The 280,637-nt window shown below is 33.6% G+C and overlaps 21 protein-coding genes, 4 long non-coding RNA genes and 4 pseudogenes across 61 annotated transcripts; 13 read left to right on the top strand and 16 right to left on the bottom strand.

Annotated features, from left to right (window-relative positions):
• The first annotated feature begins 1,874 nt into the window (after positions 1 to 1,874).
• On the top strand, positions 1,875 to 5,058 carry LOC146943427 (FBD-associated F-box protein At4g10400-like). Its single transcript, XM_085741697.1, has 4 exons — positions 1,875 to 3,078; positions 3,197 to 3,322; positions 3,418 to 3,723; positions 4,701 to 5,058. The coding sequence occupies exons 1-3, from the start codon at positions 2,293 to 2,295 to the stop codon at positions 3,718 to 3,720; spliced, it is 1,215 nt and encodes a 404-aa protein (XP_085597823.1). The 5' UTR covers positions 1,875 to 2,292; the 3' UTR covers positions 3,721 to 3,723; positions 4,701 to 5,058.
• A 7,281-nt stretch (positions 5,059 to 12,339) lies between these two features.
• LOC146943426 (uncharacterized) lies at positions 12,340 to 14,688 on the top strand (annotated as a pseudogene).
• Positions 14,689 to 20,229: 5,541 nt separating this feature from the next.
• Positions 20,230 to 21,911, bottom strand: LOC146943425 (E3 ubiquitin-protein ligase RING1-like). Its single transcript, XM_085741698.1, has 2 exons — positions 20,808 to 21,911; positions 20,230 to 20,611 (listed from the first exon to the last, which is right to left on the bottom strand). The coding sequence occupies exons 1-2, from the start codon at positions 21,748 to 21,750 to the stop codon at positions 20,577 to 20,579; spliced, it is 978 nt and encodes a 325-aa protein (XP_085597824.1). The 5' UTR covers positions 21,751 to 21,911; the 3' UTR covers positions 20,230 to 20,576.
• A 1,542-nt stretch (positions 21,912 to 23,453) lies between these two features.
• On the bottom strand, positions 23,454 to 30,173 carry LOC146943424 (chromosome-partitioning protein, putative (DUF639)). Of its 2 annotated transcripts, none has more exons than XM_085741694.1 (11): positions 29,747 to 30,173; positions 27,853 to 28,081; positions 27,208 to 27,363; positions 26,870 to 26,968; positions 26,506 to 26,663; positions 26,102 to 26,267; positions 25,771 to 25,907; positions 24,849 to 25,518; positions 24,577 to 24,689; positions 24,038 to 24,293; positions 23,454 to 23,916 (listed from the first exon to the last, which is right to left on the bottom strand). In XM_085741694.1, exons 3-11 carry the CDS (start codon positions 27,352 to 27,354, stop codon positions 23,620 to 23,622), a joined length of 2,043 nt encoding a protein of 680 aa, XP_085597820.1. In that variant the 5' UTR covers positions 27,355 to 27,363; positions 27,853 to 28,081; positions 29,747 to 30,173; the 3' UTR covers positions 23,454 to 23,619. The 2 variants fall into 2 exon arrangements, with proteins under 2 accessions (XP_085597820.1, XP_085597819.1); XM_085741693.1 differs by having other exon boundaries at positions 27,208 to 27,355.
• A 3,769-nt stretch (positions 30,174 to 33,942) lies between these two features.
• LOC146943423 (putative plastid-lipid-associated protein 4, chloroplastic) lies at positions 33,943 to 37,384 on the top strand. Its single transcript, XM_085741685.1, has 6 exons — positions 33,943 to 34,274; positions 34,363 to 34,476; positions 35,771 to 35,866; positions 35,958 to 36,032; positions 36,740 to 36,807; positions 36,958 to 37,384. The coding sequence occupies exons 1-6, from the start codon at positions 33,963 to 33,965 to the stop codon at positions 37,028 to 37,030; spliced, it is 738 nt and encodes a 245-aa protein (XP_085597811.1). The 5' UTR covers positions 33,943 to 33,962; the 3' UTR covers positions 37,031 to 37,384.
• A 1,019-nt stretch (positions 37,385 to 38,403) lies between these two features.
• Positions 38,404 to 40,512, bottom strand: LOC146943422 (increased DNA methylation 3-like). The gene is made up of 3 exons (XM_085741684.1): positions 40,374 to 40,512; positions 39,142 to 40,248; positions 38,404 to 38,915 (listed from the first exon to the last, which is right to left on the bottom strand). The coding sequence occupies exons 1-3, from the start codon at positions 40,435 to 40,437 to the stop codon at positions 38,683 to 38,685; spliced, it is 1,404 nt and encodes a 467-aa protein (XP_085597810.1). The 5' UTR covers positions 40,438 to 40,512; the 3' UTR covers positions 38,404 to 38,682.
• A 24,202-nt stretch (positions 40,513 to 64,714) lies between these two features.
• Positions 64,715 to 66,392, top strand: LOC146943421 (uncharacterized; annotated as a pseudogene).
• A 5,699-nt stretch (positions 66,393 to 72,091) lies between these two features.
• LOC146943420 (uncharacterized) lies at positions 72,092 to 74,071 on the bottom strand. The gene is made up of 2 exons (XR_015028096.1): positions 73,727 to 74,071; positions 72,092 to 72,370 (listed from the first exon to the last, which is right to left on the bottom strand). It is a non-coding gene; the product is annotated as an uncharacterized LOC146943420 (long non-coding RNA).
• A 738-nt stretch (positions 74,072 to 74,809) lies between these two features.
• LOC146943419 (uncharacterized) lies at positions 74,810 to 75,768 on the bottom strand. Its single transcript, XR_015028095.1, has 2 exons — positions 75,379 to 75,768; positions 74,810 to 75,245 (listed from the first exon to the last, which is right to left on the bottom strand). It is a non-coding gene; the product is annotated as an uncharacterized LOC146943419 (long non-coding RNA).
• Positions 75,769 to 78,416: 2,648 nt separating this feature from the next.
• LOC146943418 (WAT1-related protein At1g68170-like) lies at positions 78,417 to 84,914 on the top strand. Of its 2 annotated transcripts, none has more exons than XM_085741682.1 (7): positions 78,417 to 78,649; positions 78,811 to 78,873; positions 79,513 to 79,629; positions 80,336 to 80,594; positions 80,692 to 80,850; positions 83,521 to 83,672; positions 83,939 to 84,914. In XM_085741682.1, exons 1-7 carry the CDS (start codon positions 78,474 to 78,476, stop codon positions 84,183 to 84,185), a joined length of 1,173 nt encoding a protein of 390 aa, XP_085597808.1. In that variant the 5' UTR covers positions 78,417 to 78,473; the 3' UTR covers positions 84,186 to 84,914. The 2 variants fall into 2 exon arrangements, with proteins under 2 accessions (XP_085597808.1, XP_085597809.1); XM_085741683.1 differs by having other exon boundaries at positions 78,512 to 78,649; positions 79,475 to 79,629; positions 83,939 to 84,382.
• Positions 84,915 to 88,208: 3,294 nt separating this feature from the next.
• Positions 88,209 to 134,393, bottom strand: LOC146943417 (vacuolar protein sorting-associated protein, putative (DUF1162)). 3 transcript variants are annotated; one of them, XM_085741690.1, is made up of 47 exons: positions 134,171 to 134,393; positions 132,734 to 132,881; positions 132,431 to 132,618; positions 132,260 to 132,353; positions 131,250 to 131,293; positions 125,766 to 125,834; positions 122,865 to 122,923; positions 122,153 to 122,348; positions 121,260 to 121,328; positions 121,064 to 121,143; positions 118,612 to 118,761; positions 117,117 to 117,180; positions 116,171 to 116,272; positions 115,823 to 116,014; positions 112,769 to 112,896; positions 111,744 to 111,894; positions 110,919 to 111,014; positions 110,658 to 110,759; positions 109,629 to 109,687; positions 109,430 to 109,532; positions 107,263 to 107,448; positions 107,056 to 107,172; positions 104,939 to 105,219; positions 102,145 to 103,697; positions 100,829 to 102,045; positions 99,460 to 99,588; positions 99,185 to 99,340; positions 98,104 to 98,673; positions 97,942 to 98,013; positions 97,442 to 97,846; positions 97,140 to 97,323; positions 96,317 to 97,061; positions 95,065 to 95,181; positions 94,627 to 94,900; positions 93,482 to 93,595; positions 93,328 to 93,411; positions 92,542 to 92,592; positions 92,281 to 92,460; positions 91,670 to 91,998; positions 91,205 to 91,558; positions 91,047 to 91,110; positions 90,443 to 90,589; positions 89,987 to 90,091; positions 89,784 to 89,894; positions 89,597 to 89,701; positions 89,391 to 89,460; positions 88,209 to 89,242 (listed from the first exon to the last, which is right to left on the bottom strand). In XM_085741690.1, the coding sequence occupies exons 2-47, from the start codon at positions 132,822 to 132,824 to the stop codon at positions 88,533 to 88,535; spliced, it is 10,467 nt and encodes a 3,488-aa protein (XP_085597816.1). In that variant the 5' UTR covers positions 132,825 to 132,881; positions 134,171 to 134,393; the 3' UTR covers positions 88,209 to 88,532. The 3 variants fall into 3 exon arrangements, with proteins under 3 accessions (XP_085597816.1, XP_085597817.1, XP_085597818.1); XM_085741691.1 differs by having other exon boundaries at positions 110,848 to 111,014; positions 134,171 to 134,374; XM_085741692.1 differs by lacking the exons at positions 132,734 to 132,881; positions 134,171 to 134,393 and having other exon boundaries at positions 110,844 to 111,014; positions 132,431 to 132,531.
• Positions 134,394 to 135,207: 814 nt separating this feature from the next.
• LOC146943416 (gibberellin 20 oxidase 2-like) lies at positions 135,208 to 139,131 on the bottom strand (annotated as a pseudogene).
• Positions 139,132 to 139,810: 679 nt separating this feature from the next.
• LOC146943415 (F-box/RNI-like superfamily protein) lies at positions 139,811 to 142,900 on the top strand. Of its 2 annotated transcripts, XM_085741681.1 has the most exons (5): positions 139,811 to 139,891; positions 140,724 to 141,488; positions 141,630 to 141,910; positions 142,118 to 142,399; positions 142,507 to 142,900. In XM_085741681.1, the coding sequence occupies exons 1-4, from the start codon at positions 139,885 to 139,887 to the stop codon at positions 142,352 to 142,354; spliced, it is 1,290 nt and encodes a 429-aa protein (XP_085597807.1). In that variant the 5' UTR covers positions 139,811 to 139,884; the 3' UTR covers positions 142,355 to 142,399; positions 142,507 to 142,900. The 2 variants fall into 2 exon arrangements, with proteins under 2 accessions (XP_085597807.1, XP_085597806.1); XM_085741680.1 differs by having other exon boundaries at positions 142,118 to 142,900.
• A 1,019-nt stretch (positions 142,901 to 143,919) lies between these two features.
• LOC146943414 (transmembrane emp24 domain-containing protein p24delta3-like) lies at positions 143,920 to 146,068 on the bottom strand. The gene is made up of 4 exons (XM_085741679.1): positions 145,775 to 146,068; positions 144,713 to 144,922; positions 144,441 to 144,517; positions 143,920 to 144,333 (listed from the first exon to the last, which is right to left on the bottom strand). The coding sequence occupies exons 1-4, from the start codon at positions 145,961 to 145,963 to the stop codon at positions 144,189 to 144,191; spliced, it is 621 nt and encodes a 206-aa protein (XP_085597805.1). The 5' UTR covers positions 145,964 to 146,068; the 3' UTR covers positions 143,920 to 144,188.
• Positions 146,069 to 148,146: 2,078 nt separating this feature from the next.
• On the top strand, positions 148,147 to 148,889 carry MEE9 (maternal effect embryo arrest 9). Its single transcript, XM_085741678.1, has one exon. The coding sequence runs from the start codon at positions 148,288 to 148,290 to the stop codon at positions 148,729 to 148,731; it is 444 nt and encodes a 147-aa protein (XP_085597804.1). The 5' UTR covers positions 148,147 to 148,287; the 3' UTR covers positions 148,732 to 148,889.
• A 14,004-nt stretch (positions 148,890 to 162,893) lies between these two features.
• Positions 162,894 to 169,258, top strand: LOC146943412 (arginine/glutamate-rich 1 protein). 2 transcript variants are annotated; one of them, XM_085741689.1, is made up of 6 exons: positions 162,894 to 163,075; positions 163,296 to 163,492; positions 164,799 to 164,826; positions 164,946 to 165,161; positions 168,090 to 168,309; positions 168,831 to 169,258. In XM_085741689.1, the coding sequence occupies exons 3-6, from the start codon at positions 164,822 to 164,824 to the stop codon at positions 169,095 to 169,097; spliced, it is 708 nt and encodes a 235-aa protein (XP_085597815.1). In that variant the 5' UTR covers positions 162,894 to 163,075; positions 163,296 to 163,492; positions 164,799 to 164,821; the 3' UTR covers positions 169,098 to 169,258. The 2 variants fall into 2 exon arrangements, with proteins under 2 accessions (XP_085597815.1, XP_085597814.1); XM_085741688.1 differs by lacking the exon at positions 164,799 to 164,826.
• A 3,219-nt stretch (positions 169,259 to 172,477) lies between these two features.
• Positions 172,478 to 174,614, top strand: LOC146943411 (uncharacterized). The gene is made up of 2 exons (XR_015025559.1): positions 172,478 to 172,695; positions 172,823 to 174,614. It is a non-coding gene; the product is annotated as an uncharacterized LOC146943411 (long non-coding RNA).
• A 707-nt stretch (positions 174,615 to 175,321) lies between these two features.
• On the bottom strand, positions 175,322 to 178,264 carry LOC146943410 (RNA demethylase ALKBH9B-like). Its single transcript, XM_085741687.1, has 6 exons — positions 178,138 to 178,264; positions 177,137 to 177,811; positions 176,475 to 176,560; positions 176,081 to 176,391; positions 175,885 to 175,956; positions 175,322 to 175,795 (listed from the first exon to the last, which is right to left on the bottom strand). The coding sequence occupies exons 1-6, from the start codon at positions 178,250 to 178,252 to the stop codon at positions 175,540 to 175,542; spliced, it is 1,515 nt and encodes a 504-aa protein (XP_085597813.1). The 5' UTR covers positions 178,253 to 178,264; the 3' UTR covers positions 175,322 to 175,539.
• A 2,845-nt stretch (positions 178,265 to 181,109) lies between these two features.
• LOC146943409 (FBD-associated F-box protein At5g56370-like) lies at positions 181,110 to 184,412 on the bottom strand (annotated as a pseudogene).
• A 17,031-nt stretch (positions 184,413 to 201,443) lies between these two features.
• LOC146943408 (RNA demethylase ALKBH9B-like) lies at positions 201,444 to 204,352 on the bottom strand. The gene is made up of 6 exons (XM_085741677.1): positions 204,185 to 204,352; positions 203,219 to 203,707; positions 202,574 to 202,659; positions 202,181 to 202,491; positions 201,985 to 202,056; positions 201,444 to 201,892 (listed from the first exon to the last, which is right to left on the bottom strand). The coding sequence occupies exons 1-6, from the start codon at positions 204,297 to 204,299 to the stop codon at positions 201,793 to 201,795; spliced, it is 1,173 nt and encodes a 390-aa protein (XP_085597803.1). The 5' UTR covers positions 204,300 to 204,352; the 3' UTR covers positions 201,444 to 201,792.
• Positions 204,353 to 208,025: 3,673 nt separating this feature from the next.
• EMB3103 (Pentatricopeptide repeat (PPR) superfamily protein) lies at positions 208,026 to 213,410 on the top strand. The gene is made up of 9 exons (XM_085741674.1): positions 208,026 to 208,334; positions 209,039 to 209,302; positions 209,503 to 209,805; positions 209,899 to 210,003; positions 210,202 to 210,301; positions 211,431 to 211,750; positions 212,222 to 212,398; positions 212,503 to 212,631; positions 212,928 to 213,410. The coding sequence occupies exons 1-9, from the start codon at positions 208,059 to 208,061 to the stop codon at positions 213,144 to 213,146; spliced, it is 1,893 nt and encodes a 630-aa protein (XP_085597800.1). The 5' UTR covers positions 208,026 to 208,058; the 3' UTR covers positions 213,147 to 213,410.
• Positions 213,411 to 213,819: 409 nt separating this feature from the next.
• Positions 213,820 to 215,578, bottom strand: KCS7 (3-ketoacyl-CoA synthase 7). The gene has a single exon (XM_085741676.1). The coding sequence runs from the start codon at positions 215,445 to 215,447 to the stop codon at positions 214,077 to 214,079; it is 1,371 nt and encodes a 456-aa protein (XP_085597802.1). The 5' UTR covers positions 215,448 to 215,578; the 3' UTR covers positions 213,820 to 214,076.
• Positions 215,579 to 216,406: 828 nt separating this feature from the next.
• Positions 216,407 to 221,878, bottom strand: CDC48C (cell division cycle 48C). Its single transcript, XM_085741673.1, has 10 exons — positions 220,891 to 221,878; positions 219,141 to 219,715; positions 218,679 to 218,831; positions 218,207 to 218,323; positions 217,979 to 218,083; positions 217,504 to 217,569; positions 217,354 to 217,418; positions 217,076 to 217,277; positions 216,830 to 216,973; positions 216,407 to 216,718 (listed from the first exon to the last, which is right to left on the bottom strand). Exons 1-10 carry the CDS (start codon positions 221,837 to 221,839, stop codon positions 216,671 to 216,673), a joined length of 2,424 nt encoding a protein of 807 aa, XP_085597799.1. The 5' UTR covers positions 221,840 to 221,878; the 3' UTR covers positions 216,407 to 216,670.
• A 1,770-nt stretch (positions 221,879 to 223,648) lies between these two features.
• On the top strand, positions 223,649 to 225,026 carry LOC146943404 (uncharacterized). Its single transcript, XR_015025558.1, has 2 exons — positions 223,649 to 223,781; positions 223,888 to 225,026. It is a non-coding gene; the product is annotated as an uncharacterized LOC146943404 (long non-coding RNA).
• Positions 223,671 to 229,365, bottom strand: LOC146943403 (P-loop containing nucleoside triphosphate hydrolases superfamily protein). 26 transcript variants are annotated; one of them, XR_015025542.1, is made up of 7 exons: positions 229,208 to 229,365; positions 225,631 to 228,996; positions 225,138 to 225,307; positions 224,913 to 224,988; positions 224,672 to 224,748; positions 224,150 to 224,268; positions 223,671 to 224,035 (listed from the first exon to the last, which is right to left on the bottom strand). XR_015025542.1 is itself a non-coding variant. In XM_085741672.1 (3 exons), exon 2 carries the CDS (start codon positions 228,985 to 228,987, stop codon positions 225,634 to 225,636), a length of 3,354 nt encoding a protein of 1,117 aa, XP_085597798.1. In that variant the 5' UTR covers positions 228,988 to 228,996; positions 229,208 to 229,365; the 3' UTR covers positions 224,375 to 224,748; positions 225,631 to 225,633. The 26 variants fall into 26 exon arrangements, 1 of the variants encoding a protein (XP_085597798.1); XR_015025552.1 differs by having other exon boundaries at positions 224,882 to 224,988; positions 225,190 to 225,307; XR_015025545.1 differs by having other exon boundaries at positions 224,882 to 224,988; positions 225,212 to 225,307.
• A 9,049-nt stretch (positions 229,366 to 238,414) lies between these two features.
• On the bottom strand, positions 238,415 to 255,857 carry EBS1 (EMS-MUTAGENIZED BRI1 SUPPRESSOR 1). Of its 4 annotated transcripts, none has more exons than XR_015025532.1 (37): positions 255,623 to 255,857; positions 255,108 to 255,539; positions 254,007 to 254,160; positions 253,751 to 253,922; positions 253,223 to 253,296; positions 252,139 to 252,235; positions 251,911 to 252,023; positions 251,710 to 251,825; positions 251,083 to 251,140; positions 250,512 to 250,664; positions 250,318 to 250,416; positions 250,069 to 250,215; positions 249,902 to 249,970; positions 248,951 to 249,042; positions 248,372 to 248,534; positions 247,579 to 247,713; positions 247,399 to 247,498; positions 247,209 to 247,303; positions 246,967 to 247,079; positions 246,615 to 246,825; positions 246,436 to 246,504; positions 246,159 to 246,304; positions 244,592 to 244,693; positions 244,263 to 244,410; positions 243,470 to 243,526; positions 243,258 to 243,388; positions 242,378 to 242,466; positions 241,891 to 242,240; positions 241,720 to 241,809; positions 241,250 to 241,314; positions 240,862 to 240,964; positions 240,603 to 240,761; positions 240,319 to 240,459; positions 240,142 to 240,185; positions 239,629 to 240,054; positions 239,128 to 239,280; positions 238,415 to 239,001 (listed from the first exon to the last, which is right to left on the bottom strand). XR_015025532.1 is itself a non-coding variant. In XM_085741668.1 (37 exons), exons 1-37 carry the CDS (start codon positions 255,769 to 255,771, stop codon positions 238,804 to 238,806), a joined length of 4,902 nt encoding a protein of 1,633 aa, XP_085597794.1. In that variant the 5' UTR covers positions 255,772 to 255,857; the 3' UTR covers positions 238,415 to 238,803. The 4 variants fall into 4 exon arrangements, 3 of the variants coding, with proteins under 3 accessions (XP_085597794.1, XP_085597795.1, XP_085597796.1); XM_085741668.1 differs by having other exon boundaries at positions 239,940 to 240,054; XM_085741669.1 differs by lacking the exons at positions 248,372 to 248,534; positions 248,951 to 249,042 and having other exon boundaries at positions 239,940 to 240,054.
• A 1,827-nt stretch (positions 255,858 to 257,684) lies between these two features.
• LOC146943401 (uncharacterized) lies at positions 257,685 to 260,456 on the bottom strand. Of its 3 annotated transcripts, none has more exons than XM_085741658.1 (6): positions 259,967 to 260,456; positions 259,735 to 259,796; positions 259,271 to 259,535; positions 259,093 to 259,189; positions 258,866 to 258,993; positions 257,685 to 258,674 (listed from the first exon to the last, which is right to left on the bottom strand). In XM_085741658.1, exons 3-6 carry the CDS (start codon positions 259,440 to 259,442, stop codon positions 258,604 to 258,606), a joined length of 468 nt encoding a protein of 155 aa, XP_085597784.1. In that variant the 5' UTR covers positions 259,443 to 259,535; positions 259,735 to 259,796; positions 259,967 to 260,456; the 3' UTR covers positions 257,685 to 258,603. The 3 variants fall into 3 exon arrangements, with proteins under 3 accessions (XP_085597784.1, XP_085597785.1, XP_085597786.1); XM_085741659.1 differs by having other exon boundaries at positions 260,095 to 260,456; XM_085741660.1 differs by having other exon boundaries at positions 257,685 to 258,661; positions 259,735 to 260,456.
• Positions 260,457 to 264,028: 3,572 nt separating this feature from the next.
• Positions 264,029 to 266,443, top strand: LOC146943400 (chaperone protein ClpB1-like). The gene is made up of 5 exons (XM_085741667.1): positions 264,029 to 264,119; positions 264,440 to 264,590; positions 264,729 to 265,228; positions 265,509 to 265,971; positions 266,068 to 266,443. The coding sequence occupies exons 2-5, from the start codon at positions 264,447 to 264,449 to the stop codon at positions 266,311 to 266,313; spliced, it is 1,353 nt and encodes a 450-aa protein (XP_085597793.1). The 5' UTR covers positions 264,029 to 264,119; positions 264,440 to 264,446; the 3' UTR covers positions 266,314 to 266,443.
• Positions 266,444 to 268,287: 1,844 nt separating this feature from the next.
• On the top strand, positions 268,288 to 270,084 carry LOC146943399 (chaperone protein ClpB1-like). The gene is made up of 2 exons (XM_085741666.1): positions 268,288 to 269,407; positions 269,604 to 270,084. Exons 1-2 carry the CDS (start codon positions 268,422 to 268,424, stop codon positions 269,977 to 269,979), a joined length of 1,362 nt encoding a protein of 453 aa, XP_085597792.1. The 5' UTR covers positions 268,288 to 268,421; the 3' UTR covers positions 269,980 to 270,084.
• The last annotated feature ends 10,553 nt before the right edge of the window (positions 270,085 to 280,637 follow it).

Raw genomic sequence — 280,637 nt, 5'->3', positions numbered from 1 at the left:
TTGTTTTGCATAAATAAGTTGTTTTGAATAAGTTATTTTTTAAAATGAAATCGGAATAAGTTGTTTTGTATAAATAAGCTGTTTTGAATAAGCTGTTTTGCACAAATAAGTTGTTTTGAATAAGCTGTTTTGCACAAATAAGCTATTTTGTATAAATAAGTTGTTTCAAATAAGCTGTTTTGAATAAGTTGTTTTGCATAAATATGTTGTTTTGCATATATAAGTTGTTTTGAATAAGTTGTTTTTTAAAATGAAATCGGAATAAGCTGTTTTGTATAAATAAGTTGTTTCGAATAAGTTGTTTTGCATAAATAAGCTGTTTTGAATAAGTTGTTTTGCATAAATATGTTGTTTTGCATAAATAAGTTGTTTTGAATAAGTTGTTTTTTAAAATGAAATCGGAATAAGCTGTTTTGTATAAATAAGCTGTTTTGCACAAATAAGCTGTTTTGTATAAATAAGTTGTTTCGAATAAGCTGTTTTGCATAAATAAGCTGTTTTGAATAAGTTGTTTTGCATAAATATGTTGTTTTGCATAAATAAGTTGTTTTGTATAAGTTGTTTTTTAAAATGAAATCGGAATAAGCTGTTTTGTATAAACAAGCTGTTTTGCACAAATAAGTTGTTTTGCATAAATAAGTTGTTTTGAATAAGCGGTTTTAAAAAAAGTGATCCTAATAAGTTGTTTCGAATAAGCTGTTTTGCATAAATAAGCTGTTTTGAATAAGTTGCTTTTTAAAATGAGATCAGAATAAACTGTTTTGCATAAATAAGTTGTTTTGAATAAGCGGTTTTTAAAAAATCATTCTAATAAGTTGTTTTGCATAAATAAACTATTTCGAATAAACTATTTTGCATAAATAAATTGTTAAGAAAAAAAATTATAATATGGGGCTTTAATTTAGTGGGCTTGGTGGGAGCTTTTTTAAGTGGGCTTTGAAATTTGGGCCTCTATTGACACCTCTACTTATTAGAATTAAGCTTTCACTTGAGGTGTAGAAAGCAATTTTGTTGGGTGTAGAAAGCAATTATGCACGGTGCATAAAGATCTCCTTATGCACCATAACCACACCCTTTTTAATCGCTTCACATAGGATCTGATGTATAGGTTATTAGGAAGGATTTGACCATCCAAACCGAATAGAACTGTGACTATTTAATTTTATTTTTTTTGGTGCAGGAGAGGGCCAAAGGCCCAAAAGAAGAAAAAAAAATACTAAGAAGCTAATCGCATATTCCTAGGCATGCATGCTCCATAAATATCATCAACCATGAGGTTTTAAAGCTCATTAGGAGCAGACTCCAAGACTACCAGATTCCAAGAATTAAAAAATAAGCTAAAATTTGCTAGCCAATCATCACATATGATGCCTTCACACCAAGTGTGAATAACTTGAGTATGCCATTCTTGCCGAAGGATCTCTTGAATAAGTTGAACCAAAGAATGAATGGTTCCATTGATGTTACAATTGTTAGTAACCATGTCAATAAACACCATTGAGTCACTCTCAACAATCAAGTGAGATAAACTCTCTCTCCAAGCCATATCCAATCCCGGATAAAGACCCCACATCTCAAAACATTAAGATGGCATATTTTATTTAGAAACCATCCAAACTGAATGGAACTGCGACTATTTAAATATTGGGTTAAATAAGTAAATAGTCTCTCCATATATACCAACATTTGATTCTAACCCCCCTAAAATATTCTTTAGGCTTTTGGTCCCTCTAAAATTTTTCATTTATGAAATTAGTCTATGCTCTAGTGTAATACTCAATGTAGAGCAGGGACTAATTTCTTAGATAATTTTTTTTAGGTGACCAAAAGCCTAATAAATGTTTTAGGGGACTAAAATCAAATGTTGATATATTTAAAGGGGCCGTTTACTTATTTAACCCTTAATTATTTTAATGGTATGATTATCCATCAGAAAATCGATTTCCCGTGAGTTTAGCTCAGTTGGTAGGACAATCCATAAAATATACAAGGTCGGGGTTTGAACCCCGACCACCAAAAAAAAAAAAATATGTCACTCGAAACACCAAACAAGTATAATCGACTGATTTTCTTTCAAAAAATAAAAAATAATTGATCGATTTTTTGTCAAAGAAAAATATAATTGATTGATTTAGATATTGAATTTGTCAAATTGCACTGAACCCTACCCGCTAACACCGGTAAACCTGGCTAGTTAAACAAAGGCTTGTTGCTTCTAAACCCTAATCACTTCCAGCCCCTATCTGTTGCCGTCACTCACTGCTATTGTGAAGAACACATCGCTGGAAAATAATGTCTAAGCAGAAAATTTCGACGTCGGCGATAGATAGGATCAGCAGTTTTCCGGACGACATCCTGATTCGCATTCTCTCTTCTCTTCCCATCGAACAAGCCTGTGTCACTTCCATTCTTTCAAAGCGATGGACTCATCTTTGGTGTTTTGTTCCCGATCTTGACTTCACCAAAACCAATTGGAAAGACCAAGAATCCTATTCCTGCTTCGAGAAATTCGTCTTCTCCGTCTTGCGCTCGCGAGAAGCTGCTGGTAATCAGTCCATTAACACTTTCATCCTCGACATTGAATACGATTCCTCTGAACTTCTCTTAGGTGGCATTAAAAATATCCACGAATGGGTTGATATAGTGGTCAAACGCAAAGTTCAAAATATCCATCTCTATCCTCATACCCCTCTTGACGGTGAAGAGACCATACTCCCTAAGTTTCCTATGAGTATCCTTAATTGTAAAACCCTTGTTGTTCTCAAGCTCCGTTGGTTCAATTTGACTGTGGTTAACGGTTTTCCTCTTATATTACCCTCACTCAAAACCCTACATTTGAAAGAGATTTACTTTTATCAACAACGTGATTTTATGATGCTTCTATATGGATGTCCAGTTCTTGATGATCTTCAACTATCTTATATATACATGACACGTCACACTCATCATTCTTTTGATGACTTTGAAAGCAGCTCAACGTTAAAAAAGTTGAACAGAGCAGATATTACAGACTGCTATTGCTATTTTCCGGTGAAATCACTTTCAAATTTGGAGTTTCTACGCATAAAACTATCTGAAGTATGTTTTATTATAGAATGGAATGAGAATGAACAATGTGATTCATTTGTATTTTTAATTTTTAATTTTGTGGAATTGAATTTTACCCTAATTTATCTGTCTTTTTTGTATAATTTAGGTTTATCACCCTTATGACTTTCCTACGTTCAAGAATTTGACTTGGTTAGTGCTCAACTATGATTGGGATATAGTTGTTCAAGTGCTCCATCATTGCCCTAAGCTTCAAAATCTTGACCTATATCAGGTTTGTTTGTTAAATTTAATTAACAATCATATTGGATATGATTTATCTTTGCTTAACATACCTTTCTTTTGTTTTATCTTTATTATTAAAATAAGGTACGAGGCGACAACGACTGGGAGTATGAATATTTTCAAGAAAAAGAAAATTGGGGCAATCCGGAATTTGTTCCAAGTTGCCTTACATCAAACCTTAAATCTTGCACTATGTGGGACTTTGCATCTGCAGGCCAACAACATAATCACATTACGTTAGCAAGATTTGTTCTGGAGAATGCAAGAGTTTTAGAAACTATGACAATCTGGAGCAAGAATAAACAATCTGAAATTGAAAGTCAATTATCTCCATGCCCAAGGGTTTCTGCAACATGTCAGCTTTCAATTTATTGTCAACATATATAATATGTAAGTACAAGTTCATCTATTCTGTATTTTGTTCTTTAGCTTCTACCATTTAACTGTTGGATTTGGTGGTTTAGTGAACTATATGTTGTTATGAAGGTCGTTATAAAAGTTCACTCAAGCTTTGTTGATTTTCATTTGTTTTGAATAATTGTGTTTGATTTATTTTAATTTATTTTGCTTGAATGTATAGTGCTTTATTTTAGTTTTAATTAATTTGCTTTAGAATGCATGTCACTAAACCAAAATGTTTTAATCACAAACAGAAAGTTTGTAATACTAGCACCTGTATGAGTTTTGAAAACATGTCTTATTGGAGAACTTTTCATTATCTTTTAATTAGTTAGCACCAATATGAGCATTTTGTGTTGTTATCACTGAGGTAACAATTTCTTCATATCTTTTAATTAGTTTTGAAAACATGGAATTTGCGATGAATGGTTTCAGTTTGAAGTTTATGATTTTGAGTAATTTGAAATGACATAATGCTTAGAATATCTATTGAAATGTGTATGAATGTAGCAGTTCTTTTGTCTGGCCTGATTGTGATATAAGAGGTTCTGTGAATGTCTTTTGAGCCACAATGTTGTTGTATTGGACAATTTTCATGAAAGGTAGTGCTGTAATTTGTAAACTTGATGAATACAAAAGTGAAATGTGAACTTTTTTAATAAGTTGTTGAAATATGTGGCTATTTTAAATAAGTTGGAATGTATACTTTTAAATGTCAATGTTTAGTAATAATTTGCTTATCATGTGATGTTTTGATCATGTTTTTCAATTTTATATGCAAATGTATTATAACTTTTTTGAAGTGCCATTTTTAATATCTTTAGGCAACACACCCTAGCTGATTTCCACTAGCATTTGGTACGACTAGTCTATTACTTGTCTAAAAAATATTAGACTTTCCTTATTGTTGAACATAAATTAATGTTACTATATTTGCTGCTTAAGTGAATTTTTTAAACCATTTTCAGGTATAAAAAGGTGGGTATGGAGCATATGCAGTTGTTTTTTGGGGAGATCTTTCGATTGGAAGTATTAGAATCAAGAACTAAAATCTTGAATTGGTATGACTAGGATGGGAGGCACTCTATATGTGATTCTGGTCGATTTGGTGGAATAATGTCATATTAATTGAGCTAAACTCATGAGGACGTGGTTGTGAGATTTCTAGTTGGCTGTCCAATGTTATTATGGACCATTGCTATAGCTGGTTTATTCGTTTTCATTGCAACTTTTTTTTGTCTAATATTTTCATTGATGCTTTAATTATGCTCTTGAATGAATTACTTTAAGGGAATCGGTCAAAGAATATTTATGTTGTCTTCACAATTGATTTTATATATGTATTTTTTATATCCATATTTGGTATTGTGTCGATTTTTGTGTGCTATTGTTCTTTTAGAAGTTTTTCAAACTAGGAGTGGTTGGTTGATCTATCCAATATGTCATCAATTACCAAATTGACATCTTGCAGAATAGCTTTCTTGGTCCACAAGCTTTACCCTTCGTTGAAGATGGCACATCGTCATATTTTGCAGTTTTTGCTTTGAGCTCTAGCAAGCATATCCAAGACAATGTCAATGCCAAAAGCCCAAAACAATCATTGTCTTTGAACAACATCAGCATTACATTACATTTTACCTCTCCCTCCATTCTCTCCTAAAATATCCATTAAACCTTTCGCCATTAAAAAAATTGAGCAGCATTATTTAAATAGTGGTGGATCAGATTTCGAGTGCTTCGACGAAGGTATATGTTTGATCTTTGTGCACCATGACTCTCAATGGGTGTACTTGGCTCTATCTTCTCTGAATTCTCGCTAAACCTTTCGATTATTGTCATCTTGGATTCGGAAACAGAATCCTCATTGAGATGGAAGGAATGAGATCCACCTTGATCTTGCAGTTTTGCAAAGCCTGTTATCATATATTTAAGAAATTTTTCAAAGGCTTGATTCGAGACATTTTCCAACGTATGCAATTCCAACACATCGACACATTTAGACATCTTCCGATCTTTATTAGCTCTTCTCGATGATTTAGTTCCCTTATCCTCTCCCCATTCACATTAAAATTAGTGTCACCGTATTATCTAACTTTTACTCTTCGTCCCTGAAACAACCACTTCGACCTTTCAAGTTCCTATCAAGTTTGACCTCTCAAAATGCTGTAAAAAATGTCAAGATTGATGAGTAATGCTTTTACTGTTTAGGAAGTTAGATAGATATTTAATGTGTTTAATATTCTACACTGTACAGTCTAGCATCACGTTATTTTTGCTAAGACACACTTGTGTTTCTTATGGCTCTTATGAATTAAATTAATTTTATCCACAAATAATGTTGTGTAATTTATTTACAGTATTTTCAAGTGATGATAAATAAGAAAAACAATTGCGTTTAAGAATAACATATACTCAAACTTTGTTGTTGCTGAAACAGAAGTAGAGTACAATTTGATTGTGCAAGTGAGATTAAAATTTACAAAAGGACTTCTTCTAAATACAACTCCCAACAAAAAGTACAGCCATTACCCAGATGGTCACTGTCCTATTTCTTGGTGTAAAGGTCAGTTTAACTTTAAGCATCTTATCAAAATAAGGGATGATAAACACTTACGAGAATTGTTCACAATTTCCAGAAGTAAAAAGGTGTGATGCATCTTCGATTGGTTAGAATTTTAAGAAAGTTATACTATCAAGGCAGCAGTGGTATGGAAATTTCACATCTATTTTTATGATCTAGTGTTTCAATGTATGTTTGATAAACCAGTTCAACAAAGTTAAAATTTTAATATAAGTTTATTTTTTTCATCAAAGCTTACCAATTTCTTCATGTAATTGGTAAATAAATGGGGAATTTGGAGTTTCAACTCCAATCCCTGCATGTTGTAACGTCTTCACCAATTGAGTTATGCTCAACATACAATTTTAATATAATTTTTACCTAACTAAGTCTTACTTAGATATAACTCCAAATAAATATTTTTTGGGCGCTCACACACAAATAGAAAAAATTAAAAGAAAAATAATTTACGAGCCGCATCATTTAATCATTTTCTCTTTTAATCTTTTTTGTTTGTGAGTGAGTGTTCAAATAAATATTAAAGAGTGTTATAAAGAGAGAGTTTGGGCATTTCTCTTTGATACTTAGGGGGTTTGATAGATTAATATTATAAAGGATTTTAAAAGATTATGGTGTTGAATCAAGACTTTTCTACAATCTAAACAAATCTTGTGGTGTTCAAATTAAGACAATCATGATTATTTTTCTAATGCAACGAAAACCGTTGATATTCAATTGAGATTTCTCACACAAGAATCCATCAAAATTTGTAGACTTTTGTTGCTCCCAGAAATCCCATGTTCTTTCTTGGTGTTACCAATTGCCCATGCGCATTAACCCCTGTTCTGTAAAGTATTAACCTTGAAAACCTTGGTAGGATTGGTTTTACTTTCATGGAATATAACAATGTCATATCCTTCCTTTGTTCAGAAAGTAGCAACACTTAAATCAATAGGATTTTGTTGCTTGTTTCATCTTTAGTAAAGGTAAATTCTACTACATCTTTATATCTCAATTTTTTTAGTAATTATTGGATTTGGTTCAATCATTTATACCTCAAATTTACTTTTACTTTGTTTTTGTTCTCATATTCCTTCTAAATACTTGCAGCTAGAAGACTTTTGTTGCTTCGAGTGAAGCTATGAAAGATGGTGTTGCAAGCCAAGAAGATTTTTATTGCATTAGCTTGCTTAGATCCCCACATGGCTAGGTTTTTTTTTTTCTTTCTGAAAATTGTGGTGGTAAAAGTGATTACTAGGCTTAGTTCGTATATCTTATTTCCTTGTAATGTTATCCAAAATGGTGGATCTACATGTTGATCCAAATGTAGAATTGTGATTTGCTTGGATTATGTAAAAACACTTGGGAAATTTTACCCCACACCCCTACATATATACCTCCACCCCAACATTCAACCCAAACTACCCATTTTACCCTTTTATATAAATTAAAATTCTTCAATTATTTTACTCTGTCCCACAACCTTTCCGGAAACAACAGAGTAACGCCGCGTTGATACCGGAAACGTTGGTACACAATGCTTCGGTTTCGTTTTTTTTCCGGGGATCCTTGTTTGTATGTGGCCGGAATTGTCGATTGAAGATTTTCGACTGTGTAATTGTTGATTGGTGGTTTTTCGGGATCGTTGATTGATAGTTTCAAATTGCAATTGACGTTTCGATTGAGGGCTTCTGGAAACCGCAATCGACGTCGACTTAACGCTTCGAATATGATTTTTTCTGTTTTGTACTGTTCTCGATAAACTGCATCACTGATTTCGGGTGTAGTTTTGTTTCACGTTCTGGAAAACTTCACCAATAGTTTTCCTGTTTGTTTTTTGTTTTTTTTATCTTCTTCAAGATTTTTTTCCTCGAAGCGTATTAACGATTTTCTTGAACTTCACCAATAATTAATGATATTTTTTAAGCTCAACAATTAATGATTTTTTTAATCTTGTTTTGTTTTTAGCTTTTTGTTGTTGTTGTTAATTCTTTGCATTCCAGTTAACTAATTTCTGAATTGACATATTTAGTTTTCCGATATTCACATGCCATTGAAAAGGATTTGAAGAGCTTTGGCATAGCTTCTAGAAACATAAGCATTGATTGTTCTGAAAACTTGATTGAATTCGGAAACGTTTGATACTGATTGTTAGACAAATAATAAAAATCAAAAATGTTAAAGTTGTAGGGTGAACTCATACTCAATTGAAAAGGTTCAATGCAAAGAGGGCAAAATTGGACTTTTTAAAAATTTGTAGGGGTGAAAGTACATATGTAAGGGTATAGGGTAAAATTTCCAAACACTTGTTATGTGATTTCTAGATTTAATGTGGTGGATTGAGTGCAAAAACTCATAGACAATCCACTTTTTCTAATTTATTTCAACTAGTAACATTTTTTGGTAGATTCACAATTTTTTAGCCTATAAAATTTTGCGACACTATTTACAACTTCTAAAAACTGATAAATGTAAAAAAAAAAAATTGGTAAGCTTTTTACAACTTCTAAAAAAAATAATAGTTAGTGTTACTATATCTCAATTATGTTGTAGTGTGTATAGATCACCTTTAATAAAATCTTTCCTTACAAAAAAAAGGCCCCAAAATTACCAGGGTACATTTTTTTATGGACGCCAAAATTATTATATTTATTTGGTAGTTGGCATTACATACATACTTTTTTTAACTCGCTTTAATTAATTATATTGAAAATATAGTTTTAAAGAATCATGATTATGAATAAATCTTTTGCAACAAAAAATATAAGTAAAAAGATATTAGAATAATTAAGACATCACAACTTTATTGATTCACAGTGACTTAAATAAGTTTTTGGTTCCAAAAATCAACAATGTGAAGAAATTGAGTTTTATCAATATGATAGCCACTATGTCAATAACAATTGTTAAGCCATTATTAAAATGATTCGAATAAAAAAAATATGATTCGAATAAAAATTCGTAATAAATTAAATTCTAGTCTTTTAGAAGAGCCCAGTGCAGGTGATGTCGCAAGTGATACCTTAGTCGAGCAGTACTCTCATGTCGTCAAAATTGACCATAAAGACTCAAATTAAAAGTGGGATATGATGATTTAGTACTCCACGAGGTAGTTCAATTCCTCGTTGTAGAAAGTCAATGGGGGTCTCTCTGTCTTCCCCTTGATCGGAAAATTGGACAGGAGTCGGTTTTGGATATGATCAAGTTTGGAGCTTTCTTTGGATGGACCCGATGACGGCCTATATCCCAATAGTGTTGATCAAAATCGACCCAACCCAACCCACGATCACCCTGATCGTTCCTTGTTGCTTCAAACCCTATTTAGACTACAATATTTGTTGCCGTTACTCACTTCTATTGTGAAGAACACTATGATATAACAGAATGTCTGAGCAAGAAATTTCGACAAAGGCGATAGATAAGATCAGCGATTTACAGGACGATATACTTATTCTCATTCTCTTTTCCCTTCCAATCAAACAAGCCTTTGTCACTTCCATTCTTTTAAAGTGATGGACTCATATTAGGTATTTTGTTCCCAATCTCGACTTCACCGAAACCAAATGGAAAGACCGATAATACTTTTCCCGCTTCGAGAAATTGGTCTACTCTCTTGCGCTTGCGACAAGATGCCGGTAATCTTTCCATCAACACTTACACCCTCCGCATTGATGACCATTATTCCTCTCGACATCATGATCTCGTTGCTGGTAATTGGGAAAGAATAAATCATTATTTGCTTCCTAGTATCCTTCCTTAGTTGTAGAACCCTTGTTCTCAAGCTCGTTCCTTCTATATGGATAAGGATTTTTATCTTAATTTGATAAGATCTTGTATATATATTTTATCGCAGCTAGTTATAAAATCTTGTCATATACCACAATCAAACAGTTTTGGTAAATAAGAAAAAAGATAAGCTTTCTTTAGATGTTTTTGGTTGCGAGAAGAACGTGTCAAGAGAGAAATAGATTAGAGAGTATGAGAAGAGAGAAATAGATGAGAAATAAGATGGATTTGATGTATTGTTTAGTATAAGAGAGAGATGAGAGAAATCGATGAGAAAGAAGTGTTGATTGTTTATAAAAGTAGTAAAATACCCTTTATCGTATTTAGGTCCCCAATGGTATTTTTCTGAAAAATAATAAAAAAAGTACAAATCTGTCGATGTGCTGATTGCACTCCCACCGCCAGTGTTTGACATCCACGCACACCAATTAAATCCCTATATTCATTCCCTTCTCCACTGAGACAATTTTGGTAAATAAGAAAAAAATAAACTCATTTAAATTCAATGGTGATTTTCTTGAATAGCAAGTTTGATATTTTGAATCTGCGAATTCGCAAGTCCAACTAAAATTGATGAGTCATATTATTTTTATTTTTATTTTATAAATTGTGAAAAAGCAACCCTTAATATCTTCTTTTTTTTAGGAACATCCCTTAATATCTATATCTATACTATCTATACTATGTATCAAAAAAAAATTATCTTTTTCGGCTCTTTTGTGCTGGTTTTTTCACCCTCCAAAATTACCTTCAACTTTTAATATATGTCCGATTTTTTTCCTTATCATTTAAAAAAGATAATGTGTTATTTTTTAGAGATTTTATAGAAAATTAGAATCTATATTATGTTTGTTTACAGTAATAAAAATTACTTTTAAAAAAATAGTTTGTTTGGATATAACTATATAAAAGATATTTTTTTTGTTACAAATTAGTTCAATCTTTTGACTCTTATTTTCTCTCTCAACTAAAAAAAAATCTAATTTTTAAGAAGCTACTCTTAACTGCTTCTATTTTGAAGTTGTTTTTAGATTGTTTTTTAGATTTTGATTTTTTAAATAGTTATTTTAAAAACTCTTAAAAATGATTATTTAAAAAAAAAAATCTTCTTAAAAAAATAATAACAATTCTTCTTAAAAAAATAATAACAAACTAGCTCTAAGTACTAAAATTCTATGTTTTTTTTAATGTTTAAATATCATACTTCCTTCGTTCCTTTAAGTATAGTTTTGGAATATTAACACCAAATTAGCGGAGTATATTTTTGCACCTTTACTTCTTAGTATACCCTTATTTTAGGGCCCGTTTGTTACGGATTAAAATAAAAGTGATTTTGATATAAAATAATTTAGAGATTATATTTTAGAGATTATATGAAAAATCAGAATCTATTTTGCGTTTGTTTACTGTAATAAAAATCACTTTTTTTAAACAAATAATCTAATTTGTTTGGATACAACTATATAAAAGGGATTTTTTTGTTACAACTCCTCTAAAAAAATCTATTTTATTTTAAGCTGCTCCTAACAGCTTCTCATTTGAAGCTGTTTTTAGATTATTTTTAGATTCTGATTTTTTTAAAAATCTGTAACAAACGGATGCAAAACTCTTAAAAGTGATTATTTGTTTAAAAAAAGTGATTTTTTTCTTAAAAAAGCTATAACAAACGGGCTCTTAATCCACCAGTATATTTCTATTTTTTTTGCACACACTTTCTCTTTTCAATAAATTTAATATGTTTTATTTCTCTCGTAACAAACAAATGTTAGTTACTATCTTTTTCTCCAACAAATTCCTATTTTTTGCACACTCTATCTCCTCTCATAACAAACAATTGTCAATCTTAAGATAACAAGAAATAAATTTTGTTTAAAAAAACCAACTTTAGTTTTCGAAATATATATTAAACTACTTTTGTATTTAGAATTAAAAAAATTATGGACAATTGATTAATTTGAATATTGGGTTTGATCAAATTCAACCCAAACCCAACCCACAAAAACCTTGGCTATTTAAACATAATCCTTTTTTTTTTGAAGAATTTAAACATAATCCTTGTTTTTTTTTTGAGGGAAAAACATAATCCTTGTTGTTACCCAAAAAATAAAAATAAAATAATCCTTGTCTTAATATATATAAATGTTAAACAGTCTGACCTAACCCTAATCCCGCCCTTTTTGGTGGGTCTGAATAATTTTAATGAAAAAAAGGTTTGTCAACCTAAAGATAAAGGAGGTTTAGGTGTCAAAGATATTAGGAAGATGAATATAAGTCTCTTAGCTAAGTGGAGGTGGAGGTTGTTATGTGAAGAGGGGTCACTTTGGAAGTTGGTATTGGCGAGTAAATATGGACCAAGAGTGGGGAGGCGGGTGGAGTTGGAAGGGGAGGGATGGTCATCTTACTCATCTTGTTGGTGGCGTGACTTGATGGTGTTGGGTGTGGAGGGAGGAGATAGGTGGTTTGATAGGGAGTTAGTTAGGAAGGTGAACAACGGTAGGGGAACTCTCTTTTGGAGGGAAAATTGGGTGAATAATGAGCCCCTTGGTGTGACATTTCCGAGACTTTATTCCCTTGCAATTAACCAAGATTGTTGTGTGGGAGATGTGTGGAGAGGGGGTGGGGCCGATGGTTGGGAGTTTATTTGGCGTAGAGAGTTGTTTGAGTGGGAAAGAGACTTGTTACATAATCTTAAGGTGGTTTTGGAGGGGGTGGTGGTGGGAGTGGAACCGGATAGGTGGGTGTGGAAGCCGGGTGAGGGAGGTGTTTTTTCCGTTAAATCTTGCTATGATTGTCTCCAAAAATTGGATTTAACGGAGGAAGAGGTGTCAAGGGAGGAGGGGGTGCTTTTCCGAGAGTTGTGGAAGTGTAGGGCACCGTCTAAGGCCTTGGCTTTCTCTTGGAAGTTGATTCTTGATCGCATTCCAACAAAGGTCAATCTTGCAAAGAGAAGGCTTTTATCTAGTCAAGATTGTAAGAGGTGTGTTTTTTGTGGTTTGGTTGACGAAACAAGTGTCCATTTGTTCCTCCATTGTAATGTTATTTCTCAAGTTTGGAGGGGGGTTATGAATTGGATGCAAATCAATTTTATAACTCCTCCTAATTTGTTGACTCATTTTCTTGGTTGGTCAAGTGCTTTGTACCCTAAGAAATCTAGAAAAGGGCTGTTAGTGATTTGGAATGCGGTGATTTGGATTGTTTGGAAGATGCGGAATGGTCGAATTTTTAATAATGTAATTTCAGGGATTGACGAAATGGTGGAACAAGTCAAGGTCATATCTTGGCATTGGTGTATGAATAGGGTGAAAATTCCGACTTGTTTATTTTATGAGTGGTGTTGGAACCCAAGAGAGTGTCTTTCTAGATAAGATAGTTGGTGTGTAAAGGTGTTGGTTTGCTCTTTGTATTTGTTTTGTGGGGGTTCGGTGCTGCTGTTGTAGTGTTGTTTCTGTATAGGTTGGCAGGTTTTTCTTTTTGGGGTGCTGGGGCAGCTGTAGCGCTCCCCTTGTAATTGTTCTGTGAGTTCGTTCCATGTTTTGTGGATAGTTCTCTTATATAAATATTATTGCTGTTTCAAAAAAAAAAAAAACCTCACAACCCTTGTTGTTCTCAAACTCCGTTGGGTGTCGTCTAAGACTTTTGATTCTATTTTCAAACTGTCCCTCACTCAAAACCCTACACTTGAAAGACATTTACTTTGATCAACAATCTAACGTAGACTTCTTCAGATGGATGCTTCTAGATGGATGTCCAGTTCTTGAAGACCTTCAACTATATAATATACACTTCTTGGAGTGTTACACTCATCATTATTTTGGTGACATTGAAAACAGCTCAATGTTAAGAGAGTTGAATAGAGCAGATATTACCGACTATGAATGCTATTTTCCGGTGAAATCACTTTCAAATTTGGAGTATCTATATATACAACTATACGAGGTATGTTTTATTATAGAATTGATGAGAAAGAACACAATGTGATTCGTTTGTATTTTTAATTTTTAATTTTGTGGAAGTGAATTTTACCCTAATTTCTAATACCTCGGTCTTTTTTGTATAATTTAGGTTTATCACCCTTATGACTTTCCTGCGTTCAACAATTTAACTCGGTTAGTGCTCAACTATGATTGGGATATAGTTGTTCAAGTGCTCCATCATTGCCCTAAGCTTCAAAATCTTGAACTTTATCAGGTTTGTTTGTTAAATTTAACAATCATATTCGATTTGATTTATCTTTTTGTAACATACCTTTATTTTGTTTTCTTTTGTTTTATCTATATTATTAACATAAGGTACGAGATGACGACGATTGGGTGTATGAATCTGAGTTAATTAAGAAATATTATCAAGAAAAAGAAAATTGGGCTAATCCAGAATTTGTTCCAACTTGCCTTTCATCAAACCTTACAACTTGCACTATGTGGGACTTCGCATATGCAGGCCAACAACGTAATCACATTATGTTAGCAAGATTTATTCTGGAGAATGCAAGAGTTTTAGAAACTATGTCAATGTGGTGCTACACGAAAGGGTCTAAAGTAGAATTAGAAAGAGTATTATCATCATGTCATATGGCTTCTTCAGCATGTCAACTCTCAATGTATTGCTGGTAGTTTCTCTGTTCTGTCTTTTGTTTCATTAGCTTCTATGAGTTTTTACCATCAAAATAATGAACTATGACTTTTGAGTTTGTTTCATTACACAACTTATCTTTTAACCAATTTAGTTTGTACTTGCATAATCTTAATGAAGTTTTAGTGTATTCACAAAGTCTATTTGTTGTCCAAGGAATGATCAGTTATTGTATATTTATTTTATCGTATCTGATTATACTTTCTTTTTCTTATGTTACAATCAAATAATTTTGACAAATAAGTTTAAAATAAGATTTGTTTTCCATTGCAAAACTAAAAGTTTTATTAAAGGCACTCCATTTTTCTTTTAATTTTAAAAAGAACCATAAAGTTATAATAAAGGAAAGATTATCCAAATACAATTCTTAAACTTAACAAACCTGATAAATTAGCTCGAGATTTTGAAGGTAGGAAGATCTCATGTAGGATTTGTTCCTATTATGAGTGGTTTGTAGAACATGTTCTCTATTGTAGCCAGTAGTCATTTGTGTGGTTGGAAATGTCAAGTTGTTTTTGTATTTGAGTTTTGGACGTAGCTTGCCTCCTGTTCTGGTTCACAATTGTTGAGTGTCACTAGGTCATACAGTTTTTGGTTGGTTTCGATTTCATCCCGATTTTTAGTTGTTGCTTGTTCAAGAGTGATCTCTTGTGGTGAGTTATAGTTCATGTTGTTTCTCTTATTTTATATTCGGTTTGGTTGTACTGTACACTTATTAAGTACCTCTGGTACTCCTTACGTTCTTGTGTTCTTTACTCGGTTCCTTTGCTCCCATGACTTTTTTTTACCCCAGAGCACCTCTTATTTTCTTTGCTTCTTATATTCTATTACTAATATTTGGAGGGCATTCCCATTAAACTCCTACAAAGTTAACTAACATTAAATCAACAAATATATTCGAACAGCCGTTCTAAGCACGTGTAAGAAACCAAAAGGATTCAAAAATTAATATTACGTAAAACCGCACCTCATGTGTCTGGTTTGACGCACACCGTCCTACATAGCTTCTTGTCACTGGTCCACAACTCACATAACCATCACGCACGCACAAAAAAGTGTCAAAAATAGAGTAGTAGGTGCAAAGCATGTATCCTTAATAGTTGGAAAGCAACAAAGACCTTCGCATAGCAATTTGTTAGACCCATATTAAGGATCCTTAATTTGTAAATTGAAATTGTATTTTAGTTGTTATAGTATTAACACATTTACTTGTAATTTAAATTTGTTAGAATGAAAATAGACTAGATTAGAGTTTATAAGGTATAAGTATGACCAACTTTAAAAATGTTAGACATAATTTGTCATATTTCCTATCATTATCTTGTAGTCCCGTTTTTAAGGCATAGCCCTAACCTTTAGAAAACTTTAAAGTCTATTAAAAGTTTAATTCACTACTAAGCCTAGATACTTAAATGCTGAGTATAGGGTTTTATAAATACACTGTTATCAATGAAAAAAGGTTCTATATTAGTCAAAAAAAGTTCTTTTCTTGTTTTTGTCCGACAGATTGATTATACACGAGCTTAAACTCACAAATACAACTAGGATATCTCAGTTTTTAACATGTGTGAAGGTGACTACTTTAATAATATTCACATTGTCAGTTGAATTAGACCTTAAGAACATTCTATTTTGATAACTAAGGCAACCTTTAAGAGAATCTACCTTTATATGACATCCTATTTAAATTTTTTCACATTAACCAGTTTGTTGCCCATTTATATGTTTTTCTCAAATCAAAACCATAGTCAGCCTCCATTATGAAAAATATTAAATTTGAAGTTTAGAAAGAAATTCTATCATCTAAAATTTTTATTTTATTTTTTAATTTGGAATTGAATTAGGCCTACTTTAGATTAATCTCAGCATTAGATTGATTCTAAATTAAATTAGGATTAGGATTCCTTCAAAAAAAATTAGGATTAGTAGAAATTTTATTTTATTCAAATTTAAAATATGGATCAGAGTAGAATATTTAATTAGGTAAAAAGGTTAAAGTTGTAAATAAAAGAGTTTAAGTGAGATGTACTCTTATACAATTGTTTTTATTTATTATTCCTTTTTTTTTTTGGTGGCCGGGGTTTGAATTTTAAACCTTACATATATTATGCATTGTCCCTACCAACTGAGTTAAGTTCACGAGGACTGTTTTTATTATTCCTAATACAACTAGCAAAATACGAACAATAGGAATAGGTTTAGGTTCGTTAATTAATTTGGGCCTGAGTTTCGTTAGTTAGTTCTAAGGTTCTTCTCAATTCCATGTGTGGTATAACTTCATTATTATATATACTGGCGTTCAAACGGTCATTCCATATCTATATGTCCAATCTTTTTTTATTGTGCTAATGCATATAAATTATAATAAATTATAATAAAAACAATATTATCTATAACAATGTATAAAGAAAATATGAGATTTTGAGTTAGATTATTTACTATTCCAATTAATAAATTATACACTTAGACAAATTTTTCTAAAATAATATTTTATATTCTTTTAGCCCACATATCAAAGGCCTTCCAACACCTTAATGCCCCTAGCAAGGTTACAAGCTTGTGTTGTAAAACTCGGATATAATAATGTTATATTATTGATGTCACCGAAAAAGATAAAATTTTATATTAGAATTCGTTATATTGTTGGTGTAAATTTTAAATACAAGCATATCGTGACAGTTTGAAATTACAAACATTATATACGTATAATTTTAATAAAATCTAACTAATTTCATAAAAATAATGTTCATATTTTAATTGCATTAGCGAGATAAAAAAAAAAAAAAACAAGCAGACGGCCACGGAGTGTCCATCTGAATGCTAGTAGATATAAATGGGATAAGGGGGATTTTGGACTAACTTTTTTTACTATTCCAATTATACGTTAAATAAATTTTCCTATAATAATATTTATTGTTGGTAACATTAAAAAAGATAAGAATTTATACAATATTTGTTATATTCTTTGTGTCATTGAAATAGATAAACATGGTTGGTTGAATTTGTTATAATTTTAAAATCACAAAATCTATATTTATTTTTTTTGACACAACAAAATATATATTTATACTTTATATCAAAATGAAAATTTTATACAATACACCGTTCATAAATCAAAGATGTTAGCGCAATAAAAAAATCAGAAAGACAAACACGCGAGTATATTATAACAAACTTATAAAAACTTCATCGATATTTTCTATATTATAAAAGGGTTATTATATGTTTAACCCCTGTACTATTAGCGGATTCTTGTTTATCCCCTTGTAAAAAAATTGTTTAGATTCCCACTTTGTAATTTGAAGATTCTTTGACTTTGAACCTCCATGGCATCAAATTTTAAAATTTAAGGTACTTTCGCTCCTTGTAATTTGAGCGAATTTCAGTTTACCCTCACGTCATATCAATGATTTTATACGGTCAAAGTTCATGGAGGTCCAAACCCAATAAATCTTCAAATTATAAGAGTTGAAATCAAAACAAATTTTTGTACGGTGGATACAAAAATATATTAACAAAAAAAAAAAATCAATAGACGTGTGTTTGGATATTGCATTCATATATCTTTAAATTTGTCTGCTCCGTCTTGCGTTTGAGAGAAGCGGCTGGCAATCATTCCATCAACACTTTCATCCTCCACATTGAATACTTCTTTGCTGACGCGCCAATCCCTAAATTGCCAATAAGTAACCTTACTTGTAAAGTAAAACCCTTGTTGTTCTCAAGCTCCGTCGGGTGTCGTGTCAGACTTTTGATTCTTTTTCAAAAGTCAGAACACAATGTGATTCATTTGTATTTTTTATTTTTTATTTTGTGGAATTGAATTTTCTAATACCTCTGTCTTTTTTGTATAATTTAGTTTTATCACCCTTATGACTTTCCTACGTTCAACAATTTAACTCGGTTAATGCTCAACTATGATTGGGATATAGTTGTTCAAGTGCTCCATCATTGCCCTAAGCTTCAAAATCTTGAACTTTATCAGGTTTGTTTGTTTGTTAAATTTAACAATCATATTTGATTTGATTTATCTTTTCTTAACAAACCTTTATTCTTTTGTTTGAATATGTATAATATTATTAACAGAAGTTACAAGGCGACATTACAAGATATTATATGGACAATTGGGTCTATCCTAAATCTGTTCCAAGTTGCCTTTTATTAAACCTTACAACTTGCACTATGCGGGACTTTGCATATGCAGACCAACAACGCAATCACATTATGTTAGCAAGATTTATTTTAAAGAATGCAAGAGTTTTAGAAACTATGTCAATCTGGTGCTACACGAAATGGTTTAAAGTAGAATTAGAAAAAATATTATCCTCATGTCCAAGGGCTTCTTCAGCATGTCAACTTTTAATGTATAGGTGTTAGTTAATTAGTTTCTCTATTTTGTCTTTTGTTTCATTAGCTTCTACCATGAAATTGTTGGATTTAGTGGTTTGATGAACTATGAGATTTTACTGTCAAAAAAATGAACTATGACTTTTGACAGTACACAAGTTATCTTTAACTAGTTTAGTTTATAGTTGCATGATCTTAATGAAGTTTTTGACATAGGTTATTTGTTGTCCAAGGAATGATCAGTTAATTACAAAGAGTAGTGTGGTAGGCATAGGCAAATAAGCTTTCAAAAAATCTACTGCTGCACAAAATTTAGTAATAGCATGACTTGTCATTGGGGAGAAACTTGGTCGTTAAAATTGTAGCTGCATGTTAATTTTCAGCCATAAAAAGAGAACTATGAATATAAGATCTGTGGGCATAAAAATATGTATTACTGATACACTTGTTGACCTGCAAATTATCTCTTGATTGAAGAAATAAATGAAAAGTGTGAGGTACAAGGCAATGTTATACTTATGAGTGATACCCAAGTAGTAGTAGTTTTTCAATTATGCGTTTTGTTTCATTAGCGACATGTTAGCAGAATCAGAAGCGATATACAATCTGAACTACTTTAGTAAACAAAAATGTTTAGGACACAATATCAATAACAGACCCTGATTGACAAGTTATAAAGATAAATCAACCTTGGAAGCAGCCACTAGAATGTTTATCATTGTCAGAACTAGTCCATTTTCATGAAGATATATACTAGATAACTGATCATCAAACGTTTTGTAAGTTGTGGTGAAATTAAGCTCATGAATAAACGAAAAAATACCTTCGAACAGGACTGAAGAGCCTCAAGTTGGAGATGGTGGCTGATGTAGTGGAGGTAAGCGGCCATGAATTGATGATGGAGGCTGGAGCATATCCAAATCTACTATAGTATTCCAATTCCACAGACAAACTTTTTCACCAACAATTCCTGACACTACTATTGTTACACAGATAGCTCTGCTACATGTTTCATTGCTCTCTTCTCTCTTTTTTTCATCTTTTGTATTTAAGGTAATAAGAGTTATGGAAATTTCAAGTTTTCTTACAAAAAGAAAGTAAAGTTTACAAGCACGTACCATAAAAAAACTGACAGAAGAAACCAGATTGAGTAGAAAATAGAAACACAACAAAAATTTAGAGGGTATATGTTGATAACAATATAGAAAACAATCTTTGAATATATTTATGCGCATTATCATATATACAGTGTAATTAATTTCATGTGACATGCACATTACCTATATGTACACCTCTTGTATCAACTAAATTTAATGGAACCATAATTTGCACCTTACAATGGCCAGAAGCCAGACTGATGAAATTTTAAGTTAGTGCAGCATGTTACTGAGCATCACACAATTAGATAGGAGAACACTCAACAGTATAACCCTCAATAGTGTGAAGCATATGAATTACCATAAGCAATGGAATAGTTTCAACATGAGAAACCAGGCTTCAGTGTGAGATCTCATAGACGAACCTACGAAATGAGCAATGCTCTCCACCAAGCGCTACCTGCAGACAGTTATCTAACGACTTTGTTACTCTTTAAAAATCAAATTATAGTCTCCCTCCTTCCTAATGATTGGAGTTATTGGCTTATAATTAAATTAAACATATATCACCATAAGGTGAAAAAATGCAACTATTTGAGGTTACATGTGAAACAACAGAAGTAGTAAGTAGCAACAGCCTTAGAGTTTGATCTTACTTCTACTACGAGCACGAGCGTGGAGCTCAAAATAGGACCGCGTCCAATCTAGGACTGCTCGAATAGGCCTAATCGAAGCAAGTTGGCTCCAAATCCAATTAATGCTGCTTGTAAATTCCTCAAACCCCAAGAAACCCTGCTGATCATTCTCATTTTGGAAAAAGTAGTGGTTAGCATTATGATTATCAACGCCCTGTAGCTCGTGACGGCATACGGGGCAAGTGTTATGCATTTGAAGCCAAGGGAGAATGCAGTCAGAATGGTAGAAATGTTTGCATGGTAACTCTCTCACTTCCACATCAACCTCAAACTCATCTTTGCATATAGGACAATTTGGATCACTTGCTAAATGTGCTTCTGTTACCTTAACCATTGGCAAGGCTTCAATGGCCGAAGGAGATGCTGGAGGTGGCCCCGGTCTAATATTGTTGTGAATCACCCCATCAAAGAACTCATCTAATGAAGGGGTTTCAATGTCATTGAGCTGAGGAGCCAAGTTTTGTGATGGTGGTGGTGGTGGTGGTGGTGCAATAGGCCTTGGTGGATGAGTTGGTCTTACAAATCTTAGTGTAATCCATGCTTGTGGATTTTGATTTTGATCATCTTCATGTTCTGTTCCCCATTGTGGTGTTGTGTTGTTTTGGTCTTGTCTTCTAAGAGATGGATCAAGGATGAAAGCTAAGCTACCCATTAACTGGTTAGTAGAAGGAGGAGGGTCCATGTTTCTGTTGTTAGGGTCATTCATAAGAAGTCTTGGCCTTGATATATCAAGTTCATAACGCAGTTGATGGAAGCAATATGGACAGAAAGAGCCATAATTTTGAATGGTATTTGTTGATGGTATTCTGACAGTACGTTGGCAATTGAGACACCAGAAATAGTGGAAGGTTCTCATTCTTCGAACACCGTCGACAATGACACGAGGACGGCCTGTCAGAGACATATTATTGGAAGAAATGAATTGTTGAGGAAGATGGAAGGAAGAATATGGAGAAAGTATTTTATTTTATATGTGGGTTTTGAGGAAGGAAAAAAGGGTGAAAGGGATGGCTTTGGATTGAAGTCACAAAAAGAAAGGGATTCCTTTTCATTTGTATGTTACTATTGGTGATCTTTGTTTTGGTTCACCCCAATGTTTATGTTATCATGTTTTGCTTTTCTTCACAAACTGAGTCTTCCTCTTTATAAGGCAAACAAAAGATGCTTGAATGGTCATGGCAAGCAAGTTAAATAAAAATGCTTTTTGGTTTCCTTGAGGAAAGTTGTATGTTATAATACCATATTAATTATGGATCGATGTCAATGCTCTTAAAATATATGTGTTTGGAAAAAAAAATGTTGACAATTGTTAAAAGAATCGATTCAACTATTGTTTGTGCATGCTTTTTAGACACATAGTGGGGGAGCTTATGAACAATTTACTCTGGCATGCAAGCCTCTATTTCAATCCAATATCAAATCTTTCCAGTACTTTGGAATGAAGGTCTATGGTTTCTTGGTCATTATTGCAATGTCAGTGAGAGACCCTTAAATTATTAATTAAAAGACAAAGAATAAAATAGTTGAACAAGGTGGACACTAAAAGCATCTCCGATGGTCTTTTCTTAAAAAACTTTAAGTTTCATAAACTACTAATAAACGGTCCATACAACACTACGTCATACAACTCATACACAAATAAAATAAACTGGATTTCAGAATATATTCCAAATAAAATAAACGTTCAAACACAAATTATTTGAGTAAGTTGTTTTTATCTCGAAATTGATCATAAGCAAATGTTGCACCAATCAGCATAATTTATCTATTAAATAATATAAAACGAAGACCAAAAAGAAAAAAAATCTCCATCATTTTGTCTAATATATCGTCTGTTAGACTCTTAGACCATCCTTAATGAGAATGTTTAACTCATTAAGCATTAGTATCCAATAGGTACCTTACTGAGGAGAAATTCTAATTGGTGCTTGTGGAACAAGAGTGTTCATTAAGCTCTCTCTTTATAGGACCCATAATATTTTAATATTAAAATATTGAAATGTAAATGATATAAGTTATTGGTGTGATTCATTTGCAACTTTTTTAAGGATATTGGGGTGGAATGATTGAGTGTTTATTAATAATTGAGCCTTTTGTTCAAAATTATTCTCTCCGTCTCATAATAATTATATATTACTATTATCTTGGTTACAAAGTAGATGTTGGTTCAAAATTATTCTACACTGATGGTGCATCTAAACTTAACTCAAGATAGTATATAATTGATTTTGTTACGATTACAAGAGAGAATTTGTAACCATCAAATCATGAATCTTAATTAAGTAGACGTAGTGTTTATTATCTTGGTTACAAAGTAGACGGCAACGTCTACTTTGTAACCACAATTTAAGAACGATAAAATACTGAATTCTTATTAGATGTCAGTGTAAACATAAGTCCCCTATATGTTTTCTATTTTCTTTTTGTCCTGAGCTAGGACTATGAATTCAGTATTATACAGTGTAAAATACTGAGGAATGTAAGATACAGTGTCTCTTTCATCCCTAAATAATCAATAATACCCCTCTCTCCTTATAAAAAAAAATGAGAAGACACAGTTTTATAATGAGAACCAACATTGAAGATGGTTGAAGTTAATGAGAGGAGTTGAAGCTGAAAACTATCTAACTCAAGCATTGCAAAACATAAATATGAAGGATCCAAAGAGCTGGTTAAAAGCTAGTACACGAACTTCCTATTTTTATTTACAGCAAAAATTAAAATAAAATTTACATCTTTACAGTTTCTGTAAGCAACCCTGAAAATGGTATCACTATCCGGACTTACCCTTGCTTTGGTTTCCTGGTGGTTTTGATTTGTTCTCAAGTTCCTTCAAGGAAACTTCTGATCTAGATTCTTCGTTTTCAAAAGGTAAAACTGCTACTGGAGCAGCAGGAACTGCATGCCACCGCTCTCTTAAAAGTTTCGTGAGTCTCTCAACCATTTCCCTCCGGAACTCGAGCTCGCGTGTGAACATGTCGAAGAGAAGAAAGGAAAGAATGTACTTGAATGGAACAATGAAGAGAATGGTAGCCCAAGTTAACATCAGCACAGCAACCTCAGTTGTTATCTGACAAAGGATTGGATCAGATTATACTTCTACAGAAGAATATAATAATACGAAGAACATGTCCGAATGTAAGTTATAACTAAATCTCTCATTAACCATGCATGATATTATATTATAATACCTGTGGATTTCCAGAAAGTAAAATTGAACGTATTTTGAGAAGCGAGACATTCACTTTCTGTGTCATATTCTCAACGTCACGCATGGCATCTTTTACAGCAATGATCTTTTGTATTGTATTTGACGGTGGCTGATCGCGTATCATCACTCCGCCAAAAAATCGCCCAAGGCGGCCTTGCTCCTTAAGGCTCCTGATTGTCAGCATTCCAACAGCCGTGATCATCAGCATCACTGGAAAGATATATGAGAGCAAGTTTCTGGAAAGACACAACAAGGAAGTGGTCAGAAACAACTATGTTCTTCATCATCAAATACACCCAAATTAACATTTTCAACAAGTATGTTCTATGGGAAATGTTGATAAGAAAAATAAATGTTGATAAGAAAAATAAACCTTGAATATGAGAAAACTAATTACCCAATAAGTTTACAGAAAAAAAAAGAAAAAGAAAAAAAAAACTATGAAACAAATCATGTTATCAGACAAAATAATCATCTTCAGACAACGGCAGAACAAAGAAAAATGAGGTGTGAGTTTACCTAAAAATTAATGTATAGGAAAGTCCAAGAAACCCAACAGTCAGGTGTGGCTCCTCCCAGTGCCTTAGCTTTTCAAAGTTTTTGACAGTTAAGGTGATAGGAAATATTAGCTCCTGCACAGGAACATGATTATTGTTTAAGACCATATTACTTTTGAAACCCAATCAAAAGAAAAAAGATATTAGAAATATAATTGATCAAGGTTTTCTCAATAGTTAAAGGAAATTGTGAGAATCATTAAAGGAACACAAAATCAAGGTAAGCATTCCAACCTTAAAAAGATCAATGTTGCTTGGTATGCCTTTCAGTGTTGCAGCATCAATGGTTGCTTGAGTCTTCTCCACAACCTGATACTTTTGTTTGCTTGTTTTTGCTGCTCTTTCAGTGAGCGTTAGGTCAGCCACAACATGATTCTTACTCAACACTAAACCTTTTGTTGAAGTGTTCTTCCAAAAACTAGTAGAAGTACTAGACCCCCAAGATGGAGATTTCATCCACTTCCGCAAGTAGACACTTCCGTCGATGTCAAAAACATGGTTACAGCTATCAGCTATTTCGTTAGAAGTTCGATTTTCTGGCTGATAGCGGGTACTTGTAAGTCCTGTAACCAGTTGACTTCCCCAATAGTTAACAGCTAAAGTTTGGAGGACAATATCACCATTCGGTGCATTCTGTAAATATGAGAACTGAACGAGCTTGGTAGGATCGTCGAGCAACTTCCGCAAATGTTGAAGGGCCTGGAGTCTAGCAATACCATTAATGGCACTGCTCGTTGCTCTTTGCTTTCCTTTGCGAGCCTCGAAAACATTAGGTCCATACTCATCAGGTCCATACTCATGCGTGAACTTGTGTAAAGCAATGACTTCGCTAATCAATGCATGCCAAACATCCCTCCTCATCTCACCTCCCAAGTCAATAAATTCCAGCACCCACCAATTCGACCTAAGTATGAATGTAAGTAAAAATATAAACACAGACTATTTAAGATGATGATGATGATAAAATGCAGCAAAAAGCAACAGAGAAAAGTGGAGGACACATGCTGTGGGTTCTAAATACCGATGAATGTTAACTCAAATAACCAGAACATCAGAGGACGTGGTTAGATTACATCATCAAATTTTCGTTGAATGTGTAAACCACAATTCTAAGACAGAAAAAACTGGTAAATAGTGTTTGAAGCAGCTTACTCACTCTGAGCCAGAAGAAATAGAAACAGCAGAGTCAAAAAGCGAAGACCCTAAAGGCCCAACTTTTGCCTTCTCTACTCGCAATCCATCATATGTAAGATCCAATCTCATGGCTCTCTTATTCCCCAATAAGCCAGCTCCCTAGAACATCAGAAAACATAAATAAAATAATATGGTGATTAACTTTATTCTATCAACAACCTACCAATCCTACTTACGAATCGTGTTACGACCCTCGTGTTTACGATCTTTTACCAGCCTACCAATCCTACTTAAAATCTTGAACCTGACTACATTGTATGAGACAGCATATATAAACATTTCAGAAATTATACCTCAAAATAGATTGCTTTATCAGTAAGAGTGAGTTTGCCAGGCCATGCCATATTATTCTCCCACTTCAGAACAGGCTGCTTACTGTTGGAACCAATGCATAAGATTTTCTCCTCGTCAATTTGGGGAAACTCTGGAATCTGATATGACCTATTTTCTCGACGTACTCTACACCAATATCAGTACAAGTTCAGCAGAAGAATTCTATAACTCTTGAAACTTCATTTTATCAAACACTAACTATCCAGATAAAATGGGAACACCTAATGAACTAGAAGCATTTGAAATCGGCAAATCATTATTAGACCATTTATCTTTAACTCAGGGATCAAAAACACATGTTGCTTGAATGTCTTCTCCTAAGGTCATTATATAATCAACAAAAAGATGGTATTTAGAAACTCACTTGACAAACTCATTAATGTAAGCTAGCCACGTGCTCATGGAAATGCCATCTTGATCACCGGCAAGAGCCTTAAAAAGATTGTGCACTGTGGGGCGGTCAACCACACCAGAGACTGCAGGAGCAATACGAACAAAAGCCTCCTCGGTGACAAGTTTACTCTGCAAAGTTACCCAAATGATCTCTCAAAATCATAAAGATAAAAGAACTAAATTAAATAATACAGATATGTTGAAAAATAGACCAAGAAATCCCTAACAAAAGAAAATCACTCACTACACATCTTCTGCATCAAATCAGCTGTGTATTCACATTTCACATGCTCATAGAGTGGCTGAACTAAATTAAATAAAGAAAAGAAGTGAACCTGTAAAGAAGCCTTCTCTGCATTGCTGGAAAGGACATAAGTGTAAGGGTTTTCCCAGGCAAGCATTGTTATGAATATCAGCCTCTGGAAAGCGGGATCCTATAAACGTGTTCAAGAGCAACAAACAACATTACATTTCTTTATGTGATAATAGAATGCATTTTATTCAGTATTACTATATTTGAATAACTAATTGAAAATGAATAAAATGGATGAATAAAATGGAATACCAAAAGAGGTCAAATGCAAATTTGATGAGACCGTGGTTAACTTATACAAAACAAAACAGAAAATGAACATAGTTTTCAATATTTTATCCATAGAGCAGTACACAATACCTGGAGAGAAGGATGAACATCGGAGTTGTCCCTTGACAAAAATCTAAAGCAGCAGTACTCAACCAAATTACGAGCATCACTATATACAGCTTCTGGAACAAGTGTTTCAAAAATATTTTTCATTTTCTTCCCAGTCAATCCACTCATCCTGCATATCTTATTTCCAAAAAGTCAAATAATAGTATCTGTATCAGTTTGATAGGCATAAACGCAGCAAGAAATGCAAAAAGACAAGACCATCGTTAAGGAAGGATTCAGATTTCCATTGATATTAAATTAACAAATCCCATAGCTAGCACAAGAATCACAGATATCATATTTTTTTAATTGAAGCCATCAACTTGTGAAGAGAACGCTATAAATTATACGAATATACCTATAAACATTTCAAGGCCAAAGAAGAAACAAGAGAGTGGAAAATATACATCATTATTTAGTGTCTTTTTCTGTTATTACGTTGTTCTTACGGTAGCTTTGGGAGTAAATAATTGTTTTGTGCATTCCAAGGACACAAGTTCAAACCATATGTAACTTAGTCTTGAATTCGTTAATATATTATCGTTTGGTGTATTCATTGGCCCAAGTAGCAGTATAGAAAAGTTACACTCTGAAACATAAAAATAAAATGATGTCCATGTAATTCACCTGCTGAATTGCTCAATACATATAACAGCAGCAAAAGAAAGATTCCCATATGGCATTTTGCGGTCGATCGTTTTCTCTACCATCAATATATCTTCCATAACTTGAAATCCGACATCATTTTCAGGATCAGGCTTCCGGCTTTGACCAGTTTTTGCGAGCGGAGAAGTTACTTCATTCAAAAAGTTTTGTGTCCTCGACATCAATACATTCAATCTTTCTTGGATAGAATCTTCAAAAAATTGGTGAAAATTTAAAAATTAGAAGAAATAGCCAAGAAGAGACACTACATAATTTAGGAAATACTATATTCACGATCTCCTTTTAATAGTTAAGCTCACAAACAGAAAGTATTAAGGTCACATTTATGTATAAGCTATTTCTATAATAAAAGATAAAATCAAGTCAAATTGTTTTTACATAAGCTCAAAGTTGTTACAATAATCTATCCTAAAAAGTTTATGGATAATTATAAGTTGTTTCCGTAAGCTCTCCTAAACAGTCTCCGAAAGTGCAGTTTAGGTGAGTAGGGCTTTGGAGCTCAACAGGGTCTGAACTAGCCTCAAGGCTCAAAGAGTGGTAACAAAGGTACTTACAACCCACCAAAGAGGTCCCCGTGCTGATAGCAGGAGCTGAACGCACGACCTTCTGGGTGAGTCAACTTCTTACCAACCAACTAAGCCAACCTTCATTGGCTCCTACTTTCTTCTTTGTATAAAAAGGTGATAAATCCGACATTAAATCGAATCATTAGGAGAATTTAGAACTTAACTATAATTTGCATTAACAATCAGTGAAATCCAAAAAACAAACAGTCTGGAAATGGTAGCTTCTCAAATATGGTTGTGTTTAATTTAAGTAATACTAATAGTAGGTTCCATGTCAGACCGGCAAGTTCTATCGGACAGCAGTCAGACCGGCAATGTTGTATGGTACGGAGTGTTGGGCGGTTAAGAGCCAACACGAGAGTAAAGTAAGCGTAGCGGAGATGAGGATGTTGCGTTGGATGAGTGGTAAGACTAGACATGATAGGATTAGGAATGACATCATTAGAGAGAGAGTGGGGGTAGCACCTATAGTAGAAAAGTTGGTAGAAAATAGGCTTAGATGGTTTGGACATGTAGAGAGAAGACCCGTAGACGCCGTGGTAAGAAGAGTAGATCAAATGGAGGAGAGTCAGGTTAAAAGAGGTAGAGGAAGACCTAAGAAAACTATTAGAGAAACCATTAGAAAAGATTTAAAGGTCAATGAGTTGGATCCAAATATGGTCTTTGATAGAACATTATGGCGGCATTTGATCCATGTAGCCGACCCCACTTAGTGGGATAAGGCGGTGTTGTTGTAATAGTAGGTTCCAAAATTTGATCATAAATAAACAATAATAGTAATTTCATTGTTTTTACTACTAATGATAAATAATAATTCCATTAGAAACATACATGGAATAATATAGGCTTATAGCATATCATATTTGTACTTGGCCCTGTTTGGAAAAACAACTTATTTGCAGCATATAGCACAAGTGCTTGTCATGATAAGCATTTAAGTATAAGCTATTTCTATAGGAAAAAATAACATAAATTTAAATTATATTTGTATTAAGTTATGAGCTGTTTTCATAAGCAATCTTGGAGGAACTTATGAAAATAAGTTGAAAACAGCTTATGAACAATGACATAAGCTGTTTCCATAACTATAATTTGCATTAACAATCATTGAAATCCAAAAAACAAACAGTCTGGACAAATGGTAGGTTGTCACAAATAGGTGGTTAACTAATGGTAGGTTCTAAAATATGATAATGGAAAATTTGCTATAAACAATAATAACATATTTTTATAATAAGCAATTATTATTATAATAAAAAAAAAAGAGTGAGTAATGAATGGAATCATACTAGCACTTAGGTCATGGAGCTTGAATCTGTCACCCAAAGACTTGAATGAAAACTTTTGCTCTGAAAGTATTATTCTTCTTCTAGAAGTAGAAGTAGAAGTAGAATGGTTATTATTGTAACAAGAAATGAGATAATAAGTTGGAGATGTTCTCAACTGAATCATGGGAAACTTTGTCCCCATTCTTCTTCTTCTTCTTCTTCTTCTTCTTCAATTACCTTTTCTTTGATTCAGTTCAAGCAAAACCATAAATCGAAAAGTAGAATGAAAAAGAAACACTCACTCAACTGTTCATATCATTAATTAATCATGTAAGTATATAATGAGAGAGAGAGAGAGAGAGAGAGAGAGAGAGAGAGAGTATTTGTTTGCGCTTATCCCTCTCTGTGTGTATAGAGATAGAGATTTAGGTGAAAGAGAGAGAGAGACAACGAAGAAGCAAGTAAAGTAAGCATCAATGCACGTGCCATGAGACCACTAATACACTAATAAGATTAGATTAGTTCAATTCAACTTTGGTTGTTTCTGTAGATTTTTGTGTGTTTGTTTGTTGTTGCCAAATGGAATTTATGTCACGCGTTTTTATTTTATTTTATTTTATTGTACTACTACTACTTTATGTACACCTTTTAAGTCTTTTGTTTATACATAAAAATGGTCGGCAATGGATTTAAGTCTTTCTGTTCTGTACACACATACAAAAATAAGTCTTACATTATTATATTATAATATAATTAGATACAAAATTATATCTTAAGCATGTAGAGTAGAGCAGGACATCAATTTTCTCCATTTTGTATCTTCTAATATAATATGGACCCTTTGCATCAAAATTTCATTTCCCTCAATCATCTTTGGAATTACCTACCTTAGCTACAAATATCTTTTTGTGGTGGTTTCGTCCAAGCAACAAATTCTAGCTCAATTGTTAACATCTGTTGACCAATTTTCCATCTTGAAATCAAATTAAGAGAGTTGAACAACTCATTAAGAGAGTGAAGTGGTAATATCAAATCATCTATCTATTTTTAGGGGTGGTAAAATCAATCATTGATGAATGAATGAAACAATTATTAACTGAAAAAGACACAAGATAATTTAGTCTTTAAAAAAAATAAAAGTCGTTTTTTAGTCCCTCAGAAGAATAAGTAGGGACAATTTAATCCCTGCTTTTTTAAAACTTTGTTAGGTTGATAAAATTAGTAGTTTGGCACGAGAAAATATATATATATATATATATATATATATATATATATATATATATATATATATGATAGGAAAGACAAATGTACTTATAAAATGACATAAATACTCTTAAACAGAAATTATATTAAAAAAAAGTATTATTATTTCACTACGATAAAAAGAATAGTAAAAATACAAAACAAATTCCACAACATTTTTTATAAAAATAAATAAATTATAAATATTGTTTTATTGATAAAAGACAAAAAAAAAGTAGAATTTTTGTATTTACACTACATACTATGAATAATAAAATGTAAAAAAAATAAATTAATTGATAAAAATATCAATCACATATTATATAATAAAACAAATATTATTCAGATTCGATGCTCTCCGGTTTCAATTTGGGTGAGATAGTTTACCTTCTTCAAAAAAAAATTAAATAAATATTATTAAATCAGTTTTATTATTGTCTTTTTGAACTTTTAACTTCTATTTCTTTGTTTTATTTCCAATTTTAGAGGATTAGTCTTTAGACCAAAAACTAATTTTTATCTTAGAGACAAACTGTGAGACTTAATATATTTTATAAAAAAATAAAATAACTTTTATTCTTCAAATATAACATTTAAATCCGTAAAAATAATGCTTTCATTCATCAACCAAACAAAATGTAAAGAATTCGGGGGACTAAGTTATCTTTGTTTATTTTTCTCAAGGTTTAAAAAGTGACTATTACATTTTTTATAGACGAATTTGTACATGTTCTCCGCTTAAAAAAAAGTATTACTCCCTCCGATCCTATATATAAGAAAATTTAAAAAAAAAATTGGTCCTATTTATAAGAATGTCACAGCTATTAAAGTGTAGTTATTATTTAAAAGACTTTTATACCCCTTATTTAATGTTGTTTTTTTAATAATAGTGAGTGTATTTAATGCTTCACAATTTTTTATGAGGGTATATTTGTAAAAAAATTAAAAAGTTACACTAGTTAATGATTGCATTGGTTTTGAGGTTTTTTGGTTTTTCTTCTTATAATAAGGACCAGAGGAAGTATTTATTAACACTTATTTTAATTATTAATAACATTTAATTTTCTCACTTTACTAACCAAATCATTGGTTTTTATCCCTAAGTCATTTTCTACTCATCTTCCATGTTGTCCCTTATTTTGTTGGATGGAGAGTGGTACATACCAGAAATGATATTTGTACAATCATTTTCTAACAACTTTTTGACAATTTTCTCTCTCATACTCACATCATGTTTTTATTCTCTCTTTTCCTCTCTCTCTCTCTCTCTCTCTCTCTCTCTCTCTCTCTCTCTCTCTCTCTCTCTCTCTCTCTCTCTCTCTCTTGTTTTTGATCAATCAAATGAAAGAAAAACAAAGTTGTCAATAAAGTTGTTCCAAAGAGTTGTACAAATATCACTACTTGGTACATACATACATGTCAGACGAGTTGAGAAGAAGCACCTTAATTCCAATCTTTAAGAACTAGGGGGATATACAACATTGCGTGAATTATAGGGGAATTAAGCTAATGAGTCATACCATGAAGTTATGGGAAAGGGTAATTGAGCGAAGACTAAGAAAAGAGACTCACGTTACGGATAACCAATTTGGTTTTATGCCTGGGAGGTCGACTATGGAAGCGATCTACTTACTTCGACGCGTGATGGAGCGATATCGGACGGATAAAAAAGACTTACACTTAGTTTTCATTGATTTGGAGAAGGCGTATGATAGAGTACCTAGAGAGATTTTGTGGAAATCCTTGGAGAAGAAAGGGGTGAGGATTGCCTATATAAGAGCTATCTAGGATATGTATGAGGGGGCTTCGACTAGTGTGAGGACGCAGGATGGGGATACCGTAGATTTTCCCATAACAATAGGACTGCACCAAGGGTCAACCCTAAGTCCTTATCATTTTACTTTAGTTTTGGATGTACTGACGGAACACATCCAAGAGTTAGCACCGAGATGTATGCTTTTTGCAGATGATGTAGTCTTGCTTGGTGAGTCGAGGGAGGAGTTAAGCGGGAGGCTAGAGACTTAGAGACAAGCCTTAGAAGCGTATGGCTTCCGCCTGAGTAGAAGCAAGACGGAGTATATGGAATGTAACTTCAGCAAAAGGAGAAGTGGGTCTACCTTGGAGGTGAAAGTTGGAGATCATATCATACCCCAAGTTACGCGGTTTAGATATCTTGGGTCCATAGTACAAAATGACGAAGAAATAGAAGTTGATGTACATCATCGTATTCAAGCTGGGTGGTTGAAATGGAGAAGAGCCTCAGGTGTTTTGTGCGATAAGAAAGTACCACTTAAGCTGAAAGGAAAGTTCTATCGGACAGCAGTCAGACCGGCAATGTTGTATGGTACGGAGTGTTGGGCGGTTAAGAGCCAACAGGAGAGTAAAGTAAGCGTAGCGGAGATGAGGATGTTGCGTTGGATGAGTGGTAAGACTAGACAGGATAGGATTAGGAATGACACCATTAGAGAGAGAGTGGGGGTAGCACCTATAGTAGAAAAGTTGGTAGAAAATAGGCTTAGATGGTTTGGACATGTAGAGAGAAGACCCGTAGATGCCGTTGTAAGAAGAGTAGATCAAATGGAGGAGAGCTAGGTTAAAAGAGGTAGAGGAAGACCTAAGAAAACCATTAGAGAAACCATTAGAAAAGATTTAGAGGTCAATAAGCTGGATCCAAATATGGTTTTTGATAGAACACTATGACGTCATTTGATCCATGTAGCCGACCCCACTTAGTGGGATAAGACTTGGTTGTTGTTGTTGGTGGTACATACATACATGCCCTAGTGGATAGATCCTCAGTTTAAGTCTATTGAGTAAAACCTTAACCACTGGATCTAAAAGTACAATATGAATCTAACCGTCAAAATTTGAGTGGAACGCACTGTCTGGACTCTAGACACCCACATGTGCAAATGAAAGCATAATGATGAGCAGACCAAACCAATATATATGACTGAAACCAAACCAAACCAAACAAACGATTTAAACTCACCTAATGGCCTTATCTTCTACTTCACTCTTTTCACCTCTCAACACCACAAATCATTCACATCATAAACTACTCCTCCATTCACCACTATCTTCTTATTCTTATTCTTCTTCTCACTTTCTAATCACACCCCTCATCTACCACAATCACAACCTTGCTACTATCTCACAAAAATGGAGAACAAATGTTTCATTTTTCCCTGCAATCTTTAAGAAAGGCAAAGATGCAAACACCATTAAAGAAGAACTTCTTGATGCCATTGCATCACTTGATCGAGGAGCTGATGCCACTCCTGAAGACCAACAAAGGGTTGATCAGGTTGCCTTTATATGCCTTGTTTTCTGCAACATTTCATAAGTTCTCATGCATGCATGCATGTTTTATTGATTAATTTCTAAATATATAGATTGCACGCCAACTTGAAGCAGTTAATCCAACAAAGCAGCCTCTCAAGTCTAGTTTACTTGATGGAAAATGGGAGCTTATATACACTACCTCTCAGTCAATCTTGCAAACTAAGGTATTCCATTTCTTTTTCCTTACCATATGCAGGCCCTATTTGGATAAACTACTTAATTAAGGCCTGTTTGGACTTTGGATTGCCTTATTAGGATTGCCATATCATAAGCCCTTGTGCTATAAGTTGCAAATAAGCTGTTTGTCCAAACAGGCCCTGAGTGCTCATAGCATAAGTGCTTATGTATAATTTGTTTCTATAACAAGATAAAAATAGAAAAGGTGTTTTCATATAAGCTATAAGCGGTATTCATAAGCCATCTTAGAGAGCTTCTGAAAATAAGATAAAAATGGCTTATGGATTTGTCATAAGTTTCTTCCATAAGCTCTCTCAAACGGTCTTCCACGTGATTATGTCCGTAGATGAGATGAAATAAGTCAACCCAGACAGACTCATAGTTCATAGTTATACCCTATGAAGCATTGACATAGACATAAACACGTGATTAGATGTGTCAGTGCGGTGTCAGTATTAGACATTGACACATGTCAAACACCGGACACGCCTTCAATTAAAAGTGTCAGTGCTACAACAAGTAATGTCTATATTGAACTCATAAATCATTCAATACTATATGTTAGCCATTATGACGCATCAAATGTGTGAGAACATTGCATGTTGTATACTTCTATCTACCAGTGCCCCTTTGTTTTTTGTTAGATTTGATATGATAAATTGGAGCAGCTACTGAACATTTCTGTGCTACTTTAGCCACTCATTTCACTAACCATCTAGATTGATCATTGTTGCTACTAGCTTAAATAGGTTTGTTTATTTATACTCATATAATGAAGGAAATGCTCAATTTCTATTTCTTTTACATTAGTACATAATTTATAGTTTAACAAACCTCTAATTTTCAGCTTCTATATTATACTTTTGTTATTCCCTTTCATTTTCGCAAGACTAAATGATTCTTTAATTACAATAGCCTATACTCTATATACTTGTTTTCCACAAAATACATACTGTAAATCACAATTAGAATAAAAAAAAAACAAAGTAAGTTCATAATTTCATAAAATCTAATTAGTCAACTTTTTTCACTCTGTTTCGGTTTTGTGAGTTAACTTGCTGCCCGCCGGCGCCGGGCTGGCCTGTTTTGGATTTCATTCAAACTTAAATAGGTCTCCTAAACTACCATCTGGCCTGGTACATTTTGACAGTGTTACTTTTATATCTTCATCTCTTATATAAACTGATAATGAATGACCTTAAAGGTTTACTTGGGTGCTTTTTTGTTTTTCATCTCTTAGATAATGACTGTGTTCTAACATTTACAATATAATAATGACAGAGACCAAAGTTTTTGAGATCAGTAACAAATTATCAAGCAATCAATGCTGACACTCTCAGGGCCCAAAATATGGAATCTGGACCGTTCTTCAACCAGGTGACACAAGTGAAATTGAGATAAGTTCTCACTATTTATGCTGCATTCCAATTCTAACATTTGCATATGTAAACGAATCAATATTCTGTAGGTGACAGCAGATTTAACACCTCTAAATGCAAAGAAAGTGGCTGTGAAATTTGATACCTTCAAAATTGGAGGCTTAGTAAGTATTCAAACTCTCAAGAATCATCATTGAAATTATAAGTATTTTGTAATATTCTAGATGTGATGGCTTGAGAACCTATACGAATACACCAACCACCAAATCTTATCCCGTAAAGTGAGGTCAGATATATGGATCAATTGATGTCATAATGTTCTATCATATATCATATCGCTATCCAAATCATTAATTTGTAGAAATTTTATAATAGTTTCTCTTAAAGTTTTTCTAGGTCTTTCTATGTCTCTAGTGATTCGACTACCCTTCATCATATCTACTCTTCTTACTACAAAATGTATAACTTCTCTCTACATGTCCAAACCACCTAAGCCAAGTTTTCACCTTCTTTTCTACGATAGATCCTACCCCAACTCTCTCTCTCTCTCTCTAATGTTTTCGTTTCTAATCCTATATTGTCTAGTCTTACCACACCGCCAACACAACATTCTCATCTCTTCTTAGGAATTAAAAATGAAATTCTATTGAGGCTCTCTGCAAATGTTAATTATCCAACAAGTTCCAACAAAACTTATACATGTTACATTATTTACAATTACTATCCTTTATCTGCAATTCCCTATGTATTTAATTCCACAGTTAGTACCATAATACTCCTGATGTGTGTATATGCTTCTGCAGTTCTATTGAGTACTGTGTATAAATACTAGTACCATAATTACTTTGATCATCATAATATACATTTGCAGATACCTGTCAAGGCTCCTGACACAGCTCGTGGTGAACTTGAAATAACATATTTGGATGAAGAACTGAGGTGAGTCAAATCTTATTCTTGTTTGTTTATATTACTGCAATGGACCCAGTGTACCTAATCTCAACTTCAAATTGCTTAACTATCAACCATGTGGTATATATAGACATTATCAAGTACTTTTTGTCATACTTTCTCATTATAATTTGACAGGGTATCAAGAGGTGACAAAGGAAACTTGTTCATCTTGAAAATGGTGGATCCATCTTACCGGGTTCCTGCATGATATACTGTCATTATACATAGATAGCACCTTATCACTGTTGTGTTTTCTTCCTTTCAAGGGGTTAAAACTACCCGTCAGCGCTTTCTGAAGTCGAAACTTATACTAGCAAGTCAATGTCTGAGTGTAACCACTATTCAAGCTAACTTGAAGCATTTTGGGACTATGCTTTTTGTACAAGTACAAAGTTTCTAGATAAACTGAAATAGTGTGAATGAATATAATAATGTAATGGGGTTTATTTCTCTTGAATGTGGAAAAGTCTGATACAAAAATTGTTGTAAAATCTTTACTCTGATATTATCACCTAAAGCTTTGCTCTGGAGGCATGAAAGATTGAGAAACATTTATCTACAACTGTCAATAAGTTTTGTTGCAAATTGCTTTTTGTTGGATAAGTGTGGCTAACATCCTCAATTAACAGTTCACTCGAGTTCAAGTTTAATATAAGCTGTCTCGTGAGATTATGGTTAGAAGGAAAGCTGGTTAAGTTGTTAGAAGCTTCCCTTGTATAAATACATAATTGTTTTGTAATTTATTAAACTAAGATGGTATCGGAGTAAGTGAATTCTACTCTGCTATCGCAACGATCTTCACCGTCGTTCTTCCTCACAACTTTTATCTTCATGAAATTTCATCTTCCTTGTAAATACTGTTAGATCAAAAGCCTCTTTTCATCATCAGTGTCACACAATGCGAACAACATCAATGGTTCTAAAAACAACAATTACAGTGAAAATGGAATTGCGGAACCAACTCAAAACACTTATTCGGTGAGTTACGTTCATCTGAGTGGCGGACCAAACTTTCTCATAGTCAGCGCAATTCGAAGGATTGAACTATCTAGCCTGGACTCGTGTGATACCGAAAATACCAGCTTTGACAGAACAATAGGAGTACCAGCTTTGACAGATCCAAGTTGTCAAGCTTGGGAAAGATGTAATAATTTGATTCATTCTTGGATCGCAAATTTGGTTAACACATTTGCTGAATCGATTGTATTCATTAGGAATGTCATGGATGTATGATGATGAGAGTTAAAAGAACGATTCTTCAAAGCAGATAGAATCTAAGTCCCATAGTTCAGATTTTATAATAGCAGTTGGAAACAATGATCAATTGACAGTCTTACGGGAGGAATTAGATAGTTATCACCTTATCCCCTACCTACAGTTAACCCTATCAATGTGTATGTTTGTCAATACACAATGGGAGAGAGTTCATGTTGAAAGATCAGGTTATGCAATTTCTTACTAGTTTTGAATGATCAATTAAAAATCAGGTTATGCAATGCAAATGCCGTTTTCAAACTAGTAGTGAAAGGTAAATATGAGCTTGTTCGACATACTCAACTTGAACTCGGGTGCAATACAGTATAGACCAAACGGGCAGAGAAAGATGTTATTCACCAACACCGGTCCCGGCACCTTGAATTAAGAAAAGTGATGCTTTACAGCACAGACATGCAAACTCTTTGCAGTAGCAGACTAACCTAGATTGTTGTATTTCCTCAATTGTTAGATAAACAAAATTAGTTCAATGTCAACTTAAATGACAGAAGAGCATCTGGTGCAATACAGCAACATAGAAACCAAAATTTGCTCATCGCACTTTCGGAACATTTAGATTTACTTACAAAAGCTAGACGCCTAAAACTAGATCTTGATAACAACTCCTTCAAAAATTCCATCATCCCTAAAGTTAGGTGCAAAGAGTCTTGGATCAACAGGTCCTGGAAGACTGAATGAAATTGTGAATGGTCCAGGAGAGCATAATTGCTGGGTTTTCATCTGGAAAACACGCGACTGTGTTGCTATAGTTCTGATACCAGATAACAACCCTCTGATCTCAACCTTCCCATCAGATTCAATATCACAACTGAATTGATCTGCAAAATGTACAATCAACATTCACTTAAAGAAACAAATAAGAAAAAATCATTCTGAAAAGCATATATACATGTCAAGACAGTTATATTATGAATGTATCTTTTGATAAAGATAACTGTATATTCCAAGACAAGGACAGGAAAGGGACATTTCAACAGCAGTAATCAAAGATAATGATTAAACTGGAATAAGAAACTTGAGTAAATAGAAAGACGAGAAACATACTGAACTCTTTCTTGACACCTGGTAAGGAAACTCGAAATAGATATGCCACTTTACTAATACCAATATCCACAACACCTACAGAAGGACCGAGTGGCGCTCTATTGGCTGTTCCTGTCAAAACAATAGAATGATCTCGAACACAACTGTTAATGTCGGGTATTGGTATAAGCGGCATCAATGAAGGCCCGTCCGATTCACACATCCTGCTGGAAGAAGGATTTCCATTAGCAGCCTGAGGAAGTTCTGGCATCGAAGGAGTATCATTATCAACATACTTTCTCTTACACTCTTGTCGAAAATTCCCTGACTGCGACCCCTCATTGTTAAGACAATCTCCATTAGCAGTATTTGGAAATTCCAGCATTGAAGAAGAATCATGATCAACATACTTTCTCTTACACTCTTGTCGAAACTTCCCTGATTGACACCCCTCATTATGACTACTTTCCAACAATTTCTTAACACGATCACCATCACTTTCTTTGCTCAATTTGTTAACACAAACACCATCACTTTCTTTGCTAAACCGAGGTTGAATCTGAACACGCAAACATTCACTTAAATCCAACTTGAAACTATCAACACCACTTAACAACCTAAACCTATTCAAATCCTCCTCTTTAACACACGACGATACAATCGGATCATCGATCAAAACAACCCCTTTAACAATTCTAAAGCTATCAGGATACCAAATCTGTTGATGAAGATTCAAAGGGAAAAAACTTGTGAATTGCTGACAACCCTCTGAAAATTCAGAGTTGGGTAGGTCCAAATTTCCCTTTAGATACATATGAAACATATTAAGGTCTAATATAAGTTCAGGAAGTGCATTTTTAAGGAGATAGTAGTATAATTTCTCTAAGAGAGAAATTGAAACATATGAAGATCCTAAATCATTCAAATTATATGATGGTAATCCTGAGATTAGTCTTTGAAGTGATGAACATCTTGGATTATCATACTTAACATCAGGTCCTAGGTATGTTGTGATTATGAAATCAATGAGGAATTTTCTGTCACTAACAACATTGTTTAATGGTTTCATTGTGACAGATTTTCTCTTGTAACATAGATTTTTTCCTTTCAAATCCATAATGCAAAAACCTAAATTGAGGAAGAAATTAATCACGTTAATGTATGGTAAGGAACATTAAATCATAAAACCCTAGCTACTATATATGTATCATTGAGAATTAAGATACAGAAAAATAAATAAATAAATAACTTACGGAATTTGTTTTTTGAAGGAAAATTTCTTACAAAATGTGAGTGATTACAATATTGGTTTTTCATTCATTTTCTGTTCTCAATTTGAAGATTAGTTTATTGTGAAATACTATATGAGATGCATGTGTAATTTTCTTTTTTTTAGGAGAGATTTGTCATGTGTGTTGTCAATGTAACATAGCTACACCGCACATGCAAACAGTGTCGAGGTTTGGAGGGTTTTGACTTTTCACTTGTCACTCTAAAAAATAGGGTTATGATCCTCTCCAATATCGTGATGGTCCGACAAGGATCTTGACCATTCAAACACTCTTAATCGCGTAAGGTAGCACAAACGGTGGTTGAGATCAATGTAGATTAGAGAATATGATAAAAAAAAAAAAACATGATGAAAAAAAGGGCCTCATAAAAAAAATCATTATTAATCCCATAAAATTTAACATTTTTTATCAATGATAGTGATTATTCTTTACTTTGAAAAATTTAGAACCATTTTGAATTAAAAGGTCTGCTTGCTATGGATTAAAATAAAAGTGACTTTCATAGTGAATAATTTAGAGATTTTATAAATAAATAAAAAATTAGAATCTATTTTATGTTTGTTTCTGGTATTAAAAATCATTTTTTTAAAATAATAATTTAGTTTGTTTTAATACAACTATATAAAAAGTGTTTTTTGTTACAAAACTAGTTCAATCTTTTGACATTCAAGGCTCGTTTGTTTGAAATTTTTTTGAAAAATAAATCTATTTTCTTGACTAAAAAATCAATTTTTTTTATTTTTGTAGTGTTTGTTTCATATTTTTAAAAAATCCATTTTGTTAAAAAAATTATTTTTAGCCTCAAAATAAAAAGTTATTCCAAATAGCTTTTCCAAAATCTATTGTTTTCTAAATACACAGAACTCAAGTGTAAGAGCTTCAAATCTTTAAAAAAATGTTTTTTTATGTTAGTATACAAACAGAAATAGCTTTAGATTTTTTTTAAAAATCTCTACAAAAAAATCTTTAAATTCTTTTAACCCAAAATCTACTTTTTTTTTAAAGATGAAACAAACGTACCCTTAGTTTCTTTCTCCTCTAAATAAAATCTATTTTTTGAGAAGCTACTCTTAAGAACTTTTCATTTGAAGTTGTTTCTAAAAAAAAAAAAAAATTTGATTTTTTTTTGAGAAAAAAAAAGTTGTAACAGACAGATGTAATATTCTTAAAAGTGATTTTTTTTAATTATTTTCTTAAAAAAAATTATAACAAACAAGCTCTTAATTTAGCTTTGGAATGTTTGGTTAGCTTTTTAAACATCTAACCTCTTAGTTAAAAATTGACTAAACTATTTGGTCATTCATAATTTTACCATGACTTAATTCAATCTCTCACAAAAATAAAGGTGAAATATCTCATGCGGTCCTTTAAGTTAGATGTTTATAATAAATTAGTTCTTTAAAAAATTGTTCTTATAAATTGCTCCTTTAAATCATAGAATGTTTACATTGTTGGCTATTTTTTCAACTAATTTCGTTAAAAAGTGTTTATGGATCATTTAACATTGAGATGGTAGATCCAAAAATGCTTATAACATCAAACATAATTGCTTAATGAAGCACATTTTCTTTTTCTTACTTTTTAATTCAAGCCCGGCCTTACAGATAAATATTTCATCAACAGCATTATAAATCAAGTAATTGATTAGTTTTGTTTCAAAACTAGACTGCACAATACACATATGAACCTTAGTATTTAGAGTGGAGAATTTGAACCTACCAACTTAACATTAAACGTCTACATAAACACCTTTTAATTAAGTTTGATGAAAATAGGATAATGGTACATATATTTTATGACTTAACCTGTTTGTAACAAAAAAAAAATTAAAGTATTAATTTATTATAAACATCTTACTGGAAAGACCGTGGATGGTACTTGACTTAAAAAATAATATCAAAATTAATCCTTGACATTTTTATATAGATAAAGCTTAGTTCCTCTATTAATTTTGACACATATTTGACATATAAGTTGCTAATATATCAAGAAAATGAGGAAGAAGTTAAATGCATTCAGTCTAGAGAATTTGATTTAAGAGGAAGTGTTGAAAGGTAATTCAATTAAGAGTTTTAGGAGTGATACATATAGTGCAATGTCTTTGTTAGTTGAATTAGGTATATATGTTACTCGATGTGCAAGTCAGTAAAAGCATTATTCATGGTTATTTTGTAGGTCCTATTATGACACATCATCTTAAAAATGAAAATTGTTGTTTTCACATCAAAGTGGGTTAGATTTCATCGGCAGCTAACTACAGCCTATTAATTTTCAGTGGCAGTTAACTGTCGTTGCAATTTAAAAAAAAATCACCCCATCATCACTTAACTGCTATGGAGAATGAATTTGCTTTTTTGCGGTCTATGATTCCACCCATTTCAATGTTGGGTGTTGTTGGGTCTCTTATGCCATGGGAAAGGATATAATGGGCATTATGCTATGTGTGTAGTGTGTGGACTTGTGAATGGACCCACTAAAGTTTTAAACTTTCATATAAATGCTAATGAAATTAACCTATGAACTTCTAACATTTTGTATTGATGTGAAAGACAAAGGCAGAGATTTGCTTATTATGGCAAAACAGTCTAAAATGAAGCTATGCTTAAATGTTTAGTGTGAAATGATATATATGAGATGATCATATTTTAATAGAGAATTTTTAAAATCTTTACGGATAAGATAAGATGGTAGCGTCTTTTTACTGAGAATTTGATATAACGAGAATATTGATTGAAAAAGTAAATTCATGCTCCACGGCAGTTAAGTGTCATGGAGTTTTTTTCTAATTACATCAACATTAACTGCCGTTAAAAGTTAACCGGCTGTAGTTAGCTGCCGGTAAAACCTAACCCGCAGCAGTTAACTGCAGAAGAGGTTATATTTGTAGTTTCATAGCAAACTTTGATGTGGGAACATCAATTTCCTTAAAAATATTCTTTCATTTTTTTTAGTCAAGTAGCCTGGCTAGAAATCACCTTATTCAAAGTGAATAAATAGGATGTTCGGGATTCGAACCCCGACCCTTGCATATAATAATGCACGTCCCTATCAACTGAGCTATGTTCACGGGGTTCTTTCATTTTTTACTCCAATGATAAACTTTAAAATACTCATATTGGATTCCATAATTTTATCACACATATTAATATTTTATTTTATTTTATTTTAGTTGCATTCTTTCAACTTTTCACCTTTTGAGAAACGTGAAGTGTTGGTTGCTTCAGAAAAGCACACGGTTAATCCAAGCTGGCCAACTAACTCCAATGAAATTTTTTGGCAAAATACTCTCCATTTACAAACTACACGCTGATGGACCCAAGAAAATTCATGCCGTTGGAGTTGCTCTAACTAACCAAGTGGAATATGATATCTTGTGCTCATTAGTGCTTTTGTAAGCCGAATTCTGACATTGTGATAATGAATGCAAAATGCATAAAATGCATAGGCCTGTTTGGATGAGTTTTGTTTTTTTAGTTTTTAAATTCTATTTTTGAAATCAATTTTAAACAACAGTTTTTAAAAACAAAACAAAAAAAAACTTGTTTGGCATTTTCAATTAGGAAACAGCTTCGAAAAATAAAAAATAAAAAAACTTGTCTGATGATGGTTCTACCACTTCAAAGCAACATACACGCAAGACAACACAATTTACAAAGAAAAATAATTGTTGAAAGCTTATGTGTCTAGCTAGCATTCTCGTGTTTTTTATTAACAACAAAGTTCTATGTTATTCTCTCCAAAAAAAGTACTCCCTCCGTTTTAAAATGAGTGTCGTTTTAGTCAATTGCACACAAATTAAAGAATGACATGAAATAATCATTAGACGTAACACTTTTACTAAACTGCCCAAGAAAAAGACAAACTTAAAGTTGCATTGAAAATTGTGCGAGAGAAAAGTTAGAGTATTTATTGAGGGTAAAGTTGGGAGAAAAAAATTAAAGTTGTATTGAAAATGTAAAGTGTAACGCCCTCCCTTTTATTTAATTATTTTTATTAAGTTATAATTTATTTATGTGGTTTAATTATTTATAAGAGGTGTTAGTATTTTATTACGTGGCATATTTCTATTATTTATTAGAATATGAGAATTATTAGGGTAAGTAGATTTAGTATGATTTAGTCGATTTATTTTGATGGGTGATATTTTGTTATGTTATATGTTGGTATTTACTAGAATAATATATTTGTTATTTGTTAGAGATATATTTGTTATTTGATGTAGAAATATATTTGTTATTTGTTAGAGATATATTTGTTATTTGATGTAGAAATATATTTGTTATTTGTTAGAGATATATTTGTTATTTGGTGTAGAAATATATTTGTTATTTGTGAGAGATATATTTAATTTAGAAATAAATAAGATTATGAGGATTATTAGTGTGAGTGGAATTGGGGGTTAGAATAGAAAGAAGAATAAGTTGTTGGGTCTAAATAGATTTGGGAAGAATATTTTAGTATTATAAATAGAGAAGCTTAGGTTAGAAAGAGTTTACCTTAAACCGCTTTTTGGAAAAGAGGAGAACAAGAAAGAAGAGAAGTGAAGAGAGAAGTCAAGAGAAGAGGAGAAGACCTTAGGAAAGAAGAACGCTGCTGCTGATTCAGGAATTAATCTAAGGTGAGGGTGAGACTATCTTGCATTAATATTAAGTTGTTAAATCATTAGATTACATCTAACAAGTTGGGGAGAGTTTGTGAGAATTTGAGAATTAGGGTTTTGAGAGAGTTTTGATGATTAGATGATGAAAACTTGTTGAATTGATGTAGAAATTGTGTACAGACCTTAGATAATCCATATGATGATTATTGGAAGTAGTTTTGAGGTTAGAACCATGAGATTAGGTGAAACTTGGAGAAAATCTGCATTCTGCTCGAATTTTGATATTAAAACCTGTATTGATCGGTGCAGAATTGGTCTTAGGTGTAAACACGAAAGTTGTAGGTATGGATGTTAGCTTTCTAATGCCGTTGGTCTCACGTCAAAACAATATATAGAACTTGAGTTATGGTCAAATTACTGCACGTAGGTCACAGTGAATTTTTATGGACTTTCAGCACAACTTTTCCGAATTTAAAATGAAAACTGGTATTGATCGGTACAGAACTGGTCTTAGGCGTAAACATGAAAGTTTTAGATAATTTTGTTAGCTTTCTAGTGGCTTTGGTTTGACGTGAAAATGATGTTTGGTCTTTGAGTTATGATGAAAATACTACAGGGAGGTCTTAGCAAAATTGTACGGTGACAGCATTCTTTGTTTCATGTTTTTGCGTTTTGTTCATATGTTTCTGTTTTGAATTGATCTTTGTTGTAAACATGAAAGTTGTTGATATTTGTGATATCTTTCCAGTAGCTTTTGTTTGACATGAAAATATGTTGTGCATAATTTATTATGTTTTTACAAAGATACATAGTGAATTATTGTTGATGTTTAAATACGATGTTATATGAAGTTGTTTATGATTGATGAATATGATGTTTTAAGATGTTGTTTATTATCATTTGATATTGTTATATTATGATATGACATGAATTATTTATGTGATCCATATGTTGTCAAGATGCTAAGATGTTAAGACGTTAAGATGATAAGAGTTGTTAAGTCGTCGAGTCGTTATGAAGTCATCAAGTTGTTAAGATGTTATATTGTCAAGATGTCAAGATGTTAGGATGTCATAGATGTTCATGAAGTTGTCTAAGTTGTACGAAAGTTATGTCGTTGCATTAAAGTTGTGTCGTTGCATAGTCAGAGATGGGGGCTTAATGCCCGACAGGTTCTTTATGGCCTTAGCGATGGGGGCTTAATGCCCGACAGGTCCAAATATGACCTTAGCGATGGGGGCTTAATGCCCTGGTGGTACCACATGCATGTTGAAGTTGTCTAAGTTGTTTTTGAAGTTGTCTAAGTTGTTGTTGAAGTTGTCTAAGTTGTTGTTGAAGTTGTTGTTGCATTGTAGAGTCGTCATAACTTATATTAAATTATGATTTAATGATGATGATGTTTGACGATGATGTTGTTCATGTTTGATGATGATGTTTGATTTTGATGATGATGTTTGACGATGATGTTGTTCATGTTTGACGATGATGTTGTTTAGGATTGATGATGATGTTGATTATGATTTGTTTATGATGGTTGAATATGAAGTTGTTATGATAAGATGCTATGTGATTTATGATAATCTAATATGTGAATATGATAAGATGTTATACGTTTACTAATGATGATGTATGATGATTCCTCGTGATTATATTTAAGATGGATTGTTTGTGATTATGTTTATGGTTGATATATAATGTTATGAGATGGTTATGATTAGTACTTGATGTTATATGATGTTGTTTATGTCTATGATTAAGATGCTATGATTAAAAGGATATATGATAATGCTTATGACTAATATTTGTAGATATGTGATGATATTTATATGATGATATAATATGAAGTATATGACTATTGTAGGAAGAATAATGATACTAGTTAAGGAAGTTTAAGTTGCTAGATATGATTAATGAATTATAGGATGTTTAAGTTGTTGAATGTACTTTACATGATTTATATGCTTTATATTATTGTTTGAGAAATCTCACCCCTCTGCTTGGAAATGTTGCTCTTCGTATGGGTAACTTGCAGGTAATCAAGATTAGAGGCGTCGTGAGTGGCCTCCTCACATGTGTGTCTAGGTGCTCTGATACGTAACGGGATGAGACTTGACTTTACTTCTATTCCTTACGTATTGTTTATGAACTTTTATGAATAAATATTGAACTAAGACTTATGAGATTTTCTGATGAGGCCTGCGTGGCAAAGACTTTTTATGTTGAATGAACTAATTCCGCTGCGAAGTTTTGAATTACTTATGTTAAATGATTTTGAAGAATAAATTGTTATTTATTCAGTTTATGAATTTTTAAGAAGTGTAGCATTCCGTTTAAAGTAGAATTACTCTGATTTTTAATTATGAAATTTTTACGTTGGGAAAACGGGGTGTTACATAAAGTGACATTCATTTTGAAACAATTTTTTTTTGCTAAAGTGACACTAATTATGAAACGGATGGAGTATATTATTACATTTATGCCACTAATGAAAATTGACAATTCTCCATGTTTTTGTGATTCAAAAAATCAAATGCAAAAAAGAGAAAACGGAAAGGGTCATGCTAACTTGTGCCTTAAGGGCACATGTTAAACAACTCAAAAGTAGAATTATTCTCTTAAACTTTGTGTATTCAATTCATCAAAAGTAAAAAATTAAATTCAAATGCATTGATTACAACAAAATATTTTTACTTTTGACTCATTAACTTGTGCCTTAAGGGCAAGTTAGCATTTTTCTTTTACAAAATATCATAATCAAGCAATTTTTCAACTTTTTCAATTTTCAAAAATTGAAAATTGTTTTTAAAAACTAAATCAAACAAGCTCATAACCATTCCAACTATTTTAACTTTTTCTCATTCAGATGTGTGAGCAATCGAACAAGTGTGTTTGATTCATTGAATTCTAAATATGGTGGTGGTAGTTGTGGCAGGGTCGGCGATGGCTCAACTTGTTGAATATTAAGGTAAAAGTTAAGAAGTTGGAGGTCCAGATTTCAAATTCTGATAAAGAGAAAAACTAACATACCAATTAATATGTTAACATTTACCATTAAAAAAAGAGTAAATTACACTCCCCTCCCCTCAAAGATGCTTGAATTACACTATTCTCCCCTCTTATGTTAAAATATACACTGCTCTCCCTTGAAAAGAAAAATTTATACTCCCCTCTCCTATAAGATGCTCAAATTACAACCCTCTCCCTTAATAATTAAAATGCAATACACTTTAATCTATTTTAACTTAAATAAATATTTTTATAATATATAGTAATTTTGAACCACCATTTAAGAAAAATAAATAAATTTTTTATATTGTAAATATCAATGATAATTAAATTTAATTATTTTTCTATTAATTTTATATTTTAGAGTATAAATATAATTTTTAAATAACCATACTTTATTGTATTTAGTGATTTTTCACATATTTTATTTTATTTTGGGTTGTTTCATATTTTATATTAGGGTTTAAAACTATATGTTAATGAATAAAAAATAGCGAAAAATATGTATTCAAATTTTGATTATATTAAAATAGACCCGCAATACTATTTTTCTCCAAAGTGTGTTAGATTATTATTTTTTTGCTAGATTATTAGAAATAAAAAATATATTGAGGGACGAAAGTATAGATTTTAACATAAGAGAGGATGAGAATGTAATTCAAGCTTCTCTTATGGGATGGAAGTGAAATATTTTCTAATATATTTTGAATAAGAGGGGAGGGGAGTGTATATTTTAACATAAGAAGGGAGAGGAGTGTAATTCAAGCATCATTGAGGGGAGGGGAGTGTTATTTACTCTTAAAAAAAACCACAATATTCAACCACCTCTTAACTTTAAAAATTATAACAAATGATTTCAATCAATTCACACTCGAAGAATCTCAGATACACATGCACATCGGAAGAAGAACAAAAATCCAACTGTCCACAATTCTTTCCTAACATTAAATTATAATAAGGGATTGTCGGATAAGCAAATGATATCGATGTGGAGAGGATCCATAAGAAAGGGAGAATAGAGGGACCGTGGCTCGAGACCAAATTGAAATAGCAGACAAAGTCATCAATTGATTATAGTTATATTTAATGGCTCGAGACTTCCTTGAGAAGTGGGAAGCTTGTTTATTGGTGTTTAGTGGTTCAAGATCAATAGAATGAAGGTGAGAAAAACACAAGAAGGGGGGTTGAATTGTGTTTTAGAAAAATTCTTCGTTTCTCCTAAAAACTGAACACACTGATCAGAAGCTAAGCGAGACAGCTTCTGAAGTGATAATCAGAATCTGAATGCAGCGGAATAAAACAGAGAGAGAGAGAAGAAGAACGACACAAAGCAATTATACTGGTTCCTTCCACAATCCGGAAGTAGTCCAGTCCCCCTTGCACTTCCAAGGAGATTTCACTATGAGTAATATCTGATTACAAATGCTCAAGCACACAAGCAAGAGACTTCCAATGCTCAAGCACACAAGCAAGAGACTTCCTTTGCTCAAGAACACAATCAAGAGACTTCCTGCTCAAGCACAACTGCAAGAGACTTCCTAACTAAACAAAATTACACAGAAAATTGTTTAAGGTTGAACACTTGATATACAATCAGAGGTGCTCACAATACAAATCAGATACAGACTCAATGGACTTAAGAATTTCTAAGATATGACTTTGAGACACAGAAATTCTAAGTGAATGCAGAACAATTTCAGCAGAGGTTTGGTACTTGTGAAAATCTTGTGAGTCTTTCGTTCAGCGTTCTTGCATTACCAATTCTCTAGGTCTTCACTCCTTTATATAGAGGTGTGAGAGAGACGTTGTGAAATTGCCAGCACACCAAAGAGTCGTTGTTGAAGCTTGATCTTTCACCAATAATCTTTTGCCTGATTTGGCTGTTGTCCTATGAAGAACAAATTTGAAATCCATTCCTTATCCAAAGGAACATCTATGCAGGCGAAACCGTATTCTGGAGCTGTTTTCTTGTCCTGTAGCGCGGACACAAAACAGAGTAGTGGAGAACGTGGTTGTACAATTCGTACAAAGTACAATGTCAACGCTTTCGTCCAAATTGCAAACACACGCCTTCAAACACCTTTGAAATGACCGTTGCAAACTCCACTAATCCTTTGTTTGTGTTTTCGAATCCAATAGACAGCTTTTGCATTGATAATTCTTCAATTCTTGATTCTTTGCAAATCCAGTTGATATTCAGCTTCTGGTGAAATGGCTTCTGATGAGGCAGCTTCTGATGATGCAGCTTCTGATGATATGACTTCTGCAGCTTCTGATGACGCAGCTTCTGATGATGTGGCTTCTGGACCTCTTGTCTTCAGAAGCACTATTCTTCAGGAGCAGCTTACTTCAGGAGCGCTATTTCTTCAGGAGCAGCTTGACTTCAGGAGCGCTTTTTCTCTTCAGTAGCAAGTTGCCTTCAGGAGCGTCCAAGCTTCAAATTTTTGTTGTTTCCATAGCTCTTTATTTGCTCATTCAGAACCAATGATGATGTAACTTTATAATTATGGTCCTGTACACTTGAACAAATATTAGCTAGTCCAATTTACAATTTTTAATACCTTGTTATCATCAAAACCCTTTAAGGTTCATTGTTAAACACATTTTGTTCTAACAATCTCCCCCTTTTTGATGATGACAAACAAAAGTATTTAAAATTGATCAATTGTTGTTAATCTAATTAACAAGTTGACTTTGGGGTTCTGAGGTTTGTAAGCTCAGAATCTGAGGTTTGTAAGCTCAAACTCCCCCTGAGTCTGATAGTCTTTAAGGTGAGGTTTGTAAGCTCCCCCTAAGTTCTATCCAGGTTAATTAAATTCATTTTTCGCGCAATAATATTATCAGAGCTTAAAAACAAAATTGAATCATTGAAAGAATTAACTTATAGATAAGAAGAATGGTTCAATTAATTTTACTTGAATTTTGATACTCCTTCGTTCGTTCATAGCTTATACCAATAAGGTAAAAAAAATGATAGAAGGTTTTCAAAAATTTCAAATGCCATTAATGGGGCTCAGAGCCTTTAAATACTTGTCACATATACTCCCCCTTTTGTCATTATCAAAAAAAATTAAAATAAATTTAAGCATAAAAGACAAAAAGATATGAGAAAAATTCAAACAGGAGAGAGTATAAAAGAAAGTGAACTAAATAAGTCAGAGCAAAATATATGAACATGTATATCAATTGTCAGAAGCAGCTAAACAGTCAGAATCAGTAAGCATTCAGAAGCAAGAGAAATAAGACAAGATGGTTTCAGAAGCAAGGACTAAGAAATTTTAAAACAGACAACAAACAAAGAAAAACACAAGGGTGTGCAACTAAGGGTTGGTTTGTTGTTGTTTCTTCATCTCTTCCATTTCTTCAATCTTCTTCTTCAACAGTTCTTCAAGTTGTTGTTGCCTCTGAAGAAGAGCTTGTTCCCTTTCTCTAGCTTCTTGCTGCTGCTGTGCCATCTGTTTCTTCAGAAGCTTACACAGCCTTGCTTCTCTGGTCAAGTAATCCGTTTCAAAGAAGAAAGGCTGGTTTGCCAGGAGCAGTGTAGAACTTCTTACTCTAAGACTCTGATTCACTTGCTCCATTAGCCTTCTGACTGAAGCTTGCTTGACTCTGATGCATTTGGCCTTGATTTCTTCAATAACCCCAGCTGCCCGGTTTTGAAGAGATGCCCAGGAGTCTTCATATGCACCTGTGAGATCAATTGTCCTTCTTTGATCCACCAGATTATGCATCTGACTCAAGATTGTGAGAAGCTCAGAATTGATATATCCAGATTCCAGGATGTTTGTGGGTGGATGATCAAGGGTTTCAAGATCAGAATCACTGATTTCTAAATCTTGAATGGGGTTAGGAATTGGAAAGGTAAGGTGTGTTTGTGTGTTTGAAGACGAAGGCTGGTCAGAATCAATGTGTGTGGTGGAGGTTGAGTCTTGAACATTGACTTGAGAGATGTCAACATCCATGGGAGTTGGTTCTGGAGAGTGTTCAGGTAAAGGTTGAAATTCAGTTTCAGTTGGTGGTTGTTGTAGTGAAGTTGTTGTTTGATTGTTGAGTTGGTGGTCAATGATGGCTATTGGTGATTGTGGGGGTGTTGTGGGTTTTTGTGGTTCAGGTGTTTGTTGATGGGGGTTTTCTGAAACAACATTTTCAGAAGCAGCTGCTTCTGGAGTTGCTTCAGAGGCCTTTTCTGTTGTAGACTCAACATTTTCTGGAGGAATCATGTTGAGAGGTTGAATGTTAAGAGGTTGAGGGTGAAGGCGAAAAATAGTATCAATGACTCTTTCTCTCTGCTCAGCCAGTTCAGCCAACTTCTCATTAATTATGTGACCAACTGGTTCATAAGTAGTTGACTGAGAGGGCTTATCGTTGGTTTTGGTTGATGTTGATTGGCTTTTTACTGGTTTTCGAAACAGTTGAGCTAAGGGTATATCATCATCAGAATCATCAGAGTCTGATAATGATTTGGATGCGGAATCTGATGATATATTAATTACCTTCTCTGGTTCAGGATCAGAATCCTCTTGAGCAAACTCACTGGTCATCTGCAACATTTTCTTGGCTTCTGAGACTACAAACTCTTGTAGCTCAGCAGCAATTTCCAAGACTTTTTCAGCTGCTGCCTTCTTCTCTTGTAACTCCTTTAACTCCAAATCAGAAGCATCTTGAGCTGTAGAGGTGATATGAGGAAAATCCTTGGTCCTCCTCAAGGCTGGCTTCCTCTTCCTCTTTGGTATAGCAGGTTGATCAAGAGAAATGCCAACATCCATGATCAACCTGGAATCCATGTCTTCAATGGCTTCTTCAATAGAAGGTACTGATGAACTACCAATTTTGAGCTTGTCAGTAGCAACTTTTGCCTTTTTAGCAGGTTGTTCAACCTCTAGATATTGCTCTGCAGTTATCTTCCTTTTTGACTTTCTGCCTCTGGCTCGTGGCAGAGCACCACCATACATTTCCTCTGGAATATCTTCCAATCTGATTCTCTCATTGGTTGCCTCAAAATGTTCCTTGATATAGTACATCTGCACTTCAATGGGATCCTTCTTGCAGATGGGTGGAAAGTCCTTCATAAGATCAGACTTAACAAATGATTCACTTAAATCAGTTTGAAGTTTGGTGACTTCACTGATTAGCTTCATATTCAAGAGAGTATGAGCATTAATGAATTTTCCAGTTTTTGTGTCAAGTAGCTGATCTGTGAAGCCTTGAGATTGACTGAGACTGTCCAAGATACCTCCTTGATAGAATATCTCTGAGAGGAGTCTTCCATAAGGAACCAAGGGTTTATCCAGTAGCTGACTCTGTTTCAAACACTCTACCAAGTACTTGAACATGTATTTGGGCACATTCACCTTTTCCTTCTTGATGAAGTGCTGGAGAAGGACCTTCTGAGCTAGATTTGGTTTCACACAGTCACCACTTGGAAACATGTTCTCATTCTGAATCTTCAGAAGCATCTTAGTTTCCATGCTCAATTCAGCATATTTCTTCTCCTTCTCAGAATTGTATATCACCAAGTTGGCTTGCTTTTTCCAAATGCGTTTTTCAGCAGCATCTGAAAGATCAATTCCAGAGTAGTATCCAGAGGCTGCAGCCTTGAGAACATACTCTATGTGCCATTGTGCAAGTCTTACTGGAATACCACAGATGCTGGACCTGATTTCATCTTCAACAAATGGCGCAAGACCCATTTCTTCTCTTGTTTTCCCTTCTAATTCAGGATACATTAGCACCATCTGACTTTCCTCAGCTAAGGATGCCGCTTTGTTGTAGAATTTTGCTCTTACCCAGAAGTGTCTAACCAGAGCTTCATATGTTGGTCCATTCAACATTTTGAAATAATCCATGAGTCCTTGCTCTTCATAGTAGCTTCTGATTGAACACCTATGAAAATTCAGAGAATCAAAGTCCACTGGATTCTCTATCTGAACCTGCAAATCCCATTCTTCCAATTTCATGCTTCTTCCTCTGTAGTCATATTCAGGGACCATTCGTGAAGTAGATACTGAATCTTCTCGTTGCGAGCTTGATGATGCCATTTGATGATTGACGAAGACTTGAAGAAGATGAAGATTTTAGGGTTCTAAGGTTGAGAGAATGCGCTTACTTCGCAAGAGGTTTGAGAGCAAATGTGTTTGTTGTGAGTGAGTAGTGTGTGAATTGACAAAGTGTTAAAAGTAAAACGATTGCAATTCAAAAGAGACAAACAAACATAACATTAATGACAAAATTGGGGGCGCGTGAAAAGTACTTTCAAAGCTTTTAAATCATCATTGCCCTTTTAGTTATACACCAACACATACAGGCCACGTAAGAAGTTCACAGAGTAACTACCAAGTTAGTGGGCCAAAAGTTACTTTTAAAAGGTAACTTCCAACGTTTCCACTAATTCAACTATTCAGAAGCAATAAATCCAGCTTCTGGACTTCAGATGCTGACGTCATCATCAGAAGCGAGTTTTCCTCAGAACCTCAATAAAGAGCTTCTGATGGACTACTGCTTCTGAACTAACTTCAGAACCTAAAATCCTATTCAGGAGCAAGCAAGCATTTAATCAGTACAAAGTGCATGTTCAAATTTTTCTTTATAAAATCAAATCTTTCAACAGTTAAAGGCTTAGTAAATATATCAGCCCATTGATTTTCAGTATCAATGAATTGTATATCTAAAATTCCTTTTTGAACATAATCTCTGATAAAATGGTGTTTGATTTCAATGTGCTTCGCTCTTGAATGCAAAATTGGATTTTTAGACAAACAAATAGCAGCAGTATTATCACAATAAATGGGAATACTGTTAGCAGTTATCTGATAATCTTCCAACTGATGTTTCATCCAAAGTAGTTGTGTACAACAACTTGCAGCTGAAATGTATTCTGCTTCTGCTGTAGACATAGCAATAGTTGTTTGTCTTTTGCTAGCCCAGGATATAAGATTATCACCCAGAAATTGACAATTGCCACTGGTTGACTTTCTTTCAATCCTATCACCAGCATAATCAGCATCACAGAATCCAATTAGCTTATAATCTAAGGATTTCCTATAAAGGAGTCCAAGATTGGTTGTTCCTTTCAAATACCTGAAGATTCTCTTGACAGCAGTCATATGAGATTCTCTAGGATCTGATTGGAATCTTGCACACAAGCATACACTGAATAAAATATCTGGCCTAGATGCAGTGAGGTATAACAAAGAACCAATCATACCTCTATACAGCTTCTGATCTACTTTAGTTCCTTCATCTTCTTTGCTCAGGTTGCACGTAGGATGCATTGGAGTGTTCATCACTTTACAATCTTCAAGTTTGAACTTCTTCAGAAGCTCCTTTGTGTACTTTGATTGATGAACATAGACTCCATCTTTGCATTGATTGATTTGAATGCCAAGGAAGAACTTCAGCTCTCCCATCATGCTCATTTCAAATTCATCCTGCATTAACTCAGAAAATTCCTTGCAAAGAGATGCATTAGTAGAACCAAATATTATATCATCAACATATATTTGCACAACAAGAGTATCTTTCCCAAGGGTCCTTCTGAAGAGTGTAGTGTCAACCTGTCCTCTCTTAAAATCATTTTTGATTAAGAAATTACTTAGTCTATCATACCAAGCTCTGGGAGCTTGTTTCAAGCCATATAGTGATTTCTTCAATTTAAAAACATGGTCAGGATATTTAATATCCTCAAATCCAGGAGGTTGCTTAACATACACTTCTTCTTCTATGACACCATTGAGAAATGCACTCTTGACATCCATCTGATATAATATTATGCCATGATTAACTGCATAGGAAAGAAGTAACCTGATTGCTTCCAATCTTGCAACTGGAGCAAACGTTTCAGTGTAATCAATGCCTTCTTGTTGACTATACCCTTGTGCAACAAGTCTGGCTTTGTTTCTTGTTACTTCACCTTGCTCATTCAGCTTGTTTCTGAATACCCATTTTGTTCCAATAATGTTCTTGTGCTGAGGTTTGGGTACCAGATCCCACACATCATTTCTTTGAAATTGATTCAACTCTTCTTGCATAGCTAGGATCCATCCATCATCTGAAAGTGCTTCATCAACTGTTGTAGGTTCAATCATTGAGATTAGTCCAATCATTGACTCTTCTTGTCTGAAATGTGATCTTGTTCTTCTTGGACTATCTTTGTTTCCAATGATTAGCTCTTCAGGATGTGAAGACTTGTGTTTGAATGTGTTTCTGGGAGGATCTTCTTGATGTGAGTCATCTTGTGCTTCATCAGAAGCAGCTTCATCTTGTGCTTCTGATGTGGGTTCAGCTTCTGGACTATCTTCAGACTCAGCTATCTGATCAGGTTCTGGAGTAGCTTCAGGAACCTGTATCTCTGCAAAACTTTCACCTTGCTTTGAAGTTTTATCTTCAAGCTCTTTGTCATCAAATTTAACGTGCATAGATTCTTCAACACAGAGTGTTTCTGAATTATACACCCTGTATGCCTTTGACCTTTCAGAGTAACCTAAAAAGATTCCTCTTTGGGCCTTGGCATCAAATTTCTTTAGGTAGAGCTTGTTGTTCAGAATGTAACATGTACATCCAAATTGATGAAAGTAAGAGATATTGGGTTTTCTTCCTTTAAAGAGTTCATATGCTATTTTCTCCAAAATAGGTCTAATATAGATCATGTTTTGAACATAGCATGCTGTATTCACAGCTTCTGCCCAAAAATGTTTTGGTAAATTGTTTTCATGAATCATGGTTCTGGCCATTTCTTGTAAAGTTCTATTCTTTCTCTCTACAACCCCATTTTGTTGTGGTGTTCTAGGAGAAGAGAATTCATGGAAAATTCCATGTTTTTCACAAAAAGCTTCAAATGGCTCATTTTCAAATTCTCCACCATGATCACTTCTGACTTTCAAAATTTTTGATTCTTTTTCAGATTGAATTTGAGTGCAGAAGCTACTGAATACATCACACGCAACATCTTTACTCTTTATGAATTTCACCCAAGTCCATCTGCTGTAATCATCAACAATGACTAATCCATATCTACTTCCATATAAGGATGCAGTACTTACTGGTCCAAATAAATCAATATGGAGTAATTCTAAAGGTCTTGAGGTTGAAACAATATCTTTTGTTTTAAAAGATGATTTCACAATTTTCCCTCTCTGACATGCACCACAGAGTGCATCTGAATAATAGTCAATGTCTGGTAGCCCTTTCACAAGTTGTAACTTACTAAGCTTAGAGTTTAACCTCCAGTTAGCATGTCCCAACCTTCTGTGCCACATCCATTTCTTATCATTCACTGATAGTAGGCACATCACCTTCTGATCAGCCAGTTCAGAAAAATTGATTTTATAGACATTGTCAACTCTCTTTCCTTTGAACACAATGGATTTGTCTTCCTTGTTGATTACTGTACAGTTGGGTTTTTCAAAAAGCACATCATAACCATTATCACAAAATTGACTAATGCTCAAAAGGTTATGTTCAAGACCATCTACCAACCATACCTTATTAATTGAGGTAGAGGAGTTACCAATAGTTCCTGTACCTATGATCTTGCCTGACTGGTTGCCTCCAAATTTCACATTTCCTCCCTCTTTCATTGTTAGGCTGAGGAACATGGACTTGTCTCCTGTCATGTGTCTTGAGCAACCACTGTCTAGGTACCATGATCTTTGCTTTGGCACTGCTCTTAGACATACCTGCATCATTGACATTTTTAGATTTAGGTACCCATTGTTCTATGGGTCCTGGAAGGTTAGTACTTAAGGCTTTACTCTTCACTTCTTGTACCTTGTGCTGTGAGTTGGGTTGCTTCTGATTAACCATCACCTTAGGTTTTGGTACTTCAGAAGCAGTAACTGTCTTCTTCTGAAACTTAGACTTCAGAACCCCAGATTTTGGTTTCACCAGACTCTGAGGAATAGGTTCTGATCTTTTCAGGATCCTAACCTTTGAAGTTTTGGAATCAGATTTGATCATAGCCTTTGACTTAGAGTTCTTTGGCTTTGAAGTAATCTTAGCCTTAGAACTAGAAGCTTCAGGTTCTGATTGAACAACAGTTTCCAACTCAGCCCCTTCTGGTACAAAGAATGTTTTCAGACCTTCCTTGATGCATTCACAACAAGACTTTAGATTGGTTTTCTCCAGTTTCACTTCTGGAAAACCAATTCCTCTGCCATTGTTCTTGTAAATGCTATAAATCATAGAAGCCACTCTGCTTCTGTCAATGCCAGATATAATAAAATCTTCAAGAGCAATTTCATGGTTACTTAAAGGTTTTTCATTACACTTTTTTTGTAGCTTCTGACATAAGAACCTGAGCTGATCTTCATATGTTTTACACATGAAGTCAAAGCCCCTAAGTCCTTGTTCAGAAGCTTTCAGATCCAATAAAGTTGATTTTTGCTGTTGTACCAAATCAGCATATTTTTCTTTTAAATCCTTCAACTCATTGGTTCTTACTTCAAAATGTGTAAGAAGTTCTTTAAGTGACTCAACAAGTTCATCTCTGGGAATTTTGGAATATACCTCGTTTTCATCTTCTGAGTCTGAATCTGACCCAGCTTCTGAAGTTGCTGTTGCTACCAACCCAACAACTACCTTTGCATCTTCATCAGCTTCCTCTTTATCAGATCCAGATTCACTACCCAAATCATCCCAGGTTGCCATTAAACTCTGCTTAATCTGCTTCTTGAATTTGCTTGGTTTGAATGTAGACCTCTTTGACTTGTCCTTTGACTTTTCTCTTTGAAGATCAGGGCATTCAGCAATGAAGTGACCTGGCTTCTTACAGTTGAAGCATCCCTTCTGATCTTCTTTCCTTGAGCTTCTGGAGTTACCCCTTCTGGAGAGAAACTTTCTGTTCTTCTTGGCCAGATATTGAAGTCTGTTTGAGAGCATGGCCATTTCTGCAGCATCTGGTTCAGAGTCTGAACTTGACTGTTCTTCCTCTTCAGATTCAACCACTTTGAGAGCTTTTGATGACTTGCCTTTGGATGGAAGAGCTATTGATTTACTCTTCTTAGTAGACTCATGTTCATTAAGACTTAACTCATGAACTTTGAGAGAACTAACAAGATCTTCGACACTTAAAGTGTTTAAATCTTTAGCTTCCTCAATGGCAGTCACTTTTGGTCTCCATCTGGCAGGTAAGCTTCTGAGTATCTTGCTTACATGATCAGAAGCAACATAGCTCTTCTTTAGAATCTGTAGACCAGAAACTAAGGTTTGAAACCTTGAGTACATCTCCTCAATAGTTTCATCATCCTTCATTTTGAATAACTCATACTGATGTACAAGCAGGAGAGCCTTTGCTTCTTTGACCTTCTTGCTCCCTTCATAATTTGAACAGAGAGAAGCAAACATAGCTTTAGCAGTGGATTTGTCACTCATCTTCATGTATTCTGCTTTGGGTATGGCAGTGACAAGAGCTCCTCTGATAATATGATGCTTCTTGTAAAGTTTCCTCAGTTCTGGAGTATGTTTCTTTCTATCCACAGCAGCTCCTTCTTCATCAAGGACTAAATCACCAACACCATCTTCCAGAATATCCCATAATTCTTCATCTAGGCTCATGATGTAACTGTAAAAGTTGGTCTTCCACCAAGAGAACTCTTCAGCATCTCCATTGAACTTTGGAACTTTTCCAATACTGGTTTTCTTACTATCACTATAATCATGTGAGACATGTTTATAGCTAGTATCACCAGGACCAGTAGGAGTAGGAGTAGACATGTTTTTCTCAGATCTTTGACTGTTGCACGGTTAAGTGTTACACAACAGACCAAGGCTCTAGATACCAATTGAAGGTGAGAAAAACACAAGAAGGGGGGTTGAATTGTGTTTTAGAAAAATTCTTCGTTTCTCCTAAAAACTGAACACACTGATCAGAAGCTAAGCGAGACAGCTTCTGAAGTGATAATCAGAATCTGAATGCAGCGGAATAAAACAGAGAGAGAGAGAGAGAAGAAGAACGACACAAAGCAATTATACTGGTTCCTTCCACAATCCGGAAGTAGTCCAGTCCCCCTTGCACTTCCAAGGAGATTTCACTATGAGTAATATCTGATTACAAATGCTCAAGCACACAAGCAAGAGACTTCCAATGCTCAAGCACACAAGCAAGAGACTTCCTTTGCTCAAGAACACAATCAAGAGACTTCCTGCTCAAGCACAACTGCAAGAGACTTCCTAACTAAACAAAATTACACAGAAAATTGTTTAAGGTTGAACACTTGATATACAATCAGAGGTGCTCACAATACAAATCAGATACAGACTCAATGGACTTAAGAATTTCTAAGATATGACTTTGAGACACAGAAATTCTAAGTGAATGCAGAACAATTTCAGCAGAGGTTTGGTACTTGTGAAAATCTTGTGAGTCTTTCGTTCAGCGTTCTTGCATTACCAATTCTCTAGGTCTTCACTCCTTTATATAGAGGTGTGAGAGAGACGTTGTGAAATTGCCAGCACACCAAAGAGTCGTTGTTGAAGCTTGATCTTTCACCAATAATCTTTTGCCTGATTTGGCTGTTGTCCTATGAAGAACAAATTTGAAATCCATTCCTTATCCAAAGGAACATCTATGCAGGCGAAACCGTATTCTGGAGCTGTTTTCTTGTCCTGTAGCGCGGACACAAAACAGAGTAGTGGAGAACGTGGTTGTACAATTCGTACAAAGTACAATGTCAACGCTTTCGTCCAAATTGCAAACACACGCCTTCAAACACCTTTGAAATGACCGTTGCAAACTCCACTAATCCTTTGTTTGTGTTTTCGAATCCAATAGACAGCTTTTGCATTGATAATTCTTCAATTCTTGATTCTTTGCAAATCCAGTTGATATTCAGCTTCTGGTGAAATGGCTTCTGATGAGGCAGCTTCTGATGATGCAGCTTCTGATGATATGACTTCTGCAGCTTCTGATGACGCAGCTTCTGATGATGTGGCTTCTGGACCTCTTGTCTTCAGAAGCACTATTCTTCAGGAGCAGCTTACTTCAGGAGCGCTATTTCTTCAGGAGCAGCTTGACTTCAGGAGCGCTTTTTCTCTTCAGTAGCAAGTTGCCTTCAGGAGCGTCCAAGCTTCAAATTTTTGTTGTTTCCATAGCTCTTTATTTGCTCATTCAGAACCAATGATGATGTAACTTTATAATTATGGTCCTGTACACTTGAACAAATATTAGCTAGTCCAATTTACAATTTTTAATACCTTGTTATCATCAAAACCCTTTAAGGTTCATTGTTAAACACATTTTGTTCCAACATAGAAGACTTTTGTGCTAATTTTGGACATAACAATAGTCATGATGCATGGGAAATACACAAACATTTATTGTCTATATGGGAAGAATATGGAAAGGCTTACATTAAATATGAAAGTGGTCAAATTTTGGGGGGAAATTTGAAATTCAAATTAGGCTTGTAATGTGTGCAAGTTAATTGTGTAATAAAGGCATGATTTGAAGGATTAAGTCTAGCATTTAATGGCAAAATGGTGCCCAAAAAGTAGGGTTAGGGTTTGGGAGGTTAAGTTGCAATGTTAACAAAGATTAGAAATAACTAGAACATATATCCGTGCTATCGGGTCATAAACAATGAAAAAACTAATATATTGTAATACTCCCTCCGTTTCAAAATACATGTCCAAGTCAACCACTTCACATATGCCAATGCACAATTTTGACCATTAATATCTTTAATTATCTAAAGTAAAATATTATAAAAATTGAAAATATTTGTCGAGGCAAATCAAACAACATCCTACATGTTAATATTTTTTGACCATTAATATCTTTAATTATCTAAAGTAAAATATTATAAAAATTGAAAATATTTGTCGAGGCAAATCAAACAACATCCTACATGTTAATATTTGTATTTATACATTAGTAAAAAAATATGGTCAAAGTAAGTCAAGTGAATAGTGCACATTGTAAAAATTGGACATGTATTTTGAAACGGAGGTAGTATGATGCTATCCCCATTGTCATCTATTCTATCACACGGGTCTATTAGAGTTGTTTCTTAACGATTAATCTTTCTCGTTCTACTTTTTTGGTTCTATTTTTTGGTAAACAATTACTTTTTTGTCAATTTATGAATCTTGTTATTAATATATTTAATTTAATACAAAATTAACCTTTTCCCAAATTTCACAAAGGGCCAAGTCAAATTTTTACAATAAATTTATTTCCTCATGCCAATTACTCTCATTCAATTCTTCAATATGTAATGACAATGGAACCTCTATTGTAACCATATCATTCTTCAATTTATAGCAACAATAGATAGCTTGCAATAGTGTCATTTGAGAAGGCAAAATCAATTAGTCAGGCACACATAAGAGAGGATATTGAAAACAAAAATCCTTAAGTTGAGTTTCTTCCTTATGTTGTTTTAGATATTCTTGGTTATTCCTTTTGCGGCTATAGTAGAGAGGCTGAACTATGGCTACAATACCTGCATTAAACAAAAACTGTAACGCCCGTCTTAATTATTCGATTATTTAAAAATATATTTATATATATGATTTACGTGATTTTCATGATTGATATGTGTGAATTTTATGATTCATGAAGTTGAGTGGGTTATATGATTTATAACTGCATAATGTGGAGTATTTTGTTGTGGTGAAGTTGCTAGGTTGTTATGACTTATTTTATTATTAAATAAAATAAGATTTGACAAATAAAATAAAAATATTAAAAATTGGGCTGTGTGGTGAGATGAGCAATTAGTAGTGATAAGAGTAATTAGGAGAGATAAATAGACAGACATAAGTTAAGAAAAGTAGTACGTACGTTTTTGGGAGAAAAAGTCAGAAAGAGAGAAGAACCAAGGAGAGCTGCGATTCTGCTATTATCAGGTAAGGGTGAGACTAATTTTCAATATTATTAAGGGTATAATTCTATAGGATGAATTTAGCATTATTAGGTTAAGTTTTGGTGAGAATTGAGAATTAGGTTTAGGATCAATTTTGATGAATGAATCAAGAACAGATGTTAGATTGATGCAAAATTAGTGTACAGACCTTAGATATGACTTAAGATGATAATTAGATGCTATTTGGATGAAGGAATCATGAATATAGGTGAAAAGTTGTGATTTTTAGGTTTCTGGCCGTACTGACATTCATCGCTCGCACCTGCGAGCAAGAACACTCGCATCTGCGAGCTAGAACCCAGAACTCGCAACTGCGAGCAACACAACTCGCAACTGCGAGTGACCTGTGAGCTCGCAACTGCGAGCAGAATAACTCGCCACTGCGAGTAAATACGTAGGAACCTAGAATGCACACTTTGCTCGCCATTGCGAGTGAAGTTACTCGCAACTGCGAGTTAGGCTGTTAGTTGCCCAAAATTGTCCCGATGCGATCCTTTCGCACGTATAGTCTTGAGCTGACCTTAGAAGTAAGAATGAGGGTGATTTAGAATGTTTCCAGATGTTACAGAAGTCTGTTTATATGACTGAAATGATTAGTAATGTTGCATGAATAATGTTATGATGTTTTTATGATATTATGTTGATGTAATCCATTCCTTAAATGATGTTGAGATATTCCAACACTGTTATATGTTGTAAATCTGTTGCTGTTCATTGCTGCTGACCTTTAATGTCTTGAGATTGCATGAGTCGGTCTATGTTGCAAGAAATTAAGAAGTTGTCCATGATTATGAGTCGTATGAGTCGTTCATGATGTCGTCTAAGTTGCTGGAAGTTTGAGTCCATTGCATACTCATTAAAGTTGGGGGCTTTAGGCCCGGCAGCCTTTGTGCTCATTAAAGTTGGGGGCTTTAGGCCCGGCAGCCTTTGTGCTCATTAAAGTTGGGGGCTTTAGGCCCGGCAGCCTTTGTGCTCATTAAAGTTGGGGGCTTTAGGCCCGGCAGCCTTTGTGCTCACACGTTGAAGAGCCTATTATGCTCATTTGTTGTTGATTGGTACCACATGCATTTGCATATCAAGAAGTTCATGATGTTAAGTTGTCAAGTTGTTGTTGAGTTGATAGAGTTGCATGGTCTAAGATGAGTTGTGTTGTCGAGTTGTTGTTGAGTTGATAGAGTTGCATGGTCAAAGATGAGTTGTGTCGTCAAGCTGAGTGTTAAGTTGATTATGATTTGTGATGAAAATTAGTAATGATATTTGATGATTGTAATTGTTATGAAATGAAAAATATACTGATTGTTAATTGTTGACATGTTATTAATGTTTAAGTTGTTAAATGCATTTTATTGGATTATATGCTTAATGTATTGACTATGAAATCTCACCCCTTCTGCGTATATGTTGCCTCGACCGTGGGTAATGTGCAGGTAATAAAGATTAGAGGCGTTCATGAGTGGACTCTCAGTTGGTGTCTAGGTGCTCTGATACGTAACGGGATGGGGGCTTGCTTTTACTTCTATTCCTTACGTGTCTCTTTTATGAACTAATTTTATGAGATTTTTCAATAAGGCCTGCGTGCCAAGACTTTTAAATGTTGAACTATTTTCCGCTGCAATAGTTTAAGATTTTTCATGATGTTGAATTTGAAGGATAATTATTATTATCCATTTTATGATTTAAATGAAGTATGTGACATTCCGTTGTGATTAAAATACTCTGATTTTAAATGAAATTTTTATGTTGGGAAAACGGGGTGTTACAATTGGTATCAGAGCAGGTCGGTCCGTCCGGCCAAGTAGTGAGTCAAGTTGTGTCCTTAGCAGTTGGAATACCACTATTATGATATTCTAAACGTTGTGTGTTGTGCAGAGAAGAGACCTGGAGGCTGCGAATCTTATTTGCTATAAGAGGACTAGAATGGCTGGAAGAAATGATGCTGCGATTGCTGCTGCTTTGGAAGCTGTAGCCCAAGCTGTGGGACAACATCCAAATGCTGGTGCTGGTGCGAATGCTGATGTGAGAATGTTGGAGACCTTTCTGAGAAATCATCCTCCTACCTTCAAAGGAAGGTACGACCCTGATGGAGCACAGACGTGGCTCAAGGAGGTTGAGAGAATTTTCAGAGTTATGCAATGTACTGATGATCAGAAGGTGCGTTTTGGAACGCATATGCTGGCTGAGGAAGCTGATGACTGGTGGGTGAGCCTCCAACCTACCCTAGAGCAGGATGATGCAGTTATTACTTGGGTTGTGTTCAAGAGAGAATTCCTAAACAGATACTTTCCTGAAGATGTTCGCGGGAGAAAAGAGATCGAGTTCCTTGAGCTAAAGCAAGGAAACATGTCGGTGACAGAGTATGCAGCAAAGTTTGTGGAGCTGGCTCAGTTCTATCCACACTACACGGGGGACAATGCTGAGTTCTCCAAGTGTATCAAGTTTGAGAATGGTTTGCGTGCTGATATTAAGCGAGCCATTGGTTACCAACAGATCCGTGACTTTTCTGCTTTGGTGAGCAGATGCAGAATCTATGAAGATGACAGCAAAGCTCATTATAAGATTATGAGTGAGAAGAGGGGTAAGGGCCAACAAAGTCGCCCAAAGCCTTATAGTGCTCCTGCTGACAAAGGAAAAGGAAGAGCTAATGATGAGAGGAGGTCTAATAAGAAGGATGCTGGTGCTGAGGTTGTTTGTTACACTTGTGGCGAGAAAGGCCATACGAGTACTGCTTGTACTAAGGATATTAAACGGTGCTTTCGTTGTGGCAGTAAAGGACATACACTTGCAGAGTGTAAGCATGCGGACATTGTGTGTTTTAACTGCAAAGAAGAGGGTCATATTGGGTCTCAGTGTACGAATCCGAAGAAGACTCAGACTAGAGGGAAAGTGTTTGCTTTGACTGGTACTCAGACTGAAAATGAGGATCGTTTGATCAGAGGTACTTGTTATATTAACAATACTCCTTTAGTTGCTATTATTGATACTGGTGCTACACATTGTTTTGTTGCTTTTGATTGTGCTTCTAAGTTGGGTCTTGCTGTGTCTGATATGAGTGGAGAAATGGTCGTCGAAACTCCAGCTAAGGGTTCGGTGACTACTTCTCTTGTTTGCTTACGATGTCCTTTGTCTATGTTTGATCGTGATTTTGAGATTGATTTAGTTTGTCTGCCTCTGAGTGGAATGGATGTAATTCTTGGTATGAACTGGTTAGAGTACAACCATGTTCTCATTAACTGTTTTAGTAAAACGGTGCGTTTCTCTTCTGCCGAAGAGGAAAGTGGAGCAGAATTTTTGTCTACTAAGCAGCTGAAGCAATTAGAACGTGATGGGATCTTGATGTTTTCCTTGATGGCATCCTTATCATTGGAGAATCAAGCAGTGATTGATAAGTTGCAAGTGGTGTGTGATTTTCCTGAAGTTTTCCCTGATGAAATCCCTGATGTACCACCGGAAAGAGAAGTTGAATTTTCTATTGACCTTGTTCCGGGAACGAAGCCTGTGTCTATGACACCTTACCGTATGTCAGCTTCTGAGTTGGCTGAGTTGAAGAAACAGTTGGAGGATTTGCTAGAGAAGAAGTTCATTAGACCGAGTGTTTCACCTTGGGGAGCGCCGGTATTGTTGGTTAAGAAGAAAGATGGAAGTATGAGGTTGTGCATTGATTATCGACAACTGAATAAAGTAACTATAAAGAATAGATATCCACTTCCTAGAATTGATGATTTGATGGACCAGCTGGTGGGTGCACGTGTGTTCAGCAAGATTGATTTAAGGTCGGGTTATCATCAGATTAAAGTAAAAGATGAAGATATGCAGAAGACGGCCTTTAGGACGCGATATGGTCATTATGAATATAAGGTGATGCCTTTTGGTGTGAGTAATGCGCCTGGCGTGTTTATGGAGTATATGAATCGCATTTTCCATGCATTTTTGGATCGCTTTGTGGTTGTGTTCATCGATGATATTTTGATTTACTCTAAGACAGAAGAAGAACATGCAGAACATTTGAAAATCGTTCTGCAAGTGCTGAAGGAGAAGAAGTTGTATGCTAAATTGTCTAAGTGTGACTTCTGGTTGAACGAGGTAAGTTTTCTGGGCCATGTTATTTCTAGTAGTGGTATTGCGGTTGACCCATCTAAAGTTGAAGCAGTATCACAATGGGAGACTCCTAGGTCAGTTACAGAGATTAGAAGCTTTTTGGGTTTGGCAGGATACTATCGGAGATTTATAGAAGGATTTTCTAAGTTGGCACTTCCGTTAACACAGTTGACGTGTAAAGGTAAAACCTTTGTGTGGGATGTTCATTGTGAGAACAGTTTTAATGAATTGAAGAAGCGTTTGACGACGGCTCCAGTTTTGATTTTGCCAAAACCTGATGAACCTTTTGCAGTGTATTGTGATGCGTCCAAATTGGGCTTAGGCGGTGTACTTATGCAAGATGGTAAAGTTGTTGCTTATGCATCAAGACAGTTGAGAACTCATGAACGAAACTATCCTACTCATGACCTTGAGTTAGCTGCAGTCGTATTTGTCCTTAAGATTTGGAGACATTACTTGTATGGTTCGAGATTTGAGGTGTTTAGTGATCACAAGAGCTTGAAGTATTTGTTTGATCAGAAAGAATTGAATATGCGACAGCGGCGGTGGCTCGAATTGTTGAAAGATTATGACTTTAGCTTGAATTACCATCCGGGTAAAGCTAACGTTGTTGCGGATGCCTTAAGTAGGAAGAGTTTACATATGTCTGCTATGATGGTGAAGGAATTTGAATTACTTGAACAATTTAGAGATATGAGCTTAGTTTGTGAAATGTCGTCTCGGAGCGTTAAGTTAGGAATGCTGAAAATTGATAACGATTTCTTGAAAAGTATTAGAGATGCACAGAAGGTTGATGTTAAGTTTGTGGATTTGTTGGTTGCTAGTAATCAAACTGAAGATGGTGACTTTAAAGTCGATGATCAAGGTGTGTTGAGGTTCCGAGGTAGGATTTGTATTCCAGACAATGATGAGATAAAAAGGATGATTCTGGAAGAGAGTCATAGGAGTAGCTTGAGCATTCATCCAGGAGCTACAAAGATGTATCATGATTTAAAGAAGTTGTTTTGGTGGTCAGGATTGAAACGTGATGTGGCACAATTTGTGTACTCTTGTTTGATTTGTCAGAAGTCGAAGGTAGAGCATCAGAAACCTGCTGGGTTGATGACACCGTTAGATGTACCAGAATGGAAATGGGATAGTATATCCATGGATTTTGTGACGAGTTTGCCGAATACTCCTAAGGGAAATGACGCTATTTGGGTGATTGTTGACAGATTGACGAAGTCGGCACATTTCCTTCCGATTAATATTAGTTTTCCTGTGGCTCAGTTGGCAGAGATTTATATTCGAGACATAGTGAAATTGCATGGTGTTCCTTCAAGCATCGTGTCAGATAGAGATCCAAGATTTACTTCTAGATTTTGGAAGAGTTTGCAAGAGGCTTTAGGCTCTAAGTTGAGATTGAGTTCGGCTTATCATCCTCAAACAGATGGTCAGTCGGAAAGAACGATTCAGTCACTCGAAGACTTGTTGAGAGTTTGTGTACTTGAGCAAGGTGGGATTTGGGATAGTCATCTCCCGTTAATAGAGTTCACATATAATAACAGCTATCATTCAAGTATTGGGATGGCACCTTTCGAGGCTTTGTATGGTCGGAGGTGTAGGACTCCGTTGTGTTGGTTTGAGACCGGTGAAAGTGTGGTTCTAGGACCAGAAATTGTTCAACAGACTACTGAGAAGGTGAAGATGATTCAAGAGAAGATGAAAGCGTCGCAGAGTCGACAGAAGAGCTACCATGATAAGCGTAATAAAGACCTTGAGTTTCAAGAGGGAGACCATGTGTTCTTGAGAGTTACTCCAACGACCGGTGTCGGTCGAGCATTGAAGTCAAAGAAGTTGACTCCAAAGTTTATTGGTCCTTATCAGATATCCGAGAGAATTGGCACGGTGGCTTATAGAGTTGGCTTACCACCGCATTTATCGAATTTGCACGATGTGTTTCATGTGTCGCAGCTGAGGAAATATGTTCCAGACCCATCCCATGTGATTCAGAGTGATGATGTGCAAGTTAGAGACAACCTTACGGTGGAGACCTTACCCTTGAGGATTGATGATCGCAAGATGAAGACGTTGAGAGGCAAGGAGATACCTCTAGTGAGAGTTGTTTGGAGTGGAACGACTGGTGAAAGCCTGACATGGGAGCTAGAGAGTAAGATGATGGAGTCTTATCCAGAGTTGTTTGCTTGAGGTAAATTTTCGAGGACGAAAATTCTATAAGTTGGGGAGAGTTGTAACGCCCGTCTTAATTATTCGATTATTTAAAAATATATTTATATATATGATTTACGTGATTTTCATGATTGATATGTGTGAATTTTATGATTCATGAAGTTGAGTGGGTTATATGATTTATAACTGCATAATGTGGAGTATTTTGTTGTGGTGAAGTTGCTAGGTTGTTATGACTTATTTTATTATTAAATAAAATAAGATTTGACAAATAAAATAAAAATATTAAAAATTGGGCTGTGTGGTGAGATGAGCAATTAGTAGTGATAAGAGTAATTAGGAGAGATAAATAGACAGACATAAGTTAAGAAAAGTAGTACGTACGTTTTTGGGAGAAAAAGTCAGAAAGAGAGAAGAACCAAGGAGAGCTGCGATTCTGCTATTATCAGGTAAGGGTGAGACTAATTTTTAATATTATTAAGGGTATAATTCTATAGGATGAATTTAGCATGATTAGGTTAAGTTTTGGTGAGAATTGAGAATTAGGTTTAGGATCAATTTTGATGAATGAATCAAGAACAGATGTTAGATTGATGCAAAATTAGTGTACAGACCTTAGATATGACTTAAGATGATAATTAGATGCTATTTGGATGAAGGAATCATGAATATAGGTGAAAAGTTGTGATTTTTAGGTTTCTGGCCGTACTGACATTCATCGCTCGCACCTGCGAGCAAGAACACTCGCATCTGCGAGCTAGAACCCAGAACTCGCAACTGCGAGCAACACAACTCGCAACTGCGAGTGACCTGTGAGCTCGCAACTGCGAACAGAATAACTCGCCACTGCGAGTAAATACGTAGGAACCTAGAATGCACACTTTGCTCGCCATTGCGAGTGAAGTTACTCGCAACTGCGAGTTAGGCTGTTAGTTGCCCAAAATTGTCCCGATGCGATCCTTTCGCACGTATAGTCTTGAGCTGACCTTAGAAGTAAGAATGAGGGTGATTTAGAATGTTTCCAGATGTTACAGAAGTCTGTTTATATGACTGAAATGATTAGTAATGTTGCATGAATAATGTTATGATGTTTTTATGATATTATGTTGATGTAATCCATTCCTTAAATGATGTTGAGATATTCCAACACTGTTATATGTTGTAAATCTGTTGCTGTTCATTGCTGCTGACCTTTAATGTCTTGAGATTGCATGAGTCGGTCTATGTTGCAAGAAATTAAGAAGTTGTCCATGATTATGAGTCGTATGAGTCGTTCATGATGTCGTCTAAGTTGCTGGAAGTTTGAGTCCATTGCATACTCATTAAAGTTGGGGGCTTTAGGCCCGGCAGCCTTTGTGCTCATTAAAGTTGGGGGCTTTAGGCCCGGCAGCCTTTGTGCTCATTAAAGTTGGGGGCTTTAGGCCCGGCAGCCTTTGTGCTCATTAAAGTTGGGGGCTTTAGGCCCGGCAGCCTTTGTGCTCACACGTTGAAGAGCCTATTATGCTCATTTGTTGTTGATTGGTACCACATGCATTTGCATATCAAGAAGTTCATGATGTTAAGTTGTCAAGTTGTTGTTGAGTTGATAGAGTTGCATGGTCTAAGATGAGTTGTGTTGTCGAGTTGTTGTTGAGTTGATAGAGTTGCATGGTCAAAGATGAGTTGTGTCGTCAAGCTGAGTGTTAAGTTGATTATGATTTGTGATGAAAATTAGTAATGATATTTGATGATTGTAATTGTTATGAAATGAAAAATATACTGATTGTTAATTGTTGACATGTTATTAATGTTTAAGTTGTTAAATGCATTTTATTGGATTATATGCTTAATGTATTGACTATGAAATCTCACCCCTTCTGCGTATATGTTGCCTCGACCGTGGGTAATGTGCAGGTAATAAAGATTAGAGGCGTTCATGAGTGGACTCTCAGTTGGTGTCTAGGTGCTCTGATACGTAACGGGATGGGGGCTTGCTTTTACTTCTATTCCTTACGTGTCTCTTTTATGAACTAATTTTATGAGATTTTTCAATAAGGCCTGCGTGCCAAGACTTTTAAATGTTGAACTATTTTCCGCTGCAATAGTTTAAGATTTTTCATGATGTTGAATTTGAAGGATAATTATTATTATCCATTTTATGATTTAAATGAAGTATGTGACATTCCGTTGTGATTAAAATACTCTGATTTTAAATGAAATTTTTATGTTGGGAAAACGGGGTGTTACAAAAACCACTTGAGTTTCTTCCTTGTGTTGTAATAGAATTCACTACAATATAAATGAGTACACTATTAGTGTAGAAATGCATAGAGAGACTATTGGCTTATTCTTTTATAACAAAAGATCAACGGTCTAATGGAACTTGTGAAAAGCCAATATCTAAAGCAAATACACTACAGGAAATGAAATATAAGATTATGGATTAATTCAATAAAATCTAATTAGAATAAAATAGCTAATTGAAGGTTATTGGCAAAGAAAACATTTTCCTCTCATTATGCAGGGAAAGGGTGTTAAGATTAGTATTCAGTACAAATGAGAGAATGAATGGTATGAGTAAAACATTAGTGAAAGGAAAGCAAACTAAATATGTTTGTGATCCATTCAATATACGTGGAACAACTTCACAAACTTGACAAAAAAAGTATACTCCATTTCTCATGGAGTATAAGAATAAAAATCATAGGCAAAGAATCAATCAAAAGAGTAAATATAGTCATTTTATCAACATAACAAAGCAAAAGTTATTAACAATATGAAATAAATCTGATGTGAGAGAATTTAATAATGAATATAAAATCTCTAGTGTACAGTCCTATATGCTAAAAATTCAAATAACTTATTCAGATGATGACTCATAAGTGTAACACCCCGTTCTCCCAACAAATTAATATTAATAAATAAAATCAGAGTAATCACACAACGGAGTGTCACACTACTTTTCAAAATTTCATAATAGAAAATTGTCTATTTATTTAAAAACCGACATTTAAATTATCTTACAAACTGCAGCGGAATAATTCTTTAAAATATAAATTCAACCAAATTCAACATCAATAAAAGTCTTGGCATAAGGCCACAACATAATTCAACTTTATTCTAATAGCAAGTCTTTTCCAAAATATGTGATACATAAAAGAAATGAGAAGACACTCGCGACGATCCCCATCCTAATATGTATCAGAGCCCTAGACACTTGAGCCAATCAACCTACAAGCCATCATTACCTGCACATTACCCACGGTCGAGGCAACATATACGCAGAAGGGGTGAGAAACTTATCCAATAATGATAATATATAATTCATCAAATTATTGAAAATAACAATATATCACAACATGCATCATTAATAATGTATATAAAGAATACATATAACAACAACATAATCATTTTTCGGCAACAGGGTAAAACAACAACAACAACAACAACATTATCCACAACGACACCGATAACTCGACAATTCGACAACGACAACAACTCGACAATGCTACAACGACAACAACAACTAATGCATCATGCAGGTGGTACCAATCTACGCGCGTTGAATGCTAAGCATTCCAGGGCATAAGCCCCCAACAATTTGGATGGTTAAAGCATCCCAGGGCATAAGCCCCCAACAGGTGAATGATAAACATTCCAGGGCATAAGCCCCCAACGGGTTGAATGATGAACATTCCAGGGCATAAGCCCCCAACAATTGTGAGTATGCAAATGGACTCAACTTGTGTATATCAACATACAACTTCAACAGCGACTGCAACAACAACATATGTGCCTAAAACAATTATGACACACTCCCCGACTTCGACATCAGATGATACAACGACATCAACAACGGAAATCAACAACATAACATATATATAAATCAATTACATTCATCTCAAAGTCTAAAACATCCCCCAAAAGCAATTAAGTTTTGATCAATAGAACATAAGTCAAATATCCATAAACACCTCAACTAAATCCCTAACACTTAAGTTTGAAGTTGGGAAACCAACCATAAGTTTTTGGACTAACTAGAGATTAATTATGCTAAGTTTTCTTAAAATTTTCTGAAGACCCACTTGGACTATTTTCATCATAACTCTAAATCTACAAATAATTTTCTAGTCACTCCAAAGCCATTAGAAAGCTAACTCAATTATCTACAACTTTTATGTTTACACCTAAAGCTAATTCAAAATAGAAACGGGTGAAAAAGACACAAGAACGCGAAACAGAAAATGCTGTCACTGGACAATTTCGCTAATAGCGAAAATTGAGCTAATAGCGTAACTGTTCCAGAGGGTTACGCTAATAGCGAATTTTTGGCGAGTTTTTCATCTACTGTTACGATTTTAACACCATTTTCACCCCAAAAACCCATTTTCTGATCCCCTAATCACCCAAAATGAATTAGAACAATGTTTACAGGTTCTATATACAACATAGTAACTAAAACAACATAGAAACATGCCTCAAACAACACCATTCATCATATTTTCTTCAATTAACATAAAACTTCTAACCCTAAAACCAAGAACAACAATTCATCAAATTTCAGAATTATATACCATGATTATTGAAAGGAATCCCACCCTTACCTTAATTCAGCAACACCAAACGTCAAGCTACCGCAATCGATTCCTTCCTAGCTCTCTCTTGGCCTCTTCTAGGTTTTCTCTCCAAAACCAGTTTTCTTCTAATGTTTTTACGTGAAAATGTTTCTCTCCCTTTTTCTTTCTTTTACTTCAAAAATATCTCCCTTTTCTTTTCTCACCCAACTCCCTTAATTTCTATTAATTTCCACTTAATTCCCCTTAACCAAAAATAAATACTATTTCTATAATATTTCTATTTCTCATATTATTTCTATCCAATAATAACAACATTCATTTAAATAATACACAACCCCAATATTCATATAATAAATAGCATCATAACATATTTCATATAAAAATCATATAAAACATATATTTCACATAAAATCATATATATATAGCAATTAAAGTCATATAAAAATATTCACACCTCTACTAAAATATTAGAATAAAAATGGGGCGTTACAATAAGAGAATAATTGTGCTAAAAATTTCAATACAGATCATGTAATGCAACTGATCTAAGATTCAAACTATCTCGTTAAAATGAAATAAAGCTATAAAAAGTTCGTGTCAATGTTTATACCAGAGGCATTAATCCTGAGAGTGGCATTTCTCAGTTCTGATTCCCTCATCCCATTCGAAAAAAAGTAGCAAAAGGTGAATAATCACTGCTAAGAAAACAAATTTTTGGCAGAACTATACAATGTACAATATAAAGATATAGAGATGTTGGTCTACCTTATAGAAGAACGGGCTTTTAGAAGCCAATATCGGAGAACTGATATGTAGGGTGTTAACTCTAACAACTGCAGCTTCAGACTAATCCATGCCCAAGTTGGGTTCATCATTGTCATTTACAACCTCATCACTTATGTTAACATTTTCAAAATCAGACGTGTTCACATTTTCAAAATCATACGTGACATTAACAGCCTCATCTAAACGCAGAAAAATCAATTATAAAGGTTATTATTAGAACATCTGTCCATGTGGTTGAAACTTAGATCTGTTGCATTCATTTCTGAACTCTAAAAAGACACTATTTTTCTATCTAAACTCTTAAAGAACTCTAAAAAGACACCATTTTTCAATCGAAACTCTTAAAGAAGAAAAACACATGATTAGAGACACACTTTAAAATAGTGATTGAAACATAGTAATTGAGCATGGAGAAATTAACTCATAAAACAAATTAAATTCAATTCAAGTTTAATATACATTTACAGATAGGAAATATCAGCCTCACCTGCAAAATATGAAAATTGTGATTTAAGTTAGACAAAGGGTATAATAGAAAAATTTACCGTGATTGGAAATGTGGCCATGGCGAGCATCAAGTTCGATCACAACTCTAACGATCCTCAATGGAATCATCTAATTCAACTGATACAAAGATTAGTGTTTTGTCGAAACATGTAGTTTTATTCGTAATTTCGAAATTCTTTAACAAAAACCAGTTGTAAACAGAACATCACCATTCTTTTTTCCACTTTTCATTCACAACAACATCATTGTTTACCTGATAAAACAAAACAAAAAACAAAACATAAGTAAGTAAGTTAACATTAACTCAAACGAAACCGAAAGAAACACAAGTTTTTTATTTTGAAATTAACAAAATAGCATACAACAGATAGAGATAGATTGAGTACCTGGAGAAATGGAATTAGGTCAACAAATTCAATTTGTTTTCTTGGATTGAAACCAACATATGGAGATGCATATGATTTCGAGTTCGAGATCTAGATATGATGTAAAATTCTCTTCTCTTCCGGATGTGTTCACTCTTAATCGCATGGTTCTCGCAATGGTTTGTGGATGTGGCCGGAAGTGGAAACATTAAGATGAACATATTGCAGTTCTATGAGACTGATTAAGAAGAGGAGTGTTTGAGAGAGATTAGATGAAGAATTGTGAGTTGCTGTGGCTAATGAAAGCCACCTTGAACATCGCAAAATAGATATTGAAGCCTCCCAAATGCTTGGGAAACAATAACACCATTTAACGTACTTGGGAAAAGTGGAAAGTTATCACAAAGAGCATTAAGTGTCATAATTGTATGGGGAAATGAGAGTTTGAATTCATATTAGATCAAGGGTTGTGATAACACCATTTAATGTACTTAGCAAAGGTGGAAAGTCATCACAAAGAGCATTAAGTGTCATAATTGCATGGGGTAATGAGAGTTTGAATTCATATTAGATCAAGGGCTGAGATAACACCATTTAATGTACTTGGGAAAGGTGGAAAGTCATCACAAAGAGCATTAAGTGTCGTAATTGCATGGGGAAATGAGAGTTTGAATTCAGATTAGATCAAGGGCTGAGATAACACCATTTAATGTACTTGGGAAAGGTGGAAAGTCATCACAAAGAGCATTAAGTGTCATAATTGCATGGGAAAATGAGAGTTTGAATTCAGATTAGATCAAGGGCTGAGATGATAGCCGCGCCTAAGGCATGAGATCCAACGGCCTTGCTTGTTTGGCGCCTAAAAATTTAGGTTTATGGTTTAGAGTGGTCATTGCAATGTTAATTAGGATTAGATATAAGTATGATATGATGATAATTTTCAATAAGTGTCGGGGTGTAAGAATTGCTTACGAAGAAGTATAAACAAATTTGACTTTTTAGGTTCATTCAATTAATGATCTATCTAGTCCATAATATAGATCACATACATCATTAATTGAATGAATCTAAAAAGTTAAATTTACTTATACTCCCTCCGTCTCACAATTATTGTATCTTTAGCATTTTTTTTCTCAAAATAATTGTCACTTTATGATACCAATGCAACATTTATTATTATTTTCCACTATTATACACTTATTTATTGAATTTCATCCAACTTAACTGCTCCACTAACTACAATTAATAAGGGTGTTTTAGTAAATACCACTAATTTTACCATTGAAATCTACACAATTAATTATTTACTTAATAATCGTGCACAAATCTTAAACGACTAATATTATGAGATAAAAGGAGTAATTGATAACAGATAGAGTAATTAGAGCATAAACATCGGTGCTCTTTTTAGCGTGTCTTGCAAAATTTGTCAAACAGTGTGCCAGAATATTACGTTTTCCAACAAGTTGGGTGGTAATGTATTACCACGGTTCCTTTTCTTGTTTTTTGATGCAAAATTTAATACTCCCTCCGTTTCAAAATGAGTGTCGTTTTAGGTGTTTACACACATATTAAGAAATGCAATGATTAAAAGAAAGAGAATGGTTATTTTACCAAATTATCCTTATTAACTATTGGTTAGTTTTAAAAGTAATACTTTGGAAGTAGTGTACAGAGTATTAATTGGAGGGTACAATTGAAAAGAAAAAGTTATTATTGCATTGGAAACTGAAAGCGACACTCATTTTGAAACAATTTTTTTTGGCTAAAGCGACACTCATTTTGAAACGGAGGGAGTATAAAATTAGAAAGTGATTTTATACTATAAATTTGAGGTGTATTGTGTGATTAAGTGGGACCCAATTTTGAGTTTTAGATGAGTGGTATGGATATTTAAAAAATGTAATTGAGTGGTTTAAATAATTGAGAAGTGTAAAATAATATAAAGTATTACGTGGGACTCATTTATACCACCATGTAGAGTGGCATGGATGTGGGTGCTCTTAGCAGTACAGTTGACTACTCTGTGTGCTCATTGATTTTTTCGAACATGTTGGAGGGAGTACCGGTTGATTGATTGGTATGGAAAAAGAAAACACAGCAGATATCATTAATTTGGTGGAGTTATTATCGAAGAGGGGGCAATTGACAAATTAAGTTCATCACTAATTTTCATGCATATAGTTTCAAGCATGCATTATTAAAATAAATAAAAACATCAAGCATGCATAGAAGCAATTTTTGGTAGTATTCCTTCGGTTCTTGTTGTATGTAAGCATTTTTTACCTCCGTCCCAAAATATAAGCAAAAATTGATCAACAAAAGTTAATGTATTTGGTTAAAAATTTGTACCAAATACATTAACTTTCATTGACCAATTTTTGCTTATATTTTGGGACGGAGGGAGTATTTCTTAAGAAAAGTAGTTAGTGCAATCAATGTATCTATTTTTTCTGTTAATATTATTAAACTGTCATTTGTTTATAGTACTCCCTCCGTCTCGCAATATTAGTCGTTTAAGGTTTGTGCGCGGTTATTAAGGAAATAATTAATTGTGTTGATTCCAATGGTAAAATTAGTAGCATTTACTAAAACACCCTTATTAATTGTAGTTAGTTGAGTAATTAGTTGGATGTAATTCAATAAATAAGGGTATATTAGTGAAAAAAAATAATAAATGCTGCATTGATATTATAAAGTGACAATTATTTTGAGATAAAGATAAAATGCTAAAGAGACAATAATTGTGAGACGGAGGGAGTATTAAATTTGATTTTTCATATTCCAAGACAAAGTTAGTAGTATTAATTTATGTTAAGGAAAAAATAATAAATGTATCTTGTAATTTGAAAAAGAGTTTACATTTAAAGACAATTTTTAGTGGAAAAAAGTGTTTAGAGGGAGGGAGTAATACTATTGACGAATTTTGCATGTGTCAAATAGAGAAAGCTACTACGTGGAAAACCAACAAACACAACCGCTTTAATTACTTCAGCTTTGGAAAAATGTTCATTCACAACACCATATATAAATACCCATCCCTCCTTCATAGCTATAATGAACAGTGTCTTAATTAATTAGGTCAAATTTCAACACATTGTTTCTTTCAAGTTAATATGATGAAGGGTTTGAAGCCAACGTTGTTAATGATATTGGTGAAAATAGCATTTGCTGTTGCTAATGTTCTCTACAAGCTTGCTGTAAATGATGGCATGAACTTAAGGGTTGTTGTTGCCTACCGTTTTATATTTGCAACTCTTTTCATAGCTCCACTTGCTTTCATTCTTGAAAGGTTATTTCATTTATCATTCATTACACCAAATATACAGATTATGAATGTGGAGAAATATATATAATGTGAACACATTAATACTATAGTTACACTACACCGCTAATTGAAACACAAGAGAATGATAAATACTATTCTTTATGTTAATTGGATGATACATGCAGGAAGAAGAGGACAAAGTTGACATGGACCGTACTGTTTCAGTCTTTTCTTTGCGGTTTGTTTGGGTATGTAATTATGTTGTTTACTATGTTATGTTAGCTTGCTCCTTAATTATCCTTTGAACCAAGCTTGCTCTTTGAATGTCGAGTATGAATCTAGAAGTGGTGAAAATACATAATTGTGTTGTCCTCCTACTTGTCTTGGTTCCTAAAAAAACACCAAGCAGAAACATCACAATGGCCAGAGGTGGTCTTGAGGTGTGTCGGAGAAATCAAGATCATATCCTCTCCATTTCTCAAAGAAACTTAGGGCTCCATTTATGAGAGAAAAAAACTCAAAAATTTAAAAGGTCCGTTAAATATGGATCCCACTAAATGTGAGACTCACCAAACTCCTTAATGAGTCTATCTCTCGCATTAATTGAACCATTTGTTTTTTTACGATAAATTGAGAGGATCTCAACTCGTGTTGGAGTTTCGATATATGTGTGTGCGTGTTTGTGAGCGCGTATGTGTGCGTGAGTGTGTGCATGTGTGTAATATATTACTTATACAAAAAAAATAGGGCAGTGACTTACTTTCAATTACTATTTTTACTGTGTGTCAATTTATATTTCTTAGTTTACATATTCATGTTCTTTCTAATTAATTGTTACTTTATTTAAAGGGGCTAAGGCTTTGGTTGGCTTTGGTTTTGATATGTAGAGGATCATTTGTCCAAAACTTCTACTTAGAATCGCTGGCTTTAACTTCAGCAACATTTGCATCCGCAATGGCCAACCTTGTACCAGCTGTAACCTTTATCATGGCTGTTTCCTTAGGGTAAGTATTAAGTCTCATTTATGTCAACCAATTGCAAGTTACTATCATACATCATATGTGTAGTTTTTAATGTAGAGTTAACATTAAAGAATAAACTATAAAATTAAAAGTTTTACATTAAAATATATAAAATTTCTTACTTCAGTCACGCTATATATTAAGATATGTTAAGAGCTAAGTCGATGGATATTTACATGTACTTTAAAGATATTTTATATAATTTAGAGATTACTTTTTTTAGGTAGTTTAGAGATTAATAATGTAGTAATTTATGATTGGTTGACAATGTAAAATATCTTTAAGATAATGTTGTATAAGAAAGTAAATTTTTGTTAAATTTTATTAATTTCTTCTTTTTTTATATCTTCCATTTTTGTATCAACTTGAAAAATTAAATGTATAGTTAGTGCAAGGACATAACTTAGTATACAAACACACTTATGTTGTTCTCAACTAATTAAAGAAGAGGCTTTCAAAAAACAAATTAAAGAAGAGTAGTAAACCATGGTTTTGGATCTTGAAATCGTAAGTGCATGATAATTTGAGACCGCAAATATGTAACTCCATGACTTATCCACGTTGATGTCACGTCACACAGAATCCTAAACACAATTTTTACATTGATTAACATACAATTAATTTCAACAAAAGATTGAATCACAATGTTAATATATCTTGGTTTATCTAATGGAAAATATATTTTCAGTATGGAAAAATTAAATCTAAGGACAAAAGCTGGGAAGGCAAAGATAGTGGGTACAATAATTGGAATTGGTGGAGCAATGATATTAACTTTCATTAAAGGTGTTGAAATCAAGATGGGTTCATTCCATTTAAACCTTTTGCATCACCAAAACGATGTAGAATCACATTCACATGCTACTATCTCTACTGGTAATACCATTCTGGGTTCTCTATATGCCTTGGTTAGTGCCATCTCTTATGCATTGTGGCTTATTATTCAGGTAATTATTTTTTTACCAATGCCAATTAATGAATAACATTTTAAATTTTTAATGTCAATTTATACATTTTGGTTAATTTATTTAACTTTATGAACAGGCAAAGATGAATGAAAGATACCCTACTCATTACTCAAGTACAACGTTGATGTCTTTTTGGGCGTCACTTCTTTCTACTATGTTTGCTCTATGCTTTGAAAGAGATTTGAGTCAGTGGAGATTGGGTTGGAATATTAGGCTACTAATTGTTGCTTATGCGGTATGTTTAAATTGTCATTGCTATAGTTAATAGCTGTGGAGCCCCGATACTTCAAAATGGATGACGTACTGTATCCCCTGCGTATCCTGCACCGATACCTGCCCGATACTTCCCGATACGTATCCGGAGAGTATCCAAATATTAAATTTTATTTTTTAAAAATTAATTATCCGATACTTTCCGATACGTCCCGATACACACGGATACTTGTGTTTTTTTATATTATTTTGATTTCTGTTTTTTTTTTATAAAAAAAAGTAAGAATAAAAACATTATATTACTATAATATATATATATATATATATATATATATATATATTCCTTTTATCTTTCTTTGGTGCCAGTACGACCCACACCACACCACACAAACAATTGCATCTTTCCCTTTCTAAGAAATTAGGGTTTCAACTTTTTCTTTCAAAGTGGTCGCCGTCCACTTTGGCCACCGTCGAAGTCTTGGTATCGGACGACTTTGGTATATATTGCGTATGTAATTGACTAATGACCACTCTCTTAATCATCAATATTATTTATATTTATGTTAATGTGCTACGAGTCTGGTTTCTTGTGTTTGTTAATATATTTGCATATTAAAAAAATGGTTATAATTATATTGTACATTTAATTATATAATTTTTTTATTAACGTATCCCAGCCGTATCGTATCTTGATTTTTGAAATTTTTCCGTATCGGCGTATCGGTGCAGTATCGTATCCGTATCGTATCTCGTATCCGGGCTTCACAGGTTAATAGCAATGAACTAAAATTACACTTAAAACATTACTTTTTTTTAATATTTCTTTGAAGAAAAACTAATAATAAACTAAAATAACACTAGCCTCCTTTTTTTTTTTTTTTTTGAGGGAACACTAACCTCTTTTTGTGGCTCTTAAAATCACATTTAAATATTTGTTTTGGATTTTATGAATTATTTCATAAAAAATGATTTTTTTTTTCCTTGATCATTTTCCATATGCTAAAAAAGGTATTTAATGTGTTAAATAATTTTTTTTTTATCAATTTCTTCCTAATTTTTATGTATATGGTTAAAACATTCGTAATAAATTAAAAAATAATAATTAGAAGAGTTTTCAAGAACTACAAAGTAAGTAGCTAGCTAGTTCTATTTTAGTTTATCATTAGTTTTCCTTCAAAATAATATAAACAAAAAAGAAATTTTCTACTATTTTATTGAAAAAAATGAATGCTTCAGTGTTTTGCACAACTAAACCGTAGAAATTCTCTAAATATAATACACTTATCATGCGTCAACTTTGAACATAATTATATTATTATAATTAGCGAAACGTGTCTGTCTTTCAATTTTTTTATTGTGCTAGTGCGTGTAAATTATGAACAATATTTTATATGAAATTTTAATTTTGATTAAAATATAAGTACAAATATTTGTGACTTTCAAATTATAACAAACTCAAAAAATCATGTTTATCTTTTTCAATAACAACAATAATTTAACAAATATAATATAAATTTTTATATTTTTTAGTACCACCAACAATAAAACATTAATATAAGAAAATTTGTTTACGGTATAATTAGAATTATAGAAAATTCAGTCCAAAATCTCTATCCCCTTCATACATACATACATATATATATATATATATATATATATATATATATATATATATATATATATATATATATATATATAATATTGATAATATTGTTTCTATTGTGTCCCGTGAGCATAGCTCAGTTGGTAGGACAATGCATTATTATATGCAAGGGCCGGGGTTCGAACCCCGGACACCCCACTTATTCACCTTATAAGGTGAATTCTAGCCACTAGGCTACCTGACCAAAAAAAAATAAAATAATAATAATATTGTTTCTATTGTAGTGAGATACTTTCTATTTTAATGAGATTTAATTTATATAATATTGATAATATTGTTTCTATTGTAGTGAGATATTTTCTATTTTAAGGAGATTTAATTTTTCATTAAAATTTAAAATAATATTATTAAAGAATAAAATAGTTTAAATGAAGGGTAAAATAGGTAATGAAAAAGTCACTCCAAACTCATGTATTTTAAGCATGTTTTCTTTATATATAGTATAGATTAAAATTCCCAATATATTATTCTAGGACCTTTTTAATTTTAGGTTTAAATGCATTTTGGTGCCCCTATTATTTTTAAAATGAAGTTTTGGTTCTCCATTTTAAAAACTTGTTTTTTGGTCCGCTGATTTAAATTTTTTTCTTTTGAAATTTGGTCATTTATCTCATATTTTTTTAGTTATTTTTTATGATGGGGCATATTAATGATGTTACAACGCTTATTAAAAAACATTGAATATTTATGTCATAAAAAATGTCTATTAAACATTCTCTCGTCATAAATGAATAAGTGACGTCATGAAAAAATGACCTAAAAGTGATACAAGAGACCAAAATTTTGGGAGAAAAAAGTTAAATTGGGAGGATTTTTTTTTAAAAGAAAAAGGAGCATCATAAGTGTATTTAAGCCTTTATTTTAACATAATATTCTCTCACCTTTATTTTATAATTCAATAATTAACATAAAATATGCTCTCTTTTTTAATAATTATATAAAGAGAATAATGAAAACAATGTTTAAATCTTTATTGATTTCCTCAAAAAAAATCTTTATTGATTGGTACTCCATGTGAATTGGGTGCAGGGTATAGTGGCTTCAGGAGCAATGGTTGTTGTAATTTCATGGTGTGTTCACATGAGAGGTCCATTGTTTGCCTCTGCTTTTAACCCTTTAGTGCTTGTCATTGTGGCCTTAGCTAGTTGTACCATGTTGAATGAGAATCTATACCTTGGAAGGTATGCTTTCTTTTTGTTGCTTTCAATTCATTTTGAGATAATCTATATAGTTGTTACAAAAAAATATTACACATGCATTCAATTATGCAGTGTCACATTAGTTAATGAGTATGATACGTCATATATTTTTAAATTATTAAATGATATAATAATACGTTAAGGGATGAATGTGTAAAACTATTTTATAAAAAATTATAAGTTTTATTTTTGTCACAATGTACTGATTTATTGGCTCACTTGAAATTTGTTACTTTTGTTAATTTCAGCATTATTGGATCAGTGTTGATTGTATGTGGCTTATATGCGGTTGTGTGGGGTAAAAGTAAAGAGATAAAGAAAAATAATCAATTAGTGCCATCACAAAGCTCCAATGAATTTGACACTGTTGAAATAGTTGTGAGGCATGTGGTAGATGATAAAAGAAACCATAATAGTAACAATGGTCACGGTAATACTTCACAAGAGGTTAAGGACAATCAAGATTCACTAGAAGGCAGAAGCAGATCAACATGAAAAACAAAGTGAATGTGTACAAAATCAAGAAAAAGGAGGTGTAACATGTAATGCCTATATATAGTATTCAAGTATGTGAATGACGTCAAATGAAGAGTTAGAAATACCTTAACATCATTATAATTTGATGTTTACATAAAAATAATATGACAAATGTTAGTAATTAGTTGTTATTTAGTTAATTCTGAAGTGGAAACTTAAAATAACAAGCAGCTAGTGTGTAACACTATTTAATGGTGGCTGGTGTTAGTTTTTGGTGAGGATTAATGGTGGTTTTTGTGGTGGTTAATGGTAGTTTTGGTGGTGGTGGTGGTGGCGCTTGTGGCTAGTGGTGGTTATGTTTGTTGTGAGTTTTCTTCTATGAATTTATTGTTGATGGGGTTTTCAAATATATGGTTGTTAGATTGTGTGGCTTGTCTAAGGTGCGGTTACATGGATTTTTGGTAGGTTTGATGATTATTTTGGAAAGGTTTTTCAACGGTTTGGTACAAAAGATTTGTTTATGTTATTGCGTAAGCGTTTAGACTTTGGTTTTTTGGAGAGGACTTCTTGGTTTGGTGTTTAGTTTTTTTGTTCGAGATCCCTCAGTGGGAGGGTGTTTTTGGTTTGTTTGTAGAAGTTTGTATTTGTTACATGAGTGTTTGTTTGGGTGTTCCGTATATATACGAGACATTTTTCCTTTGTATGTTGCTTTTAAGTCTCATAACCTAACATTTCTTATGCTTGCTAGGATTCTTTGTGTTTTAAATAAATTTCATTTTATTTTCTTAAAAAAAACACTATTTAAGCTAATTTGGAGCATTTTGGGACTATACTTTTTGAGCAAAGTTTTTAATAAATTGAAATAGTCCGAGTGAATATAATAATGTAATGGGTTTATTTTCCGCTTGAATAGGAAAAATTGTTATTCAAAAGGAGTAGTTGCGAACCATTTTCATAATTATATAAATATTATTTTTAAATAAGCAAAGAATTGTATTTCACATGAGTATATGAGGTATTCGAACCCATAAACAAACTAAAGGGGTGTATTGAATTAAGATTTCTAAGAATTTTAAAAGAATTTTTAATAATAAAAAAATCTTGTGGTATTCAATCAAGACTTTTATAGAATATAAATAAATCTCATGGTATTCAATCAAGACAATCAATATTTTTTTAATCAGGGCAACCAAATCTCATGATATTCAATCAAGATTTATACCAACTTATAAGATGTCTATAGGTAGGGGTGTTCGCGGTGCGGTTTGGTTCGGTTTTGATTTTTAAAAAGTCATCCAAACCGCGAGATAAAAAAGCATGCGGTTTGGTTTGGTTCGGTTGATTTTTAAAAAGTCATCCAAACCAAACCAAACCAAACCAATGCGGTTTGGATTGGTTCGGTTTGTGCGGTTTATCGCGAGATAAAAAAAATATTACATTAACTCCAATATTGCCAACTTGTTACAAAATAAACATAGGACATTTTATTTTGATGTTTATATGATAAAATATTAAGTAAAAATTATATCAAAATAGGTAAAATTAAGAAGAAACATAAGCATGAAACAAATTATTGGGAAGTAAAGAAAACAAATTCATTACTAGAAATGAATTGAAAGAGATGGAAAGGAATTATAATCGAACATGATGGTGCAACGATGGGAAAATCGAATCAAAATAGATTATTCTTGAGCTATGTAATTGAGCTAGTACATATTTAAGTAATATTCATTATTCTTGCGGTTTGGTTTGGTTTGGTTCGGTTGCTGAGATGCAAACCGCAAACCGAACCGAACCGCGCGGTTCAGTGCAAAAGTCATCCGAATTCATCCGAACCAAATGCGGTTTTTTGTGGTTTCGGTTTGGATTGGTTTGGTTTGCGGTTTTTCTATTGGGTTGGTTCGGTTTTGAACACCCCTATCTATAGGTATTCAAAAATCTGCAGATTTTAATGGATTCTTTTGTAGAGTGGATTTTGTGGGACTTTTTAGTTGAAAATACACATGAAATGCTCATTCAACAATATCACAAAAAAACCTTGAGACTTTTTGAGACATCCATAACTTTTGTTTTGTCGTTATCTCATACCCCACAATCATAGCCTCTACTTGTTATTCCTTCATCGTTTATATTATTGCTTCTCATTGTTGTTGTTCACGTTCCTGTAAAGAAAAATATTGTTTCTTTTTTGAAAGAAGAAAAATATTGTTGTTCACGTTACATACTGATTTTATTTTGAAATACTAATTTTATTTTCTTTGAAATATGTTCTTTCACAAGAACATGATCAGAGCTTTGAGGCATGTGGCTATCATTTTCTCTGTGTGTGACGTGTTTGCTTTGTTGTTATCTTACAACAACCCAATGATGGAAATAGGTTTCATGGAGAGGTATAGGATTACCAGTTTCATCAGCTACCTCGTCGTTGAAACTCTTAGTGCTATGTGACCTCTTGGAAAATCAATATCATAATAATATCTTTTGATAACTGATCCAGGGGACAAAAAAAACATTTGATTTTATTTTATCTTCAGTATTCACAAAAGAACTTGAGCATTTTATTTTATCTTCTCATTGTTGTTGATGTAAAAAAATCCATTCACTCTTGTAATATTGAATTATTCTTAAAAATCATACAATATTTTCAAATCTTAAAATCTCATAGAATCCTTTAAAATCTTAAAAGTTTATGTTATAAATTCATTCAAATCCTCATTGTGAAAAGTCTTTTAAAATTCTACAAAATCAAAACAATCACACAAAGTCTTTTAAAAAATTTAAGATTTTTTTCCTTCAAAACAATCTTTCAAAATCTCAATCCAATACACCCCTCTAATATCAACGTTACGTACTATGAAAACAATCAATCACCTAAAGCTTTTATCGGGATTGGGAAGTAGGAAAAAAGTCGAGAACATTTCTCAATCTTAAACATTTATTAATATACTAGTCTTTTTTAAATTTCATATACTAGAAATCAGCATAGTTAATGCATAGATGCAACTTTTAATGACGTCTTGTAAAAAAAAAAATTAAAACTAATGAAGACAGTTTATTAAACGTTTATAAGTTGGGATCTTGTTAACCAGTGTCTCTGGAGCATTGGTTAAAGAATTCATAAATAAAAATTGTCTTAAAAACATAAATGTTATACTTTTGACCAAATATGATTACATTACTTTTTTGCAAATACTTTCTTGTCTTGGATGCTTAAAAAATGTCTCTAGGAGCACTGTTTAACATTCCCCTATAAGTAGTTTTTAGTTTTTTTTTTCATAGATATTTCAAAATAGCTTATGAAAACACTTCATAGTTTGTAAAAAAAAAATTAGAACTAATGAATACAGTTTATTAAACTTTTATAAGTTGGGGTCTTGTTAACCAGTATCTCTGGAGCATTGGTTAAAGAATTCATAAATAAAAATTTTGTCTTGAAAACATAAATGTTACTTTTGACCAAATATGATTACATTACTTTTTTGCAAATACTTTCTTGTCTTGGATGCTTAAACAATGCCTCTAGGAGCACTGTTTAACATTCCCCTATAAGTAGTTTTTAGTTTTTTTTTTTCATAGATATTTCAAAATAGCTTATGAAAACACTTCATAGTTTATACAAACAGTTAAATTTTATTTTATCTTTTGTTACATAAATAGTTCATACATAAGCACTTATGGGAGGAAACTTATGGGGAAGGAATGTGATTTTTTTTAATAGAGTACCAATATCGCAACTAGTTCAAAGTTAAGAGACCAAAAGTGTCTTTAAGCCTATCAACATCATGTATATAATATATTTTTTGGGTACAAAGATAACGTGTTTTTCATTTTAAAATAATTGGAAAATGGTCCTTGTGTATTTTGCAATGTATCAATGGAGTTGGTAACAACTTTATACTATAGTGTAGTATTTAATAGTATGTTTAAAATAGTATTTTCATGAATATAGTATTAGCAAATTTATTTCAATATTAATACATAATAAGATTTATTTTTTAATACAATGTACCATTATATATAATTATTAATGCATTACCGCCATCAAATCAATTTTTTTTTTACTAAATCATCAACTCAAATCTTATGAATTACAATGACATATACGACTTTTCTTTACTCTAAACCCTATACCATATGTTTATTGTTACTTCGAACAAATTACGCTTGAAAAAAGAACAGTGAAGAAACTAATTTAATATCGTGATATTTACATCCAAAAAATGTTGAATATACATAATGTACAAGATACAAGCATAAATACAAGGAAAAGAACACACTAACTTCTTTCCCCAAAAATGTTCCCTTCTTTTTGATGAGCTTTAGTAATGTAGAAACTATGCAAGTTTTTTATGAAGGGAGGGGTGATTAAACTGCATCCTGTTTCATATTTGCTCGATGCAAGATCCGCCCACAGTCCCAAGCTCTCACTTTCCCTTTTTCTATACCAGACAGCAAAAGCTGTAATAAGTTGGCTGCATCTTCTTCACGTGCTAGTTCTATGTCTGTTTGAGGAAGTGGAAGATGAGTTGGATAATGGATATAACGCACATGTTTCGTTTTGCTGCTTCTTTTGGGAGAATGTTGATCATGCATAAAAGATGAGTCTGGTCTACTACCAACAATGTGAATAACCCCTTGAGCACAATCAGCATGTATTATACTCTCCAATCCAATCTCCCATTCAATTATCCACTCCAAATCAGAAGGGATGCCGCAAAATTCAGGCTTCCCCAAGTCTCTCAAACTTGGACTGAAAACGGTCATTATATATCTCTCTGTTAAGACAACAAACTTACCGGCTTCTTTAAGGGCTTTGCAAGCCATTAACTTCTCATCTTTGAACTTTAAGCCATCATCAGCCTCCACAAGGACTGATGCTCCAACAGCTTCATCCCATGAATAAGATCTCAAAGGAAATTCATGGCTAAGTGACCTTGGAAGGCGTACCCTAAAGCGGTGTGATCTTAATTGATTAGGTTTACTACGATTTCTAATGCTTTGTGCAGTTTTGCCAGTAACCTCTAGTATACTAGCTGCAGGTTTTGCCACAAGTCCTGTAATCCCTAAAGCAACTCCTACATTAAAGAAATATGAAAAAGAAAGCACAATCAGTAAACAAGCAAAAAATAAGTCCATCTTCGACAATAATTGCTGCTGGTAATTCTTAAAGTTGCCTCCAACTTATAAAGAAGATATCAAAACAATCCATTCACGTCAATTCACCTGACAGGACACCTGGAAGACCATGCTTCTCGGCTCCTCTTATTGGAGACTGAAGAAGACCAGTGAGTCCCTGTAAACAATATGGGCGAGTGAAATAACTTAATATACAAAGAAACCATTCACGTTATGCAGAAGGAAAAAAATGCAGGTGGTGAGGTGCACCGTAGAAGGGGGTTACATGAATCAAGGGAAACATGTTTTAGTACCTCCAAGACTTCGTTAATAACGCCTTTACTATCAGAAGCTACAGTTGCCTGTTGTTTTTCAATCCTTGAAGCTATTTGGTCGTCATATGTAAAAGCAACAATACCCTGGAAATAGAAAAGGCTAGCAAGGATTAAAAACGAAGTAAACATATAAATCAACCTACAATTTAACCAAAGCAAGAATCACCTTGCGTGCAACTTTACTGAATTGAGAAGCTGCATCACTGACAGCATAGAGTGTGTTACTTAAAAGACTAGTGGTGCCTTCGGCCATGCCCATAATAAGTCCAGTAGGGCTCTGCAAAATAAATCAATAATGCTTATCTGAATTGTTCCACAGGGAGAACAAAAATAATTGAAGAAAGGGCAACCCTGACAAGGCTTTTTTACCCGCATAATGTTGTTTGCTGGCACAGATAAGAAATCTCTAATCCCGTGCCCCATGCTCCTTGCAAATCCCAAGGGATTACCAATTACACCAGCCGAACCAAACAACTACAGATTTATATTAAAAAAGGTACAATTGCTGTTATACAGATGTTACACTAAGTTCTTTAAGGCAATGCACCATGTACAAAAGTAATTAAAAATTTAATGAAGATTAGTTCATTATGTTCTTGTTATACAGGATGTTGTATATAAAAAATGTTAATATAACCGACCAACTAGCTACATTTAAAAATATTTGAAATTTGAAATTTTAAACAGAAAGAACGAAAATTTCCAAGAATCAAGATAGCAATTGAAATAAGTTTGACAACTTCATGCATTGATGTACACTTAACATTTCTTGGATGATGAACGACAAAACATAGAATGAGTCTGCGATGAAAACTAACTCATTACCTTGTAAGTCTCATGAAGTAGTTGGCGGTTGTAATGCCTAATTAGAATCTCTTGAATGGATTCCCAACTAGCCGTGTGATGCGCAATGGTTATATCCTTCAGATAAATATGTGCTCCCTCAACATCAGCAAGAGCCATAAGACCTCGCTGTAATTATATATAATCAGTTGTTAAGAAACAAACCACTGTATAAATGAGTTGGCTGTGCAATCATATATCTAAGAAACTTTTAAAGCTTCCAATAATGGCAATTAAATGAGCGTATAGAAATGAAAACCCTTTAGCTGCACTGACTGAATCAGAAAGAGAACTCAGACCCTACGCAGAGTGCTCAGAATGGCGCTTGCTCTGCGATTTCGCCAAAATTTCTGCTGTGTTCATCAGTTTTTAGTCCAATAATGTGTCTTTTCATGGGTTTGAAATGAAAATAATTAGGATGTAATTTTTCATGTTTAGATGTGTTTTTTTGTTCAATAGTACAGCTCTTTGATTTGAAATCTGTCTATGGAAATGAATGTGACTCTATGTGAAGGGTACCGGGGTTTGAACCCTAACAACTAATTACTAACTACTAACATTTGCCTACAAAAAAAAAAAAACGTACATGGATAAGGAACTCCTTCGACGTGAGTATTCTATTGCGAAGCATCCAAGGTGCACTGGAAAAACTGGAATTGTATAAATTATGTTAGTAAGTCTTTAAATACAATCCAGAAGTAGCCCAAACTGAAGTTAGAATAAATTTAAGAATCAGAAAGTGACCTTAAGGTCAATTTGATTGGTGCCAGTTCAAACATTTCAATATAAACTTTCTTCTGGGTTCTGGCTAACAGGTAAATTTCCTGCCATGGGGCTCCAATTGGAACGATAGAAGGCAAAGATGCAATTTTCTTAGATTTTGCATTAAATATCGGAGCAAATCCAAGAGGACTTTGGTCACCATTCAATCTGAAATTTTCACTAGTTTGAACAGAAGATGAATCCTTTAATGATGTCCCGTAATATTGATTTGAAGATGGTTTGGTTCCATAGTGCATCCCTGAAGAGATATTTGTAAAGAACTCAAATAAGCTTAATATGACTTCTTGTTCAATCTCAAGACGGAAATCTGCCATCCTGCAAGCATCAAGGTTATTATGTATGATAAGAAATCACTTTAAAGTACATAAACACCAGGAAACATTAGTCACAGTAAACTGTAAAGATGCAACAAACTTAGATAAATACCTCAATTTTATGTGCTCAAATGAAAGAAAGGATGTGTCTTTCTTCTTCCACTTAGATATTTCTAGGCAGAAAACGGGACTAGAAGAGCTGCTGGAGAAATTCATTTGATTTGATTTTTCAATTCTCGATCTTGTGGCATCATCCCTAAATTTTGTATAATCAACTTGACGGGATCTGTATCCACCATTGAAGGACAACATAACTGGATATGGAGTAGAGCGCAACTGGTTATCAATTTGTATGAATGATATTCGCATGGAAAGCCTTTGGCGATCCAAACTTTGCAGTAGGTTGATTTGTATATCATTAATACACGCAAAGAGCAACTCCTACAGAAATGCAAGAATTATTAATATCAGATTCATAAATTCAACAATAGAGATTCTTTGATCTCTGAAATTCTGTTATTGTGATTTCTCAATTTAGTTACAGCTCAACTGACAAGTGTCAGTTGAGTTGGTTACAATCTATTGAGTTAATCACAATAACTGTTAAGCAACATTTCTTAGCTACTCTGGGTACATGATAGTTATACTAAGTTGTAGCTAAGCTATCCTTTGATATTACGGAGATAGAAGAGTACCAAATCTAAAAGTTCATAGTTCAACTACCTGTGGGTACGAGTTAATCAAGGAAATTCCAATACATGGAATAGAAATTGATATCTTGTCTTTATATTCTGCAGGTCTAACTTGATTATGATCATATAACCTTTTCTCTGTAGCATTTGGAACACTTGGTTTCTTCACTTCATTAAAAATGTGGTAATTTGAATCGAGAACACTAAGGACCTGAAAGGAAAAAAAGTTATTGAAGGTAAGAGTTGTGATTTTCCATGTCAGATATATGAAATAAAATTACTATGGAGTCACCTTTGTTGCTCCCTCTGCATGAACGGAAACAAAGAAAATTCTCTCTGGCTTCTGGAATCAAATTTACATAAGCGAACATTAGATTACCGTGGAATCCAACCTTGTAATCAAAGATAAACTGCTATTTATCACGTGCTAAAAGAATCAGCTCCACAAATGTCATCAACAAGTGCTCTATAATATTTCTTATTTCTTGAATTTATTTAATTAATTTTACAGTTTCGAATTACTGTAATTTAGATGTGTTGTGTCAATGGATTTATTGAGGTTCTCTGTTGAAAATATATTAGGATCTTTATATTTATTGTGTAGGATTATTGTAGAAGCATATTATATCGTAACATATCATACAATGTAAATGGGTATAAGATTTCATATATTTATTTTGTATTTATTGCATTGAGCCTCTGTTGGGAGTCTCATTGAAATGTGATATGACTTGAAAAAGTTTTTATAAGTGGAAGGTATCCCTCACCTTAAAAGCCAGTTTTGAAGTAAGCGAATCTTACCGTGTATATCAACACTATATTCTGAGTGTGTTCTACTCAAGTATTTTCATTTTAATCTTTATCTTATAACATTTCAGCTATTTTCAGATCCACCACACAACACATGTCCATATTATAGTCAATTGGTTGCACTTTGTTCTCTCCTTTTCCTCCCACTATATATACCTAATATACTCAATAGTTTTCAACAATAAAAAAAACATGTAGTATGTTATGAATGGAATATGTAACATGTAAAAACAACTTTTTTAATCTTGGAAAATGAAAAATGTTTTACCTCAGAGGTTGATGGCAAGTGGACAGGCATATATTCTTTAACATCATCAAGAGCATACATCCCCAAAACTCGCTCGCCGGGTACCTTTGATTTTGGAAACAAACATTGTTAGGTTAAGTCATAGGCGGTTTTCATTGTACCAAAGTAATTTTACCTCCACAACAAGACGATGAGGATAGGAGGGCTCATCCCAGGTGTAAGGGTTAGAAGCATAGGAGTGAATGACTGTGTCAAAAACTTCACACCTCTGCTGATATATTCGCAATATCTAGAAAGTAGCAATAAAATCCAGTTACATAATGATTAAAAATAGCAAGTGATGCCCATGCACTGTTGGTGTATGGCTTTTGTAACAGTATAACGTAAGTAAAGAAAGAACACTCACAATTCATCACTAATGCAAAATAAAAGGACATTTTGTATAGCAACAATAAATGTTTAGTCAAGGAAATATAGATGGGAAGTTTTTTCAATTGATTCTATAAATTAAAATTAATTTTATAATTATTGTGCATTAAAAGTTCAGCTTTGACTAGGGTATTCATCCAATACGGACTTCTGTGTTTAGCAGCGCATTAATTTTATAATGGGTTGGCTGCTGGTTCTCTTTAGTCTCCATCTACCATTAAGTATTGGACTATTCTCCATCCAGTTTACTCTAATTACTAGTGCTTCTACAAGTCTTCTCTGTACAGCCTAAATCACTTAAGTCAAGAGTCTACCAGCATCTCTAATCTCTACTGTTGGAATTCAGCATCGACTAGAAATATGGTCAAAGTAGTCCTTATAGCTCCTGACCTAGCTTTCGAAGATGAATCACACCTTAAAATGAAATTCTAAAATAATATCAAAGTCTATTCTAGATATCTTTGTAAGCAATAATCTATGTTATTCAACATGTATTTGTCTACACTCCGTATGTCCAATCATGGGCCTGAGAGGGGTGCTCAAAACCCACAACCCGTTGAGATATGGTCATAATAGTCGTGTTATAAGACTTGAGCATGTTTCAGTCCAACTATTCTCTAAATTTTTCTAATAGTTTCTCTTATAATATTTCTATGCCTTCCTCTGCCTTAAGTGATCTAATTATCCTCCATCCGAGCTACTCTCCATGCTAAAGAATCTACAACTCTTCTCTCTACATGCCCAAACCATCTAAGGCTATTTTCCACAAGTGCCACCTCAACTCATTAATCATTAAATAAAACCAGCAGCCCTTAAAGGAGCATAGGTCAGCACCACAATTTCGGAATCTAAATAAATATTGTAATGCAACTGAAAAAACTATGGACATACCTCTTTGGAGAAATTATCAATTCTGTATGGCATGTACCCTGTATCATCATCAGACAAGAGAATCAAGTTGGTCCCTGAGTTTCCCTTGATGTTTCCAACTATCTTTTCATCTCCCATTGATATGTCAGCATTTTGCACTTCAACCCGTATCATGCTTGAAGTGCCAAGAACAAAGTTTCTCATTTTCAGTTGTGTATCACCCAGATGATCTGGTAAAAAGCTGCCAGACCACTGCCATCCAGTTTCATTATAACAAATTGAAACAAGAAGCTCCCTGCATCACATGTTTCAAAAAAAATATAGTATGAACAAAAGGAAGAATGATATGTAGAAAAATTATATAAAAACAGAACCAGAATGCAACCTTTTTGGTTAGTGGTGGAAACAACGACCGTACTTGTCTGAGATAAAGAAATACAAACTACCAAAAGTACATACCTGCTTGTATCTGTCCAGTGAAGATGAGCATGTTCTCCTACTCCTAGATAAAACGTGACATCAGTGCCCTTCTGTTTATAAATTATTTCCTTGCTGCAGGCATTGCTGATCACATATCTGCATATTTAGACATCATTCGGTAACTAGAAGGAATGGCAAAAGTAAAACACTAGCGTTTCTCTCAACAAACTGGTATGCCAAAAGCTAGTAGGATAAGGCTAAATATGGTTTTTAACTACAGCCAAATTCCTTATATTAACTCATTTTTTTGTAAAGTGAGCTTACACACTATTTGCAAAGGTTTAATTAAATATTAAATAGAGAATAGGGAGGCAAGCAAAAATCAAACTCTAGACAAGTTCATCAAACAGGCATTATTTCAATCTCAAGGAACCAACAATTCAAAAAGATTAAACTACGGAATTACAAAAAAGATTTCATCAAAAACATTCTTTTCTTTTTTGAACAGCAAACCAAAGCATATTTTTTTATAATATCTATCTATATTAATATACTAGTTACCTGCGATGGAAGAACCTTTAATTCTTTTAGCATAATTACAGATAATATTTTACTTTGTAACTGATTTGTAATTGTAATTATTGTAATTAGTATTTGATGGTGTATATGGTTTTTATTTCAGATTTTTTCCCATGTGACTCCTTAATTAGGATAATTCGTTAGAGCCTATAATTTGTATCAATGTTCATAATTTAAAACACGAGAAATATTTTCAGATTTTTCCTCTTCATAATTTCGTTTGAAGTTGGTATCAGAGCTCTGATTTGTGAGATTCTGGTTCTGCATAAGAAACCCTAGCTGCCATAAACTAGATCCTTAGTCAAATGTGCATTTTATTTAGCTCAGCGTTATGGGATTTACCACCAATTCATCAAGGAAAAGCTAGGCAATGGTCTTGTAACAACACACATCTCAGCGTTGAGTTACTTCAAGATCTTACTTGAAAATGGGATATAATGTATATCCAACCACCCCCTTAAGGGGGGGTATTGTGCAATTAACAGATTTGATTTTTCCTTTGAAGTTGGTTTGTTATAGTAATTACTATGATTAGGATAGATATATAAAAGCCTATATATTTGTATCATTCTCTAATCTTAAATAGAGAAATACTTTTCAGATTTTTCTTCAAGTCATCCCATGTCAAGGAAACATCCAAAAATCTTAACCTTTTAAAGAGAGGTCCGTACACATTCATCAATAACATAACCTATGAACATCAATATATTACCTAGGCTGGAAAGCGATTGCATTTGTCCTCCCACCATATGGTTCAGCAACTGAGATAGACGTCACAGCCAGAATAAATGCAGAATTTGACGTCAGATGAGGGACAAATATTGTGCTTGAACCACTTTGCGGTAGCAGAGAAAATGAGTTTGACCATAAAGAATATGGCATCTGCTCCCGCGCATCTTTAGGGAAACACCCACTCATTTTAACAAAAACATCATTCACAGAGGAAGTAGGGCTTGGAGAATACATGCATGGAACAACCCTTTCATGCTCATTATTACAAGAACCCGAATAATTCCAAGTTGACTGGACCCCCGAGCTCAGTGTATTTTTTAATCTTCCAAAAGAACTACTTTGAAATGAAGAATTGCTTTTTCTTTTTTGCCTTCCCAAATTGCCACGGTAATTGCCAAAGAATACAGAGTTTGGATTATCATCCTTTCTACATGAAATTGTATGACTATCCAGGTAACTCCTTGGCTCACGCGAAACGCCGGCATGTAAACCATTGTTGGAGGCAAGTAGAGAAAGTCCATCCTTTTTATCAGAAAATGTTTCATTTACACCAACATCGTAATATGAGGGAATCACAAACCCCCTTTCATCAGTTTCACTAGAGGCCTCCTTCACACACAACGGAAAACCCATGCAGTTATACAAAATAAAGGGAACAAAAATAATAAGTTCCCTGCTACCGGAATATGCATCCATCACCTTTTCAGCCGTAACATAATTATGTCCTACGAATAAAAGCAAGAAAATACTTAAAAAGGATGCACTCATAAGAAGAAAAACAACCCAAAAATAAAATCACTTACCACTTGAATTATTGGATTCGAATATCAGCGTTTCAGATAATGAAAACTTGGTTTCACTGAACTTGGCCACTGTGCAAAAAGTTTCTAAACGAGGAAATTTAAAATCACAACATTTAAATCCATCAATGCAGATCTCTAGTCCTAGGTCATGTGAGGGATCAATATGATAAATAGAAGTTTTCACCTACAAAAGAAAATAAGTAGCCTTTATAACATTGCACCACCAGAATGAAGAGGAGCTAAACTACCTACTCTGTGTTAAATGATCAATTATATATAATTTGTAAACAACCATCACAAACCTCTGAAATTCTTGCAGTATGATCTACCCCACCACTCTTACTAATCAACAAAATTTCCTTAGGAAGAAAGTTGTTAATTACTAATGGAGCACTAAGGATCAAGTGATGGATATAGTGCTTCTTTGCGTCATCAACCAAAAGATTATTTTTCACCCGGCCAGATGAAGTCAAGCTGATACTCTTAACTGATATACAACACCGAAATGGATGACTACTTGGATGAGATGGATAGCAGATGAAAGATTTAAAGTTTCCTACTTTTGTATCTAATGAGAGAAGATTTGAGAGTTTATGAGCTTCACTCCACAAATAAGAGTTCCCCACTGGCCTCCACCTTACACAACCAGCTTCAGCCAAATGCAGTGGAAGTGGAAATTGTTGCCCAGGGTGTATCGGATCAAATATCTGAAATAATAAAAGTATACATCATACAAGTATTACCACAAAAATAGCAATGCACTATAGACTGGAATTATGAAGTATTAAAGGAGACCAAGTACCCTTGGTGCCACACCAAATGGAATATCAAACCGCAGCTCAAGCGATGTAGAAGTAGCATTTAGAAGAACAACCTACATTTAAAAAAATTGGCTTATAAGAAAACAATGCATGGGGTAAATGGAAACACCGTCCATAAAGGATAAAAGTCATTTTAAACTTACAGTGGAATATACTCGTATCAACTTGCTATAGCGTAACGCAGAAACATCTAAAACAACAGGAACAACGAAAGTCGGGGCAGTGTTCATTCTACCATCATTGCCATTTTCATTATATGACTTGGAGAAATTTGCATCAAAGCATGTTAATCCAACTAAATCCATTGAAATTGGATTGGACGGCACAGATGTTCCTTCAAGCTGTACCATAATATAACGATGTGCTAAACCACTTGACCTTTGCTCGTTTAGACTATCAGAAGAATGATAAGGTCTGTAATGGGAGAGCTGTTCAGCATTTTCATCCATGTATATCGTACTTGCAGAACCTGGTTGCACACATTTTGCATGATTTATATCTAAGTCATAGATATCATTAGGATTGATATGCCCATGATATACATGATATAGAAGTGGAGCGGAAGTTAAGTTTTGTATAACATAAGGAGCAACACATTTTCTTGCAAAAATGTATTCAGAACATGGCGGATGTAAAAGTTTATTTCCTTCATGATCTTTCAATCCCATCAGACCCAAGGCATCATCCAACATCTCAGCAGTGCGTGAAACACACTGAAAGAAACAAGGCACATAAGTACAATATAAGTAGTGGGTAACATCTCATAATGAGAGTCTTGATATGTATACAGAAAAACCAAGGTTAAGAACGATAAATACTGGTATATAAAAACAACAAAAGAAATCTGGTTTATCCCACAAGACTGAGAAAATTTTCAGATCTATTTATGGAAAAGATGATACTTAGAATGTGTCCACTAGACATAAGGAAGGAGAGGTGGTCGGGGTGTTGTTTTTAAGGGGTTGGGAGGTATAAGGATTCAAACTATATCCATTCTAACACAGTTAACAATATTGAGTTCGGTCCATTCAAAAAAAAGGTAACCTCAAAAGCTGGTTCAAAATGGGTTCTCAATACCCCCACAAAAAGCGACAACCTGATCCAGTTACTTCCACAGTTGTCCGTAGACCGGAAAGAGATGATTTGGAAGCGCCATATCAATAACATGTTGCTATAAACGACAAAGGGAAAATAACTTTGATCTGAAAACAAAAAATTACATACCTCTACTAAAGACTCTGTAATATTAATGTTCAGCTGAGTTGTTGATTCGAGAATGATATCAGTTGAAAGGGACCTGTTCGGAAGAATACTGATTTCTTGATCCCTGACCATAGTGAACAGAAAATGCCAAGGCTCAACGAATGGCTCCCATGCCACCTTCAATTTTGCATCATAAACACACATAAGCAACAGTTAACTGTTAAAACAAAAAGAATAAAACAACAATGGTTTGTACAACAGATAAAAAGATAAAAACTATGGTAATCTCAATACACCTTTCCGATGTTTTTGTAGTTTACTTGAAGATCGCCCGCGAAAGAACATTCCAGGTGTTTTCCACATGCAGATGCATGGAAGAGGATGCTTCTCACAAGAATTTCCAGTTGAGGCCCATTATAGCTCCACTACAAGACATGAAACAAGGCTTACAATGCGAAAAAAGAAAATGTGAGGAATCAAACAAAATACTTCTCTTCTTTATCAATGTTTAGTCAACAGCTAAACTATTTTCCTATATTCTTTGACAAATTTCATTCAGACAACAGTCTAGGAATCCATTCACATATGCCATTGCAATGCACTGGCCATTCCATATTCCTCCAAATAACCCATCCTAGGATTAGTTGCAAACTTGTGTTTAAAATCCTTTTGTTTCTTTTTTTTCTCTGTTTCAAACATTTTCCTTACTTTAGGGCTTCAAGCACAAACGTTGACCCAGTTCTTTAGCAGTGCTGTCCACTGCCCTCCTGGTCATCAATTTACTGTTTGTGAGGGACAGTGTACGAGTTCTCTGTTTACGGTATTTATACCAATGCTCGATTTTCCGACACCTTTAATTGCTGCCTTCCATGCTCCTTTGGGGCTAAAGTTGTTTGGATACAGCACAATTATTTTAAAACCTCAATCTTTTTTTTTTACAGATCAAGACCTCAATCTATCATTCCGATTTGGTTCATAATTATGACACCATCACTTTATGTTTTTCTTAGGGTTTTAGTTGTGAAGGCAGCGGTAATCCAGTGTTACATCTACAATAGCGGCTTCAGCTATAGTTAGCACCAGTCCAGAGATCGCATTCTTATTTGAAGATTTTACACCTTTGGTTAGGATTTCATCCCAACATCATATATTGCTAGCTTTAAATTTGTAACATCTGGTATAGGGTTCAGCTACTGTAGTGCAGGCCATTTTGGTTTGGCTTATTCTTTGTTCATGAAAACCAACTGTTATTTCTCCGGTGGTAGTTCTCAGTCACAAACTTTATTGGCTGTTTTTTGAGTTCCTCGGTTTATCCAAATTATCTTTTTGGGTTTTGTTTTTTTAAAGATCTTTTTGGGTTTTATTATGTCAAGTGTTATATCATCTTATTTTATCTAAAACTCGTAACTTCAATACTAACCAACTTTTCCAACTCACTCATACAAACTAAATCTGTCTTAGACCAATGAGAGTAAACATCTAAGGCCCAACCTGAACTGTGTCAGGACCCACTGTTCTAAAGGTATATTTGATTATATATAAGAATACATTTGAGAATGATAAACCCGAAGAAAAAAAATAGAAGCAAATTTCTAACTAGTGAGAAAAGAGACAGAACAAGAAAAACAGGCATATAAGTTGAATATCGAATATTTAACAACGTACCTTTCCATCTGTTAGTAGAACAGAAACCTTCCTCGCTTGGAATTTGAAAGAAATGCTTCCAGTTGAATTTTGAGAAGATTCTGATTTGGGACCATCGAATTTTAAAGCACCCCATAAATAGAATGCAGGATGTGAAAGCCATACATCCGAATGATCACATATAAGCTCCATGTTGACTGTTGTGTTGCCTGTATCACTTTTACTGAGGACAGCATCCATATGAACCTCGACTATATCAAGAAGTGGTAAAGATGTATGACTTCCATTCACAACAAATGTCATTACACTGCTCAATCTTTCCATATTAGACTTCAGTTGGATATCCCTGCTTCTTAAAACTAATTCAAAACCATTCACTTCGATAGAAACAGTAAGAAACTCTGCATCCTTTTCTTCAAGAATATCAGAGGGCGCGCTTAGAGTTGTTAGGTTTTGACGTTTAGCATGCTGAAGTTCCACATGCGGTTCTTCACTGGTCCAGATGGGGATGTGAAATGTGATACGAACATTTTCCGACCTAATAATCAATAAGACAGCATTTTCATTCTCCTGAATAGTAAAAGGTATGGACGTACTTTTAGAATCATGGAAACTAGAATCATCTTTTACTTCTGCTTCTTTTATAGAAATACCAGTATCTACAGACAAATGCTCAGATGCTGCATCGATAGGAGTTTTTTCCGAAGGTAAATAAAGATGGTTGAGAAAATTAACAATCTCAGTCCACTCAGACAAATGAAGCCATATATCAAGAGACGAAAGACAAAGACTGAGCTCATTCATGCTGTCAATAGACTTAGAAAAACAAATGCCGAGTACAAACATGGAACAGGAAGTTGAGGCACATTTTGCCAAGACAGAATCGTGTGAAGAGAAAATCACCAATCTAGAGAACCTCAAATCCAACCATACCAATGAATCATCAACTAGGGATGCCGAACAAGTAAACTGCAAATCACCCTTGCTTAATGGTTCCACAAAACCTTCGTGACTATGACAGAAGCTTATCATCAATGATTGAGTGCAACATTTCACTTCTGTTAGTATACTGTTCGACGGCATCAAGGTTGATGAAGTTGCTCCAGTTGCCTTTAAGCTTCTCTTGGACTGAAGAAATTGTAGAACATCAGTTTTGAAACAGTTGGATTGGTCATCAACTGATGAGAATCCCTCAATAACATCCCATAAAGCCATGCATCCATCAAAAAAATAGATATCTGTATATGAACGAAAATTTCATGAGTACAATTACACAATCCAACAATATAAAAGTAAACAAGCAAGAAAAAGATGATCAAAGTATGCAGAAGTCAAACCTTCAGCAATAATATGACAACTGCTGATGCATGTCATTAAACATATAGAAGAAGAGCTTTTGTAGTTAGATTCACCACCACGGGGTATTCTGACCCAAACATCAGCATTTAAGGGTGTAATTAAAGAAATTGTTACAAATTCGGTATTCCACTCATTTGTAGCTAAGCCAAGTATATTATTCGTGTATAAAAGGAATGATATGTTCAGATCTCGACCAAATATATTTAGACAATTATTTCTTTGGGCGAGCTTATGAGTAGGAACCAAACACTCCGTTGGGATGTTCTTCAATACATCATCAAAACCAGAATTCACAATGAAAGAACAATAAATCTGTGGCAGTTCGAGCTTCAGAAATTGATGTTCATTATTTTCCACTGGTAAAACAAGATCGCTATCCAAGATTTCAAACTTGTATGTAATGTTCATTTCATTTTTTAGAACTATATCACCTTGCTCATCAGAAGGAAACTGGTCACCGGAATAACCACCCCAATCAGAGAGTGAAAAATAACCAATGATGATGGAAAGGTATTCAGAGGGTAGCATGCAGTACACATGCTGAATGCCAAAGCATACTTCTAAATCGACAGCTGAAGATTTGTTCTGTGTTTTCCTGACCCTTACATTTAAAATAGGGGATAAATTTGCAGTGGCAGGACCCCATAGGTAATCCTGAAAATTATGAGGCCCCCAAGATGACGTAAGAACCAATCCTTCAGAAGAAGATAATATGTCCATATTGTCATCGCAAAATGATAGGGAAGATTTGCATGTAGGAATCGTGATTGATCCAATTATGCATGATGAGTCATGAAAATGTGCTCTTATTCCAAAAAGCTGCAACTCAATCGAAAAATTATTCGAGATTCTCGCAATCCCAGATTCAAGTAAATTTCCAAAATCTGACTTGCATTTTGATGAAGAGACGCGGAAACTTTTGGGGCTAATTATTTTTCTATCCCTCAGAGTAAAATATTTTCTCCAATCGGGAATAGCATATATGAGTGAGCTCTCCAGATTATCAAGAGGACCAGAATTGTAAATTGTAACAAACGGAAAGCAGTCAAATGGAATGCATGCAGAATCCGCGTAACCAACTTCAAAATAATTTGAGAATCCGAACTTTTGCAACCCAAAACATGAAAAAGATTTTGAGATATCCACAGTATTACTTGCAGTGGATTTCTCAGAACTGGTACTATATGCAGACAACCTATGAAAGAACCCGACAACCAGTCCAACAATATGCGGGTAGCAGTGGATATCAGCATTATTTAGATAGATAAAACACTTGTGACATACTAAATCAGTTCTGGGAGATTCATAATGCATTGCAAAACATGCATCAGCCAACATAGCATCATCAGGATATTGATCAAATTCAATACTTGGTCCAGGAACAGAATGTGCTGGGACTGAAGCACTAGGAGATGATAAATTCACCGATAATAGCACAAAACAGTCATCTTTTTCTTCTTTAACTTCATAAGCACGGATCATCAAAGACTTCGTGCTGATAAATAACTCCTGAAATTCAGCTGAAGCATACCTACAAAAAGTAAAACAAAATGCAAAGATTTTATTTAGTAAACATTGTTGGCATATAAAATAATATCTAATAATATCGTGGGTAGGTCAGCTCTGCAAAACCAATTTGAAAGGTGAAGGATGCCTCACACGTATAATTACATTTCAAGGTGACATCTCATCCTATGTGGGACTCTCAACACACTCCCTTGCATCTAGAATTGGAAGCGTGCTGAGTAGTTTGATAGTGTGTGGCCAACGGATCTTGGACACGCTCTAATAGCATATTAAGTTATTTAATATACATAATGGGCCTAACTCATCCTTACAAAATTGGTTCGTCAGGTAAGGAGCACCAAATTTTATAAACTCTTGTCATGCCTTAATCTCTTTCCCATATGGGACTTAGGTTTTCTAATTTACACCAGCATTGTTGGGCTTGGTGCGTAGATAAATTCGCTGGCGGCCTAGATTGATAGACTTTCTTCACGCCTTATTTCTTTTCATTGAGAGACTTGAGCTTTCCTTAATGGAGATCAATAAATGCCATTGTCCAATGAAAAATTAAAAATGAGGGGAGGGGCCAAGGGGAAAACAATATCTTATATGCATCCGAATTACATGGACATACTTAAACCAGTCCAAAGTCTTATAGTGTTGTGTTGTCGGTTATGTTGTCAATATAAGCGCATTGTGGCACAAAAGTAATGTGGCAGTGTGGAACAATAGCTATCCGCCTTCACAAGCAGTGATGCAGAGAAGAATAGAGTTCCGGCAGCTTCTGTGCTTGCATTTCGCACCAAAATCTAACTTGAAGCATTTATTTTTATTTTATTCTAATGTGTTTCCACTAGAGGAAAACCTTTTCAAACTGATTCTCCAACCATATAATGGAGGCGCAGATAAAACCTAGTCTCCAAACTCGATAAATGATGCCAAATTGCCAATAACCGCTATACCCAGACTGTGCAGTTAAGACTTGAAAAGACAGAAATATAAGTCCTATCAATCACCACAGTACGAAGGAAAAGTCTATAACTTAATAGAGCTTTCAGCAGCCAGGTATTTAATACCAAAAACAAACACTTAATGACATTTACTAGGACAGTCCAATCAAACATAATATACAGAGCAAACAAACTACAAGTTTATATAATTACAAGGTAAGGAGGGTTATGAAGAGTGATTCGTCAAAATGCATATTTTCCGTCAAAATGGAGAAAAAGTTCAACACGGGAAGAAGAGGGACAGTTGTGAACATACCGTACATAAATTTCTTGCAAAGAAACCATGAGCACTGAGCTTTTATCTCCTCTATTTTCAAGGTCAACTTCTAGATCGACGGAACCTAGTCTTGAAATAATGGATATACCAAAAGTAGAATGCGCCGACACATCCGAAACAATATTAGAAGGAGAAACACAGTTCACGATTTCAGATTCACCCCTTACAAGCAATGAGTCCATATGAGTTCTCAATTCAATGAATGCGCCATATATTGAAGGGGAGAAGTGTACTTTCAATGATTCTATGAGCATATAAACCTGGAATCAAGAAGTATTGGGAATCAAAAGAGAGAAGACAAAAAAGGAAAATACTCTGTATAGGAGATGCAGGTTGGTGTGCGTATACAAATAAAATAGAATATATGTGGGCTCTAAATAGACTACACTTTCCATCTATGAAGCACGGACATGCGTTGGTGTCCGACACCGACACATATGATTACATTGAAATATGTGATTTTCTCAAACTATTAGCGGTGTCGGCGTGTCAGTGTGTGTCGTGTCCGGTGTCCATGCTTCATAGGAAATACCTTCCAACATACTATAACACCCTGGGTGCCTAATCATGGTTCCCTAATATATTAATTGGTCTTCGTGAATTCAAAACTTTTTAAAACAAGATTGGAATCCATGTTAAGTAGGGATAGGGATATCATATCGTACTTTTTTGGGGGTGCGTATACAAATAAAATAGAATATATGTGGGCTCTAAATAGACTACACTTTCCATCTATGAAGCACGGACATGCGTTGGTGTACGACACCGACACATATGATTACACTGAAATGTGTGATTTTCTCAAACTATTAGCGGTGTCGGCGTGTCAGTGTGTGTCGTGTCCGGTGTCCATGCTTCATAGGAGATACCTTCCAACATACTATAACACCCTGGGTGCCTAATCATGGTTCCCTAATATATTAATTGGTCTTCGTGAATTCAAAACTTTTTAAAACAAGATTGGAATCCATGTTAAGTAGGGATAGGGATATCATATCGTACTTTTTTAGGGAAGTCTTTGAGGGTAGAGGATATAGTAGATGATATCATTGTAACCTCTTGGAAGCGGATTCTTGCTTTGTACTAATGGTTTTCCAATCCTCTTGTTTGTCTTAATTCTTGTTTGACTGAACCCAGTCCCATCTCATCCCCTACAGTTGGTGGCAACATGATTTGTGTGAAACTAATCACCAAGCTAGAAGTATTTCTCTTGAGAAATCTAGGTGATCTTGAGTACTTTCAGGGCAACAATGTTCCAACTTCTACCTATTGGAAAAGATCAACATGACTGAAGATGAAGTGCCAAACCCATTTCATCTGCTGTGATTAGTGACGACAACGAGATCAGTGGGCACACAAACACACTAAATCCCTATCTCCTACAAGGTTTCATGATTTTTGTGATATCCCAAGTGTGTCCACTCTGATCTCACACCCCCCTTTAGCTTGGAGGGGGTCTACAGCACCAATTGTCAGCTTTGCTGTTATAGTTTTTTCCGTAGGAAATTCTTAAAGATATATCGCTATTCAGTTAGTTCTTTTACTAGTTAATTGTACCAATCATACATGTGTTTCTATAAATACATTGATATTAACAAACAAAATATGATGATAAAAACCTCATTCATTTTCATAATCCTCCTAGCTTCAACAAACTAACAGAAAGGACACCCCAAGTGGTTTTCCTAGTTCATAATACTCACACTCTAGGGACTAAAATATAGAAAGCTAAGTTACTATAAATTAGCATGTTTAAACTTTTATGACAAAGATAGCAGTGGAAAAACGGGATGATTTGAAAAAGGTTTAAGTAGGAGAGTGATGGAATTTAAATCAAATTTCAATATAACAAATAAATCAAGGGTAAAAACTATAGAACAATTGAATGAACCAGTAAGTTGAACAAGTTTAAAGGAACGTCTCAAAATACTGGCAGCTTGTGCCTTTGATAATTAATTTGTTAAGTTCTGAATCGAACTTGAAACTGAAAGATCACAAAATTTTAGTGATTGAAAGATCAAAGCTACGAATAACAAATCGCATCAAAGCAATAGAGAAAGAATAATTCAATCAACAACATCTAATCTGCTAATTACCTCTAACTGCTTCAAAATGGACTCATCAGGGATGACACAGAAAGCGATGAAAAATGAAGCGGCAAATTTCTCAAGAATAGAAATCTTTTGTGACTGGTCAGAATTAACAATGGTGATCTGCAATAACAAACAATCCCAATGATACAAATATCAGGATAGATTACAAACATATAAATCGGACGAAATTACATGCAATAAGAATCAGACCTTGAAATCATTGAGTTTAACATCAATGTAATTATATAGATCTTGAAAACGGACGCCTGAACAATCGTTAGATGTGGATATTGTATTTGAAAAGTTCTTCAGGAAGTAAGGCTGATCTCCGATTTCGGAAAGGAAAGACTCGGGACCAATTTTAGACTTAAAGCACAAAGACCTTGACGTAATCACCTGCGAAGAAAAATACATTGGTTAGAAGAATTAAAAGGAAAACAAAAGCCAACTAACGGGTAAAAAAAACTGTGGTATAAATCTTCAAACTTAAGACTAAGATTGGCTGAATTGCTTGAGAGATTAACTATCGGCCTTGTGTATTTATAGCAATTAGAATATGATCAAGATCCTTTGATTATAGGGATGGGAACAAGAACCTTTATCTAATTAATTTGAATTACAATCATAAAGATATATCCAAGATATTTACATAAAAAAAAATGAAGTAAATTGGGGTAACCATTAGCGTCATGTATTTATAACAATAATATTACAATCAAAACCCTTTATTTATGGGGAAAACATCAAGAACCGATATCCTCTGTAGCACCGACACTTTTGATGGAAGGTGTGTCCAGTGTCAGACACCAACACGGCACCGGCACCCGCACATGTGATTATGTTCAATTAATTAATTTTTTTCAAATTTGTACCAGTGTTGACGTGTCTTGTGTCTGTGTTTGTGTCAATGCTTTATAGACTATATCTACATTTGTGTCTAACTTAGACACTTCAATTCCAAGGAATTATGTTAACCAAATCAAGCAAATTTTGTGGTCTTGAAGTGTTGTCTCCAAAATCCACATGGCCAATCAGATTTTGGTTTTCATTCAAAATTTTCTAATAACAACTCCACCAGCCTGTTTAATTCTAACTTCGCTTCTTGTTTTTCAGTGTTCCAACAATGTCTCTCTCCCGCAAAAACCAGCTGACTTTGTCTCCAATTGAGAACAGAACTTGTCATATTACAAAACACCCTCCTCCATCCACATGTTTTTTGCCACATGCTTACTTGTGATGCTAGCTTATTATTGAAATTGAATCCTAATTTAGCATTTGCACTACTATTTCAAGACTGTCAGGATTCTTTATGACCTACGAGTAGATGGGCTGAATATTATTTCTGAATGATTTGAACTCGTGGTGTGGACACAAGACCAAGAAATCTTATTCTTAAATTTAATTAAGAGGAATGGAGGGTGAGTATAATAAAGCATAGTTATCAGGGCTCTTCGTAACCGCTGGCAGAGTTTTTTCGTACATAGGTTCTGCATTTCATGTCTCTCATATAACGGAAAGGAAATAGTTTTGCTAATAAATTGACTTCTTTTGGTATTGTAAACCCTAGGATTTCATGGTGGGATCCCATTCCAAGCCCTATTATCGATTACTTCTATTGTGATATGTGTCTTTTCCATGCTTTACATTTTGTGGTGTATGGGCTTCAGTCATGTCTCCAATGCACTTGTGCTTTAGCTTACTTTAAATAAAGCTTTGGTGTGTTGCAAAAGATTGGTAGGCTCGGCCTTTGCGATTTCAGATTCATTGTGATGTATTTGCACATCAATCTGATTGTATCAACAAAACAAAAAAGGTATAATACAGCCTCCAAAATCAAAAAAGCTAGATACCACAACAACAAAAAATTAAAAATCATCAACAAACAATACAAAAAATTACCAAACCTGTGTGCTAGAAAAAAGTATGACACAAACATCATCCTTACACATAACAGGTTTAAGAAACTCTAATAAAATGCACCATATGATGTCATGAGCAGTTTAACTCTTATTAGAAAACACACAAAATATTAACCACACAAAAAAGTGCCCCTAGACTAAATAAAACACTAGATACTGCACAAAGGTTGTGTTAAAATTAAGAATCTTTTGATATTCCTTTAATTGTACAACTTCCTAGATTGATTGTTATTACTCCTAGAGTATTCATCTTCCTAGGCTAGTGCTTACTAAATAAGCATTCAATGTATTTATTGTAAAGCCATTATAAATACAAGGTGTGTGATCTCATTATAGACACGCAGAGATTACACAGGTTGCACCATAGACAAGTAGCTGTTAAAAATGTAAAGGAAGAGGCGTCACATTTTATATCACAAAATTGAGATACATTGAGGTTGAATACATAGGGTAGTTACCATGTTGCTGCACTCTGATGTTGTATTTCTCCAGGGAAAATTAACAGAAATATCGAAAATAGAAACATCCCACATCACTCTTCCATGGTTCACACCAACATATCTGCCAATCAGATGAAATCCACAAGTTACCACTACTATTCCAGAAATGTTATGGCGTCATAGTGATGTTTTTAGTTTATCTGAAAGAATAGCTTACTCTGCTTTGGATAAGAGTCGAGTCGTGTCGTTTTCAATTCCGTTCAATGACAACAGCACCTGCAGTTTGACAGATATAACAGCCTGACCAATTAGATAATATTTAAAATATCTCCATTTGTCTCTTTGAATTAGATCCTATATTTCTTAGTTCTATCCAGATTTATTTCCCTGTTTTATTCAAATTCTGACTCTAGTTCCTGTATAAGTTAGGGTTAGTGCTTATTATTCAAATTCTTTATCTATCTCTTCCCTCTTTATCTAAATATCCTATATCTTCAACAAAATTCACATTGCAATGTACCAAATATTTCATGAAAGAACCACACACAAAGAAGTCGATCATCATTTTACATGGGGAAGGTTCGGCGAAGACATATAATCAGCTATGTACCGGACACAACCAAAGAGCAAACAACTAACAGCCTTGCAAATGCACTTAAGCAAGATGTGATAATCTATATTACAAGTCAAGCATCATTAACATCTACATCCAAGTTGAGGGATGGTGAAACCCCATAGAGAGCTAGGTGTGATATGAAAGTGAACATGCGAATGATAATGTGCGGGGCATCTTTACGTCCTCTTATTAGAAGAAACATATGGCTTTTTGTGTCCGATTATATAATCTGTCTCCCTGTTAACTTAACCGTTTAATTAGTTTGTTCAGTTTCAGATTAGTTATTATAGTTGTAATTGCATCAAGAAGTATATATAATATACTCTTGTCTCTATAATCACATCATCAGACAAGACAAAGAACATTTTCAAAAAATCAAATTGCTCTTTTTTCTACCATTTCCTTACTTCATGATATGTAGCACCTCTGCACTATATTGTGCCCCATTCTATTGGTTTACAAATTTAATAAATAAAAATAAAGAGAATATCAGCCACAATGGATACGGTTTTCTCAGACATTTCTATTTTACAAAGGTAAATAATACACAACAATCACATATTAAATTAAATTACATCTCATTATAAAAATTCTAAAAGCAGGGGAGCCGGAAAAAACACTAGTGCATACCCTCTCGTTATAAGATTTGACAGATGTAACGAAACCATAAAACTCCAACACATTCAATAAAATGTTCGCATCAAATGTCACTTGAAGTTGTTGAAGCATTCCCTGTAGCATAAAATTTTGAAAGAAAGAAAAAAATGTAACATACCACAAAAGCCAACAAAATATTTCAGCTTTAAGCTTGCATACCTACACAAACATATCAATGCTAGCCACTCACTATGCACATCAACTTGGTATCACATTGAAACACAGTGACGATACCTTAACGGAATTGCCCATATCTCTGTTAGAGGAAAAATTTACTTGAAAGCAGCATGAATGATCCACAAAATCCAGTACATTAGTTTCAATGTTGGGCTGCAGATCAAGTAATATCATCATTAGTATCGCATAGATAGACATTAGATATTGGAACGAAAAAAACAGCCGGTCATAAATTACCATTTAACATGCATTTATCAAAACAAATATCTCAATTATCATGGTGATGAGTTAGAACAATAAGAATTTGATTTTTGCATTTTACAGAACTAAAACAAGTACAAAATAGCACAGAAATAGATCAATATCGCACTACGTCTAAAGGAGGAACAAACAAACAAACAAGGGGATAGCAGCTATCATTTCAAGTCAAAACTCTGCTTTAATTGCACCAACAATCCTATACTTGAGCTTCATTGGCTGAAAGTGCCTCATCCAGTTAGGCATTGAGCAGTCAATTGCAACTAACTTAACTGTATTTGGGTTTAAGGTAATCCACATGGCACCGTTAAGTATAAGAACAACTACTCATTCAGACAATTAACATGTTAGAAACAGATTCAAAGCAGAATCGATCGCTCATTTTCCCTCGCCAAAAGTTTTAAGACTAACACACTATGGTAATAAATGTTGTGCAACACATTATAAGAAAAGCAAATAGTAAGTGGACAAAAAGGTGAGAAGGAGAGCAGATAACATAATATAAGACAAAATCAAGAACAGCATTCAGGAGAAAGTTGGACAAAACTATATTATGAAAAGAATGACAAAAATGCAAGTTGATTTGTCTAATTAATTCAATTCTAATTTGTACAAGATACGAACCTGTCTAATTTGTACAAAGGTTTCCTTGCTGTTTGGCTCAACCATTTTCCCAGAATTGAATTTGGAGATAATAATTCCATGTTCTTTGTAGAGCTTAGACTCAACAACTCCACCTTCAAAAATTATTTCTGCAATTCCTTTACAATGCTTCCTAGAAGGTGAAGATTAAAAATATCACATTTATTTGACTAGTAGAGAATGCTAGTCATTACAATCATTTTAATGTGTTTTATACATACAATTGATGGAATCATAAGTAATAAGAATATAAACTCCTTTTCTTAATAAAAATATAATTAATTAACAAATTGATGGAGCCTATTAGAGCAAATATCATTGAAGTGTTGCTCGTCTATGAGTTAGTTCTTTTATTGCATCTAGACTATCAGTTCAGTGTATAACAGTATGTAGCATTAGCGTGTGCTCGTGATGAATCAGCACTTCTAATACAACTGATATTCAGTAAGACATAGTTAGAGTTAGTTGTTCACAGCTGTTAGAGACTGCATTTAATTAGGTTTAGAGTCAATAAATAGATCAGATCTGTGGTGTATCATTCAAATCAATGATTAATAAGGAATATCATATTTTAGTTTTATTCAACTGTATGTTCCTCTTGAACCAAGTCTCCCACTTAGATTCTGTACCCAATCACTCTCTAATTGACTGCTCATCGGACCTATATTTATAGCAGATACTACCGACATAAATGAGAGTACTCTAGCATATATCTGAAGCAAAAAACATATAAACAAAATCTGAAAAATAGGAATAAGAAATTTTCTGAATGTGCTCGAGTAAGTAAAGCAGTCAGCCACCATGATATTTATATACAGTTCATAATTAATTACATGTTATGTTTACAAGGATAAATAAATATAGGTCCAACTCCCTAAATGCATGCATGAACCTGAAGACTTAAATACTTCAATTTACAACGAATTTTACTATTTCCAACACTATACACTAATTATTATCAATAAAAATATTCCATAAAATGCCTGTAAACAGAGAACAGAACATACTTGCTAAATAGAGTCACGGAAATCTGATGAATCTCAATATTTGATTCAAATATGCACAACTCATGCTTCGTAGCAACATCAACACTGGATGAAACCAGAGGATGAAATTCAGTTGCTTCAGAAATATCCTGTGAGAAAATGTCAATTGTAAATCAAAAAGTGTCATTTAAATTAAGCATAATGCAGCTTTCAAATTGTCAAACAGAAGTTTGGAAAATGCAATAATATGACTGTTTATACTTCTTTCATCGTTGGTTATCTCCTGAGCTAACAAAACAACATAGAAAATTAATTATCACACAAACAAACATTAGCACTTGGAATTTAAAAAAGATTGTATTCATCATTAGAACTACTCATTTTGCACTGATAGATAGTACCCTCAATAATTTATTCCTTAAAACATGATGTTGCCATCAAGCCTTAAACTTTGCAAGTGAACAAAAAAGGGAAGGGAAATAAAGAAAATATATAAACTTATGAAGAGAGGATTACAGATTATTTAATTAACCTTATTTTTATATTAAGAGCGAGCTCCATATATTATTCCCATATATGTACAGTGAGTGAGAAGCGGAATATTAGAATAATTGTGTGAATTTACAACGTTATGGTAAGAGTACTTCCATAAAATTCACTATGTTGGGAGAAAAGCATTTCTGTTTTTATTTCCTGTTTTTCACTTTTAATTACAAAATCGCTGCATTGCTTTCATTTGGTTTCCTGTTTTCAAACATCAGAACAGAAAATGGTGAAAACATATAAACTAAGAAACCAAGTAGGAAGAAAAATGAAAATTTTGTAATTAAAGACGAAATGGCGAGAATACATTTCTTCATTCCAATCAAAATTATTTTCTTATAAATCTAGAAGATTATAGTATAAATATAATAAACAATGATTATGACGAATGCACAAAATGTTAAAAAAATGTAACATGAAACAAAAATATCATGTTATTTTTATGAAAATGTACATGTATAGAAATATTTTTATATAGAACCTACAATCCGTGTTACGATCTGCGAGTTACATTGACCCAAGTCTTTTTATTGCTAGTGAAAGCAGTTAAAAAAAACAAAAAACAGAGCAAAACTGTAACCCTATTTGTTACTAACAATAATGAAGTTTCGGTAACATGTTAATTAGTTGCCAAGCAAGGAGCACTGTCTAGTTTCAATTGTGGGAGTCCCTCTGGTCCAAATTTGACTTGAGCTATGTCTTGAAATGTTTTTATCAAATGTTTTCAACCATCCAGGATTGAAAACCCGGTATTGCTGAGTATGATGAAATTAGGAGGAATGAATTTTTCCATGTTTTCAATTCAAACTCAATCCACATACCCAATGTTGTGAAACTCAGGATTCTACCTTAGGACTAGGAGAGGGACGAAAGAACATAACACGGATCGTAAGATCCTGCCTGAATAACAAATTTTACGTATGCATGTACATATGCATGAAAAGTCATATAGCTAAGGAAAATAGCCACTAATCACAACATCAAAATAAACTTAATTTAAAAATATAATCAAAAGAAAAAATTAAAATGCAATTTGTATTTAAATATATTCTTAGAATTTGGGTTGGGCTTACTCAACCCTTGCGAAACCGGCATGTAAGGTGAGGGCTGCTCAAGCATTATAGGCACAATGAAGGTGTTGGAGGCTGCAATGAAGGGAGCCCAAATGCCGCAGTTTGGCGGATGGGAATGAACTGCAATGAAGGCAGAACTTCCAACACACAGCTTCACCTCCCTGGGCAATGAGCCTGAAGCATGAACGATGCAGAGTCCAACAACGGAACTATGATGGGCCATGTATGGGCCCGTTTGGATTGGCTAATTTTTTAGCTTTTGAAAAACAGCTTATGCAAATAGATAAGCTTTTATGTTAATTCATAAGTTCTTGCTAATGAAAATTGTATCTTCATAAGCAGGTTTTACATAAACTACCTTGACAAGCTTATGAATAATACAAAAAAGCTTATTTATTTGCATAAGCTCAGAAATAATCCAATCCAAACAGTCATCTTGGAATTTAGGTTTGGACTAGCTCAACCCTTAGGGTGTGTCTGGATGAAGGTTTAGGAAGGGAAGGGAGGGGAGCGCTTACTTTTCTTTTTTAAATTACGGATGCTATAAAATGTTTTTTAAAAATTAAAAAACATGATAAACGATCATATAATACTTTAATCACACATGATTTATACTTTTCTTTTTTAAATTACGGACGCTATAAAATGTTTTTTAAAAAATTGAAGAACATGATAAATGATCATTGATAGAACATTATGGCGTAATTTGATCCATGTAGCCGACCCCACTTAGTGGGATAAGGCTTGGTTGTTGTTGCTGTTGTTGTTGTATGATAAATGATCATATAATACTTCAATCACACATAATTTATTTTAAAAAAGCATTTTATATTGTGTAATTTAAAAAAGAAAAGTAAGCCCTCCCCTACCTTCCCCTCCTATACCCTCAACCCAACACACCCTTGCAAAACCAGCTTGAAAGGTGGGGGATGCCCAAGCTTTATAAGTACTACATAGGTCAGATCTCTACCCAATGTGGGCCTAAATCCACCTTTTTACGTCCATCGCAATTAGGCAACCCAAATGCCACAATTAGGCGGTTCAGGTCGGACCACAATGAAGGCAAATTTTTCAACATATATAGTTAGGCCCATTATTAATGTAGAGGAGGGGAAATAACAGAATCCCTTATAAAAAAGTGAAGGAACGCAAATCGGAGGGGCATGATGAGTGTAAAGTGGAAATATTTTGGGACTGAGCCATGAGATATACTCTCATTTCAGTAAGGGGTATTTCCTAAGGACTTAGGAGAGTATCATTTCAATTATTTGTTAGGAGAGTATCGTATGCGATTTCCGCAAGGAGCCCGTTCCTCCAACCATTCACTATCGTACAGAGCAAAATATTATTTTTCCCACCAAAGGCAACTGCAGAGTAGAGAAAAACCCGAAAAAAGCACAAAGAATAGGCCAACCCTCATGATAATGTAGTAACTTAACAAATAATTGAAAATGCTTACCTTGACATCATATGACACAACCCCCGAAAATTGACTGGAATCATCAGTACCACCAGCACCAAGCATACCACGAGATAGCCAATTCAACCAACCTCGTGATTTGACATTGTGCTCGTCATTTCCTGACTTTTCGGTAGAAATATCAGCGACAATCCTTCCATTGCTAGGAGTGGAATATCTAGAAAGATACTCCTGTAAGAACATAGAAGCAAGAGCTTTACGAACCAAATTATACACCTCAAAATGAATTGTTTTCGCATTAAGTTACCCAAAATTGGTCCATTCAAATACATGTAAGATCAAATATTCAAATACTGAGTATTCATCTGTGACCTGCAGCAATCTTACCTGCATCTCAAACTCTGCAGCAGATCTATAATTCAGAATATCATCTAGATCCGTTTCCTTCTCAATTTGCTCTAAATCTTGAAGAACATCATCATCAACTGGCTAGAAAACACAAATATAAACATCAACGGGACAGCGTGATAGTAAGACCATTAAAAAATATGGTAGAGAAAGTGAATCCGAACTCTGATTATTGATTAATTATACAAATAGAGTAAGACCTCGTATATTAACAGATATGCAATCTTGTAACAGAACATACAAATCAGTCAGTGTAAGTAAACACTAACATATAAACTATTATGATTATAGTAGAAAAGAGAAAGAGAAAGAAAAGTGAAACTGCAGTTATTATTGAATTTTCTGAAAAACTAAGAGTGTTTGCTTGGGAGGAATGAAAGGGAGAGGTAAAAATTACCTCCTTATTCAATGTTGGCTCCCCTCCAATATATTAGAAGGATTTAGAGGAGAGAAGATGGGCTTGTAAAATTTAAATCCATGGCTAAGATATCCTTATATGAAATGGAACAGTAAAAATGATAAAGGTATAAAATATGATTTTGCATGCATGTATCTATCTCTAGTCTATGTCCGTGGAAGTGAGTGCATTACGTAAACACAATACAAGGGTGCCTCTTGTCAGACAAAAATACAATATACAATATCAAGGGAAGAAAAAAGAGACATGAGATTAAATCCAAGTATCCAAACTACAAAGTGGCACCATGATATATACACAAATAAATAAAATTAAATTCACATTTCAGTTATCCTAATCCCCTTAACGACAAGATTTGATTAGACAAAACATAGAATTGAAACATTATTTACATGCTTTTCAACACCATGGAATCAATAACTACTTTAATTTGCAAATAAATGAAAATGCTACAAAATATAGATACAAGCATGTAGGACTTCAAGGAACAAGAAAAAGATAAACCACCTGCTCTTGTTGCAGAAAATCCAATTTAATCTTGTACAAGTTCATATATTTCCGACGATAGCTCCTACAACCAGGAAACATAAAGAATTACCAACAAGGTGGATGAATGTCAACAAAAGACTGCACAAGGACACAAACCACAACAAAAATATTAATGAGATACATTGTCCGAAATAAAATTTTAAACGAACAGTAGCACATATCACACATAGGTTTTAGTCAGCTGTCGTCTTAAGCTATACACTGTTATATCATAGTTTGTTCGCATAACTAATTCAAAATTCAGTTTGCATGACATAATATTGATTTTGGAATATCATAAGCACAGGTTCCAATTTGTCCTTCATATACTTCCAATTTTAGGTTCATACAAGTTTAAAGATTGATTTGGTTAAGACTAATTGACCATGTTACTACCCCTCTCTATTGATTAGTTGGACGAAAAGCAACTGTGACACCTTGGCCTCTAACATCAAAACTGTGACGTATTGGACAAGAATATGCAACAGCCACACCACCATAGATGATTTAGCAGCAGCCCCGCATTCTCATCCAAACATCCTCAACGTTGAGCCGCTGGCACCAATCACAGAAAACATGTGACATGTCCCACACTTAACTTGGTTGTTTCAGACTAAGGACTAATATCATCGCGATTTGATTTGTTGGCGAATTATGTGAGAGTTGGTTGTTAAATTTTCTCTTTCAAATGATATTTTTGAAACAACAGCTTTAAGCTTTGTAAGCTTTAGTTTGACGGGAAGTGTCAGAATACAATTGAATATCTTATAATATCTTCTTTTTTTTAAAAATATCTTAAAATATCTTTGATATTATGCTAGCGTATCGTAGATTATCCCGTGGGATTGGTTTCTAGTCTTAAAATGTCTTACATTATCTCTTAAGATTAGTTTCCATACTATTAATTATTATAATGATTTGTTACCTGATTTCCTAATTTATTTAGTATAAAATCTTGTATACCTGCAAATTAGGGTTTGTGTATGGTCTTTTGTATCAAGTCGGTATCAAATTAATTAGTAGGTTGCTATCAATAATATTACACCATTTTCATATTCAAAGTAGTTACTTCCTCCGTCCCAAAATAACGAGTCATTTGTAATAAAAAAATTGTCCCAAAATGAAAGACTCATTTCACTTTTCAGTGTAATATTAATTAACTTCTGCAATTATAGAATCTATTAATAATAATTTCATTCCCCTGAATTCAATATCTTCCACTTCACATTTATGATAATGGTGAACGCACCAATACTACAAGGACACTTAAACCATTTTTCTCTCTCTTTCACTTATACACTTTTCTTAAAATGTGTGAAATGATCAAATGGCTCAATTATTTTGGGATGGGGAGTATTATTTATCTTATCCTTTCTTTTTCTAAACCCCATATTACTTCAACAACCTCTTTAAAAGAAGTCAAGCATACAACGAATGTCATAGAAAGAGCAAAATCACCACGACATAAACTTACAATCGATCTCCGAAATATTTCCAAGAAGTTTTTTTCAGTTTCTTACGAACATCTGAAAGGACTGCTTCTTGTGCATAGTGCCACCACAATATTTGCCATCCTTCTTGTTTCGTTGGTAAAGGACAATGCCAAGGGCGAAAACGCCCATACCTATACAATACAATGGTTAAAAAATTGAAGTACATTTTAACATCAAAGCGTCAATTTCATTTAAAAAAATACAATGCAAAGGACAAAAGTAACCATACCTACATGATATAATGAAAATAACATATTCCAAACAATACTGCTTTTTAATATTAAATTTAAAGCAACAATTTTTCACTCAGATGTAAGATTTGGGCATAAGTCATATGATTACCACACTAATCCAAGAAAGACAGTTTTCCTTTAACAATTAAGGAAGGAAACGTATTATGTCTTGTATAATCAAGGAAATGCAAAAGAACACAAAATTCAAATAATATTATATTTACATAATCCTTCGGTTATCCTTCTAATATAATTGAATTGCATCACACTCAACAACATGATTACTTAATTTATATACATGGCATCTACAGTGATAGTAAATGAATTGTGCAATTTACAAGGGAGCATTTAAGCTAGCACTACTTCCTAAGATACATTGAACTTGTTCTACTTGTTATACAATGAATTTGAACTATTCGGGAATGGGAGTATTAAAGAGGTCTAGAAAAGTAAAAATTAGTTTTTTGTTTCCAACAAATGGTACAAGTCATCCCACATAGGTAACATAGTATTCTCAGCTTGGGTTGTTGTGTTCTACCTAATTACTGTCTCAGCCTGCTCTTAACTATCTAGAACCTTCTTTTGGTAGTTCAATCTTCAGTTTTCAGTTGTAACTACACTGCTATACATAGGCATTATTGTGAAAGAAAATTATCAGATTATAACAATATATTAGAAACTTCTCTCCAAGTTTTTTCTCGTCTCTAAATTCTATCAAAATTGAAGATGGTATCAAGAACCAAGATCGAGTGATAGCCTCAAAAATTCGCCAACCTGCAACCTGTGGCAAATTGTCCATCCTACAATATACCACCCTTACCAGACTTGAGCTGAGTTATTCAGAGAACAAAGTGTGTAATTCATCACCTGCCCAGTGGAATCTAGTTGGATGGCAATCAAGCACATTCATATATATTAAATGGACTCCTCAATGTAGCATTCATTTCTAAACCGCGATTTTGCATCAGCTTTACCCCAGTAGGGCGTTTTGTGATGCAAATTGAGCTGTTGATACCAATAACTGTAGGTCCACTTGAGGTACGACTACTTTAACATGGTTTTATGGCAGTTCTGAAGCATACAGTAGTAGTCTGCACTCTGATCCATCCAGCAGAGAAGCTTAATACAGCTTTTCCTAAGCACCTGCGGATCTGTTGCGGCTTGAAACACTCCTCTCTGAAATTCCATTGTGCTTCACTGCTACTACAATTTATTGTTACAACTTACAACCAGAGTGTTGTCTCCCTAGCACACACCCCAATACTTAGTGCCCACACAAAGCGCAAGGAGTTGACTTTGATCTTTTCTTTGATTGAGAAAAGGTGCTTGGCAATGTTTAATTCCAACACCTGCTTGTCCAAGACCAGTGGGCTTATCTGCACATTAATCCTCCCTTCCCTAGCAGGTTCTTCTACTTCGAGACCAGCTCAACGTTTAAGTTACCATTAGTCTCTCATCCGCCTTTAGCTTGTAGATTTGAGCTTGTGGAGGGTGTAACAGAGTGCTCTCTACTCGGGTTATTATGTTCCACACTTATTACTGTCATAGATAGTGTAGTCTGCTATTAACTATCTGGAACCTTCTTATGGTAACTACACTATGTTTGGCCTAGCTTATTTTGGCATTAAAAGCTACTTTAATAATAAGTTAAAAATAAGAGCTTTGAAAATAAAGCTAAAAAAAATATCAAATGTCTCCGACTTGATTTGAAAATCTCCTCTCGGCAATTTCTTCATAAATTTTGTATATCTAGTTTTTATACATAAATGATAAGCTCATTTTCTAATTAAGATCTTTTTAAAAATATTGTCCAGCCAAATTTCTTTTAAAGAAAATATAAGTCAAGCCAAAGAGAATCTATATATGAAACTAGACCACACCTCAAAATTAAAGGAATGCAATGTGACAGACTAACCAGGTTCTTAGCGCTGGATAGAACTTCTCCATCGAAGAGTTTTCTTCATTATTATAAAAGATTTCTTATAAAAACTAAATTGATGCAAATAAATAAGTTAAGGGAAGAATCTAGTAATTGTCAGTGCAAACGTAGTTTCTGGTTCTTTTGTCTTTCATTTTGTGTTTCAATATTATTTTACTTCTGCAATGACTGCAAATTTTTGCATCAAGCAAAACTACATACCAAAGACACATTTTTTATGGTATTGCTATAATAGGAACAGGCTTCTCGAAATAAACTTACTTTTCTCTTAATCTGCAAGTGCAAACATAATCCCACACAAGAAACATTTGTTGTAACTGAACTTCGTCTAAAGATATAACCTGATAAGTAGAAACAATATTAGAATGATACATGAACAACTTCGGTAGGACAGCATAAGAATAAAAAAGGCATTAATAACTGCTTAAACTAGCAAAAAAGAAAAAGGAATACCAACCAAACCACTCAGTTCAGCCGTAACAGAATATTGTGCAGCATTGTCATCAAGCTTTTGCGATCGGTTAGCCTGGGAGAGAAATTGAAGATGAAGCTTAAGTAAAAAAAAAAAAAAAAACTTTTTGCTGATTTTAACAGTGACTGAAACGAATACACCAGAAGGTTATGTGTAAAATCAATAACTCAACCTAAAATATTTGAAAAGTGGGAAAGAGATATGGGAAATACAATGGACCTCTATTAAGCAATAAAATATTTGAAAAGTGGGAAAAAGATACATGAAATACAATGGACCTCTATTGAGCAATGAATGTAAACATACAATAAATTCAAAAAAGAGATTGGGATATCTGGTATCTGCATTTTATCATGATAAAAGAAAAAACTGACTGAAAAAATTACAGCTATCTTCTTTTATAGAGAAAAAAATAGTGGAATGTAAAAAGGAAGAGGATATGGCATCCTCACAAGTAATAAATACTATAAAAAAAAACACCTAGAACCTATCATATTGAGTCATGTAACCTGGCCAATATTTCTTCACGTGTGACAACAAAAATACCTTTAAAGAGACCATGAGCAGAGCATTACAACAGATATAAAAAAGGTAAATGCTAACAAGTGCCCTTGGGGTATTGTTTAAGCAATCAATAATAGTAACTTTTGCATAGAAATATGTGTGATTATTACTTTTTCATATGTTTGACTTATGTTTTCAAAAGAATATTTCTATTTATGGTTTGCTTAAACAATGCCCTTAGGGCACTTGTTAGCAAGACCCATAAAAAATCATTTACTTCGGAAAATGGAGTGAGTTGCGATTAAAACTTAAAAGATCATGACCAGATGAAAATATTCATACGAAAACAAGGAACACAATCAAAATATCCATACCGAAAGAATTAAGGTTACATCAAATGGTGCCAGTATGGAATTGTACTGTTTTCCTTCGGATCCTATCGTGCTTGCTGAGTAGGAGTTACCCATAGTGTTCATAATTACCAAGTCCATTGTTGAACTGTGAAACAAGCTTGAATACATTTCCAGTCCTTTCACCTCCACAATTTTCTTTACTTGGGTTACACTCGCCCTTCCATTTGAAGAAGTGAAATACAAGGAAAATAATAGTCAAATCTCAGTTGACATGTAAACTAACATCTCAAAAGTCAACATAATATTTGCCCCTTGAAGCAATTTCCAATCAATCACTTACCCTGATATTAAATTTTACTAAAAATTGCTTGCAGAATAGAGATAACACTTGAAACAGAATAAGGACATTCTAACATAATGCTATTAAGCATAAAAAATTAAATAAATATTACGAATGGAACTTCGAAATTAGGTGGAGGAGAAATGGTAAGGCAAAAGACATATAGTGAGAAACTATGCTCAGAAATATCACAAGTGGTGCATGTAAATTTGTATTATAAAGAAACACTAGTTCAGTAAACGATGAAAGGGTGAAAATTAACCACAAGTCAAAAACACGTTTTTCCATAATGTAGCACTAGAGATGAGTCAAAAAACTTAGAAGATAATGATGCAAACTTTAAATGGAAATTCTCAAAGTATTACTAGTGAAATGAAAGTAAGAGAGTATTACCCAACAAGATTCTGCTTCATGGTCAAGTTAGAAAACTTCAAACCAAACATAATATTCCCCTAGAAAATTGAAGTAAAAAAAAAAAAAATAAATGAGTGTTGAACAAAGTTACTCCTTCACTAGAAAATCTTAAAGACTTCTAAATTTGATTGCAAGAAACATAACCATGTTTGGTATGAAAAATAAAATATATAAACTAAGACAAACTCAAGGTAGTTTAAATCAAAATCGTACATGGGATCAATAAGTGGAGTCAAGATTGTAAATCATTGAATTACCGTGAGATGATGCCAATTCAGAAAATCGAGCATACACACGAAATTGAGTTTTATGCAAAATAAAAAGAGGAAATAAAATCGTAAAACGGGATATCATAACATGAATCATGAGATTCTACAAAATTCATATTAGGTTTTTATATTGGGTCTAACTCGTCCTTACAAAACCAGCTTGTAAGATAAGGGGTGCCACGCTTTATAAACTCTAATCATGATCTTTCTTTAATCAATGTGGGACTTGATTTTTCCAATGCACCCCCTCTCGCCCAGCACTATTGGGCTTGATGCGTGGATATAAATGGTGGGTGACCCGAATTGATAGCTCTAATACCATATTAGATTTTTATATTGGGTCTAACTCATCCTTACAAAACAAGCTTGTAAGGTGAGGGCTGTCACTCTTTATAAACTCTAATCAGATTCTATCTTTAATCAATGTGGGACTTGGTTTTTACAATATTGCCAACTAACAAGAAAATATAAATCCATACCCACCATAAATATAAAATTACAATAAATTCAAAAAAAAATGTAATAACTTAAACTAGCCAGGTAGAAAATACATTTATTTATTTATTGGAAAAGGACATTCATAAAATGCAGAACTTCAAAGCCTAAGATCAATGGGATGATCGGAGGTTACAAAATCATTTTGAATATTTGCAAGTCAGGGATCATGAACATTATAGTATTTTTTTTAAACTTGTGAAGAAGAAAATTGTCTGTGCACATTTTGCAAATAAAAGTTATCGAGTCCGACAACTTTTCTTGCTTGATCAAATCAAGAAGCATCTTCTCTTGGCGGTGCTCTTTGCAATGAGCATTTTGGTGCCCACCTAAAACTTTTCCAGGAGCAAATTGCCTGCCGCAATAGTTGCATGAGTAAATTCTCGAGTCTGATGACTCCATTACAATACAACCTTCAGATCCACCAACACCAATCTTGCTTTCCAACAAAAAACTATGATTACATTCCTGAACTTTTGGGAACTCGACAGCTGAATAGTGATGAGTCAGTTCTATGAGGATTGAAACACGCTCTAGATTCCATATTAAATTTTTATATTGGGCCTAACTCATCCTTACAAAACCAGCTAGTAAGATGAGAGGTGTCACTCTTTATAAACTCTAATTGGGCTCTATCTTTAATTAATGTGGGACTTGGTTTTTCTAATATGACAATGAACAAAATTAAATATAAATCTACCCATAAATATAAAATTATAAAATGCAAAACTTAAAAGCCCAAGCGTAGATCAATAGCATGATCGGAGGTTCCAAAATCATTCTGAATCTTTGCAAATGCAGGCTAATGAGCACTATGGTATTGTTTTAAAATTTGTGAAGAAGAAAAATTGTTCTTGCATATTTTGCATGTAAAAGTTATAGTGCCCGGCAACTTTCTTGCTTGATCAAATCAAGAAGCATCTTCTCTTGGCAGCACTCTTCGCAGTGAGCATTTTGCTGCACGCCTAAAGCTTTTCTAGAAGCAAATTATTTGCCGCAATACTTGCATGAGTGAATTCTCGAGTCCGACAACATAAATTACAGAAATCGTAGATCACATGTAAGACTGAAGAAGCAAATGAACAAGGATGCGCAAAGATTGTGGACCCCGACCCAGAATTAGAGAAATCTTAGATCGCATGCATCTTGCAATCTTCAATGGTTGAGAGGAAAAAAAATCTTCTATCGCACTACAAGCATTTAATCAAATTAATTCAAATCATAAAACACCGTATGTAAAAATTTATTGTGATTAACTTTACTAGTTCCTATCATTAGTTTATTACTTCAACTCACCTAGTCTATTTTTGCTGGTCCAGAAGGATTCAAACAGGCAGAAGCTTCACAACAATCCAAATTGAAAACAACTTAAACGGGAATCCCAATTCTAATTAAAAAGAAAAAACTACTACAAACGGAAAACCAGAAGCAACAGACCAAAGTGGTGACTATGTGTAGGTCCTGCATGGATGCGATCTGGCCTTGAATGGGAAAGTCCACAAGTGAGAAAATTGTATGATCGACCTTACAAACATGAAGCTCGGATGCTCCAAAAAAGGAAAATTATCGGTAACGTCAAAGACTACTGGATACATGTCCGAAAAGTATCCTTTTTATTTTAAACTTCTCAATGGATACTTCTGAATATTATCTAGATATTTTTCGACACAACCCAGTATTCCTCGAACGCCAACCTTTTATGTGTGAAACTTTTCTTGAATTCCACTGAAGATGCTTCTCTTTTTTTTTTTTTTACGTTGAAGATGCTTCTCTTGATATCCCAATATAAGGGTTAAAATATATTATGATATAGGCAGAAACATTATTAATTTTCTTTCAATCACAGGCAGTTTTTGTAAACTGTGATCATCATAGCTATATATTAATATGGAATGATTAATGTCTCTTTCTTTATAAGTTTAATGCATCTGGATAAGATTTTTTTGTATAATTTTGCTCATATATTTTTTATAAATTGCTAACATATTTAGGTCATATCATATCCTAAATTTCTAATATCCCCAGATCCTTGTGGTATCGTCCATGTCGTACTACATATGTGCATTTCATAGCTTACGAGTATAACTGTGATTATGACTACCATGGATAAACTTACCAGGTCATTTTGTGCATCACTGTACAAAACGTGAAAATTCCGTATGTCTACTTGAATGCTGTCAAGAATCTGAAAGAAAATGGACAAATATTAGTGTTTATTATTAGAACTGAAAATATGTTTATTATATCATATTATGTGGTGAGAATGTACATTTATATAGGTAGGAGTCTCCTAGTTAACCCCTAATTAATAAGGAAGATTAATCAATACAATCAATACAATGACTAGTGGAGTTAAAACTAAATAGTCACAACTTTCCAATATCTCCACTAAGTACTTGATTAATTATTCTAACAGCCCCCCTTCAAACCGAGGGTGTCACAAACCCTCAGTTTGTCTCTAAGATAAAGGAATCTGGCAGTGGACAGAGGCTTAGTCAAGACATCTGCCCACTGGTCTTGAGCAGGCACATGTGAGACATTCAGTTCCTTCCCTATAACCTTTTCTCTCACAAAGAAAATATCCAATTCCATGTGCTTGGTTCTTGAGTGCAGGACTGGGTTGTGAGCAAGTGAAACTGCACTGAGATTATCACAATAGACATGAGGAATTTTACTCTTAATTTGCAATTCATTGAGAAGAGACTGGATCCAAATAATCTCAGCAGAAGCTTGTGCAAGGCTTCTATATTCAGCCTCTGCACTAGATCTAGCTACAAGGGTCTGTTTCCTTGCCCACCAGGAAACTAGATTGGGACCCAGAAATATGCAGGCTCCCGATGTGCTTCTTCTGTCATCAGGATCTGAAGCCCAGTCAGCATCACAAAAGCCAGTGATTGCAATAGGTTCAGTGGAGCTGGCAGGTGTAAGCATTAACCCATGGTTTAAAGTACCCTGCAGATATCTAAGTATCCTCTTGACTGCCTTCCAGTGATCTTCAAGAGGATTTGATAAGAACTGGCAAACTTTGTTCACAGAGTAGGATATTTCAGGTCTTGTTATGGTTGCATACTGCAATGCACCAACAATTGACCTGAAAAATGTAGGATCTGAGACCGTACTTGAACCAAATTTAGACAATTTTGTACTAGATGCCATTGGTGAGGGCATGCTATTAGCATTAATCATGTTAGCTTTCTGAAGAAGGTCCTTGATATATTTGGTTTGAGAGAGAAGTAAAGAGCCAGATGGTGAGTGATGCACCTCTATGCCAAGAAAATAATCTAGTATACCCAAATCTTTAAGGGAGAACTCAGAATTGAGCTGATGAACTAGATTCTGAATAGCCAGTTTTGAGTTTCCAGTGATGATAATATCATCAACATAAACCAATATAAAAATGCAGTGAGCTTGAGTGTGCAAAGTAAACAAAGAAGGATCACATCTGCTTGACTTGAAACCAAAGCTAAGTAAAGATGATTTCAATCTCTCAAACCATGCTCTGGGAGCCTGTTTTAACCCATAGAGAGCCTTGTGTAGTTTGCATACAAGGCTCTTGTCAGAAGATTCAAAGCCAGGAGGCTGCACCATGTAGACTTCTTCAGTTAGCACTCCATTTAGGAAGGCATTGTTCACATCCAACTGCTGAAGAGTCCAATTATAAGTAACTGCAAGTGTCAGAACTGTCCTCACTGTAACGGGTTTGACTACAAGGGAAAAAGTCTCATTGTAGTCAAAACCTGCTTGTTGATGAAAACCCTTAGCCACTAAACGTGCCTTGTACTTGTTTACAGTGCCATCTGGATTTTCTTTTACCCTGAATACCCATTTACATCCAATGGCATGTCTGTTTGCAGGAAGAGGAACTAAAGACCATGTCTGATTATGAAGCAAAGCATTATATTCTTCTTGCATTGCTAAATGCCACTTAGGATCCTGAAGAGCTGTTTTGTAAGTAGTGGGCTCAACATGAGTCAAAAGGAGTGTAGGATTAATTCTAGGCTGCACAATTCCATGTTTACCTCTCGTTCTCATTGAGTGACGGTTTTGAGGATGAATTCTGTGAGGAACAGGAGGAGGAGACTCAGAACTTGTAGACTGAGAGCTAGTAACACTAGCAGATGACTCAGGTGAGGAATTTTGAGATGGAGAGGGAGATAGAATGGTGATGGGTGTGGGATTTAGGACAACATTATTTCTGTGTGAGGACTCAGAGTGATGAGAACTAATAGATGGAGTCTGAGGGGTGTTTGATATGGGAGTAGTAGGAACAGACTCAGAATGAGAATTTTGGGGAGTAGGTGAGTTTACAGTAAAGGTTGTTGAGACAGGAGTGGGAAGAAAAGTGGATAAAGTGGGACCATCTGGTAAAACAGAACACACTTTCTGAGATTTAAACAAGTCAAGATAAGGGAATTTTACCTCATTAAACACAACATCTTTGGATATAAAAATTCTACCTGAAGCATCTAAACATTTATATCCTTTGTGATTGTTGGAATATCCCAAGAAAACACACTCCTTTGAATGAAAATCAAACTTATGAGAGTTATAGGGTCTCAAAAAGGGAAAACATGCACAACCAAAGCTTTTAAGGAATTTATAGTCTGGAAATTGAAGGTTAAGTAAGAAAAAGGGTGATTTATTTGCTAAAACGGGTGTAGGTAACCTGTTGATAAGGTAAGTTGCAGTTAAAAAGGCATGGTCCCAAAACTTTAATGGCATTTGTGCATGAGATAAAAGAGTGAGACCAGTTTCAACAATATGTCTATGTTTCCTTTCAACTGAGCCATTTTGATGGTGAGTGTGTGGACAAGTGAATCTGTGAGTGATGCCAAGGCTATTGAGATATTTTGTGAAAGGTAAAAACTCACCACCTCCATCAGTTTGGACAGAAATAATTTTGTGATTTAACTGCAATTCAATCATGGTTTTAAAATTCTGAAATGTAGAAAGTGTGTGAGATTTGAGTTTCAGAGGATATATCCATGTGTATCTAGAATAAGCATCCACACAAGTAAGGAAATAGGTATATCCACAGGAGGATTCAACTGGTGCAGGTCCCCAAAGATCACAGAAAATTAGTTCAAGAGGTTTAGTATATGTCATTTGAGATGCAAAAGATGGCAGTCTATGAACCTTACCAAGACAACAAGCAGTACAAAAATCTGACAAGCTTTTATTTGGTAATTGTATATTACAAAGTTTGATAATACTTTGGAGCACCTCATGATGAGGATGTCCAAGTCTGCTATGCCAGATACCATACATGGAAGGAAAAGACTGAGTAGAACTAGATGTTGAACTACTAGGTAAATGTTCAACATTATTACATTGAAAATTATTGAAATTGAAACCAGTTGAGGGACCTAAATGAAAAGAGGCAGAGTTGTCAGTTTGTGCTGGAACTTTATTGCAAACAGTGTTGACACTAGAATTTTGAGAGACAGGAGCAGTGGTCTTGAATGAGTTGGTGTGCTCAAACTGATAGAGACCATCATGTCCTAGAATACCTCTTAAAAGCACCTTAGAAGAATCCTGAGATTTGACAAAACAGTGATTAGGATGAAACTCAAAGTAAACATTGTTATCTTTAGCAAACTGACTCACACTAACAAGATTTTTGGTTATAGAGGGAACAAGAAGGAGATTATTCAATTTAAAAGTAGTTTGAGGATGTAAAGGAGAAGTAAATTGTAAGGAACCAATAGAGGTAATAGCCAAACCTTGTCCATTTCCAATATGGACCTGATCAGAACCTGAAAGAGACGTGGAATCCATGAGGTTGGATGCATCAGGGGTGACATGATGAGTAGCACCTGAGTCAGGGTACCAGGCATTGTTGAATGAATTGTGTGGATCTGAGCCAGTTAAGAAGGCCTGGGGAGCTTGACCTCTCTGATTCCCAGCCTGTGTAGGAGGCCTAAGAAACTGCCCAGAATGCTGAGGACGTGACATGTTCTGCATCCATACATTTGAAGGTGCACCGTAGCCTCCTGGTGAGCCATAGGGACTGTAGTAATCATACTGTGGGGCAGAGAAACGGTAGTGACAATAGCTTGCATCATGACCTGTTTTTGAACAGATTTGGCATTGAACATTGGATCTTCCACCAAAACGGCCACCACGTCCTCTGAATCTTCCACCAAAACGGCCACCACGTCCTCTGAACTGGCCATTTCTTCCTCCAAAATTAGGGTTAGAGTTAGGAAATTGATTGTTTCCAGTACCATCAGTATAATTGTGGTTTTGAGAATTAGGACCATGAGATTGGGATTCTGAATTTGCAGTTTCAGTGAGATTAACTGAAACAGGTTCAGTGATAGCAACTTTCTTGAACTTCTCATTTCTAGATTCTTGTGTGAGAAGCTGAGATTCAAGTTCATCTAAAGAAACAACCTCAGATTTCGCATTCACACTAGCAACAATAGGGTCAAACTCTTCAGGAAGTGCTTCAAGAACAACTTCAATCAGGTCCCTGTGAGAGACTGGATCTCCAATTGAAGCAAGAGACTCTGAAATTGCGCGAATTCGAGCAATGAATTCAGCAACAGTGCGTGAACCTTTCGTAATGGATCTAAGTTCAGATCGAAGTTGACGCGAACGCGTCTTCATTTGCGTGAAGCAATAACTATGAATCTCATCCCAAACCTGCCACGAGTGGCGAAGGAGAACGAATCGCGAAAGTAGCGAAGGCGAAATCGTTGAAAGAATCCAGGTGCAGAGCAATGAATCTTGTTCTTCCCATTCAGTGTAAGCAGGATTCTCTGTTCCTGCTTCGCGCGCTGCATCTGTGAGATAAACCGGTGGAATCTCAGGTGAAATCACAAATTTCACCATCTTCGTTCCGCGAAGAACACCTTCGACTTGTTGCTTCCATTGAAGGTAGTTCGTATCATCAAGCTTAACAGAAACTACTTGTTTGAAGGTTTTGGATGCTGCAGCAGTTATGCGTTGCGCATCAGAGGGAGTAGGAGAAGACGTAGCAGTAGACATGGCTCTGGATCAAGAAGCTCTAGATACCATATTAGAACTGAAAATATGTTTATTATATCATATTATGTGGTGAGAATGTACATTTATATAGGTAGGAGTCTCCTAGTTAACCCCTAATTAAAAAGGAAGATTAATCAATACAATCAATACAATGACTAGTGGAGTTAAAACTAAATAGTCACAACTTTCCAATATCTCCACTAAGTACTTGATTAATTATTCTAACATTTATTGGAATCATAAACCCCATCGAAAGCAACGAAAAAGCTAATAATGAGTTTTTTATATAAAAATAAATTCAGTAAAGAAGCAAGGGAAGTATAGAGAAAGGAGAATAGAATATCTTATACTCCACATGAAGACAGCTAAAAGAGAAGGCAATATAAAAAAACACGGGAAAACAAAAAATACATTCTTATCTATTCGCCATCATCGAGTCATAAAAGGTTAAAACTATACTATTTACAGCACTTCTGCCAATCAACTTGCTAGTAGGAGTTTAGTCCTTGACACTAATGAAGAACTACATTGGATTGAAATGAAGAAAAGAAACCAGCCTCAACAGAAACAACAGTAGCATCCGTCTAAATTAATCATGCCATATTACCTTTGCAGTGACATGAGAAATAAAAGATTGCCCAGCAAGACCACCTGCAGAAAATAAAGTTATTAAAAAAGCCAAATATAAACAAATGTTTCAATGAAACAGCACCTCAATGAAATCCTAATAATAGGTTGACCAGTATGAATATTAGTACATGATGACAGCAGATTGAAATCTCCAATTTAATATTTTCAAAGATTACTTTATTGTTATAAAACTTATTAGGAAGCAGAGATAAAAAAAAGTATAAAAAGGGTAAAACCCCGGTGCCAATTTCGGTGGGCTAGTTTGCCTTATTAAAAAAAAAAAAAAAAAAAAAACAAGGTTAAAAAAAAAATTAAGCGGTACTTTCGCATCGCATTAAACGCCTGAGGCACTCCTCCATTTCTACCACCTATCTTGGACTATAGATCCAAGATATTTAAACTGTGTAACTTGTGGTAGGATATGATCTCCAACTTTCTCCTCTATGCTAGAAACGCTTCTCCTCTTGCTAAAATTACATTCCATAAACTCGGTCTTGCTTCTAACTAAGCAAAAGCCATGCGTTTCTAAGGCTTGTCTCCAACCTCCCATTTAATTCTTCCTTCGACTCCAGTAGGACTCTATCATCAGCAAAAAGCATACATCTTGGTGCTCGCTCTTGGATGTGTTCCAAAAGTACATCCAAAACGAAGGTGAAAAGATAAGGGCTTAGTGTTGAACCTTGGTGCAATCATGCTGTTATGGGAAAATCTTCAGTGTCTCCATTGTGTCCTCACACTCATACATATCCTTGATAGCTCGAATATAGGCCACCCTAACATCTTTATTCTCTAGGGTTTTCCAAAAAAAAAACAAGCATTTTAAAAAGTAAATAAAAAATTTCCAGCCCCCATAAGTATAACTTTTATTTGGAGTTAGACAAGGAAAATGTCCAAAGGCCCAATGTTTCAAGGGGCTTTCTTACGAAGGAATGACTAAAACACACAAAGCAAAATAATGGCATTTCTAATTGAAGTTAACAAACTTACCACTCACACGTCTGGATAATTTTCCCAACTCTGCTGCTGCTAGCTTGGCCTTTTTGCCAGCAAACTCTCTTCTTTCGACAGCATCAGCATTCCACTATCACAACAACATTGAATTAAATAATATATACAATATGTGCAGACAACAAAACAGACTGAGTGCAACTGAAATACCTCATGATCGTCTCGCTTGGATGCAGAAATAAAGACATCCTCTAAAATAATTATAATAGGGTCCCAAGGCTTTTTCCATGGAATTTTGATGCTTAACTTTCCAACTCGACCTTGGTTTAGTGCAAATGGAAGCTGAAGATAATCAAATGCTTCGAGTATGAGCTCCACATTCTCCAATAGTACTTCCTCTAAAAATACAATACGCATTCAATTACCAAGTCAGTTCACAACCAAGCTTCGTTCTAAGTATTATAACACTTGGAAAGATAACTACTATAGTATCAGTACTTGCATGTCACATACCAAGTCTAATCTTGAGCTGCTGTTTCTGGATGTCTTTAAAATATCGACCCAGATAACCCAGAAGCAACTGATGGACCAGTCCTTCAAACATTGCAGCTGGACAATTAATTATCTTCAAAGTCGCAACGTGGATATTATCATAGTTCCACTGAAATCAATCACAAGCAAGTTAGTGAAAGAAAATAAAAACAAAGAAAACTTGGACACGCCAAAATTCCTTACTAAAAAGAGTGAAAATAACAGAAGGTTGAAAATGTATAGGTAAAAATATGCATATAGTTTTCAAATAATTAAACCCTTAATCGGTTCTGCATGATAAGAGCATCCTCAGTGGAGAAACCCATTTTTAGGTACTTAAATGAGTCTCACATTTACATGTCGCATCGGTTCTGCATGTTAAGAGCATCCTCGATGGAGAAACCCACTTTTAGGTACTTAAATGGGTGTCACGTTTACACGTCACTCATGTATAATTTTTTAATGGTAGCACAATCCCTTCAACCCAACACCTCAAAAGAAATTACTAAATGGTTCCCAATAATAATTCTATCATCATAGTAAAGCCACTCTCCCAAACAGGTACTTTCTTACTTTGCTCCACAATGGGAGTACCTATTAGGTACCAAGTCTTATAGGGTAAGACTCTCCCACTGAGGATGGCCACATAGAGTCGTTCTGCTCATGACTGTAACTCATTCATCGACTAAATAAACCACTTGATCAGTTAATTTTCCTCAAAATAGAAAAGCTGTACCAATGATTCACTTGATAGTTTTCCTTAAAATTTCCATTCCATTAATAAAAAGTAAGTCAGATACTTTTCAATCAACACTCAATCCAATTACAGGTTATGATCCCCATCTTAAGCAACCAATAATGTAATCATAAAATAAAACCCCACCTAAGTCAGCAATTTCGCTGTTTTAATCAAAATTCACTATACCCTCAATCTAGGAAGCGTCGACACGGACACGACACCAACACATGGACACAAGTACTTATTGGAAAAATTTAATTAATTAAATGTAATCATATGTGTGGGTGTCGTGTTGGACGACTTTAATGAGAGGTTTCAGTGCTACATGAGTCTTCTCAGTTACGACGTTTCTTTCACATTACCTCACAAAGCTGATCCAACAAGTTACAGACTAAAAAAGAACATACATTTTACAATCAGAATCAATAATCACAAGTTTGGAAGAAATAAAAAGGAACAAAATCAGCTTAATTCTAAACGCAGAGTCTATTCGAATTTTAACCTACTAAAAAAACAGCGTTAATCACACAAGCTCGTACAAAGTTATTCATCATAATTACGAAATCAGTTACAGAAGTTGATATGAAGTAAAAAAATGAAGAACAAAATCAGCTTAAATGAAAAGTAAAACTGAAGTCGAATTTCAACGAAAATTGGTAAAAGAGAATCGATCGAATTACCAGGAGAGAGAGAAGTGAATACGGTTGAGGTTTCAGTAGGTTCGCAAAATCGAAATCGCAGTATCAAATTCGAAGGTTTTGTTTGTTGCCGCGTTTGAGGTTGAAATTCGATGTTCCCTCACTCAGGTGATTGCGGGTGGGCAACAGCAAGAACACGCATACCATCAGAAGTAAGGCGGAGAAGAAGAGAAGAGAGAAGAAACTGAGGTTTTAGTTTTGCATTAAGGCTATTTTAGTTTTATATTAAAAAATATTTTTTTATTTTCAAAAAATCTGATGTGGTGTGTCACTCTCCGTTAACCTCCTTTAACCCGATTGACTAAAAACCACACGATCAATTTTATAAGAACTAAAAAATTTATCTTATTTTTATAAAGACTTTTTTTTTTTTTGTGGTGGTGTCTTATTTTTATAAAGACTTTTTTTTTGTGGTGGTTGGGATTTGAACTTCGTACCTTTGCATATATTAAGCATTGTCACTACCAACTGAGTTAAGTTTAAGTTTACGGTGACCTATTTTTACAGGGACTGAAAACAAGACGGAAGATATTTATAAAGACTAAAAATTTAATTAACCCAGATTAATTTCTTAGGAAGGAACCAATTTTATTTTATTTTGGAGTTTCTTTAATTATTTTAAGACAAAACTTCCCTAAAAAAAATCAAGACAAAACTATCCTTCATACATATGACATAAATAATAAAAGGTAATAAAAATAGCTCATATGTAAGCACTTAAGTGATAAGCTGCAAATTAAGTCATTTATTTAAATATGGTTTAAGTTTTTATGTAAATTGTTTATTTCAAATATTAGCAACATGCTTAATGTGGTCATCATTAGAAAGGGAAAAAAAAAACTAACCAAAAGATTTGAGTATTGTATCATTCCCCTTTCACAGTTAACGCTTACGAGAAAATGTAATTTACTCATTAAAATAATATTTTTCATACAAAAATTTAAACATGTGTCATTCATATCATCTGAATTGGCCACAGTTGGCAATAAAATTACGACAAACAAAGAAAAGGGTATGTGTTATTCTGGTAAATATCTGCTTGATTGAAAATGTAAATCGTAGCATACTCCAAAATTCCTATATGTCACTGGGTTGGAAGAGCAAAGCCAATAGGCAAACTTAAGAAGAGTGTTAGGATCAATGATATGATGTTTTTGAGTAAACTCAAAAAATTGTGAGCATGTGAAATTAACATGATTCTTTGACTTTTCTCTTTCTAATACAAACACAGATCTACTTGTAACTAATTAGGGGCAATTGCCCCTGCCACTTATCAGGGCCGTTCCTAGCATTTTAGGGGCCTTAGGCATAGAATGAAAAAGGGCCCCTTACATAATTTTTTTAGTTCTTTGTTGTGATTTTATTAGTTCTTCATTTTCATTTTTTTTCTTCTTTCTTTTCACTACCAGATAAATATTTTATAAGCTACATCTTAAAATAAATGAAATACTCAATAGAAAGTAAATCATAACAAAAAATAGTAAAAGTAAAGAACTGTAACACGTGCAAAGTAGACTGAAATTTTAGCATTTGAGAAATATAGACTAAAATTGTAGCACTTGAGAATAATAACACAAAAAAAAGTAAACAAAAATAGTATGGTGAACCACATGATCATAAGTGTGTCTTATATGATCTTGCATTATCAAATTCAATTCTGCAATCTTTTCAATCAATCTAAGAAAGTTTACACTATTATATTAATATAATTTATTTTTTTATCTTCTAAATAAAAGATTAAAATTGATTTCTCAAGTAGGCCCCTTTTTAACTAAAATATCGTCTGTTTTTTTTATAAAGATTCTCGCAATTTCTTGGGTAATAAATATTACCAATATTTTTATAATTAGTGAAACACATTATTAGGAACAAAGGGCCAAAAAAATATCATCAATTTCTTGAATAATAAATTTCTTGACACATAATTAGAAACAAAAATAACATTTTTTTTTATAGGGAGGTGTATATAGAAATCTATTTTTAATACGGGAGTATATATAGTAAATCACACTAAAAGGGCCGAAACATTAAACAGATCAGCCCATCATCTTAAATTTGACAACTAAGTAGTCGGGCCTCTTAATAAAATTTGCTAAACATACCCCCAAATATACAAGTTTCGCTATATGCACCCCTCCCTTAAAAAAAAATTTTTTGGGCCCCCTACGGCCATGGGCCCTAGGCCGTCGCACCCCCGGCCTATGCCTAGAGCCGGCCCTGCCACTTATTTGTTTTGTTAGAAGATTTTCAGCAGTTTTATCTTTGTTTCCGCTAGAAAATAAGTAATGTCCCCACACAAAAACATGAAACACTCTTGTTTATGAATAATTAAGACATAGTGATATAAAAGATGAACTGTTAATGGATTATTTTATCATGTATATATGGAACTATATTTGATATTGGAGAAATTTAATATATAGAATTTTAAATATATAAAATATAATATTGTACCCGCTAATGACTTTTTTGGATTCCTCATTATCCCAACATGTTTTACGAGGCACTCACAATTGCGCCTCTTTTAGGACATAAATAAAAAGCAAGTGTCTTTCTCTTCACCTCCTTATTAGTCATTATTACATGCACGCAACTCTTATATATCTCATTGATCAACACCTAAGATAACAAGAAAATCAATATTGTAGTATGGTTCCACAAAAATACCACAATCACAATTTTTTATAATATACAACATGTTTCATTAATAGACAAAACACTCAAAATAATGTCAATATCTTGTACGGAGTTTATTGATAGTTTTGAAATAGTTTATCTTATATGTCATGAAGTTTATTTATTGTTAGATTTTTTTCTTAGATAGTTGAAATGGTAAGAGCCGCTAAAAACATACACACATAAGTGGATGAGTTTATTTTGAACCCCAATCACGACGGAATGTCTCACGTTGCGTGATTATTTTAAAAGTACGTTGATAAATTAAATATAAAAAAGTTATGTTGTAATTTGTACATTCAATTACTTAATAAATTAAAAACTATTAGTATGGTGTAATACTCTAAATATAATATTAACATCACATACATATTTTTGAACAACTATCAATAATGTGTATGGTCCATGCCCAGGCTAATGCTCAATAGTTCCAAAATGACCTCAAATAATTTCTTCATTGCATCACAGTACTTATGACACACCAACCTGTTCCAATTAGGGAGGAAGTATGTCAAGGAAAATGTTGATCATTGTAGTTATTGTCTATGTCTATAAGCTACAATAAAATATAGAAAAAAAGTGAAAAATCATTAATGTGGCCTCCTAACTTAATATCAAACAGTCTAGTGAGTGACGTTGGCTTGAGATCTTTAAGCGTGGTGGTCTCTCTCAAGGTCTCAAGTTTGTTATTCCGATGTCAATTTGGATGGATTAATTTAACTTCTTCAAAAACAAACTTAATATTAAATAACTCTTTAGTCTTTTAACATTTTTTTCCTGATTTTTCTTTTACGTTTTAGGTTGTTCCTGACGGAGGTGTAGTAGATTTTGCTAAAAAATATCAACACTATTGTCATTCTTCGCAAAATCTATTACACCTCTGTCGAGATAACCCAAAAACTATAAAAATGTCCATCTTCAAATAAACTCACAAAGTTCATCAAATCAAATTCATAACTATGGGAGAAAAAAAAAAACACAAATCTTCACAACAACAACAATGTCAAATCCCTAAATTCCATAAACATGTGCTTATTTCTTACTCTCTTATCTTGTCAACGGCTCAGCGCTACAGTACATGAAAAATCCTTCAAGAAAAAATTTCAGCACTGACCAATGCAGTTTAATCACAATATAAACTATATGAATAGTATTTAAACAATAATTAAAAAAAAAACTTGAATGTGGTTTGGGGAGAAAATGAAAAGGATTATAGTTGGGGTTTTGAATATTGAATATTTAAGATTCTTTCCGACAATGTCCATCAAAGCTTTGCAATTGAATTCGAAAATTTTCATTGCTATTTCACGGTAAATCCTCAAGTTGGTCTTTGAGAATAGTCGCGTATGGCGTTTCTTATTCCATGAACGACCAATCCAATTTGAGTTTTGAGTGGGTTCTCATGGAAGAACCATCCGAAATTAGGAAAACAATATTGTCATTGTTGTTGTGTTTTTATGAAGAAAAAAAATGAATTTTATGGGTTCTTTGAAGACAAGATGCATTTATCTAGTTTTCGAGCTTTTTCAATGAATGTATAACAATTCACGTACGAATGATAATGATGTTAACATTTTAAAACATGACATACTAAATTAGAAGAGAGAGAAAGGGTCGAATGATTCACTTGTACCTTCAAATTAAGGATCACGTAAATAATTATGTCTAGAAAATATGATTAAAAATGCTTAGATTAATTACATTTTCTTAATTTATAGTAAAAATAAAAAACATCATTTAAAAGATGGATCGATGGTTGGTTTTACCCAAATAGACACACTTTTAGGATTAAGTCGCTTATGCCGCCTGAAGGTGGGTTGACCACTTCGTCACCCTTGGGTTGAAACGTTACACGATGGTTAGGAATCAAATATTTACAATGTAAATACGATGAAAATATTATAATGAAAAAATGATAGACAAACATTATATTTTAAAAATTGAAACTATTACTAACTTCGTGGTATATTTATGATAAAATATTGTAATTCTTATCCAACACGTTGATGGCTGTATCCCAAGACTAATTTGAAGAATTCAACAATTTACCAGTTGGATTCATCGTAGTGTTTGCATAGGAAAATAAACGTTTATTTCCATTGAAATGTGGAAGAAAAGCGCTATGTACGAACACATGGATAGCCCCGTGGAGGCCTTACAAAACCAACCTTATTGGTCAAAGAAAGCTTGAAGATATTTTCAAACTCTTGACAGGTAGTGTTGATCAAATTTTGGTCAACACCATGAAGAAGCATTTCGTCATGCATGTCTTCCTCGCAATTTTTGCATCAGTCGCCAAAGTAATACTATCATCGTTCTTCATATCTTCTAAGTCAACCACTGGTATATTAAACTCTTTCACTTTATCATACAATAATTTGAAGTCGAACATTCAAAACTTATTTTCACTCTCCAAGGGCAAAATGAGTTCAACCTAGTTGAATCTCGATTGCACACGATATTCAGTAAAAGCTCAAAACAATATCTAGAGACTATCCACCAACACCTTATAACATCAACATTAGGATTCAAACCCAAATCTTACGCAATTCAAACTAAATAAATTGTTACCAACTAGACCGAGTGATAAATACCACTGTTCAAAACTTACACACTCAATTACAATGTCTCGAATTTGAACAAAAAGAAAGTATACGATAATCAAACTTGTACTCTACAGTAATTTCATTTTTTCTTAAATAAAGTGCATGCGTATCTTTTCCATAAAAAATGACCGGTGGAAGTGTAGTGAAGTGCGCGTGTAAAATGGAATCTAATCTAACTAATTGAATTTCAAACAAATTTGAAATCTCTAAAACGTTAACGCGGGCTTTTTTTCAATTCACCCTCCTCCTTCACCGTAAAATATTTTCATTTTAGATCTCAAATTAAACCATAAATAAACTTCACATATTTATATATCTCTCTATCACACTCACATTTCTCAACAACACACACCAAGAGCTTGTAACCTAACCCTAATTTCAGATCTTCATTTTCTGAACATCAATCAATTCATCATGCGTAGTAAGCATTTTCTCTCTCTCTCCCCCTCTCTCTTACCCTTTTTGCTTTAACTTAGCTGGATTCATTCATAATTCAATAAATTCTACATTTTCATATTAATTTGCATCCAATGTTCAAGTTTTGGGTTCATTTCTGTTTGTAATTGTGTTATAGTGCTTAGATCTTAATTGGGTTTATCTAATTATTTTTATTGCTTAAAAAAACTCACCTTTTCCAATCTAGGTTTTATTCTTTGCTATGTTTAAATGCAAATTTAACATTTTTAGACTGATTCTTTTGATTTTGTTTTATAGAGATTTAAAGTATGTTTTTTGAATTCAGATTTGGCGTTTGGGGGTGTTAATTTGGAGGGTAATTTGAAGTAAATGGGAGCTAAACTCAAAGGGATTGTGATAATTAAGATAGTTAGAGGAAAAAGATTATTCAATTAATCTGTTAGAGTAATTTTATTCGAGGTTTTTAGATTCTAGTTGTTAATTCTTTTGCTTGATGACACTGATTTTGATTTAAATTGTACTCTTTACTCATATATTGCTAATTTGGAAACATGTTATTTGATCCGTCCATATACCGGTTAGTATTGTTTAAGTACAAAAGAATTGGGAGCTAAACTGAGAAGGGATTATATAGATAAGACAATTTGAGAAATGAAATGTTTCAATTAGTTTGCGAGAGTTAGATGATTTGAGGTTTTCAGAAAATTCTGATGCTTGTGCATGACGGCACCGATTTCGACTTCAAATCATACTCTATTTGTATATTGCAAATTTGGAAAGACGTTATTTGATTTGTCTGTATACTGACAGCTATTTATTTCAATTATTGTCCACAGCAATCGAATCTCCGCCTACAGAAATCGAATCTCTGCCTGATGTCATACTTCAGTACATATTGTCACATGTCAGTAATGGCCGTGATGTTGCATATTGCAATTGTGTTTCTAAGCGATGGAAGAACTCAATGACTTGTATAAGAAGTCTCTATTTTACTCGCAATGCGTTTGATAACGCTCCTCACCGTGAAAATTCTGACATCATTGTGAAAAGAATGGTATCAGCCGTTGAGAGATTAGAGGAGCTAGTTGTTTACTGCCCTTTCTCTGTGTATGGCCTTGCTTCATGGCTATCACTTGCAGGTCCGTCTCTCTCTCATCTGGAGCTTCGAATGGACAACCTTGGCGATAATGAGATTATACATGAAAGCCCATCAAAGTTGGATTGCATTGGTGCAGCAGTCAATGTGGAAACTCTAAAATTGTGGGGTGTCTTGATCAAACTTATCCCTAAATGGGAAACGTTCCATAATCTTAGGATCCTTGAAGTTGTTGGGGCAAGAGTCGAGGATGCTGCAGTAAATGCAATGATTCAGGCCTGTCCAAATCTGACAAGGTTGCTACTGCTTGGATGTGAAGGTGTCCGATCAATTTCGATCAACCTGCCATTTTTGGAGCAGTGCAAGCTGGATTTTTATGGTCTTGGGAACTGTTCGCTTTCACTGACCTCCCCTAAAATTGAATCTCTCGAGGTACAAGGCTGTAGTTGGATTAGGGTCCCTGAAACCAAGCATTTGAAGAATCTTTCAATTTCCAACAGTGCAGGTAGTCGAATGTTTGAAGTGATTCTTGTACTTTCATATTTCTTATTGACCTTTGTTTTTTTATTGCTCTCCTGGAATTTACTAAAAAGTGGTTTGCCTTTGTAAGCTCAATTTTCTTTCTTTACTTGTTAATTGCTTGCAGGGAGAGTATACATGATTGATTTTGGAAACCTTGCATCCCTGGAGTTTCTGTCAATGAGGGGGATACAGTGGTGTTGGGATGCAATCTGTAAAATGCTGAAATTGTCAAGTGATGTGAAACATCTTTATATGAAGGTTGAATTCACCGGGGACTATGATGCTCTTCAACCCTTTCCAGAAATTGATTTTGTTGATTTCTTCAACAGCCATCCCAAGCTGCGCAAGTTTGATATCCATGGAGCCATGTTTGCAGCACTATGCCAGAAGAACAGTCTAAAACATGTAAGCTTATGTTTTGAATCTTAAATTGTTGCATTTCGATATATTATAACCATGATTTCAAGGAAGCTACACACTATAGCTTTTGGAAGGACCTGTGTCGAAGAAAACAAACTGGCTTCAAATTCATATTAACTTTGATCGTATAAATCTGCTTGAGCATGTTCTTTAAGTAACATTATCTAAACAAGATATCCATTTATTTTACAGGTTGATTCTGAATTTGTGATTCCATGTTTGGAGGAGGTCTTCATCACTGTGAGATCACCATTAAATGCTGAACAGAAAATGAGCACTCTTGAATCATTGGTAAAGTATGGGAAAAATCTAAGGACCATGGTTATCAAGATTCTTCAGATGAAGGGTTCACATAACAGTGCTGATGATTTTTTTGATGAGATTTGCCGGTTCAGATACATGCACCGTGGGATAATTCGAATAGAATAAAGCTTGATGCAATTTTTAACACAGGGCATTTCGTACTGATTTCCAGTTACGGCTAGACTTCTGAATTGATAATTAGTTCACTTTTGTGGAGCTAATATATTGTTTTGTACGTCATTTAAAATTTAATAATCTTCTTTTTTTATCTAATTCAGAGAATGAAGGGTTTACTTCCTTTCCCATGATTGTCAAAAGTACAGTAAAACAATGTCTTGGAAATTTATGCTACATGGATTCCATGCCTACAATCAAGCTTATTCAAGAGGGAGACCAAAAGAATCAAAGGTTTGGTTATGAAATTTCGCTGATCAAGATTATGTTACACTTTCGGAAAAGGGAACCAATGCGATGACTTCCTTGCAAAGATGGGTGCCCAAAGCAATGATCATTTGTTGTTTCTTGATTCACCTTTATTGCTTGTCGATGCCTTGGGCATAAGTTTTTAAGGCATTAAACCCTAGTTTCTCTTTGTCTTGTTTTCTCATTTGTAACAATAAAAAATATTGTGTTTTAATTTGAATTTGATTCAATTTACTTTTGATCCCTTAACTTTTCTTTGAATTTCAAGTTGGTCTCTTAATTTTAAGAAGTTTCATTTTGGTTTTTTAACTTTACTCAGTTAATCCATGTTGGTCCTTTCCATCAAATACATATAAACGATGTTGGTGAAAGATAACGTGATATCTCATAGGATCTTTACTATAAACTAGCATTTGAAATGCATCACAAAAAACATCTTCAAATCCTAAAGATCCTAAAAACCATAATGAGGTCGTGCTTCTTTGTCCTCCTGTCCTGGAATTTCAAGGTGTTAAGGTTCAACTTGGATTAGTTTTGTTGTCCGAGTAAGTGCTCCAAAGATTAATATTTTCATTTGCTTTAGTAGTTAAATGAAGCAAACCAGAGGAAGATCAACTTAATGGAGGCCCTAGACGAGCCTCTCTGTTTGTTGATCTTTATTGATGCTACATGCTATGAGCATGAATGGATGTTACGTAGTAATACCGCTACCACATACTATAAATTTTGCAACGTTTCCTTTGTTGAAGGCTTGAAGGTGCTTACTTCATTGAGGCTCCACATCCAAATCATGTACAAAATGTTAAAAGGACCAAAGTACTTTAAAATTAAGGGATCAAATTAAACATAAATAACAAACAAGTTACAGGAATAAAAAGATATTTAAATCTAAAGCCTGTTTGTTTCATTTTTTTTAAAAACTAAAATAATCACTTTTATATGTTTTTGTTTTTTTAAGAAGTCAAATTAAGCCAATTTAAATTGACACAAGAAAAAACCGAATCTTAAAATTTAAGAGGAGTATGCTCCAAAATCTCAAGCCAACACCACCAAACACAATCACTTTTATCTTAAAAAAAATAATAATCTAATAGTTTCTTTAAATGAGAAACGGTTTTTAGTAGTTTAACTAGAAAATCATTTTTTATAACTGTCCTTTAAAAAAAAAAATGTGATTTTCATTCTAGTAAACAAACACATCTAAAATCACATTTAAAATACAAGCCTTAGATCTAATAATTAAGAGGGAAAGAGACAGGGCTTGATAGTTGATACACAAATACAATGTCTTTCTTGATGATTAAAGAGATAGTTTACCTTGACAATTTACATAATTATATTTTACTTATAGTAATGACGTTTGTCTGTTTTATTATTCAAAATTTTGATGATAAGAAAAGTTGGAAACTTGCAAATGCAAGTGTATAATTTTTTTTTGGCTACTAGTGAATAAGTAAAGGTTTATAAAATGTTAAATCATAAAATTCCATCTTTAAAATTTAACAAACACTAGTACTAGTACTAGTACTAGCAGCATCTAAATAAGCTTCTTCTTCTGGAAGTATCTTTTCAAATGCCACAACTGCAAAACTGAAACTGCAATGCAAATACCCAAAGACATAAAACTAAACCATGCCACTCTTGCATTTGTTGATTCACTCACTGTCCTCATCCCTGCTTCCCTGATTAATAATATACCAAAAAATAATTAATATATAACATAAAAGTTTGCACAAAATTTTATTGAGTAAAAGAGGTACTAGTTTGCTATTGACATTATTAAAATTACCTGTCCTTAAGACGTATCAAATTCTCATGGATAGCCTCCACTGATCCTTCTAGCTTTCTCAACTCAAGCTCTACTCCCTAAACATCAATCACGTTTAACAAATGTGTTATTTGAACATCAAAATATTGATATAGCATGTAATAATGTATATTTTTATCTGTGTCTTTCACTTACCTTTTATCTTGGACAACTTACACACATTTCAAAAATACACATAAAAACCAAATGACTTTATATTTGACATCAAAATTATGTGTCATTTAAATGTTTACCTCAATCTTTTCTTTTCTAGCAACTGAATCCCAATCCTTGGCTGCAACTCCAATTTTCCAATCAAGATTCATACTGACATCTCCACCTCCATGATTCTGAGCAACCCAGAAGCATGCAATGTAGTTCCCACTCTCTGAAGTTGTAAAGGCGAAATTACCAACTGTAACATTCTCATTATGATGAATATTGTTTCCATATGGTGATGTCACCTAAAAAAAAAAAATAAACCCATTTAACGATCGAATGTCTCAAGGTTTTCAAACACACTACACTTAAAATAAGGACAAGACTTAGATACAATTCTTCTATATTGTTTTTACCATTCTCCAATTACAATTCAATAGATTGTGTGTTGATATAAATTATAACCGACAATTTATTTCCCGCGACATGTTATAATTGAAGAACAGCCCACACAATGTCGACACAGCACCTCATTTTTAGTCTTAAAGTAATAATGTAAGTGCATGTTTGGATTTTCGATGGAATTGCCAAAATCACTATGATTTTGTTAAATCTACCACTCATCCAAACATACACTAACAATACAAATATGATTCATGTGTAAGACTAATCCGCAATGTAAAATCATGAATCCCACAATTGTGATAACCGTGATTTTACAAAAGCGATTTTGCAAAAGTTACAAAGTCTAGCTTTTGCAAAACCGTTGTGGCTCGTCGAAATGCACGGGTAGCACTTTGGTGCCATTAATGGCACCGTGCCATTAAATCTGGGTCATTAATGACACCAAGATAGATGCGTTGTGTGGTCCAGATGCAATGACAATGTGTTTGTGTGACCCAAATTTAATGGCACGGTGCCATTAATGACACCAAAGTGCTACCCGAAATGCACTAACATAATCAATTCCACCTAAACCCTATTCTACCATCAAAACATCATAGGTCACAAATTCCCAAAACACATAATGAAATTAAAACCAGCCCTTGTCTAGAATTATCAATCGGTCACTCCTTTATTGTATCATAAGGAGAAACCCATGAAAGAAAATGGAAAAGGGTGATAGAATATAATAGAATGAAAGAGAAAAAATGCACCTTGACAGACAAGGTGGGTTGGTTTGATCGATCAATCGGTAAGACAATATAATCAGCCAAAACAACAACGTTATTCTGAATTTCTTCAGAAACACATTTGGTTCCTGAAGCAGGTAATGAGATCCATATAGCATGACATGCTGAGAACAAGTACAAAAACAATACTGCCAAAACTATGTTCTTCTCCATGACACCTTCACCTTTCTTTCTCTCTTTATTTTTTGATAAAATTCTCTCTCTAAATTATTATGTACACAAAATGCACAATGTGTAATCTTATAATTAATGTTTCTTTGGTACAAATAATAAATGTTTTACTCTTGCTTTTAAGTTTAGATTTTATTTTGATTTGAATTCTTTCGATAAGACCAAGAGACCAACAACTACATCTCTATTTGCCTTCTCTAATTTTTGTTAAGATTACCATTATTTTTTCTTTTCTATTTTTAAAATCTTTTTTTCTATACAAATATTGTATCTTTTTTGTATATTTTTTATTTAATGAATTTCTTTGGTCAAACAAATTTAATGCTATGCGAAGAACGTGTAACTTTTTCTAAATTTGCATTCAATTAAATCATATCATATCATAATATTGCTATTTTTTAGTTTTATTTTTAAAATATTTTCAAATATATCAACATGGTGATATTTAATTGGATGTATGTCCATAAGAAAATTTAAACTATGCACGTAGATTTTTTTTAATCGGACATCACTTGTGCGTAAATACCTAGACTAATCTTTTGAGCTAAATCATAACACTATACTTAAACTATGCACATAGATTTTTTTTAATTGGACATCACTTGTGCGTAAATAGATAGACTAATCTTTTCTTTCTTACCAAACATACTAATGATAATTTTGTTATTTATCTATTGGTATGTTTGGTAATAGAAATAACAAAATTATCATTAGTATGTTTGGTAAGCAAGAAAAGATCTCTAACCACCCGTAGAAATTAAATTCTTTTGTATAGCGATATAATATTATTTATTAAACCATAATAATGTGAATTATTTGGCCTTTTTTTCATATTTTTCTTCTAAAAAGTGTCTTTACAATATTGTTTAGTGAAATAAGAGTCAAATTTTAATAGTTTATAAATGTTCGACTTGTACCCTTCAAACAAAAATGTTCGACTTGTATTTCTTAAAAATGCTTTCATGATGGTTGTTTGCATGATTTGTTAATTTTTAACGTATTTAAAATGAAACACCATGATTAAATATTAAATTTCATCAATTTAACATGGGATTCACCAAATAACAAATTGTTCAGATGAATCTGACTTCAATTACTAAAATATTTTTTACATTATCTTATTTACCTCTTGAACGAATTTTTAATTATCAAATCCTCTTAATACTCCTACAAGGTTAAAGCAGAAAAAATAAATAAATTGCATCATACTTATCACTCTAGCAAAAGCATTATTTGTCCATTATTTGACTAAGTTCACACTCACACTTCACAGTGCAGATCCTGACACATAAACGGGCAGTGTCGTAGTTTCCAAAACCATTTGTCTGTGTTTAGATGCGTGAAAGGCACTAATTTTACCGTAAGGTGCAAAAAGTCCACAATTCCATCCATGTTTTCATAAATTAGACAACATCACATTTTCAAACCAACGGGGTCCACTCTCCCTCCCACTATCATTAAGATTCCCCAACTATGAGTTACTCCTAGATAAGAAAATTCATTTTCCAAACCTTATCTTCATCATCATATCATATCTTAGATAAAAATAAAAGGTGATTGATTCCCCTACCTTTCTGTGTAAATAAATAACAACAAAATGAACTTCAACGGTTCCATTCCAAGTCCTTTTCACAACAATATGGGGAGTATTCTTCATGCAACGGTTAGTTGATCAAAGTAAAAGTGGTTTTTTATTTTTTTTAACCACAAGCATAATAAATCTATAAATCCAAATAACTAACTAACAAAAAAAAAAAATTGTGCAGCATTTGCAAAAGAAATCCTTTTAAGCAACCCTTTAAGCACTAACTAGAAAAAGGAACAAAAAAAAAACTATTACTATGTCCGAACGAGAATGTCTAAGTACATGTATACATCTTCAATACTCATCTTCATGTATAGAACTCCGATACAACCTTAATATTTACACTCATAATATATTACAATTATTAACCCGACTCTAATATCATGTCCAACTGAATTATCAAATGTAAAATTTCAAAGCAATCAAATAGTATGAGTATTATAAAACGACAAATTATTTGAGAAAAATATATATTAGAGTATATTCTAATAGTATATGTTACCAGTTTAGTTTACTGCCCAAAAGAATTTAATTTTAATACTATAAAGAGAATCCAATATGGGTGTGATAATTCTAACCTTTAAATTAAAGGCCTAATACAGTATCCATATCCTTTATATCATACAACACCCACCCACCCACTCCACTTCCTTTTCTTTCTTCCACTCATATTGAACCATTCTTGCTAGATCTCAATTGAGTAACCAAAAACAAAAAACAAATGGAAGCTCTCCTTTCTCAGTTCACCTTCCTTTCAGATCAATCTTTACACGACAAGAGCTTCGATCCATCGACGATCGAAGATCTTATGAAACTATTTGAGATAGAATCCTACAAAGCATGGGCAGCTGCTGAACTTGAACAAGAAAGAGAGGTGGAAGAAGCAGAAGATGCAATGCAAGAAGCCGAGGAACATCTCGACTCGGCTATGGAAAGTGCCATGGATGAATTTAGAAGGTTTGAAGAAGAACTTGAGAGGATTTCAAGAGATGAAGTGGAGAGTTTAGTTCAAACTGCTGAGAAAGCAAGAAATATGGGAAACTTGATGGAAAAAACAGCTTCTATTGCTTCTAAGAAATATATTGAAGCTGCACTTAATTCAGCTACTGCTTCTATGAAATCTGCTTGGAAAGGAATTTCTTCTGGCAAGGTTCATCCATCTTGATACATATATACTTTGCTTGATGTATATTTATGCATCGACGATCCATTTATGTATTATGTATTTATTATTTATTTTAAGAAAAATCTTCTACTAATGTTACCTAGCGAAAATTGCAAGGATCTAATTTACTAATGAAAAATAAAAATATTTCTTCTTTAGTTGGTATTTATGAATTTATTTACTTCAATTGTTGTTTTGGATACTAAATGAACATGAGTATGTTCAATATTCAGAAGTGAAAAGAAAAACAGATTCGTTGGTCTTGGTACATGAGGTAAATCCATAACATTTTGGGGTGGAACTATATAAATTTTAAATCATTTAATGTATCATTAGGATTTTTTAAGCAATTTAATCGAGCACTCCACATATCTACGGTCATTGGATCAAGATCACACGGTATGAATTTCAAAAACAATTAAAATTGGCATATTTTGTGAACTATCTTACGGAAATGCAAATATATCCAACCAAGGGGAATCCATTCTCAATTCTATTATTACTTATTAGATCTGAATGCATGTGATGTGTCCCTTATACTAGTTTTATTATCTTGATTATTATTTAACAAACAATTTGCATTTGTGTGTGAAGATATGTTTTTACACATCTTGTTTTGTCCTTTCAAAAATAAAAACAAGTACAGTTTTGAATTCTTCATTAATTCCAAAATTGTATGTTATTTTTCTGAATCCAATTGTTATTGGCACCACAAAACTATCTCCATAAGATGTAGAATCTTAAATGACACAAATCTAATGTGTTGAGAATTAAGCTCAAGAAAGATGAGAGTCTAACCTAAAAGATTAGTATATTTGACTCGTAAGATAGTGAAATTTTTGGTAGATGTCAACAACATTTACCTTCATTAATCTTTTGCTGTTATTCAAGTATGGATGATAGTCCACTATTATAAATAAACTAAATGTTGAATATACAAGAGAGATAATTTTTATGAGATATCTTGAAGTTTTGGGTGGAAGGATGGTCCTACACCAAGTACAAAACTTTCCTTCCCGAAATCATTAGAGAAACCAAATGTTGAAGTGCACGACTCCATGTATGTTTCTAATTTTTATTTTGAGGAATTTCATTTGCTAAAGTTTGTATTAGTTTTAATTCTTAACAAGACAAAAAAATAATCTTAAAGTGACTTTGTTTGTTAACCATATCCAGTTTTCTAGTTTTTTTTCCCGCAATTCGGAGGCAATTAAAATGTCAAAAAAAATATTTTCATTAATTTAAGAAAATGCATCCTTCATATCTAACATTTTAATCTTCTATATATCACACCCTTAAAAAAAACTTCTCTATATCACAATGAATCACTTTAAGAGTCTGTACTCTTCTAATTTAAAAGTTAAAATTAAATGTATTCTAGAAAATAATTTTTTTTGTTAACAAAGTAAGTAAATTCTAATTTTTAATTCAAAATTATAAAAGAGTCGAACTAGTTTTTTTACACATTTTTTTTTCTTGAACAATTAAATTATGTGAATAAAAAATAAGTTATTTTGCATTTTGGAACTAAAACAACTTTTTTTTATAGATAGAAAAAATAATAAATAATCATTGAAACTCACACACACAAGTGAATGAGTCAGAATTCAAACTCCGTTCATAGTATCCGGTATATCAATTTTGGATTTTGTTTATCAACAGAGCTAGGACTTAGGGACAACTAAAACAACTTTTACTCATAAAAATCTCTCTAAATGTTCGCTCGTGCAATTTGTTCGGATGGCCTATCTTGTCATCTAGCACCGCTCATCAGAAAAATTCTAAAATCTCGAAAATACTTAATTCTTTTTACGGTTCAATGTTGAAATAATAATACACATGAACTCTATAGCCGTCGAAAAAATAAGATTATACCCTTCATATTTTGGCCCTCCAACAACCGAGTCACATAGGTGTAACAGCTCGATTTTTCGCTAGTTATATTTTATTATTTATTTATGTATGTTATATGTGTTTATATGTGATTATTTGCTTATGTGTGTATTTTGGTTGGGATTCGTAGAATTCGGTGTTAGAAGGGTATTTTAGTCATTTTGGACTTAGGGGCATTTTGGTCATTTTGAGAGTAGGGGTAATCTTGTAATTTAGTTGAGGATTATTTTTAGTACTTAGTGAGAGTTATTATTTCACCAAGTTACTAGAGAGGGTGTAGTAATTATTTTATTTACCGGTAAGTGACCGTTAGTGATATATTTTACCGTTAGTGTTGTATTTTACCGTTAAGAGAGCAATAACATTTTTGAGGTTAGAATAGAAATGAGTTAGGCCCATTAAGGTGTGGTGAGTTAAGCTCAATTAAGGGAGCCTATATAAACTAATGTTAGTAGAGAGATAGGGTTTTTCACAACATTTTTCATTTGAGAAGAGAAGAGATAGAGGCTAGATGGAAGAACAAGAACAAGGGTTAGAGGCAAGAGAGGATTCATCATCTAGGAGCTAAATTGAAGCTTGGGTTAGAGAATCTTGGTGCTAGAGGGAAGAGGGTTAGAATTCAACCATAATTCATAACTTTTCATTTCTACCCATTTTATGAAATTGATGAATTGAATCTAATTGTTGTAAATTCGTGCATGATTATTGTTGTTATGTTTGAGAACATGATTTGTATGATAATTGCATGTTAGTATGTGAATTAACATGTCCAAATGCATAGCTGTTGGTGCTTTGTGTTCTTGAGAAAATTTGATGAAAAATGAAGTTGTAGCGATGATTTGTGCATGAATTTGTGTTCATTAGTTGTTGTTGATGATTGTTGAACTGTTGGAACCAAATTATTATGACTGGAATTGTTGTTTATGGATTTGGGAAGAGATTTGTGGTTGTGTTGGTGTTTTGAGAAAATTTCATGATTATGATGAAATGAGTCAAATTGTTGTTTCTAATGCCCTGATTCATGTTTGTTTAAGTGTATTGAACCTATTTTGACCCATAAACATTTTCTGGAACGTGTTTTGGGAGTTGGGGATTTGAAAAATGGGATTTTGGGTGAAAAAGGTGTGAAAACCCGTAACTGCTGAAGAAATTCGCCAGAATTTCGCTAATAGGGAAATTGAGCTAATAGCTAAAATGCCCAGAAACAGTTTTTCTGTTTTGTTGTTTTGAGCTTTTGGGGACCAATCCAATACTTCTAAAATATTTCTTTGGACTTAATTAACCTCTGTTTACACCTTTAATCCTACTGGAACATGATTTGAATTGGTTTGGACTTGAATTTGTGAAAATTGTCTAACTTTGGTAAAAACGGTCCAAACGTCAATCTTTCCGTAAACTCGTTTTCTCTCGGAGATTGAAGTAGGATTAGAGTTGTATAATGTGTATATGATTTCTAAAAATGGTTACGATTGGTTCCATCAAGTTTGAACTTGTTTTGCTTTGAAAATGAGAATTTTTGTGAAAAGTGATAAAGGGAGACGAACTTTGAGTTTTTCATGAATTCATCATATTTGGCCGATGAAATGCTTATGTAACCTCTACTGCACATATAATTGACTTGTGAGAATACATGACATAGGCAATTGAGCTTGTAGAATTGGTTTTAGTTCATAACCTCTAGTATGTTTAAGTTGTGACTTTTGGAGACGAACTTGGTAGAAAATGACTTTAAGAGTTGATTGTGTTTGTGAATCCTTTATGGATAGTTGAAATAACATATATGAAGATGATTGATGATGTATTTATGTGACAACTACATATTGACTGAATTATGGATGTTGTTGATGATTGTATATATGTTAAGTGGTGGTGAATTGTTGTTGATTGCATATATACAAGTATTGATGATGTTGAGGTGAATTGTTTGTGTGAACATATGCATTGTAGTTGAGTCATATGTTCATGCATACATGACTGATGGTGGTGGATTTTATATCCGATTGAGGTGAGTACGATGTTTTTGTTGCATCGGAGGTGACGACCTTGAGGTGATTTGGTACCACATGCATCTAGATGAGTCTAGAGCCATTTGCATAGATTGTTGGTGAATTGAATTGCATTGAAATGTGCTTGATGGTTGAATTGCTAATTGTAATTGTGATTTGAATTGTTACTTGTTAATTGACAAGGTGAAGTGGTGATACGTGTATGTTGCACTTGTTGATATGAACTTAGTATGATGGTAATGAATGATATGCATGTGTTGTGGATACTTTTGAGTATGAGCATGATTTAGTATTCTTCATATTTGAATGTATCTTCCATTTCCAATATTCATATTAAACCTTTTTTTTGGATTATGATGATGTAATGCTAACCCTCAGTGGTTTACCACCTGCCTTTCCGTATGGACGGGTAAATGGAGTGCAGGATGCTTAGATTGTATGCTTGATGTTGCCGAGGAGTGGAGTTCCTCTTTTATATGCAAGTGTCTAGATTAGGGCTCTGATCTAGGATAGTGCTTGCGTGTTGATTTTTGTTTTGACTATGTAGTTTTGAGATGAGATATTATTGTATTTTGAGATATGGAGGATATATTTTTATGATGTTGAGATTGGGAGTTGATTATGGATTATAAGTATATGTTCTGCTGCTATGTTATGTAACATGATATTTATGCATGTATGTTTTGATTTGAAGACGTAACATCTATTTCTATAATATGTATGTATATATATATATATATATATTCGCGCGTTTTACCGCTTAATAGAAGTAGGGTGTTACAACAGGCGCCGACGTGGCAGATAATCTTCTCATGTGGTTGGTGTCACATGGTTTTTAGTGACATGACAGATTTTTTTCATGACGTAGCAATTTCGTAGATGCCACAATTTATTTTAATTCTTCAATCAAAACGTGTAAAATTACAATTTTATTCGAATAAGGATATACTCATATGTTAAATACACTCTTTCACATAATCTCACTAATGCATCATAATCGTTTCATTACATACACTCTGTCACACGCATTGCCTTTTCCATTTTTAGTGTAGAGGGTGTGCAACAAGGATAATGTTATTTTAGTGGAGAGACCCAACCGTTTTGTGATATCAATAACCAAGCAAGCATCAAGTTATGTATGGATATATTTCAATTTCTTTGTCACATCAAACTTGCCATTTCCATTTTCAATCTTCTCTTCTACAATGACAAAACACTAAGTCCTTTTATATATACCCTCATCATATTGATCACATGATATTTTCAACAAAGAAAATGAAATGTATTGTTCTCCTTCTAAATCTTAAAAATATTCATATAACATCTCTAACTCTCTCTTATTCTTATCATTCTGTACTACATCTCATTTTTTTTTTTTATAATTCTCTCTTATTCATATGCATATCAAACACATAATAAAATAAATCAAACATTTTTTCTACATATAAATTTATTCCTTTTTACCTCTAACATACATCAAGGTTCTCTTCCTCTTTCCATATAACAGTTAATATCAAACATTTTTTCATAACTCATCTCTAACTAAAACATTCAATATCTCAAAATATTCATGTAACCTCTCTAACTCATTTATTCCCCTTCTTATTCCATAAATGCATCTCAATCATTTTTACACAACCCTCTCTTATTCATAGGCATCTCAAACATGTAACAAAATAAATCAAACATTTTTTTACATATAAATTTCTTCCCTATTACCTCTAACATATCAAGGGCTCCTTTCCTTTTCTTTATAACATTTTTTCATAACTCATCTCTAACTCTCTTAAATATTCAGAATCTCAAAATATCAAGTAATCGCTCCAACTCTCTCTTATTCTTCTTCTTCTTCCATAATACATATCAAACATTTTTTTCATAACTTCCTTATTCATATGCATCTCAAATGTCTAACTAAATAAATAAAACATTTTTTCTACATATAAGTTTCTTTCTTGTTATCTCCAATATTCCTTCAAGGTCACCTTCCCTTTTCTTTATAACATTTAATTTCACCTATATTTCTATTAGTTGTTTCTCACATCTGTTTTAATTAATAAATACTCTATCCTTTTTACAACACAATGAACCAATTCATATTGTTTATGGTGATTTCTTTAGTGACAATTAACATGATTATTCTACTGAAGACTTGTGCTAACATGAACATGTTAACATTGGCACAACCTGCAACAACATTTAACCACTACACCTTAGCCCAACAGTGGTCAGTTGATACTTGCAAGAACCCTAGTTACATAACAACAACTTCTTCAAGCTTCACCTTCCATGGCATTTGGCCATCAAACAATGTGAGTTAATTAGTGCTAAAGTGAGTTCATTTAAATCATAGATTTCCTCTTTTTTGGCGCTATATATCATGTTGCTTGCTAATTGTTGAAAGTTTCTTTTTCTTTTCATTTCATCAGGGTGCAAGTTTGGTTCCACGCCTATCAATTGTTTGGCCTGATTTAAAGGGATTTGATCTGACCTTCTAGAGGCAAGTGTGGGATAAACATGAAAGTTGTACAACATTCACACAATATAACTATTTTAACCTAACAATAAATTTGCAGTCTAATTGCAATGTCACATTGATGCTTGAAGCTGAAAACATCACCCAAAGAGCCACTTATATAACACAAGAAATCATTCAAGCTATAAAAAAATTAAAATTTATCAGTTTGATCTTTTGATTGTGTGTGTTCATAGTACTTCTTACTTAGTTGAGATACATATATGCTTTGTTGCCACAACATTCACTCTTATGGATTGTCATATTTCTTTTGTTCAAACGTGACAACAAGAGTTGATTACTCGACAATAAAATAGTATTGATAATGTTGGTGTATGTGATTTGATTACTAGACTGTACTATATTTGGTGTTTATGATGTTATTGTATTTAATATGAATATTCAATATTCTAATTTTGGTTGACATCTTCTTTCAATTGCTTGAAAACAAAACATGTGCTAGTAGAAAAAGAGACTCCAATTGTTTTTTAGTTTAATATTACATCCACATGTTAAATTGTTTCAATATAAATTGTTGTTATGTATTGTATTTCTACCACTTATCTTGTTTTCAATATAGAAGAGATTGGTTACATTGTTTATTTAAGTTTTGGATTAGTATTGAGAACTTCAAAAATATACGGAACAATTTGTGAAATCCTAAAAATAAATAGGAGCTAATGTATAAATTTTCCAAAACATGGAAGGATCAAATTAATATTCACATTTCATTGAGGAAATAATTTTCTAAAAGAAAAAATTATAAATTGAAAATCAAATGTAACAACATCATATGCCACTAACTAATATAATATTCGCTACTTAAAATGATCATGTGTTGAACAATTAGTATTCAAAACTGGTTATAACAAAACTTATGATAATGACACTTATGCCACTCATCATTATTTACACACTATTCTTTTCCATTTTTAGTGAAGAGTTAATTGCAACTTTGGAATGTAATTTTGGTGGGGAGACATACAATACAACATTGTGATATTTTTCGTAAAGTAGAATTGAGTTTAGCTAATTAATGTCGAATTAAGTATAAGAAGTGATGTTAATTTAATATAGGACGTTACTCGTTTTTTCAATACAACCAATTAATGTATATGATTCAAAATTTGGGAACATAACAAAATACAATTTGGAAGCTTGAAGTAGAATTGAATTTAGCTACCAAACAAATTTTTCATTGTCAAGAGTCTCCAAATAAAAACTTAAACATTTCAGGGAAACAATCATTTTTCCAAAAAAGAAAAATGGTAAAGTTAAAATCAACAACTATCACATATTTTCCCGAGCCACTTCAAAATCCTAATTTAGTTGAGCAATTACCATTCAAAGTTTGTTTGTTATAACAAAACATCTCATAATCTCACTAATGCATCAAAACTTTTTCATAACACACACACACACTCTTTCACACGCATTGCCTTTTCCATTTTTAGTGTAGAGGGTGTGCAACAAGGATAATGTTATTTTAGTGGAGAGACTCAACCGTTTTGTGATAACAATAACCAAGCAAGCATCAAGTTATGTATGGTTATATTTCAATTTCTGTGTCACATCAAACTTGCCTTTTCCATTTTCAATCTTCTCTTCTACAATGACAAAACACTAAGTCCTTTTATATATACCCTCATCATATTAATCACTTGATATTTTCAACAAAGAAAATCAACGGTATTGTTCTCATTCCAAATCTAAAAAATATTCATATAACAAACATTTTTTCATAACTCATCTCTATTCTTCTCCTTCTGTAATGCAACTCAATTTTTGTATAACTCTCTCTTATTCATATGCATATCAAACACATAATATAATAAATCAAATATTTTTTCTACATATAAATTTATTCCTTTTTACCCGTAACATACATCAAGGTTTCCTTTCCCTTTTCTTATAACATTTAATGTCAAACATTTTTTCATAACTCATCTCTAACTAAAACATTCAGAATCTCAAAATATTCATGAAACCTCTGTAACTCATTTATTCTCCTTCTTCTTATTTAATGATGCATCTCAATCATATTTTCATAACCATCACTTATTTCTAGGGCTCATTCCCTTTTCGTCATAACATTTTTTTCATAACTCATCTCAAACTCTCTTAATTATTCAGAATCTCAAAATATCATGTAATCTCTCTAATTCTCTCTTATTCTTCTTTTTACATAATACATATCAAACATTTTTTCTTAACTTTCTTATTCATATGCACCTCAAATAAATCAAACATTTTGTCTACATATAAATTTCTTCCTTATTACCTCTAACGTATCTGGGGTCTCTTCCCCTTTTCTTTATAACATTTAATCTCAAACATTTTTTCATAACTCATATCTAACGCTATCAAACATTTAGAATCTCAATATGTCGTGTAACCTCTCCAACTCTCTCTTATTCTTCCTCTTTCATAACGCATCTCAAACATTTTTTTCATAACTCTCTTATTCAAATGCATCTCAAATGTCTAGCAAAATAAATCAAACATTTTTTTATACTTGTAAGTTTCTTTCTTTTTATCTTCAATATTCCTTCAAGTTCCCCTTCCCTTTTCTTTATAACATTTAATCTCACCTATGTTTCTCTATTTAAATTATAAATATCATATCTTTTTACAACACAATGAACCAATTCATATTATTTATGGTAATTTATTTTGTCATAATCATCATGATAATTTTGGTGAAGACTTATGTTAACATAAATATGATACGTAACATTAAAAAATAATGCAACATCATTTAACCACTACACCTTGGCCAAACAATGGCCAACTGATACTTGCAATAACCCTAGTTTACAATGCATGACAACAATTTCTTGAAGCTTCACCTTACATGGTCTTTGCCCATCAAACAAGGTGTCTCCTCATCCCATAAACCAGTACAGAACATCATCACAATTAAAGTCTGACCCCGTAAAAGTGAGTTTATTTGAATTAAAAATTTCTTTTTTCCCCCACTATATATCATGTTGCTTGCTAATTGTTACAAGTTTCCTTTTATTTTCAGTTATGGGCTGATTTAAATAGATTTGATGTGATCTTCTGGGAGCAATAGTGGGATAAACATTGAAATTGTACAACATTACACAATATAATTACTTTATCTTGTCAATGAATCTGCAGTTTAATTACAATGTCACATTGATTCTTAAAGCTGAAAACATCACCCTACGATCCACTTATATAGCACTGGAAATCATTGAAGCTATAAAAATAAAATAAGATTTATCAGTTTGATCATTTACTATGGTCTGTTCGTGGTACTTCTTACTTAGTTGAGATACAAATGTGTTTCGATGCCACACCAATCACTCTTATGGATTATCCTATTCCTTTTGTTCAAAACATGGCAACAAGTGTTGATTACCAGACAATAAGAAAGTAGCGATGATGTAAAGTGTAAATAACAAATAATACAATAAACACGCTATTGAATATACAAAATAACCAATTCAACTTTTACTTTGTCGTGTTTATTCCCTCTATTCTCTATAGTATATATTAATTTGTAAAATTATGTCTACACATGCACACATACATACACGTAGGCGTGTGTGCGTGCGTGCGTACGCTCTATGTCCTTATGTTTTTTATAAATAATTTAATAATATATTTTAGCCTTTTTGTCTGCATGTGAAGCTTTTTTGTCTATAAAATATAATAAAAAAAATATTTTGTAGGTTTTGCTAAAGTTAAAGTTTAAGTAGTCTTACCCTTAGGTTGGTCCTAATAAATATTAGTGACTAAAAAAGTCAAATATATGTCAAGGGTACACTATGAATATTTCAGAAGCCAATGAAAAATTAATAAATCAAGTAAGAATGAAAGAAGAACGAGTAAAAGGGAGAAGAAACATATGAATGACTTGAGATCAATATGGAATTGACACAAAGATTAAAAGAAAAAATAAATCTACTATCACAATAAAAATTGGAACTACTATCAAAATTAGTAAAAGACTCGTGCTTTTGCACGGTTCATATAACATTGCGGTAGTTATGTTATGTAAAACGATTTGCCTCGTTGATATTGTCAAATGTTTAAAGATATTAAATTAAAAATTATCAGAATGTTGCTATTAAATATTTTTTCTTATATATTGAAAAATCTGTTAAATATTTGAATCTCGCATGTTGTGATATTATTTGCTTATATATACGAAAACAATTTTTATGTAAACATATGAGAAAGTTGATATGATTAAATATTGGAAAACGTGCGACTATAGTCAAAATATAATCATTAATGTAATTTTTATATTGAATCACTTTTTATTTCATATGAAAACACCGTTCAATGTTTGCACCACACTTCTTGTATATTTTATATGTTTATATCTACAAGAACAAATTTCTATGTTTATATATGTTAGAAAATCTATACGATAGGAAATTAGTTAGGCTTGGAAGATACAAAAAAATATGAATAAATTAGTTTATATTTAGCAAAATGACGATTGACCAGATAAAATTAAGAAGAATATGAGTTTAACCGAGAATAATTATGAAATTTTGCTTGAGTACAATTTTCTTATAGTAGTAGTAGTAGTTAGAGCTGCCAAATGGGCCGGCCCGGCTCGGCCCGGTCCAGGCCCGCTGGGCCAATGCATATAACTGGGCTGGGCCAGCCCGGCCCGGTTGATGCACGGGCTGTAAAATTTGAGCCGGCTCGGCCCTTACATGGGCCAACGGCCCGATGGGCCAGCCCGGCCCGTATTTCTTTTTTTATAATTAGTCACTCACCACTATTTTTTTCCTAAAATATGATTGGATGAACATAAAAGTGTAAGGAATTCTTACATTAACATTGAATATTAATGAAACTCTAATTTCAAAAAAAAAACATTGAATATTAATGAAACTCTATATTATTCATTCAATTAAATCAAATTAATAGTTTATAAACTTTAAAATCTTAAAACTTTAAGCTAAATTCATTCATTTTTATTAATTTTATTAATTCAAATATTTTTTATTGATAAATTTTAAAATAGTTGATAATTTTTTTCAAAAATATACTATTTTTTAACAAGAAATCAAATTAAATAGTAATAATGGGCCGGCCCAAAGCCCGATGGGCCAGCCCGGCCCGGTCCAATTTTTGTATGGGCCAAATGGGCTTGGGCCAAAAAAGCCCGAGTGTGTTTTTGGGCTAGTTTTTTAGGCCCGGCCCGGCCCAAAAATATAGGTTTTTGGGCCGGCCCGTTAGCCCGGCCCATTTTTGACAGCTCTAGTAGTAGTAGACACCGAAAATATCCTTACTTCCAAATTTAACACTTTGGAGTCAAATATCTCATGCCACTTTCATTTTTACTCATATTTTAAAACATTTCTATCATCTCTCTCACTTCACATTTCACTTTACATATATCACTGTAAAAATTGGAATTACAAACAAAACAGCGTAAAAAACCTTACTTTAAATTTTGATCATAAAAAACCTATACATATTTCAAAACTTTATATCATCTTCTTTCTCTGTTCGTCATTCTTATTCTTTAATCATCATCATTATTATACTTTTAATTATCAAAATAAAATAAATCTTTGATAATCATTTTATGAAAATTTCATAAAAATATTTCATACATTTTGTTTATCAAATAAATTCGTTTTATGAAAAGTCAATATAGATTTCTCGTACATGAATTTTTTAATAGATATCCGCCAAATACGAGCACCGGTATCTACACTATTTTTTTTATCAAATGTTACTATCAAGTATATTTGGAAACTATAAATCATATAAAATAATTTATAATCAACTAATTAAATTGTTGTCTGTTTGACCGATAATTCCAATCTTTTGTTTTTTTTTACTGTTTCAATAAGATAAGAGAAAAAACAATATTTCGTGATTAGTATGAATTATATTACTTTTTTTCAATAAGTTGTTGTTGCACTATCTAAAATTTATTTATTTTATATTACTAAACTTTCTATTTGAAATGATGTGATAACGAGATATTAAATATTTCAGTTTTTTTTTAATATTATAGAATTTATTAAAACTATGTTGATAATACATCAATAGATTTTACAGGTAAGTTTAATCATATTTTACTATATTATTATATTTAAATTACATTTTGAAATATATTTTTCATGTGACAATATAGTAAAATATAACTAAATTAGGATTAAGTGTCAGCATATAGTTATTAAACTCATAAAAATATGAATAGGTCCCAAAGTCTTAGCTTATCATGTAAAAATGTTAAAATTGTCAGGTCAGACGACATAATTAGGGTTCGAATCTCAGCTCATCCACTTGTGTGTGTGAGTTTTCCATGGCAATCACCGTTTTGTCTATCTATAAAAAAAAATTGGTATTTAATGTAGTTAGATGTAAAATATTGTGAGAAAATTGAAGAAATACAGTGAATATAGTTGAGTTATTTATTTATTCATACATTTTTTATACATTTGAGTATTTATTTTAATGATAGTTATTTTTTTTATTTTTTATGTGTATTTTATTTTCATCATTTCTCGTTATAAATAGCCTTGTTCATTGTCAAAAATTATATCATTCCTATCGAGGCTAAGAAAGAGATTGTCTTGCAATCTACTCTATTGTACGTTTTTCTTTTTATCTTAATCTTTTTATGCGATTAAATTTTATGTATTTTAATAGTGTGATGTGTTCATCATCCTTGTCCTCGTGAGCGTAGCTTAGTTGGTATGGACAATACATAGTAAAGTATGCGAAAAATAGAAACCCACATGTTTTTTTTTTATCATGTACTTCATTGAACAAACAAACAAAGGTAACCAATTTTGAATATTTATCTAAACAAGCAAAGGTAACTATTTTATCATGTTTTTTATCACGTACCTGGGTTTTTCACGCGAGCTTTCCAGAAACGAGTTCGATTTAGTGCTTCGCGTTCCAATAGAGATTCCAAACACCAATTTTCAGAGGCAATCGAGTTCCAAACGAGTTCTTCTCAATAATTTCCCCCCCAAATCGTGTTTCAACCCTCACCCTATAACATTTTTCTCCCAGATCGTGTTTCTTATAGTTAAAGAGGAGGGAAGATGAAAAGATGGAGACATGGGTGATTTGGTCTTTTTGCGCATCTCCTGATCCATTAAGGGCAAAAATGTCATTGCACCTACCTTCTGCTTACGTGAGCCACATTGCTAATTACCATCCACCTCATCAAAAATACGTAATTAAGATCAAATTTAAAATAATTAATATTTTGTAGTGGCAAAATGGAAAGATTAATAACTTCAGGGGTGAAATTTCAAATGACCTATATTTGCAGGGACAAAATGCCTATTTAAGCCAAACTCAAATAATATTTACATAGATACTTACGAAACATTAAGTACAACAACCTTAAAAGTAAGATATCTTCTTATCAATTGAGTAGACCTTTATTGACATTTTAGTATTGTTTTAACTTTTATTAAAGAAACATTTTAAATTCAATTTATTAATTTATTGGATAGTATATAGCTTATCCTCTGACTACTATAACTTATGGATGGATTAAAAATTGATTAAGCACTAAGCAATTACCTCGACATCAAGTAAGTACTTTTTTTGGTGTATCAAACAAGCTTAAGTCCGTCCACAAAGTACTTATAACAATTTTCTACGGACAATCCTATACTCCATACAATACGTAGCTTCACATTTTTATTGGTCTAATGGTTTTTGTGTAAAACGATTCGTTTTGAGTTTATTAGTAAAACGCAAATATAAAAAGTAGTTTCGTCCTTCTTCGTTCGTTTTTCTTCTCTTCCCCAATTTTCATTTTCTAGGGTTTGCAGATTTTCAATTTCCCAATTCCTCCATACTTTCATCTCGATAACCATAAATTCAACTCTATATCACAACACAACATCTCTCTTCCTTTTTCCTCTATTTCAAGTTTCCCTTCATTTTCATTTTTCAGGTGAATTTTTCTTCTTCTTAATTTTCACGCTGCTTCATACAATTAAATTGATATACGAAACTCTCGTAACGGATTCTCACTTTGATTTGCATCTCCAATTATTCACTAATTCATATTTTTCGTTCCAATAATCATTCAATAACTTGATAATTGGTTAATTGATTTGATTGTTTTGTGAAATAATTGATTTTTACTGAATTTGTTTGTTTTGCTTTAACAGGGAAACTTTATCTTTGTCTGATTGTGAAAAGTATATTTTTGAGCTCATTGGGGATCGGGTGTTGGGAGGATGCCTAGAGACTTGTCGCGATCCCGATCGCCTCCCTACAGGCGTAGGCATTCACCGTCACCGGTTGGACATAGATATAGCAGGAGGAGCAGACGTGATAGAAGCCGGTCTCCATATTCGTATAGCAGGTGACCCTGTTTGAATGTTTATTTTTCTATGTGATATGTACTATTGAGGTAGAATGATTTGGGACTCGTGTGTTACAAATTATTTGCTGTGTATCTATAACGCGTATGTGTCGGTATTTGCTGTAATCATTTATGATGTAAACTGTACCTGGTGGTGGCTTTGAGTAGTAGTTAACAATCCATATCACTGTTGCATTTGCTGAGATAATTTTTTTTTTAATTGAATTTGTTAACATCATATCTGCGATATACTATGTAAGTGTAACAATATACTAAGCAGTCTTGCTTTGATTTCTATCAAACGAATTTTTGAAGAACCTTGAATATGGATTAGTTATTAATGAAAAAAATGTGAGGGGTATATATATATATATATATATATATATAAATTATATTTGCTTTCAGGTTTGATGTTCTATGGACATAACATGGATGTTATACTATTAGAATAATATTCTTCCAAAATTGCATTTAATTAACCAGGGGTTAGCTTTGAGGCAAAACGTGTAAAATAATATGTTTTAGCGGGGCTTTTCTTCTTTCCATTATATTAACGTCTTATTTGGATACTAAAGAAATTCCAGAAAAAAGAGAGGATATCTTTGATAGAGTATTTGTGGAAAACTGACTATTTACTTTGTTTGAAGAAATGCATATGGCATTTTGACGAGGACATAAAATTGGGTAGTCATCACACTTTCAAGACCACAGAGCTATTGTGTATTTATGACTAAAATGTGGTGGTCAATGTTGAACCCCATGATTGATAATGCTGGTTATTTGTGAAGTGTAATTTGAATTCAATATCTACTTTGTAGTTTCTTATTATCATTTAGCTTATTTGTTGTACTTGTTCGATTGGATACGAATGGACGGCTAAATTTCTTTTAGTATGCCATTTGGAATTGGACCTCTTCTGTTAAGCTCAACTCGTTGAGCACTTGAACTATGGAATGAGATGCATGCTGTTATGCTGGATGATTGACATTGCTAATATTCAAGTATTTGAAGACCCTGTCATAAGTGTCCGGTGATGGTGTCGCATACTTTTTATTACTTGCTAATTGTCAATGGGTTTCTTTCTTTTGTGTGGTTTCTTATTTGTGTGCCGAGGTTGAAACTCATTAATGAAACATATATAGGACATTATTTAGAGAACAAGATAGGATATATGATATTTATAAAAAATAGGAAACATCAGTTTCTTCCCATAACATGGAAAATGAGGGATATGAACAGGTGGTGAGTTCTGATAAGTGTTTTTTCATTGCTCGTTTGTGACATTTGCTTCTTCATGTGATAAAAGATGGAGCAGACAATGATTATTTTATGAGGTAACTGTACATGTTTTCGTATTAACATGCTAGATGGTGGGCAGGCTTTATATTCACTTAAGATAGCTGTTTGGTTTTATAAGGGTTCATTGCTTATAATCATTTGTATTATCTCACAGGCGAAAAAGTCGTTCTATTTCACCAAGAGGCCGCAGAAGTCCTTCTACAACTACTTGGCGTCGCAGAAGTCGATCTCCAACTGCAAAACGATACAGAAGACAAAGAAGTAGGAGTTCCTCATTGTCTCCTGCTCATAAATCTTCCAGTTCAAGCCTCGGGTCAGTAGAGCAGAAAACTGCTATTGAGAAACAAAGGAAAGAAGAAGAGAAGAAAAGGTAGATAAAAAGCTTGACGTTTTGTTCTAATTCTGCCTTTTCTTCATTTCTATTTGATTTATGTTTTAAGATGGAAATCATTAGTTGGCTCTTTTGGTTTTTGATGAAAATTTCAGTATTTTATGTGTAAATTATATTTACTACTGAAACTTAGAACATTGACATTATTAATGCACATAACTTCTATGCACAAAAGATGTATATCATTGGTAAGACACAGACTGGCTGAAAATTAAGAAGGATATTATGGTTAACCTTTATAACCATTTCCTTTCTTTTGTTAAATTGTTATAGCTGGAAATTAGCATGCTCCACTTCCAGGGCATCTACTGATTTGTATTATGATTAATTTCATATTGTAAGAACATGTTGATATGATTCAAGACCTATTTACTAGGTAATGGAAAATTTTCCCTGCTTTTGCTCTTATCATCCATAGACTAAGGGCTATGCTACTATGTTTTGCCCCTATTGCTTCTCCACTCCATCCTTAGCCTTATAATATGAACATTATGATTTTTTGACTAGTTGATGGCCTTGTTGGCTTAAACAAAAAGAAAATAATAATTATGTAGAGGAATAGGATATTGCACTTTTTCTTCCACCTTATTTCTTATGAAGCAGAAAATACCTGTCTCCTTTGTGGATATCAGTATATGTTTTCTTGACGGGGTTTCTCGTATGAATTTGCAGAGGGGTTGGAAACCATACATTTTTTTCCTTAATTTTTTCCCAATGGTCTATGTTTTGGTTGTTTTTGGAGGATTTCCTATTCTCCCCTGCTTTTCGTTTGGATTTTTTCTTTTAACCCAGAAAGGAAAACATTGCATCTTACTTCTCTTTCTTTCTCTATTATACACGTCCTTAATTCTGGACTGAGCTCCATCCTTGCAGGCAGTAATTATCACATTGTATGATTTCATGTCTCATAATTTATAATTTTTGTACCAGCTTATATTTATTACTTTCTACTGCCAACAGCCACATAATATTTGTCGAGTCCCTGAAACTGTGTGGGTTTCATCCTGATTGTTCAGAGCGATTCTTCATCATTTGTGTGAGATGGAAAAGGAAATTGATCTATATCTATGCTGTTTGATTTATGCGTTTTGACACTGTTAATGTGAAATTATTAAAATATGTTGCACTTATTGACCATTTTTTTTCTTCACGACTTGTCCCATATCACCACTTTTATGGTACTTATTTGTTGAGGGCTTGAGGTTGAGGGTTAGAATATATACTCAAATACGATGCAACTTTTGATTAAAATGAAGTGAAATACTTCTCTCGTTACATAGTTAGATTATTTGATCTTCACAACACTCTAATTGGAATTTGGATATTTTGGGGTGCTCAAAGTCCACATTGAGTAGTATGAGATGCTCGGTGGAGTATTTAAGTGGCTTGGTTCTTCCCCTTTGACTGCTAACTTTTAAGGGAGGATTCCTCGAGTACTTAGATACTTATCACACTCCTCATTCTCTCTGCGCTGGTGGACAATTTCCATCAATTTACTTGCTGGATGCCCTAGTCTTCATTATACTGATCAGTTCTGCTTACTTCTAGTTCCATTGGTTTTCTTAAGAATCATAGATTACCTTCTTATAATTTTTTTTTTTCAATCTACATTTATCATTGGGGACGAAAATAACATTATGAATCGCAGTTAGCTAACTAACCATCAACTAATTATTGTTTACATGAATGAATGGTTACAGAAGATAGGATTTATAATAGGAATCCTATCGTTAGAGAGAATACTTGGGTAGACAGGTTGCTCTCATTGTAGAAAAGATGACAGTCTTGTCTTGTATGGTCTGTGCATGTTTAGAGAAGACCTTTAGCAACATTGTCACTGTCAAGGAGGTTGACCAGCTATGGATAGTTCAATAGAAAAGGTAGGGAGTACCAAGAAACACTATATGCCGACACTATTAAAACTTATTAGATGATAGGGTGTTATGGCGGTGTTTTTTTATCCTTGTAGCTTACTCCCATCTAGCGGGGAAAAATTTGGATCTTGGGTGGTAAACATTTTCATCAAGTTTCCTTCCCCCCCCCCCCCCCCCCCCATTTGGTGGGGCAAGGCTAAGATATGGGGATAAGTTGTTTAGGATTTCATCTGTTCTTGCACACAGTGAGAAAGATAGATCTAATCTTGTGACCCACCTCAAAGGGTCCAGGCATCAAGCCGGCTTACAGACTGGATTGTTTTTATGTTTGGACATGTTTTTCAGTTCAATTCTTTGGATGCAATGGTCATCCGTTCTTACTTTTCATTTAAAACTTAACCTTGACATTTTATTAGAGTAAATTATTGGCTATGAAGATAAATATCATTTTCAATAGTATTACATTGGGGCTGAAACATGGTTTTTCAATTGGCCTGATGCTTTAATCACTTAACTAGCAAAAGAATTTGACCTATTTTACTACAACTAAGATGGCAAAGATATATAATACAAAAATTCTAGTATTTCCATGATTAGTTTAAAACTGCAAAATGTTACTTTAATTTCTTCTCCACAGGCTTATCTGAAGGAAGGTACGGTACTGCTATAATTCAACTTGTTATGTTTGATGATCAAATTGGCTGCTTCATTTATCTACTGTTCACCAGTTTTGAAACATTTGTTTGGATCAGGATTCGATAGAGGTATGCCTTAAAAGCATGACCATTTTTTAGTGCCTTTGTCACCATGGAGGTTAGTTTGTCGTTGATTGTGGTTTTCTGTTACGTAGTTTAGGTAAGTGTAAAAAGAAAAAAGGGGAGAATGTAAAGGGGATTAAAAATTGAAGCAGGCATGTTTATTGTCCAGTTTCTATGTGAGATGCCAATGATAAAGAATATTGAGGCTACTTATATGTGGCACTCCCCTGTTTGTGTAGCCATTTTCCTGCTTAACATTTTGTATGCTTTCACAGGCGTCAACAGGAAGCAGAGTTGAAATTAATAGAAGAAGAGACTGCTAAGAGGGTTGAAGAAGCTATTCGTAAGAGAGTTGATGAAAGCTTGAGTTCTGAGGAGGTTCGGGTGGAGATTCAAAGGCGGTTGGAAGAGGGAAGAAAGAAACTTAATGACGAAGTCGCTGCTCAACTTCAAAAAGAAAAAGAAGCGGCTCTTATTGATGCTAAACAGAAGGAGGTATGTATTTCGGATTGCACTATACTCTGATTATTTCCTTTCTCTGGAGTGACCAACATATGAATATCACACTCTTCTGATTTAACAAATCTCCAGTCCTGCTTTTGGAATAAAATTTGAAATTTATTTTTGTTCTCCTTTTAATCTTTGAATTTGCAAATTTGTTGATTTGATATGATGGTGGAGTTTTGATAGGTTTACTTGACTTTTAGTTCATCTTATGTTGTTCCCTGAGCAAGTCCAAGGAGGGTACCAGTTGAGGGCTTTAATATTTTAACTCTTTTGATAATCCGATGAACATGCTTCAGTCTTTTTCGACTTTGTTTATGAAAAGCTCAAAAACTCGGTTTATACATTAAAATACAAAAAACATGTTTTAGTCTATGAAACATGATTTGGGGATTTCCAGTTCCAGCTTCTTTGTCTACATGAGACTACAACACTTATTTCCGCAGGAACAAGCGTAAAATCATCGGAGAGAGCTTACATTAACACTATTTATTTATGTTGTTGTTCTGCAGGAACAAGCTCGTAAAGAGAAAGAAGATCTTGAAAGGATGCTTGAGGAAAACAGGAGGAAGATTGAAGAATCTCAGAGAAGGGAAGCACTAGAGCAGCAAAGAAGGGAGGAGGAACGATATAGAGAGCTAGAAGAGTTACAGAGACAGAAAGAAGAAGCCATGCGAAGGAAGAAACAGGAAGAGGAGCAAGAACGTATAAACCAAATTAAGTTATTGGGAAAAAACAAATCCCGTCCAAAATTGTCATTTGCTCTCGGATCAAAATGACCGTTATGCAAGTATTTGTCTAGTTTATCTAAAGCGTTTGTGCTTAGTTCTGTAATTTGCATACGCAATTTAAGAAAATTAAACAGCCTCCTTGGCTTCACTGTGAGTGATATCATCAATTCTGTTTCAAATTTGCATTAGATATGATTTTCTCATGGCCACTTAATTTTCGCTACATGAGTCCTCGGCTATTACTCCTATTTACTGTGAAATTGAACTTTCTTGGTACAAGTCGAGCATCCTTTATATATTGTAAAACCAAAACGGAACAAAAAGAGTTGGCTCCAATTGCACGACCATTGAGAAACAGACCATTGGAACATGGAAGGTGATACGGGTGTGGGGACTCGATCATTATATTGACTTAACTATCAGAGTGTTTGCGGTTATACCTCTTTCAGAGCATTTCTTCCACCGATCTATATTTTTGAGATACTTTATATTTTCCAATAAACTTGAGTTCTGATTAGAACAAGCATAAATACACAAATATTAAGGTGTGTAAACGCCATGGTAAAATAGATAAATTGATTACAATAATGGCTGGTCAAAGACAAATATCTGAATTTGAAACACCGTTGAATCCAATCTAGTCTAGTACTGTAGTAGATTGTATTGTAAAATGAAAATTGGAGAAAGAAGGGTCGTTGTAGTTTAGTCCTTTATTTTCAGATTGTCTGTCATTTGGACCGTGACTGAGTGTTGGTGTGACACATTAATTTATCATCATTAACATATAATTACCGTGACCAGATTCATGCTGACACTTCCAAGTTCCAACCAATGAAACAACACCACGTCAAGAGAAAGAGTACGTGAATATTGTTTTGCTTCACTGGCCCCCCTCGATGCAAATGCAATGCAGGTGACAGTACTGCAACGCATTCATATCGAGCTCGTGGTGGCATGCATAATTGAATTGAATCAATGCAATGCTATGTCCTCTCATGAATTTATGAGAAATGTTTTTTAGTATCCACAAATCTTGACCTAGACATATCTATATAGATAGATTTTCTTGTTTTATAGTATTTTTGTTCTCTTCGAATGCATTTTCAAATAACATATTTCTTTTGTCTCATTTTAAGTGTTCTACTTGAATTTTACACATTTTTTAAAATAATGATTAGTTATATTGATTTTAATGATAGAAAATTTCGACCCGTTTAGATTGGTTTGGTAATGTTAACTTGAGACTTTGTAATGTGTTTCTCTCTAGTATCGAGTTCAATTCACTCCGGTATAAATTATAATATTCTCTACGTATATTTGCAGAGACTAATATATCGAGTTGATATGACCACAATAAGTGTCAAAATTCTCAATTCAAGAGATTTCACACTTACTGCAAAGAACTGCAGAAACTAAACCCTCGTGCTAGTAGGACCGTGATGAGCTGGTAGGACCGTGATAAATGTCAAAACTCTTCATTCAAGAGATTTAACACATGTATTCTGAGGGCTAAATTTGAACCCATCAAAGTGATCTAGGTATACCCATAGGAGGAGAATCAAATCTAAGACCTGATCTTGCGGAGGAGCATACTCCAAATCAACACCACACCAACTCAAATTGGTTTACACATGAACTATTTTACTATAAATGAAAGTGAATTTATGTTTTAGTTGAAAAAAGAAGCTGTGAAAGTACGGTATCGAAATACGGCATAAACAGTTCTGCTAAAAATGAAAGTGTTTTTATGTATTAGTTGAAAGAAGGAGCTGTGAAAGTAGTTTAATACTATATTATTACATTGCATTATGATTGGCTATATAATTGTGTTTAAAGGATCGGGTCAACCCTGGAAATACTTAAACCAAATTTGTCACCAATGAAATGATTTGTATTTAAAAATTATTTTCATTTCAAGGTTTAATTTGTATAGAATGTGGATATAATTTCTTTTGTTGCTAAAATTATGTTCGTATTCCTTTAATTTTGACCCATTCTCCGGATTAATCCTTTAATTTTTTTTTTAGTGTTTTTTTTTTACTTTCCTGAATTAGTAATTTATGTTATTAATGTTTGCACGGTTAGTTTTTAAAAAAAAGTACCATGACATTTCAATATTGAGAAAACGGACATCTTATATTCATCTTTGTTCTTTCTCCATTCACTTTCATATTTTTTCTACAATGTCTTCATCCAATAGCAATGATTAGATCTTACGAATCGAAAACAATGGAACATACATCTCTAGTGTGAGACGTAATGAATAGACACTTGAATGTTGTTCATCTCTAGTTCTGGAATAAAAGTTGTGGTTTGCAACATAAACACAAAAGATAATATAAATGATGACAATCCAAAGGATAACGTACATATGCAAACATAATATAAAATAAATGAATGATTCGGCCAATTTAAAAAGATTAAACTTAGATGATCATAGACGTAATTTTGTCAAAAGCGTTTTTGGACATATATACTTTTTTTTTTCCATGTGTATCCAATTATATATCCCATTGTAGATGTAAATATTTTTTATGATATACAACAAAGTTCCTTAAAAAAAAACATACAACAAAGTGATATGTGATTTGTCAAAAAAAATGATATGTGATATATAATTTGATTGGTGATACTACTTTTTTTTAAGGAGAAAAACAATTAATCTCTTAATCCCTTAATTATAGAGCAAATCATTGTCTATAGTGATTTTTATCAAAGTAACTTGTCAATCATATTATTTTCCCCTCAAAAAACATAAATGTCAATCATATTATTTTTTATAAAACCTTGCGCACTTGATGATAAACCATTGATTTTCGAGTATCACAACAAATTACTCATTTATGTTGTATCACCACAATGATAATAAAACTAATATTATCATAATGATAATAAGGTTTTCGAGTAAAACGAATATTATCATTGTGGTTTACATGAATCATGATCTTGTCATAACGGGCTTTATTTTTTTTGTGATTTACCTTTTTTCATATAAGAACTTATTTATTAGTATTGACCAAAATTTATTAGTATTAACCGTAAGATGGAAAACCTTATAATGTGAAATTGGTAAGAAATGAATTAGATTAAATAATAGGAAGATTTTTTGTCTTGAGAATCTTTTAAGATAAATGAGCTTTTGAAATGGTGCAAAGAATATAATACTTTTTGAAAAGGAAAAAAAATTCTGGCACTAAAAGTTTTAATGACAAAGATCGAGGAATATGATGTAGTAATCCTCGTTTAATTTGAATGAATGATAGTATTAAATTCCACGATTTACGTCCTAATTAAATTGGCCTTATTCACAAAGAATATTATTGGTAAAAGATGCTATAGTGACCGTTGGTTGAATAAGAGCGTTGATCACACGTGCCAAGAATCAACGTGAGCTCTTGTTAATTATCACGTCTTCTAAGCATTTTGTTAATTGTCAACAAGGTTAGGTTAGGTTTTAAGAGTATATAAATATGCGTGACACTCACATTTGCTTTTGCTATAGCTTATTATACATAAACATGCTTCTCTATGCTATGAGAATATATCATATATGGTTTGATTAAATTGTTTTAGCTATGTCTATATGGTGGTTGGAAATGAATTGAAAAGAGAGATTATGGTTGATGGGAATGTTGTTTGGCTCGAGGTAATAACTAACTCAATTTCTAATTTGTTTTTGAAGCTTTTCTTTGTTTCACTCTTTTGATTCCTTGAAAGTTGAAACTAAGTGAGCTTCAAAGGTTTGATTTTGTTGTGTGATTATCTCGGACCAGGCTTCATTCCTACCAACTCGATCTCTCTAAAGACCTTGATCTTGATCTTCTCATGGCCATGGCTAGTTTGAGGTAAGGTGATGCTAAAGTCACATCATGATAACTAGATTTTCTGGCTTGTGTTTGTTCATGTGTGTGAATTGAGAGATTTGCATGAGATTATCTTGATGAATCAAAAATATTCTAAGTAGTCCTTAAATTATCATTTATCCATAAAATTATCTGTCATTTTCTTTAAAAAAACAAAAGAGAAATTGATAAGTCAGAGATTATCTTGATGAATCAAAAATAGTTTAAGAGATTAAGATAATTGTTCCAAAATGACAAGGGGTAATTTAGAAATATATTACCTTTTTTTTATTTGTACACTTTATTTTTTCAAATCAATTTATACACTCTTTTTAATCTATATAAAATTGTCAAATTGATCATTCATGGAGGAAATGCTCAGAAATCCAAATGACTATAATTGTTTTTCTTGGGTTATGATTAGTGAGTGATTGTTATTAGCTTTTTCTAATTGATGTAAAGTAAACACATGGTACTTTGAATGTCTGCATTTTGTCAGTATACTTAACTTGAGGGTTTCAAATTCCTACCTTTCCTTTTCTTGCTAAAACTTTCAACTCAATCAAAATAGTTTGCCTTGTTTTTTTTTTTTTTTTTTTCAGCTAACAGCACATTACTAATTTATTTACTACAAGCGTTCTCTTTCCAAGATTTATGTTCTTGACATATCCATTATATACTTACTTTCATTCATAATTTTTTGTAGTTTATTAATTTCAAGACATTGATTTTTACAACTTTCATGGCAAAAATTCTCAAGTTTAGTTCGTTTTTTAAGTGAATGTTTGAAATCACGATGAAATATTATGATTTTGTTGAATCTCAATTGCATAGCTTTTGCAAAATCACCATGATTCAAAGTAATTTTGTCAAACTCTTGTTGAATTTAAACATGCATAAACACGAGATGAATATAATAATTTTAAAACAAAATTAGTATTAATTAGCATTAGCACAAACATTTCAGTTTCATTGTTGGTTGATTCTTTTGATCACAGGGAAGGAGGTGCAACTGGCGGCTGTTGCAGTTCTTTTTTGTTTTCTTGTTGTCTCTTTTTCTTTTGTTAGTTGACTCACATATTGACTATGACTAAAGTGTATACATTTCAATTTCCTATCAATTCAAGTTGTATATCTCTTTGTTGGTTGCATATATACAATTTGAAGTACATAAAACCAAAACATGAGTCAAAGATAACAATGATGTTATCTCCTAGAGAAAATGTACTTTTTTGTATTCCTTTGATCTGAATGCCATTCAGAAGGGAAAAATGGTACCTAGCTTTAGGAGGAAAAAGTGATGGAAAAAGACCAAGTGCTTTTTTTGGAAGCTATGGTAGTGAACATTTGCATTTGAAATGTGCTACCATGACCTTCAATGTAGTATTGATTTCAACAAATTTTCATTCAACTAAGAAATTATGAAAATGCATTTTTTTGTTCATTTATTAATTGTCATAATTTTTTAAGAATTTATATTGGCTTGACATAGTATAGTATAGTAGTATACTGATTTCAAATAGAGGCAATTGAGGCATACCACGTGACAATTGTAAGTATACTGATTTCTTGTTCTTGAATTCTGTATCTTATTCATTCATTTCCAAGCAATTTCTTTTATGCGAATTCAGACTTGTGCACAAGAAGACAATATATATATATATATATATATATATATATATATATATATATATGCAAACTAATGATACTGGTGAATGAGACATGATACAGCAGCAAGTAAAAGAGATTTACTTATTAATGATACAAACTAAACTGTTTCAGTTCATACAAATTTTCAGGGTTTAGGGTTATTAATGATTTAAACACGTAGTTATTTTTTAGATAAATTGCACTACAATTAGATAGAGCCTATAACACAAGAATCAAAGAAGAATAAACACTGTCTCAATTGTATCCTTTACAAAATTAAATCAATTTTATCTAAGAATACTCGACATACATGTCAAAGTCAATTTTCACCTCTAAAATCACTTGTATCATTTACTATTAAGAAGGAATCAACAGCATTGGATTGATCAATTAGAAAATGTAAGTGTTACACTAACGTGTATAATGCCCCACCACAACTCAATAATATATGTCTTAGTTCTTTGCTTTCTGTTACAGAACTTTAGTTAGTACACTCACTTTTTTTCTTTAACAAACAAGAACAGCACATAGCATCTAATTCTTCAACAATAAACATATTTGATTGGATCATAAGTTATAAGAGAAATATATTTAATAAATTCACTAATCAATTTCACAAAAAGATAGTCTATTATAAGTAACTTTTAACAAGAACTTTTGCAGACTTTAGCATAAATTCAGACCATATAGCAGTGTGAACTACAATCCTCATTAAACTTTCCCCTGCTCTTTTGGAAAATAAAAAAGCCATCGGTGTCAAGTGCCTGAGTAACGCGCTTACAATTAACAATACTAACATTTGTCATTATAAAATATAATACCACAAAAGTCATGTCTAAAAATATAGTGCGGTATTTACTAAAATAGTAACGATCCTGTGCAATATTGCACAATTGCGAATAAACAAAGTGACATAAAATAGTAAATATCTTGTACAATTCTGTTAAACTTAATGTCTTTCTGTGCGTTCGAATTCGCTGTCCTTCGATTTTCTAAAGTTACTTCAATTTTCTAAAGTTACCATAAAAAGTCAGAGGATACTCGTCTTTGATGTGAATCGATTCACGTCTAGTCTTCAAAACTGGATTAGGTTTTGATTGAACATTTCCATCCTTCTTTACTTGTGTTTCTGAATTCCTATCCGGTTTATTTAGACCGGAATTGGAAAGTGACTTGATTCCCACTAGCTCAGGATCAGGTGAATACTTGTATGGTAATTTTCTCTCATCCATCTTTCTAAATGTAATAGAAATCCTGCAGCAAAAGACAATTATTAAATAAAAACCATACATTAAAACAGCAAATATTTTCAAGTGTATATGATATTATGGTCTTTAAAGTACCTTTTTGATGACATGGATGGAATACAATGTTTAGCAATATCTGCTCCATTACCATTCAAAACAAATACTGACCTGCATGATCAAAACTAACTACTATCAAGTTTCTAAACAACAAATACATAGGGAATTAAAATAAGGTCATGATCCATATTTGATTCATGAGAAGTCACAAGAAAATGGAAAAGAAGAAGCTTACCCTATAGGCAAAGAAATAGAAGCGGGACCAGAAAACTCTCCTGGACGAACAGCTTTCAAATTTGAACCAAATAATATTTTAGCTTCGTTCAAGAATGAGACGGAATAAAACGGCCTGACAAAGTCATGATGGTCAATGTGAGGAGGAATGCAGTCCCCTACATCATATATGTTGACAATGCAACTGTCAGGAACACACGTCGGAGGTATTATGTTCCATCTTACCATCCTCTTTATAATTTGCTTGAACACGTCCGGCAAAGGATCAACCTCTTCAGTTCTACATATACCAGGAGGGTTGCCATATTTGTCCTGAAACATTTTACAAAAGTAATAAGTATCAAATAGAAACTACTAACTAGAGACGAAAACTGAAATGCACCTTAATTACTTACCACTGCATAATTGTAGCAGCAGCCAAATTGTAAGGTTTCACGTCCTTTACCTCGCATCCACTTTCTAGGTTTCGAGTATGTTCTATCTGTGAACAACAAATGGCAGTAGATGTAAGAATTACAAATTCATTCTATGTACTAGTGATTGAGAGGAGCAATATTTTACTAATAGTACTATTTGTTAGAAAAGACTTTAGGTATACTAGGTATCAATACCAATCATTGTGCAGAACATTTCAAGAGAAGTTCTAGTGTATATATATCTACAGTTATGAAAAAAGAACTCATATATCCGGAATCAACCAATTTGAAACTATGGCAAAGTCACAAAAGGAGAAAAAAAAATGGACCCTATTTTTTTTTAGTATGAATCGAACTTGGTACCACGGGGTTTACATTGAATCCTAGTCATGGCATATATGCACATTATAAAAAAAATCAAAACACATCTAATTCCACAGTTTGTATCCTAAAAAAGTGTGCTAATTTTGGTAGTTCTAGGTTTAGCATTATCGTATACTAAGAAGGTGCAACAAACATGCATGGTTACAAATATGAAATAATGAAAAACAAAATAGTATATGCTAAAGTTGACAAATAAATCAAAGGGAATGTGATAGAATTGAAGAATAAAAGGAGAAAATAAGAAGCTTTGTATATACCTCTAAGTCTTCCTTGTTGTCCTCTCCGTTGTAATGTGTATATATACTGAACAATTTCATTCTGCTCCGTAGCATTGAAAACACCGGTGTGAAGTTCAAGTCCCTGCAGCAAATTAATGTCTCTCCCATTGATTCTTTCAACGAAGGCAAAATCTTTTTTGCACTGAACTTCAGAATAACGGATATGCTCCTTTCGCTCTTCCGATAACTCATTTTTAGATGAAGAAACATCAACAATTCCATCATTTAACAACAATTCAGTATCAGACTGCTTACTTTCTTTCAGATATTTAATTGAAGAATCAAAGTTGTGTTTGTTATCCTTCACTGTGAGGTTAGAATCATGTTTTTGTAAAGAGTTCCTTGGATTGTACACTATTCTAATTCTTTTATTCAAAGATTTTGCAATTGAAGCGTTGCCATTCAGAGACTTGTCTATTGCTCCTCCAATATCTTTCAAGTCTCCACTGGGATACAAATTCTCACCGTGTTTTCCTACATTCTCATCGAGAGTAGAATCATGTTTTAGTAAAGGGTTTATTGGACTCTTCCACTCTTTTCTAACTCTTGTATTGAAAGATTTTGAATTTGAACCGTTACCATTCATAGACATGTATATTTCATCTCCAATATCTTCCCATTCTTCACCATGATATGAAGTCTCACCGCGCTTTCCTATATTGAGATGATTAAAAAATTACATGTAATTCACTACTTATTACTAAAAAACACAAGCATAGAGATATAAAGTTTGAACTTGATTCACTAAGTTTTACACTATCCGCGTGTCACGGTTAGAGGGATTATGATAAAGGGTTAAATTTTTAATGGTCATTATTCATTGGCAATGTAAAAACTCAAAACCTCGACTTTAACACCTAAAGTCTAAACCCTAAACCAAAGATGAGAAAGAGAAAATTGAATTAATCATTCTTATGGTAATTAAAAAACTATACACATGCAAACATAATAAAAAAAGAGTGGAAAATAGTGTTACTTACTTTTATGAAGGGTTCTTGTGATACGATCATGCACTAGGGTTTCACACTGGTGACAGAAGCCATGAGATATAACTTCTAAAATCTCTTCTTTCGTCAATGAACTCAGAAGTTCCATTCTTGGAGAAACAAAGAAAGTTTTAATCAAACTATTGTAAGTAATGTTCTTTGGAGAACTCTTGTAATAATATTTATATATTGACTTACTTGATTACCAAGTCAAGGGAGACAGCCAAGCATGTACGCATGTTTCGGTTAAGTTTCTTAAAAACACAACACAATCTCCAACACTATGATAGATATTCTTTGTTTATTTCTCTATATATTTTCAGCACAAATAAAATAACAATCTAAAATTAGCCAAAAAAAAAATCTAAAATTTATTATATTTTCTATTCAAGTTTCGTATTTACTGAAAAAAATAACATATTTTTTCTATATATCTTCTATATAAATGAAAGATATACTTTTTTCTATTCAATTTTGCCATCAATGCAAACTATTTTATTTATAATTTACTTTTTTTTTAATTAAAAATCGAAAATTGGACATTTTATTTATATACAGACGGAGTGGTTCGAAAAACCCACATTGATTGATATGTAAGTTTTTTTTCTTTGTCTAGTAGCCGTCTGGGGTTCGAACTCCGACCCCTGCATAAATTATGCAATGTCCTACCAACTGAGCTACGAGACTGATATGTAAGATTTTATTTACAAGAGATATTATTTTATTTTGAGAAGAGATATGAAAGATTGCCTCAGAAAAAAGGAGATAAGAATATATGTTTTTTTTTTTCCGCAAAAAATATGAAAGACGTGTTTTTTTTTTTGACGCAGTATGAAAAGATATGTTTATTTTTTTGGTACATGTGTGAATGATATGTTATAAATTATTAAAGAAAACATAATCAGTCTTATGATTCACAATTTTTTTTTTTAGGTAATTTTATTAATAAATTAGGTAAATTATTTGTTAATTGGAGTTTGGTTGAGTACCAATATTCCATAAGTAAAATTTATTTCACATTTCAATTTATTTCAAAATAAATTAATATAAAAATATAACACATCTTTGAAAGATTGGATGTGGGTGTGGGTATATACCTAATCAAATTTCATGGTACCACTGTGTTCATAAAAAATGACCAATCCTTATGTTTATTGTAACAAAAAAATCCTTATGTTTACTTGTAGATACTCTAAACTCGTATCTTAATAAGTCACTCAAATGTAATTAAATTGACATCTTAATTGCACAAGAAGACAGTCCACAAGTCTCGGCTTAACTGACAAAAATATCGAAATTGTTAGGCCATAGATACTATGATCGAACCGGGGGTTCGAACACCGACATCTCCTCTTGTATGTGTAAGTTTCAATAATTATTTTCCATTTTGTCTATATAAAAAAAATTGCACAAGAAGGTAAATCAAAATATATATGAAAAGTTACAAGATTTATTTTTTCTTGAGAAGATCTAGTCTCTTAAAGGATTACATTTTAAGAAGTTCCATGAACACATTCCTTCTCAATCCACTCTTTTCTATTAGTTGAAAATCAAATTGATTATACTAAATCACATGAGACCCACCTCCATTGGACGGAAACTTGAAATCATTTTATAGTATGTAATTGAAATTGTGTTGCATAAATGAAATCCAATTTCAAATGTTTGTATGAGAATATATTTGGAGTTTCATAATCTTCAATTTTTGAATAGTTTAACTTAGTTTTTCATCAAATTTGAATGAAGTCTAAGCAAAAGTTATAAATGCACGCAAAAGATATAAATAGGTGATAGTTTTTAGAGGAAATAGGTGTCTTTTTTTATATTGTTACTAATGATGAAACAAAAATGTTACAAAAAATATACACAAGTAACATTTTTTAGTTGTTACTAAAGATACTAAAAAATGTTACTGAAACTTTTTAGTAACATAGGTGCTAACATTTTATCTAACACTAGATCTCATTTAAGTTGTTCTGAATAAACTCGATGTTTCCACTATAAACTTTACAACAACATTCAAGATGAATCGACAAGTACAATGTCTATATATGTATTTTGTTCTGGGTTGTCTAATCAAGAAAGGCAAGTTTATACCACTATTAACTCTTTCGGCAGATGAAACAAGATTTGTCTAGTCCTAGATCTTGTTACTTATAGAACCGTATATAATTATTTCCTTCATTGTTTTTCTGTGTTTTTGTTTCTTCATAAATTCTAAAATGAATTTCAAGGGTGTAGTCTATAGTGTTTTTTCACTTCAGTTTTGGTTCTTTGATTGAAATCAGCATGCTTGAAGCAATAACTTTAAAAAAGATGGCACTATATCAACTGCCATGTCTTTAGAAAAGAATGGATTCATTCCCCTTTAAAATCCTTGGTTATAATTTGCTTTCAAGTGTTTATTTTATTGAATGAGCTGAAAAATGAAAAGCTTACTAGAAAGAATGGCCAGAACTATTACCAGTAAAAACAGTTAACAATCTCCATAAAGATGATTTTTAGTGGTGTGCCAAAATTACTTTGAAAATTGTATCTCAGAACAGTTCAGTTTACACTAAGCTAAAACAGTTCGGTTTGAGAACCAAAACCACAGTGCACCAAACCAATTACACAATTCACTTGGGTTTGGAATGAATAAAAATGGTTCAGTTCAGTTTTTCTATACTATTCTTACGACCCGGTTTAGCTTTTTTCATGAACCAAATAACTGTGGGACAGGCCTATCCAACAGTTATACAATATAATATTTGTTTCTGTAACTTATTGTTCTGTTTCAAAATTAGAAACATATTGATGTTATTTAGACACCGCAAATACTTGATTTCAATTTTATCAACTGCAATATTCTCTTGAAACAATTTAAAGATATTTTTTTTTTGCCATCAGTAGATCTCTTTAGTTTAGACTTTGTAAATTAGACACATCTAAAGAGATCTGAGAGAGAGAAAAGGAAACTAGGAGAATCAATCACTCCACACAGGTTAAAAGTTAAAACCACCCTATCAAGCAATTGAAAGGTAGACACTAATGAAACGACAATAAGGATAGAGAAACGACTGCCTACATAATACATTGTCTATATGTTATCTATGAACTGAAAGTTTACATGTTGCAGATGCCTTTATGCACGGGGACAACTTTCTTTCTATTTCAAGTGGTTCCCCTTTGCTCCAGATTGTCATGGTTTGTAATTTTTTGGCATTTTTCAAAATATATTTTGATAACAAAAGCTCACATTGTAGGCCTGAAACGTTCCAAATAGTGCAAGTTCTAAGGTATGATGACATGCATTGTGGAATAGATTCTGGTTCCATCCAACTTTCATCATCATCTTCTTCTTCTTCACTCCACAATACCTCCTATCAATAGCACACGTGAAATAAAACAAAACATTAGCGCGTTGCTGCTGTACTACCAAAAAAAAGATAAACCAAATATGATTCTTAAACTTAAACAAACCCGATAAAGTTCAAGACTCTGAAGCTTAGGGAAGTGGTGGAGCAGTTGTGCTACCAAATCCAAATTATAGTGGAGCTCCAGGTGGGTCAAATTATGAAAGGTAGGAATTTCATCATAAGGGCATTGTGGCCGATTCACCTAAATTATGTAGAAAGACACACCATCAAATCAGAGCAAATTCCCAAAATAAAATGCAGATAAATCACATTTTTGCTTTGTTTTCCATCCCATTCAATTACTGTATTGCATTTAATTTAACTCTATGAAACACTAATACATGATATGACTTGTTGACACGTATATTGGTAAATTTTTTGAGAACATAACATGTCCCAATGTATTGAACACCGACATGTATCAAACACCGGAAAGGTCTTCGATATGAAAGGTTAATTCAACATAAATCGAGGTAACATGCATACTATTCAATCAGACTAACCTCATAGTGTGTTGGGTACAACGTGGATTTATCTATGCGGAGAGACACTGATGTAGAAAATGCTTTCCACATAAAATAGGAGCATGAGCATTGATTTATATACGCTCTTGTCAATTTGGGTAAGTCTAAGTTTTTAAGCTCTTGAAGGGTAAGAAAATCTTCCTCGCCACTGAAGTATATATCACACAATAGTAGATCCTCAAGAATAGGGCATCCAACCAGAAACAACAAAAAATCTCGAACTTCTGAGAATTGAATGAGATCCAAATGAAGGGTTTTGAGTGATGGAAATCTAAATCCAATAGGAAAAGAAAAGCCATTCACACAGTAGTTACTGAGGTTGAGACTTACAAGGGTTGTGCAGGTGAAGATGCTGACTGGCAAGTTGGGTAGGCATTGGTAATAACCATCTAAGACACAAAGATTGAGATGAAGATACTTGAGTCTACCACGTTGAACAGCAAGGTTGAGCCATTCGTTGAAACCCTAGATGAAAGCCAAGATCAGGGTTAACGTATTGAATATAGAAGTGGAAATCGTCGATGAAATTAGAGCCAGCAGCGTCTCGAGAGGCCAAAACGGAGTCTACAAACTTGTTAAAACGGAGACTTGATTCAGGACTATCCACTCTTACGTTGATGAAGTGGAGATTGGGAACATAGTGCCATAGATGAGTCCACCGTTTCGACAAAACGCTTGTTGCAACTGCTTCTTTGGTGGGAACAAAAGAGAGAATGCGGCAGAGGATATCGTCAGGTAAACTGCTGATCGTATCCATCTGCGCCCACTACAAGAAATATGACATATTGCCAGGGATTTTGACAGGGGTTTGAAACCCCTGGGAAATTTGCCAGGGAAAATGCCAAGGACAACACCTAGCATTAAACACAAGGGTTTGCCCTCGCAAAACCCCTCACTTTTTGCAAGGCGGGAATTTGAAATTGAAAAATCTGAAGCATGCAGGCTTGAAGTGATTGAAGTGGGTGGCTGTCAGCACAAAACCGAGGGCTTAAGCCAGGGATAGCCCCTCGGATGTGCAAAAAGTGCAAAAAGCCAGGGATTTTTCCTGCTGTTCTGCTGCACTCTAGTACCTAGCTATATGATAGGATTTGACTAAGCCATGCGAGGGGCATTCCGTCGGACAATCCGTGGCTTTCTTTTCTGCCTATATAAAGCCATGCACCGGTCCCTTAACACACTTCACAACACTTATCAAATTTTCTTCACATAAAACACAACACATTCACACAACACATTCAACAAGCTTCATTTATTTGGTAAAAAATACTTCATTAATTTTATGTTTTATCTGAATATATGCATGTTTGTTTTGTGATATATGCATTTTTTTTTTGTGATAAAATGAAATATATGCATGTTTTTTTTTTTTTTTGTGATAAAATGAAATATGCATGTTGTTGAATATATAATTATTAGGTTGATTTTTATATATTATAGAATATGGTTTATTTAGTAAAATAGGAACATAATCTGTTTTTTCTAATTTAGGGCAACTATTTTTCTGATATTTTTTTTAAAAAAAAAACTGTTTGTTAAACATAAAGCTGTTTATTAAAATCTGTTTTAATAATATAATAAAAATAAAGCTGTTTTTTCAAAAAATAAATAAAGCAGTTTTTTTAACAAGTTAAAATCTATGTATATATTTATACAATATTTAAAAAAAATAATGTAATATATATAGTAGTGCCTATTGTTTAAAAAGAGTAGAAAACAGTGTAATATAAAGCTGTTTTTTTTTTTAACAAATTAAAATCGGTTTATATAAAAAAAAATACAACGTTTAAATTTTATTAATTGTATTTGAAAAACAACTTTTAAAAAAAAATCGATTTTTTAATTAATTTAAATACATTTTATTAATTAAAATTATTTTTAAAATATTTAATTAATTAATAAAAAATACGTTTTTATAAATAAAACATTTTTTTAAAAAAAATAATATGGACGTTTGCCAGGGGTTAAACCCCTCGCATATCCCTGGTTTTTTTGGATCTGACTTGACTTGACTTACCATCAGTCAGTCAGCGCAGTCGGCGTCAGAGACTGCAAAGTTGCAGAAGGTTGCAGAAGAAAGTGACGGAATATGCCAGGGAGTATCTCAAGGAAAATGCCAGGCCATATACCAGGGGTTTAGCCCCTAGTTTTTTCCCCAGGGGTGTAACCCCTGGCAAAAGGTTTGCGACGAGCACTTTTGTGAGTGCTTCTGCCCCTGGGAAATTCACTCACAAACGTCCAGTTTGTCAGGGATTCCGTCCTTTTGTCAGGGATTTTGCCCCTGGCAAAAGGTAATGTTTCTTGTAGTGGCCGCTGCTACTGCTGCTGTTGAATTTTCCGATTGCCGCATCTTTCCTTCACACAACTCTAGGCAGCGCATTGGTTAGGGTTTTACGTGAATGAATGAAATCATGTATGTTTATAATTCGTTTTTCAATAAAAAAAAACCCAAATCATTCTAAAAGAACCTGGATAAACTGATATGTTAAAACTATGTCAACTTTATTTTTTTTTTTTTAAGGAAAAAATTGCGTAAAATATCATGGGTTAGGGTTAGACTTTCAATCTCACTAATTTATTGGGATTCATGGTCAATTCGCTATTTAATTTTGAAACATCAATTCGTTATTTAATAATTAGCAAAAAGAATGTATTATATCGTTATTTCGTTTGTTTTTGTGATTTCGTCGTCTTTGCACGACCCTGTTAGTTTTGATTTCTTGTAGTGTTTTTGATTTCCCATCTTAGTTCGGTGTCTATTTGATTGAGGTTGAAAGATTAGCTTTGAGCGAGTGCAAATTCAATCAATGATTTTGATGTCGTCAACGTTGCAAATCCATAAACATGAGTATTTTGAAGACTTAATTGAACATAGTCATATCTGTAGACATAGTATTATGTTATTTTGTTGTTTTATGCTATTAACATGGATGTTGTGAGTTTGTTTTTTAAAATGCATCAACAACGAAAGAAGGTTTTAAAGTTGGATACTTCGAATGAGCAGTGGTTTAAAAAAGCAATCAGAGCCAATGGATTGAAGGCCATTGTTGATACAAATTTTTTCATAATTTAAAACCACTGCTCATGTTTTTTCATAATTTAAGACCACCTATTAGGGGTGGCAAAACGGGTCTGACCCACCGGGCCGGCCCGTTTGTCTCGCTTTTTTTGGCGGGCTGAGTCGAAGTTTTGAACTCGCTTTCTATAGTTGGCTCGGTTCGTCTCGTCTCGTTAAAATACGGGGCGGCCACGGGGCGGGGCGGGGCGGCCCGCTTAACTCGTTGGAAATGGGACGGGCACGAGGCGGGGCGGGGCAGCCCGCTTAACTCGTGTTTCAATTTGTTATTTTGAGTCTTATTTTATGTTTTTGGATTTATTTTGGTTGTTAGATATATTTTGAGACTTATTTTATGCTTTTGGGTTTATCTTGGTTGTTGAGTTTATTTATTTTGAGACTTATTATATAATTTGGTTGTTGAATTTATTTTATGTTGCGCGTTTGTCTTATTTTGCTATTAGTTTTTTTTTGAAGAAAGAAAGCTATTAGTTATGATGTTGAATTCGACAATGATAATTATCTTGTTTTTCACAAATTTACTTGCTATCTATTATTTTATATTTTTTTACGATAAAAGCAACATAGTTTTTTTTGTAACAATTAAGTTGTAAAAAAATTTAATTTTTTTTTGGCGGGCCGGCCCGCCAACTCGCAAGCCCGCCACTAAACGGGGCGGGGTGAGATTCTGTACTCGGTCACAAAATTTGACTCGGCTCGTCTCGTCTCGTTTTTAGCGGGCTTAGATAGGGCGAACCTAAATGGGGCGGGCCGGCCCGCTTTGCCATCCCTACCACCTAAGAGCAGTGGTTTAAAAAAGCAATCAGAGCAATCAGAGCAGTGGTTTTTTCATAATTTTTTCAGAGCCAATGGTCCTGGACCACCTAAGAATTTCTCCCTAAATAATTAGTCTTATGTATACAGCAGAATAAAGTTTGTCGGAAGACTAAATATTATTTGATTATTATTTTTTACTTTAATTTATATGTGTTTGTGATTAAGTGAAGTATCCAAACAAATATTTGTGTCCACACACGAATTTATCTAGGTAATGGTTGTAGTTTTTTTAAGTAGCTTGTACTTAGAAAAAATCCTTCTGTAAATTTTAATTTCACTTGGACAATCCAATAGTACTCTACTTTTAATTTTTTTGGAGTTTATGTTATTCTTAAAAGCAATTGCTTTTCTTATCATCACTTCAAAATACCGCAAATATATTACATAAAAGTATATATATTTTTGTTTTATTGTTGGTGTCATTGAAATAGATAAACATTGTTAGTTTGGTTTGTTATAATTTGAAAGCAACAAGAATTTATATTTCTACTTGGATTAATTTTTTAAATTGACCTTCTAATATATGTGAAGTCTGAAAAATGACCCTGTAAAATAAAAAATCACATATTTTAACCCTGTAATTTGAGATTCTTACTATTTTTGACCCTGTAATATAGTTGGAGTCAAAAAAACTGCTTGGAGGTTGAATTGTTTCATAATTTTTTTCCAGACATGTTTACGACGTTAAAACATAACTTTACACAAAAAATTAGAATTTTTCAACTAAAACGAATTAATTATGAATTTTTAAAGCGTCAAGAACTCAAAAAACAAAATAATGAAAACCCCTTGGTTCGGATATATAATCCGAAATAGATTGTTAGGTTTTTCAGACTATATAATCTGAAATATGCTTTGGCCAGATTTTTAAAGACTATGATTTATATCATTTCAATGACAAAAATATAAAATAAATGCAAATATAAACAAAATTAAAAGGACAAAATGATAGAAATAAAATCTTATTTTATTAATTTATCAATATATTTACAATAAAATAAAGCTTAAGCTTAAAGCGTTTTAAGCCTATTACATAAAATATTCAAACCTAATGGTAAACTATTAAATACCTAAAGCTAAACCTATAGTGCAAGATGATGGGGGTTGGAGTAAGGTTTGATTCCTCATAGTGTTGTCAAATATCTCTCCGTTCAACTTTACGTTAAAGTTGTTCATATATAAAGATAGATAAATAGAAAATATAGATATTCACCATCCTGTCAAATATCTCTCCGCTGAATTTTACGCTAAAGATCCTCATCATGCTGTTAAATATACCAAGATATGTATGGTGCAAGTCAGGTTCATAGTATATAATCCGAACCAGTTCAGCACAAGTTTTTTCTGTGGTCTACATTGCACCGACAGTTTTTGTGGTCCACGACACATAAAAACTTTTATAAATAAGTGTGCTTGGTTCAGTTGTTGTAAAACACAAGAAAAAAAACTCTAAAAGACTTTCGAAAGATATGAACACCAAGAGGTTGCGATGAGCTTTATCTTGTTGCAGGGGCGGATCCACATTGTGGCTAAATGACTGTCTTGTAACTTATATAGAAAGAGATGTTCTTTTAACAATTCGCAATGATGTCATTTTAACTCATTTTCAACATGACTGTCTTGTAACTTATATAGAAAGAGATGTTCTTTTAACAATTCGCAATGATGTCATTTTAACTCATTTTCAACAAATAGATGGGAGACGATTTTCATTGTAATATATTGTATCAAACAATGTTATTTCTTATTTTTAATATAGTTTCATTTATATCTAAAGTCTGGATCCGCCCCTGTCTTGTTGCCTTGAATTTTTGAAGGTGAGAAAAACACAAGAAGGGGGGTTGAATTGTGTTTTGAAAAATTCTTCAATTCTCCTAAAAACTGAACACACTGATCAGAAGCTAAGTGAGACAGCTTCTGAAGTGATGGTCAGAATCTAAATGCAGCGGAATAAAACAAAGAGAGGGAAGAAGAACAACACAAAGCAATTATACTGGTTCCTTCCACAATCCGGAAGTAGTCCAGTCCCCCTTGCACTTCCAAGGAGATTTCACTAAGAGTAATATCTGATTACAATTGCTCAAGCACACAAGCAAGAGACTTCCTTTGCTCAAGCACACAAGCTAGAGACTTCCTTTGCTCAAGAACACAATCAAGAGACTTCCTGCTCAAGCACAACTGCAAGAGACTTCCTAACTAAACAAATTTACACAGAAAATTGTTTAAGGTTGAACACTTGATATACAATCAGAGGTGCTCACAATACAAATCAGATACAGACTCAATGGACTTAAGAATTTCTAAGATATGACTTTGAGACACAGAAATTCTAAGTGAATGCAGAACAATTTCAGCAGAGGTTTGGCACTTGTAAAAATGTTATGAGTCTTTCGTTCAGCGTTCTTGCATTACCAAAACTCTAAGTCTTCACTCCTTTATATAGAGGTGTGAAATAGACGTTGTGAAATTGCCAGCACACCAAAGAGTCGTTGTTGAAGCTTGATCTTTCACCAATGATCTTTTGCCTGATTTGGTTGTTGTCCTATGAAGAACCAATTTGAAATCCATTCCTTATCCAAAGGAACATATATGCAGGCGAGACCGTATTCTGGAGCTGTTTTCTTGTCTTGTAGCGTGGACACAAAACAAAGTAGTGGAGAACGTGGTTGTACAATTCGTACAAAGTACAATGTCAACGCTTTCGTCCAAATTGCAAGCACATGCCTTCAAACACCTTTGAAATGACCGTTGCAATGTTCCACTAATTTTCTGCTGTGTTTTCGAAACCAATAGACAGCTTTTGCAATGTAGATTCTTCAATCTTTGAATGTTTTGCAAATCCAGTTGATCTTCAGCTTCTGGTGAAATGACTTCTGATGAGGCAGCTTCTGATGATGCAGCTTCTGATGAAGCAGCTTCTGATGAAGCAGCTTCTGCAGCTTCTGATGGTGCAGCTTCTTCAGCTTCTGATGATGTGGCTTCTGGACCTCTTGTCTTCAGAAGCACTATTCTTCAGGAGCAGCTTTACTTCAGGAGCGCTATTTCTTCAGGAGCAGCTTGACTTCAGGAGCGCTTTGCCTTAAGAATCGACTAAGCTTCATTTCCATTTGCTCTTTATTTGCTCATTCAGAACCAATTAATGATGTAACTTTAACTATGGTCCTGTACACTTTGAACAAATATTAGCTAGTCCAATTTACAATTTTTAATACCTTGTTATCATCAAAACTCTTTGAGGGTCATTGTTAAACACATTTTGTTCCAACAATCTCCCCCTTTTTGATGATGACAAACAATAGTATTTAAAAATTGATCAATTGTTGTTAATCTAATTAACAAGTTGACCTTGGGGTTCTGAGGTTTGTAAGCTCAGAGTCTGAGGTTTGTAAGCTCTAACTCCCCCTGAGTCTGATAGTCTTTAAGGTGAGGTTTGTAAGCTCCCCCTAAGTTCTATCCAGGTTAATTAAATTCATTTTTCGCACAATAATATCAGAGCTATAAAAAAATTGAAAGAATTGACTTATAGATAAGAAGAATGGTTCAATTAATTGTTATTTGAAATTTGATACTCCCCCTTTTTGATACACCGATAAAAAGGATAGAAATTTTCAAAATTTTCAAACTTCAATTAATGGGGCTCAGAGCCTTTAAATACTATCACATATACTCCCCCTTTTGTCATTAGCAAAAAGACATAAACAAAAAGAAGAGATGAGAAAAACATAAGATTAAAGGTTCAGAGCATAATTCAAATAATTTTAAAGCATATTAACCATCTTCAAGGATTAAATAAACAAGCATAGCAAGCATTATTATCAAAGCAAATAATAACATACAAGGTATAAACAGTTAAAGATTTTCAGAAGCAGGAAGAATTCAGAAACTTATAATATCAGAAGCAAAAAGAACTAGTTCAGAAGCAGAAATGAACAAAGAATATCAAAAGCCTAAAAAGACAGAAAAATAAGCTAAAAGTGTGCAACTATGGGTTTGGCTTATTTCTCTAAAATCTTCTTCAGAAGCTCTTGAACATCAGCATACTTCTTGTCCATATCTTTTCTGTAGTTGTCTTCTCTGATCTTGGCTTCTTGCATATCAGCTTCCAATTTTGATATCTTCAGCTTCTGCTCTAGTAGCTCTGTTTCAAGCCTGTCATTTTCTTCTTTGAGCACCTTGTTCTCCTGAGCTAGAGCCAGGTTAGGTGCATCAATTTTCTCCAGGATCTCAGAAGGAATAATCAGATGCAGCTCCTTAGGCAGGAATTCATCAGGTTCTTTGACTCTGATACTGAGTGGATTCTTCACCCAAGTACCAAGAACTTCAACATCTTCAGTATTCTCTTCTATGCTATTCAACCAATCTTCCAGCTTCTGCTTGGCTTGCTCCTGAGCCTCAATGCAGGAATCATGCAGTGCTGAAATAAGGTTGACGACCCTTTCTTTGATCCTTCTCCATTGCTTCTGATAGCTTATTGTATGACCCAGATCATTTCTACTTGCTATCAGTCTGAGAACTTCAGAAGCAATATCTTCCCACACATCTTTTAGTACTTGAGAATCCAGGTAAATGGTGGGAGGTGAAGGTTGTTTAGAGGGTTTTGGAGGGGCTAGGGGAACAATTGGTAGGTTTGATGATGATTGGTCATTTGTAGTTGATGATTGGCTGGTTGATGGTTGGTCAGGAGTGGGGTCAACTACCATATCAGAGGCATGATCATATTGATCATCCTCAGAGTCTGTGTCCATATCACATACACCAGTATGGTGGATGATCTTGATGAGTTGAATTGGTGAAGAAGATATGGAAGCAGAGGTTAGCTCAGGAACAACGTGTTCAGGAGCGGCAGTTTCAGGTTCAGGTTCAGGAGTGGGTTTAGTAACTGGTTGTTCAGGAACAGAATGTTCAGGAACGGTCTTTTGAGGAGAGACTTGTTCAGGAACAGATAGTTCAGGAACAATTGGGGGTGATGAAGTTGTAGGGGGTGAAGATTGAGGGGGTGAAAAGGCTTTTTCTGGTGAGGGTTTTTGTTGAGGGGGGGTCTTCTGAAACAACTTTATCAGAAGCAGATGCTTCTGGAGTTGTCTCAGAGGCTTTCTCTGAGGTTGAGGTAAAGCCGGATTGGGGTAGTTCACCTAGATAATGGCTTTCTAGGTGATCTAAAAGAGATGTGTCTTCAGAAGGAATAGAGGATGTACTTGAGGTACCTTAGATAACATTGCAGAGTTATCTACTGCTTCTGAAGTTCCAGGATTCTGAACTTGCTCTACATTTTCAGCATCAGCTTCATCCTCGATTAGCATCCTTTCTCCTTCCTGTTCTTTTTCTAGTTCTTTCATGGCTTTCACTTCTCGCCTATTTGCTAAGAAGTCATCAGAAAGTTCCTTAGCCATTCTCTTCATGGCTGGAGTCATTTCAACCATGGAACTTTTCATATCAAGTAGAGCCTTCTTTCTTTTCAGCTTAGGCTCAGCTTCTTCCTTTTCTATTTCATCCAAGGCTTCATCCAGCTGCTCTTCGGTGATTACCAGATCTGCCTTACCCTTTCTTCTTTTCTGAGGAATAGAAGCAGCACCAACCTTTTGCATCTTTCCTTTATCCTTGGCAGAAACAGATTCAGCTTCAGACTTAGCAACTTTTTGCTTTTTGGTTTTAGCAACAGCAGCTTCTGACTCAGTACTAGTTCTGGCCTTCTTTCCTTTAGTAGGAGCAGCATCAGAAACAGCTTCTGACACAGCAACTGCCTTGGCCATCTTGCCTTTCCCTTTAGCAACAGCAGCTTCCTCCTGACAGCTCACATTTTCCTCCGAGACGTACTCAGCTACTAATTTAGCTAAGTGTTCAGGATTACTTTCCTTAAAGATGGAAGGAAAGTCCCTGATAATCTCAGTTTCTTCTGTGGTCATCTCCAACCACTTTTCATCTTTAGGGGTTGTCTTGAAAACATGCATAGAATGCAATGTCTTGCTACTGATAGTCTTCTCAGCAGTAGAAACTTCGAAGCATTTATCAGAAGCATCTCTTGTCTTTTTCAAGAAATCCAGCACTCTTCCTTGATAAAAGATTTCTGATAACAATCTTCCACAGGGCACTTGTTTCCTTCCTTTGACAGTGCCTTCATTAATAGCCCAGCAGAGATAATCCATGACATATCTGGGGAAATTAATCTTCTCAAGCATGGCCATGAAGTAGATTGCCAGTTTCTGTTGATGATTTGGTTGGTCAGACCCTCCTGCTCTTAGAAAGAAGCAATCAGTACAGAATTTCACCAACATCCTGTGATGAATCTCCATTTTAGAAGGCTTAGCATCTTTGTTACCACCCAGAAGAGTGTTGTAGTAGCTTTGCAGCAGGACATCATCCTTCTTAACTATTTCTTGAAACCTTCCTTCTGCATTCATTCTACAAGCTTTAGCTATTATCTCCTCTGTGATGGTTACGGGAATACCCATCACTTCAGACCTTATCTCAAGGCTACTGAAGGAAGTGGGATTCAACTCTATCTCCATCTTTCCTTTCTTCGACCCAGCTTGTTTACCTGCTACCTTCGCAGGCTTTTCATTGTACACTTCAGCTTTTAACCAAAAGTCCTTGACCAAGTTCACATAAGTTGGCCCATTTAGCATCTTGAAATACTCAGACAGCTTCTGAGTTTCTATCCATCCTTCCATGTTCACTTTGTACTTCTTAAGTGAAGTGAAATCCACCGGTGATTCTATTTGAACTATTAAAGATTTCCATGGAATATCCATAATCTTCTCTTTGTAGACTGACCCAGATCCTGATGCGCCTTGCTTGCTTGATGATGCCATTTGATGATGATTGAAGAAGATTTAGAGAATTTAGGGTTCTAATGTTTTTGCGCTTACTTCGCAAGAGGTTTGAGAGCAAAATGTGTTTGTTGTGAGTGAGTAGTGTGTGAATTGACAAAGTGTTAAAAGTAAAACGATTGCAATTCAAAAGAGACAAACAAACATAACATTAATGACAAAATTGGGGGCGCGTGAAAAGTACTTTCAAAGCTATTAAATCATCATTGCCCTTTTAGTTATACACCAACACATACAGGCCACGTAAGAAGTTCACAGAGTAACTACCAAGTTAGTGGGCCAGAAGTTACTTTTTAAAAAGTAACTCCCAACGTTTCCACTAATTCAACTATTTGAAAGCAATAAATCCAGCTTCAGGACTTCAGATGCTGACGTCATCATCAGAAGCGAGTTTTCCTCAAAACCTCAATAAAGAGCTTCTGATGGACTACTGCTTCTGAACTAACTTCAGAACCTAAAATCCTATTCAGGAGCAAGCAAACATCTAATCAGACACGTAGTGCATGTTCAAATTTTTCTTTATAAAATCATATCTTTCAACAGTTAAAGGCTTAGTAAATATATCAGCCCATTGATTTTCAGTATCAATGAATTGTATATCTAAAATTCCTTTTTGAACATAATCTCTGATAAAATGGTGTTTGATTTCAATGTGCTTAGCTCTTGAATGCAAAATTGGATTTTTAGACAAACAAATAGCAGCAGTATTATCACAATAAATGGGAATACTGTTAGCAGTTATCTGATAGTCTTCCAACTGATGTTTCATCCAAAGTAGTTGTGTACAACAACTTGCAGCTGAAATGTATTCTGCTTCTGCTGTAGACATAGCAATAGTTGTTTGTCTTTTGCTAGCCCAGGATATAAGATTATCACCCAGAAATTGACAATTGCCACTGGTTGACTTTCTTTCAATCCTATCACCAGCATAATCAGCATCACAGAATCCAATTAGCTTATAATCTAAGGATTTCCTATAAAGGAGTCCAAGATTAGTTGTTCCTTTCAAATACCTGAAGATTCTCTTGACAGCAGTCATATGAGATTCTCTAGGATCTGATTGGAATCTTGCACACAAGCATACACTGAATAAAATATCTGGCCTAGATGCAGTAAGGTATAACAAAGAACCAATCATACCTCTATACAGCTTCTGATCTACTTTAGCTCCTTCATCTTCTTTGCTTAAGGTGCACGTAGGGTGCATTGGAGTGTTCATCACTTTACAATCTTCAAGTTTGAACTTCTTCAGAAGCTCCTTTGTGTACTTTGATTGATGAACATAGACTCCATCTTTGCATTGATTGATTTTAATGCCAAGGAAGAACTTCAGCTCTCCCATCATGCTCATTTCAAATTCATCCTGCATTAACTCAGAAAATTCCTTGCAAAGAGATGCATTAGTGAACCGAATATTATATCATCAACATATATTTGCACAACAAGAATATCTTTCCCAAGGGTCCTTCTGAAGAGTGTTGTATCAACCTGTCCTCTTTTAAAATCATTCTTGATTAAGAAATTACTTAGTCTATCATACCAAGCTCTGGGAGCTTGTTTCAAGCCATATAGTGATTTCTTCAGTTTAAAAACATGGTCAGGATATTTAATATCCTCAAATCCAGGAGGTTGCTTGACATACACTTCTTCTTCTATGACACCGTTTAGAAATGCACTCTTGACATCCATTTGATATAATATTATGCCATGATTAACTGCATAGGAAAGAAGTAACCTGATTGCTTCCAATCTTGCAACTGGAGCAAACGTTTCAGTGTAATCAATGCCTTCTTGTTGACTATACCCTTGTGCAACAAGCCTGGCTTTGTTTCTTGTTACTTCACCTTGCTCATTCAGCTTGTTTCTGTATACCCATTTTGTTCCAATAATGTTCTTGTGCTGAGGTTTGGGTACCAGATCCCACACATCATTTCTTTGAAATTGATTCAACTCTTCTTGCATAGCTAGGATCCATCCATCATCTGAAAGTGCTTCATCAACTGTTGTAGGTTCAATCATTGAGATTAGTCCAATCATTGACTCTACTTGTCTGAAATGTGATCTTGTTCTTCTTGGACTATCTTTGTTTCCAATGATTAGCTCCTCAGGATGTGAAGACTTATGTTTGAATATGTTTCTAGGAGGATCTGCTTGATGTGAGCCATCTTGTGCTTCATCAGAAGCAGTTTCATCTTGTGCTTCTGATGTGGGTTCAGCTTCTGGACTATCTTCAGACTCAGCTATCTGATCAGGTTCTGGAGTAGCTTCAGGAACCTGTATCTCTGCAAAACTTTCATCTTGCTTTGAAGTTTTATCTTCAAGCTCCTTGTCATCAAATTTAACGTGCATAGATTCTTCAACACAGAGTGTTTCTGAATTATACACTCTGTATGCCTTTGACCTTTCAGAGTAACCTAAAAAGATTCCTCTTTGGGCCTTGGCATCAAATTTATTTAGGTAGAGCTTGTTGTTCAGAATGTAACATGTACATCCAAATTGATGAAAGTAAGAGATGTTGGGTTTTCTTCCTTTAAAGAGTTCATATGCTGTTTTCTCCAAAATAGGTCTGATATAGATCCTGTTTTGAACATAGCATGCCGTATTCACTGCTTCTGCCCAAAAATGTTTTGGTAAATTGTTTTCATGAATCATGGTTCTGGCCATTTCTTGTAAAGTTCTATTCTTTCTCTCTACAACCCCATTTTGTTGTGGTGTTCTAGGAGAAGAGAATTCATGGAAAATTCCATGTTTTTCACAAAAAGCTTCAAATGGCTCATTTTCAAATTCTCCACCATGATCACTTCTGACTTTCAAAATTTTTGATTCTTTTTCAGATTGAATTTGAGTGCAGAAGCTACTGAATACATCACACGCAACATCTTTACTCTTTATGAATTTTACCCAAGTCCATCTGCTGTAATCATCAACAATGACTAATCCATATTTACTCCCATATAAGGATGCAGTACTCACTGGTCCAAATAAATCAATATGGAGTAATTCTAAAGGTCTTGAGGTTGAAACAATGTCTTTGGTTTTAAAAGATGATTTCACAATTTTTCCTCTCTGACATGCACCACAGAGTGCATCTGAATGATAGTCAATGTCTGGTAGCCCTTTCACAAGTTGTAACTTACTAAGCTTAGAGATTAACCTCCAGTTAGCATGTCCCAACCTTCTGTGCCACATCCATTTCTTATCATTCACTTATAGTAGGCAAATCACCTTCTGATCAGCCAGTTCAGAAAAATTGATTTTATAGACATTGTCAACTCTCTTTCCTCTGAACACAATGGATTTGTCTTCCTTGTTGATTACTGTACAGTTGGGTTTTTCAAAAAGCACATCATAACCATTATCACAAAATTGACTAATGCTCAAAAGGTTATGTTCAAGACCATCTACCAACCATACATTATTAATTGAGGTAGATGAATTACCAATAGTTCCTGTACCTATGATCTTGCCTGACTGGTTGCCTCCAAATTTCACATTTCCTCCCTCTTTCATTGTTAGGCTGAGGAACATGGACTTGTCTCCTGTCATGTGTCTTGAGCAACCGCTGTCTAGGTACCATGATCTTTGCTTTGGCACTGCTCTTAGACATACCTGCATCATTGACATTTTTAGATTTAGGTACCCATTGTCCTATGGGTCCTGGAAGGTTAGTACTTAAGGCTTTACTCTTCACTTCTTGTACCGTGTGCTGTGAGTTGGGTTGCTTCTGATTAACCATCACCTTAGGTTTTGGTACTTCAGAAGCAGTTACTGTCTTCTTCTGAAATTTAGACTTCAGAACCCCAGATTTTGGTTTCACCAGACTCTGAGGAATAGGTTCTGATCTTTTCAGGATCCTAACCTTTGAAATCTTGGAATCAGATTTGATCATAACCTTTGACTTAGAGTTCTTTTGCTTTGAAGTAATCTTAGCCTTAGAACTAGAAGCTTCAGGTTCTGATTGAACAACAGTTTCCAACTCAGCCCCTTCTGGTACAAAGAAGGTTTTCAGACCTTCCTTGATGCATTCACAACAAGATTTTAGATTGGTTTTCTCAAGTTTCACTTCTGGAAAACCAATTCCTCTGCCATTGTTCTTGTAAATGCTATAAATCATAGAAGCTACTCTGCTTCTGTCAATGCCAGATATAATAAAATCTTCAAGAGCAATTTCATGGTTACTTAAAGGTTTTTCATTACACTTTTCTTGTAGCTTCTGACATAAGAACCTGAGCTGATCTTCATATGTTTTACACATGAAGTCAAAGCCCCTAAGTCCTTGTTCAGAAGCTTTCAGATCCAATAGAGTTGATTTTTGCTGTTGTACCAACTCAGCATATTTTTCTTTTAAATCCTTCAACTCATTGGTTCTTACTTCAAAATGTGTAAGAAGTTCTTTAAGTGACTCAACAAGTTCATCTCTGGGAATTTTGGAATATACCTCGTTTTCATCTTCTGAGTCTGAATCTGATCCAGCTTCTGAAGTTGCTGTTGCTACCAATCCAACAGCTATCTTTGCATCTTCATCAGCTTCCTCTTTATCAGATCCAGATTCACTACCCAAATCATCCCAGGTTGCCATTAAACTCTGCTTAATCTGCTTCTTGAATTTGCTTGGTTTGAATGTAGACCTTTTTGACTTGTCCTTTGACTTTTCTCTTTGAAGATCAGGGCATTCAGCAATGAAGTGTCCCAGCTTCTTGCAGTTGAAGCATCCCTTCTGATCTTCTTTCTTTGAGCTTCTGGAGTTACCCCTTCTGGAAAGAAACTTTCTGTTCTTCTTGGCCAGATATTGAAGTCTGTTTGAGAGCATGGCCATTTCAGCAGCATCTGGTTCAGAATCTGAACTTGACTGTTCTTCCTCTTCAGATTCAACCACTTTGAGAGCTTTTGATGACTTGCCTTTGGATGGAAGATCTATTGATTTACTCTTCTTAGTAGACTCATGTTCATTAAGACTTAACTCATGAACTTTGAGAGAACTAACAAGATCTTCGACACTTAAAGTGTTTAAATCTTTAGCTTCCTCAATGGCAGTCACCTTTGGTCTCCATCTGGCAGGTAAGCTTCTGAGTATCTTGCTTACATGATCAGAAGCAACATAGCTTTTCTTTAGAATCTGTAGCCCAGAAACTAAGGTTTGAAACCTTGAGTACATCTCCTCAATAGTTTCATCATCCTTCATCTTGAATAACTCGTACTGATGTACAAGCAGGAGAGCCTTTGCTTCTTTGACCTTCTTGCTCCCTTCATAATTTGAACAGAGAGAAGCAAACATAGCTTTAGCAGTGGATTTGTCACTCATCTTCATGTATTCTGCTTTGGGTATGGCAGTGACAAGGGCTCCTCTGATAATATGATGCTTCTTGTAGAGTTTCCTCAGTTCTGGAGTATGTTTCTTTCTATCCACAGCAGCTCCTTCTTCATCAAGGACTAAATCACCAACACCATCTTCCAGAATATCCCATAATTCTTCATCTAGGCTCATTATGTAACTGTAAAAGTTGGTCTTCCACCAAGAGAACTCTTCAGCATCTCCATTGAACTTTGGAACTTTTCCAACACTGGATTTCTTACTATCACTATAATCATGCGAGACATTTTTATAGATAGTATCACCAGAACCAGTAGGAGGAGGAGTAGACATGTTTTTCTCAGATCTTTGACTGTTACACGGTTAAGTGTTACACAACAAACCAGGCTCTGATACCAATTGAAGGTGAGAAAAACACAAGAAGGGGGGTTGAATTGTGTTTTGAAAAATTCTTCAATTCTCCTAAAAACTGAACACACTGATCAGAAGCTAAGTGAGACAGCTTCTGAAGTGATGGTCAGAATCTAAATGCAGCGGAATAAAACAGAGAGAGGGAAGAAGAACGACACAAAGCAATTATACTGGTTCCTTCCACAATCCGGAAGTAGTCCAGTCCCCCTTGCACTTCCAAGGAGATTTCACTAAGAGTAATATCTGATTACAATTGCTCAAGCACACAAGCAAGAGACTTCCTTTGCTCAAGCACACAAGCTAGAGACTTCCTTTGCTCAAGAACACAATCAAGAGACTTCCTGCTCAAGCACAACAGCAAGAGACTTCCTAACTAAACAAATTTACACAGAAAATTGTTTAAGGTTGAACACTTGATATACAATCAGAGGTGCTCACAATACAAATCAGATACAGACTCAATGGACTTAAGAATTTCTAAGATATGACTTTGAGACACAGAAATTCTAAGTGAATGCAGAACAATTTCAGCAGAGGTTTGGCACTTGTAAAAATGTTATGAGTCTTTCGTTCAGCGTTCTTGCATTACCAAAACTCTAAGTCTTCACTCCTTTATATAGAGGTGTGAAAGAGACGTTGTGAAATTGCCAGCACACCAAAGAGTCGTTGTTGAAGCTTGATCTTTCACCAATGATCTTTTGCCTGATTTGGTTGTTGTCCTATGAAGAACCAATTTGAAATCCATTCCTTATCCAAAGGAACATATATGCAGGCGAGACCGTATTCTGGAGCTGTTTTCTTGTCTTGTAGCGTGGACACAAAACAGAGTAGTGGAGAACGTGGTTGTACAATTCGTACAAAGTACAATGTCAACGCTTTCGTCCAAATTGCAAGCACATGCCTTCAAACACCTTTGAAATGACCGTTGCAATGTTCCACTAATTTTCTGCTGTGTTTTCGAAACCAATAGACAGCTTTTGCAATGTAGATTCTTCAATCTTTGAATGTTTTGCAAATCCAGTTGATCTTCAGCTTCTGGTGAAATGACTTCTGATGAGGCAGCTTCTGATGATGCAGCTTCTGATGAAGCAGCTTCTGCAGCTTCTGATGGTGCAGCTTCTTCAGCTTCTGATGATGTGGCTTCTGGACCTCTTGTCTTCAGAAGCACTATTCTTCAGGAGCAGCTTTACTTCAGGAGCGCTATTTCTTTAGGAGCAGCTTGACTTCAGGAGCGCTTTGCCTTCAGAATCGACTAAGCTTCATTTCCATTTGCTCTTTATTTGCTCATTCAGAACCAATTAATGATGTAACTTTAACTATGGTCCTGTACACTTTGAACAAATATTAGCTAGTCCAATTTACAATTTTTAATACCTTGTTATCATCAAAACTCTTTGAGGTTCATTGTTAAACACATTTTGTTCCAACAATTTTTACCTATGTCAGTTGACGAGGCAACAATATCTAACTCAAACCAATCCTCTTGAAGCACATTGTCTTTCATCATTATTTTGCAGATCTGATTCTGAAGAGGTTCTTATGAACTTGATCCGGTTGACCTGCCAATCGAAATATGTCAGTTGGCATGCCAGCTGGATCAAGTACAAAAGCACTGCTTGTTCAAAAAAAAAAAAGTACAAAAGCACCTCTTCAGACACCTTCCCAAAAGATCCATCACTTCTGTAATTGTGTTGTTTTAAGTTGTTTAATTACTTTTGTACATTTTTTTAAAAAAAATTCCTATGTCATTCGCCATGAAAACCTACCAAAAATGAAACTTAAACATATATATAGTCTGGTGCTCTTCAGATTATACAGTCCGAAAATATTTAGACATATTTGGATTGTATAATCTGAAAACTCTCAGACTAGGTGGACTATGATATTTTACCAATGGCTTGAACGGTTTGTGATGTGTTTAATGCATTTTTGGTCGGTTGGACCATGGAAAACGTTTCCTTTGACTGTAGTTATTGTCTAGGACTGGTTTAAGACTATAAATAGGTTTGCATGCATCAACAACTTCATTCATTCTTCAATTTCCATATTTTCTTACTTTTTTCTTAAACATATTTTGGTTTTTTAGGAGTGTTTAGGAAGTGATGGTCACTGCTGACCGTTCATAGATTCCCTGCAATTATTTTGCAGTTTATGCGGGGATTCTATGACGGTCAACAAAGACCTTTGACATCAAATACAACACAGAAAATAGAGGTTTGTAAAGTTCCAGATTTTAGAATCTGAAAATCCCTAACAATCTTGTTGGATTTTATAATCCAGACGAAGATATTTTTGGAATTTTAATTGGGCGCGCGAGTATGGCATAAGTTAAGATGGGAAAAGTAAATCCCTTCACAGAATACGTCAGTACTTAAGCAAAGATATGTCAATATTTGTATCTGTCATCATATACTAGTTGATACTTCTGTTTTTCACAATGATTGTGATTGCTAAGCATATGAACCATCAATATGTTTTTCGCAACATATTTATCTGTATTAGTTATTTGCTTTCTGGTTCAGAAATTTACCTAGTACACTCACTTTTTTTTCTTATACAAGAACCGCACATAGCATTTGATTCTTCCACAATAAACATATTTGATTGGATGTTTAAGTATAAGAGAAATATATTTAAGAATAATGCTTAACTTCCCGAATGAATTTTCCTGAGGTTATCCCGACAGCATTTATATTGCCTACCCACCCATGTATTGTGGCCATGGCCCACTATAATAAATGAAGACTGTTTTTTTATTTTTTTTGTTGTAACTAAATTAACCCTTCCCGAATGCTCGGGACAATTTATTTCGGGAGAAATAGCACTCCTGTATATTTAATTTATTCACGAATCAACTTCACAAAAATATAGTCCTATTATAAGTAACTTTCAACTGGAGATTTTGCAGACTTTATCATAAATTCAGACAATATAGCAGTGTGAAATGCAATAACAATTCTATCATTTCTCATTAAACAAATACTACAAAAGTCATTTCTCAAAATAGAATGTGGTAGTTACAAAATGTACATATATTGAGGTATGAAATTCCCCAATGTGTCGTTAAGAGAATACTTTCCTCTTAGAATGGAAGAAAGTATTTACAATAAGAAACAAGCAATTGAAGAGTAATTCTGTTGAAACTAAATGCTTTCCCTTGCGCGTGAATTCGTCTTCAATGTTGTAGAGCTATCATTAACAGGTGTAGGATATTCATATTTGACGTGAAGCAATCTTTTCCAGTCTTCCAAATTGTATAAGATTCAGCACTCTCTGCCTCGTTAAAACGTTATTTGATGAGAAGTGGCTTGATTCCCACTAGGTCATGATCAGGTAAATAAGTGTATGGTAACTTTCTCTTATCCATCTTTCTAAATGTAATAGAAATCCTACAACAAAAGAATAACTATTAGATATAAGCAATACAATAAAACATGATAGGATTTTCAAGTGAATATAAAATTTGTGGTATTTGAAATACCTTTTTGATGACACTGATGGAATACAGTGTTTAGCGATGTCTGCACCATTACCCTTCAAGACAAACACCGACCTGCATGATCAAAATAAGCACTATCAAGTTTCTAAACAACAAATACATGGGAAAAAAAATAAAGGTCATGATTAAAAAAACGATTTGTGAGAAGTTACAAGAAAAGGGAAAAGAAGATAATTACCCAACAGGCAAAGAAATCGAAGCGGGACCAAAAAACTCTCCTGGACGAACAGCTTTCAGATTTGAACCAAATAATATTTTAGCTTCGTTCAAGAAAGAGACGGAATAAAACGGCCTGACAAAGTCATGATGGTCAATGTGAGGAGGAATGCAGTCCCCTACATCATATATGTTGACAATGCAACTGTCAGGAACACACGTAGGAGGAATTATGTTCCATCTCACCATCCTCTTTATCATTTGCTTGAACACGCGTGGTAATGGATCAACCTCTTCGGTTCTACTTATACCAGGGGGGTTACCATTTTTGTCCTGCATCATTTTACAAAAATAATTAGTATCAATTAATAACTACTAACTAGAGATGAAACTGAAATCAACCTTAATTACTTACCACTGCATAGTTGTAGCAGCAGCCAAATTGAAGGGTTTCACGACCTTTACCTCGCATCCACTTTCTAGGTTTTGAATATGTTCTATCTGTGAATAATAAAGGCCAGTAGATGTAAGAATTACAAATTCATTCCATGTACTAGTGATTGAGAGGAGCAATATTTTACCAATAGTGCTAGTTGTTAGAATAGACTTTAGGTATGCAAGTATCAGACCAATTATTGTGCAGAACATTCCTAGAGAGGATCTAGTGTATATTTAAAGTTATGAAAAAAAGAGTGATGTATCCAGAATCAACCAATTTGAAACTATTGCAAAGTCACAAAAGAAAGAAAAAAAATGGACTCTACTTTTTTAGTATGAATCAAACTTGGTACCACGGGTTTACATTGAATCGAAATCTTGGCATAAAAACAAATCAAAAAACATCTAATTCCACATTTTGTATCCTAAAAAAAGTGTGCTAATTTTGGTATTTGTTCCGAGTTTAGCATGATAACAACAATATACTAAGAAGGTGCAACAAATATGAGTACAAATATGAACCAAAGAAAAACAAAAAAGTATATGTTGAAGTTAACAAATAAATCAAAGGAATTGTGACTGAATTGAAGAATAAAGAGAAAATAGGAAGTTTTGCATATACCTCTCAGTCTTCCTTGTTGTCCTCTCCGTTGCAATCTATATATATAGTCAACAATTTCATTCTGCTCCGTAGAATTGAAGACACCACTGTGAAGTTCAAGACCCTCTAATAAATTTGTATCTCTTCCATTGATCCTTTCTATATAGATAAAATCTTTATTGCAGTGAACTTCAGAATACCGAATACGCTCATCCCGTTCCTCCATCAACTCATTATCAGGTGGAGAAACATCAACAATTCCATCACATAACAACAATTCAATATCAGATCGTTTGCGTTCCTTCAAATATTTAGGTGAAGAATCAAAATTGGACTTGTTATCTCTCATAGAATCATGTTTATGTATAAAGTTAGTTGGACTCTTCCACTCTTTTCTAATTCTTTTGTTGAAAGATTCTAAAATTGAACCATTATCATCTATAGACAAGTCTATTGCATCTCCATAACTTTCCAAGTCTTCAGCAGGATACAAATTCTCATCACGCTTTCCTATATTGAGATGATGAAAAAGTTACATGCAATTCACTGCTAGCACAAATATACTTACATACAATTTCTAAATGTTTCTAATGGTTATGATTTATTGACGGTGGAAAAACAATTTTTTTGTTAGTACAAAGTAAAAAAGTTAAAGAAAAAGGAAATGTTATCTTATACCTTAAGAGCATAAGTTAAATCCTAAGGACACAAGTTAAAAAACTAAAATTAGAAGTTTTATCTAATTTGTGGATTCAACATCTTTAAAATTTCAAAAGTTATCTTTTTAATATACAACTTTTCTCTTAATTTCTTTTTTAACTTCTTAACTTGTACCCTAAAAGTTAGCATGATCCGAAATAAGGAAAACCTGAAAGCCCTCAATCTCAAATAATAAAGAGAATATTGAACTGATATCACTCTCATGTTAATTAAAAAAACTGCACGCACAAATAATAATGAAAAAGAGAGGAAAAGAGTATTACTTACTTTTATGAAGGGTGGTTCTGGTACGATCATGAACAAGGGTTTCACAGTGGCGACATAAACCATGAGAGAGAACCTCTAAAATCTCTTCTTTCGTCAATGAACTCAGAAGTTCCATTCTTGGAGAAACAAAGATAGTTTTTCAATCACAGTATTGTAAGTAATGTTGTTAGGAAAACCCTTCCTTCTAATAATATTTATATATTGACTTACTTGGTTACCAAGTCAAGTCAAGTCTACGGAGAGAGAAATATCTAAAACCAAAGGAGACAGCTAAGCAAGTTCGCGTGTTTCTTAAAAACACAACACAATCTTTCAATAGATATTTTAGGTTGTTTTTATGTCTCGTTTTGGAAAAAATAATAAAAGATATGAAAATTGTTGCTTTTTCTAAGGTTTTTTTTGGTAGAATGCTTTTTTCTAAGTTTTCGTACATCAGCAGAAAAAATAAAATAATTTTATTTTAATAAAAAAGAGAATATTAAGTCACTATATCAGTAAAAAAGAAAAGAATATTTAGTCATTAATGCTTGACTTGGCCTTTTCAACAAAAAATTAATGCTTGACTTGAGACGAGAGAAAGGTAAGTCATTCGAAGTGTATATGGCAAGCAACAAATCTTTTTTTTTAAAAGACAAAAAATATGATATATATTAAAACAAATCACATCACAAGGAATATTATTATGATTGAAACAATAAGGGTGTGTTTGGTTTGGAAGAGAAATTGTGAAGAGAGAAATAGGTAAGAGAGAGTTTAAGAAGAGAGAAAGAGGTAAGAAATAGAGTAGATTTGGTGGGTTGTTTGGTATAAAAGAGAGATAAAAGAAATTGAGAAGAGTGAAGTGTTGACTATTTTGAAAAGTACCAAAATACCCTTAACTAAAAAATCCTTCAATTAAAGTTAATTTATAGTAAAATAAATTAATTCATATTTTTTGGACCAACAAAAAAAAGTTAATTCATAGTTCTAGTATATCTTCCTTATTTCAAAAAAAAAAAAGTAGTTTAATGATAAGATTAATTTTAACAATTATAAATTAAAACAGAATCGAAAAACAATTATAAATTGAAACCAACAACAATTAACATTTATAATGAAATTATTTAAATTAATTTATAGTATTAAAATAATTAATTAGATAAATTCACCTCTTTATCCATTCTGATCTCACCTTCCCACCTCCATATCCATATCAGCTTCTTTTTTTTTTACTCAACCTCCATATTAGTTTCTTTTTTTTTAAGATAACCTCCCATATCAGTTTTTTTTTTTTTTTTTTTTTTTTAAGAAAAGAACCTCCATATCAGTTAACAACACAACAAAATCAATCCACATAATATCACCGACCCTCCCTCAATTCACTCACCGATATTGTGATACATGGCAACTTACGGTCACAGTGAACAAATTTTAACCATTGTCCCCTTCTTTTCATAGTGTAATACGGTAGCTACTTACAAAGCAAAGAAGGGCATAAAAGGAAAAAATGGAAAAGTAAAGCTTTCTCTCATCTTTCTATTCAGTTCTGCGAAGAAAAAGAAAAGCATGGGACCCACATGAAATTGACATCTCTTCTCTATTTCTTCGATCTTCCAAACGGGAGAAGTTGTATCTCTCTTCCCACTTTCTCTCTTCAATCTCTCTCTCGTCCTTATTTCTTGCGTTCCAAACACAGTGTAAAAGATTCAAGGATTACAGAAAAGACACCAATATATATCATAATTGTTAACGGCGAAAAATTATATATTGACTGCTAAACCCAACCAACAGAAAGGGTACAAATGGTATTAAACTCACATACAAAAAGAAATCCCCTAAGATAGAAGAAACCTCCTAATTACTCATCCACTCCAAAGGATTTACAAACCACACTCATATAAAAGATACCGAGCTCATGTCTTTCGAGCAAAAATCCTATTTCCAAATAATATTTCTAGGAGTTAATCAAGTAAATGATTTCTATAAATATCTAGAATTTCATCTTTATTTTCTACAACAAAAAAAAAATTGTACTTTTTAGTTCATGTAACATTTTCCTTTAGCATTTTATAGGACTAAAGATGGCAATAAAATTTTCTACAAGGATTAAAGTAATATTTTTTGTAGGCACTAAAGACAAAATTATGTATATTTATAGGGACTATTTACTTAATTAACCATATTTTTAATTGCATCAACAACCTCATCGACCTTTGGAACCTCGCCCAAAAAAATTAACTCATTCCGCACCCTCCAAATATACCACAATGTTGTAATGTGAAATCAACATTAGACCCTTGTTCTTCTTTACTTGCCTAAAAGAGAAACAACAACTTTCGAACAAAACATAAAGGTCACCCGACAAGACCAAATACATACCCCACCATTAGCCACACTTGTAAAATCACATATGGCGAAAAGACGAGCTTCTGTTTCTTGCATACCTGAACACCAAATGAAATACGACTCCCCCTACCTCAAAAGACACCCATTTTTGACAAGTTTCTCATAGTTGCCAACAGACTAAGAAGCATTTACCAAGAGAAGATTATCACCTTTGATGGAGGCAAACTCTCCCAAACTCTTTCCAATAGCTTACCTCTCTCAGTCTCCAAAGAAGAGAGGGGATAAATTTTGTTGGACAAAACAGTATATGTTGTATCAACTGTAAACTTACCTCAATCGTTTGCACGACATTGCCACTCATCCTTAGAATAGCCCATTGTAGCCACTTGAAGATAGTCCAAAAACTTCGAAACCAACTCCTCCCACACATAAATTTATATGCCACAGAAGGTTCCATCTCCATTCTCCATCTACCCACTCACCTATCTCCTTAATTTTAGAACTAGGTTGCGACGAAATTGAAAAGATTCTAGGTAAAACCAAACAATGGGGTGATTCACCAAGCCACCTCTTAGATCAAAAGGATGACATCCTTCCATCACGCACTTTTTGCAAAACTATGAATCCAACCAATCATTGCCACTCCACTAAGAAGCTCCACATTGCACATACCATTTCACCATATCACCGAAATGGAATCTATAAAGGGAATTTGAACATCCGGGGTTGTGAAAATTGCCACCCTATATTTTGCTTTTAGCACCTCTTTCAATCGGCAATTAACATCCGTTTAACAACCTCAAAGGCAACTTGACTAGGAGAACTTTATCAAAAATTCTAATATTCTTCACTCCTAAACTCCCCACACTCTTTCAATTTAAAAACCACACCCCAGTCACCGGATTTTTTTTATTCCCATGATAGAACTCCCCCCTATTTAAAAAAAGGACTATTTTATTTTATTTTATTATTTTAATAAAAAACACTTTAAAAAAACACTATTTTTTTATTGGATGAGACTTTTTACCTCAGAAATACGAGACACTATTTTTTTTTAGATGAAAGGCAAATTGACTTCACTAAATCAAATAAGTTTCATACAAATTTAGTGAGACTTGTATAATTTTAACTAATAAGAATAAAATATGTGCTTGATATAGTGTGTTAAGACAAATTGTTGGAGACATCTAAGTTTCATCTATATTAATTTTGATACAAAATTTAATTTAGATTGTATTTGATTAATTAGGTTTAGAATTCATCTTTTAAAAACTAATAAGTATGATTTCGGCATTTGACCTCCAGGACCTATATATATATTATGTATTGTCCCTAGCAAAGCTAAACTCACGAGAAAAATTAAATTTAGAATTTGAACTACAGGATTGTTTGAATTAATTATGTATGTTTGATATTTTGGTAAAAAAAAAAAAATGGTATTTTGATAATAATCATAAGATTAATGTTTTAGGTGTAGAGAAAATCAATTAATATTTTGAAGGGACTAAAGTGACATAAGCTTAGCACTGTGAACGAACACACTGCTTGAATGGAGATATCATCGTTATCAGCAGTTGGTTTTGGTATGCCGTTTCGTGGCCATTCATCATTATCATCAATTTCTTCTTCTTCTTCTTCTTCTTCAACAACTCAACCACAAACTCATTTTCCATCAAGAACAAGAAAATCACCCAAACTCCAACTTCAACACGCTTCTGATTTACCTTCTACTCTTACAACTGTGGGACAATTGTTAACAGTCAAAGACCTCAATGCTACTTTGCACCACTTTGCTAATTCAAACAACTTTAACCATGTTTCTCAGGTACTTTCGATAAACAACATAATTATTAACAGCTTATACTATATTTAATTTTTGTTCAATTAAGGTTACTGGGATAAAATTGAGGTAAAAAATGAGAAGCTATAAACTTTAAGTTATATGCTAATTGAATTAGCTTATCAAAAAATGTTATAAGCTTGTGTTGTGAGAAGGTGACAATTACCAAATGGGTCTTTTCTAGTCAAATGCGCTTATATGACATAAGTTATAAGCTCAAAAATGCTTCTTGCCAAACAGACCCTAACAAGTGCTTATGTCAGAAGTCAATAGAGAAGTTCAAATAAGCTAATTCAAACACCCCTAAGGACCCGTTTGTCTTGGATTTTTAAAAAAGTTATTTTGATATTCAATTACTTAAAGATTAATTTTTAGATATTTTTAAAAGAGCAAAAACTATTTTGTGTTTGTTTACTGCATTGACAATCACTTTTAAAAGAAAATTAGTTGTCACTTATCAAAAATGATTATCTAGAGCAGCTACTCAAAACAACTTCTCATATTAAGCAGTTTTTAGATTTATTTTTCAGATTCTATTTTTTTAAAAATATATGTTACAAACGGACGGAAACTTCTAAAAGTGATAATTTGATTTTAAAAAAGTGAATTTCCACAACAAATGTTGTAACAAAGGGGCCTCAAAACATTCATACCAAACTCATTTACCATGACTATTGTATTTGCTGCAGCTTTTTTTATGGATGCAAGAGAACAAGAAGCTTGATGTGTATTCTTATTCCCATTACATAAAGTTCATGGCCAATAAACTTGATGCTTCCGCGATGCTAAAACTGTACAACGACATTCAAGATGAATCGGCCAAGGACAATGTCTATGTATGTAATTCTGTTCTGAGTTGTCTAATCAAGAAAGGCAAGTTTGAGACCGCCATGAAACTCTTTCGGCAGATGAAACATGATGGTCTAGTTCCGGATCTTGTTACCTATAGCACCGTATGTAATTCTTTCCTCCACTGTTTTTGTTCTCTGGTCATTTATACAAATTGAAGCAAAAACTTAATAGTTTCTGTCTGATTTTGTTTTCTACTTATATATAACATTCACTTTTTATTTTATTTTTGTATGCACAACTAAATATTTGACTTTGGGATTCAATTATTTATTGCGATCTAATTTTTTGTTCTCATCACCAGCTTATTGCAGGTTGCGTTAAAGTAAAAGATGGATATCCTAAGGCATTGGAGCTAATTCAGGAACTGCAAGACAATAAACTGCGAATGGACGATGTAATTTATGGGGCAATTCTGGCAGTTTGTGCTTCTAATGGTAAATGGGAAGAAGCAGAATACTATTTTAACCAGATGAAGAGTGAAGGTCGTTCACCAAATGTTTACCACTATAGCTCTTTGCTCAATGCTTACTCAGCATGTGGAGACTTCACAAAAGCTGATGCACTGATTCAAGATATGGAATCTGAAGGGTTAGTACCAAACAAGGTTTGTTTTACTTATCTTTCTACAAAATTTAGGACAATTTGTGATGAGTAGTATATCAGGCACGTGGCTCAGCAGCTTTATATATAATTGCAGGTCATTTTGACAACCTTGCTGAAGGTATATGTCAGAGGAGGTTTATTTGAGAAGTCAAGAGAATTGCTAGCCAAACTGGAATCCTTGGGCTATGCTCAAGATGAGGTAATTGGTAACCTTTAAATTGAACAAGGGTTGTTTGGCTTTTCTGTATCTGAAACATTATAAAATCATTTCATAGCATTATTCATTCTATGTTAATGCCTAAAGTTTATATCAAATTATAATTATACGTCTTTCTTTTAGCCTTTTCTGTCTTCTCTTTTTTACTGTCTTATTTGACTAATTTGGATCTTTATACAGATGCCATACTGTGTATTGATGGATGGCCTAGCTAAGGCAGGACAAACGCATGAAGCCAAAATAATTTTTGATGAAATGATGAAAAAACATGTCAAGTCTGGTAAGTTGTCATTTGTAGTTTCCCACTACTTTGTCCATTAGGTATATAATACCACCGCAAAAATCTTTATGCAGCACCTAAAGTTTTATGTAAATTTGATCCTCTTGGCATGATTTCAGAGCTTTAATGAGTCATGACTAATTGGTTTGAAGTTCAATTCTTCGCTCCTATATTTTTCATGGTTAAGTTGAATTTTTGCAAACGGTAAATGAGCATGTGCATTGTCTATACTCGGAGGCCGGAGCCAAAGACTCGTGTGCAAGATGAAGGCCAGCCTATGGTTTCAATAGCGCACTAAATAGCGCACTATAGTGGAATAGCGTAGCAGCGGTAGGGCTTGGCGTGACGCCATCTCCCCACAACCCTCCTTCATCAGTGGCGGTTGTGGCGGTCGGAAATTGCGGCAATTCCACTATCCACTATAGCAGTCTAGACTCACTACAGTTATGACTAAAGGAGATGAGGAGTTGGAGGTGGAAGAACAATAGTTTGAATCAAGTGATGGACAAGATGATATTGATGTGGTGGAACTTAGAAGTGAAGATGAGGAAGACGCAGATGTGGAAGCATGATTTTGATTAGTTTCAGAACTTGATTTTGTCATTTTGACGGGAAGTCATTTTAAATACAACGTCAGTTTGATTACATTTAGAACTTATTTTGATGGGAAATGACAAAGTTAATTATAACTATTAAGTATGATTGCCACATTTTGAGTATTTTTGTATGTTATTGAAATTTATGTTTACTTTATATATTGTTTTTTAGTCTTCACAATTTTGGTCATCCCTCTATCCTCTAGCTGTTAGAGACATAGCCATTATTGGCCCTCCACTCCTCTTATCAGCTTAAGCTTTTAGAAAGCTGTCTTGAATAGCTTATGTAATGGAGGTGAATAAGAGTTCTGCAAATATGGTCACATGTTATCCTCATGTTCCTATATTTGTTCCATTGTTTGAATTTCTGCAAGAATCTGTATTGTTGGAGCTGATAATAGATATATCATATCATAATAACTTTTAACTGAGCTTTTTATTTGTTTTTATTATACGAAGCTTTAGTTCTAGTAACTCTCCAAGTTGGGATATTTAACACGGTAGTAATTTACAAATTTAATTCACACATGCAGATGGCTATGCACACAGTATTATAATATCAGCATTTTGCCGAGCCAAGCTTTTTCAGGAGGCAAAGCAGTTGGCCAAGAATTTTCAAACTACCTTTGACAAATATGACGTAGTTATAATGAATTCAATGCTCTGTGCTTTCTGCAGAGCAGGTGAAATGGAAAGTGTGATGGAAACTCTAAGAAAGATGGATGAATTGGCAATCAGTCCTGATTACAATACCTTCAATATTCTAATCAAATACTTCTGTAGGAAAAACATGTATCTATTAGCTTATCGAACCACGTTGGACATGCATAGTAAAGGCTATCAACCAGCAGAGGTACGCTGTTTTATTGTCGTACTGATATTGAACTTGTTTTCTGCAGTATGTAACTGTAATACGTCCTTTTAGTTTTATGATTTGTAATATATGGCAACATTTGTTTGCATCCTTGTCCAAGATTTGAACATTTTCATAATATAGATCCTTGTGAATGTCTTGTAATTTCTACATTTATATATCCTTCTGCATATTATTTGATTCATTGTTTTATTATCCTTTCCTCAGAGAAGATATTATTGGTTTTCTTTTAGTGAGCCGTTTACAATCTTACTTGAGTTAAAAGGTTACATTCCTGAAGAAAAGACCATTAAAAGAGTGATATAGTGAAAAAGATTATAAATGTGAAGTTTCACTTGATTTAAAACCGAGAATGCTTCATTTAATAAAGTTTGCTGTGATTTTTTTCTATCTATGATTATCAGTTTATTGACCAAGTAAAAGTTCTAATATGTTCCTCTCTTTTTGTAGGAGCTCTGTTCTTCTTTAATATACCACCTTGGTCAGGAAAATGCTTATTCAGAGGCATTTTCTCTTTACAATATGCTGAGATATAGCAAGAGAACAATAGGCAAGGCACTTCATGAGAAGATTCTGCGTATTCTCCTAGCAGGAAAGCTTTTGAAAGATGCATATGTAGTATTCAAGGTATTATTCTCCTAGCTGTAATTTTTATTTTTATTTAGAAATATATAAATCTTATTTTCTTCTCGTAGCGTTGTGGTTCATCTGATGAATCTGACCGTATTCAGGATAATGCAACATCTATATCTGGCCCCACTACCAAAAGATTTGCAAGTGCATTTATGAAGTCAGGTAACATCAACTTGATCAATGATGTTATGAAGACACTCCATAATTGTGGCTACAAGATTGATCAGGTAATAATAATCTTGACAGTATTTTGCATTTTGAATACTGTTATTAGAATGATAAATCAGTTCATAGTATTTTCTTTATAATTCATCCACAAGAAATGTTTTATTAGTTTGAAATTCCTTTTGTTTATCTTTATTAAATGGATTTAATCTGATTAAAAAATTTCAAATTAGAACAACTGGTTTGTTTAGTGGCCAACTGTGTCCAAATTGAAATATTTTCTGAAGATTGGAGTTAGGTCTCAGGTATTGTATTAAACTGTTTACTCAAAAATTATTTATATTCCACCTTGTTGCAGGGTTTATTTGAGATGGCTGTATCACGCTATTTAGGTCAACCTGAAAAGAAAGACTTGCTTCTACACTTACTACAATGGATGCCAGGTCAAGGTTACGTGGTTAATCCATCAACAAGAAACCTAATCCTCAAGAATTCACACCTATTTGGTCGTCAGCTCATTGCTGAAGTTTTGTCCAAGCAACGAGTTAAGTTAAACGCCCAAAAAATCACTGGATAAAAGCATGCAAAATTTTGTAATTGATTACATAATGCTAGCCTTCGTTTGTACTGATAATTAGATCCTCTTTGGTTCACAAGATCTGTAGTTCCATGCACCATACATTGCTTCTCTCATTTTTTCCCTTAGCATTTTTAAGTTGTGCTAGTCTGGTAGATAACCCTTGTAGTCCTAAATTCTCATGGTACGGATTCTCTAGTGTATATAAACAGATGTAAATGTATATTCTCAAAAAATCATTTACTTTTTTGAGTAGTCCTCAATAACCTGTCCTGGTTTACAAAGTGAAACTCACTTCAAATACTTGTGTTGAAATTCAGTTTTATGTGGTTACCGGTTAGTTCTACACTGACAAGAAATTGATTGAATGAAGGATACAAGGGATGATCAACATATGTAATACCTTAAGGTTTATTATGGAAATTCGATGTCTTAATCTTGAGTGGTTTTGGTCATTCTCCCTTACACAACTTATTGCTTGTAATTGTGTTGTCTTGATACTTTTTTGTGTTAACAAGTCAATGGTCCTATTTACCACAATGCCCCAGCTTCCCTCCAAAAGAAAGAGATAATAGTTAATAGTACGTTCTAAAAAAAAGAGATATAGGTTTAATAGTTGTTTTTCATTCACCAACAACTTATTGTCTATCAACTTGTATTAATCTCTATGCTGACAAATATAGAACTATTTATCTCCACAACAAAATAAAAAACATGGCTTGTGGTATTAGTATAAGTGTATAACAGACCTAATACAGTGTTTTTGCAATGCCTGCTGTTTATTATGGTAGATAGAAAAAGTAACTTATAGCAAATGTTGATTATGCTGGCAATACAATAATGTATAAATAAGAAAAAGAATAAATCATAAAGGGCCTAATTTTCATCTTCGTTAGACCCCTTCTAATACTACGAGAACCTACGATAACTTCAACAGTCAAACACAGGTATCTCAACTGGATACAAATGGATTCTATCCGACCATGCACTCCTTGCATTTCGATCAATATCAGAAAGGCACTTCCAGACAGCACTGTTACACTTGAAACCACTTCCAAAGCCAATTTGCCAAACCTTATGTCCTTTCTTTACTCTCCCTTTTGCCTCCAAATAGCTTAGTTCATACCACAGAGAAGAAGATGAAGTATTGCCAAATCTATATAATGCCATCCTTGAAGCCTCCCCATCTTCCCTCTGCAGCTTCAGATTTTCCACTATGCCATCTATTACTGCCTTACCACCTGCATGTATACAGAAATGCTCAAAAGCCTTCTTAAAATTTGGCACATACGTTTCCTTATTCTCCACTGCCCAAATTTTCCTGTGAATCATCGACCACACATATCGCAGTTGCTCGGAATATGGCAAGACAAGAGGGCCTAAGGTTATTATATTGATCCTCAAAGCTGAAGCAGCTACACTTAACAGCGATCGTGAAAGCGAAACGCCTACAATACCATTTTCATCGGGTTCCTGATACACAGACTGATATGCTTTGTCATTTGATCCCAAGTGTGTTTTCACAAGATGTTGAAGCTTGTACTTGGCTATTCCCTTGTCCTGATTTTTGTTGGATAGTAAAATGGCTGCTCCTCCCATTCGAAACAACACATTCGCGATAATCTTGGATTTTTTATTTCCAACATAGCCATTGGGAGCTACAGCCTCCATGCTTAGAACTAAAGCCAAGGAATTTTTGTGAACTCTTAGAAGATCTTTGGCCAAGCTTACTGATAACAACCCAGCACTGCAACCCATTCCACTTAGGCTGAAACTCTTTACGTTACTTCGAAATCCAAACTTGTTAATGATGGTTGAGGTAATGCATGGTGTGGGAGAGAAAATACTACAATTTGACACAAGGATGTCAATGCTCTTAGGATGTATATTGTGTTTGGAAAGAAGATCATCGACAATTGTGAAAAGGACCAATTCAGTTTCTGCTTGTGTGTTCTTCAAAGAAGTATAGGGCGGGAGCTGATGAACGGATTCTGGCATGCAAGCCTCATCTCCAATACCAGATTTCTCCAATACTTTGATATGAAAGTCTATTATTTCTTTGTCAAAGTTGTACAAATCTAAGTGCTCTATGAAATGGGAGTGAGGGAGTCTCAAATTGTCAGGAGGTAAATAACAAACATAGTCAATAAGGTAGACACTAGTGGATCTGAAACAAATGTAAAGTACTATGAGAATCAATGATATCACTGCAATTGATTGTGTCAAAGAGATGGAACATTTGGATATGGAAGAGAGGTTTAAGAATGAAAAGTAATTTGGTATAAGACTTTTCATGATCATAAGCTTGAACTTAACCAATTGAAGTTTAGATTTAGTATATTAGTTCAAATATGAAGAATTAGCTTATTTTAGTATAAGTAGAAGGAAGTTTTAAAATGCTACTGTTTTATCCTTTTCCCATGCAGTGTGTCATTCCCTTTATGTAACACAAATTTCGCAAAACAAAAAATAAAAATTGCTTTTACAATCAAAACACTTGACTTTTTTGTTCCCTTTTCTTCCCCCTAAATAAATGCATTATTTTGGGAAATGCAACTAATCACGAAGTTTGTGTGTTTTTTAATAAGCCATCATCACAAAGTTTGTGTGAAATAACCGTACGAACAACTTCGGTTTTATGAAGAGTAATTTGCAACTAGTATACTCCTCCAAAGTAACTGCAATTTCATAGAAAGAAGTCATCTAATGTAGTAATTACTGAAGCGACCATGGTAAGAAGTAAACATAAGTAAGATAAAACGTACCATATTTATACAGGCTCTTCCAAGTTTATCCTTCGCATAAAATGAAGCAAAAATTATGCATTTTTTACCCAGTTAAATAAGCAAGAATTCATCCAAATGTTTTTCTGTTTGTTACTTTTATCTTCTTCATTCCAATGTTTTATCATGGTCTTTTAGACGCCGTCCAGGGCGTTCATTTTGGGCTAAAGACTGATGGTTTCCTAGTCAACATGAGTTGCAGTCACCTTGAATTTTCACACACACACACACACACTCGTTGCATAATAGATTTTGATCTTCCTGGCATCGAGCCATCTCTAATATGTAACGGTCGTCACTATACGATGTACAAGTCAATTATAAACATTACGACTTCAAAGGGTATTATTTGAACTGGAAAGAGCTAAAACTTACGATCAACAACATGGCTTAAAAACTGGAAAGTAAAGCACCATAGCATACCACTTTGTTTTATTGTGATTTTGAATGGTAAAAGTACACGGTAACATGATGCAATTTCAAACACAAAAGGCAATTTATGTCATTTCTCGTATTGATACTCTTTCTTGTTTGCAACATATTCCATACAATGTGAAAGGAATAAGTGGACCATAAATTACAACAATTTGGCAAAAATTGAATCATGATTAATGTACTTATCTTAAATATGCAAAATACAAACCTACCTTCCCTACACTAACAAAAATGGTTTCCTTCACATTTTCCTCAGGATAATAACCACATACAGTAAAGAAACAAAAAAAGTCATAGTTGTGCCGCTCATGCGGCTTTAAGGCTCCTTGCCAAACGCTCATAGTGTTCCCTTTGCTGCTCCAAAAAAAAAAAAAAAAAAAACCAATATTAATTTATAAAACCAATTTATCTAACATAAGATATCAGATCTCATGGGGAAAATATATTTTACAGAATGAACCATACCGTGGCTGACACGGATGGAGAAGCTTTAGTCAGTGCTACTTCAAAATGACTCGTCCTAATGGTCAATGTATCGGTCAATGTATCGTAGGTTGTCTCAATTGAGGCCAACTTCTCATCAAGAGCAGCCATTACTGCTTCGTTCATCTGAATACACAAGAAAATCAGCAAATCCCGAAATTTACTCCCCATTCTTCTTATAGAGCAAAGACGACACCAAAAATACAAAGAAAAATAGTAGAAACATACCAATTCTGCAAGATCAGCACCACTAAGGTTTTCACATGCTTCCATTCTTCCAATGGCACTCAAATCCACACTAGAATCAATATTTTTATTCCTTGCAAGAGCTTTCAATATCAAAACACGGTCATCTGGGCTTGGGAGAGGAACATAGAGCAGTTTACCAAACCTACCAGGCCGTAAGAGAGCGGGGTCCATCACATCAGGCCTGTAAAATGAGACTAAGTGAATACAGCATGATGTGGAAGTCAAACGACTAATTAGAGATGATAAACCAATGGTACCTATTTGTTGCACCAATCACAAAAACACCCCTCCGCTGCTCAGCACCATCTAACTCGATAAGCAACTGCAATTTCATATAATTGTCGTATTTTATTCATTTTGTTATGAAGAGTAAGAAGTCAGTATGACAATGTTTCTTATGTTCAAACCTGGTTCAACAGTCTTTCAATAACCCATCCACCTTCTTTACCACGTCTAGTAGTCAGAGCATCAACCTGAAAATGGTAAAAGTTAAATCTTACACGCATTTAAGCATTGAAGTTTACGTTGCAAACAATTTTACAACAAATTAAGTTTGATGAGCGTTCATAAAAGCCCTTCATAAACAAAGGAAATAAATAATAGATAAACACTCGGGCCTTTTGTAGGTTTATTGAGTAAGAAAATAATTTTTCCAAACACGCACCAACAGTTGCTGCATATGTAGGAGAGAATATGGGAGAAATGCATAACAGTGAATAAAGGAACACAACAAAAACAATTGCAATGGTAGTATGGGATAGTTCCTTCAAATATTCAACATTCTAGACAACAATTTTAAGCTATAGTTCGCAAGTTTGAAATAAAATGATTGTGTCTTAATATAAGAGTTAACCAACGTTCTTAGGAAAGAGAACTACAAACCTCATCAAAAAATAGTACACATGGAGCACAAGTCCTTGCACGATTAAACAATGTCCGCACTGCAAGCTCACTTTCCCCAACATATTTATTTAGAAGCTCGGGTCCCTAAGAATTCAATAAAAACAATTCAAATATCCCCAAAAAAAAAAATGCTTCATTCAAAACAGAGGAACATACATCTACTGTAAACCAAAATTGATGATAAAAGGATGGAATATTTAGACAGACCTTAATATGAATGAAATTAGCTCCTGCTTCATTGGCAACAGCCTTGGCAATCAATGTTTTACCACAACCTGGAGGTCCAAAAAGCAAAAATCCAGACTCAAGATTCATCCCAATTCCCTGAAATGGTTAAATCCAATAACACCGATCAGTGACAGACTTGAGAAGTTGTGATACAACTTACCATAATATTTCATAAAACAGTGAAGACAGAATCAATTGATCAATTTCTAAGATAAGATTAAGAACATAAAATGTATCTCCTTGAAAACCTATGTGCACTGCTGCTACCTCACCATAACAAATTGTCTCTCTTCTAACAGTCTTGGGTCCAACAGAATTTCTCACATTTAACTTTGACCTACTGGTCTGGGATCATTCCTAGGATTTGGAATTACATAAATCCAAAACATGCAATGCACACCCCTCTTTAATTAATAGAAATTGCATTAAAAAGTGTAGTGTTAAAAATTACCTCATAATACTGGGGTTTTTTTACACGCATTACAATATAGCGATTAAAATCATGCCTTAAACTATCAAGCCCACCAACATCTTCCCATTTAACATTAGGAATGGAAGAGAACCCTTCTCTTCTTGCTGAAGGTTGCACCATTTTGACTGCTTCCTGTATAAATTCCCAGATAAATATGATTATGTCCTTTATGCATATATAAATGTTTGAGGAAAATCAAAGACTAAACTTACAAGACTAAATAACAGCCTTTTTATCCTTGTATAGAGAAAGAACATTTAATGAAGAGAATAAAAAGTAGAGGATAAGGTATCCTCGTAAACACAATGATAGTAAAACAAATCTAGAAAAAGGCGACAGGGGAATAATAATAATATAAACACAATGATAGTAATACAAATCTAGGAAAAGGCGACAGGGTAATAATAATAATAATAATAATAAAAAATAAATCTAAAGCACCTCGAAATCGGACATTTTGATAGCAAGCTTAGTTATTTCTTCAGGCAACCAAGGTTCTCTCCACCAGCCTTTAGTATTCTCACTTATGACAGCTTGAGATAACTCACGTTTCCTTTCATCAATTATCCTCTTCATTGCCAAATTACCAGCTTTGTTGGCCAGAGCTGCCAAATCAGCACCAACAAATCCTGGAGTAGACCTGGCAATTTTACGCAGATCAAACGAACCATCAAGTTTAATATTTCGAGTAAGCACAGAAAGGATCTCCTCCCTGGCAGATTCATCAGGAACGCCAACAAAAAACTCGCGATCAAACCGACCAGGCCGTCTAAGTGCAGGATCAAGAGAATCAGGCCTATTTGTGGCTCCAATTACAAGAACATAGCCACGAGATTCATCAGAAGTCTCTGGTTCATCCATGGAAGTCATTAACTGGGTCACAATTCGTTTCTCCATCTCACGCTGTAAATCCTCTCTTTTTGAAGCAATGGCATCAATCTCATCAATAAAAACAATTGATGGAGCAGTCCTTTTTGCTTTATCGAAAAGCTCTCTAATATATTCTTCGGATGCACCTAATTAAGAAAGACACAGCTATTCAATAAAACAGTTCTGAATCATCTAATAGTATTAGTGGATACAATGACAGTCACTAGCTAGCAATAAAAATTGCAGAAGCATTCTGCAGTTGCCAGCTAAATAATTTGAAACTTTATTCTCAAACAAAGGTGCTAAACACAATTCAGTTTACTTTAGGTTAGGAGTGATCTAAGACTAAGCACCAGTTTGGTTAAATTCATCCACGTTTACTTATGGAAAAAGAAAAATTAAAAGAATCTCACAATAACTATGAGTTTCTTAAAAAATAACTTCACATATATGGCTTTTTTGGATTGGCTTATTTGAGCTTAGCTACTGGCATAAGCACTTGTGACACTGTTTGTAAGAACTTATGGAAACAGCTTCTGACATATTCGTACGGTGTTTTCAGCTTATTTCCATAAGCCCGCCAAGTTAGTTTATGAAAAACAGGTTATAGATTATACAAAAACAGTTTGAATATATTTTATCTTGTGTTATAGAAATAGCTTATTATGCTATATAAGCTTCAAAATAAGTTGTTTATTCAAACAGGGACATAATATAACTCAATTGATCAGAAACTCTCATTTAACTTATCTATAAACACTGATATATAGTATAACTCAATTGAGTCAGAAACTCTTATCTAACTTATCTACAAACACTGACTTATAAGGACTTTCATAAATGATTGGTCATAAATTTCTTTAAATTGGAAACTCTCACAAACCAAGAGCTAACCCATAATAAGCCTAACCAACAACAACAATCAAGCTTTATCCCCCTAATCTCTAGATCCTTCTTGATAGTATCTCTTATGGTTTTTTTAGATCTTCCCCTACATCTATTGATTTGACTCCCCTCCATCTGATCTACTCTCTTTATTATAGAATTCACATGTCATCCCTCTGCATGCTCAAACCACCAAGTCTAGTTTCTGCCATCTTTTCTACTATAGGTGTTACTTCAACTCTCATTGTAATGCTGTCATTTCTAATCCTATCCTATCCCGTCTAGTCTTACAGATTACCACACATCCAAACTAAGCCTAAGAGTAATAAAAATAGCATAATCTAAAAGGTGATCCCTTTAAAGCACGAACACTGACACAGACACTAGCACATTAACTTATCCCAAGAGTAACAAAAACGGAAGATTTCAGCAATACCTGAGACACCAGAAACCACCTCGGTAGCCGAAATACGATGAAAAGGAAGACCAGTCTCATTAGCAATAGCATGAGCAAGTCTAGTCTTTCCACAACCAGGTGGTCCATGCAACAAAATCCCAGTCACCGGTTTCACTCCTAAATGCTTAGGCAACTCAGGATTAATCAATGACACAATATCCATCATCAATTCCTCCAATATACCATTCATCCCACCCAAATCCTTAAACATCGGCCCCCCATTCCCTTTCACCTCACTAGCAACATTAGAACCCGAACCGGATCCCTTCGATAGTTGTTTCCCTTTCCCTTTCGCCACCGACTTTGATTCACCGCCATCTGCATTAACAGTAATAGTAGCTTTACTTGAATTTCCTATATCCAATTCAACATTCTTTTCCTTAATTCCTTCTTTGTTTCCAGTGTAGGAATTTCTAAGCATATCTTTCATCAAATCAAAAGCAGGTTCAACTTTCTCACTATAAATTGCATCCTCTGAAGTCGAAACTGCACCTTCATCATCATCATCAGAAGAAGAATCTTCTTCAGAGGATGATGATGATTCAACCCGCGTGTTCATCCTCTTTTCAATGTGACGAGCTTCCAATCTTTGCAATTTCTCTTCAGATTCATCGATCATCGCATCCTTACGTCTCTTTCGAGAAGAATTACGAACCTCATCGTCGGAGTCGCCGTCATCAAATGCTGCGTTTTTAGGATTTGGTTTCCGTGTGGAAGATTGAAGAGCATCGTTAACGAATCGAATGAGTTGTTTGTGTTGGGTTCGTTGATAATCAGGGTAATTTGAACGAAGATGTTCGACGATTTCTTCGGCGGTAGTGTACTTTGATTTGCAAGTTTCAACTCGCCGGCGAAGTGCAAATTGCAGAGACCTTCCTCCGCCGCCGCCGCCGCCGCCGTTTCTTCTTCCCATTTTGTTCAATCTCATAAACACATAGACACTTTAGAGAGTAACAGATAAAATTATGTCACGTTTTTATAGTACTAGGGTTTATATATATAACACGAATTCGGATGAGATTTTATTATTCGGAGATTAGTCACTTTAGTCCTTGAATAGGAAAGGAGTCGTCAGTTTAGTCCATGAATGCAGATAAATTGTAAAATAGTCCCTGAATGTATACTATGTTAGTTAATTTAGTCCCTGAATGCAGACTCCGTTAATCAATTTAGTCCCTAAATGTAGACTTCGTTAGTCACTTTAATCCCTGAAATTGACTAACAGAGTCTACTTCAGGGACTGGTTTGCAATTTCTCTGCATTCAGAGACTAAATTGACTACTCCTATCCTTGGTTTGCAATTTCTCTGCATTCAGAGACTAAATTGATTACTCCTTTCCCATTCAAGGACTAAATTGACTACTCCTTTCCCATTCAAGGACTAAAGTGACTAATTCTCCTTTTATTATTCTGTCCTAACTTTTAAGTACTATTAATTAGAGGTATATTTTGAAAAAAAATAATAAATACATCTAATAATTTGAAAAGGAATTTATATTTAAAGATAAATTTTTAATCAAAATGATGCTTAGATATAGGGACGGAATAAGTATGTTTCAAAGTGATCATTGTTATTTCATAACGGTTTTTTGTTGGCAAAATCATTGTTATTTCATAACGTTGATTTTACTATTATTTCGTAAGAGATTATCTCGGCATTTGCAACAAGGTTAGAATCAATTCACTACTATTTGGTGTTAACCTCTTCTTTGATCCTCGAAATGCAATGTTGAATGTCATATAAGTATTTAACAATTTATGAATCCAAATATACGAAATATCAAATTCCTCATTCAATTTGTTTAATGCTAGTCAAAATGCTCACTCCGTAAAATATTTCTGCTAGAATTATGTTGTGTCATATTAAATGACATAGTTGTTTATCCACGTTGATGACACTTCACAATTAGAACCCTAAATACAAGTTTCATGCTCGTCAAAACCTTTAGTTTTTAAGGGTGTTGAATTTTCGTCATCAAAACTCTAAAACAAATTAGTAGTGATGATGAATCTATGGATAAAAAACGAAGTTTCAACCAATATAAAACTTACATTTGAAATTATGTGTAATGTGTCATCAACATCTCTAATAGAGTTACGTGGCAGAAAGTGTATTTTGACTTTTGTTGAACAATTTGACAAAACAATCGGATATTTTGTGAATTTGAGATCAAAAATTCGAAACACTTACAATTTTATGATCTAAAATGTTGGTTTACTCAAAAAGTGGTATTTAAAATGTGCTTTAGATATCATGCAAGGAGGTTTATCATAGCACAAACATCATCGACAGGGTCACAGGGAGAAGTATTTGCCATACTTCAAGTCATGCATAAGATATCATGCATAAGGAACCGAAAATTCATTTTTTTTTTTTTTTAGAAATGCACAAGATAAAATTGAGAAAAGAAAAAGAAAAACTCTTTAATTTTTTATTTTTTTTTGACAAACTCTTTAATTTTTATTTGTTGTGCTCAGTAGCATATTATCGTATATCTTAGAACAATGAAAATAGACTTGACACTAATTAAAAGCGCATTTTGTATGCTACATGTGCTAATTAACAGATCATAGATTTTCACAACTGAGTTTAATTTGAAGCTCTTCGCATCTACAACTTTCAGAGTTTGGAGAGTTTTGAAGTAAAGAACATGGGTGTTGCTGCAAGCTACTGAACAAGGAGAGTTTGCATTTCACTGTTAGTGTTTAGTGGCATGCCAGCCAGGCACTACTTGGTAATAAATTAAGATGACACGATATACCAACTGTATGAAGGATCGCATAAATTTTAAGAACCTTGACTTACAAGTTTCGTTTAAACAGTTAAACAAACACTTAGCATGGACATGCTTTAACTTCAAGCATAGCATGTAAGTAACTACCGATGTTGGGAAAAACACAAACTGACAACAAAAAAACCATCAATATGTTGCAAACTTCCAATCATTCTAAGCTATCATCATTTTTCTCCTAAAGTTGAGTAGCAATATTTTAACGTTAACTCATTGTGTGGTAGTATATCAAGCAAAAGACAACATAACTAGTGATCCCCAGAATGCTGATCTTGGTAACCTTCCCATGGTTCAAGCTGATCATCAAATGAGAATTTGCATTGCAAAAATAACTGGTAAAATCACATATACCAAGCGACGTAAAATGTGACAGGAAGATGATATACCAAGACATCAAGCAATAACCACTGGACAAAACAGAGAGAGCAAAGATTAAGAAGTAAAACCTTGTCAGAAGTGAAACCTTGTCATTTCACCTCTTTAAGCTATAATCAATAAATGTTTGGGCGCCATCAACTTCCACAGATGATGTCAGGATGTATTTCTGCTGATAAAGTGAGCACAGCTGATCCAATAAGTTTAAAAAATAATGAGCAACTGTGTCTACTTCTGATCCAGTATAAAGTTGCTAAACCCACGAAAAGAGACCGGTAAGCATACACAGTGTAGACTTTCCAATAATAAATGTGATAATTTTTCATCAATAATTCATGAACATACTTTCAGCAAACCAAATAAAATGTTACAGCATCCTTTGGAAATGGAATTACAGCACAAAATAGAATTGTGAGTTCAAAAAAAACAAGGGAAAGTGCAAAGCCAGTGATCTTACAAGTGCCATGACTTATGAGTCTAAACTGATGATTTAGATGCCATGATAAACATATCCATTAAGTGGTAAAATTAATATGAAGATATGTTTTATGGTACACGTGCTGAAATCCAAATGATGGCAGTTAGGAAAATACATAAATAACTGAGTCGAGTGATCTCCCCAATCACAGCTTGCACCCCTTTTCAAGACAAAAGATCATCGAACCAAAACCTGAAAAATACACACAAAATCAGTTAAAGAAACAAATAATAGCATAAAATATCTCACAACTCGAGTACAAGGAATAACACATGGAAAAAAAAAATCAGTGTTTCAAGGATGTTAGCTTGAAATCAAGGAGGACCTAGATGAAAAAGTTGCATCATGATTAACACCTTAGACATCCACGAAGCAAGTGCAAGGATGGAACAATATTTGAATATACGAGATTAAGCTTGAAAGACCACCTAGCTGCACCACAGCAGAAGATGAACAAGGAAGAAACCATGAAGAGGGTAGAAAATTTGTGCAATTATAATTTAATAAAAAGAAAACAGCATCAGATGGTATGCAAACTAATATTAGAATTTAGAAGATTTACAATACTAGCAAACACGTACCAAAATAAGAAGGAAAAAATCGGTGGACTTTCCATGATAATAATACTCATACCTGTATGATAATATACTCATACCTGTATGAGAATGATCGGGCAAGAAAGGCAGTCATATGAGCAACTTGTCCCGGATGGGGGTGCGAGACAAGAGTGTTTAACAGTGTCTCATTTTGCCTTCAGGTTGACAACCAAAAGTAAATTTACTCTTAGGTTGCAGAACTTAATTAAAAAAAAAAAAAAAAAAGACTAAACAAGAACAATGCTATACAAATATCATGTTTATGCCCAACTTAAACCCAGAAAATATTATTTATACTAGCTCTGAAAGCCAAGGATAATAGCGCATTTATATGGTTTCAATGAACAGAAAAGATTACAAAAATCAGTAAATAATAAGCAACACAGCAAGCTATCCCCTTCAGAAGTGTTAACATAAAGCTTAGAACAGCAACTAGAAAAAAATAAGCACTACTAAACTCAATTATAACAGATCTTACCCTTTATACAACAGAGTATTTGCCAGGTTGAGTTCCACCAGGTAGTTGCAAAGCCTGATGAGTGATATCTTCCAAAACTCGTTTCAATTCTGCTTTGGCTCTCTTAACAGACTGTTCACTAGGACCCTCAATGAACAAGTAGAGTTTGCGATCCCCAGGCCCTGCGACTTTGCCAGGTGGGAAAAACTGCCCCCTTGTAGTAATAGCAGCTCCAGTCCACTCAGAAATGGGGCCCAAAGTTTCCTTGTGTGTGACTTTCCAACGAGCATTCTGAGGGAAATCATTTATTTCCAACTCGGCCTCATAATGCTCTGGCAATGCTTCAGATTGTATTTTTGCTATGTTTTGCTGCAGGTTCATAGCAGCTAATGCTGCTCGAGTAGCCCCATCGTTTGTAGCTATAGATCCTATCACAGGCAAGACTGTTGAAACAGATGGTATCCCACCAATTGGAATCAGTTGGGCTGCAGAGATCGGAGTATGGTGCTGTGAGATATCACCTCCTGCCTTCCTAATACCTTCATCTTCATCTTCAGAATCTGACTTGTCTTCTTCAAATCCATATTCTTTGGCTTGGGCTTTCTTCGCTGCTCTCCTCACCTCGTCTTCCTCTTCATTAAATTTAAAGCCAGTGCCTCCATAACCAGTCCCGTGGGCTTGCTCCAGTCCTTGAGTCACTTTTGCCATAAAGCCTTCGGCAAGGGATTTCAGATCATCGGGAACAATCTGCTCAGATAGCTCCAAAGCTTTCACCAGATCTGGTGCATATCTTGCATCTTCTTCAGAAATAAATGTGATGGCACAACCCTTTCGGCCAGCACGGCCAGTGCGCCCAACACGATGCACATAATCTTCATAGTGGTTTGGAACATCAAAATTGATCACCAATTCGAGCTCCTTAACATCTAATCCCCTGGCAGCAATACTTGTCGCAACCAGCAAATTGCAGACATTGCTTTTAAAATCAGATATTGTGGATTCACGGTCTGTCTGATCCTTAGCCCCATGAAGAGAGAGACATGGATAACCATGTTTCATTAGATCCTTGAACAGTGCATCACATTTATCTTGTGAGTGGACAAATACCAAAATCTTTCCTTTCTCATACCATTCTCCAAGTAGTTCCAAGAGTCTAAGGAACCTCTCGTTTTCTGGCCTCACCTCAACTAACTGTGCTATATCTTTGTTCACAACACTCCTCCCACCAACTTGTATTTCAACAGGTTTATTCAAAACCTTGCGAGCCAAAATTTCAACCTGGCGGGGGAAAGTGGCAGAGAAGAGAACTGTTTGACGATCTGGCCGAATATTCTGAACAATTCTTGTGATTTGAGGTTCAAAGCCCATATCAAACATCCGATCTGCCTCATCCATGACCAGATAAGTTACTCTACGCAGGTTAGTAATTTTTCCACTACTGGTGCACAGTATGTCAATCATCCTACCTGGAGTACAAACTACTATCTCAGTACCACGTTTCAACTCACTTATTTGTTGAGCAACACCAGAACCTCCATAGACAGGCACACACCTGATACCCATTACCTTTGTGAACTTCCTTATATCACTGTGAATCTGTTGAACAAGTTCTCTTGTAGGGGCCATAATAAGCCCAATAGGTCCATCTCCTACAACAACTGGTGGCTGATCCTTGATATGCCTCAACATTGGCAGAACAAAAGCAAGGGTTTTACCTGATCCAGTTTTGGCAACGCCTATGCAATCTCGACCACTCATAATTACAGGCAACGCCTGAGCTTGAATAGGCATTGGCTTTTCAAAGTTCGCCTTCTTTATTGTGTCTAAAATTTTGCTAGTGAGTCCAGTTTGGTTCCATGACTTTACAGGCTTGGGCACATCCTTTCCATGTATCTTCAACTCTAACTGCTTCCTGTAAAATGCAACTTCTTCAACAGTCATCTTTGAAACCTCCTTCACTTCAATATAGAAATTCTTCCTGAATGGTATATAGTCAATCTTTGAGTGGTCAACAATAGAAAGCTTTTCAGCTTTTGTTTTCTTCACTCTTTTCATGAACTCATCGTCATCTTCATCTAATGGATCACCTTCAACTTCAGGATCTGCATAATCTGAATCAGACTCTTCACCAGGAATTATCCTGCCAATAGATTTATTTGAACCTTTCCTTGATTGTCCACCATTTCTACTCTCAGCCCCTTTATCTTTGGGTTTCAAGTCAGAAGCATTATCAGAAGGTGCTGAGTTAACAGCATTATTAAGCTTTTCAACCTCAGGAAGAACCATAGAATTCATGAAAGCATCCAATGGGTCTATTTCATCCTCTGCAGGAGCACCAGCATCTCCATTCTGTAAATCAGACGCAACAGTTCCCTTGTCAACATCTACCGCCATTGAATCAGTAGGTTCATTATCAGCAAGTTTACCGTCTTCGTCTATATCCATACTTGTATGTTTACCAGTTCCATCTTCATCATCAGATTCCTCCCCATCAAGTGTCCATTTCTTTCCAGACTCAGGTTCAACAACACTTGCTTCACCTTGTTTTTTTCTTTGTGCCTCTTCCTCCAACCTCCTTAGCTCTTGCCAGGCTTGAACTTTCCTCCTCCGCTTTTCCATTTCATCATCCAACCTCTTTTGTTCCTCTTCCATCTCCTCCTCACGGGTCTGTTTCTTCGCTTTCTCTTTAGAATCTGAGTCATCTCCATCACTCTTTCTCCTAGGACTCCCATCAACGCCCTCCATTTTCCTACTTGACTTTCCCGAACTCTTTTCCTTCTCTCGCCTCTTGTAATCATCGTCATCTTTCTTATGCCGCTTCCGATTCCTCTCCCTCAACTCATCATCACTGTTTTCACCATTAACATCACGATGCTTCTCCCTCTCCCGTACTCTCCTCCCTCGATCTCTCTCTTTTTCTTTCTCCTTTTCCTTCTCTCTCTCATATTCCCTCCTTTCCCTCTCCCTTCTTTCTTTCTCTCTAATCCTCTCCTTCTCCTCCTTTCTCTCCCTCTCTCTTTCCTTCTCCCTCAATCTCTCCTTCTCCTTCTCTTCCCTCTCTCTTTCTTTCTCCCTCACTCTCTCCTTTTCCTTCTCCTCCCTCTCTCTTTCCCTCTTCCTCTCCCTCTGTTTTTCTCGTTCGACATCATGTACACGTGCCTTCTCCTTCTCTTTACTCTCCCTCCTCTTCTCCCTATCTCTATCATGCTTCTCATCAGAATCAGTACTTTTCTCTCTATCGTGCCTTCGAGATTCACGATCCCTCTTATCCTTGTGCCTACTACCATCGCTGCTTCGATCCTTACGATCTCGATCACTACGATGACTCCTCTTAGAATCAGCATCTTCTTTCCTAGATTTATGTTTTCCCTCCTCCATTACTTTAACCTACAAAATCAAAACTCACAAATATGCATCAGCAACGTTATTATACTTTTATTGTACAATCGAATTCATAATAAACAAACCCTAGAAGAATACAAATTCATTAATTAATTGAATTGAAGATAAAAATTGATACAAATTCGATAAATAAATAAATATATAGATGGAATTATGGAGTGAAGAAAATGAATGTGCGTTACGGTGAAGTTTATACCTTAAGTTTTGAACGGAACGGAACTGTGAAAGTGGAAGTAGAACGGAAGTGTTGAGAATTGAGATTGGAGATGGCGGGTGAAATCGCACGCAGGTGTTAGGGTTTTCGGATTCGTCAATAGAAAATTCACTGATAACAAATTTCTACCTTTTTGGATTGGGGGACAACTATGTGTGTGTGTGTGTATATATATTCTTAAAAAAAAAACTATATATATATATATATTTTAGAAACGATCCACATTTTTTTATTGAAATTTTTTTAAAAAAAATATATTCGTAAAATCACATTTATAAATAAAAAATTACTTTCACCACCAAAAAATAAAAAATTACTTCTTAAATTTATTGGCTAAATAAAGTTTTCAATCCAATCACATTTACAAAAGTAATACTTTTTAGAATATCTAACATTTGGTATTCGATGAACTTTAAAAACTAATTTTTTTTCTTATAATTTTTTTTGTGGTGTCCGATGTTTGAACCTCCATCTTGTATATATTATACGCTATTCCCACAAACTGAGATAAGCTCAAGATGACACTTTTTTTCTTCTTATAAATATGATTGAAGGGAGTAGTTTATAAATTTAATTTATATACACATCTTCCTTGCTTTTGACATGGTATCATCATCTCATTCTAATTTTTTTTTATAAAAATATTATATCCATTAGTAAATAAAGATTTTTTACAATCTCAATCGATCATAATTATTACTACTACCTCCGTTCCTTTTTAAGTGTCACTTTTTGACATTTTACACAAACCAAGACACTCAATAAATGTTACTTTTTCTTATACAATAATGTATACTTTTACTATAATAGCCTTAGTCATTTAATATCTTATTTCAAATATTTCTCTCTCATCAATAAATAATTAAGGGTAATGTTGGTAAAACAACATTTATTGTTGCATTGAACTTTGAAAGTGACAGTTAAATAGTAACAAAAAATTTCTCCAAAAGTGACACTTAAAAAGGAACGGAGGGAGTATATTACTAGGAGAAAGACTAAAAATTTCAACATTTAAGTTTTTTTTTAATGTGGATAAATTTTTTATAATGTTTTAAACATGTCTTCAAAAAAAAAATTCAAAAATTTAAAGGTTAAAAATAATTAAACAAATTTAAATTTAGCAGGAACTAAAATTGTATGCTAGAAAAATTTAAAGGTACATGCAACTTTTTTATTAAGAACCGAAAATAAAATTTGATAATTTTGTAGGGATGACAAACTTATGAACTAAAAGAGGCTAACACCATGATAAAACAAAATAATTGGAACCTTTAGATTAAACAAAGATTGCTTCTTTACTCACCATATGAGTTTCTTGTGTGTCCTATGTTGTTTGGATTATAGAAACATTTCAGAATTTAGAATCTAAATAGAGCGCACAAGAAACTCATAAAGTGGGAAAAAGAGTAAATCACCAAATTGATCCTTGTCTTTGTACCAAATTCTCAAATTGTCACTGACTCTATTAATAACTCAAAATAATATCTGTCTTTGTCAACTGTTTTTCAGATTGGTCTCCGACTCTATTAGTTCTTTTGTATTTTAAGTCATTAACGTACTAAATAAGATCCAAAAGACATTATGTCATTAACCACTAAATAATATCCAAAAGACATTGAACCATTAACACTCGAAATACAAAACAACCAATAGAGTCAAGGACCAATTTGAGAAACGATTGACAAAGACAGAGACCATTTTGAGTTATTAATAGAGTCATGGACCAATTTGAGAATTTGATACAAAGACAAGGACCAATTTGATGGTTTATTCGTGGGAAAAATAATGGTCTTAAACAATGAGCATATTTAACCCGTACTTGACTAAACCATCCACAACTTGATTAGTTTCGCGAAAAATATGCTTCAAGTAATAGTTGTACATCTAAGCAAGCATCTCAAAGATTTGGAAGACCATCTGGCAGTAGGGGTGTTTTGTGTCGCACCCATCTAAGATCAATGAAATCACAACTTTTGACTCTTACATCAACACAACAAAAACCACAATCAATTTACAATTTTAAACTATACTTAATAGTTTAAAGCTCCGCCGTAACCACTGAACAAGCATCAAGTAGCATGGACCATCTTTTGCAGTCAAAATTAAAATTAAAAATAAATAATGTAAGGATACAATTTATAGATTTAAGTTATATACGCGTAAAGATTTTTTACAATTTCAATCAATCATAATTATTAACATAGTTTAGCCCCAAGAAAATATTAAAGAACTACAAATATATCAGAAAAACAACAGACTTTTGGCCAACCAATGTTGCGAAGGACATAAAATTAGGAACAATATAAAAAAACATAAAATCAACAAGCATATTTAACCCATACTTAGCTAAGTTATATGTGCAACTTGATTAGCTTCGCGGAAAATATGCTTCAATTGATAGCTAGACAATTAAGCAAGCATCTCCATGATTTGGAAGACCATCAAGTAGCATGGATATTTCGTGCTGCACCCATCCAAGATCCACAAAATCGCAACTTTTGAGTCATAGCCTATAACGACGAAAATCACGAACCATGAATAGCCCAAAGCTTCGACATAACCACTGAAAAAGCACCAATATTGGCCAAAAAAACAAAAGCAATGCTCTCATCCGGATTACAAACCTCACCACCACCACATGATTGCCATTATCAGTCACAACTTCATCGCCATTCAACTTCACCCACCCTACACCTGGAGCTTGCAAACTCAAAGAAGAACAAGAAGAAACATTATGCTAAAATGTAGCAGGCTTAAGGATCTTTAAGTTCTGAAAACTAAACATGATAGAGCTTACTTGACTTCTAAATGCATTAACCACATTGTGATCATGCAAAATAACATTCTAAAATTACATTAATGAGTGATTGTGATTCGCTATAGTACTGTAAAATACTTGAGATTAATAGTGTTTAAATATTAATATCATAATATAATATTCCTTGCTAAAAAAATAAACACCAAACTCTATGCAACCTATGGATTTTTTTTCTGATTGTAATTGTGAAATTTCAAAAGTGAGGGGTGAAAACTATTATTTTAAGTGTGAAATTTCTGAAGCGAGGGGTGAAAACTATAATGCGAGGAAGAAGAGAGTTCTTCGCTTGGGGTTGATAAATATTAATGATGCTATTTGAAAAGACGGACCATTAATGAAACTAGTCTTTCAGATGATGTTGATCATTATATATGAAATATGGGAACGATCTAATCGTTTCAATGTAATGTTCATAAAGACAAATATTCCAACTAGTATTCGTGGTTATTTATTGAGGGTCGTTGATGAACAATTTGAAACATCTGATAGGCACTTGCTAGCACCTTAATTATGAGGTTTTCAACCACTAATCTTGCCCATTTGAAACTATGTGCGCACATTATGCGGATGAGGGACATAGCAACACAACTAAAGACACTTGAAGTTGGCATGCCCGATGCTTCACCATGTGCATTATATTTTGAACACTCTTCCACCTCCATATGAACCATTCATTTCTTATAACACACATGAAGAAAAATGTCAATCAATGAACTCAAGAATAAGATAGAGTGGTGATTGAAATGAATGGGTATACTCTAATGACAATTGTGGGAAAGGACGTGAATTCGAACCAAGTCAAGAAAAAGGTTAAGGGCAAAATACCTCCCGTATGAATTAAGAAAAAGTCAATGTTAGTTTTGTAATAGTAAGGGACACATGAAGAAGGAATGCATTAGATTCTAGAAATGGCTTGAAAATAAAGGTAAATTGATCTCATTTGTCTAGTATGAGTCTAATATGATTGATGTTATTTATAACACATGATGGACTAATTCTAGTTCTATAATCCATGTTTCCAATACCTTGTAGGGTCTGGCAAGCCTGGTAATCCACTTTCAAGTTATACAACCATAGGAAGTAAGATGCGCTCACATGTGGATGTTGTTGGAACATACAATTTAGTTTTAAATAATGCTTTTGTTTTAAATTTGGAAAAGGAAATTTTGTTCCATGGTTTTCTAAAAATTTATTTTACATTTCAAAACTTGTACCTTTGTAATACTACTTTAATTTTTACAAAACATCTTCCAATTTATTTTATAAATCTAAATTTGATGAAAATGGTGTATCAGATCAGATGGTCCTTTCTAAATTAATTTGAAAAATGATATCACTAATAATGTTATGCATGTTCACGCTAGAACAAAACATTGTGTTATAAATGAGGAATCATTTTGCAAACATACACAACACTATTTTTTTTAGGCTTAATAGCAGTTTTCACCCCCTAAGAAAAAAAACTACAAAACCGTCCCCTAAGTTTTGCAACTGTAGCAGTTTTGGCCCCCTAAGGCAAAATAAAAAAATAAAAAAAAATAACACGTGCCACCTCACTTAGGGTGCCACGTCAGCGTAGACCGAATCAAAATTGGCCTTGGGGGCCAAAACTGCCACAGGTGCAAAACTTAGGGGCAGTTTTGTAGTTTTTTTGTCTTAGGGGGCCAAAATCGCAACTTTGGGAAAGTTAGGGGGTTAAAACTGCTATTAAGCCTTTTTTTTTTATTGACAACATTTTCCAAATTAATTAAGAAAAGATCATGATAATATACCATTTCACATTTAGATTTACAAAACAAACTAAAAGATGTTTCATAAAAATTAAAGGAGTATCCCAAGGGTACATGTCTTAGTTTGTATATGTTCCAACAACCTCATCATGCAAACACGTCTTGCTTCCTAGATAGATGCATTGCTCACTTTGAAGTGGTTTTCCTTAGACTTGTCATACCCTGTACTCAAAACATGGATTGTAGAACTATAATCAATCCATTACGTGTTATAAACAATCTCAACCATATAAGACTTATAGCAGAGATTGTTATGCTTTTATTTTCAAGCCATTTATGAAATTAGAGCAATGAGTATTCATGTGTCACTTTTTGTTACAAAAGAACACTTGAACTTTTCTCAGTTCCACCTTTGGGAGGTATTTTAGATTCTTAATTCCACCATTGGGAGGTATTTTAGATTTTCCCGACTTGGTTCAAATTCATGTCTTTTTCCCACAATTGTCTTTAGAGTATACCAATTCATTTTCATCTTCAACCTTTCTTCTTCAGAGTATAATGTAGAAGGAAAGAATCAGACATTTCAACTTTAAGCGTCTTTAGTTGCGTTGCTATGTCCCTCATTCACATAATATGCTCACACACACCTTTCGTATGGATGATCTTAATGGTTGAAAAATTCACAATTAGGGTGCTAAAAATTGTCTTATCAGGTGTTTCAAAAATATTCATGAATGGCCTTACATAATGCTCGCCGATTATCATGTTGATCAAAACAACCAGAAATACTAGCTGCGATGTTGATCTTTATGAACATCACATTGGGATGATTAGATCATTCCCACATTTCATAAAGATCATAGTCATCTGGAAGGCTAGTTTCAGTAATAGAATGTGGTTCATCTTTTTGAATAGCATAATTGATATTCATTAACCCTAAGTGAAGAAGAATTATCTCCTTTTACAACATATAGTTTTCAACTCAGTACGAAAATTTCACACTTAAAATCAGAAAAGTTCATATGTGGCATAACTGCAAAAATTAAACACATGCTTATAATTAAATTGAAACTAGTAAATAAATATCATGTTTTACCAACGTAAATCATATTTCAAATTACAAACCTAGTGACATAAGACTTACTTGTAGGCTAAAATTTTATTCAATTGACTTCTTGTAACTGAATGACAAAACTATCAAATTATGTTCATTTTCCTAATATATGTGGGTAAATTAGAAAATATAAATTGATATTTTCTCCTAATTAATTAAACTTAAACATAATAAAAATTCATGTAGAATAAAATTTATTATGTTTAATGTAATCAATTACCTCAATGTCACAAACATATATAATCTTAAATAGATAATATATAAGTTTGTATATTTCCTTAATTTTTTTTTTTGGTATAATTAAAGATGTTGTGGCTACTCCATAATTAATTAAAACTATACAAATCATGTTTACATTTAATCCATAATAATTAATTGCCTAAAATAATAGGCAATTAATTTTAATTTACAAAAAAATTACATGATTAAAACTAGAGTCTTACTGACTTGTGCCCTAAGATATGGGTTAAGGAACTCCAAAGAAGAAATTTTGCATTGAAGAGAGTATTTTTTGTGCTTATAGGAATTTGAATACACGACCTTTAGAAATATCCTGGAATACAATTCTCATCCTTATATTTTCAAGAAAGTTATTCTTAAAAATAAACCATTTTAACACCGAAAACTCAATTTGAACGAAAATTGTGAACCAAATAACAATCCCTTATGATTTAAGACACTTTTTTTTGCATGCATTTAAATTGCTCAATAAATGGTGAATCGAATTTTCAAGTTCATGCAAAAATTTCCAAATGTAGAAAACAAAAATCGCAAGGCAGAGGTTGAAATTGGCTTTGATATCAAAACGTTAGAATTTCTCAATATTCTTAACAAAAACGTTAGAATTAAGGCTCATACCTTCAACGATTACTCTTACTTGAAGATGTTGATACACTTCTAAACCTTCTGCAGACTCATTTTGATGGTGTAAGTTATTTTGAATGCCTTAGGCTTTGGAAACCAAAACACGAGCACGGCACTTCCTTTTATAACTTCTGTCCATCACAATTATTTTGAGTGTGAAGATAATTAAGTATATGCAGGAACAAGTGGTTATCTTAATCACAGGGTCAAAAAGCAAAAAAAAAAAAAAAAAATCATTCACAAAAAGATAATTTTATGAAACCCTTTCTATTATACATATAAGTAATAAGCCTTCCAATGTGATTTATGAAACAATGCTTCAAAGTTTATGAAGCAAATTGCAAAGGCCTGGTACCAAATTAATTTAAAACCCATGAAGCACGGACACTCCTCGGATTAGGCTGGGACACGACGACACTTGTAATTACATTGAATTACGTGATTTTTTCAAATTATTACGTATCTGTGTCGGCGTGTCAGTGTCCGTATCGTGTCCGTGCTTCATAGTTTAAAACAAATGATAATTCCAACAAATTAATTTTTTCAACTGTAAAATTTGCTGACCAGTATGGTTGGGTCAGCAACACCTACTTCACCTTGCTTTTTTCTTTAGAATCTGAGTCATTTCTTCTAGGGCTTGGATTCATAGAACTCTTTGTATGCTTTCCCTCATCCAGTATCACTTTCTCCTAAAAGAAAATCACATATATATGCGTTAGAACCGTTTTATTTGTAGAGCATAGAATACTGAAACCCTAAAAGACAAATTAAATGCATTCATTTAAGATGAAAACTGATACAAATCTGATAAATATATAGAGATAAATTATATAGGCAATAGAGTTCTTCGATGAAGAAAATTATTGTGTGCAGTTTATAGCGTAAATTTACCTTAATTAGGTTTTGAGGTGGAATCGCAGATGCTAGGGTACAAATTGTTGAATACGTAAACCGTTACTTTTTTTAAGGGAAAATATATTAGAAACTTTTTTCTTTTGACTCGGTATATATCAATAAAAACCTAGAGACCCACATTCTTGTGATTTTTTATTGGAGTTTTTTTCTATAAAAAAAATATAACCAAGAGTGTGTTTTAGATAAAGTAATTGAATTTGTTTTAAGATTTTGCTTTCATTTCTGAATATTTTTGTTCGTGGAGTAATAACAAATTTCATTGTTATCACTTTTAGACTACTTTTATAAATTTAACTTTTTTTTTGATCAAATTTATAAATTGATAAATAGAGGCGAATTTGCAAATTTTGAGGGGGTAAAATTTGCAACTTTAAAATTTTTCAAAAATATGGAGACCAGTTTGCAAAAAAACTAAATTAACCAACCTAAATTGACAGAAGAATTGACCTAAATTGACAAACTTAAGACCTTGATGAGGAGCACACTTCAAGGTCTTAAGTTAACATCATCAAACCAACGCAAATGGGTTAATAGCTGGTGTCTAATAGCTGATGATTTATATTAAGTAACTAACTAGTCTATTGGAATTAAAATGTTTGATAAATTCGTTGTGATAAATTAACTAATTACTAGTCGATTGAAATTAAAATGTGTATTAAATTTGCTAGTGATAAATGCCGTAACACCTAAAAATGTAATTTAATCTTCAATCCAATATTCTCCCTTCTTCTTTCCTTCTCTCCCTTCTTTTTTTGTTTTGTTTACATGCTATGTTTGTTAAAAAATAATAATTAAGAAGTCGCATTTGCAAACTGCAATTTCTACTCTTGCGCAAAAGTGGTTGTAAGTGTATACAAATGTGAGACATTTTCATGATTAGCTGTAGAGGGTTATATCAGAAGAACATTTACAAGTTAGTTTCAATTTTTTTTTTTTACAAAAACAAAATGATATTCATTCATTCAAATCGAGAGATTACATCATTCAACACTGCTAAAAACACTGCTAAAAACGTAAAGGATGAATCTGCGAACAAACTCACAACATCCAAGTTAATAGCATATAACGACATAATGCCTACAAAAATATATGATAAAACTAAAGTGACCGGAATATCCATGCCTTCGGATCTGCAACGTTGACGACCAAATCTTTGATTGAATAATCGATCTTTCAATATGAATCAAATGAACACCGCAAGAAAACGGGAAATTCAAACGCCGCACAAGACGACGAACAACAAAACACCACACTTAGATGATGAAATCACAGGAAAAACCTAGATCTATGTGAAAATCACTTATTTATATTGAAATAGAGAGAAAAAGATGGAGAGGGGTGATCACCCCCTTAATGAAGAAATTGGAAGAAAAAACCTAGAGAAAAAAAAAACTAGGGCCGGCTTGTTGGAGGGAGAGACAAGGCATGACCTATCCAATCAAATTAAACCAAACCAAAAAAACAAGTTAGTTTCAATTATTGTTTTTAAATCAGTCTTTTCATTTCTAAAACCAAAAATATAGTCCTTCAATTTTTAAAATGTTTTTTTTTCCTACACTGAAATTAGGACTTAATTTTTGTTACAAGGTAGTAGTATTTGTGAATTAAATGTTATTATTTTGTTTTCCATGTCATTAAACCATTTTACAATTCATTTAATCATTTTGCCGTAGGTCCAATCATTTTGCCTTAAACTCAATGAATATAGATAGTATCATGCAACCATTTAATGGTCGAATCATTGAAGATTTTGCTTGGTCCAATCATTTTGCCTTAATCTCAATGAATATAGTATCATACAACCATTAAAAGAGAGAAGTAATGTAAAATAAAGTTACACTATAACTTTGGAAGCGTGTAGGATTGTTCATGAGATTATGGCACATACACTCTGTCTACAATAATTATATTTAAATAGTAACACTCTCTCTAACCAAAATTCTTAACAGAGAAGGCAAATCTTCATTGCATTCACTGTTGTTAGTGTTTGGAGGCATGCTAATATATCAGCCAACCACTCCTTGGTAAGAAATTAAGATACCATGATGCTATACGTTGCCAACTGCATCAAATATCACAGATTTTTTTTCAAGAACTTTGACTTGAACAGAACCCTTGTCTCAATTGTGTCCACGAATCACAACTCTGCCTTGGATTCCAAGTCTTCTTTCAATGAATCTTCATTAGTCGAATCTTTCAATGAATCTTCATTAGTCGAATCCTTTGATTGGTCAGGGGATTGAATAGGTTCTAGATCATCACCTAATATTCGTGCAGTGAATTTTCTCGCCTCCAAATCAAGGTCTGGCCACTCAGCTACAATTCGTCTAGCACCCTGTAGACCAAAGTGGAAATAAGTTAATCAAGCATATGCAGAAAATAAGTCGGGCTACAAAAACATCAGCATTTATATGATGCAAGTTTCCAAGTACAGAAGAAACTTCAAACAGAAAATATTCACCTGAAGTTTGGGCTCTTTTGTCATCGGATTGTTGCACAGATCAATTGTTTTTGCCTTGGATTTTGTAGCATTACCACACCATGATTCACACCATAGCCATTCTTGCGGTAAGGAAAAAATGGGCACAGTATGCTGAGCATAATTAGGAAGATCCTGAAAATTTTGAGTGAAAATTTTAGCTAAGGTCCCTCAAAAAGAGAATGCAGCAACGATATTGGGTGCTAGAATGGAAGTAAATGAAAAGGATCCATCATACTAAAATAATGGGTATCCAAAACCTATATCTTAATCATATGGTCCGAAAAGACTAGGTCTGTCCACAAAATATAATTTTATGAAACTTTGGACTGCACGTGCGTGTAAAATTAAACCCTTTCTATTATAAAATTTAAGTAATAAGCCTTCTAAAGTGATTTTATGAAACAAATTCGTGTTTTATGATTTAGTAAAAAAAAATTTTTGCTAGTTTTATAAAACAAATAGAGAAGGCCATGCACCAACCTAGTAAAAAGTGATAATTCCAACAGATCAATTTCTTCAACTGTAAAATTTGCCGACCAGGACATGCTGTACCTTCAGTAATCTTATCCTTTTTTTTTAATAATTATGACACAACATTGCATATGGAGAATATATAACATAATCATGCCCTAGTTCGATTGGTCATGGAAAAGACTGATGGCGGCCACGATGAAGAGTTGATCATATCGAAGATACTCCAAAAGAGGAAACCATTCGAACATGTTTAACAGCTTAGTCTTTTGAGCGATTCTTTTAAAGCAAAATAAATAAACAAAATAACTATTTCTCACCTGATCCAAGTTGGCTAGACTATTTGGATCCTTGCTAAGGGTTTCATAGAAAACTCGGAGATTATCTCCAGCAGCAGTCTCTCGGAACTTCTTCAAATCAACAACATACAAAGCACTGCAAGTAAATGGAAATGGGAAACAACTATCAGAGAGATGACATTTACATACTTTTGGCAAGATCGTCGAGAAAATAGTTACTAACCTAATATGGTACGGTCTCCCCCGCAAATGATCCTTCCAGAAACCCTAACCAAAATAACAAGGCAAAGAAAAATTAGCATTCAATGCTGCACCTACATTTAATTGTATGGGTGTAATGACAACCAAGAGCTCATTTACAACAACATATATAATAATTATATTCAACAGTGGTACTTACTTGTCTCCAAAACCGATATCCATCCATCTCCCTATTATTATCACAAAATGGAGTGTATGCCAGAGGTCTTCCTTTTAAATCCATGTCATAGAGTTCTCCCATGTCGGTCCGGACAATCTGATCTGCATCTACAAAAATGACCTGCAAATATTGGAAGACTTTTTAAACACAATTTTACATAGGACTTTCTTTTTCATTCTTGTCAATGTCACACATGATATTGAGAATGGTGAAGACAACAAAAAAGAAGTATTAAGTTTGATGCATAAAGAAAACCATGATACCTTCTCTAAGGAGAGGGGAAAGATGACATCCAGGAATAAAATTTTATATGCCCAAATTATTCGCTGCTTTTCTTTCTGCTTGTGCAACCAAGTAGGCCATTTGTATGTGATTAGTTCATATTCGAAACCATACTCTTGGGACATGTGGGGAATAAGATCCTGTGTGTACATATGACGACCAAAGTAGTTCAATTATGTCAAGCAACCTTGTCAAATTCTGCTTTGAATTTCCAATATAAAAAAAGAAGAAATGTTTAACCTTAAAAGGAGGAGAGAGATAGTTCTTAATGAACCAGAATTTAACAGGACGATGGGTATTCTTTAAAACACTTAGAATCATAATCTTCAAAAAGCGTTCATATCTGGCAAAAATACATCAAACAAAACAAGTGAAGATTGCATTTGTAATGCTAGAAATTAAATACCGAACAATTAACAAAACACACATGCGACAGTTCTATCAATATCTAAAAAAGATTCTGGATTAAGTAAAACATTTCTCAACTTTTGAGATTCAAAAGACTGAAAAGGGATGAATTTTTTTTAAAAAGTTGAAATTGAAAGCAAATATAGGAGACAGACAAGTGCCATCTAGCCATAATTTCCAGCAAAATACAATACCATGTCAAAACAAGAGAACAACTTACAGGTGTCCAGAAGCAATTGAAAAGATATTAATTGTTTTTCCATGTCGTCCCCCTCTTGCATTCTCCTATTGTGAAAAATAGGTTCACTCGGTTACAACTCTAGGAAATTATGGAGTAGGCTGATACGATGAAAGAGAAAAAGGGAGAAAACAAGAAAAATATTTTGAAATTCATCATGTATTTTGATAATACATGATTGGTCGGACACAACACAAAGGCCATATAACAATGGTTTTTCATTCCAGAACTAAAATTATAACTATCAAAATTCTCAAGAAAAACATTACATAATTCAAAGTATTGAAGCATCAATCAGATCAAAACAAAAACTTCTACGCCAGGTTTGATAATTTGTTACTTAGAAGTCCATAAATAAGGTCTTCAACAAAATCAAATCTAGTAAGAGAAAATGAATATATGCAAAAGAGACAGAATGAAGAAACTTAAAAAAAGTTAAATAAAAAACTCACGGGTGAATTGCTTTCAGCATTTTTAGATTGTTCATTGCTACCAATGAAACCAGAAGCCCATTTTAGTAAGTTGGAATTCCAGCCACTTCCCTGCAAAAAAAAAAAAAGTCAGGATTTGCATTTGAATAGTAATAATGTGCTGCAGATCACATTTTAAAAACAAGTACTCACTTTCTTCTTATGTTGCAGATCATCATCATCATCAGGAATCAGAAGTTTCTCGCGCTCCTTGCCCTTTCTTTTCACTACTTCCATATGAACTACTTTACCCCGTAAACTATTAATAGTGATGAGTTTTGATGATTGTTTATTCTTACTTCCGTCATCATCTTCCTTAAAAATGTAGAGCTCAGAACTTCTACCAGGAGCAAGCTGCAAGAACCAAACACCAGGAGCAACTTTCATTTGCCAATAACCAAGATTGGCCATCACAAGGGTATCAACTAAATGGGGTGAAGTTTTGGTTCCAAGAATCAGCTGAAGACCTCGTGGAGGATCATGATCCTTCTCAGAGCAATGACCTGATTAGATGAACAGTTGATAAGAATGGCAACAGATTCATAGGAAGCATTAATTAATGCTATTTAATTGCAAATGACTACATCGGAAAGAATTACCAGCCTATATTTAATTTTAAATAAACATAATGCAATTTTACCTGTGAGGACAAGAGCTTCAAGTTCGAAAACTGCTTGAAGTGTTCTTGTGTCACCAAGGTTCTCAAGCAGAATGTTATCCAGGTCATGACTGCAGAATGAGAAGTCACATTAAAGACTAACAAAAAATTAGATTTCAGAGGTAGCCACTATTATATATATAAACAGAGAAGTAAAGCTAACTACACAGACCTCCCTCAAGAAAAGGAAAAGATGCGACTACTTCTCTAATTTTAGAAATAACAACAGAATTGTTTCTATTAAGTATTAATAGAAGTTATGCACATTCTGATAGACTAGTTCAGAAAGAGAAGGAAGAATTATTATAGGAAAGTGATCAAGTTTCCAATAATATGACAAGAACCGATCACTGATCAGTAATCTTTGAACTTCTAGCCTAAGGAGATGCTTAATACTTTCTGATGCTACTCTTTGGCCCTTTACTCTTTTTCATGGTTCACATCATCTTAAAGTAAAGTGTAGCCATATCTATCACATGCCTCTGTATTGTCAAATAGAGGGGGTACTTTTGAACAAAATATAAGAACATCAAATGTGTCTTAGCATGGTTGACGTTAATAACTGAGGCTATAGTTATGCCAAAATTTAAAAACAAGGGAGGTCACTGTGATTTACTCTAATAAACTTTCTCCACCTTCACATGAGTAGACAGAAAATAAAGGTGAAATGGTGAATCAATATTCATGGAAAATCTTGTTAGATATGCGACTATTCATGAGCACCCCCACCCAACAGCTTGATTTTTAAGGATATCATGCCAAGAAAAATCTCTGCAAAAAGCTAAGTCTGATATTTGGAGGCTCATAAACGGCTTCATATCCAACAAATGTTAAGGATAGAATACATCTACATAATACATACACAGTGAGAATGGGCTCAACAAGCCAGGGTTCTGGAACATCAAGATTCATGGTGAGAGTCTTAGATAATGGCATGTTGGCAAAAAATGCTTTTGGGCCATTTATCGAAAAATCAATGTTGCTAAAATCATCCTGCAAAAGCAATAAAAACGTAAGAACCCAAAGATTAAATATCATCCAGAACTATCAACAAATAGAAAGTGTAAGATATACCATTGACGGTACTACATATCTGTAATAGTTCTTCAGAGGAAGATCAGCAAGGGAACTCTGTCATAAAATGAAAATATCATTAGTATTAGTGTATTTAGTTGGAAGTAAATTAAAAGAAAATATAGTTTGGTAGCAGAAAATTCCATATTAGGGTGAAAAAATATCACAGCCAAAGGCTCTACAAAAGCTCAATGTAGAATCGTGACAAGATGTTTTTGTTACAATTATTTTTAAACAGAAATACAGTTGATTGTATATTTATAGCAAGATGTATAGATAAGAGAAATAAGGTTTCCACTACTACTTTGGTGTCTTCAGAGGGTAAGATGTAAACAGCTTCAACCCCACAATTGCAGTCAAGCCAAAATATAATACTCAAATTATATTTTCCATTTTTCATGTAATAGATTAGGGAGTTAAAAGCGACAAACTGAGCTAGTTCTACAAACTTATTGGACAGAATGCAAACAGATTAAGTAATATGACAACACCAATTCAAATAGAAGTTGCAATGCAAAGAGCAAATCAAAAACACCTAAACATACAATGTCATAATAGCTGGCCTCTAGCCTAATTAAAATGCCAAACTAAAGTGGAGTTCATAGTTAAGCCACAAGCACAGCACATTATCTTTTCGAATTACAGGTACAACAAACAATACAATACAATTCTCTTTTCCTATTTACTATTTTGATCCCAAAGGTTTCTGAAGACTATTAAAGACAAGTTAGGTACTGAGAAACCAAAATATTTAATAATTATAGTTTACAAAGAACTAGAGATATCAACCAACCAATGGATTCAGAACAATCCTCATGCTGGGCTGAATGTATTTCCACAAAACTCGAAGAATTCCAGACAACTTCTGGCTGGTTGGACTTAAAGGATCCAGAACCGCATCAATATGAATGCTAGAATTTTCATTGTTTAGAATAATGGCACTGCATAGAACAAACAAAGTATAACACTATTACTTTCATATTTCATATATCTATACAGGTCACTCTTCAGTCAGCAACCAAAAAATGAATAAACCTTTAAAAAGAAGATAAAATCAACTACAATTTGTGCCTTCGCATTTCTACTTTCAATTATTTCTATCTGAAGAGTTCACAATATTACCTGTGTTCATCACTCAAAACCTCAAAACGAGCACTTTCAGAACTCCGCTCTCTCATAGACATTGCAGATGATACCGACATGACAATATCACTAATGAATTTGCTGCAAAAAGAAATTGAGGAAAATCTGAATACATCGCATAAAAAGATAAAAAAATCAACAAAAGGGCAGCCCGGTGCACTAAAGCTCCCGCATACGCAGGGTTTGGGACTATAAATAAATTGCAGAAATTGTCTGAAAAATAAAATGTCGTGGGCTTTGTTTTAGAAAGGTTTATTAAAAAATTTAAATAAACTCTTCGCATGGACAAGCTTTAACTTCAAGCATAACACCTTATGCAAAAAACACAAACTGACTACACAAAGCCAATCAAAGTGCTGTCATACTTCCAGTCCTCCTTAGGGGTGTAAGTGGTTTGGACAAAACCAACAAAACCGAAAGTCCAAACCGAAAAAATATCCGACCTTGTTTGGTTCGGTTTGAAACCGATCTGAACCAATCGAAACCGATCTAGTTTGATTTGGTTCTTGGTTTTTCATTTCGAGATCCGTGAAACCGATGAACCAATCCAATGATAACCACACTCCTTATTTTACTAATATTATCCTACCTCACACAAATTTATGGTTAGGCCCACTTTTTAATCCATTCACTTTCTCTCATCTTCATCTCATCTCATCTCATCAGTTAGACTCTTTCATTTATACTAAAAAAGAAACCTTAGCCGTCAACCACACCAAACCCATTGTTCATCGCCACCGGTCACCGCAGAGATCATTCATCTCTTGGTTAGTTTTATCATGTTTATGCCATTGATTTATACTCATTATATTTCATTGTTTTCCATGTTCATTTTCTATGCCATTGATTTATACACGTTACGTTATATTTCATTGTTGATGAATGATGCATGTATGGATCATGAAAGATTGAAATATTTGAGTTTGATGAAGTTGTTTTTGAAGAATGATGGATGAATGAATCTTGGATCATATGTATGAAATATTGAGTAAAGTTTGTTATAAAAAGTTGTTAAGAAAATAAAGAACATGAAAAAACAAAATATGAAATACAATTATACAAAGTTCTATGAAATATTTTGTGAGAATATGAATTTTTTTTAATTGTATTTTTAAATAAACCGATCAACCGAACCAAACCGATTTGTTTGGTTCAGTTTCTTTTTTGATAAACAGTGAAAACCGAACCAATCCAAACCGATGAAGGTTTCATCGGTTCGGACATTTTTTTGACTGAAAACCAATCCAAACCGAACCGTTACACCCCTACTCCTAAGCTATCATTTCCATCTAAACGCTACACAAAAGACAAAACAACCCGTGGTCCCCAGAATGCTGATTTTGATAACTTTCATGCAATTCAAGCTGGTGATATGATAATTTGCACTGAGATAATAACTGGTCAAATCACATGCTTAGAAATGTCCACCTTCTTTCATACCAAGCGAAAAGTAAAACCAATGTTTATGAAAGGAAGGCGATAGATGTACGAAGAGACCAAGTAGTAACCACAGGACAAAACAGAAGGAGCAAGGATGAAGTGAAACCTTGTCAGCATGTCAGGGTCAACATCATCCCAAGTCACCTCATCAATAATTTCCACAATATGTTTTGTCCTTTTCTTAAGCTCTATTGATTCAAGAAGATGCAGATCAGCACTCAAAAACGTGCTCTCGTCAATAGGACTAGTTACCTGTAAAACACAAATGCTAACTAAGGTTAACAAAGGGAGAATTTCAAGAGATTCTATGAAAAACTAGACAAACTTGAATACAGACAAAAAACTGAGACATGAAATAACCCAGGAGATAAAGACAGTCTTACCCTTCCATTAGTCAAAACAGCATTAACACCAGATTCAGACCCAAGTGCTGTAAACAAAAACTTCTCCACCTAATATCAATAAGTTTTATTAGTGTAAACTTTCACAGTTACTGCACAAAGAAGAATGTCACTGAAAGGCTGACGTTGAGTTCAGAAAATGGCAAAACAACCAGAAGTACCTCACTCAAATGCCTTCTCACTTCATCAGCAGAAAATTCTGAGAGGGAAGATCTATAGCCCTCAGATGGTAACCCATTAGACTCAGCAAGCTTGCAAACCTCATCAATAAATGCTTGAGTCCCATCAACTTCCACAGCAGGTGTAAGGATGTATCTCTGCTGATAGACTGAGGACAGCTGATCCAAGAAGTCTAATGCATTCTTCTTATGGCTGCATAAAACCATGCATTCATACAATAGATATTAAACTGTGCATAAACTTAGAAAAGAAATGCATAAAACTGCAGAATCAGATAGATAAATACCAATCAATCTATTATTAAAATTCAACTTCAACAATTATAAAACAAACCTATATGAAGATGTAGTAATTTCAAAAACCTTCACAAAAAGGAGGCTAAACAAATTTGTAGTTTGATTGCTGCTAAACAGAAGACCTACACGAGCATCTTTGGATCCTTCTATCTGTAGCATAATGTACATATAAAAAAAAAATAGCAGTACTGAATAAGTAGGTCCAACACTCCAACTCATGACAGGCATCAGGCTAAAAGGAAGAATAATATTCAACAGAAATGCAAAGTAGTATTTAACCAGATAATTTAAGCCTTGGCGGAGTAACTTAATCCCACTTCCTGAAGTGATGTCAACAGCAAGAAGATGTGTCACAGGCTTCAAATCGTCCATGGCTGTATTGGATAAAAACAGTCCAAATGATAAGACAAAAGACCAGTGTGTAGGAACTAGGAAAGAACCTATTTATTCTAACATATCAACAACTTACTTCCAGACGAGTGTAAGTAGTTAATGCGGTTTAGTATAGATGCCTCTCCAAAAGTAAACATCGAAAGAGATATGAACTTTGGTTTGTTATCAGAAATAATCTATATCAAACAGAAAGCAGTTAGCCACACAGCATACTATACAAGTTCCCCAGAAAATATAAATTTTTAAAATATCATACCCGAGGATTATAGCGTTGAATACCAGCTTCTGATAGGAATTTGTCCAATACATCAGTGTGAGATTTTATTTGTCCAAAATACACTTGTTCCTGTATTCTCTGAGTCTCATCATTCAAGGCATTCATTAGAGCCTCCTGGTAAAATCAATTGATTAAAGTAAGAACAGAAGTTTAGAACTTGAGACACAAGTTGAGCACATAAAGAAGATTAATAGTTAAACAGGACATCAAGCACAGTAATAAGGGCTTGTTTGGGTTGGCTTATTTGAGCTTATTTACTAGCATAAACACTTATGAGACTGTTTGGGAGGGCTTATAAAAACAGCTATTGACATGTCCATACGTTGTTTTCAGCTTACTTCCATAAGCTCTCCAGGATAATTTCTGAAAACATCTTTTAGCTTATATAAAAACAGTGCACCTTTATTTTATCTTTTGTTATTGAAATAGCTTATTCAAAATCACTTATATGAAGCGCTTAATTAAGTTTCTTATCCAAACAGGATATAAAATGAATTCTGATCCTCCAAAGTTTAGGGTGTAGTGTACTTTATAGAGTAATGTGAAAGTGGTTAACCATTGGCGAGTAGACAGGGATCATATTCAGGATAAACACGTTCGTTAACAGAGAAGGCACTTCTTAGGCCAGCTATCTGGGAAAGTATAAATATTGCAAACTCAGGTACAACCCCCGATACCAAAGGAAATAAAAAAGAGAAGAGCTGCAAAAAGGTTTTAAAACTAAATGTTGGAAATAAGATGATGCATAGGAAAACATTCAAAATGTCATTACCTCATTGGGATCAATAACAAGCCCATTCATCAAGAGAGAGCATTGAATCTTAGATAAACCAAGCTTAAATACAAGCTTGGAGCTTTCTTGAGACAATTCCTTCAACTCTGGCTCCTTCTCCAGCTTTAGTAATATCTCTTGAGGAGGAGATTTTACCTTTGGTCTACAGAAAATAGTGAGAATATTTAATCCAACGATAGGAATGGATCAGAACAGTAAGAAGAAAGAAGAAACTGTATTGAATGACTGTAAAAATGAATTTCTGGTGTTCGAAAATCCTCCACTCGCTACACCAATGATCTAATTCGATGCCCAATACTATCTCCCTTCCCCCTTCTATACTTCCCACCCTACAGTTAACTAACTAACTGCAGTTAAGTAATAGTTACATCTGTTACAATTATACAGGAGTCTCATCTGCTGTTTCCCTCCTATTTCTTCTACTGTACACCCTCCTAATAGGCAGTCTCGGCCCCATAGTATCCATGTCTTTAATAATTGATAAATAAAAACACATAATACTACTGAAAAATAAGAGAAGTGTCAGACTAGTGGCCACAAAGAGTCCAAAACACTCACAATATTGTTTCCACAAATGCTGATTCAACATGGTGCTGTTCAAGGTGAGCATCTTCTACATTATCATCTGATTCAATGCGTAATTTGTTAACCTACAATAATTTACATAGTTTTAGATGACTCGGAACATCATCAACATATTCATAAACAGCTTATCCATGGTACAGTTATCATTTTTATCCCAAAAACAAAAGTGTGTGTGTGTGTGTGTGTGTTAAAAAAGAAAGAAAGAAAAAAAAAATGGATAAACTGAAACCTTACGAGGTGAAGTTGGGAGGTGTATATGATAAAATTAAATTAGGTTTTTTCTTGTTAACAGGGTAGGGATGAAATACATAGGAGTCTGTCAATTTTCTTGCATACTAGGTTCACGGCTTCATTTGTAATAAACCCCTGAATTCACATGTTAGTGATTATCTAGAAAAGTATTGCAGGTATAGGCAAGGAAAAGAAAAAAGTGTGAATCATAAGTGAGACAAAACATGAAACTCGACAGATTCAGGAGTTGATCTTGGATGGTTGCTTTCAAGATAGACTGAGGAGGAATATGCAAATGAAATATATAAGTGGATCTGTCGGTTTTCTCCCGATATGTATTCTTCTGGATTTAAGGGCCCGTTTGGATTGGCTTATTTCCTAGCTTATGCAGAACAACTTACGCAAATAATTAAGCTTTTATGTATTATTCAGAACCTTGCAAAGGTAGTTTATGAAAAAACAGCGTATGAAGATACAATTATTGTTAGTGAGAACTAATGAATTAACATAAAAGCTTTTTTATTTGCATAAGCTATTTTTCATAAGCTCAAAGATAAGTCGATCCAAACAGGCCCCAAGTCATATTGATCTTGTGTATAATTTGTTGGTTTTTTAATCTAAATAAAAGCAGCAAAACAAGGTTGTAGAAACACTGTCAACAGAAGATAACTTATACTGAAAATGATTCCATACATTGCTCAAAAACTTGAAAGCCATTTCAATACCATAGTTCCCCTTGATATAGCTGAAGAGACGTATAATCTGAAAAGTGAAATGACAAAAACAGTGTATCACAATCTTGCCAGAAAACTCTCCTAAAAAATGTTCGTGTATTCTTAAACTGTTAAGGTGAAGATTACCATATCAGATATGTCGCCCGCAAATTTATCTCCATCCTCTTTGGTAGAATGATCCTCTAACTGCGTGATGTACTTTGAAGAATACAGTACAACTCCAAATCTCACAGGAAAACTATTCTCGTACAATGACATGATCATATCAATGGACTGCAAGGTTTTCAAACAATAAGCTATGCCATGAGAGATTTCAGTAAGAAATAATTACAAAGTATTAGCATGAAAATGTTAGTCTTGGGGAAATAAACTTGCCTCAAGACCACAAGTGGTTGCTGGATCAAGAACAAAAACAGCATGGAAAAGATTTTTACGGATTTGACGTAGCTGCCCAGGGAAGACTGGCATCAAGATCTAAAAAAAAAAAAAAAACTAGGTTCAGATGAAAAATTACAGATAGATATTTTGAAAATAATATTGCCTAGTTTGAGAATCAAGTAGTTGTTGACCTCATTTAGATTGCTCCTCCACCATTTGTACTTGCCATCTTCTTCCAAGTTGTTCAGATAATGAACATGAGTAGAACGAAAATCAAGACGAAACACATCCGACTCTGGTGGAGGTAAAGTTGACAGCAGTTTTTGCACAATGCTAGGAGGAATCTGTAATTACTGGGAACATCAATATTACAGTCTATAAATATATACACCAAGGAATCAATCAAGTGCAAAATATCAGTGTTTCTCACAGCACATATGCAAAAGCAATTTTCATAGAGAAGTGGGAAGATATCAACACGCGACACTGTTACAGTTTAACAAAGCCATAACTACACCAAAGCAATACCGTTTATCTTCCATTTTATTCCCAACTTTTCTTAGGAAATTATCATTGATTGATACACGACATCATATACTTCCAGTTTTCATATTGTGTATAAGCATATAGGTTCCAACACATTTGAATGCATCGAATGATATTTTCATTTGTCCACTAATAGTTGCAAACATGAACAAGGTAACTAGAAATTTGTCGGTACTACTGTACTAAAACACCAAATGAAGATTAGATGACATTCACCTTCAGTTTTGAGAACTGATCAGCCAACAGTAGATCCTGATGAACCAAGTCAATCAACCTAACAAAAGAAGAAAAAAATGTTTGGTAAAAAAAAAAAAAAAGAAGATAAAAATGATACAATACTTTGAAACTGTTCATTTAACTTGCAAAATGCACCTATTACACTATAATCATAATTTTACTTAAAGTATCATAGATCATCTTCTAAGATTTTCCCTATTTATTTAGCATTAGGAGTCTTGTGTCCCTATAAATAGAAGTTAATGTTTAGTTTTTTGTATCAAGTTACTATCAGGTTTATTATACCATATTACACCATAATCATAATTTTTTCTTCTTACTTTATCTAAAACCTAGAACTTCAAAACGGCCATGGCTGCTGGCACAAAATCCGCCATACCATAATGCCATGTAGGAAATATGACAACACTGCCATGATCTAAATCCTCCAACATTTTTTATCATATCAAAGAACCATCAAGATACAATAGCAATTGTTTCATATGGTACAGATGACAGTGCAACAGTAACCTCAAGCCACATTACACGTGCAAACACAATATATAAAGAACAGAATATTTCATCATCATAATTTAAACAGTATCAGCAGGAGGGAAAAGGTATTACATATAAAGGTCAATATCTTCGACATTGACTAAAGCACCGTTGATTGCCATTAAAGACTTGCCAGGTGGGATCATCCGCTGGTTTGCAGTAATTTCATCTCGAACAGAATCATCAAGCTATCGTGCATCATAGTTCCATAAGAATATTAGTTAATAAGTTTGGAGAAAGATGCCATATATCTGAGAATCAAACAAAATTTACCTTCATGCGAGATAAATAAGAAACTATGCTAGGGAAATTTTGATTAATATCCTGCATTGACTGCAGAGGATCAGAAGCACGGACTATTCTCTGCACAGTTTGATGTCCTAGATCTGTTGCAATTAAAATATATATATTACAGCACAGTATTTAAATCGGACTAAAATGGAAATAAATAAATAAATAAATAATCAATCCTTATAATCAAGAAAAAAGAGGTTCCAGTACCCTTCAGTTCCCAGACATCAAGTGTATCTGATACTGTTGATGACAGTAGATAATCCCGGAAGGCCATGATCTCAGATGCTAACTCAGGTTTACGATCCTGCAATTAAAAACAGACAGGTAAACTTATGCCTTTGTTGATTTCCTAGGCACAAACCTAGTTAATGCAAACAAAATTTTAGAATTGAATGCCTATCCATTGATATCAAACAGACAGATTCAAAACTATTACGACTCATCAAATATATAGAGCCATACTAACATTATAGACACATAATAATAAGCATATAAAAAAATATAACTATAATAACTGAGAGGAGTCCGGAACTTATATCTTGAATGTAAAGCTGTATTGAGGAAAATGAATGGCAAGAGCCTATTAGCGTGTATGCGTACAATCTCAAGTCTCAACTTCCAACTGAATAGTTGACATCATAATTTACTAGTAAAAATAAAATAATGCTGCATGGACCTTTACCGATTAATTCTCCAACCTCCAGTGTCGTGCAGTTGTCATGTTTTTCTATAATTTCTGGTTCTGTTTTTATTTTATCTTTTTTCGTTTCTTTATTGGTTTGGCTCTTCAAAGGCTACAATATAAACATCTAATGTACTAGGACTTTTCCTCTGATATTTTTAACCAAAAATTGCCATTTATTCCTAAAAGATAAAAGCATATAAAAGTTAAGGGAAATGCCAACAAGTGCCCTTAGAGCACTTGTTAAGAAGTCTAAAGAAGCAATTTTGTCTTAGGATTGATGCATTCAACACATTGAAACTTGAAAAAGTAATTTTTTCTACATAAAATTTACCAATTATTTCTATTTTAGAATTCTTAAGTGGCCTAAGGGTACTTGTTAGCAAGACCCTAAAGTTAAAAGTCCCTTTCCCTGGTTGCCAAAATGTTAAAAGTCCCTTTCCCTGGTTGCCAAACTAAAGCATATATTACATAATTTCAGTACCTTCAAACACTCCATTCTAATTTAATTTGACACTAATAACATAAACAAATTAAAAATGGCTACAAAGATCAGTTTTCTTTTTCATGTGTATGATGAAAAACAAATATAGGTGAGATTGAACAAACCAGAATTTTAGAGAATATGAATCCTCTAACTTCTTGACTAAGATCTTCGATGCGAGGATCCTCCAAAGTCACACCTGTAACCCACAACCGTATTAATAAGGGAGTTATTCAAAACTACAAGTAACTTATGCTTGTTTATTAAAAAAATTCTTCACCACTTTATTTGAATAAACTGTGTGTTAAAAAAACAAAGTTTAAGCAAAAATGAATTAAAATCGGGAAACATTTATTTTCAACTATCTGTTTCCAAAATCAATAGTTTCAAGAAAGGGGAAGTAACTAAATTATCAAACTCTAAAAGTAACAACACAAACAATGAGATTTTAAACAAAAACTTATAAAAAGAAAAACTACTGCAAAGTTTCTCTAAGAGCGACCCTTCAAAATTGTTGACCAAAGTTACAAAATGAAAAGAATAAAGCAATTATCATCAATTATTGCCGACCTAAAACAAAATTGCATCTACATTCAAAATATAAAATATTATGTAGTAGTCTGCATTTCAAAAAGCATGATATTCATTCCAACCTTTCTTAACTGCGCTATCATCCATGGCCTTATATTCCATATTCTTTAAAGCAAGTTCCACACCATAACCACCCAAGTTTACTGACTCGCTCACACCAACAGAACCACATGGTCCAATTTGTGCTTCGCATCCAGCTGGCAAGACTGGTCTCAATACATACTTAACTTTTCCCTAAAACAATCACCAATAAATGAATCAGAAACACGTAAGAGTTGTTAAAACACCAATTTAAGATATATTGTAATTATAATTAACCTGTTTAGCAGCTTCAAGAAGAGCAACATGAAACTCTTTAAAGCAATTGGTCCCAAGAGCACCATAAAGGATAGCAACTGGACTACCAGTAGCCGAATCAAAATGAACGTGGTCAAATTCAAATACCGTAGGACTCTGAAACGAATCGCCCACCCTGATGACAAAAAAATTAAACCTTAGTTGAAACTTATGCAGCTCACATACATCAATCAAGAACAATCTTGAAATATGTCTGTTTGAATAGACTTATGGAAACAATTTATAACATGTCCTTGAGCTGTTTTCAGCTTATTTCCATAAGTTGCCCATCATATCTTATGATAACAAACACTATAGCTTTATTTGATCTTATAAAGGCCCTGCTTGGACCCCACTAATAAGTCCCACTTATCTTATAATCCTAATGCCAAGAATACCAAACTTAGTTGAAACTTATGCCTCTCACAAACATTAATCAAGAATAAAGTTGAAACAAGGGCCTATTTGGATTAACTTATTTGAACTTATCTACTGGCATATTCACTTGTTGGATTGTTTGAGAGAGCTTATGTATACAACTTATGACATGTCCCTAATCTGTTTTTACCTTATTTTCATAAGCTTTCTATGATAGCTTAAGAAAACAAACACTATAACTTTAGTTTATCTTTTATCGTAGAGATAGCTTATATACAAAGACATATATGATAAGCACTTATGATGCAAGTGTTCAACTAAAGGCTTGTTTGAGTTTGTCTACTGGCATAAGCACCTATGACATTGTTCGTGAGAACTTATGAAAACAGCTTACCACATGTACATAGGTTGCTTTCAACTTATTTCTGTAAATACTCCAGGATAGCTTATTAAAACAATTATAGATTATACAAAACAGCGTGACATTATTTTGAGCCTGTTTGAATTGACTTATTTGAGCCAGCCTATCTACTAGTATAAATAAAAATAACTTATGACATGTTCATAAGCATATTTTCAGCTTATTTATTTCCATCAGTTCTCCAAGATAACTTATAAAAACAGTTTATTGACTTTATTTAAATACTAGCTTTACTTATAAGCGCCTAAATGAAATGATAAAGAAGGTAACAGTAAAATACTTACTTTCGATGATCATGATTATTTTGAAGCCACGAGCGCAGTTCATTGACATGAAAGAACAAATGCTCACCAGTATCAATCCAACAACACTTCCCACCAGGACTTTCAACACTTACACGGACACGCAACGGATCTAATTGCGTCTCATTCTGTTTAATCTCAACAATTTCATTATCATTATGTAACAGTGGAAACGACAATAGCGAATCACGCGCTAATTGACGGTAAAGTACAAGCGTAGGTGAAGCTGATCTCAAAATCAAAGAAAATTCAAAAACCGATGCTAATGGTTCTGTTAATAATGAACGACCGTGTTCTAGAATCTTCTTAACACAGTATTTAGCATTAGCATTAACATCGTCATTGGGTTCAGAGTTAATCCAAATGTCGATGAAGTTCCAGAAATAATGTTGTTGCTGTTTAGATAATAATTCGCTGAAAAGAAAATGAAATCGGATTAGTGATAATAGTAATTAAGAAAGGATATTAAGGAAAACGACGACGTATTATGAAGGTACCTGGCTTCTAAGAGAAGAGGAGTACCGGACCATTTAGCGCGAAGGGCAGTCTGGACATTTTTAGGGCTACGAGGAGTATTATCGGCGGTAACAAGAAGAAGAAGAGAGAAAGAGATTATAGATATAAACAGAAGAGATCTAAACCTCATTTTGTGGGAATTAGCATAAGATTAACATGAGATTTGTTTAATTAAGCTGTGTTTGTGTTTCTGGTCTTGGTCGTCACTGACTCAGTGATTCATTCAGGTCTTGTTGTGGAAGAAGAAGAAGAAGAAGAAAATTGGTTGTGATTTGCCACGTCATTAAATATCGTGACATGCTGCTCTATAGTTATTGGTTTGTGGATGAGTAAATGGGACACACATCTTGGCTGACTGGATGCAAGTTTTTCTTTTATTCTTGTTGCATTGACTTGACTTGTGAATATTTCCACCATTCAACTATTTTCAAGATACTTTTATGTTTCATACCTATTGTTTAAAATGCTCGATAAATGACGAGAGATCCATTGTATTAATTAACTTTTAATATCTTATCTAGTTGATCGATACAATAACATTAAGTTTTGATAGCGGTTTGTGAGAGTAAATCTATCCACATGTTTAGCAACTAATATCTAGAGATGAAATTATATTTTGTCAAAAAAAAAAATTGAAATTATTTTGGATCCTTTAGATAAAGAAGTCTTTGTTAAACATGTTCTAAATCAAATACTCCCTCCGTCCCATATTACTTGACCTATTTAGAATATTTGCACTATTCATATAACATGTTTTGACTCTATTTTTCTACTAATATATAAAAACAAAATATAGCATATAAGATGTTGTTAGATTCGTCTCGATTAATATTTTCAAAATATCAAATTTTCGTAATTTTTTCTACTAGATTATTAAAGAAACTTAAGTTTAAAATTGTGCATTGGCATACGTGACGGAGTCAACTAGGTCAAGTAATATGGGACGGAGGGAGTACTTAGGAGTTTGACGTCAAAAATTCATAAAGAATAGAAATAATTCATGAGTATAATAAAATAAATATTACATATAACCATTGAGATCAAGAGTTTACATTAAAATCATTGTTTCTTTTTTAAAGATCAAAATCATAGTCAATGACAGTTGATCCCCACAAAAAATAAAATTAGCTACACATACTCATGGTAGCTTTACGGAGAGTTAAAGAAAAGACGAAATTGCATCAAGAGCTTGATGATCCAAATCTTCAATATTTCCACCTTGTATGCTTTGATTCTAGCTTATCTTGGTGTTTTTTTCTTTCTAAAAAAGATAGCCTGCCCCAAAATATGATATGAGTTGTTTTGTATAGTTGGTATTTAAACGTGTGTATTCACTTAATGAACGGAGGCTTGCTTAGCGAATTGGCCTTTCTTCATAGTGAAGTAATTGTCGACTCGTCTCGAGGTCACTAAAGTTTCCTTAAATCACCAAGTGAAATGAATGTTTGCTTAACGAATTTTCTCTTTAGAACAACTTCAACTCTCCAGCATGATTGTTAAACGACTAATTGATCGCTTAGCGAATAGTCTGATCCTCACTTTTCTTGTTATGATTCGTTAAACGACTAACTGATCGCTCAGCGAACAGTTTGATCCTCACCTTTCTTGTTCTTTCATCATCTAAACATTTTTTATCTTTATAACTACAATTGCAAAGAAAATAGGCTATATATAGTAGCGATGATAATACTTAAAACCTAACTATCTAATATATACAAAGAAACGGGAAATTTTCATAATATACTAGACTTTTGACCCGTGCTATCGCACGGGTCTGATATAGCATTGATCATTTATATCAGCAGTTAATGCATCATGAAATAATATTATCGGTATTTTATAATATAGAGAAATTAAGGACATAGAATTCAATACAAAAGGAAATTGCAAAAAGAGGGTTCAATTGAGGATTTAGATAGTTTAGGTTCATACAAAGTGTTCATACAAAGTGTTATTATTATTAATAATCAAAGTGTTTATGTAATCAGTGTTCAATCTAAGTTAGTATATTCATCACAAAAATGTGAGCATTCTCTAAAATACTATATTCAAGGCCTTATTATTATTAAGCTTTTACTTTATAGAGGTTAACTAATGTAGTACTACATGTAAATTGTGTACAATCTCAGTTAGTAGATTCATCTAAAAAATATCAGCATTATTCAAAAAATGACATTCAAGGCATTACTATTATTAAGCTTCTTAGATCTTGTCCTTCTCAATGGCAGACTTCCAATAATCCTACTTTCTGGTTGGTACAGCTGCTGTCACGACAGTTTTGGCTGCTGTTAAGTGGTTAGTTCGGCTGCTGTCATGACAGCACTGTCATGTTTGGCTGCGGTTGCTGGTCTGCCAGGGCTGCTGTCATATTTTCCTGCGGTTGCTTCTAGCATTTTGCAGCAATTTTGGTTAAATACGGTAAGGCCAATAACCGCGGGAGCATATGTTTTTTTTAGAGAAAATAGTACAGAAAATGATTACTCATTATAATTTATTCTTGTAGATGATTAAATAAAATGATGCAAACCAAACAATACTTGAACGCATGAAGTGCACAACATTGCCGTACTTTTGGTTTAAAGATATAGCGTTTATCCTAGGCAAGTAAAGTAAAATCTGACATTGGATATCATATTTTGCAGGGAAAAAAAATAATCAAAGTGTTTATGTAATCAGTGTTCAATCTAAGTTAGTATATTCATCACATAAATGTGAGCATTCTCTAAAACACTATATTCAAGGCCTTATTATTATTAAGCTTTTACTTCATAGAGGTTGACTAATGTAGTCATACATGTAAATTGTGTACAATCTCAGTTAGTAGATGCATCTAAAAAATATCAGCATTATTCAAAAAATGACATTCAAGGCATTACTATTATTAAGCTTCTTAGATCTTGTCCTTCTCAATGGCAGACTTCCAATGGAAATTCTGATTGTCATATTTGCTCGAGTTGCAACATCACCAAACAAACCAAAAGGTGTGAATGATTACAGCCAGAAGAATTGCAACATCATACCTATATTGAGAAACTTCAGGAATATTAGGATTCAACATCATTTTGGTACCATAAAAAGCATTGAAGATTCTCATAACACCTACAAAAATTAATAAAATGAAAACTGCTATCATACCAAAAAAGCTCATGCAGTTTAATGCGGACATAGAGTGAAACACGCACATAAAAATAAATACTTTCAGCATACTTTAAAAAATATAGTACCATAATACTTCTTAAGCTTGCATAACTGAAAGATAACAACCAAAGGCAGGGATGAGTCATGTGTCTCCAAGCATTGTTGCATCTTCATAGCATATTCATCCCAAAGAGTGCAATGAATTTTGTTTCCCCTACAATATACATAAGAGTATTTAGTTATCCTGCTGAGGTACATTTTCCTCAAAAGCTATCTAATACACACTACTATATACTATAGAATTAAATCTTACTCAAGATCTTCCAAAGTAGCATCCAAAACCTTGCTAGTCTTTCCTTCTTTCACAGTCTCTTTAACATCATCCTTCTCCACAACATGGTCGATAACATCTATAAATTACATGTTAGCAATGTATAACACAAAACATTAAAAATTCACCAAAATTTGAATTAAAAAGAGCATAAAAATACCAAGCAAACGATCCTCATTGTGAGCAGACAGAATTTCATTGAAATGCACAAAGCAGAAAACTCTTTCAGGGATTTCTTTAGCATTGATTTTGAAAAAGTTTGTTCCTGCCATAAAGCTTAACTTGTACTTATGATCAGTAGTTTTGAAAGTAGGGTCATTTTGGGCAACCATAAATTTCTCTAGGTGATAAGTTGATCCTTCTTCAAATTGATCCTTAAAAATTGGCAGCAGATGCTTCTTTATAGTTGCATGAATCCTATCAGACTGCTCATATCACAAAATGATAACACTGTGATCAGGATTCCACTCAATTTACATGAATTAACTACAAACTATAAAGTAAAATGATTGTTTCTCTAACATGTATAATTTTAATAACACAGTTGATGCAAAAACAAATTCTGATATGATTCAAGAACCTATTACAATACAAAATAGTAAAATTTGATACTCTGTTTGTTACCTCTAAAACTTCTTCCGCTGTCAATCCAAGCCAAACTTATTCTTCTGAGCATTCAAAGAATTCTAATTATTCAGATTAGATAACAACACAATTAGAAAACTCATCAGATTACAAATAACCAAAAATCAAATTAAACAAATGCTCTTAATTTTGTTTCACCGGCCAACTACAAAACTCAGAAACCGCAAAATTAACAGAGCAAACCCACAACAATCATATGAACAACAATTACCTTGATTTCGAAAGAAACCTAAAAAGCTATTTTGAACCGCAAATGAATTGAAAGGGAAAAAAGATAAACTGCAATTTCAGTTGGCAGTAAACCTTTTGTCACATAAAAGAGGAGAAGTTTAAAAATACCTCTGATTTCTCTTCTCAATCAACAATCGCATTCATAGAGAAGAGGAACAGCCACCGCATTCGCTTCCTCTAACCCAGGGATCAAGAAATCAGATCAACCACACTCGATCTCCTTCGTTTTCGCTTCATTATGATGTCAATGCCATCTCAAGTTCAGCCTGCACATCGCAGAAAGAGAGAGAGAGATGCGAAATGGATTTTGTGTTGCAGAGGAGACGGGAGAGAGATATGCAAAAGCAAACGCGTGAATTTGTTTTGGGAAATAGGGATAAAACGCGTGAATTTGTTTTGGTTAGGGTAAATCAGTAATTATAATCATTAGGGCTACGGGAAAATTAGGGCGAAATTGTTTGCTTGGGACAACTTTTATATATAGAAATTAGGGCTACGGGAAAATTAGGGCGAAATTGTTTGCTTGGGACAACTTTTATATATAGAATAGATACAAAGAAACGGGAAATTTTCATAAGATTTATTGTAAAACAAGTTAACAAATGCCATTATAATAATTTTGTCAAAAAAAAAAAAATGCCATTATAATATATTGCATTTTAACTAAAATTGGCACTCATATACTCTCCCCAATATAAAAATATGTTTGACCTCAAATAAAAGTCCTATCAAAATAATTTCAAAACAAGTTCAAACATAAAAAAATCACAATTATCATTGAAGGTTTGTAATCATTCAAAAAATTTGGATCAAATAATTTTAAGTTTAACGATTCATGAAATGCAAGTTTAAAATACAAATTCCATATCATCAATGAATCAAAGCATGAAGATGAAACAATTGCTAAATCAAAGTATGATTTTGAACATTCGAAAAAATAGTCAATTAATTAGAATCACAATATTCCTCACATAAGTGTATCACTCAAGCAGCTAATATGTTTCTCTCAATTTGTGCAATGCATTTATAAGAAATTAATTTCGGTATACATCTAAGCATAATCTCAAAACATGTAAGCTACCATGGATCACTAAGATATTTATAGAGTTGTAACGTGTCTAGGATACAAACAATTCAATCTTTGTTTTTCTTGGAATTCAAAGAGTATAAGAATACGAGAGAATTTATTCACTTTATACACATATATAGAATATATAGATATAGACAATGCACTCTTTTCTTATCACACACAACTTCATTTGTGATTTCTTTGGCTTGTTACTCTTAATAATTTTTCTTCTTTTGCATATTTTTCTTTGAATTTCATTTGTTTTGTCATTAGGACATTCTTTCACATGGAGTTTAACGTGATTACCAATATAATTCTCAGTTTTGATTAGCTGAAAAGGAATAAGTTTGTTAAGAGAGTAACGTTTGTTTGGTTTAAAAATCACACACAACTTCATTTGTGATTTCTTTGGCTTGTTACTCTTAATAATTTTTCTTCTTTTGCATATTTTTCTTTGAATTTCATTTGTTTTGTCATTAGGACATTCTTTCACATGGAGTTTAACGTGATTACCAATATAATTCTCAGTTTTGATTAGCTGAAAAGGAATAAGTTTGTTAAGAGTAATGTTTGTTTGGTTTAAAATTCAGATGTTTAAAAAAGCGTCGTGGGATTAAGGTTTTCATCTCAATGTTTAATCCGTTACATTCTCTATCTATTTCTCTATTCTATAATGAAATGTTTCTAAGGATAAGGCATTCAATTGGTATATCATGTTTCCTCCCAGAATACATGAACGAATCTCAATAATAATCAATGCTATTCCCATGGTTGATTATCATTGGGACCATTTGAGTGCAGTCTTATCATCCCAAGACAATCAAACTTATCGTTGCAGATTTCTTTAGATTGTCTAATCTCATTTGTTCCAATATCAAACTTCACCTGTCAGTTCTTTGTTTGATATTTGAAGTTTAATTCGATATCAATATTAAACTTCACCTTTCCGTTCTTCGTGTAATAATATTAGATATCGAATTTAAAGACAATGAGAATAGATTAGAAAACAATTTCATATAAAATAGAGACTAGACTTGGGTTTGCATATAGATCAAATCATTTAGATTATTACCACAATTCCAAGACTAGAAGAGTCTACTCATTCATGGTCTTATTAGACAAGGGATTAAAATATAAAGCATGGAAATAAAATACATAAAGATAAATGACTAGGAATTGTAAAGATAGAAAATAAAAGATAACAAATATGTAAAGTGGGGGAAAAATAAAGAACAAAACTTAAACAAAATGTAAGAACTTTGATTTCCACTTGGTAGCAAGATTGCAAGTGTGAAAGAACCCCCCTTTCCCTCATAAATGAGGTCTATTTATTGCTTAGAGCCTTAGACAATGCATTGAAAACGATTTACAAGCTAATGAATAAATGATTCTAAAAGTTTGTAACAACTATTTTTGACTGTAGAGGTCGCACAGTCGTTCTTGGAGCGTGCACGGTCGTGCTTGCCTTCAAAACTGTTGAACTTCTGCAGATTGGGAAGACACACATTCGTGCTAGGTAGGCGCTTAGACCATGCTCAACTTTCGACAATTTTGCCTCCAATTTATTCAAACAGGGTACACTGTCGTGTGCCATGGTCACATGGGTCGTGCTCGTTTTTGAGTCTTGAAAATTCTTCATTTTCCTCATTATTTTATCTTGAAAATGAAAACTAATGTTTTGTAGTAAAATAACTATAAAGTAAGACTAAAATTCCATAAATATTATTGAATTCAAATACTAAAAACACCCTAAATCAAGACTTATCAATATTTTTTTTTCTTGTGTCAGACATATAGGGATGACAAAGAGGGTTAACCCATCCCGTTTAGGCCTGACTTGTTGTTACCTCACAAAAAATTGAACATCCCAACTTGAAGGGTGAGTTTAAACACATCGCACCTCTCAAGAGGTGGATTGTTGGGTTGCCCCGTCTAACAAAATCACTTTTTATGATAAATGTTATTTAAAAAAATTAGGGTTAAATATATTTCTGGTCCCTATAAATATACCAACTTTTCGTTTTACTCCCTCTAAAAATTTTCCTAGACTTTTAGTCTACAAAAAAATCTCCATCACTATTTTTGGTCCCTACTTTTTATTCAACTCATGTCTAGCCTTAATATTTTTTAATGAAATTTTGCAAAAATGGATAAAATACTATGACAATCTCTCACAAAATAAAATTATAATTTTTTTAACAAAAAACATGAATTAAATATGAATTTTTAAGCTCAAAAAATGCAAAATATTAGTTGACTTAAAAATAAGGATCAAAAGTGGTGATTGGAAATTTTATAGGGATTAAAAGTCGAAGAAATTTTTTAAAAGGACCAAAACAAAATGTTGATATATTTATAAGGATTAAAAACATATTTAACCCTTATCTTTATGCATCGCTACACAAAAAAATATATAGTAAAATAGCATATACTAATATTTTTGGGTAAATCTATACAGTTAGTATTTTTTGAAAAAATCTATATAGTTATTATTAACACACACTTTTTTTTTCTTCCTATTTGAATGTTTTGTATACCAAAAATTTAGGGTGGAGATGATGTCACAAACTTAAAAGAGCAAATAACTAAAAAAACTCAAAAGAGCAACGAATCCAAAAACTTTAGATGCATGGTTTTAAGTTTTAAGTTTTAACCACTAGACAACACTTTAGAATTTAATTTAATTTTTTTTGAAAGTGAATTTAAATATTTTTAAAATTACTATTTTAAAAATATTATTAAAAAAATTAAATTTGACTTTATAACTTTTTAAAAAAAGGAGTTAAATTTTTTTTTTGAGTGATAAAATATTTCTATTGGTTCTAAAGAGTTAAAAGATTTTTTATTTTTATTTTTTTGGTTCGAAGGAGTTAAAAGATTTTATGTGAGTAAATATAGTAAAAGCTGTTTTGTGATATCTTTAAAAGATTTAATCGAAAAATAGAATCAATAAAAAAGATTTAAACGAGAACTTTCCTGCTTCGGTCCTATATAAGTAGTCTTTCACTTGCTTTGGAAGTTGTCACAAAAAGAAGAGAAAAACTTTGGTGTTCTGAAATCAAAGGTACGTAACACCCTTGTTCTGCTTGTTTTTCTGCAAATTGTATACACGCTTATTATGTAACTATCATCATCACATAAAACTGAGTATTGACACGAACTATTAGTTAAATAGGGTTTCCTTAAAAAATCTGAGTATTGACACAGGCTATATTAGTTAAGTAGGGTTTCCTTAAAACAAGGATAGTTAAGTAGGGTTTTCACCGGATTAATATTTATGTATTCTTGTTTGTGTTTTTTTTGTTCACAAATACTATATATATGATTATCTCATCATGTTGGTATTTTATTTACATGTTTTTTTTTTTTTTTGTAATGTTGTAGGTAAAAGATGAATCCTGCTGGTGTTAGAGTTCAATTTGATAGTCAGCTAAAGGATATTGACATTATTTTAAGGAAGGGAGTGAAACTGGAAGTGGAACTTCTTTCTTTGGTGACAAAAGACGACAATGCTAGCAAAGCTCGTCTTGCAGATGTAAGTATCGATTTTGAGTTTTTGTTTTAACAATTTTAGTTTGGGTATTTTTTTTTCCATCATATTATAGATTAGTTTTAATTTTATTTTGTGTATTTATGTTATTTCGATTGTTCTAATTGTTGATATTATTTGTAGGCGCGGAAAGAACTTGACGACTTAAAAGACAAGCTTCTAACTCTGGTCATGAAGTATAGAAAAGAGAAAGCGAGGATTGATGCAATTCAACGGCTTGAAGATAGCACTGATGAGAGCTTGATGTTGACTGAAACTGTTGGACCTGACCTAATAGCTGAGGCTGTTAGCCTATTGACCGGTATACGAATGACCCGAATTGGCGAAAATGAGAAAGAAAAGTTTCTTGGACTTGATGACAGGTTGCACAATAGAGTTGTGGGACAAGACCAAGCAGTAAATGCCGTTGCCAACGCTGTATTAAGATGGAGAGCTGGTTTAGGAAGACCTCAACATCCAATTGGTTCTTTCCTATTCCTTGGTCCAACTGGTGTTGGTAAAACAAAACTTGCTAAGGCTCTTGCTGAACAACTCTTTGATGATGAAAATCAGTTGGTGAGAATGAACATGTCGGAGTACACGGAACAACTCTATATGTCAAGATTGATTGATGCAGCACCAGGGTAAGTTATTGGATTAGCAACTGAATTTGATTATAGTAAAAGGCTAAATTAATAATTTGAGATAAAACACATAAGTGTTTTGTCCGGTGAAATAAGAGCTACAAATTTGGTCTTTCAATATTTCAAATGTCGGTCAATTCAACGTAAGATCGAAATTGTTTTTCAGACATCATTTGGTTTATTTCAATTCTAGTCTAGACTTATAGTCTTTAACTTATCTCGAGTTCAAAATATGCATCTCATGTCTCATTCACTTATATATTCTGATTTGAATTTTCAGGTTTGTTGCACGATTAACAGAAATTGTGAGAAGAAGGCCAAACATTGTGCTACTTTTTGAAGAAGTGGAGAAAGCACATATTTCTGTAATTAACAAACTACTTTATATCTTAGAGGATGGGAGTTTAACTGATGGGCAAGGCAGAACTGTGGATTTTACGAACACGGTCGTTATCATGACCTCGAACCTTGGCGCTGATCATCTCCAAAGTGGACTTTCAAGAAAATGTACCATGCAAGTTGCTCACGATCGAGTAATGCAGGAAGTCAGCGAGCATTTCCGGCTAGAATTGTTGGATCAGCTGACCAAAGTTGTAGTATTCAATCCTCTTTCTCACCAGCAATTGAGGAAGGTTGCAAGGTTGCAAATCAAGGATGTAGCTAATCGTTTTTGTAAGAAAGGAACTACATTGGCAGTTACAGATGGAGCACTGGATTATATACTTGCCGAGAGCTATGATCCTGTAAGTGTTATTATTATATCATCATCATCATTTTAATCTTTTTCTTATAGAAAAATATGTTACTTATAACTAATTTTTTTTATTGTTGTTGTGTAGGTGTATGGTGCTAGACCAATTAGAAGGTGGCTTGAGAAAAAGGTGGTGACAGTGCTGTCTATGCTTACAAGGAAAGTAATCGATGAGAATACAACGGTTTACATTGATGTTGGTCCAAATGACAGTTATTTGGTATACCGTGTAGAAAATAACGGAGGGCTTGTTATTAATGCTGAAACTTGCAAAGTCGCAAGGTTGCAAATAAAGGGTTTAGCTAGTCGTCTCGCGAACACACATGTATACTAGTAAAGCCTGTCAGGCCGACCTGTGTTAAGTTTATTTTTACTTATTTCTTTGATAGACAAATCATTTTTGAGTTTCACCTCAAAAAAGAATATTTGAATTTATTTTAATAGTGAATTTGTTTACTGTTATAGAAGCCTAACCTATTTTGAGATTATGTTGAATTAACATTACTTTATTTTTTGACATTCTCTCAATATATATATTGTCTTAAGTTTTTGTTTTGAAAAAAGAAAATTTTATTAAACTGCATCAAAACCATTTGACATTGATGCAATAGTATCATGACAAAAGAGTTCTAGTAAAGTTAAATCATGGCCCTGAACAATTTACACTAAACCAAAAAAACAAAGATTATGTTAGCATAAAAAAAAAGATTCAGTTCTTGTTCTTCCAAGCATCAAGAACAGCTTACAACTTCTCCACTCTCTTAAAACTTTATTTGTCTCATTAATTATAAATGTCATATTTTAAAAATAAAAAAAAAATCACGAATTTTTTATTTTTTAATATTATGTCGATAGTTACAATTGAGTTATTCATGACAAACCAATTTTTTTTAAGATTATCATGGGGTTGAGATGGAATTTTTTTCGATCATCCTGGAAGTGTAAGCCAATTTAGAGATGTCTCTTGATTGTTGGCTAACCATTTAGGCATGGTGTAGCCATTAGAAACAATTCATATATATTAAGTGATCATTGTCATGTATCTAGCCTTCATTAATCTAAATCTACGTTACTGATGTAATTATCTAATGATTCCTCCTTCTTTTCTTTGAATTTGGGCCAAGTCCTTCCAATATGATCTACTCGAATCCCTACATCTCTAATCTGGAAGGATCCTAATAGGTTATTTCTCATGCATGATGGGAGGAACATTGTGGAATTCATCCTTTGGGTTTATGGACTTGCCTCAGAACCGGTTTCAATCCGACTATAAACAGGATTCAAAGTTAATTCTCCTTGATGAATAAGGTCAACATTCTGAGGCACATGAACCTCCTGTTCATCTTCAATCGAATTATTATTGTCGTTAGCATTTCTTTTTTTGGAAGGAGCTATGCTATGTATGTGTGTATTTTTGAGTATTGATAGCTAGAAACTTGACACGCACTATCTCAAACTAGTGATCCACTAGTGGATTCCAATTTGTTGATTAAAGAATGTTTCAACCCAACAAATGGACTCGAAGAAAAATCTAGGACTCGAGTCAGGTCCTTAAAATTTAAACTAATTTCATGAATTTATAAGATTTTAAAGAGTTTCTTAGGTTTTTAGCAAACATTCAAAGTTATAAGTGTCGATGAAAACAAAATAATAAGAAAACAACAAGACTGAATTTTAAAAAAAATAATATCAATACAATTTTGTCTAGATAAAGACATACTTGTCATTTGTTATCATTTCGATCACATATTACTAATCCAACTTGGAACTAATTTGATAATTCGTATTAAAAAGGAAAGAAAAATGGAATTTGGCTGTATTACAATAGGAAATGAAAGAAAAATGCTATTTATAGCAAAAACATGCACTTGAATGGGCCCTCTCATTAATAGTCTCCCATGTATTCCGCAAAACTGATTTGCCATCATTTATTCATGTTTTTTTGCTTTGTATAATCAATGCTTGAGGTAACATAAGAAATTGTCACAAAAAAGAAAACAAAACTTTGGTCTTTTGCAATCAAAGGTACCCTATTTCACACTCTTGTTATGTGCTGTTTTTGTTCCTGCGTTTTTTCCTTCAAATTTTATACCCTTAGTATGTAAATATCATGAACAAAAACATAGTATTGACACAATGATATTAGTTTATTAAGGTTTCTTCTTCACAAAAACATATAATGTTGAGCGTTGCTATTTATCGCGTTTGGAATTTCACGAATGCCTCACGGAAGCTTGTCACCGTTCGATCTTTTCCTCTGGCACAATACATGCGGTTGGTAGAATACATGAGTGGGTCAATAGATTAAGCAATCGTGATGCTTCGCTATAATATTTGTCGCTACATATATCATTTTCCTATAGTGTTTTCTTGTTCACAAATACTATATGATTCTTTGGTCAAGTTGGTATTTTTTTTTTTTTTTAATGTAGTAGGTAAAAGATGAATGCAGAAATGTTTACTCACAAAACAAACGAAGCATTTATTGGTGTGGATGCTTATAGGGCTAAATCAGAGGTTGAAAAGCTTCGATGTGAAGAAGTGACGAAAGTCGATAGCGCTTTTGGTGACACACATTTTCAAGCTTTGGAAATTTATGGTAGAGATGTGGCTGAAGAGGCAGGGAAATTTGATCCTGTTATTGGACATGATGAAGAGATAAGTAAGGTTTTGAATATTTTGTCAAAAAGGAAAAACAACAATATTGTTCTTATAGGTGAGCCGGGTGTTGGTAAAACAGCTGTTGTTGAAGGGTTGGCTCAGAGAATAGGCAAGGGAAATGTTCCTTGTCTTGCTGATGTTAAGTTAATTGCTTTGAATACGAGAGCATTAGTTGCTGGTGCTAAGTATATAGGAGAATTTGCAGAGAGGTTGAAGGCTGTTTTGAACGAAATGGAAGATGCTAAGGGGAAGGTTATTCTTTTCATTGATGAAATTCATCTTGTTCTCGATGCTGTTATTCTTTTCAAACCTATGTTTGATCAAGGCGAACTTAGATGCATTGGTGCAACAACAGTTGATGAATATAGTAAATGTGTGCAAAAGGATGGGACATTTGAAAGGATGTTTCAACAGGTTTATATTGTTGAACATAGACGAAGCACCGGTAAACCAGTGACTCGGCTCAGCCAAATTGAGAAGGAATGGTTGCTTGAACTTGGTGACAGGTTGCACAATAGAGTTGTGGGACAAGACCAAGCAGTAAATGTTATTGTTGATGCAGCCTTGAGATCTGGATCTGGTTTAGGTAGACCTCGACATCCAATTGGTTCCTTCCTATTCCTTGGACCAACTGGCGTCGGTAAAACAGAACTTGCTAAGGCACTTGCTGAACAACTATTTGACGATGAAAATCAGTTGGTCACTATGTACATGTTGGAATACATGGAACAACACTCTGTGTCAAGCTTGATTGGTACAACACCAGGGTAAGCTATTGGGTTAACAACTGAAATTGATTATAGTAAAAGTCTAGTTAAAAGCTACAAATTTGGTCTTTAAATATTTCAAACGTCGGTTAATTCAACATACGATTGAAATTTTGTTTTAGACATCATTGGTTTTTGTTTTTTCAATTCTAGTTTAGACTTATAGTCTTTAGCTTATTGTGAACTGAATTTTCAGGTTTGTTGGACGATTAACAGAAGTTGTTAGGAAAAGGCCAAACAGTGTGCTACTTTTTGAAGCAGTGGAGAAAGCACATATATCTGTAATTAACAAACTAGTTTATATCTTAGAGGATGGAAGTTTAACTGATGGACAAGGCAGAACTGTGAACTTTACGAACACGATCGTTATCACGACCTCGAAGCTTGGTGCCGAGCATCTCCTAAGTGTACTTTCAGGAAAATGTACCATGCAAGTTGCTCGCGATCGAGTAATGCAGGAAGTAAGAAATCATTTCAGGCCAATTTTTTTGGATGAACTGGACGAAGTTGTTGTATTTGATCCACTTTCTCACGATCAATTGAGGAAGGTTGCAAATAAAGGATGTAGCTAGTTGTCGCGCTAACACACATATATTTTACAGTGGAGCCTGTCAGGCCAACCCATTTGAGTTTATTTTTACTTATTTCTTTGCTAGGGAAATTATTGACATTTTTTTTTGAAAAGACATTTTCATTATTGTTTTGTTACTATTGATATGAATATATACTATATGCTTTTAAGTTTTTGTTTTGAAAAAGCAAAATTTTATTAAACTGCACGAAAACCATGCAATATCGATACAGCAGTAACATAACAAAATAGTTCTAGTGAATACATCATGGCCCTGAACAATTTACACTACACCAAAATAACAAACATTATATTAGCATAAAAAATGATTCAATTCTTGTATCCGAGAATCAAGAAACACGTACAACTTAGCAAATCCTCCCTTACTAATCATCCTTTCTGCAGCAACTGCAAATGAAATCAGCCCCCTCTCCAAGGTTGGCTTAAATGTAATGTGGATGCAGGTTTTGATGGTGGAGTGGGCCTTTACTAGTGTTGGCTGCTGTGTTCATAACAGTAATGGTGAGTTTGTGTTCGCTTGTGTAACAAGGGATATGATTGCCCACATCCTTACAAGGGATATGGTGAGTTTGAGTTTGTGTTCAACTTGCTTACTCTAATATTTTCATGATATAAATAAACTAAGTATTACTAGGTACAATGGCAATTAAATCCAAAATTCTCCAATTGACCGTTTTCAGTGATAGCATCCAAGTTCCAGCCTCTGGGAAAAAAAGGAAAAAAACTAATTACACACAAAAGATGAAATCTGCTAAGAAAAACAAAATTGACACAGTTGAGTCATCTTTCTGCTGCTTCTCTTCTCAGTTCATTTAGGTGAGCTTCAACTGAATCACACACTCGATCATTTCGGTGATATTCTAGGCTCAACCATTTGCAATAACAGGTCAACAATGCATATGAAATCTTTTTTACCTCGACTCAATTTTTATAATTTCACAAAGCAATGACTTTTCCCATAGCAACAGTTTTTCCTGCAGGACGGAGTAAGTCATACCAGCTTGAACAAATATAAATACATATCATAAACACATTTGCAAGTAAAACAATCGTCTTAATCCTTACCTTCAGTGCGAAGAGTGAACTTCAGCAAAACAAGATGAAAATGTACTAAATGAAAAATAAACTTTTTAAGGCTAACATATACTATTCATTAAAGGGTTAATTAAGTAAATGGTCCCTGTAAATATTCAGAATTTTGTTTTTAGTCCCTATAAAATAAAATCACATTTTTTAGTCCCTATAAAATTTTCCATCGGCAATTTTAGTCCCTATAAAATTTTCCATCTGCATTTTTAGTCCTTGTCAAAAATTTCCATCAACATTTTTGGTCCCTAAAATGCTTAAGGAAAATGACACAGGGACTAAAAAGTGTGATTTTATTTTGTAGGGACTAAAAACAAAACTGTGAATATTTATAGGGACTAAAAACTTAATTAACCCTTCATTAAATAATATGTTTAATCTTTAGATTTACTAGCAATGCCTAAATGGAAGAAAAATACCAAAATAGCATCAGCAATTATAGCATCTCTCTCTCTCTCTCTCTCTCTCTCTCTCTCTCTCTCTCTCTCTCAGACTACAAAGCTATTATCATAGCCCTATAGGAAGCCCATCTACAGCAAGTCAGCAATGTAATAAAATGGGAAATGGGGTGACAAAATGAATGGGTTCAAGGAAAGAGTCAAAACCACCGTGTTCATGGCTGGCAGCCTTGTGGTAGAGAAAGTGATGACTGCAACCATGGAGCAACAGTTGGTCTTGTTTCTCACAATTTGTGTATGCGGGTTGATGCAACCTCGGTCGCAATCATCTTCTGATAGAAAGCACATAAGAATGGCTGGATTCATGACGAAATGGTGGACACAACGTCCCTTCAGTGCATTTCTACATGTTTCCAAACTAAGAATATTTTGTCATCCAATTTCTCCAAGATGACAATTCACAAAGGAGAAGGTAATTGGCACAAAGGAGAAAGTAATTGTCTCAAACAGATATTAATCTCTTTCTGATGTGCCCGTGCTTCAATTAAGAGGCCAGTAGTTACAAATACATTAAAATACTGAAACATTAAGAGGCGGAAAACTACTGGACATTCTAATAATCAAAACATATCATCTCATTAAAACTCATTGAAGGTAAGCCAACTTAAAAGAGAACGTAATCCCATGAACTTATTAGATTATATTCTCAAATTCAGTAGTTACAAATAGTCCAATACAAATTCTACGACTTTTTAAATCATGATAACTCAACCACGTCAGTGGAGTACCCTGGCGACTACAAGAAATTAAGACCCTAAGTTGCAGCAAACAAATGATGAGGCAATAAAGCAGCCTTTGGATAATAGAACAATTTCAATAGAGAAACAAAGTAAATTAGCTAACCAGCTTTCTAGCTTCTTTCTCATATTTTTGGATAGTTCGATCATCAACCTGACCACTGAGGAAGAGTATTTGGCCTGCAGTTGTAGACTTGCCAGCATCTAGAGCAAGAAGAACGAGATAAAAACACAGCTAGAACATTATACTGAATGGACACATACACCATGCAAGAAAAGTAGCTTTTAAAATCTGTTAAAAAAGAAAGTAACAGGAACCGAGTTCTTATATTTAGACAAATGGCCGGATACTAGATCCTATAAACCTACATCAGAAATAAGCTCCCCTCCCCCCTTAGACTAGATCCTATAAACCTACACAAATAAAAACTCCTATTACCTATTTTTTACGCAGTTCTCCCTGCTGTCCTTCTTCCCTCTGCGCCCTTTTAAGCAATTTTTTTTCCTAACTGAATTCATACCTCCCTGGCATGTCTCCTTTGCTGCCACATATCTAGAAAATTACAATAAATCCTCCATGCATATTCCCTTCCATTTCACCTCTTGCACTAGCATAAGTCTTTAATTATTCCGCACATGTTTATTAGGGGAGAGGTGCCAATAGACATTCAATCCTATATAATGCATAGATGATAGACCAATTGGACAGTGATAAAAGCTGAATCAAAGACAAAAAGGAACCATGGTAATAAACTAAGACAATCCAAACACAGACTAAGCTTGTTTTGAATAAGTATGCTCATATTATTAACACATTATTGGGAAAAACCCAAGCCACACATAGCATAAAGACAAACTCAGTGATTTATCCGATTGCATTCACTTCAAATGCTCTCATTTTTTGAATGTTCAAACTTGCAATTTGTCCACAAAACGGAAGAATCTTCCCGTTCTTACATCATGTTCTCCTCAATTTAAGACTGTCAAAGGTTTCACCAAATTCTTTTCTAGATTTTTGTCTTTACGTGATGGCTCAACCACACTATATATATGCTCTCAATGTTTACTGTAAGGTATCATGGAGCCTCGCCTGGTTGGAAGGATTTTAAAATACGTTGTTTTAATAATATCAATCGATTACAAATCCATGTCAAATGTGATATTCAACACTTTCTATCTTTCTTTTTTTCATGCCACAATTAAACATCTCTTCCTTTTATTTTCCCCTAGACTTTATCATAAACCAAATTTATTATTTCCTAATTCTCTAAATTTGTCATCATTAAACCAGCTTGCAAATAGGGCTTTTTCTCCTTTCGTGGAAGAACCGAGCCTTTTTGGCATATCCTAGATTGAATACTTTGATGATTCCTGGTTTTGATATTCTAGATGAACAAAACCTATGCATATCAAGTACCACGTTTGTCAAATTAACAATACAAAGATATTGTAAACCTGGGAACTATCACAAAAGTGAGCTATCTACTCCAAGTGTTTGTTTCTTTGGTTTTATCAGTACTCCTTTTCTGATTACTTGATGCTTGTATTGATCCATCAGATTTGTTTTTGTTAGTAATATTAAAGGGTTTGATTTGAATACACCAACAATTTAAAAACAATTGATGATAAAAAGAGAGAGTTTGGTTATCTAACAATACAAGGTCGATGTATGAAAAAGATAAAAGACTTGGAGAAAAGGCCTAGGTTATTGAAGATCAAGTGAAAGATCTTGTGTCTATCAAGAATAATTATCAAGTATGGTGAACGAAGGTACAAACTACTCAAGACGAAAGAGAAATGCAGTACCTTGAGTCGAATGAGGAGCAGTCCGTCCAATGAAAGGAACTTGAAGAAAGAGAGAAGGTGTTTCGTTCAAATGAGAAAGACTTTGATGAAAAGTTAAAGGTGATTGTTTAAATGGAGGCCGATAACTCGAAGAAAGAGAGGAGAAATCCAAACTGCAAGTAAAACATCTTGAGACGAAACAACATGAGTTCATACATAGTCAAGTCTCTGCTTCTCTTCGAACATCACATGCTCCTAAAGAATCTTAACCTAAAGACTTGGCAACTGCTCCATCACAAGATTTTGAAGGGAGTGCAATGATAAATGAAATGTATCACTAGTTTATGATGCATTTTATTTCTTTGATATTACATGCTATGTGCTTTTGATAGTGTCAATGGCAATTACAATGGAATATTACGTTAGTGAATTATCATTTTTATTGTGACGTACCACGATTATTTCAACATTCATGCCTGTACTAGTACATTTTTTTCTTTAAATATTTATCATGCCTGTATTATTATATCAGGTTTCCAAGTCTTATGTGGAGGGCAGAACTTCTCTAGAATAATACATATCTTCTTCGAAGCCTAATGTTGGTTTTGGCGTTCTTGTGGAAGAAGTAGCTTGTAAAAAATACCCTTAATTTTTAATTTTAATTTTAAATACAAATAACACATGTAACAAATAGATAACAATAAATTTTAATTTAAGGAGAAAACTTACGCACAATTCCTTATGAATTGTTCTTCCTATTAGCAAATTATAAAATAACACGTGGATTTCTAATCCATGTCACTGATCATCTTCGTTAACACTCTTTTACCTCCGTTAACCACAGATCAAACTCACAAAAAACTAGCACAAAACAAAAACTCATGTTACTTTTTTATCAGCCGATTTTATGTTGTACATATGTGTTGTTTCCCTCAATACAAACGACAAAGATTGCCAAGTATTTTCATATTCCTTCCACAAAAAACAGTATTTCCATATTATTTTATTACTTCCACAAAAAACAGTATTTCCATATTATTTTACTCTTCCTTAACCTTTAATCAATTGTAACAAACGTGAGCAAAAAATAATGGTAAAGATCGGACTTTAAATCCTCTAAAAAAAATTAGTAACAAACGTGACCAAAAAATAATGTTCAAGATTAGACTTTAAATCCTCTAAAGAAAATATTAGTAACAAACGTGAGCAAAAAAAATTGTTAAAGATTGGACTTTAAATCCTCTAGAAAAAAGATTAGTAACAAACGTGAGGAAAAAATCATGTTAAAGATTGGACTTTAAATCCTCTAAAAAAAGATTAGTAACAAACGTGAGCAAAAAATAATAATGTTAAAGATTGGACTTTAAATACTCTAAAAAAAATATTAGTAACAAACGTAAGCAAAAAATAATGTTAAATATTAGACTTTAAATCTTATGAAAAAATATTAGTAACAAACATGGGCAAAATATAATGTTAAAGATTGGACTTTAAATCCTCTAAAAAAAAGAATAGTAACAAACGTGAGGAAAAAATAATGTTAAAGATTGCACTTTAAATCCTCTAAAAAAAGATTAGGACTCAAAATATTTTACAAAAAGATTTGTTGGCATTATATTAAATATTAATAAGCAGGGTTCTCACAGTTAATAGTTCGTTCCCGCATTGTTTAATTTTTCCCAACCATTCCCTCTGCATTAGAATTTAGAATTAAACTGTGAATTTTTTTCTTTTTCTTTCATGTTACATTTAATCAAAGTAGATTAATTTTATGGATTATATTTGACTTTACTGGTTTATAAGTGATTATGATTCAAATTGTTTATGATTAATTTTAAGGATTGTTTGACTTTGCTGGTTTATAATTGCTTATACAAACTATGATAGCGTGATTTTTTTTTTTTTATCTAAAGAGAACTGTGTTTTTTTTTAATTATTATTAAATAAAGGGAAAATATGCAATAACATCCCTCGTCGTTAAGCTCCTTCCACTGCCGTTTAAAGGAATAAAAGCATCACTTTTTTCTTTGTGATTCCAAACGTTTTGCATGTATATAATTGATAAACTGCTCCCATGGCCCCCATCCAATATCTGACAAAATACAGTAAAATCAAAATGTTTAAACCATTTAAACAATTCAAAATTGTTAAAATATAATCACACTCATGTTACCAAAAACTAAAAATGGAAACACTAAAAAGCTTCAAACCACCATCTTTTGTTTTTGGTTACATTCAAACCACCATATGAGAGGCCATTAAAAGAGAGGACCGCTAAGAAGTATGGATACGAACACCGACACCAGATACAACACGGATACTGACACGCCAATAACGTTGATAATTTGAGAAAATCACATAATTTAGGGTAATTATATTTGTGGATGTGGATGCAACACGTGTTCAGACACATCTAATATGAGGAGTGTATGTGATTCATGAGTAATATCATAATTCGTAATCACAATATAAAAGAAGAAAAATCAAATAGAAGTGGAAAATAGAACCGGTGGAATAAAGATAGATAAATAGGGTAGAAAGAAACACATGACGACACTACCATATCAACAGGAATTCCTAAACTCGATTGCTCAAGAAAGTATTCCACCACACATTTTAAAGCTTTAAAGTATTACACCTTAAGGTAAAAAAAGATACACCTTTGATGTTGTTGCAAATCATAGACCCTAGATATGCACCATGTAACACCCCGTTTTCCCAACATAAAAATTTCACATATAAATCAGAGTCATTCAACATAAACGGAGTGTCACACTTCTTTTCATAAAATCATAATCATAAATGGAATAAATAACAATTCATCCTTCATAAATTGGTCAACATAAATATTCAAAAACTTCGCAGCGGATTTTAATTCAACAACATAATTAGTCTTGGCACGAAGGCCTCATCAAAACATCTCGTAATAATCCAAAAACTAAATCATAGTCATGTAAAATCATAAGCAGTACGTAAGGAATAGAAAATAGCCACAAAAGTTCCCATCCCGTTACGTATCAGAGCACCTAAAGACACAGCGAGAGATAGCCACTCACTACAACAATCAACAACTACTTATTCTCGATCACCTGCAAGTTACTCATACGAAGAGCAACATTTCCAGGCAAAAGGGGTGAGATTCACAAACAATAATGTTAAGCATATAATTCAACAATTATATTTAACAACATAAACATCATCAACGTATCATAACAATGGTCATGTAGCATCATTATCATCATCATAATCAACTTCATAATCAACATCAATATCAACTTCATAAATCAACTTAACAACTTGACTCGACAATGCAACTTAACTCGACTATGCAACTCTATCATTTTACTCATGCATGTGGTACCATTCTAGGGCATAAGCCCTCGTCGCTTTTGAGCATAAATATACTCCTAGGGCATGAGCCCTCGTCGCTATTGAGCAAAAGCTCCTAGGGCATGAGCCCTAGTCTTTACTGAGCAAAAGCTCCTAGGGCATGAGCCCTCGTCTTTAAATGATTATGCATGGACTCAACAACAATACTTTGACAACCAACAACTTCAACGACATCGAAAAACAACTTACAACTTAAACGACATTGACAAACTACTTACAACTTTGAAGACATTGACGACAACTGTGGTAACGACAACGACAACGACTTCACATCATAATTTCATATTCATCAATCATAAACAACGTCATATAACATCATGTTTAAACATCAACAATTCATCATATAACATCGTATTCAAACATCAACAATTCATCATATAACATCGTATTTAAACATCAACAATTCATCATATAACATCATATTTAAACATCAACAATTCATCATGCATCTTTGTAAAAACATAATAAATTATCCACAACATATTTTCAGGTCAAACATAGGCTACTGGAAAGATATCACAATTATCAACAACTTTCATGTTTATACCAAAGACCAATTTAAAACAGAAACATGTGAAAAAGACGCAAAAACATGAAACAGAGAATGCTGTCACCGTACAATTTCGCTAAGACCTCCTAGGAGTATTTTCATCATAACTCAAAAACTAAAAGTCATTTTCATGTCGAACTAAAACCACTGGAAAGCTAACAAAATTATCTAAAACTTTCATGTTTACACCAAAGGTCAATTCTGTACCGATCAATACCAGTTTTCATTTCAATTTCGAAAAGGTTGTGCAGAAAGTCCATAAAAATTCACTGTGACCTACGTGCAGTAATTTGACCATAACTCAAGTTCTATAAATCATTTTGACGTGAGACCAACAGCATTAGAAAGCTAACATCCATACCTACAACTTTCGTGTTTACACCTTAGACCAATTCCGCGCCGATCAATACCCGTTTTAATATCAAAATTCGGGCAGAATGCAGATTTTCTCCAAGTTTCACCTAATCTCATGGTTCTAACCTCAAAACTACTTCGAATAATCATCCTATGGATTATCTAAGGTCTGTACACAATTTCTACATCAATTCAACAAGTTTTCATCATCTAATCATCAAATCTCTCTCAAAATCCTAATTCTCAAATTCTCATAAACTCAATCTACAACATGTTAAATCTAATTATCAGAATTATAGACTTAATATTACTGAAAGTTAGTCTCACCCTTACCTTAGATTGATTGATTGCAAGGATTCTACAGACTTCTCTTCTCTGGTTCTTCTCTTCTCTAGGTTTCTCCTCTTTCTCCCAAAAACAGTTTGCACGAAATCCTTATTTTCTAACTCTGACTCTCCTCTTTATATAAACTTAACCTATTTATTTTCTCTTAATTCCAATTCTGCCTCAAAGCCTCATTTTTCTAAATAATTATATTTCTCCACTAAATATATTCTAATAAATAATAAAATAAAGCCACTCAATAAAATATCAACATATCACATAATTAAATAAATCATATAATTCAACTCTATCTCAAGAAAAATAATTAAATAAACAAATATAGGCTACTAATATATATATATATATATATATATATATATATATATATATATATCAACACATAACAAAAATATCACTTATCAAATAAGTTAATTAAATTATAAAAAGACTCTAAAATCAATCAAATAAATAAATAATAAAATAGGGCGTTACACACCACACATTTTAAAGGGACACGATTGTTGCCCAGAATTAAATTAAAAACAAATGTGAGTTCATGATTTCCCTTTGTGCTTAGTAGACAGTTTTCCGTTAGACTAAGTTTTGGTATTACCATAAATAAGTCACAAAGGCAGACCATTCCCAATGTCAGAATCTATCTTCCACGACATGTTTTCAGCCATGGTCAATTATATGTAGCTCGATCAATAGGAGTTTCTCAAAATTCAACAAAAATTCTCATTAAAGAAGGGAAAATAGAAGAAGAAGATGAAGACTTTACGAAAAATGTAGTTTTAAAATATATTCTTTTATCACAATCATAACAATGTTTCTTTTACATAACATGTCATTTATACATTTATGTTATGATGTTACTAATTACTATTAGAATAAACAATAAATGATCATTATTTTATCTTAATTTTATATGCAGGCAAACTAAAATATGTTGAGTTCAAAAATAATTTTGTTATATGCCTTGACAATATTTTGTTTATAAATTAATATCAATAATTTTGTTTATAAATTTTGTTAAAAAGAGCGGACAAACGGGCACGATAGTGCCCATCTTTCCGCTAGTACCGTATATAAAGAAAATAAGCTGCTTTGAGCCTGTTTTTTCTCCTTCAAATTATACTTTAAAACAAACTAGATTTTTGACCCGAGCTCCGCTCGGGTTTATTGTAAAGAAATTGACATACGAATAATAAAATGCAATATATAATTGGTAATGGTGAAAAAAATAACACGTGATAATCTATATATAATTGGTAAGGGTGAAAAAAATAACACGTGATAATCTATAGTAGACAAAATAAAACACTTCATAAAATGTATGAAATCTGAAAATATTATAAATAAGGGTTAGGGTAGAAAATATTTGCTTAAAAAAAAGACAAGAGGATAGGAATAAAATTGGTGCGATGCATTTTTTTAGATGGAATTTGTTAGGTTAAATAATTGCAAACCTAATTTGTAAATGAGCGGAAAAAATTAGGTTAAGTTGCTGCAGACTTAAGAAAATTAATAAATAAGGATTTGACTATAAGAATGTTATTTTGTTAGTGTCATTTAAAAAAAAGAATTTATATTATATGTTTTAGGTTTTTTTTAAAGATATTATATTTGTTATATTGTTTTTTGAGAAAATATTTGTTATATTGTTGGTATCATTGAAAAAGATAAGTATAGTTTGTTACAATATGAAAGTGGAAAATATACATCATCTATATCTATAATTTTAATCAAAATCAAAATAAATTTAATCGAAATTTCTTAAAAACTAATGTTCGTAATTTATACACATTAGCTCAATAAGAAGACGGGACAGACAAACATAGAGCGTCTTTCTAAAGCTAATTCATATAATCTATACTTCTGTTCATAATAAGAATATAGCCCCTTTTGGCCATTTTGGGTTGACTTTTTCTTTTTCTCAAATTACCTTCAACTT

Source organism: Medicago sativa, chromosome 2 (genome assembly GCF_051527215.1).
Source record: "Medicago sativa cultivar Bolivia chromosome 2, Bolivia_mono, whole genome shotgun sequence".
Lineage (NCBI taxonomy): Eukaryota > Viridiplantae > Streptophyta > Magnoliopsida > Fabales > Fabaceae > Medicago > Medicago sativa.
This window is presented reverse-complemented; position numbering and strand designations above follow the sequence as displayed.

Bases quoted from the DNA above. Each gene is read 5' to 3' on its own strand.
- LOC146943427 (XM_085741697.1), top strand. From the start codon at position 2,293: ATGTCTAAGCAGAAAATTTCGACGTCGGCGATAGATAGGATCAGCAGT. The intron at 3,079-3,196 runs GTATGTTTTATT...TGTATAATTTAG, and splicing joins TACGCATAAAACTATCTGAA to GTTTATCACCCTTATGACTT. The intron at 3,323-3,417 runs GTTTGTTTGTTA...TATTAAAATAAG, and splicing joins AAAATCTTGACCTATATCAG to GTACGAGGCGACAACGACTG.
- LOC146943425 (XM_085741698.1), bottom strand. From the start codon at position 21,750: ATGTCTCTGACAGGCCGTCCTCGTGTCATTGTCGACGGTGTTCGAAGA. The intron at 20,612-20,807 runs GTAAGATCAAAC...AACTGTCTGCAG, and splicing joins CGCTCGTGCTCGTAGTAGAA to GTAGCGCTTGGTGGAGAGCA.
- LOC146943424 (XM_085741693.1), bottom strand. From the start codon at position 29,927: ATGGGGACAAAGTTTCCCATGATTCAGTTGAGAACATCTCCAACTTAT. The intron at 26,969-27,207 runs GTATTGTGTACT...ACACGTTTATAG, and splicing joins ATGTTCATCCTTCTCTCCAG to GATCCCGCTTTCCAGAGGCT. The intron at 23,917-24,037 runs GTATTATAATAT...ATCCTTTGTCAG, and splicing joins TACTTTCTGGAAATCCACAG to ATAACAACTGAGGTTGCTGT.
- LOC146943423 (XM_085741685.1), top strand. From the start codon at position 33,963: ATGGCCTTATCTTCTACTTCACTCTTTTCACCTCTCAACACCACAAAT. The intron at 35,867-35,957 runs GTGACACAAGTG...AATATTCTGTAG, and splicing joins CTGGACCGTTCTTCAACCAG to GTGACAGCAGATTTAACACC. The intron at 36,033-36,739 runs GTAAGTATTCAA...ATACATTTGCAG, and splicing joins CCTTCAAAATTGGAGGCTTA to ATACCTGTCAAGGCTCCTGA.
- LOC146943422 (XM_085741684.1), bottom strand. From the start codon at position 40,437: ATGAAAAACCAATATTGTAATCACTCACATTTTGTAAGAAATTTTCCT. The intron at 40,249-40,373 runs GTAAGTTATTTA...TCCTCAATTTAG, and splicing joins TCCTTCAAAAAACAAATTCC to GTTTTTGCATTATGGATTTG. The intron at 38,916-39,141 runs GTATGTTTCTCG...TACATTTTGCAG, and splicing joins AGGTGTCAAGAAAGAGTTCA to ATCAATTCAGTTGTGATATT.
- LOC146943418 (XM_085741682.1), top strand. From the start codon at position 78,474: ATGATGAAGGGTTTGAAGCCAACGTTGTTAATGATATTGGTGAAAATA. The intron at 79,630-80,335 runs GTAAGTATTAAG...ATATATTTTCAG, and splicing joins ATCATGGCTGTTTCCTTAGG to TATGGAAAAATTAAATCTAA. The intron at 80,595-80,691 runs GTAATTATTTTT...CTTTATGAACAG, and splicing joins CATTGTGGCTTATTATTCAG to GCAAAGATGAATGAAAGATA.
- LOC146943417 (XM_085741690.1), bottom strand. From the start codon at position 132,824: ATGTTTGAAGGACTGGTCCATCAGTTGCTTCTGGGTTATCTGGGTCGA. The intron at 121,144-121,259 runs GTTGGTATTCCT...TCTACTTATCAG, and splicing joins CGGCTGAACTGAGTGGTTTG to GTTATATCTTTAGACGAAGT. The intron at 91,111-91,204 runs GTCACTTTCTGA...ATACAATTCCAG, and splicing joins CCAATCAAATTGACCTTAAG to TTTTTCCAGTGCACCTTGGA.
- LOC146943415 (XM_085741681.1), top strand. The intron at 141,489-141,629 runs GTAGTCGAATGT...AATTGCTTGCAG, and splicing joins TTCAATTTCCAACAGTGCAG to GGAGAGTATACATGATTGAT. The intron at 141,911-142,117 runs GTAAGCTTATGT...TTTATTTTACAG, and splicing joins AGAAGAACAGTCTAAAACAT to GTTGATTCTGAATTTGTGAT.
- LOC146943414 (XM_085741679.1), bottom strand. From the start codon at position 145,963: ATGGAGAAGAACATAGTTTTGGCAGTATTGTTTTTGTACTTGTTCTCA. The intron at 144,923-145,774 runs GTGCATTTTTTC...TTTTTTTTTTAG, and splicing joins AACCCACCTTGTCTGTCAAG to GTGACATCACCATATGGAAA. The intron at 144,518-144,712 runs GTAAACATTTAA...ATTGATGTTTAG, and splicing joins CTAGAAAAGAAAAGATTGAG to GGAGTAGAGCTTGAGTTGAG.
- MEE9 (XM_085741678.1), top strand. From the start codon at position 148,288: ATGGAAGCTCTCCTTTCTCAGTTCACCTTCCTTTCAGATCAATCTTTA.
- LOC146943412 (XM_085741688.1), top strand. From the start codon at position 163,365: ATGCCTAGAGACTTGTCGCGATCCCGATCGCCTCCCTACAGGCGTAGG. The intron at 165,162-168,089 runs GTAGATAAAAAG...ATGCTTTCACAG, and splicing joins AAAGAAGAAGAGAAGAAAAG to GCGTCAACAGGAAGCAGAGT. The intron at 168,310-168,830 runs GTATGTATTTCG...GTTGTTCTGCAG, and splicing joins TTGATGCTAAACAGAAGGAG to GAACAAGCTCGTAAAGAGAA.
- LOC146943410 (XM_085741687.1), bottom strand. From the start codon at position 178,252: ATGGAACTTCTGAGTTCATTGACGAAAGAAGAGATTTTAGAAGTTATA. The intron at 176,561-177,136 runs GTATATACAAAG...TGTTGTTCACAG, and splicing joins ACAACAAGGAAGACTTAGAG to ATAGAACATACTCGAAACCT. The intron at 175,957-176,080 runs GTAAGCTTCTTC...TTGATCATGCAG, and splicing joins TCTATTTCTTTGCCTATAGG to GTCAGTATTTGTTTTGAATG.
- LOC146943408 (XM_085741677.1), bottom strand. From the start codon at position 204,299: ATGGAACTTCTGAGTTCATTGACGAAAGAAGAGATTTTAGAGGTTCTC. The intron at 202,660-203,218 runs GTATATGCAAAA...TATTATTCACAG, and splicing joins ACAACAAGGAAGACTGAGAG to ATAGAACATATTCAAAACCT. The intron at 202,057-202,180 runs GTAATTATCTTC...TTGATCATGCAG, and splicing joins TCGATTTCTTTGCCTGTTGG to GTCGGTGTTTGTCTTGAAGG.
- EMB3103 (XM_085741674.1), top strand. From the start codon at position 208,059: ATGGAGATATCATCGTTATCAGCAGTTGGTTTTGGTATGCCGTTTCGT. The intron at 212,399-212,502 runs GTATTATTCTCC...GACCGTATTCAG, and splicing joins ATGCATATGTAGTATTCAAG to GATAATGCAACATCTATATC. The intron at 212,632-212,927 runs GTAATAATAATC...ACCTTGTTGCAG, and splicing joins GTGGCTACAAGATTGATCAG to GGTTTATTTGAGATGGCTGT.
- KCS7 (XM_085741676.1), bottom strand. From the start codon at position 215,447: ATGATCATGAAAAGTCTTATACCAAATTACTTTTCATTCTTAAACCTC.
- CDC48C (XM_085741673.1), bottom strand. From the start codon at position 221,839: ATGAGATTGAACAAAATGGGAAGAAGAAACGGCGGCGGCGGCGGCGGC. The intron at 216,974-217,075 runs GTATGTTTCTAC...TTGTGTATTCAG, and splicing joins GTGCTGATCTTGCAGAATTG to ATGAACGAAGCAGTAATGGC. The intron at 216,719-216,829 runs GTATGGTTCATT...TTTTTGGAGCAG, and splicing joins CTCCATCCGTGTCAGCCACG to CAAAGGGAACACTATGAGCG.
- LOC146943403 (XM_085741672.1), bottom strand. From the start codon at position 228,987: ATGGAGGAGGGAAAACATAAATCTAGGAAAGAAGATGCTGATTCTAAG.
- EBS1 (XM_085741668.1), bottom strand. From the start codon at position 255,771: ATGAGGTTTAGATCTCTTCTGTTTATATCTATAATCTCTTTCTCTCTT. The intron at 252,024-252,138 runs GTACTGGAACCT...TAATTGCAACAG, and splicing joins TGATGTCTGGGAACTGAAGG to ATCTAGGACATCAAACTGTG. The intron at 250,665-251,082 runs GTGAATGTCATC...CAGTAATTACAG, and splicing joins ATCAGTTCTCAAAACTGAAG to ATTCCTCCTAGCATTGTGCA.
- LOC146943401 (XM_085741658.1), bottom strand. From the start codon at position 259,442: ATGGTTGCCCAAAATGACCCTACTTTCAAAACTACTGATCATAAGTAC. The intron at 259,190-259,270 runs GTATTTTTATGC...TGTAATTTATAG, and splicing joins CAATGAGGATCGTTTGCTTG to ATGTTATCGACCATGTTGTG. The intron at 258,675-258,865 runs GTACTATATTTT...ATATTCCTGAAG, and splicing joins CAAGCTTAAGAAGTATTATG to TTTCTCAATATAGGTATGAT.
- LOC146943400 (XM_085741667.1), top strand. From the start codon at position 264,447: ATGAATCCTGCTGGTGTTAGAGTTCAATTTGATAGTCAGCTAAAGGAT. The intron at 264,591-264,728 runs GTAAGTATCGAT...TATTATTTGTAG, and splicing joins GCAAAGCTCGTCTTGCAGAT to GCGCGGAAAGAACTTGACGA. The intron at 265,229-265,508 runs GTAAGTTATTGG...TTGAATTTTCAG, and splicing joins TTGATTGATGCAGCACCAGG to GTTTGTTGCACGATTAACAG.
- LOC146943399 (XM_085741666.1), top strand. From the start codon at position 268,422: ATGAATGCAGAAATGTTTACTCACAAAACAAACGAAGCATTTATTGGT. The intron at 269,408-269,603 runs GTAAGCTATTGG...CTGAATTTTCAG, and splicing joins TTGATTGGTACAACACCAGG to GTTTGTTGGACGATTAACAG.